General features: G+C 46.4%; 1 protein-coding gene across 1 annotated transcript; it reads left to right on the top strand.

Annotated features, from left to right (window-relative positions):
• The first annotated feature begins 32,848 nt into the window (after positions 1-32,848).
• Positions 32,849-204,076, top strand: LOC138567566 (uncharacterized). The gene is made up of 4 exons (XM_069645915.1): positions 32,849-33,066; positions 56,967-57,086; positions 122,051-122,137; positions 203,645-204,076. Exons 1-4 carry the CDS (start codon positions 32,887-32,889, stop codon positions 203,879-203,881), a joined length of 624 nt encoding a protein of 207 aa, XP_069502016.1. The 5' UTR covers positions 32,849-32,886; the 3' UTR covers positions 203,882-204,076.
• The last annotated feature ends 53,447 nt before the right edge of the window (positions 204,077-257,523 follow it).

Raw genomic sequence — 257,523 nt, forward strand, 5'->3', positions numbered from 1 at the left:
GCGGAGGTGTTCCCACCATGCTGCTACGCTGGGGGCCTTGGGGGATTTCCACCCCATAGCGATGTGTCTCTTTGCTAAAATATATATAAGGTCTTTGAGCCTGTTTAAGGTTTTTTTTTTTGTTGCTTTTCCTGTATCTGCCCAGAATGCACGATCTTGGTGACTGTACGTCCAGAATAATGTCCGTGTTCGCGACCCTCGCTGCGATCTGGGACCCGAAGGATTGAATGGCCTGGCATTCCCAAAACATGTGGGTCATCCCCGCCCGGGGTTCGTTGCATTTTGGGCACTCGGCTGTCTTTGCTCCATTGAATTTGGTGATGGCTGCGGGTGTGAGGTACGCCCTGTTGGTAATATAAAACTGTATGAGTTGCATTCGGGCGTTTCTGGACACTTTTTTATGAAAGTGGGTTATAGATTCCCATTCTTTGTCTTCAAATTGGAGGTCAAGCTCTTGTTCCCATTTCGCCTTCATTTAAGATCTTGCTTGGTTGCGCTGTTTAGCATTGATTCATAGAGTCGCGAGGTTTCATGTCCGCCCTCGGCAGTGTTTAACATATTTTCGATGCTATCATGTCCTGTTTTGAGGTTCTCCACCTCGGGCCATCTGTCTGCGAGCCTTCTTGTTACCGCTGCGTGAAGTAGGAATCGCCCCACCAGTAATCCTTTGGTCTTGTGTAGCTCTGCGAACGTTAGAATAACCTGGTCATCCACAAGGTCTCCGAGGGTGGCGACCCCACAGGGTTCCCACATGTTCCTTATTTCTTTTGAGCCCCCTGGCCTGTTTGCCATAATTGCTGCTATCAGTATTTGAGGTGAGTATGGGTCAGACATCCCCATAATTTTGCAGGTTCTTTTCCAGATCTGGATTCTGAGCGTCATTAGATACGGTTTGTGTTGATTCCCTCTGAGGAGGGTCCAGAATAGGCCTCTCAGTAGGGAGATGGCGGGTTATAGGAGGCGGGTGTCAGTTGTGGTTTCGTCTGCCATCCATTGGATCACATGCTTCAGTTGGCCCGCTAAGTAATACAGTTCGAAGTTAGGGATTTCCAAGCCTCCCCTGTCATAAGGTCTCTGCATTACCTCTAGCGCCACTCTGTGTCTCCCTCCTTGCCACAGGAAACGCCTGCATAGACTGTTTAACTCTTTGAAGAACTGCCAGGGGGATGTAGTAAGGAACATTGGTGAAGAAGTGCAGGAGGCGGGGCAGTGCCACCATCTTGAGAAGCCCAGCTCGCCCTGCGACTGAGAGCGGGAGTCTGCCCCAGAAGTCCATTGACTTTTCCAGGTTGTCTTTTTCTCTTGCTGTGTTGAGGGAGTGCTCAGTTTTGGGGTCCCGATGAATGGTTATGCCAAGGTACTTGAAAGAGGTGGTCTCCCACTTTATGTCCATGGCAGGGAGTCTTTCTTCGCTGACTCCACTTAAGGATGCAAGGGGGAAGAGGCAAGACTTGTCCTGGTTAATTTGTATCCCAGTGTACCTGCAGAACCCATCCAGAGTCTCCAGTATGTATGGCAATATATGTTCCGGGTTGTTCAGGTAGAGTAGTGTGTCGTCTGCATACATAGAGACCAGATGGGTCACTCCATCTATTATGATGCCCCCGTCCCCGTATTCCTGCCTTAAGTATGCTGCTATGGGCTCTATTGTGATAATGTATAGCATGGGGGAGAGGGGGCAACCTTGTCGCGTGCCCCTGTAGAGGCACCACTTATCCGAGTAGGTATTGTTAGTGCGCACCCTGGCCGTGGGGTCAGTGAATATAAGTTTGGTACATTTTAAGAAGGCTGGTCCTATACCCATCTTGGCCATGATGGCGAGCAGCCACTTCCATCGGACTGAGTCGAATGCTTTAGTGGCGTCTAAGGACGCCACTGTGCATTTTTCTGGCCTGTTGTTAGTGCTATGTATGACATGGTGTAATTTACGCAGGTTATCTGTGATGGTTAGGCCGGGTACATACTCAGTTTGGTCTTGATGGATTAGGAGTGGGATCACTCTACGCAGCCTCCTTGCTAATAGGGCTGTTAGGATCTTGTTATCGGTGTTGAGCATAGACAGGGGCCTGTAGGAGGCGCACTCTTCGCTGTCCTTTCCTGGTTTCAGTAGGGGGATAAGCAAGGCTTCCCTCATAGTGTCTGGGAGGGAGCCTATTTCGTTTGCTTCAGTGAATACTTGGGCCAGGAGCAGGGCCAGCGTCTCTTCATATGTTTTGTAAAACTCCCCTGGGAGCCCTTCTCTTCCGGGGGCCTTGCCGGAGGGTAAGGATCTAATGGTGACCGTGACCTCCTCTGGGGTGATGGGCTCGTCCAAGGCCTCCGCTAGCTGCGCATCTAGTTTGGGTAGGTCGATGCTGTCTAGGACATGCGATGGGAGTTCAGTGTACAGGGCTTGGTAATACCTGGTGAACGCCGAGTTTACACCGGCCTGTGTGCGCGTCAAGGAGCCGTCCGGGCTGCGGACTTGGCATATAGGTGTCCTGGGGATTTCTATCTTGTAGAGCCAAGCTAGGAGCCTCCCGGGCTTGTCTCCGAGGGCGTGGGTTTGTTCGATGTGTTTAGAGTACCTAAGTTTTCCATGTTTTTCCCAGAGCCCCAGGCAAGTTTGTTTAAGCTCTATCATTCTTGGAACGTGGGTGGGGTTTACGGGGGCTTTGGTTTCGAGTGCTTGTAGCTCGTCTTCACTGCGTGTAAGCGTGGCGAGTATGGACTTCTAGGCGCCCCCTATGGTAGCAATCATCTCGCCTCTCATGACTACTTTATACGCCTCCCACACCGTGCTAATGTGTTGTAAGCTATTCATGTTAATTCGCCAGTAGTCTAGGGTGCTTTTTCTAATCTGTTCAGAGAAGGCGTTGTCTAGTAGGGCTTCTGACCTGAGCCTCCAGGTGGGGGTGGGGGGTCTGGGTGCAAACACTGTCCATGTTGTCATCAAAGGGGAATGATCCGACAACACTCTGGCAAGGTATTGTGTGTCGCTAAACATGGCCAGTTGTTCATCGGATATGTAGATGTAGTCGATTCTAGTGTGGACAGCATGTGGGGCCGAGTAGAAGGAGAACTCGCGCCTCCCGGGATGATGTTCTCTCCACAGGTCCCTGAGCGCGTATTTTTGTGTTAGTGCATTCAGTATTTTGGCCGGTGGCGCCGGGCGGACATGCTTATTATCCGATCTGTCTAAGAGGGGATTTAGAGTGCAGTTGTGATCCCCTCTCCATATTAAGGTACAATCTCTGAATGGGCTCAGATGCTTGTATAGCGAGCGGAAGAAGACTGTGGTGTCATGATTGGGTGCGTAGGTGCTCACCAAACAGAATTCCTTTCCCTCGATGTTGTCATGTATCAAGGCCATCCTGCCTTCGTCGTCAGTTTTTGATCATAACATTTTTATGGGGACGGTAGGGGCTATCCAAATTAGGACTCCTCTTGCGTAGGTGTAGTATGTGGATCCTATCATTGTCCCTCTCCAGATTTTGGCGAGTGCGGCTAGCTTTTGTGCGTTCAGGTGGGTTTCCTGCAGGAGGGCTATACCCACCTTGCTACGCTTTAAGAGTGCGTGGATTCTACGCTGCTGAACGTAACTGTTCATTCCTCTGACATTCCATGTCAGGATTTTGATTTTATCAGCCATTAGGTGTTTTTCAATCAGTCTTATGTGGGTGGCGCTCCAGGTGCGTTTTACGATTTTTCCAGCGGCTTTCTGCGATGTGGGTGGTCTTGGATCTTTTGCATAAAGTCCCAGAATTTGAATCCCAACTCCCTGGTTCCCTCCCTCCCCAAACTTTAAACTTCCCCAAAACGTAACAAGTCCAGCGGGGTTTCCCCCATTCTGACTACCTCGTTTCCGCTCCATTGACCTTTTCAGTGGTCACTTGGTGCCCTATGGGGTGGTTTAATATACCCTGATTTCTTCTGGGGGGCAGAAGACGCTCTGTTGGCCACTGTCCTATGTGTAGCAATCTCTGTTCGGTGTAGCTCTTCTGGGATCAATCTCGCTGTTCCGAATGTAAGTGAAGTTTCCGTCTATGTTCATTCCCTGGTATGCATGTCCATATTGATATTCGCTCAGGTCTCGGGTTGTCGGCGTCTGCGGTCTCTTGTTTTGAGGTCTGGGAGTTGCCTGCCATCCATCCATTCTGTGGCATCAGCAGGGGTGTCAAATAGGTGCGCTCTTTTGTCATGTAGCACTTTCAGTCTCGCAGGATAGAGGAGCATGTAGCGCAAGCCCGCTTTTTTCAGTCTAGCCTTAACATGGTTGAATTGGGCTCTTCTCCCCTGGACCTGAAAGTTGTAGTCAGGGTAAATGGCTATCTTCGCCGCCTCTCTCTTTATACAGCCGCCTGACCTTGTGAAGGCCAGGATGGTCTCTCTATCCCTGTAGTTGAGTACTTTTGCAATTACCGGACAAGGTGGCGTCCCGGGCGGTGGTCTTTTGGTGAGTGAGCGGTGTGCTCTTTCGATGGTGAATCCTTGTGTTAGTGCGCCAGCCCCGATCTCCTGCAGTAAGAGGTTTTCAATGTAGTTCCTGGGGTCGTTTCCTTCGATGCCCTCTGGCAGGCCAATAATTCTGATGTTATTCCATCGTGCCCGCCCTTTGGCCTCACCCGCACCCTATCTTCAAGGTTTTTTACTTTTTGTGCCAGTGCGTCACCATTCTTCAGGAGTTGGGTTTTGGCCTCTGTGTTTTCGCAGACCTGGGTCTCGAGTGCCTCCGCTCTGCCTGCTATGACTCAGACATCTTGTCTTAGTAAGTTCAAATCGATTGCCACAGCGTCGATTTTGCTTTCCATAGTCGTTTGGAGGGACTTGATGGCTTCAAGCAGTTGCGAATTAGCTGGTTCTGTTGGCGCCTCGGGGGATTCGGGCCGGGTCGTTGTGAGGCTGGTAGGGCTGGGGATTGGTCCCACTGCTCCCCCGGCTGTATAAGTGTTCATTATGGTCTGCCTCTGCTTGCCTCTTGTGCCTTTCACAGACATTACCCCGCGATATTGGGGGCGTGCTGGTCCTCGGGGCAGCCGACGCCGCAGGGAGGCAGGGCGGGCCGGGCAGGGCTGCTTTGCGGTCGCACCCGCTGTTAGTGCCTCACCCCTCCAACCCCCTCCAAACCCTCTCAAGGTTGTTGTGCGGCCCGTGGGCGTACCCTTGGGCGCAATGGAACAGGCCTCAAGGCTCGTTATGCAGGCGGCGTGGGGCCCGCCACTTGGTGCTTGTGGTAGTTGGGGGTCACGGGGGGTTGTTCCTTAATGGCTGGTCAGTGTGGGCCGTGCGCTTCCTCCGCTGGGAGGCCGGCCCCCCTGGCTGGTCAAATGGAAGTCTTAAGTGTGGGCGAGTGCAGCCAGGTCACCCAGGCCCACGGCAGTGGGGTACAATCAACGGCCTGGGTCAGAGGGGCTTGGGCTCCGGTCACAGTGCACGCTTGGCTGTGCTTTGTCAGGGGGGGAGGGAGCACTCCCAGGACCCGGCGGGCACTTCCCTCCTCACACGGTCCTCTCCTCCCGCCAACTCCTCACCATATGATGCTGGGGGCACTGTCCGTATGTTGCTGGCCGGCGTCCCTGGAATCCAGAAGCCCCAGGCCCAGGCCGGCAATGCCTGGTGAGGGACGCGATGCGGGGTGGCTGAGAGGGGTTCCCCTCCTCAATTGCGACGTGTCGGCTGGCTGCAGGCTTATTTCGGGTGCTCGCGGGCCCTCCAGCGAGCAGGGCCCGCTGCTTGAGCTGGGTTAATGTGGCAGTGCAGGCGGCTAGTGGCGTCCCCTTCCCAGGGGGGTTGTGGGCGGTGGCTCAGGTGGTGTGGGCCTGGTCTGGGCTATGCTTGTCGGCTGTGTGCAAATCGCAGCCAGGCTCGCCAGTCCTGTGACTCAGCTGCACTACGGGCTCCAGGGCGCCGGCAGCACATGGGCGGGCGGCCCGCGGCCGCTGTTCTGGTCTCTCGAGGCTGCACCAACGGTGTTCGGGGCAGAGGCAGTCTTCTGATGGTTCGCTGGGCTGAAGGTCGGGGCCCCGTGTAGTGCGTGTGCGGCGGTTCGCCTCAGGGTCCTGTGCAGAGGATGAGTGAGCGCTGATGGGGCCGAGGGCGCTCCCCTCCTCCCGCTCCCCGGGGCCCGGAGCGGTCCACTGCGGCCGGTGAGCAGCCGCGCTCCGTGAACCAGGTCCTCAGCGGCCAGGCCGGCCGGGGGTCGTTCCAGGGCTGGTCAGTGTTGCGGGGCTCTGGTGGGGGAGGGTGGATGGCTCCGTTGTGTGTTCCAATGGTGGGCTGTGTTTTACGCGTTCCCTCGCGTTATGGAGAGTGGTTCAGGCCGCCGGCACCATTTTGCAGGGCACAGGGGCTCCGCTTGAAGCAGGCGCGGTAGCAGTAGTCCGAGTCCGATTTTCCTCGGGTAACAGGCGGATGAAGGGGAAAGGGTTCTGCTCTCTGTTATTGCCTTCGGGTACAGGAATCTGAAGTTGAAACCGCTATTACAGGATCGAATGTCGGATCTTAGGCAGGAGCTCAACGGAGCTGCTTCCTTACGCCATGCGTGCTGACCACGCCCCCATTAACAGACCATATCTGTGCAGTGTTATAACTATAACCGTATTGTGAAAGAGGGACCCAGAATTCTGTTCATTCATATACTAGGGGTATGTGGCGGAATGTGATTGCACTTTTTGTGTATCCTATGACAGGCCCAGTTATTTTCTAGGACCTCATGGAGACTGTGGCTGGGATTTTGCAATGGTGAGGATTACAGTGGGGCTGGGAGCGTAAGTAACCTTTCAAAGTGGGCATTCAGTTTGCGCGAGCAGGAGTTATACCACTATATGGAATGTTGAGCTATTGCCACTAAGGCAACATTTTCTTCCAGGTCTGGTACATTTAATCCCCCCTGCTTTAAAATGGAGAACTACAAAGTCCTAAGAAACGTCTGCCTGTTCCCACGTACCAGTTGGACCAACAGTATGTCAGTAGTGGTAATGGGATATTAGTGAAGAAGTAAAGACACTTCGTCAATATAACGATCTTAATGAAAGATATTCAGGCCATCATGGACAATAGGAGTTCAATCTATTTCTGAACTTTGCCATGTACCTCCTTCAGTAGGGGGTTATTGTTATAGTCATAGAGGTGCTGCAGAGTTTGTGCCATGTCTATTCCTAAATGTTTACCATAGTTAACATTACAGATTAGGTCTTTTGTCTAAGAAGAGGGTTTGGCTCTGTGTGTAAGGAAAAAAAAGAATTCAGTAGGACAGAGTGTCGGCTGAATACCTGTACCTCGTGCACCAAACAGCAAAGCTTTTCTGTGGATATCTCAACATAGAGGAGAAGATCGCTGGCAAATAGGGATAGAACAGCTTGATTGTATAGTTTTAAGCCTCGATGAGCGTGATATTCATGCTGTATAGAGGCAAAAGGCCTGATTGTAATGGCAAAAAGGATAGGGGATGCGGGGCACCCCTGCATGGAGCCTCTGGTCAGTGACAAGGGTTCGGACACAGTTCTGTTTGTATAGACTGTAGCCATAGGCTCAGTGCACAATCATTTTACCAGTGCCTTAAAATGGTTGCCCCCCCCTACCTGTGTCATTGCAGAAAGCATTAAATCCCACTCCAGGGGGTTGAATGCTTTCCATGGGCCTCATTACGAGGTTGGAGGCAGCCATGGAGCTTTTAGCTCCTTGGCTGCCTCCAAAACCCTTCCAACTCCGCCCTGGTGAATGGAGCTATTACCGGTCCATTCCGAGGTCGGAGGGACCGGTAATTCCCCATTCACCAGGGCCATTCCCCATTCCCATTTGAGCCCCCATAGGGCTCAATGGGGATGGAGATAATAACGGTACCGCAATTTGCGGTACCGTTATTAGCTCTAGAGTCCCTTTGTGGGTCCCGTCCTTAACGCCTGAAAAAAACCATGCGTTAGGGAAGGACCCGCAAAGGGAATTCGTAGTAGGGCACTAAGGGATTACTGGCACCGGTGCCCTTACCGGTGCCGGTAATACCTTAGCGCCCACCTCGTAATGAGGCCCCATGTGTCTAATAATGCAGCAATTGCATCCACCTCAGGATTAATGAGGGGAAATACATTGAAAAATGCATGAATATTAGAGGCGTCGACCTTCCCAGAACAAAGCCACTTTGCTTGGGTAGTATTATAGAGGGAAGCAAAGTCACTAAACTCTTGGCTACATTTTATGCCAGGACTTTAATATCAAAATTGAGCATGGAAAGAAGGCAGTAGGATTTACATTGTAATATCTCCTTATTAAGTTTAGGTAGAACCACCATAGGTGCCTTCCGAGCAATCATAGCGAATATTGCCTTCTTCTTGCATCTTAGTACACTGTCAGTAATTTAGGCAATACTATATCACAGTATGTTTTGAAAAACTGAGGAGGTAGACCATCTAATCCCGGGGCTTTCCCCAAATTAAGGTCTGTAATAAGGTCTTGGATTTACTTTCAAATAATAGGTTTGTTTAGCAGTGTTCTTTGGTCCTCTTCTAACAAGAGAAACTCAGCCCCCTCCAGATACGCCCCTATCTTGAATGTGTTAACCATATATTTGGAGGAATATAACCTAGTATTGCACTGAAAGAACACCTGGTTTATATCCTGAGGAGAATGTTCTAATATTCCCTCCTATGTGACAATAGCTTCAATTTTGGATTCATTACGTTCAGCCATTAATGTCCGTGCTAATTGTTTGTTAGGTCGATACCCTTCAGAATATCTATGGGTTGCTCACCAATTAATCATGAAATTGGTTTCTCTGTCTGTAAGCTCCTGAAATTTAGTCCGGGCTACCTGTGTCTGTAACACCAGATAATAAGAGTGATAAAGTGCATATCTCTCTTCTAAAGATTTCAGAAGTGGCCCTAATTTATTAAGTGATGTTCTAATGTCTTGGAGAACACCAGTGGTTTTTGAGATGTAGAGCCCTCTTACAAACATGTAAATGTCTCCCAAATCACCATAAACCTTCATTGATGTAAAATTATTGGGTCATTTCAATGCTAAGATCTCACTGAAAGGATTGAACAGTGAGGTTTATAGATGCTAATTCCAAGTTCTGGTGGTGTTGGGTGGATTTGGAAGTGTAAGCATAACGAGTGATTGGTCTGAAAGGGTTAAAGGAAGTATCAGACATTCTGTGGCTTGCCCGATAAATATATGGAAGCCACACACATGTCCAATCTTAAAGAGGAGTCTTGGACAATAGAATTGATGGTATATCCATGCACCTCTGGGTGAGATTTGCACCAGATATCAATTAGTGGGAGGACCTCCACATACTCCCCAATAACTTGCACCGATCTGTGATTTGCACGAGTGGTAGTGGCATACATAGTAGTTCGCACCCAACATCCCCTGGCACTTGCCTCCTTGTGCTCCCCCCAGGACTTGCCTAGCCCCTGGGCCCTTCTTCCTCGCCCCAGGCATTGTTATGCCCCTCCCCTGACTATCATGTATCCCCCCTTGCACTACCTGTTACTGCACTTGCAAGATCTGAATGTCACAAGAACTAGTAGGGCCGTTATTGTTGTTTTTCTCCCCTGCCCCTCCCCCTATCTTTTTTGTCTTGTGGCGCATGGAAACACCATTGTGCTGTATAGTGTGCCTTATAAATAATCAATACATACATATATAAATACCTATCCCACTGATCATTTAGGGCTTAGAACCATAACCTATCAATAGCTCACATCCAATTAATAGCTTTAGACAAGACTGTTTTAAAAAGAACTCTGGTACAGCATAAATTGGGGCATAAATTTTATTCAGAGCAATCTCAAACCCCTCAAGTTCCCGATGTACCATGATGTATCTTCCTTCTGGGATGGTGATAACCTTTGTCATCATCATTATCAGTGCACTTTATTTCGCCAATTTGTCATAAAAACGCACATAGCAATACAAACATAATACATAAAACAATGAAGTGGTTAATGAGATTTTAAAAGCAATTTCATGTCCCGCAGGAACCCAGCTAGTTTGGTCAGACCGAACACAAACATCAGAGCAGGGTATTTATCCCTGCCAACAGAGGGAGCATCAGTAGCAGCAGAAGACAGCTCTATGGCCCCATTACTATACGGGTAACATCCCTGGCAGGGACACCTTTTTGTACATCAAAGGGAACTGTTGTTGCCCCACCAAACTTAATCTTACTACTGCAGTAATTTCTGTGTAAATTGTTATTTATCATAATGTATCTTAATCTGTGGTGTGCATTAGTATCAGAACCCATATGGAATCGCTAGAGTACCCTGCATATAATTTCTGAGGGCCACGCCTTTTGGCTCGTTTTCCATTCATGTATGGCGCTTGCCAATGTTTGACAATACTAAAAACAGAAACACCCACTTATCAAACTTTCTTCCCCCACTCTCACTTCCTTGCCCAAACTGCTAATATGTACCCACTTGGTGACCGGAGTTTCTTTGCCTTTGCCACTATGACGGCATTCCTGCTTGTAGAGTCACAATTATGGCTAGTGAACAATACCCATGATAAGCCTACCGCTACCAATAAAATGGCAGGAGAAAATGCCCCCATTCTGAGGGTATCTCCTACTGTAAGTAACAGATGAACGCCACAGGCTGGATCTTTCAATACTGGAGTTTACAAGGTGCATGCCGTCTTCAAAGGAAGTGAAAAAGTTGGACTTGTTCAATATTATTTTGAATTTAGCTGCAAAGAGCATTAAACATGGGATGTTGAGATCATGAAGCTCTTTGCGGATGCCATCAGCCCCTCTCCTTGTATTCTGTATTGTCTGACTGTAGTCTGGAAAGATCATGATTTTGGGGGATTGATTCTGCACGTTCCCTTTGGCCCACGATGCCGCCAGTATAAGGTCTCTGTTCCTATAGTTGAAGCCCTCGCTATTATAGGGCCGAGTGGTTATCAAGGAGCAGGAAGTAGGCCAAGTGACCTATAAGCCTATTACATTTGGAAGTTGCTAGAAGAAACGGGATGATCAAGGTGGTTAGGAAACAGGGGCATTATGCTAATGTTAAAGCGAAGATGGGAGTACAGAATATTAAATCTGCAGAGACAAATGCCTCTTATATACATGATTTGCTAGCTGACGATTCTTTGGCCCAATTAGCAGTCACTGAGACTTGATTCCCACAAGACCATCCCTCTATTTAAATTGGAATGTTACCCACGGTGTTAACCACTTATTGTAAAAATGTCCTGGGAAGCAAGGTGGAGGATTACTTTTTTCTTTTTAAAAACTTTAGGGGTGCAATTGTGCAGACTTGGGTATTTTCCTTATTTGGGTACTTCACACAGAAAGTGACAGGGAATTGTTGACGTTGTGAATTACTGGTTTGTATCATCCACCTCATTATGGTCTACTGTCAAGCTCTTTGTGAAGAATTACTAACTTTATCAGCTAAAAATATGTATTAATTTAAGATGAAGTTATGGTCTGGGATTGTATAGGTTTACTAGATATTTTAGGGTTTTGACCCTACACTCTCAGCTAGTTTTTAGATTTTAATATCTTTCTTATCTATCTATTTTACCCGTGTCCTGGACGGGTCATACATTGATTACGTTTTCTTGTGCTATTGGCAGGAAGTGGCTCAAATGCTGGAGACTTTAAGCATAATCCTCATTATTTTTGTACACTGAATTCTAATATACATTCAGTTCTGTATGTGCTCTGTACTCCCTACCCTCACTGTAATCTATCTCCATCACAAGATGATTTACTCACCTGTTTTAATAAAAAAGTGCTAAGGTGTCTTAATCACTTACCATCAATGATACAGCAGCACACTAAATCCAAACCACTTCTAAATAAGTATTGGATTACCTCGGAATTGGCAGAATTAAAAAGAGATGAACAGCATTTAGAAAGACATTGGCACTGTTCAGCTCCAGGTGATAAAATAGTGTAAACCCCCCTCTTTAATTTACAATAAAAACCATTCAGCAAGCTCAGAAAGCTTCTTTTTCATTAAGTATTTCAGCACCTTAATCGAACAGTGCCGAATTGTTGCTGTTTCTCAATCACTCTATGATGACCTAGCATCTTTTTTTAATCAAAGTTTATCAATTTGATGATGAATGCAATTGCTGCTGAAACCAGACTTATGCGACTTCTTTGCTGCTTCGGCCATACCATCTGCGGCCTTTGCTTCCTTTGAATGCTTATCGAAAACAAATGTAGGAAAAGAGAGTTCTGGGTTTACATTTATTCAAGATCATATTAATTTGCTGTCTGAAGATCTTTTTAATATATTCACTGCCTGCTTTCAGAGAGACACTTTTCCCAGGAATCTAAAAAAGACAGATCTCGCTCGAAAGCCTGCGGCCAAGATGGCAGTGCAGAGCAGGAACTCCTTGTGAAGTTGTTGAGCTTGTTCACATTGTTCCCGCTGCCCTCAGAGGTCTTCACCTCTGGAAATGTCCAGTAGCTGGAGAGGAGTCTCTTTGGCCTTGATTTTGGACTGACACGGCCATGGAGAGCAGAGCTGTGGAATACTAGCGGCCTGGCAGCCTCATGTATGTGGCTGGCAAGCCTGGAGCGACGGTCTGAGTTCATGCGTGCGTTGTTCCCCTGCTCTCACAAGCCTGAGAGCATCCAAAGGCTGGATGGAAGTCTCTGCTGCCCTGATATCAGACTGGCACGTCCGTCCATGCGAAGCAGCGCTGAGAGCAACGGAGGTCTGTCCATCATATGCATGGGACTGGTGAGCCTGGTGCGACGACCTGGACCCGTGGTACTACAGGTGAGATAATGCAGCCTTTCAGATGTATTCTGCTGCTGCAAATTCAGCAGGAAAGGCTGTGTCCCCGAAGAAGTGCTGCTAATGGCTTTAACCACTGCACCCATATATAAATGCACGTTCAGGGCTGATGCCGGAAAGTTTAATGTGTAAGAGTAGACCAATGTGCTGAAGGCCCATCTGCATGTATTATATCTGCACAGCTCTTGAATGTTCCCTCCTGCTGCACACCAAGGGGGCTAGGAACAAGTGCCCCTATGGCTAAAAAGCAGTCGCAAGTAACCTTCACAAATAAGACTCCATTATCTACGTCCAGGCCTCAGCCCTCCTCCCCCAAGATGGCGCCAACCGAGCTCTCTGGCAAACAACAGATAATCAAGAAACATGAGCCCCACTCGGAGCAGGCCATTATACTATCGCAGATGAAGGTGGGGTTTGAGTCTGTTAACTGTAACCTGGATAACCTTGTGTCCAAGGTAGACAGGATGCGGCAGCGGAATGAAAAAGAGAGTGGGTGCATCTCCGAGGTCGAGCAACGGGTTGGGGTCCTTCGGGATAATGGATCTGAAATGAGTCAACTCTTTTGTACATTCCAGAACAAAATGAGAGGGTTCCAAGAAAAACAATACAAAGACCTAAAGTCGAGGTCTAGGAGAAACAATGTAAGAGTGATTGTCATTCCAGAAACCACTCCTGCAGGCAGCATGGGAACCTTTATGGAGCCTTTATAAAGGAAGTGCTACAAAACCCTACACTGGCCTAACCATTTCTAGTTGAGAGAGCACAGAGTGGCAGGCCCTGGACAAAATCCTCACCCCATAATCATTCAACTACTCCACAAACTGGGTGAGTTAAGGTACCATGGGAATTCCTTTTACTCCTACTTCACAACAGCTACCCAGAGGGCTTATCTATCCTTCTCGTCAGTGAAACTTCAACTAAGAGAAAAGGGAATTAAGTAAACAATGTTTTATCCATGTTTTGTCCATCTAAACTCAGAGTCATCTATAATAACAAGCCGCTTTTCTGCACGGAACTGACAGAGGCTCATTACTTCCTGGACTCCATCCTGCCTGCATGACTATTAAGACAATAATAGTGAGGTCTGGACCAGGTACTGTGCTCAGGCAATCTATTCTATTCCTTAATGGAGGCCAGTGCAGACAACTTAGCTACAATAGATGCCAGCCGCAGTGGCGACATCTGCGGGATCTGGCAGCCCTGTGGGATTTCCCTATCCAACTCATCTACTGAGATGTTGTTCATAATGAGGTGTACAGGTGTAGCTTAGGTATGTAGCATTCCTGCCCATCCTACTCCAAGAGCATGACGTACTCAGAGCTCGCTACACACCTCCTCTGTTGGGAGTTTCCTCTAGGTGCGGCTCGAATGATGCCACTGGGCAGTGGCCCCTGATTTGAAGTTACATTTTTTGTGTTCAATTAAACAGGGACACTTTCACTGCAGGTTGCTGAAAAGCAGTGTGGGTGAGGGATGGAAATGGATACTTCACTGTTCAGTGTGGGATTCAAATGTTTAACTATATCACAGCATCTTTAAACACAGAGTTTATAAACCCTATGGAACACTCACCTGGATCTATGTGCCTACTAGGAAACCCCAACATTCAAACCCTTGAGACTCCTTCCCAGATTATTGCATTCTGTGAAATTGGAATGTAAGAGATCTGTTTAACCCCATTAAGGCGTGTAGAGTACAGGCCTAATGCGAACAACATGGTGCAAAAATCATACTAATTTACGAATCACACCTAGCTGGCCTGATTAATGAGTCCTACGCAAATACCTGGGGACCCTCATGGTTCCATGTATCCTTTTCCTCCAATTCTTGGTGTATGCATACTCTAATTCACAAATTCCTTAGGTTTAAAGTACTCAATCATAAATGTGACCCTAATGGCTGATTCGTGATAGCTTCCGGTATCCTTACCCACACCAATCTAACCATATTCAGCACTTAAGCATCAAACATTGATGACCCCCAATTTTGCAACCTCCTCCTCGAGAAATGCTCCAAATACACCCACACCCAAATTGGCTGGGCCGGAGACTTCAATACCATCCTAGATGCGTCTTTAGTTAGATCCAGCAGGGTGCCCAGGACACTCTTGCTGTTGGTCCAGGAAATTCACAGTGTGTGAGGGACCTAGGCCTCATTGACTTTTGGGGAACACTTCACCCTAACTCTCAAGAATATTCACACTACTTCTCTGTCCATGATATCCATTCAAGGATAGATTGCCTTTTCACCCCTGCAGAGATTTATATCGGACTATGAGTGTGGTCTCTTACTCAGAACCTTGTCAGAGCACTCCCTGATTACATGGTCAATGTCCAAGTGTGTAGTGTAGAGCTCAGAGGTCTGGTAGAGGCACACGAGAACTCCCTACAGGGAGCCGCAACATTTAATGATGGGCCACTATGCCCCCGCGCTCCCCAGGGTGTTCAGTAGACAATGACCTGTGTATCACTCGATGGGTCTGCTATGCCCTTCAATGTACTGTCCTTCTTAATCAAAAATGTTTTTTTAAAAAAAATACTTTTCCTCGCTGTGCATTCTGGGCGGGTAGGCGTGAAACAGCACGCTGAGCAGTGCTGCATACCTCCCATGTCTTGTTCGGCGACTCAGACAACACACAATGCATGCACGGGATAGGGAGCCCCTTGTTAGAGGCAGCAGAATGGGAGCACTGTGTAGGGGTTCTAAATGCAAAGATGGTGGTTTGGTGCTAAAATGACCTCCTGGTCATCATTGTTATGTGCCACGGGGGGCACAATAATGAGGGTTGTAGGCCCTGTACAAGAATGCACACAGGAGACCAGAACCCTATTCAACCGGGTCTGCTCATGCTCTGATTCGCATGTAGCGTGACGCCCTGTTTATTATCAGGACGTGCTGACGTGGCAGCACCATCCTTCTTAAAAGCACCACAACAAAAACCATCAGTGGGCCAGAAGAATAAAAAAGCAAAGAGTCCTTAGAACTTTTCTGAACGAGTCCCTTATGTTCTACAATGCTACCCATACCACAATGGAAGTTGCAGTCTAGAAATGCAACGTTTGTGGTGAAAAGAAGCTTTGCAGTGTTTTGTGTAGGATGAGCGCAGCTGCATCAATGAGTCTCTCGATGATAGGCACTAAAAGTTGATAGACTAAAACGGGCGCCATTATCATGTGATGAAGCAGTGTTTGATCTTTTGTTGTCATAGGGGAGGATATTTTCAGGGTAGTTTGAGTGCGCACAGGGTGAAACAGCAGAATAGGTCTCCCGACCCACACTGTTCCCATACTGTTATCTTGCACTTCAGCCCCTCTCCAACATCAGAAAATAACTGCAATGTAAATAAAGTTTTATTGACTTTTATTGACTTGTTGTTGCGATGTGTACCGCACGACATCAACTGAGTGCTTCACTAACATCTGGAAATGCTTTATTTTAAGAACGTAAATGCTGCTTCATTATTACTTATATGCTTTACAAATAATGGACAGCTTGGGACTTGGAGCCACTTACACCATCAGCCTTTGCCTTGCTCTCCTCACATGCTTACTCTAACTCCAGCACGTGCAATCTCTTTAACGCTGGAATCGCCTGATGCCGACAAAGTTCCACTTCCTCTCGTGCATCCCACACTCTCACATTTGTATTTAAAAGTAACTAGTAGACAAGATAATGTTATTCATTTTCATTATTCTATATTTATGTTAATTATTGTCTAATTGAAGTGACACACCCAGGTGTTACTGCTGTAAAAGTGCCCGTTGCTGTTGTGTAATCTATATTTGTAACAGTTTCACTCTTAATTTAAATTGTAGCAAGAACTGTTACCTACATTTCCTTTTCCTCTTCCCAGATAATTTTCTTTGTTGACTCTGCCCTCTCCTTTGGGTGTAGGAGACTCCCATAGACCCAAAATGCAGTCTTTAAAAATGTTCTTGCCTTCAGGCAGGCACTTGCACTGCAAAGGATATCCTCTCACTGCAGGGATTTGAGGGGCAAAGTTTGGAGAATCCCTCAGTGGCCCTCTTTCTTGCAGGACAGTAGGAGTGGTGCTGCAGAGGTTGAGCTGGTCATGAGATTTCTGCTAGTCAAGTGAGCCCAATAGAGTAAAGAAGGAAATCGTCATGAAGTGCTTGACAGTGGTGACGCCATGAAACTATTGGCATGAGGACACGATGCGACACTGAGGTCGAGGCATTCCTGGGCTTCCTTCTGGGGAAGGCTGCCGACTGGAATAAAGATAGAAAGCTGCTATGAGGGCTTGATGGAGTTAACATCATGAAACTATTGGCATGAGGTCTCGGCCGCAGCACTAAGGTCAAGCCACTCCTGGGCTTCCACTTGGGCAAGGGAGACCAGTGGAGTAAAGAAAGTTGGTACGAAGGACCGGATGAGGTTGTCACCAAAAAACCCTCATAGCAAAGACACAGCGTTATGTAGAAGAAACATGCTTGTTGAAGGAAGGAATATGTCGAATCCAGGGAAATGGCCACCTCTTCCCAATGGGGAACCAACCCCTTTGGCCACAGGGAGGTGATGTTCCTAGGCTTAACACCCCATAGGGGACAGGGTAAGCAGGATCCCTCTGGAGAAGACTTTGCTTAGGAGACAAAGACCCCAATAAGGATATGGGTCACCATACCTGCCCACTGTCATGCCTGCTGATTCACGAACTGTCATGCCTGCTGATTCACGTGCACCCGTTAGAAACATGCATGGTGTCAGAAAACGGACAAGTATTCCATTCGCCCAAAGAACGAGTGCGAGACCGTTCTTCTCGCAATGGAAGCGATAGCAGGGCTTGTTGCCATGGAGACGATATGCTTCACCAGCATGCAGCACGGTAACGCTGCGGTCCAGACAAGCGTTGCGATCATGTGAGATGTTTTGCTGTGATTCCTGTTGCCGACCTGTATTTCTGCACACAGATTTCCCATTGGAATTCGCCCTTGTTCGTTTTATACCCCATTACTGATCACGGCCTGGTTACTGTGCCCCTGCTTCTGTCTTGCTATTTCTGCCCGCACGTTACCAACCTTGGCCCGCTTACTGGACTGCCTTCTCCTGCTGATTTGGTACCTCCGCTGCCACACGTTACCGACCTTGGCCCGCCTACTGGACTGCCTTCTCCTGCTGATTTGGTCCCTCCTCTGCCCGCACGTTACCGACCTTGGCCCGCTTTCTGGATCGCCTTCTCCTGCTGATTTAGTACCTCCCATTCAAGTCACAGTGCACCAGACATTGGGACGCCTTGCTGACTCTACAAGAGTGCACCAACCCGTCTCTAGTGCGACCCTCGTGCCGCCCGGGAATATTCCCATACTAACCTACCCCTTTTTCCTCATTTTTTCTCTCACCATCCTTCGATACTGTCACCATTCACCTCCTCCTCAACACGTTCTACGATAAAAGAAATTCAAGTAAATGCCTAGACTCGGGTGCAGAGGAGGGAGCGGGGGGTGAGTAGCGAGTCCCTCTCTAATACCGCGTTCAGCTTCTCTTATTAGGAGGAAGCTGGAAGGCGGCGCATCTGTCATCTCTGAAGTAGGACTCACATTCCTATCAGGTTAGTTCTGCATATATGAGACCATCTGTTTTACTTCAAACAATGGCCCTTACTGAACCTTCTCATTCTATTTCAGCCTGGTGTGTTCCAGTACTCTAATCCACCACCCTTCCAATTGATCGGCTCCTCTGGCTCTTTAGATTTTAATAAGCCATTGGAGCATATTACGGGGAAGGTCTATTTTCTCCAATAGACCCGTGGCTCCGGCCAAGCCAAGCAAGGTCCGGACCACATTCCTCAGGGTTTTACTGGTGAGTTATTGGTCAAGTGGCATTGTTGAGTAAAACCTGACACCCACCTATTACTTATACCTTTTTACTGTATGTAGGGACTGGTGTTTACCATGATCTCATACACCCTTTAGTAATGACTGCTGATTTGGCTTCTGACGTTACCTGTGCCCAATCCCTCAAAAGAGTGAAGAGAAATGAACGAGCCAGCTTCCTGGAGGAGGTCTTCAACGAGCCCCGCAGAGTTTAACAGTGCGAACGAGATCACTTGCAGCGTGTCCAGAGAGAAAGAGATAATGCTAGTGTTGTGGTAAAAAGCACGCAACAGGAAGGTGCAGCAGGATGCAGTTAATGGACAACCAAAGCAGCCCAGAGAGACTGCAATAGTGAGGGAGCAGACTCACGACTGGCCGACATCGAGCCCAGCTGAGGAGTCTTGTAAGCAACTCTGCCAAGACCGAATTGAGCGAACGAGAGATCAGAGCCTTAACTTCCGAGTTGAAGAGTTGGGTAAGAGGATCCGTGATGAGAAGAGAGCCAACCCAACCTCGCATCCCTTCTGAGGAGCACCTCTCGAGACAAGCAGTCACACGGTGGTTCAATGGGAGAGGGAGGCATTTGAAAGAAGAGAAAAAAGAGATGTCACAGAGAGCACAGAAGTAGAGAGAGCTTCAAAGTGGGGAGTGAGAATGAGAAGCACCCCCGAGTGAAGAGTAGGAAAGAGTAAAGCCCCAGAGTGGGGAGGGATAGAGAAAACCCTGGAATGGGGAGTGGAAAAGAGAAACACCCAGAGTCGGGAGAAACAAAGAGAACCCCAGTATATGAAGTAAGAAGGAGAGGCACCTCTGAGTGAGTACTGAGAAAGAGAAGTACACTAGAGAGCCTCCCAGGACATTTTCTACAATAAGTGGGAAACAATGTGGGTAATATTTCAATTGAAATAGTGGGATAGTCTTGGGGGAATCAAGTCTCAGTGACTGCAAATTGATCCAAAGCTCTGTCAGCTAGCAAATCTTGTATTTCAGAAGCATTTTCCTCTGCAGAGCTAATATTCAGTACTACTATCTTGGCTTTAACCTTAGTTTAAGACCCCCTATTACCTAACCACCTTGACCATACTATTTCTTCTAGCAACTTCCAAATGTAATAGGCTTATAGGTCACTTGGCCCATTTCCTGCTCCTTGATAACCACCCAGCCCTATAATAGCGAAGTCCTCAACTATAGGTACAGAGATCTTATGCTGGCAGCGGCATGGGCAAATGGGACCTGCAGAATCTATCCCCCAAAATCATGATCTTTCCTGACTACAGTCAGACAATACAGAATACAAGGAGAGGGGTTGATGGCATCCGCAGAGAGCTTCATGATCTCAACATCCCATGTGCAATGCTCTTTCCAGCTAAATTCAAAATAATATTCAACAAGTGAACTTTTTCACTTCCCCTGAAGATGCCATGCACTTGGTAAACTCCAGTATTGAAAGATCCAGCCTGTGGCGTTAATCTGTTACTGACAGTAGGAGACCCCCTCAGAATGGGGACATCTTCTCCTGCCATTTCATTGGTAGCGGTAGGCTTATAATGGGTATTGTTTGATAGCCATAAGTGTGACTCTACGAGCAGGAATGCTGTCATAGTGGCACAGGCAACCCTGGTCACCAGGGGCTTACATACTAGCAGTTTCGACAAGGAAGTGAGGGTGGGGGAAGAGGGTTTGATAAGTGGGTGTTTCTGTTTTTAGTATTGTCAAACATTGCCAAGCGTCATACATATATGGAAAACCAGCCAAAGGTTGCCGCCCTCAGAAATTATATGCTGACTACTTTAGCTATTCTATAGGGGTTCTGTAACTAATTCACACCACAGATTAAGATACATTATGAGAAAGAACAATGTACACAGAAAATACTGCAGTGGGAGTTTGGTGGGGCAGCAACAGTCCCCTTTGATGTACAAAAAGGTGTCTCTGCCAGGGATGTTACCCGTATAGTAATGGGGCCACAGAGCTGTTATCTGCTGCTAATGATGCTCCCTCTGCTGGCAGAGATAAATACCCTGCTCTGATGTTTGTGTTCGGTCTGACCAAACTAGCTGGGTTCCTGCAGGACATTAATTTCTTTTAAATTCTTATTAACCGCTTCATAAGAAACTGAAAATTGTTGTACTGTGTTTGCATATTGATATCCTATTTTAATAAAACAACAATAACTGTCCTAATAGGCCTTGTGACGTTCTGATCTTACAAGTGAAGCAACAAGAAGTGCAAAGGGGGATAGACAAGAGTCTGGGGAGGGGCATAACAATGCTGGAGGGGGAGGAGGAAGGGCCCAGGGGCTAGGCAATTCCTGGGGGGAGCAAAGAGGGGCAAGTGCCAGAGGATGTTGGGGGTGGACTACTAGGTTTGCCAATACCACTCGTGCAACTCACAGATCGTTGTGCGTTATTGGGGAGTATGTGGAGGACCTCCCACTAGTTGATATCCGGTGCAAATCTCAAAAAGAGGAGCGTGGACATACCATCTATTCTATTGTCCAAGACTCCTATTTAAGATTGGACATGTGGCTGGCTTCTATATATTTATCCTGGCAAGCCACAGAATGTCTGATACTTCCATTAACCCTTTCAGACCAATCACCCGTTATGCTTACACTTCAGAATCCACCCAACATCACTAGAACTATGAATTAGCATCTATAAACCTCCTTGCTTAGTGTTCAGCGACATCCTAGCATTATAATGACCCATTATTTTTACATCACTGAAGGTTTATGGTCATTTGAGGTACATTTACATGTTTGGTAAGAGGGCACTGCATCTGAAAAACCACTGGCATTCTCCAAGACATCAGAACAGCCCTTAATAAATCAGGGCCACTTCTGAAATCTTTAGAGGAGAGATATGCATTTGATCACTTTTATTATCTGGCGTTACAGACACAGGTGGCCCGTACTAAATTTCAGGAGCTTACACAGGGACTTCATTTCACCAATATGTCAAGGGTAGCGGAAGTGACATCACATGACCCTTGACCCCCTGATGACATCACAGGAAGTGATGTCATTTGACCCCAGCCCGAAGTGATATCGTGGGAAACGATATAACACAACCTTTCACCCGTTGACAAAACAGGAAGTGGCATCAGATAGCATTGTACAAAAAATATGGTTACGATATCACTATAATGTGATGTACATTTCATACAAGAATGGATCGCCTTATGTATCGTTAAGATCAGTGTGTATAGGCCCATATTACCGAATTACTGTGAATGCAAGCAAACGTCTATGACCAAATGATAATGATGTGTTATTATATAGCACTTACGTTTAAGCGCTTTATATAGAACAAATATACATCCAATAGCAGCCAACCTGTGTTGGTACTCATTTATCGATCTCAGAAGGATGAAAGGCTGAGTTGAGGAGTTTAAGAACAGACTAAATCAGTGACTCACCCCCTGAAGTGTGACTGAAATAAACCTTTAATGAGTCTAGCAATTATTTTATAGAATTCCAGAAAGACACATTATTTGGTATTCCTATTCTTTCTTATTTAGGGTCAGTGCTGAATGTGTTAGACTTGTGGCACTCCTCTTCTTATTTTTCTTCTTTTTTTAAGGGGCCTGAACAAAAAAGCCAGCCACCCCAGAAGAAAAGAGCCACATAGTGCTGGCCACAGCCCCGGAGCATGCATTGAAGAAAAAAAATAAATGCTTTTTTTTTTTACTGAGGTCGCAAGGGAGACCACAGAGGTAGCAGGGGAGACCTAAGAAGTCGCAGTTGCGACCCCTAAATGAGGTCCCTGAGCTTACAGACAGAGAAACCAATTTCATGCTTCATTGGGAAACAGCCCATTGATATTCTGAAGGGGATTGACCTAACAAACAATAAGCATGGACACTAATGGCTGAACTGGGTGAATCCGAAAATTGAAGCTATCGTCACGTATGAGGGAAGATTAGAACATTCTCCTCAGGACATAAACCAGGCGTTCTTTCGAATGGATTGTGTCCTCCCACGTATTCCTCATCTTATGATAGTCGTATCCTGCCAGCTTCGCTGCTTCGGAAAAAAACAATTTCGGCAGAGGGCGCTGTGCACAAGGTTGTGGCGTTGATGTCCCTCGAAGGGCTCCATACCGTGTCGACGTCACCATCAGTATAAGTAGCTTGTGCTGCCCCCCCCTCCCCAGCGAGGCCGTCTTGCACAAGTTCTCTTGAAATTTCAAACTTCCCCCAAGTCAGGCTACTTGTGAAGCCAACACAGGTACTGCTCAGGGAGGCATACGCCAGACAAGTTTTTCTATCGTAGCAAGTACAGCTGCCTCTAACCGCACATCTTGATCTTTATTCTCTCGAGGACCCCCACGATCATGGTTTCAAGAATCAGCATTCTTTAAAATAAGAACCTGTACTAGTGCCGGGGGTTTTGAGCCTGGTTGCCTTCAGGTCCGTGCTGCGCGTTCTGCATCAGTGGGGGACCACAGCCCCAGCCGAGTGAGCACTTGTTTTAGCCCTTGCCTATGACCAGCGGTTAAGTTCTTTCTTTCCTTGTTCTCGCCGTGAGGAAGGCTTCAACCTAAATATCCTGCCCAGCAGGAGGCATTTTCCGAAACGTGATATGGATGTTATTTCTACTATGGATAGCAAGGCCCTATTTTGAACTGGCAGACCTGCTTTCATGGAACTGCGGCACTTGGAATACTAATTAAGGCCGTAGCAATTTCTTTTCTTTCTTTTTTTATGCATTTATTGCTTTAAGACTTGTCAATTTTCCAAATCCTGCCAAACCCCTTTTTTTGTGTTTATTTTTAAGATGTGTATACTGTATTTATGTAATTTTGGTTCATTGTTGAAATTTGTCTCAATAATTGCCTGTCATCATTGTTTGTTTGTTGTTTTAGTAATGTTTTTTTCAACTCAATATGCTAACAATATTGGTTTTGTAAAATGTTCTATTAAATTTGCTCTAACAAGAAGGACTGATTTCAGTATCTATAGTGGCTTAAAACAATTGTGATATCCGTTTTCAGATACACACAAGTCAAAATTAACTTAACTCATCTCAGATTTTTGCAATAGCATAGTGGATACTGTTGGTATAATAATACATATTTTTTTGCATGTCCCAATCCACATAATGCTTTAAGGGACTATCCCTACCTTATTTCCTTTGTATGACGTGCTGCCCCCCTTGGCTTCAGTTTTGTTTTTCCGATTGCTCCGCTCTCGAGAACGGCGCTCTTCGTGATTTTCTTCAGAAAATGTCGTCTTCTTCCACCCCTTCTACTCCCAAGACAGGGTTAAAAAAATGTATCGACTGCGGATCGAAAATGTTGATTACAGATCCTCACTGCATTTGTCTAGGTTCAGATCATCGAACCGGCGACTGTGGCCCCTGTCAGTTGATGACGGAGAAGGCCCTTTGTGAGAGGAAAGGTAAACTGGCGGTTGGGCGGGAATCTTCCAAGGTCTCCTCGAAGGCCTTGTCAAAAAAACATAGAAAATCGAGCGATTTGAAAGAATCAAATCACCGTAAACATTATAAGAGGTCTCGATCATGCTGTAGATCGAGACGTTCTTCATCTTCCTCTTCAAAGAAGGTTAAGAGGAGACATAGATATCCCTCCTGTTCCTCTGATACGTCTACCGAATTGGTAAGATGTCCGACTAAGTTGGAATCCCCACGAAAATGGGATGAATTGAGAAGGAAGCTGATGAAGGTCTTTGAGAATGCAGCCTCAACCCCTTCAAAGAAGCCTCAAAAGACCCAGACCACGGTCGCTCCGTTGGACGACACAGGGAAGTCAGGAACTACAGGTGAACCTCGAAAATCTGGGGTCGACGTCAAATCGTCGAAGATTCAGCGAGAATCGAGTGTTTCACTGCCACCGACTAAAAACATAAGTCGTTGAAGCCCTCGACGACTTCGTTAACGCCATCAGCGCCGACGGCTTCGACATCGAAGCGTTTTTGACACCTTTGTGAAAGACATCATCAGTGTCTTCCCTCAATTCCTTCGACCCAAACTCAAGTACAGGAAAGGAGATTTACTGCTTTACCTAAGTAATTAAGTATTGGCCTCATTCCGAGTGCGGCGGTAAGGGGTTAACGGCGCTGGTAAGGATGCAGGTGCCGTTAACCCCTTACCGCCGCATTCCGAGGTCCTTTAGCGGGTCCCACTAAGGGCAGCTGGTAAAACCAGCTGCCCTTAGCGGGAGCCGCTAAAGGACCAGGGAGCTAATAACGGGCCTGTTATTAACAGGCCCGTTATTAGCTCCCTCCCCATTCCCATTGGGCCCTATGGGGGCTCGAATGGGAATGGGGATGGCTTCCCTGAATGGCGAAATACTGGGTCCTCCAAGGTTGGAATGACCCGGTAAGTCCCCATTCAGGGAACCCGGACCTGGTTACCGCTACCTCCAACCTCGGAATGAGGCCCTATGTCTTCTATATTTGAAGAAAGTGTCTCTGAGGAAGAAGAAGTTTCTCCTTTTGGAGTAAAATATGGTACCAGGGAGGTTCCAGAAGAATTAATCGATCCAGAATCGAAAATGAGAGACCTGTGTGACACCCTTCACTCTGCTAGTGGCATTGATACGTCACCAGAGCTAGAGTTTACAAGACATGACCCTGCAGAACATGCAGATTCAGAGTACAGGAGTCCAATGAATAGGGTTGTTGAATACATTGGCTGGGGTAGAGCCTCAACCACATTTGATCAGGATGATATGACTGATATACTTGACCAGGGCCCGCAGAAGGACCCAGTTCTCCCCTTCCAAAGGGCTCTTCAGAGAGCAGTGGAAAAAAACTGGGGGGTTCCTGATACTGTTGCTGCAGTCAACAGTAATTTTCCAAAGAAGTACAGAACTTCTAGTTCTGACCCTGATTACTTAAGCAGACATCCCACTCCAGAAATTCTGGTTATTCAGGCAGTAACTTCCTCAAGACAAACAGCCTATCCATCTATCCCCTCAGATAGAGAGGATAAGAAGGTGAATGCTTAGGCCTGTAAGGTCTTTACCTCGGGTAGCATGGCTCTCCAGTCAACTAATGTCACCTCTACCCTGGCCAGGTTTACCCATACCCTGTGGGACTGCATTTCGGCGGCGGCTGAACATATTCCGGAAGCAGAGGAAAGGGAAGGCTTCCTGAATATTGTCAAAGACGGAAAGGAGGCAATGGGGGAATGTCTCCAGTCTGGATTGGATACTGCTGATAGTATCAGCAGATCCATGGCTGCAAGCACAATGTTACGCAGTTTTTTGTAGTTGAGGAAGTCGGGGTTTGCACCAGACGTGCAGGCCAGGCTACTCAACATGCCTTTTGATGGCTTGTGTCTGTTTGGTAGTAAAGCTGATGAAAGCTTAGAAAAACTGTAGACCTCAAAAGTGGCAGCTAAATCTCTTAGCGCTTCTATGCGACAGCCTCAGAAACCTTACTCGGGCTTTTCTTTTGGAGAGGTAATTCTTTTCGGGACTACTCTTTTGGTAGAGGAAGAGGACAGGTCATACAAAGAGGCAAAAGAAATGTTGCTCATGGTGGACGAGGAAAATGTGCACAACCAGCCTCAGGAACGGCATCTTTGCCCTCAGCCGCTCCTGCAGCCACCTCCAAGTCACTCTGAGGTCTTATCACACAAAGCCCCGGTCGGAGACAGAATCTCTCAGCATCTGAAAGAATGGCGGGGCATTACTTCAGATGCTTGGGCACTGGAGACAGTAACTCAAGGTTACTGCCTTTCCTTCCTAAAAAGCCCTCAGGACCATCCACCGGGAACCAACTCTGTAGAAATTCCAGATCCGCTCCTGTGTCAGGAAATTTTAACCCTGCTAAAGAAAGGTGCAATAGAACATATACCTGTAGCGGAGAGGAACAAGGGTTGGTACTCCCCTTACTTTCTCATCCCAAAGAAGGACGGAAGATTGAGACCCATCTTGGACTTAAGAAACTTGAACAAGTTCCTCAGGAAGGACAAGTTCAAGATGGTAACCCTTTCTCAGATCCTTCAGGCTCTCCAACTTCAAGACTGGTTGGTATCATTGGACCTTCAGGATGCTTACTTTCATGTGCCAATCCATCCCAAGCACAAAAGGTACCTGAGGTTGGCGGTTGGCAGTTCTCACTATCAGTTTCGAGTTCTGCTATTCGGGCTGACCTCCGCCCCAAGGGTTTTCACCAAACTAATGGCGGTTGTGGCAGCGAGTCTCAGGAGAGGGGGGATTCACGTCTACCCTTACCTGGACGATTAGTTGATCAGAGCGCGTTCTCCCGAACAAGCTCAGGAACATCTGTCGATCACCTGTAACTTCCTTCACAAACTGGGCTTCTCCCTCAATTTCAAGAAGTCTCACATGATACCATCCCAAAAGCTCCAGTTTATCGGAGCAGCCTTTGATACTTCCTTGGGCAAAGCCTCGCCTCCCCAGGTCAGAGCTCTCCACATTCTGCAGATGCTAACAAAGTTTGAGAATGCCCAACATCTGCCGGCCTTTGATTTTCTGAGATTGCTCGGCCTCATGGCATCCTGCATTTTTCTGGTGCCAGAGGCTCGACTGAGGATGAGATCTCTTCAATGGGTTCTCAGAACTCAGTGGTCCCAATTCTTGGCGAACATGTCGGATCTTCTGCAAGTCATGAGCGCCATTGCTCAGGATCTACTATGGTGGGCTTGCAACAACAACATCCTCAAGCGAGAATCTTTTTGGCAGCCATGGTCGGAGATAATTGTAGTGATGGACACCTCACTCACGGGGTGGGGAGCCCATACCAACGATCTGACAAGCAGCAGTCGTCGGTCTCCATCGGAATCCAAACTACACATCAACCTATTGGAGTTGAGGGCAATCAGATTAGCGCTGAAGACCTTCCGGCCCTCTGTACAGGGAAAGAATGTCCTAATAATGACGGACAACACAGTGGACATGTACTACCTTAACAAGAGAGGAGGCGTAGGATCACTGCAACTGTGCAGAGAGGCAATGCAGCTCTGGTTCTGGGCAATATGAGAGGGAATCTCTCTATCGGCAGTTCACCTAGCCGGAGAGCAGAACACGGTGGCTGACGCTCTGAGAAGGCAGAGCACAGTCTTCCACGAGTGGGAGCTAGCTCAGGAAGTCCTTCTGGAGATCTTCGCCCTTTGGGGAACCCCTCAAGTGGATCTGTTTGCGACCGTGGTGAACCGAAAGTGCAAACATTACTGCTCAAGGGAATTTCCTCCGAGAGGAGTTCTAGGAGACGCGTTTGTGGTGGATTGGAAGTTCCCACTTCTGTATGCGTTTCCTCCAGTCCCTGTGATTCCTCATGTAATCAGGAGGATGAGAAATTTTGGGAAAACCATGATCCTAATTGCCCCGGATTGGGCCAGGAGGACATGGTACACGGACCTTCTGGACATGTCCATCTGCCCTCCAATACGTCTTCTGCAAAGAGAGGATCTTCTCTCGCAAGAGGAAGGTCAGGATCTCCATCCAGAGGTCAAAACACTCAACCTTCACGCATGGTTTCTGAGAGGTTAAGATACAAGGATTGGGATCTTCCGGATGACGTAATGGATATTTTGCTTTCGGCCAGAAGGCCAGCAACAAAATCCTTGTACCGGTGTTGTTGGAACAAGTTTAGTAACTGGTGCAAGGATAACGATGTGGACCCTTTTCAACGTGGCACCCCAATAGTGCTTTCTTTCCTATTGCATCTAGCCAATCTGGGGCTCCAGATTGGGACAATTAAAGGATATCTAGCTGTGCTGTCCATTTTCAAGCGCTCCTCGGAAGAGGTTTCCTACTTTCCATTAATAATTCAATTCCTGAAAGGGCTTACTAATGTGTACCCTCCAGTCCCCTTTCATGTCCCAATTTGGGATTTAAATCTGGTACTTACGTTTCTAACTTGCATACCTTTTCAGCCTCTGCACTCCTGTCCCTTGAAGCTTCTAACATTAAAAACTGTTCTTCTTGTGGCCTTAAATTTAGCCTGCAGGGTTAGCGAGCTACAGGCTCTCTCATGTAAACCTCCATATACTACTTTTTACAAGGACAAGGTGGTTCTTAAGGTTAAACCCTCTTTCTTACCAAAGGTAGTTTCTGACTTCCACTTGTCACAAGAAATCATATTAACAACATTCTATCCTCCTCCTCATTTGGGCAAAGAAGAGGATGGATTGCATAGACTGGACCCTCTAATCAGTTTTTACATTTCAAGAATGTCAAAATTGCATCAGGATGACCAACTTTTTGTAGGTTATACGGGCCATAAATTGGGATTAGAGGTGGCAAAACAGACTATATCCCGCTGGATCATCCTGGCTATAATTGAGTGCCACAGATTGGCGGGAGGTGACCTACCGGATGGGCTTCGAGCTCATTCCACTGGGCGGATGGCTACTTCTGCGGCTTTGAAGAGGGGAGTCCCTGCAGCAGATATTTGTTCAGCTGCAACATGGGCATCAATGCATACCTTGATCAAGCATTATTGCTTAGATGCTTCTTCTTCCAATGAAGGTCTATTTGGCAAGGCGGTACTTCATTCCGTCCATGAGAAAAATAATTAGTACTCCCACCTCCAAATTTACCACTGCTATGGGAGTCTATCATAAAAAGAGGAATACCTGGGAGGACACAATCCATTCGAAGAACAAGTAACTTACCAACTGTAACGTTCTTTCGACTGGATGTTCCTCCCACATATTCCTCATCGTCCCTCCCATCCTACCCCGCAGTACAGTTTACGTTATTTACACTTTCTCTCTCACGAAGGGTCTTTCAGTCATGCGGCACGCCTGGGTGTTCCTCGAATATTTCCTTGAAAAAACAGAACTGAAGCCAACGGGCGCAGCACAAGCTACTTATACTGATGGTGTCGTCGACACGGTACAGAGCTCATCGAGGGACATCGATGCCATGACCTCATGCACAGAACACTGCCCAGGAACATTTTTTTCTGAAGCAGCGAAGCTGGCAGGATACGAATATCATAAGATGAGGAATACGTGGGAGTAACAGCCAGTCAAAAGAACGTTACAGTTGGTAAGTAACTTGTTCTTCAGTGTTATACTAGGTTATATTCCTCCACAAATATGGTTAACACATTCAAGATAGGGGCATATCTGGAGGGGGCTGAGCTTCTCTTGTTAGAATATGACCACAGAGCACTGCTTACCAAACCTATTATCTTGAAGGAATCCAAGACCTTATTGCAGACCTTAATTTGGGGAAAGCCCCCAGATTGGATGGTCTACCTCCTCAGTTTTTCAAAACATACTGTGATATAGTAGCGCCTAAATTACTGACAGTGTACCAATATGCTCTTTAGAAGGAAATACTCACTATCATTGCTTGGAAGGCACCTATTGTGGTTCTACCTAAACCTAATAAGGAGATATTACAATGTAAATCCTACTGCCTTTTTTCCATTCTCAATTTTGATATTAAGGTCCTGGCATAAAATGTAGCCAAGAGCTTAATGACTTTGCTTCCCTCTATAATTCTACCCAAGCAAAGTGGCTTTGTTCTGGGAAGGTCGACGCATCTAATATTCATGCATTTTTCAATGTATTTCCCCTCATTAATCCTGAGGTGGATGCAATTGCTGCATTATTAGACACATGGAAAGCATTCAACCCCCTGGAGTGGGATGTAATGCTTTCTGTGATGACACAGGTAGGGGGTGGGGGTAGGACAACCATTTTAAGGCACTGGTAAAATGATTGTACACTGAGCCTATGGCTACAGTCTATACAAACGGAACTGTCTCTGAACCCTTCCCACTCACCAGAGGCTGCAGGCAGGGGTGCCCCTCATCCCTTATCCTTTTTGCCATTGCAATCCTGCCTTTTGCCTCTATACAGTATGAATATCACGCTCATCGAGGCTTAAAACTATACAATCAAGCTGTTCTATCCCTATATGCCAGCGACCTTCTCCTCTATGTTGAGATATCCACAGCAAAGCGTTGTCGTTTGGTGCACGAGGTACAGGTATTCAGCCAACACGCGAGGTACAGGTATTCAGCCAACACGCTGTCCTACTGAATTCCTGGGACAACACTGAGCTTTTTTCCCTGACACACAGAGCCAAACCCTCTCTTAATACAAAAGACCTAATCTGTAATGTTAACTATGGTAAACATTTAGGAATAAACATGGCACAAACTCTGCAGAACCTCTACGACTATAACAATAACCCCCTACTGAAGGAGGTACATGGCAAAGTTCAGAAATGGATTAAACTCCCACTGTCCATGATGGCCTCAATATCTTTCATTAAGATGGTTATTTCGCTGAACTGTCTGTGCCTCTTCACTAATATCCCATTACCACTACTGACATAGTGTTGGTCCAACTGGCACGTGGGAACAGGCACTCGTTTCTTAGGACATTGTAGTTCGCCATTTTAAAGCCTGGGGTGTTAAATGTACCGGACAAGGACGATTATGCCGTAATGGCAATGGCTCAACATTCCATACAGTGGTACAACCCCTGCAAACTGAATGCCCAGTTGGAAAGGTTTCTTACCCTCCGAGCCCCGCTGTAATCCTCACCATTGCAAAATCCCAGCCACAGTTTACATGAAGTGAACCCTGTCCAAGCAAATAACTGGGCCTGTCATAGGATACACAAAAAGTACAATCACATTATGCCACATACCCCTAGTATATGAATTAACAGAATTCAGGGCCCCCCTTTCACGTTTTATACGTTATAGTTATAACACTGCTCAGATATAGCCTGGTACTGCTTGATAACATATTTGTCAATGGGTCTTTCAATTCTATACAAAACTTCTGGCAACTGGGGCCCCTCCCATTCTTCATGTTCTCCTGACATGCAGAACATATTCCTTTAATTCCTGAACCCTCCAGAAGCTAGCATAATAACGGAAGGTCCACATACCCGATGTGTTTTCCTTGATGTATAAATTACTGGATTTTTTGCGAAAGAAACACTCAGTGGGCTCCAAAAGGAAATGGGAGGAAGCACTGAGATTTTGGCTGGAGGACAGAACATGGGGCAAGGCATGATGTCACCAGGCCATGTGAATATCTAAGAACCCTAAATGCCAGTGGATACCGTTCAAGTACCTGCAACAGCTATACTGTACACCAATAAAGCTCAGAACATTCGATTCAACACCCACTAGAGCATGCCCAAGATGTGAAATGGAGGATGCAGACTTTATGCCCCTTGCTTTGGACTGCCTGTTGGTAAAACGATTTTTGAGCCCATCTTCCCTTTCTATAGCAGCCATAGAAGCAGGGAAGCTGCGTCGGCGTCCGGTGCCACCGTAACAAAAAGGTAAATGGGGTTGAGGACTGGGGTGGGAAATGGAGGGGTAAAAAAGAAAAGGGTGGTGGAATGATGGCAGCCGGAGGAACCAGCCATCAGGCAGCTTGGACGAGATTGTATGTTTCAGCCCGCGTTTCTAGCCCCTGATTGGCTGGTTCCCCTGTGCCGGGTGCTAATGGTGAATACAGCACCTATATTTACCCAGGAACAAATCACGGTGGCCTGGATGAATGCCTCTAAGGATGTGGTTTTGAGAATTATTGTGGGCAAATAACTGCAAACGCACATATGCTGTTCTGGCACATCCTAGCCAGACCTAAGGACATCTGGTCTGTGGTAGCTGCATATCTCCGTGAATCTTCAACCTATACCTCCAAATTCCCAGTGCAAGTGTGATATATATGGTAATGCTATTGCACCAATATAATGCCATCAACTGCATTCTTCGAAAGAATGCACCTGTGAGACACGGAACAATACTATGGCTGTAACTGGATGTTACTTTCTACCTCTGTCACCACTTATGTGTCATTGTAAAATCAAATAAAAAATGTTTTTTAAAAAAATATGGAGCCATGAATATCTGCCTCCCAAGTTATCTCTACTGCACAGGCACCCAAGGCATATTCATCCCATTGAGTTCCATGCTGCATGGTCGACTATGCAGGACACCACAGTGAGCTTCTAGCCCATTCACCCTGGTCGAAGCCATGAATGCATAACTGTGGCGGAGAGTAGCTTGGAAATCACCTAAATAAATTATTAATGAGTTCCTTAACTGGGGATCAACGAGCACTGTGATAAATTACAGGCATTTTATGTACAGACCACATTACTGGTCTTGTGAAGCCTGCCAGTGATTATTTACCCAATCTGAGGATGGCCTGCTTTCAAAGCAGGTCAATAGGTTGCAGTTACCCAATGAGTGTTGCAGTAGAAGTGCCACCCAGTTTGGAAAGTTAATCCTTAACTAACCTCAACCTGATATGTGCTCAGGGGCATATATCAGGTAAAGAATTTCTCTGTCCAATATTGGACATTATAGAACAAATCCAGGAAGATGAAGAGCTTGCTCGTGGCACTTTGGCTCTGTTGCCTGGTGAGCTGGGCCCCCACCACTGAGGCACAGGTGGACCTCAGCAAGCTGTCCCGCCTCGGGCAGACTTGCTTGCAGCTAGCAGTCAAGGCTTTCAACACAAACAGAAAATACATCTTTACGGTGGCAAGCGTGGAGGAGAAGGTAGGCATGTTAGGGAAAAGAAACAATCTGTGAACTGAACTGATGGGAGTATCTGAAGCCAGAGGGAGCAGAGTTATTACCAAGTGTCGTACTACAAAGATACAGAGGAACACAGACACACGGGAACATCGCCACATAGGAAGAAAGTGAAGGCATAGACGGGGACATGTACCCACATACATATAGATGCATAGACTTTCCATACAGAGGCACATGGACACATAGACACGTGATATTCTATAATAATGTGTGTAGTGCGGCGTAGACAATCTCATAACGTGGCCCTTGCGATGTGTGTCGTGTAGGGTGGTCGCCACTTTTCACAGACTCCCATGTGTGGTTAGGCCTATGTACGTCTATGGGTGGTATTAATCACAAGACCCTCTGGTGACGTTTAGAATAACAGGGCTTTGTGGTCCTCATGTGTTACTTCAGTGGAAAGGAACAAAATGACAGCTTCAGATATATATAGCCATGATGTAGCCCCATGACAGAAAATTAGGTGGTCTTTAAAAGTACTTAACGAGGAAGGCAGTGTGTCTCAGAGTAGGGGTGCAGTCACAGCAAAAGCCTCAACAGCTGGTCTTAAGGCAGTGAAGCATGGACTCTAGTGCTAGTTCTCCTCAGATGGTGGCAATGCCAGAGATGAGATGAGTCGGATGCATGTTTTACACAGGAATGGAGGCTAGTGGGGTAGAGGCTCTACATCCCAGCCACAAAGCAATATGTTTATCTTGACTCTCCACTGAATGCCAGTGTACTTAAGCTAGCTTTGCTAAATGGGAATGTGCTGCTTCGTGTTTATACAAGAAGGGTGTTATAACAGTGTTGTAGTCAGTGCATGAGGCATTGCGGCAGTAATGCCACTGCACTTGTGCAATGTTGATGAATGCAATAGCTGCTGTGCTTGGTCCTCTGTAAGAAGAGTAACAAAGGCAGCACCCACAGTGCACCACGCTATCCATATATACAGCCTGGCTTACATTACTCTGCATCACTTGCGGGTGCACGTTATTTTTGTGTATGCCTTTCCTTTTATATTAGATATTTAGTCTCACGACATGCCGCTATTACTATCTCTCTCTTTACTAACGGCCTTCTAGATCAGCAGACTCACTCGTGTGTACCGTGTATTCACTGCCGTCTTGGTATTTGGATTTGACAAAGCTTGCTTTTGTTTATACTGGAGTACACAGCCTGTGTACACAGCCAAAGTGCAGGTTTCCATTAACACAGTAGGACCACTCTAGCTATGACAACAGGCAAAGATGTGTGCATACTAGCGCGGCCAGTTCAATGCAGGCCGATTCGGTGTGGCCGTTTCGACGCAGGAGCCGGTTTGGCGTTGCTAGTTTGGCATGGCCAGTTCGGCGTGGGGACGTTACGACGCCAGTATGTTTTGGCGTGAAGATTGTCATCATTTTTTTTAAAATGACAGAGTCGTGCCAAAACAAACTGAAATATGAAACTTAAAAAAAAGATTGAACAATGATGTTCAAATATGTCACACTCCTAACATTCAAACTACAAGATGAGGATGATGGTGATTTTTTCTAAAGTATCCTAGATATAAAAGGACGTATCCCATCATCCGTTACGCTCCATTCCTCCTCTCATGTGTGGCCCTTACTTAAAACCAAAGACAAATAATCATCCCTATCAACTGCAGCCCATTCAGACTACAACAAAATCTCTTGCACAACCCAAATTACCAAAACAATGCGCATCAAATTCCATACTGCAGGTTCGCACCACAGGAAGGGGAAGATGCACAACATTTGACTTATTTCATTGGACAGCCACATTAGCCCATAGCACTTAGGAGGTTCAGAATACAGAGGTTTATGATTTGATATGATATGGCATTTACAACGCGCCTATACACAAGTGCTTCAAGGCGCAACGAGGCAAGGGAGGGGAACAGAGGAACGACAGAGGCAACAATCCTACTAGGCCAGGTGCCATTGAGATCGCGCAAGAGCATGGGAGTGGGGAAGGGGAAAAGTGCAGGGGAAAGGGCAGGGGGGAAATGCAGTACATAGGATAACAGTAAATAAATAAAGACAATAACAGCTGGTGGCAAATGCAAGTGTAAGTGCCGACATCAGGTGTCAAGTGCTAGAAGGAGATTTAGGGATACAGAAACAGTCCCTGAGTGCAATGGTTTCCAAGGGGGCAGTGCAGGTGTGTACTGGTGGGCAGTGGACCTCGGCCCGAGATCAGAGGGTAGCCAGGTAACCAGTTCAATTTCAGATTCAGCCAGGAGATCAGCAGGGGAGAGGAGGAGAGAAAGCAGAAGCAAAGAGGAAGGTCTTGAGGTGCTTCTGGAACCGGAGATGGTTCTCAAGTTTCACAGAGGCTGGGAGGCTGTTCCAGCAGAAGAAAGAGATCTACCACCCACTAGCTGCTTGGGGAAGCGACTAACCCTGAGGGAGTTGGATGCGGATGAGCAATGCGCTCGAGAAGGAAGATATTTAGGAAGAGAGTGTTGAAGGTATTGAGGTCCCAGGCCCCAGAAGGCCTTAAGGACAATGCAGAGGGTTTTGAACTTAATCCTTGCCGCCACTGGGAGCCAGTGCAGAGATTTCAGTCCTGGAGAGATAGGATCCCTGGGCTTGAGGCCAAGGACAATGCTCGCAGTCCTGTTTTGGATGAGTTGCAGAGGGCGGAGAGTAGAGGCAGGCAGATTTAGAAAGAGGCTGTTGCAGTAGTCCAGCCTATAGAGAACCAGAGCTCTGGAGACAATGAGCTTCTGGGGGAAGGAGAGGAAGGGAAGACTACTTCTGAGGAGGTGCAGCTGGTAGTGTGACTTCTTAGAGACGTCAGAGATGTGAGGAGAGAAGGAAAGTGTGGAGTCGAAGGTGACGCAGAGGTTTTTAGCCTCAAAGGTGGGAGCAGGAAGAGGGCCAAGAGAGGCCGGCCAGAGTGTGACAGGAAAGGAGGGAGCAGGTGTGCTGATGAGGAGAATCTCGGTCTTACTGGCATTAAGGCAGAGATCATTGGTGGCACGCCACTCCTGGATGGCAGACAGGCAGCCAGAGATGAGAGAAGGAGAAGAAGTGGCAGAAGGGAGCCTGAAAACGAGTTCCGTGTCATCCGTATAGCACTGAAAGTTGGGGCAGAGAGCTGCTATGCGGTGGGCGAGAAGTACCGGTATTGGTTGAACACCAGGAAGAGAGGTTAGACCCCTGGGGAACACCACAGGTAGAGATAGAGATAGAGGAGAGGAAGGACCCAAGTTGGACCTCGGAGGTTCGATCAAAGAGGAAGGAGGTCAGCCAAGCCAGGGCCTGATCGGTGATACCCAGGTTGTCACGGAGACGGTTGAGCAGGATGGCATGGTTTACCGTGTCAAAGGAAGAACAGAGATCAAGTAAGATGAGGACACAGGGAATGTTGCAATCGAGGTTGGAGAGCAAGTGTTCACGGATATGTTAATTAAAATGATTCATGATTTATAAACACATGGGAAGGCTTATTATTTAATGTGAGTGCCCCCCACCAGCCCCAACCACGAACTCTGGCTTCAAACATGCACTTATAATGCTGTTGTTCCAGTCGTTCATATTCCTGTAGTGTGCAAGTTGCTATGGTTGACTTTCGCAAGAGATAGTTCCTGATTTTAACTTGTTGATCCGTACCTTTGGCCAAATAAGCGCCATACTCTTGGAATAATTCGGAGGCATGGGACAGGTAGTGACTATGGGGAAGTCAACGATGTCTACTAGCCTAGGCGTTAGCCATTCATCCTTTAGTGGAATATGCACCACACAAGGCTCATGTTGGTCAGCACATCAATCAGAATGGACTTGATCCCAGTCCAAAAGCCTCTTCCTCCAGCTTGCAATGTCTTCTGTTCCCCATTCAGAAGGATCTCATGTTTGCGCTCTGACAGGGGGCGCTACATTTAGATACTTCAGCGAGGCCAAGGCCGCCCCATGCATAGAGGGCATAGCCAGACACTCGGCTACCACGATGTCTCTGCCCCTTGCATCTTCCAATGACTTGGGGTTGCTGTTGCTCCTCCAGCACAGTGCGCCTTTGCACATGCACCAGGAAATGCCCCAGCATTAAATGATTCATTGTCACAAATGAAACACGTTAACAGGTATAGTACCTGTCAATGAGCGTCATTTGTGGCAAGTAATCTGTTTGTATTTGGCGACAGGGCTTTTAGACAGCTGCAATGTCAGCCACGTCTATTCGCCCCTCTCGCCAAATCGAGAGCGCCAGAAATTCTTCTGCGTCGAAATTGGTGCACCTAAATGACCTTCGCGCCAAATTGGTCGCGTCAAACTGGCCCCTGTCCAAACGGCGGCACCAAAACGGGGTGTACCGGGAATTGCCATTGTCTCTATATATTGCAAGTCAACAGCTCCCTCTAGCTGCGACACCAGGCGATGACTGCATCATACAGGACAAACATACATCTTATTGTATTATATTGTTAGATTAGATTGCACTATTTGACTTGCATGGACTGGAACTTAAATCTGCAGCCTGGCACTTTTCTGTGTCAAGGAATTTATTGAATGGGAGACTGAGGGAACTAGAATAAGTCACAATGAAAAAAGGGACAGTTGGAGGGAATACTAGGATGTGCCATGAAAGGCACGGGTCGACAAGTCCTTCCTGCAGCAGCACACCGAGGAAGTCGTCATGTGATGCGTCAAATAATCACCTTTGAAAACGACGGACTGCAATGGAGAGGGTTATAGTGAGATTGATCAAGTCCTCCGTGTAAGCCTTGATTAAACTTCACGAAGATTCCTGTTAGGTTTCGCATGGGTCACGTTTATAATGTAGTCCTGTCTTATGTCACTGGCCTAGAGTGCTTGATGTTAGAATGTTGATGAATGAATGCAGCTCAGGAGAATGTTGGGTGCATCTGTCTGAATGTGTCAGTTGGGCGCCTGAGCTGGAGTGTGAAGGATGGCTGGTGGGTTTCTGCTACGCAGTTATGTCTTGTCTCCTGTCCAATGTAAATACCATAAGAGAAACTGGATGCTGTACATTTGTAACTATGTAAATAAAGCTGCCTGGAACAAACACCATGACTCCACAGCAGGTCTGTGTCTCGAGTCCAGCTTTACTACAACATCCAATACACTTTATTACAGTCACCTGACAAGTCACATTAAATAAGGAAGTCTGGAGGCTGGGTCAGGTTATCCCAGTCAGCTGCAAGATGTGTGCACATTTTCGCACCCCGAGCAAGAATGTAAACTTCTTTAATGATTTTGGAGTTGGAGGAGAGTTGGGTGCGTCACTGCAGTGTGTCTTTTGTTTCCACTATTGCTGGAGGTGGAGACTCGTGAACTAAAAATCAGCAGGAAGCGGAGCAGAGTTGGAGGAGGGTTGGGTGCAGTCATTGCAGTGTTTCTTTTGTTTCCACTATTGCTGGAGGTGGAGACTCATGAACTAAAACTCAGCACGAAGCGGAAAGAAGCAGAGTTGGAGGAGAGTTGGGTGCAGTCACTGCAAGCGTACCCAGGGAGCCCGGCTTGTGTGAGACACAGATTATTAATTGAGGAGCTAACGGAACAAGTGGGGCGCAGTGAACTGCAAGTACCCTCCACTTCTTAAACACTACCCGGGAATGCGTGGGAGTGTGGCTTTCCCCGTGTGGTGAAGAGTGCCATAGCCCGCTGTAGCCTGTGGAAGTGTCTTTGCTTCTATTTTCACTGCTTTGATTCAGTTTATTGGATGTCGGGAGACCCAACAGACTTTGCGACCTGCTTCTGTAGGTGTTCCTCCTTGAATTCTCTCTGTTTTCAGGCTCAACTACACGACTCCCTCCAACTGGTTCGCACTGACCATATATCTTGTTGCTTTAATACAACCTGCATTTTAAAGCCATTTTAAGATGCATATTTATATTGTTGGGTCATGTTGGAAACTTTTGGTATTGTGCACAAGAATTCATTTTTAAACATGCCGGGAAAGTTCAGTTTGAGGTCGAACATGCATATACCAAAAAAGAATGCCTCCTATCTTAAAATGCAGGCTGGGGGTGGAGCTTGTGAACAAGCAAAAAGAAATAAAGGGACCTTTTCAAAATCTCGTAATATGAGCTCCCTCAGCGGTTCGCACAATAAAGAAAAAGGGCCTGGCACCATTGACTCTTTTTTTTATTTCCAGAATCGGTGCCTCGCAGCTCACTTCCCCCTCTCATGGTGTTGGAGAACAAACAACTGGACAGTGTCCCTTCTGACACTATTCTTCCAACTAAGGGAATTAACATTACTCATTCAGATTTTTCATTTTCAGCCACGGATAATAATCATTCCCTGCTGGCTTTGTGTTACTCCTTACGTGACTCTTTGGCGCCTGAAACTCAATCACATCACTTGCCAGCAGCACAGAATGCGTCAGAAGACCCTGGTGCCCTTATACCCGGAACCACTACCTCAGTCATAATACCTCCACTCCGCCTCGATAATGAGCTTAGACTGTCGGCCTCCCCAAACTTGTGCCCTTTGGAGGATGGGGTGAATGATGCCAGCACTACTGAGCATGAGAGGCAGAACATTGAGACTCGTGCTCAGTTTTCTGTATTACACTTCACAATGAAAGTTGTATTGAAAGTGTGTGGAAGGAGTCTGGAAGAGGTTTCAGTCCTGGCAAGTGCCAGGACTTCCAAGGCCGATGATGACAGGAAATTAGATATGATATGATAGGTTATTTTTAACGCGCTAAATACCCAGAGGTTTCTAAGCGTGGCGATATGCACTCGTTGTCGCTGTAGTGTCATGTACTTCTACTAATCTGAACCTACAAAGCAAGACGCCTTCGAACGAAGTGGTGGATATCACTGGTGTCGATCCTAAGATTTCCGAGTCAGAGGAAATGGCCCAACTCCCTAGTGAGGCCTCGACCATTTACCTGACCCACAAAAATGTAGGAAAAAACGAGTAAAAACTGTAACTGCAAGTCATTTGAGATAAAATGATCTACACACTGTTGCAGGTTCAAAGGTATTTTCTGTAGCCAAAGTGCACAATAACAAAAAAAGGCAAAGGGGAGAGGCAATAACGTTGGTAGTCCCATAGGGACCCTAAGCAGCTGGGTATTAAATGAGGGCCGCCCCCTATCTGATGCGAATGAGGAGGCTGAGCAGATCATCAGTGCTGATCCTCCTCTGCCTCCCAACACTAATTCTATCTGCAGTGTGTATCACGCGCATCATTTAATTCCAGTAACTCAAACTGTTATTTTATTGAACATTTTGCAACAGGGTGCGGATGCTGTCTCAGACAAAACGCTGGAGGAGGTTTGGGCTGACCTTCCCCACGCAATTAATATCAACAAGCGAACTCAGAGGAAAACCAGATCCAAGCCCCATATCAATAGGGCAGATTTTCTTTCCTTGACCAGCAAAATCCTTCCACTCAATTCTTGACACTAAGGATTTTGATTTTACTGAACCCATTGAGAACCCTAAACATCAGTTTAGCAGGATACATTGTAGTGCGAAGGAAACTGCGGAAATGATAAGATCATACAAGAAACAATATCATGAGCTTGAGTATGATCTTGATGTAGTTGAGGAGATTACCATACAGAAACCTACTGACCTGAATATAATTAAGGGAATAATGAATGCCATTGGCAACAGAATCTCCAGTGTCAATAACGATGGCAGTCAACAATCTAATATTTTGGGCATTTTGAATTGGCTAGTTCAAAACCATGCATCTGTGCAAACAAGCGGAAATTGAGAATTAGTTATCTCATCCCAGAATACCCGTGGATTCTCTCATTTGCTTGAGGCTGGAGGGTCTTTAGATCTCTTGCTACAGAATGATATCTTCCTTTTACAGGAAGTATGGCTGCTCTCAGGAATGCTAATCGACGGATATCAAGTGTTTCAAATATTGGCAGAGAGGCTGCCCATTTGGGGGCCTCGTTATCGGTGTTACAAACCATTTAAATGCAGTGAGAATAAAGACCTGTACTGATAACTCCCATGCCCTTGCCGTCAGAACATGCCATGAGAAAATAGCTGGTGGTATTAATATCCTAAATGTATATGACCCTCCGGGCTCCTCAAGTAAGTCTGAAGTTATCTCAGAATCTGTAATTGAATTGATTTGCAAGATCAAGAATGCAGTTGAAGAGGATCCGATTTATATTGGGGGGCACTTTAATGCAAGATGTAATTGGCCTAATTAAATCCAGGAGACCGATTTTGTCCAAAGTAAATCTGAGACAAACCATTCAGGTAAAAAAAGTGTTCTAAAGGACTTCTATGGGTAAATTTACTTTTCGATTGGGACTGCTACCTGTTGAATGGAAGGGGGGATATACCAGGAAGGAGCACTTGGAGATCGGCGATAAAAACCTCGACCCTTGGCTACTTTTACTGCAACTCCCTGGCTCTTCCTTTTGTCAGGAAGCTTGAAATCATGGATACATGCTATGGTGACCACGCCATCCTCACACAACACATGATTGGTAGCGTAGAAATTGGCCATCATGCCCCGGTCGGGGAATTAGATGAGACCCGGCAGGCAGTAGGATACGCTGGACTGACAGAAGTATCAAGAATGCTGGGAATTTCTTTATTGCGCAGGCTGAAAACTTGCTGGCCTTATTGGGCAATCTATCTGCCAACAGCACTGAGGCTCTGATAAAGGATTGCACTTCTAGTCTGGGGGTGCAAAAGGCCTATTTTGCTATAGTGAACTCCCCATCTTAGAGGTACCGATTCGATAAAAAAAATTGTGAAGCAAAAAAGCATTTAAGGCGAGAATCGGCTGAGATTAAATAAAGCAGCCGCTCCATTTTGGATTAATGGCCGCATTACGACTCAGCAAAAATAAATACTGTAGATGGGTAAAGGATTGGGTCTCCTCAGGCAATAATGCCCAGTGGCAACACTTGGCAGCTATTGCAAAGATTAAGGACTCTTGTAAGCTTTGGAAATTGTTGAGCACTTTCAATTCCAAAGCTGTAAGACTTGAGACTTGTGTTATTGGGGAGCAGGTATGGCTGAAGCACACCAGTAATGCTTTTCGCGATCCCACTGCCTCTACGGGAAGTCACTTCATGACTGGATAGAAATTTAGGCTACGCTTTGGCCGGGCAGAGATTCTACTTAAAGTCAAAGCTCTCAAAGACTCTGGAGTGCCTGGCCCTAATGGCCTCCCCAATGTAATCATAAAAAATGATCCTGCATTTTGGGGAGAGCTAATATTCTGGTTATTTGAAAAAGTGTCACTGGAGGGACATATTCCCATGTCATGGCGGCTTTCAATCCTACGGCCTGTATATAGGAAGGGCCCCAGACCTTGCCCTGAGAACTTCATACTTTTAGCAATATTAGACACAACAGGAAAAATCTTTGCGCCATTGCTGCTCGACAGACATACCCAATGGGTCGACTCTATTGGATTGCTCAGCACATTCCAAATGGGCTTTAGGGCAGGATCTAGCCATTGCCTTTGGTTGTTTGATTCTCTCATTAGGGCGGTAAGGATTAAGTACAATCCCGGCCTCTATGTGGCGATGATAGACTTTCGGGCGGCCTTTGACATGGTTAATAGGAACAAACTATGGGCCAAAATGAACCATCTGGGCTGCCCATGAGATCTGTTAATAGCCATTATAGGTCTGTATGAGGACACTTCAGTCCAAATAAGGCTCGATAGTTGGGGCTTAGTCTCTGCACTGGTCAAAACAAATAGAGTGGTAAAGCCTGTATGCGCTGGTCTCCCTGCTTTTCAATATATATCGCCGAAATACCAGATGTGGTGTTGTCTGCAAATATCTGTCCCCCAAAGATCATGGGGGCAAAGGTTTCATGTCTACCATACGCAGACGGCCTAGTGTTAATCAATAGTACTTTTGCCAGAGATCTTTGGAAGTGCTACAAAGATTTGCAAGGGATCATGACCTTATCATGAATTACGAAAAGACTAAGGTCATGCACTTTTCACATAAACCGGTCTCCTTTCCTAACCTGGTCATTGATGGAAACATTATCGAGCATGTTACTTGTTACAAATAGGGTGTAGCGTTCACAACATGACTCACTACGGAGAACTAATTGATACTAGGAAATGTAATGCAATGTCCAAACTGAGCATGATGTATAGATGCGTGTGAGCAGAGTCTGGCGTTCTCGCTCTCTACAAACAGTGCTTCTGTAACTCGGTTCTTTATGGTTTGGAATCACTTAGCATGAAAGATCTTTTCTGGTTAGACGTGCTGGAGGGCAAATTCTTAAGCAGGTTTGTGTTGTCACTGCGAATGGGAAAATTACCGGTAATGGCATCCATTGGACCTGAGTTGGGTGTTCAAAAAGAGGGAAGACTGTGTCGCTTCTGTGGGCTACTTGGAGTACTAGAGACTGCCCAGCACGTATTGACGAAGCGCCGTTACTATGGCCCATTCTATATGAAGTTGTTGGGTCCATACGAATCCGCCTACAACAGCATCAAGAGTGAGACGTTTTGGTGGTACTGCCTTAATACAGGAAATAAATCGGTACACATTGCGTTATTTAACGTCTGGAATGCAATAGGTAAGCTGGGGAAGGTGGGAAAAGTGAGCTTAATTGTGAGATGCTCGATGATTTAACTATGAGACACCCGATGACAATTATTTACTCTTACACTTTGTGATAATAGTTTTACCCCACTGAACGGTTTACTTAGGAAGAATGAAATTAATGCACTGTGGCATGTACATGGACAGATCCATTTTATTAGTACTTTTTCATTCTCTTCAATTGCTTTTGATTAATTGATTGTTGTGAATTTTAAAAGGATCTAAATGTATTGTCTTTATGAATTATGATAAAGCTTGTTTGAGCTTTAAACATAATAATTAATGATTTTGAAAAGTGTTGGTTTACCATCTCCAAGACAGACAGGTCGGTAATTTCAACATTTGTGAATTGGAATACAATACAAAGCACTTCATTGACATGAGGAGAAACACAGGCAGTGTCAAAGTAAAGTCAAACATTTACAAACCCAACAGTTCTAGCTTTTGAATAGGCATTCCGTAGGGTTTGGTTGAGCACTACCCTAATGGCACTACCAGGCCATAACATGGGCACAGCTACCAAATGGTGTGAGTACCTTGGCATATGATCTGTCATGAGTAGCTGGATTCGACCCTTCTGGACTTCATGGTCCATGATGCACCGCGGCATAAACGCTGCAATTCATCCAAGATGGCCGACAAGTCAGAACTGTTACGGTCTAGCCTTTGCGTGCAGTCGCCAGCTTCCTAGAAAACCGCCACGCCCCTGCGGCTCCGCGCGTCTCAACTCTACCTCTGCGAGTTACTAGACGTTGTTAGAAATACACGACAACGCAGGGAGCGAACTCTATCTTCCTTCTTTGTTCTTGGAACCCTCACCCTTCCAATCCTTACCTTCCTTCCTGGATTCTTTGACATGTGTTCCTAGAATTCGAATGCTACCGGCTTGGCAGCCGGCTCCCACGCTGGAACCCGAGGACTCGCGTTCCAGCCTGTACAAGTCACGGTCGGTGAAAACGAAAGAAGCCTCATCCCGGAAGAACGCAAGCAAGGAGAAAAAGGTGAGAAAGAAAGGGGCTTTTGACAGATTGAGGCGCCCAGAACCTGATACGGAAACAGATATGGAAGTGGCAGTCCAAAACCTCATGCAAGGTATGCAAGAGTTAACTACCGAGGTTCAAAATCTCAAAGCCGAAAATGCAGCTTTTCAACAGCTGGTTTTATCCCTGGATTCCGCACTCAAAGAAAGCATTTTGGTAGGAGGTGTTGTGGACAAATATGATGGATCCTCTAGGTCCCTGCGATCATTCCTAGATTCATGCTTAGTGCACTTCACTTTCAAACCCTACTATTTTTCTACACCACGAGCAAAGGTCGGATTCATGATTTCACACTTAACGGGCAATGTCTTAACCTGTGCAACTCCCTTAGTTAATTCGGGAGATCAGCTCTTGGATGACTACGAAGGATTTGTGGATGCCCTAAAGGTCATGTTCGATCGACCAGAGCTTGTCTACAGTGCACAAGAAAGACTTCTTGAATTTAAACAAGGGAGTCAGGATATGCTCACTTATGTGACTCGCTTCATGCAGCTAGCTAAGGAAGCAGATTGGTCACAAGAATCAAGTTTCACTCTCTTCAGAAGGGGGTTAAATGATGAAGGTAAGGATGAGCTGGCCAGAGTAGCACGTCCAGGAACCTTTGATAGATTTTAGGATCCAGGAGAGAAAGGCTGAGAAAAGAAAGGTGAAAACATTCCCAAAGACAACTACTGAATACCCAAGTACCAAAGAGAGTGTTGCTCCACGTACCCCAGATCCCGAACCCATGCAACGAGGCGCTTTCAGGGGTCCAATTTCTCCATAAGAAAGGCTCTGTAGAATCGATACGGGACTCTGCAAGTACTGTGCCTCTGACAAACATCTAGTTAGAGAATACCCTATAGCACCACCCCGGCGTTCGGGAAACACCAGCTCCCGGTCCTAAGCGGAGCACAGCTTCGGGAGAAAGATGCTGGCTTCGCATCCATTCCTTCCTTGAATACTCCGGGACAGAATACTTTAGTGATTCTACAAACTGTCCTGACATCGACCAAGAATTAATCTTTTCCCATCCTGGCTCTCGTAGACTGCGGTGCCATGGGGATTTTCATTGATCACGAATGGGCCACCACTCGTAACATCCCTAGAGAGCTCAAAGAAGTGATACAACCCGTAGAAGGAATCGACGGTAGACCGTTGTCTTCAGGCCTCATTACTCACCAAACAAAAGAATTGCAACTATCTATAAACAACCACCAGGAAAGGATACGATTTGACATCATAAAGGCTGCCCACTATCCCATGGTTTTAGGCATGCCCTGGTTACAGAAGCACAACCCATACATCAAGTGGACAGCAGGTTCCTTGTTCCTTGGCTCAGAGTTTTGTATGTCTCACTGTCTGTCAGGACACGAACCGGATTCTTCCATTAAACTCCCAGAACCACAAACCATCCTCCTTGAGCGTGTCCTACATTATCCATGTACCAGAATCATACCAGACATACTCCGACGTGTTTTCAACAGATATTGTTCAAGCTCTTCCACCCCACAGACCTGAGGACTGCGCCATAGAAACAGAGTCTTCCGCCGTGGTTCCATTTGGGAGAATGTTCATATTATCCGAACCTGAAAAGAGGGCTCTACGTGATTACCTGGATACCAACTTGGCAAATAGAACTATCCGGGCTTCAAAGTCTCCCGCCGGTGCCTCCTTGTTTTTTGTTCCCAAGAAAAACAAAAGAGCTACGACCCTGTTGACTATCCCTAATGACTATCCTGGTCTTAACCAATGTACCCTCATGGACCGCTATCCGTTACCACTCATTTCTGATATTTTGGAAGCTGTGCGAGGAGCTGTTATTTTCACCAAGCTCGATCTCAGGGGTGCTTACCATCTCATTCAAATTAAGGAGGGTGATGAATGGAAGACTGCCTTTAGAACCCCTTTTGGCCACTTCGAATATTTGGTCATGCCCTTCGGTCTTGCCAATGCTCCTGCGGTATTTCAACGTTTCATGGACAGAGTCTTCTCAGATATGTTGTTCCTTTTTGTTATCGTATACCTGGATGATATACTGATTTATTCTAAAGATCCCCAGATCCATGAAGAGCATGTTAAGGCAGTTCTGCAACGATTACGTGAAGACAAACTCCTGGCCAAGCCTGAAAAGTGTCTGTTTGATGCTCAGACCGTTCATTACCTTGGATTTGTGCTCAGCCCTAATGGAATAGGAATGGATCAGGGCAAGATAGATTCCATACTTTCTTGGCCTGCGCCTACCACTGTGAAACAGATACAATCCTTCCTGGGACGTGCACATTTTTACAGAAAATGTATTCCGACATTTTCAGAAATTGTACATCCCATCGTGGCACTTCAAAAGAAGGATACACCGTTTATTTGGTCTACAGAACAAGAGAAAGCTTTTCAACAACTGAAACAAAAATCTACTGAAGGTCCAATCCTAGCTCAACCCTTTATAGATCGAACCTTCCTGGTGGAAACAGATGCTTCTGACTATGCCATTGGGGCAGTCTTAAAACAAGAATTTGAGGACAAGATGGAACATCCTATTGCCTACCTATCCCGCACCTTGACACCTAGTGGAAAAGGAACTACTGGCCATCTGACAAGCATTCACTGGGCCTGATCACGACCTCGGCGGTAACGCTAACGCTATTAGTGCGGGGGCTATTAGCACGACTGCCATAGCCCCCGGCGCTAATAGTGCGGGATCACGAGTTGGGCGGACTTGGAAGTCCCCATTCCCCATTGAGCCCATTCGGGAATGCCCCATTCCCCATGGGGCTCAATGGGGAAAATTCGTACTCTTATTCGAAATCCGCCGGCGGTAATGGCGCAAATTTTCGGCGGATTTCCCCCTGCCAAGAGCTGGGGCGAAATCCGCCGAATCCCTGATTCGGTGGTCCTTTAAATCCGGCAGTAATAGCGCTACCGCCGGATTTAAGGGTTAACGCCGAGGTCGTGATCAGGCCCACTGACTGGCGTCATTTACTCCTGGGAGTTTAATATCCAGTGCAAGTATGTACAGATAATCTAAACTTGCAAGTACTACAATCCCTGGAATGCAGAAACAGTTGCCAGGCCCGTTGGGCCTTCTTTTTCGCTCAATACCAGTTTCAAATTAACCACCTTCCTGGAATCAATAACATTGTCGCAGATGCCTTATCCAGACATCCTGACTACGAATCTGTCGAGGTCAGGGCCTTTCCCAAGATGTTTCCGAAAACCGTGTTTGTGGCACAAGCTAAATTTCTCCTGGAAGACATCCATGCTCATACCCCTTCCTCTGATCTCTGGGAAGATTACACCCAGAACAATCAATGGAACTTGAACACTAAGGATGGTTATCTCTTCAAGGACAAACGACTAGTCACCCCTACACAAGAACTGAGAAACAAAATCATGACTCTCTGTCATGACACCTTTCATTCAGGACATCGAGGCATTACCACTACCCTTCATCTGATACAGAGGCAATTCTGGTGGCCTAGAATGATTACTGACATAAAAACCTACATCCAATCCTGTGCTGTGTGCAATCGAAACAAACATGACAATAGAAAACCTGCCGGTCTTCTGCATCAACCTACATTACCGACATGTCCTTGGGAGATCATCGCCACAGATTTTATTGTGGAATTACCCCCATCCCGGGGATATACGACTATAATGGTTACCAATGACTTGTTTACCCATACAGCACATTTCACACCGCTGTTTAAATTACCCTCCTCACTTGATCTTGCTGGGATATTTATCGAACACCTATTTAGGCTCCTTGGATTACCTTCCAAGATCATCTCCGATAGAGGTCCTCAGTTTGTTTCCCAGTTCTGGAAACAACTATGCCGAATACTAGGCATTCAGCGGGCATTATCTTCAGGTTACCATCCCCAAACCAACGGGATCACTGAAAGAGTCAACCAGACTCTTGAACAGTATCTCCGTTGTTTTGCGAGCAAGGTCCAGGATGATTGGTCACTATTGATTCCTGTGGCCGAATTCGCTTACAACAATTCAGATCATTCGGCCATCAAGACCAGTCCATTCTTCTGCAGTCAAGGATTCCATCCTTCAGTTTTACCATCAGTTTTACCACATCCAACCCCGGTCCCTGCAGTTGATTCCTGAATTGAAACGTTGGTAAACATTCACAGGGATGCCAAGGAGCATCTGGAAAAGGCCAGGATAGCTGTTAAATGATATGCAGATGCCAAGCGGAGACCTAGCCCTTCTTATTCAATAGGGGATAAAGTCTGGCTATCCTCCAAACTCCTTCCTCGACATCTACGGCCCAATAAACTGGCTCCCAAGTACTAGGGACCTTTCACCTTCAAATAAATCATTAGTGGTATCGACTGCAGCTCTCAGAATCCTGAAAAAGAATTCATCCAGTCTTTCACACCTCCTTATTGAAGCCATATATAAAATCCAATCATACTATTCCTAGACCTAATCCTGTGCTCATCAATGATCAGGTTGAATTTGAAGTCTCCAGGATATGTGATTCCAGATATAGACGAGGCCAACTACAATATTTGGTAGAGTGGAAGGGTTACCTCCCCCCCCCAGCTTGCGTACATGGGAACCAGTCTCTAACATGAATGCTCCTCGTCTACTGCAGAAGTTCAATCAAATACACCCGAGCAAACCAGGTGGGTCCGGCTCAGGAGGAGGCATACTGTCATGAGTAGCCGGATTCGACCCTTCTGGACTTCAGGGTCCATGATGCACCACGGCATAAACACTGCAATTCATCCGAGATGGCCGACAAGTCAGAACCGGTGCGGTCTAGCCTTTATGTGCAGTCGCCAGCTTCCTAGAAAACCGGCACGCCCCCACGGCTCCGCGTGTCTCAACTCTACCCCTACGAGTTACTAGACGTTGTTCGAGTTCGCTCCCTGCGTTGTCGTGTATTTCTACCTTCCTTCTTTGTCCCTGGGACCCTCACCCTTCCAATTTTTACCTTCCGATACCTTCCTTCCTGTATTTTTTGACATTTGTTCCTGGAATTCAAACGCTACCAGCTTGGCAGCCAGCTTCCACGCTGGAACCCGAGGACTCGCGTTCCAGCCTGTACAAGTCACGGTCGGTGAAAAAGAAAGAAGCCTCATCCCGGAAGAACACAAGCAAGGTGAGAAAGAAAGAGGCTTTTGACATGATATAAGTGTCTGGCAAATGACTATCTACTAACAATGCGCTGTTAGCATAGTTTTTCTAATGTCCAACTAAGGGCTTCCTAAAACCATATCTGAGGCAATACAAAACTCCACTCTTAGTATAAGGCTGTACCACCAGAGAACATTTGGTAGCGTAAACAGAGCAGCCAGGCTTTTCTTTGGAGGGAAAGAGGCCTGTAACTTGGTACAAAGAAATTGCAGCATACATATGGTCCAAAGAAACACTGAAACACTAGGGCCCTCATTACGACCCTGGCGGAGATCGTGGTGCAATATGCACCATGGAGCACGGCGGAAAGCTGCCAATACCGCCATGGGGGTTAGCGGATTTACCACCCCATTCCGACCTTTGCGGGGCGGTAAATCCCCATTCCCCATTTTACCCTTCCCCATTCCCATTTTTGCCCCATAGGGTATAATGGGAGTGGGGAAGGCGTTAATTACGCCACCGTAAAATACGGTGGCGTAATTAACAACAAGGTCCCGTAGCGCCATGGATTTCTCCGCCCGGAAAAACCAGGCGGAAAACGGCTCCATGGCGCTACGGGAACTCGTAGTAGGGCGGAAGGGTCCGCCGCGAATACCGCTGGCGTAAACCCACTCCGCCAGGGTCGTAATGAGGCCCGAGGTATTGTAAATATACAAGGGGAACATTAAATACAGAGGCCAAGATAAATCTTGGTGAAGTAAGTATTATAACATATCAGATGAACACAATTATAAAAAAAAACAATTCAATATTTATGGTATACACACCAATGTAGAACCTTATTTAGAGTACAATAAGTAGTCAAGGTAAATCAAACCTACAGTTGTACATTCAGGATGGCAATCTGCTGTTCTTGGGGACTAAGACAAGGTTAGTTATGTTTAAATTACAATAGGTAATCCAAGGGTAGTAGACCCTTTTGGTCATAACATACAGTGTTATTCACTTTCAGAATCACCTAGTTATACAAACTCTTGTTACAAGTATCTCAAGTAACTCATTTACTTTCTAGAGTGGCATTAAGCTACTCATGGACAAGTAAGAACCTCATGAAACTATTTTAGAGGTGCATTTAAGGAATAGAGGGAAAGCACAGCCCAGTGTTACAAGTTTAGAAGAGCAGCAGCTATTCAAGCTTAGTATAACCTATTGGTACATAACTGTTATACTATGACTAATACAGAAATAGATAGTTGAACCAATTATACTTTTCAGAAGTGTAATATACAGTTCTAAGGTAAGTAGGAACGTTATGACTATTTTAAAAGTTCTGTAAAGCAGTTAAGGGAAAACATAACCCAACTACACACTTTTAGAATGGACAAGTTATTCAAGGTAAGTAAGAACATATCATACCTTTAAGAGGGGCTACACGCGACTCAAAGACAAGTATTAACTCCAAGACTGTTTCAGAAAAGCACTGAAGCAGATCAGGGAAAGCAAACCCCCAAAGTACGCTTAAAGAAGAGCACACAGTAATTCAAGATATGTAAACCCTAGAGTGGAACACTTTTCAAAATCAGTAAACCAATTTACCTTTATATGCTTTTGGGAGGGTAAGAATGCAACTCAAAGGTAAGTAATAACTTTTAGGCACTTTGTAACTTATTCTATTGCAGAGATAGTTACCAGACTACTTTCTGTACAAGTAAGTACTTTCAACACTTTTTATATTTGTTATATTTTCAAGACAGCAGCCTTATCTTTTTAAGTCCTTCCCTAGTCTATAGCATGTGATTTCCCAGAGGCAGAAGAGGGACCCTAGTGGTCTAGGAGCCAGCTGTAGGCAGGTCAGGATAGGGTTCAGGTGCAGGACGGTCGGAGCTCCAGAGGATATCTTCTTCAACAAGTAAGTATTAGCATCAGAGTTAGTTGAAGGTGTTCAGGGACTTCATAGAAGACTCTCTATAGGCGTTCCAGCATTAGGCCTGAGTGAACGGAATGGGCAAACTCCCAAACACACAACTCACCCACTCAGCCTCACACGATCAACACAAGAATTAAGGTAAGTATTACCCAACCCAACACATTACTTAGCAGAAAAGAGGAGCTTCTGGGTGAAAGCCTTCAGGATGCAGCAGCACAGGATCCTGTCCTTGGGATCTTGGTCAGCAGACTGAAGAAATGGACACTGAAGGAAAACTGGCAGCAGTCATCGATGGGCGAGGCTTCCAACAAATGATTCTTTGCAGCTTCTCACAGCTCTCTGGTTTTCGCACCCTTTTACAGGAACCAGATGAAGGATGAATATCACTGATTGGATTCTCTTCATGCTCTGTGTCCTGCACACTGGTGAGAGGACTTCGGAGATTCGATTTGTCTCTCTCAAAGTCAAGCAGGAGTCCACCAAAGTTTCAGAAAAAATTCAGACTTCGATAGACCATGCACACACTCTGGCTTGAGGTCCCTGGGTATTGGCAGTTTACAGCACAGCAATGTCACTGATAATCGAGGGATAGCTCAAAATGCAGGTCTTATTGAGTCTAGTGGGTCTCACCAGCCTCTTGGTAGGAATCTTCAATTTATTGGCACCCCGAGGTTGCTTGGAAGGAAGGGTTACTTCAGGTTTCTGGTTAAACAGCAGGCTCTCTGGTTGCTGCAAATGGTTACAGGCATTGCTGCTTCATCTCCCTCTTCAGATTCAGCTCTAGTGTTCGACTTGTCAGCAGCTTCCAGGATCAGAGAATTTAGCAGGAACTACAGCACAACTTCTGCAAACTCTCTCAGTAGTTCAAAGAAAGGGAAACAATACAGTCAGCTCCCAGTAGGAACTGGTTCCTTTCAGGCAAGGTGAAAGACAAAGGGCTGCAGATATTTGGACTCCTTCCTCCCTTCTCAGACACTCTGAGTCATCGCAGGGAATAGCAAGGGTTACCAACGAAGACACAACTTCAACCAGGTTCTTTCCTTGCGAGGACTGCAGAAGAAGACCTCAGAAACAACAAGCAAACAAGAAATGGCAAAAAAAAGAAGGCGATCACCATTCTAGCAGAATGGTGACCATACTGTGCATTACTGCAGCTGATCTGATTTGACAGCATGTGAGTAATAATGCCTTAAAATCATAAAAGTAGTTTCACTGCCACCAGCCATTGAAGTTAGCTTGTAATTGAATACCAATGTTACCAGGTAAGTAACAACGGGGATACATTGTATCTCCTCAGCACTCCACATAAGGTGGGGTGTGCTGGCTCATTAAATAAAATAAAAAGGGCACATAAATCGCACTTTACCCATTGGGAATACTAGTTCACGCAAGTACATTAAAGAGAAATTACAAAGGGAATCCCACAGGAGCACCCCAGCCTTAGCCCAAAAGTTATAGGAAACTATAACTCCAATCACACACTATGGAGAGACATAAAAAGGTCACTCATAAAAAGAGTAAAAGACTAAGTGAAAGGGGAAAACGATTCCCACTCACCCAGGCACAAGAAAAAATAATTACCAAGTCCAAGCAAAATGTTCTGAGGTTGACACAGGTCAGGAAGATTATTCACATGTATGAAAATCTTATCTAACAGTGCTTGTTTTTAGCAGGACTTCGGTGCAAATAACTGTTGCAAACACACCTCTTGCCTATGAATGAAGTGGCTGAAGGTACATTTGTCTTGCCCAGTGGCTCATTCACAAGTGCAATAAGGCCATTAACTCCCAGATGACTGCTTAGAAATAACACTTCTGCAGTGGTCCTCATTATGAGTTCGGCGGTGTGGCCAAAAACAATGGTAATGCAATGGTAACAGTTACCACTGCATTGCTGCCATATTACTGCACTGCGGAGCTATGGATTTGGAGATAAAAAGCTGGAGGTAATTCTGCCACCTTACCACCATAAAATGGCAATTTTGGAGGAATTACTGCTGGCAGAATTACAGCAGGTGGTAATTCTGCCGAAATCCTCATGGTGTCCTATGGACTCCATGAAAGGGGACTAACACTGCTATACTACCACTTGTAATCTGATGGGAATTCCACGGACCACATGGCAGTAACAGTAAATCCATTTGGTGAGATCTCAACAAATTTATACCACCAAACCTATAATGAGCCCCTGTCTGGTGTTTTGGTTGGAGAGGGGCATGTAGCACTAGGATATAACGATTAGCATGGCTATGGACAGCCAATGGCTGGGTAAATAGACAAACAACACCCACAGGTCTTGTGCCCATCGCTTCTCCCTTCTAGCTGTACTCCAATGTAATAGTTTTGTCTTAGAGATGGGGTTGTAGCACAACCTAATACCCAAAACTAAAAAGGCACTTTTCAGACACTACTTTTATCTGATGATCACAGAGCAGTTGCTCCTCGGTCAGAATACTAAGACCTTCAACCAAAAGGGACTGACTAGGTAAGTAAAACCAGAAGTCTAAGTGTTCCTGGTGGGTAAGGAGACCTGGTTCAATGTAAAAAAAAATCTGAACGTTAGTCTGCATTCACACACCAACTTCAATCAAACAGCTAAATGCAAGTCACAATCATTTCTAAAGGCAATAGTATCACCTTATTTGTTGTGAATTTGAATCCCACAGACCGTACTAAGGAGAGCAAATTATATGAAACAGGGATCACGGAAGATACCTGTGGGACTTCATAACCGACTTTGATTGGTTGGTTGCCAGAAGGTGCCAAGATGACTAAGTCAGATTTACCAGAATCAATGGCATTCATGGTAGTATTGATCCACACAACCCTGTTAGCGACCAGTGGTCCAAGAGACCTTTGTGGTGGACAGAGTTCAAAGTAGCTGATAGATCTGACTGTATCAGTGCTCTGACAAGGTCAGTGTCTAGTGCCAGTCAACGACCTATGAGCAACGAGACTAATGGGGTCTCCATTCATGTGGCAGGGTGGAATCCTGCCGGAGATGATCATACAAGCTGGTGTGTGTGATTTGAAGGGTTATAGTTTTTCAGGTTGTTTTGATGGATAAAACGGGTGTGATGGGTGATTGATTCAATAAATGCAATAACTAATCAACTGTTATGAAACAGGTTCTGTGACCGACATAAGCACTTAATAAGGTCCCTAAGAACAGATGTCCATAGTGGAGGCTGAGCACCACTAGATTATAATGGCGGTGCTAATGAAGTCTGTTATGTTATGTGATTAGAATATATGCTCTGCAACATTTCCATTTGCATGGTCTCCAGGCGCTCTGATGGATCTGGAAGAGAGCAGGTACATTTGGTTAGTTAGGAGGAGAGGGAAAGGCGAGAAGCCAGCGCTTTGTTTTGGGATTGTAGATCAGAAGAACCCTTGTAGCTTTCTTGGTGTGACATGCAGGAGGCATCAAAGGCTTTGTGTCAGAGAGATGGCCTTTTGCTTACAGTGTGGGTGTGTGTTGACCAGTGACTGAGTATGTCAGTTGAGTTAAAGACGTAAGCTTATAATGTTCAAGGTATGGGGAGTCAATATGCTTTCAACACATATTCTCAGCTTCTAATGGAGAATAGGGACACCATTATAAATCTCCATGCGTTATTTGTCTGGAGGTAGATATGCTCCTTCATCAATACATCCTTCTGCTGGTACATCGCCCCCTCTCTTGACCCATAGTTTCGCCTTCTATTGATTGGAAAGAGAATGTGTATACCTCAAGCGAGTTCTTCTAGTTCTTCAACATGTGTATATTATGTTTTTTTTCTTTTCTCTCCTATTCTTGTCTGTATCTTCTATATGATATGTATGACACGCTATATGTTATCATTTGTTCATTTATTGTTTGATAAAATGTGAATAAAGAATTCAAAATAAAAAAAGCAATTGTCAAAACGAAAAAAAATAATATATATGCAAAATATGTCACTCGTATGTGACGCACTTGCATTCCCAAAAAAAAGTAACAGGTGTGTATACAAACTGTGAAAGCTGCAAGAATTTGGGGGCAAAACAAGTCATGCAAGGGTGCTCAAAGTGTAAGAAATTGATGAATGCACGACATAATGATGGGGAAGGCAGATTAACAGTAAAGTCAATAACCTACCTTGCATTAAGACACTAAGGGGGGTCGTTTTAAAGTTGACAGGGTGGGTTGGAAATGGAGGTGTAAAAGCAAGGCATAATCCTTTAACACCTGCAATTCCCACTACAGCTCATTTGTAGTGCACAGAAGGCTGAGAAGGGGCACGGCACACAGTTTAGATCTCTATCATGCTTTTCTCCTCCATCTTGTGCGTGTGCTTTGCTTTATGCTTGCGTGATACTTCCATTCAGGTGAAAAATGTATGGATTCCTATTGAATAAGCCTTCATTAAGCAGCAGCTAAACAGCACTTCCCTTCCACAGGAATCCATTAGTAATCATGTCTGCAAAGGGTTATTTATCGACGATGTTTCTTTTTTGTACTGATTTTGCCTGATTTTACTCTTCTGCTTTCCATTCCGTCTTGCAAATCTTTAAGATTGCATGCAGAGCCCCCAACACGTGCTAGCATTGGTTCTCCCTGTGTGCATTTTGCACCTATTACAAAATGACCCCTTAAGTGAAAAAGAGCACAAAATCAATTCTCGCCTAAACCTAAATCAAGCTGAGGGATGAGATTTTAGGAGGAAAATAATGCTGGGGGTGAATACTGAAGACAAGGTCAACACATTTCAGCAGACGTGGGATTCTGTATCACTCGTGGGAGTGAAGCACAGGGACATGACTCACCACTTCTCAGGAAGGGAGGTAAGTGCATAGATTATGCTTGCTAGCAGGAGAGGATGTGGATGCAAAGCCAGACACAGGCGTCTCATCACACTTGAATAGCAAAGACATAGCTGTAAGCGGAGTCTACAGTCAGGGAAATAGATGGACTTGGATTCCAGTATTTGTAGCAAGTATCACTAGATTGGAGGGTGTCCGGACATTTCAAAACAATTGGTCGACAGGACATTTGGTCGACGTAATTTCGTCACAAACCAAATGGTCGAATTTTTTTTTATTTATATATATATTTTTAAGGTTGTAGTTTAGGGAAAAAAAGGGTTTTTTAGAAAAAAAAGGGGGGTTGGGGGGACCCCCCCCAAAAAAAGGGGTAAAAAAAATTTAAAAAAATTCGACCATTTGGTTTTCGACCAAATTGGTTCGACCATTTGTCCAGTCGACCAATTTTTTTCGATCAAATGTCTGGTAACCGATTGGAGTTGTGATATATTAATGATGTCTGGCTATTCTGCTCCACAGGTAATTTTTGAAGAGAAATATGTCGATCTCCTTTTTGACTTGAAAGAGACAAAGTGTCTCACCAAGGACATCCAGCCAGATACATTAGAGCTCAACAACTGTGGAGTGCAGAAACATGCGGTACGTGATCCAGAGATAAATGATTGTGTTAAGTCAGCTTTTCTGTTTGAGAACACATTTTACTGAGGCCCATTTCTGTATATATTAGTGGATATGTGTACACACTGTTATTCTTTTCTCTGCGCTTTCTCTCTTCACGTTTCTCTGAATTTGCAGATGTGCTTCAGACCCCCCTGGCTAGACCAACAGTTGCCTGTCTTTGTTTGCATCTTCTTGTGTTTACCCGTGGCTTTTCCCCACAGTTCCAGCTGCCACATAATTCATATGCTGACCAATACTCAGAATTCCATCCATCTGAATGCTCTGGCCCCCTAATTTAGAGATTCTCAGAATATATCTCACTGTTGTCTATTCAATACATCACAGACAGACCTCAAAGTCCAGAGTCATAAGCATCTCCTTGGCAAACCCAGTTTCCTGATTCCATAAACCCGCCTTTTTAGATTAGGCTATTGAGAAGATTATCTCTTTGCCAGTGCTCTTGCAAGTACAGTTTAGTCTCACCATATTGCTGATCAACTGCTCTATAAGTGATGTCAAAGTGCATAATAGTGAAGGCTTTGGCTAGCAACCTAATTCCCCAGTAAACTGACTCCCCAACCATCCGTGATCTGACCTCCTCAATTGCTGTTTGTGTGATTCGCACTAGCCTCCAGCCTCATTTTGTCCTGCTACAAGCCTTTCTAACATTGTCTGGAAAATTCCAAGATGGCATTATGCAAAACGCTTGAGGAGAAATTAATATTGTGCCTGTCTGCAGAAGCTGCAGTCTTACATACTCCACTAGCTTTGGAAAAACATTGGTGTGCATGATATGCTAGGGAGATAGTTTAATTTTCTCTGGAACGCTTTTCTGTGTTCCTGCCCCATTTTCACTAAAGCAGGACAAGTCCATAGGCTTCATTACCATCTCTATAGTTACCGCACCCATGTTCACAAACAGTTTAAACATTATTTTCCATCTGCATCATTCCTCCAAACCGGTCATGGGAAACATGAAAAAACGAATGTTTAAGTCAGTGGTGCCTATTGCTGATACCACGGAACAATAACAAGGCGAAACAGTTAGATATATTCCCATGTTCACACACAACACTTGTGCACAACAGGAACATATATTATGATGCTACTGAATCTGCTTAGAATCACATGCGGTGCATATAGTCCGACATCTAGTGGTAATCGCAGAGTATTACCTATTTCTTTCGAAGATCAAAAAGGGACATTGACATGGCCGTGACTGTAACAATATCCCTAACGTGACATTTAGTGTACCCACAATCCTTCAATCGTCGAGGTCCCACAGATAGTTTTTTTTTCCGACTTACATGCAGAGCTCATCTAGAGTTAATATTTCTTTATCTTATTTAAGTGGTCCTCGCTTACTTTCCTCGAGGGCTGTCTTGATGATCACTTGACGGCTATTCGACAACCTGACGACTGATTTCTTCGCAGCCTTGGCCTCAGGCCCGGCCTCACAATAGGGAGAGTGGGCTCCTGTCTCACTGACTTTCTCTTGAGAATGCCTCTTCTTTGCCGATCCTCTTTTTTTTCCTTCAGTCTGGCTGACATTTCTTTTGTTATGGAGTAAACACTCTTTAAATTCTGCCTATCTTGCAACAACAAATTTCCTTGGAAAGATACCCATGAAGAGTGCAATCGGTTTCTCCCTTGTGACCACGAACAGCAGCGTTGTGAGGTCTGAAAACTTTTTTAGCCCAAAACCTTAAAAGACAGGTGCACCAAGTGGTGGGCGGTCGGCACCAGACAGGCAGAGAGTCACTCCCCCAGCGGAACCGTCGCGTAGGACGGGGAGTCTGCCAGCAGCCACGGCTCCGATTCGGAAACCATAGACTTAACGGTGGAACCCATAAGTTTCCACTTGTCCGTCCCTGGCCCCGACAAGCATGCCACTGGCAGTGCAATGGGCAGTGCAATAGTGAGATCACAGCCGAGCGACAAGGACACACGTCACACCACAACACATAAACAAACAACCCCTAAGCTTTCCTCGATGGATCTGCCGAGAAAGCCATTGACACCCACAGGCCCGTCGAAAGGTTTGATGGGGCCTACTGAACCTCATGGTTCAGCACCCTCTGTGCTGCCACCATAGCGGCCTGCATAAGGCGTTAAGACCTCATCTTCGGTGGGTGCTCCTGCTAAATCTTTGCCCCTCAGTGCGGAAGCGTCGAAATATTTTGCTTAAGCGGGCCCATCCATCCAAAATGCTCCCAAAGCTTCGGGAGAAGCTTTCTAAAGCCTGTGTAAATGGTTCTGACTCTAAATCGGGTTCCCTTTTAGCTGAGGGGTATACTTCAGCCTCTCCCCCTCTTATCTCAGACCCTGCAGCAAGATGCTGATCCAGCTGCCCAACCCTTCCCTCCCACCTAATGAGTCCAACTCCTCTGGGTGAACTAGCGAGAAATTGGAAGCATGTGTGGAGAAAATGTCCCAGTTTATCACCTTTTCAGATAGAGTTGATGATGTTTTCAAGAGACATAGGCCTGTGGATACTTGTCCTATACCTCTAAAGACTCCAAAGCTCCTTTCCCCAGGTGTACAATGTGCATCCCTGGCTGAATAACATCCACAGGAACCTCATGTGGATGTGTTCCTTGATGACCAGGATGACCCTGACCAGGACATTTACTATGTCCCTGACCCAGGTCATCCATCTTAGGACCCTTTCTCTCAAGACCCTGACTGGGCCCAGTGAGACAGAAATGGTATCAAGAGAGATGACACAGACAACAAAGATGTATTTCAAACCAGTTGTATTAATGATCAGGATAATGTAACGCCTAACTAACCCTATACTGTGGTGGGATTTCCCTGCCTAAAGAAATCTAAGGGAAGTCTATGCCAATAAGTCCCAAAGCAAATGTCTGTCTGTGTCAAAACCTATGCTATGATATGATATGGCATTTATAACGCGCCTATACACAAGTGTTTCAAGGCGCGACGAGGCAAGGGAGGGGAACAAAAAGGAGAACGGACAGCGATCCTACTAGACCAGGTGTCATTCAGATCGCGCAGGTGCATGGCAAGGGGGCAGGGACAGTGCAGTACATGGCAAAGATAATAACAATAAGTAAGTAGCAGCCAGCATGTGGCAAGTGCATGGATAAGTGCAGACAACGGGTGTCAAGGGCTGGGAGGGGGACTGTAGGGGTACAGAAACAGTCCCCAACTGCGGGGGTTGTCAGGTGGGCAGTGCAGGTGGTGCCGAGATCAGAGGATGTCGAGGTGGCAAGTGCAGTTCTAGTTCCAGTTAAGGGGTCAGCAGAGGAGAGGAGGAGAGACAGCAGAAGCAAAGAGAAAGGTTTTGAGGTGCTTCCGGAACCGGAAGATGGTACTCCCCTCTACTACATCAAAACTAGTGGGGACATTTTCTCAACCAAAATCAATGTTCCAAAGCAAATGTTCAAAGAGTCTAAAGTTCAACACAGTTCCAATGTAACCTCCTTTCAGCAAGAACTGAGCAAACTCTGAGGTTCTCTTCTGTATATTTGCAGGTATCACAGTTCAATTCAAAGGGCTCTCCCTTCCCTAACTTCAAACACAATAACATTTCTTACACAACACTCTGGTCTTGGGACCCGTACCCCAAGACACAGGTAGGTTCACCAGTTTTAACTTTCAGGGTTCCCTTCCCTAACCGTCATGTCCAGCAGATATCTTGTTACCAAACTTTCACAGGCTCATAGGTTCCTGAAAGCAATTATAGGGTTTGCCTACCCATCCTTTAGTTAGCTTCCCCTATGGTTCACACCTCCTAGCTGCTTTTTGCATCTTTAGTGGCTTCTGGTCTAGGAGCAGTTGTCAGACCACAGATCTTGCTTGTGATTGAAGGCTTGATGTTAGCATGATTTTTCTTAGGAAACATAACGCTCTAGGCGCAGTTATCAGTCCACACAGTTCAACCATCATAAACCGCGCAACATAAGTTCCTCATAGCTGATCTTCAACCATTCACAAGTTTAGTGTTTTCACTTTACTCTGGAGGTGTCTCTTTGGCAATAATGTCTTTATACAGTTTCTGTTGCACAGGCTCATGCAGCCCCTCTTGCTAAAGTCAACAAGATATACCAAATGTTCACTGTTCGGGCCCTATACACCCTTTCATTTTATTCAGCATTCACTGCTGGTCACATGTTTGCTGGCTATGCCCAACAGCCCCTTTTTGCCACGTTCTGACAACAATATTAGCAAGCTGGTAGTGCTGTGGGCTCAATATCCCCTTTCAATCCTTGGAATATGTAAACATCAGGCTTTTCGTTACATTCAGCATTCACAATTGCAAATGTCCAGCTTTTCGTTATGGTCAGTATTCAGGATTGCAAGCATTCGGCTTTCGTTATGCTTGACATTCGAGATTTACAAGCATTCTGCTTTCGGTCTCAAGATCGCAAGTGTCCAACGTTTCATTATATTAGGTATTCAGAATTGCAAGCATTCAGCTTTTTGGACTCAAGATTACAACTGTCCAACTTTTTGTTAGGTTTGGTATTCAGGATTGAAAGCATTTGGCTTTTCAATATGTTAAACATTCAAAACTTTGTTACGCTCGGCATTAAAATTTGCGAGCGTCGGGCTCAACAGCCCTTCCCGGAGTGTACCGACATCTCTGGTGTCCACTGACACTTACCAGTATTGCTCCTCAGCTTCGCCGGCTGCTTCCCGCTGCATGTCCCGGCCTTTGTGCTGGACTCCACTTCCGCTCTTCATAGCAGTTGCTTTCTGCCTTCCTGACAAGAGCTCCCAGTCCGGCTCTGCACTCCTGGCGGGACTCCCAGGAACCTTGTCAGTGATTTGGCACTCTGGCGTCTCGTCCCCTCTGCACGGAAGGTCTCAGGCTCTCCAGTCCTCCTGCAGCCTCTCGATCCTTCCTCGTCTTTTTCCTGCACACCCATTTTTATATGTTCCCTGATTATCATTGGATTGCAGGTGGAACAAGTCACTCTTATTTACCTTACTTTGTGTAGACTCATTAGGGTGACATGCCTGTTCTTCATGGCTATAGACATATAAGCCTCTCTTCATCGTCAAGGTACCAAAATGGTTTTACATTGGGAAATCTGCATTGCTCCTAGTTGCCTCTTCTTCTTCCCCTTGACACTAACCATCCCCCTGTCCTCATTCTCCTCGTTCTCTCTTCTGCTTTTGATACTGTCAGCCATGCCATCCTGCTCAACTGGCTCTGGGATAACCTGGGTATCACTGTTCAGGCCCTGGCCTGGCTGACCTCCTTTCTCTCTGACCGACCCTCCCAGGTCCAACTTGGGTCCTTGCTCTCCTCTATCACTCTCTCTACCTGTGGTGTCCCCCAGGGGTCAAATCTTTTTCCTTGACTGTTGAAAGAATACCTGGCACCTCTCTCCCACCGCATAGCTGCTCGCTGCTCCAACTTTCAGTGCTATGCGGATGACACTCAGCTTGCTTTCAGGCTCCCCTCAGCCGCCTCTTCTCCCTCTCTCATTCCGGATTGTCTGTCCGCAATTCAGGAGTGGTGTGCCACCAATGATCTCTGCCTTAATGCCAGTAAGACGGAGGAGATCCTCCTCATCGGCTCACCTTCCTTTCCTCTCACTCTCTGGCTGCCCACTCTGGATCCTCTTCATACTCCTACATGTGATGCTAAGAACCTCAAGGTCATCTTTGACTCCACTCTCCTTCTCTCCTCACATATTTGACATCTCTAAGAAGTCTAACTACCAGCTGCACCTCCTCAGAGGTATTCTTCCCTTCTTCACTTTCCCCAAGAAGCTTACTGTATCCCGAGCTCTGGTTCTCTCTAGGCTGGACTAATGGAACAGCCTCTTTTTAAATCTCCTGCCGCTACAACTCATCCAGAACAGGACTGCAAGACCAGTCTCTGGCCTCAATCCCAGGGATTGTATCTCTCCAGCACTGAAATCTCTTCATTGGCTCCCAGTGGCAGCAAGGATCAGGTGCAAGACCCTCTGCATTGTCCACAAGGCATTCTGGGACCTGGGACCCCAATACATTCAACTATCTCTCCCAAAATATCTTCCTACTCGAGCTCTTCTCTCCTCCGCCTTCAACTCATTGAAGGTCAGTCGCTTCTCCAAGCAACGAGTTGGGGGAAGATCTCTTACTTCAGCTGGTGCCTCCCTCTGGAAGCGCCTCCCTACCTCTCTGAAACTTGAGCAGAACCATCTCCAGTTTTGGAAGCACCTCAAGACCTTCCTCTTTGCTTCTGCCTTCTCTCTTACTCTCCCCTTAGGATCATTTTCCTGTTACATGGACTCGACACATGACAACCCTTTGAACCCAGACCCAGGTCCCTGCCCATCCAGTTGCATATCTGCACTGCCTCTCGGCACCCCCCGTACTTGTGGTCTGTATCTTTTATCCTACAGTCCCCTCTCCTGCACTTATCTGTATCCTTACAGTCCCCGTTCCTGCACTTATCTGACACTTGCTGTCTGCATTCCTAACACCTGCACTTGCCACCCGTTGGCTGCACTAATTGTTGTTTTCCTGTTTTTCCTTGTACTGCACTTGTCCATCCTCCCACACCCCCGGCACTTCTCCCCTCCCCTCTCCCTTGCACTTTCTTAATCTCAATGTCACTAAGCCTAGTCAGATTGTTGTTTCTTGTCCTCCCTCTGTTCCCCTCCCTTGACTTGTCGCAGTGTTTGTAGGCACGTTATAAATGCCATATCATATCTTCCCAGTACCCAAGGAACATTTACAGAGGTTCATGGAATAAGATCAGCAGTCGCCCATAAAGGCTTATGGAGAGGAGGGAAGGTCAATGTCAGAAAAGGGGGGGGACACCATGTCTCGCCATCAGGTACCCTCTCTCCAATCCCCAAGAACCCTCCACTCAGGTGATCCACCCCAGGGTCGGGATCCAAGAGCAATGGCAATTCCATGGCCACCTGAACAGAGTATCTCAGAGGAGGAGAGGTGAGAGCACCTTCAGGTTTCTTACAGTCCCCTGTGATGATCAGGGCACTTGGCACACTAACCCGACCAAAGACCCTGACAACATCTTCTTGGACACTCCTCCCGTTTTTCAACTCAGAGATGTGTTGCCCATTAATTACTAAAAGCTTTTCAACAACCTCCTAAAGACAGCGGCTGATTACTTCAGAATCGTCACCCAGGAGGCCTACCTGAATCAGATTTCGTGGAGGATATCCTTAAGGAGAAGGTCCCTGTCAGTCAGGCTATTCCCCTCCTGAACTTGGTGAAGAAATGCCTGGCTCCCTCCTTGCTCACACCATCACTCACTGAGGTAGTCAACCCTTGAGTGGAAAAGATGTTCCGCCCAGCACCCTAGGACCCCCTGTATATCAGACGCCTCGCTGTCCCGGACTCCCCGGTGGTTACAACCACCAGGAAATGAGCAGGGGTACCGCTATCCTTGTCAGAGTCTCCTCCAGACAATAATTGTAAGAAGCTGTACACTCTTGGCAAATGTGTCACCACCTCTGATGCTATGTTTAGTTTAATAGCCAATAACAGCACTCTCCCTGCGAGCAATAGCAATGCACAATGGGGACCCATGCAGGTAGGCCTTCAGACTGTCCCGGAATCTACTTGCTGAAGGATGCCATTTGACGCAAAACATACTATAGAACACTCTGGATTCAGCTGAGATAGCGGGAAACCTCTTAGCACAAGCACCTCTGCCGAACCGTGACGCATTGGCTCAAAAAATAACGATTTAAACCAGAGACTGAGCCATCCCTCATCAACAAACCGGTGGAGGACTGTGCTCTTTTCGGTAAGGCGGTCGATGAAGCCCTGGACACCACCAAAAGCACAAGACTCGGCCAAACCCTTTGTCCAACGAGGGGCATTTAATACCCACCAGTCCGTTCATCGGCAATCCTTTTCCCGTTCCTCCCAGGTTCACTACGGGTCAGGAGGAGCCCCTTGGTTTTTCCGTCAAGGTACGTGCAGTAGCTTCCAGTCCCCACAACAGCTGGGATTTCAATGCAGGAGCGATAGAAGGAGAAACTCTGCAGCCAGAGGTTCGCCAACACACGGTCAGCAAATGACTCGGCAGTAGGGGTACCCTCTTATGTTTCCCTTGTCAGTGGACATCTAACATCTTTTACCCATGCATGGGAGTGGATTGTTTCAGATCAGTGGGTACTCAAGACTGTCGCCCATGGGTACTGCATAGAATTTCTACAGATCCTGCTGGAAGAGGTCCAGATCCTTCTAGAAAAGGGAGCGATCAAGGTCGTCCCTCATCTTCATGTAAATGAGGATATTTATTGAATATACTTCCTTGCACCCAAAAAGTATTCTAACCATGCGCCCTCTTTTAGATCTGCGTCTTGCAAACAAATATTTCAAACCTCGAAAGTTCAGGATGATAACTCCACCGGAAGTAATCCCACTGTTGCAACAGGGTGATTACATGGCCACTTGCATATGAAAGATTCATACTTTTATATTTCAATGTTGCCAGTGCACAGAAAGTACCTCAGGTTCAAGATGGAGAACACTCACTACCAGTTCAAGGTACTCCCCTTCGGCATCGCCTCAGCCCCAAGGGTGTTTACAAAGGTACTAGCGGTAGCGGCAGCTCACCTATGAAGGCAGTCCATTCCAGTAACCCCTTATATTGACGGCTGGCTCATAACCGCATGTTCCTACATAATGTGTCTGGAGAGCAATCAAAAGACAGGAGATCTCCTTTTTGATCTGTGATTCTCAATCAATGACAAAAAGTCAATTCTAGTCCCCAGTCAAGTCAAACAGTTTCGGGGGCACTAATTTGCACAGGAGACCGCATTATCTTTCTCTCCAAGAGGGTTCAAAACATGTTGTTCGAAATCCTTCAGTATGTAGTGAGTTGCCAGATAACCATTCACAAAGCGATGAGGCTACTGGCGATGATGGTATCCTGCATCTTCCTGGTTCCTCACGTCCGTCTGTGCATGCAAACCATGCAGGAGTAGCTCTCAAGCCAATGGTGTCAGGCAAGCAGTCAGTGGGACAATCTAGTGGTTGTCTTGACAGCCCTCGTTCAGTCTCTGCAGTGGTGGTCTAAAGAAAACCTTTTGAAGGGAAAATCCTTCTCCACCCCCGCAGTTGAAGCCTCTCTCACCATGGACGCATCTCTGTCAGGGTGGGGACAGTCAGTAGCATCCAAATATATCAGTATCTTGGAACTGCTGGTGGTGTTCAAAGCACTGAAAGCCTTCCAAACACACTTACTGGGGAAGACAGTTCTTGTCCTCACAGACAGCACCACAGTCATGTGCTATCTAAACAAACAGGGGGCACTCACTAGGGCTAGCCAAACTGTTTTAGATCATTTGAATTGGCTACTCAAACACAGCATGTTCCTACTATCACAACATGTTCCAGGGGAACACAATCTTCTGGCAGACGTGCTCAGCAGAGACTTGCACCTACCCATAGAACACGAGTGGTGCTTGCAAGAATACATTCTATTCAACTTCCTTGCAGACTGGAGTCATCCAGACATCGATTTGTTTGCAACTCTGGAGAATGCCCACTGCCCAGACTAAGACTCCAATTACCCGCAGATATGATACAAGGGGAACCGTCCCTGGATAATATAGTCCAGGAGATTTGCCTTTGCTTTCCCCCCAATTCCCCTTCTCAACAAGATAGTGCACAAGATGCACCAGGAACTAGTTATGCTAATCCTGGTAGCGGCAATGTGGACTCTACAGCCATGGTTCTCGCATCTGATGAGAATGTCAGTTTCTTCTCCCAGGAAACTGCCCTGCCCGCCCAACCTGATGCCAAAGGACCTAGGGAAGACACTGCACCGTGCCCCTAAACACTCAACTTAGCAGCTTGGGTCCTGAAGTCATAGGGTTTGGGCATCTCCAATTACCTCAAAGATATATGGACATATTTAAAGAGGCACAGAAACATAACACCAGCCATTTGTCATTTGGTGTAGCTCTAAACACATCAATCCTATTGACTGTTCACCTAGAGATATAGTCCATCTAACACACCTATTAGACTTAGGACTTGTTTTCAACTCACTCAAGGTCCACCTCGCTGTGCTCTCTGCGTATGCCACGTCCCAGAGCTATGTTTCATGGCGCAAAAAGCATTCCTGGAAGGAGTAAAAAGGCTTCACCCTCCTATTTCTAACCCAACTACCGAATGGGACTTGAGTTTTGTTCTCACAAAATTAATGGGACCTCCTTTTGAGCAAGTGCACAAAGCCAGTTTTAAGGCCCTCACCTATAAGGCTGCCTTTTTAGTGGCAGTTACTTCCATAGGGACAGTTAGCGAACTGCAGGCCATTTCAGTTAAAGACACATTTGTGACTGTTCACAAAGACAAGGTGTTGCTACACACACACACACACACACACACACACACGCGCACGCACGCACGCACACACACAGCGCCTAAATTAATTGCTATATTTCATGTGAACCAATCAATTTAACTTCCTACTTGCTTTCAATATCCAAGTCACTCTGCTGAAAGAAGCCTCCATACACTAGATGTTAGGAGAGTGGTGGTGTACTACCTTGAAAGGACTAAACCACTGAGAAAGACAAGCCATTTCTTTACCTCTGTGGCAGCTGGTAGCGAAGGGAACCCTGTCTCAAAATCAGCTATTTCCAAAGCAATTGCTAAATGCATCACACTGTCTTACTCACTTGCGAAAAGAGACTTAACCTTTACACCTAGAGCTCACTCTACTAGCGGCACAAGAGCTATTATAACCTTTATTGAAAATCTTCTTCTTGATTCTATTTGTAAAGCATCTGCCTGAAGTTCTGTTCACACTTTCACTTAACATTACTGCTTAGACACACACTCCAAGTCTGATTCGCCGGTGGGACAAGTGGTGCTAAGACATCTCTTTGCTACTGTGCTTTACCACATCCCACCACCATCTCCTGGTACTGCTCGCTAGTCTATGCACAGCATTTGATTGTAAGAAGATTCACAAGCATCAGAAGACATACATTACTCACCACAATCGTATTTCTGATGCTTGTGAAGGCACGTCCCTGAACGCTCACACCAGAGAGAATACAACCTGTTAGGGAAGAAAGGCCCAAGTCGCTCTTGTAAGGGTAACGAGTTTAATCTCACACGCAGATGAGAGCAACAGCAAAGAACTCGGCTGCTAAGAACATTCTGGTGAAAAGAAGTACAAGCAGAATCTTATAAAGAAAAACATTGTCATAACTGAGGCAATACATAGTAAAAAACCTGCATCAATGATTGGTTCGACTGTCTACAGACACCACCTTTAGCCATAAGTGATGGTAGTTTATAGGTCCCAGTCCAGTCTGTCTGTCTTTCATCATGTGGGTGCTGTGGGCCTCATCTTTTTCTCACGTTGAAGGTCTGAAAACACATTAATTATACTCTTACTAAACAGCGTGTTTTATCACTCATACTGTGCACTTAGCAGACTTTAAGACCGACACACAGGAGGTCTGGGGCACTCTAACCTTCACACACATTTCACTCACTCCCTCCACACCATTCGGCTCCAAGGTTTCCTCCCTTGTTTTGAACTATAATTTATCCCTTGCAGCTTTTCGCAATACAAATCACACGCTTGTCGCTTCAACGATATGCGCTATCCATCCTCTTTGAACATTTCAGGACTTGTTACTTTGGGGTTAGTGGTCAAAGGGCACCTGTTGCCATGGAATTCGGAAATCTTAGGATTTAGTCAGTTATATAGGCTATAACTCGTGGTCATCTGGGAATGGGCTGGTACATGCTTTGGCCAGTGTGAGATAACATGCACACATGTCGCCGTTCTCTGATCGCGTCCTTGTAGGCACATTCCTCTTGGGTGAGAAGCACATCTTTGCAACACGTTCAAGAACAATGAATAAATTGTGTGGTGAGTGAGGGCGCAAACTGTCCTCGTGGGAGCGCGAGCATGACTGGAGAATTCTGTGACCTCGTGGATTTAGTCCTAGTGCATGCAATGCCACATTTACTGCGCAAGCCTTCTCTTCTACATATGAATATTAATATCTATGCAAAATAGCGATGATGCTGTGCCTTGGGCCACACCATGCAATCAAACTGTACTTGATTATGTTAGCATGGGGTCCTGCTTGATGAGAGACCACCCCTCCATTCCCCCTGCTCATCACAGTGCCTTGAATGCATCTTGCCTTATTTTAAAGCGCCTAGTGGAGACGGGCTGCCCCCTTTCCAACAATTGTATCTGTTTAGATTCACTTGCGCCCACCCTTCCTCCCATCTTGGGAGGAAGGAATATAGATATCTTACACCTTCTTTCTTCTGTATTCACTCACGCATTTTGTAAGGCTCCCTCACAGCAGAACAAAAGAAACCAGTGGAACCTCGACACATGAAGGATTTTGGTTACGCTACATGTCACGCTAGGGATAGTGTTACAGTCACGTCCATGTCGACGTCCCTTTTTTCGATCTTTGAAAGAAAGATGCAATACTCCACGATTACCACTAGATGTCAGACTATATGCACAGCATGTTAAACTGTTTTTTTTTATTCTTAGCACATGGTTATAAAATAAACCTTTTGCCAATTTAATACAGTAACACGATATTCCATATAAAATTATGTTATATAAAAGACAATTTAAGAAGATGAAACAATACAAAAGAATTAACGCATACAATCCCTCAATTGAATCTTACAATTTGTTTTGTTCAAATATAACTTATATTTCCTAAGCAGTCAATACACTATCTAGTCATTAGCTGTTGAAATTTGGTACAAGGCTACTTTCTACAAACACAGCCTCATCACGAGTTGGGCGGTATCCCACTGTATTTGCCTAACCGCCCACCCGTCCAGCGGTATTACTGCCGGATCAAGGGTTTGGTGGTAAACGGAATTTCCCCATTCCCCACTGGGTCCACTGGACGTAATGGGAGTTTTCGGCGCAATTAGCGCACGCTAATAGCGAATTGCACCCAAAAATGGCAATTTCTCTGGGGCGTTTACCCCCAGCTCTGAGCTGGCGGTAAACACGCCAGACTCATGTTTGGGTGGACCCTAAAATGCGGTGGTAATAGTGTTACTGCTGCCTTTAAGAGGTACCACCCAACTTGTGACGAGGCCTACAGTAGGCTGCAACCATCATGACCATACTTTTATTGCTGACTAATACATTCCAAAATATTAATCGAAGCAGAAACACTCATCAGAAATACGATTACGGTGAGTAATGCATGATTTATCCAAACTCGTCACTTCTGGATTCAAGGACCTTAATGGAGGTACGAAATGGAACGTTCATCACAACCCTCCCTCTCTCTTGAAGTTGGAGATGAACATTTACAGGAATGGAACATTTGTGGTTCTGGGCAACAACACACATCTCCTTCTTTCTATTCTTTTATCCCTGCCCACTCCAGGTCACTTGCGAGTCATACTAATGACATTACAACATATACTTCACACTTACATGCAAACCCTCCCACCAATATTCATACCTTGGGTATCCAGCCAACTCCTAGTCTTCCAGGGGCTCTTTAACACCAGACTTATTATATTGCCCCTACCATTAATATTCTCTCTCTAAAATCTATCAAAACCCAGTAAACTTTGTAAACCTGGCACCTGAAATTCCAGAGCTGCTAACAAACATGCTTGCAGCATTTATGCTAAAAAGGTAGCATGTGCACCAATAACCTGTTCTGTGGTTTTTTCCCCAAGTTGAGAGTCTGCAGCCATCGCTTTTTGCTCACTGTACTTTTCCCAAAGGTGGAATATCAATTTGCATATCAGTGTTTGTACCGCCCACAAGGGCAGTCCAGCACCGAAATGCCAGGCAAACCTCCTTTGAACAAGAGTACCAACATCAACCCCAGAGAGGGGCACCTGCTACCTTTTTTGCATTATTGCAAGGAACTTGGGGTTGGTCACTCCAAATTACCTGAGGGAAACCCATACATGGAGCCCTTGCTCACTGTGGTCAGAGGCAAAACTCCATCTCACTGATGAGGGCCAACAAGGCTGAAACACTTTTCTGGGGTTGCTGTTGGTACTCTTGTTCTAAGGAGGTTTGCCTGGCATTTCGGTGCTGGACTGCCCTTGTGGGCTGGACAAAGACTGATAGCTGCAGCTGCGGGTCTCGTGGAAATGAGGACTGGCTTCTGCAGATGCCACAGACAGGCAGGAAACCAGAGTCAGTGTTCAAGAATGCCAGTATGCTCTCTCCTGCGAGAGCAGTCCTGGAAGGAGAGCCGCGGCGCGATGACCACAGTTGCAGGTGAAGTCCGGAGGTTCCGGGAGTTCAGGGCAAGCAGCAAGGCAGTCCGAGGGCAACTGCAAGAGCAGTCCTGGAAGGAGAGCCGCGGGTGCGGTGACCGCAGTTGCAGGTGAGGTCCAGAGGCTCTGGATATTCCGGACAAGCGGCAAGGCGGTTCCAACCCCGAGAGCAGTCCTGGATGGTAAGCCGCGGTTCGAAGACCGCAGGTGCAGGTGGGTTGGAGGCTCTGGGAATACTGGGTAAATGGCAAGGCGGTCAGAGGGCAACCGCGAAGCAGTCCTGGAGGGAGATCCATGGAAGACACAGTGACAAAGTAGCAGTGTATCAGGAAAACACAATTAGGTGAAGGAAATCCCTTGGAGCGAGTGCGAGAAACTACACTCGAACAAGGAATAGTGAGCGCATTGACACGCGCAGAAGTGCGGGGGCGTGGCGCTTATCTAGGCGCACTTGAAACTATACCGCACATCAAGGAGTTGCGTCTGCCATGTTGAGAGGGTGTGGGAAGATCCGGGCACGTTGTCGAAGGGACCACGAGGTCCAAAGGGGGCGGTAGTGCGATTTCATGACAGTATGCCCCCTCCGAAACCTCGTACCCCCTGGTTTGCCAGGATGTAACCGATGGAATCGTTGCACCAGTCTGGGGGTATTGAGGTTGGAGACTGGTTCTCAAGTATGATCACTGGGTGGATAACCTTTTCATGCCACCAAGTATTGTAATTTTCCCCTTCTGTACCTGGAATCGCAAATTCAGGAGACTTCATACTCAATTTGACCCTGGACTAGAAGAGGAGGAAGACGGGGAGCAATCCTGGTAGAGTGGAGGTAAGTCCTTAGCAGGGAAGAATGGAAAACCGGATGGATTCTGTTCCAAGTTGTAGGCAATCGTAATTGATAGGCCACTGGATTGATTTTCTTAGACACAACGAAGGGGCCATAGTAGTGGGGTGCCAGCTTGTTTGGTCTTAAGTGTCTGGGCAAATATTTGGAAGATAACCAGACTTTGTCCCCAAAATTATAATCTGGAGCAGGGCGTCTCTTGGAGTCTGCGAATCGTATTTATTCTCTAGCCTGGGATAGATGGTTCAAGGCTTCTTGATGAACTGAAACCAACTGAGCAGTCCAGGAATCAACAGAAGGAACAGGGCTCGGAGAAGGCTAGCACAGAAGGAAACACAGAAGGATGAAAACCTAGGTTGCAAAAGAACAGACTGGCCTTTATCGAAGAGTGTTCAGAATTATTGTAAGCGAATTCCGCGACTGGTATGAGCCCTGACCAATCGTCCTGAACCTTGGTGGAAAAACAGCGTAGGTACTTTTCAAGGGTCTGGTTTACCCTTTCTGTAATGCCGTTTGTCTGGGGATGGTATCCGGATGAAAGCGCTTGTAGAATTCCTAACACCTTGCAGAGGGGTTTCCAAAACTTGGAGATGTACTGTGGTCCATGGTTTGAGATGATTTTAGATGGTAGCCCGTGAAGACGAAAAATGTGTTTTACAAAGAGTCCGGCCATTTCTGGAGCCGAAGGCAATTTTGATAATGGCGTAAAGTGAGCCATGTGAGAAAAGAGATCGATGGTTACCAGTATAACTGTATGCCCCTTGGAAGGGGGAAGGTCCACGATGAAATCTGTAGCTATGATTTCCCAGGGTCAGGAAGGAGGATCTGGTTGGAGAAGTAGTCCTGCAGACAGCACTTGCCTGGACATACATCTGAACATCTTTTAGCATCTTAGGCCACCAGAAGCTTCGTTGAATGGAAAGAAGGGTACCACTGATCCCACGATGTCCAGAGTAATAGGTGTCATGGCATAGGTGCAAAATGCGCTTCTGTAGTGATTGAGTAGGTATGACTAGTTTTGTGTTCCGAAAAAGGAATCCATTCTTGTACTTAAGACCCCAAGGATTGTGTCCTTGGAAGTCCTTCCAAAGGTCCAAGGTTGTAGTCTCATTCTTAATGGACTCCAAGGTGTCGGATGCTTGAGCGATGAACACAGTGCTGGGAAACATTTTAGGCAGGGTGGGCCGTTCCTGAGTTGGGTAGTCAGGACGTCTTGACAAAAAATCTGCAATGATATTGGAGCTCCCTGGAATGTGAGATATCTGGAATTGGTATTGAGCAAAGAAGGAGGCCCATTGTGCTTGTCGGCTGTTCCGGCACTCCATGGACTGAAGGACTTGTAGGTTCCTGTGATCTGTTTGCACTTGTACAGGATGGGTAGCACCCAGGAGGAGATTACGCCAGTCTTTAAAGGCTTGACGAATGGCAAGCAGTTCTTTTTCTAGAACCGAATACTGGGTTTCACATGGGAGCAAGGTCCGAGATAAGTACGCCACATGATGTTCGAACCCATTTAGGGCTCGTTGTTTCAACACCGCGTGATTTCAGAGGCGTCTGTCTCCACCAGAAAGGGTCTTGTAACGTCAGGCTGTATCAAGATGGGTTCATGAGTGAACATTTCCTTCAATTTTACAAAAGCGGCTTCTTGAGAGGAGGTCCATTAAAAAGGGGGTATTCTTCTTAAGTAGGCTCATGATTGGTTGCACAATGGCTGAAAAAGAAGGTATACATTTCCTGTAAAAGTCTGCAAGGCCCAGGAAGGATTGGACTTGTTTTACGGAGCAGGGGGCTGGCCAGGATGTGATGGCTTCGATTTTGACAGGATCCATAGCCACCCTTTGGGCGTTCAAAACAAATCCTAGGTAACGTACCGTAGAGACATGGAATGTGCATTTCTCTGGTTTGGCTAACAAATGATGTTCTCTGAGTCATTGTAGCACGGCAGAAACATGTTCTTGATGTTGTGTGGGGTTTTTGGAATGCACCAAAATGTCATCCACGTACACGATAACAGAGAAGAAAAGCATGTCTGAAAAAACCCGATCCATAAACCGCTGGAAGACAGCCAGGGCATTGGCAAGCCCAAAAGGCATGACCAGATAATCAAAATGTCCGAATGGTGTTCGAAAGGCGGTCTTCCATTCATCGCCTTCCTTTATTCGTACCAGATGGTAGGCTCCTCTCAAGTCTAACTTGGGAAAAATTACAGCAGCCCTGAGTGCTTCCAAGATGTCAGATATCAGTGGTAAGGGTATCTGTCCTTCCGGGTACATTGGTTTAGACCCCTATAATCTAGACAGGGTCATAGTTCCTTAGTGTCTTTCTTGGGTACAAAAAATAAGGATGCTCCTGCGGGTGACTTGGAAGAACGGATGGTGCCATTAGCAAGATTGGTATCCAAATATTCTCTTAGGGCCTTCTTTTCAGGTTCAGATGGGATAAACATCCTGCCAAAGGGAATTACAGCTTTTTCCTCGGTATCAGTGGCGCAGTCTTCTGGTCGATGTGGAGACAGGGTTTGAACAATGGCAGAGGAAAAGACGTCAGAGAATTGCTGGTAGATCTTAGGTACATGATTGTCATTTGAGATGGAGAGAGAGAGGAATTGTTCCTTTGATCGACCTTGGGGACATCTGGATAGGTAACTGAAGACAAACAGTGTGATAGACAGTATTCGGAAACCAAAAATAAGGAGCCAGCAGACCAGTTGATGTATGGGTTATGCTTCTTTAACCAAGGCTTGCCTAGAACCACTGGGTAGTGTGCGGCTTTGATTATGTCAAACTGTATGCTTTCTTGGTGGTTGTGGATTGAAAGCGTGATCTTCCCGGTTTGTTGGGTAATAGGTCCTGAGGACAGGGGGCAGCCATCAATTCCTTCCACTGTCTGAATGATATCCTTTTGTTCCTTGGGACTATCATGCCTGGATGCCCATTGGTCGTCCATAAATATACCCATAGCGCCACAGTCAACCAAGGCCAGAACAGTCTTTGAAGTTCCAATGGAAGGAAGTAGAGTAACTTCTAGGACTACCAGGTTGCATCTAGATGAAGGATCTGGGATCGGAGGGATGGAGCGGTCCTTGGTCTCTCGAAGAAGGGCTCCATTCAGGATCGGGAGCTGGCATTTCCCGAACGCCTGGGTGGTGCTATGGGGCAATTCCTAACCAGATGTTTGTCTGAGGCACAGTACATGTACAACCCGCTGTCAAATCTGCGGCTTCTTTCCTGGCTTGAGATAGGTCCTCTCATTGCTCCCAATTGCATGGGTTCAGGATTAGCAGGAGGGTGTTCCTTTGTGGTAGGGATGAAGGAAGAGCTCTTGGGAGGAGAGCTTTGCGTTCTCTTCCTTTCTGCTTTTCTTTCTTGGATTCTGAAGTCTATTTGTAGGGATAAATCCATAAGGGCCTGGAAGGAACTTGGACAGGCAATTCTGGCCAGCTCATCCTTTACTTCGTCATTGAGTCCACGAAGAAACAGGGTAAAGCATGCCTCATTAGACCATTCAGCTTCCTTGGCAAGTTGTTTAAACCTGGTAACATAGGACAACATGTCCTGAGATCCTTGGTGGAACCCCAATAGCTTTTCTTGTGCCGTATACACCTGGTCAGGACGATCAAACATCTCCTTGAAGGCCTTGATAAAGCCGTCGTAATTATCCAACAAGGGATCTCCTGCTGAAACCAGTGGTGTGGCCCAAGCCAGGGCATTGCCAGTAAGATGACAAACCCCACCTTAGTTCTAGGGATAGAAAAATAGTAGGGCTTAAATGTGAAGTGTACTAGACAACAATCCAGGAATGAATGGAGCAATTTAGGGGAACCGTCATATTTGTCCACTATTCCACTTGTGGACGCGTAATCCTGATAGGCCGAATCTCGGGATAGAACCAATTGCTTCAGGGCGGCGTTCTCTGCTTTAAGATTATGTACTTCTTGGTAGAGTTCTTGCATGCCATGCAAGAGATCCTGCATGGTAGGATCCATCTGTGTTGCCTTGTCAGAAGAAGGGTGTGTGAAACTGTCACGACTGAGTTGAGGGCCCACCTGTTTAGGATTGGTAGGCTTCTTTCTTGATGGATCTGTCTGCCCGCGTTTCCTGTAGCTGCCGGTCTCGTGGAGATAAGGACGGGCTTCTGCAGACGCCGCACTGTCTGTGGCAGGAAACTAAAGTTCAGCGTTCAAGAGTGGCAGTTTGCCCTCTACTGCAAGAGCAGTCCTGGGAGGAGAGCCGCGGTGCGATGACCGCAGTTGCAGGAGAAGTCCGGAGGTTCTGGTAGTTCAGGGCAAGCAGTAGAGCGGTCCGAGGGCAACCGCAAGAGCAGTCCTGGAAGGAGAGCCGCAGCGCGATGACCGCAGTTGCAGGTGAAGTCCGGAGGTTCCAGGAGTTCAGGGCAAGCAGCAAGGTGGTCCGAGGGCAACCGCGAGAGCAGTCCTGGAAGGAGAGCCGTGGGTGCGGTGACCACAGTTGCAGGTGAGGTCCAGAGGCTCCGGATATTCCGGACAAGCGGCAAGGCGGTTCCAACCGCAAGAGCAGTCCTGGATGGTAAGCCGCGGTGCGGAGACCACAGGTGCAGGTGGGTCGGAGGCTCTGGGAAAACTGGGTAAACGGCAAGGTCGTCCGAGGGCAACCCCAAAGCAGTCCTGGAGGGAGATCCGCAGAAGACACAGTAGCAGAGTATCAGGAAAACACAATTAGGCGAAGGAAATCCCTTGGAGCGAGCGCAAGAAACTACACCCGAACAAGGAATAGTGAGCCCATTGACACATGCAGAAGCACGGGGACGTGGCGCTTATCTAAGCGCGCTTGAAACTATACCGCACATCAAGGAGTTGCGTCCACCATGTTGAGAGGGTGTTGGGAACATCCCGGCACATTGTCGAAGGGACCAAGAGGTCCAAAGGGGGCGGTTGTGCGATTTCATGACAAACAAGGTCCTTCTTACAGGAGGTTTTTAACATTTTAGCTTGACTTGCCTGCATACAAACAAATTACCCTCTTACTGAACTACTGCGGCTCTCTTTCCATCAAAATGTGGCCTTTGGCACATACATATGTGGGGGTTCATACCCTGAAAGCTTTCCCAAAACTTAGATGTCCCTTTTGAAAATGGATGGTAGACCCTCCTGTTGCCAAAGCACCAAATACTCCTATCGGCAAGAACAGAAAAGCTCAATTCTCCCACCTCGGAGAAATAGTTTATTCTCAATGTACCCAGGAAAAGTGTCACGTTTGTCCTATGCTTATAAGGGTCGTCAGGATGACTTGCCTACTAACTTGCATAATGATCTCTCCAGAACCCTTGATGTCTTGGTTCCCGTTAACTCAGAGAACATTGAAATCACCTTCAAAGGACAACCACTGGCATGGCACTGAGTTTATGCCCTGAAAAGGAAAACCGAACCCTAGAACATTTTTGGTGACAATTCTCGGAGCCTAAAGATAAATTTGCCTAAGACACGCTATTCGGCAACCGTAAAATATAAGTAAAACATAATTTATACGCAATCACATTATTGACATAATAATTACACCCACAGAGGTATTTTGGATGTGAAAAGAGCTGACACATTCTGCTGAATTTACTGTTGTTCCTAAAGCTTCAGAGCTTCAGAAGCTTGTCCCCTTTTTGGAAGACAAGATCAGGCCCATGCAATCAGACTTCACTTACAACCTGAGAAGACACTCCCCTTTGCTGCTGGAAGCCTACCCCAAGGCATCTTTTCCCTTTATTGAGACAGATCTCTCTGACCTAAATCACCAACGCAGTTTAACATACAAAGGCCTCTTCCGAGCAAGTTCTTCCAGGTCCAGGCACCACTTTTAAAGACACTATTGCCCTCCATGCTCATCGTCCCCTGTAGTCAATAGCTCCTTAATTCATGCTACTTTCCACACCACTTACACAATTTCACTTATCCCATAATCCGAAAAAAAAAAACCTTCTAATGACCCTGAATCCTTAATAACTACTGATCTATTGTGAACACTCCGTTCATATGAATAATCCTTGAGAAAATGGCCACAAAATGACTGCGGGAATACAGTGAGACCACATTCTTCTCCATGGCCAGAGGCTACATTTGTGATTGGTCATAACTTTCTTACTGTACATACTATAGGTAAATGCAAACTACCATAAATTGTCAGTTATGTACCCACCCACCAATTTTAGGATTAGCATGCCAAACAAACATGATATGACAAAAAACTACTAGGGCTGCACCTTTTAAATGAAGACCCATAGCTGCTAAAACGAATTTAGTTTAAAATCCATATAATACTTTGCTTTACTGTATAAAATAAGATTATACTATAGAGAAATAGAAATCTGCTTGCTATGAAGTTGATTTTTAAATGAAATAAGATATTCAAACGGGAACTTATATTAAAACATGGCTGCAAGCATATACCGTAAAAGTTTATCCTTAGAGGACAGTGTTTTGGTACTTTGCAGGCAGCTGGTAACACTCTTCCTGTAACAGCCACGGAGGCTGGTGTGTGTTTAATACCCCGGCTGGCACGAAGCGCTGGCACAAAATCAGAGCTGCAAGCACATGCTTCAGCAGAGTTTATCCTGAGAGGACGGTATTTTGGGATTCTTTGACGCCAGCCCGACTCCCTTTTACATCCACGGTGGGTGGTGTGTTTAAGTAGCCCAGCTAGCGCGAAGCGCCGGCATGAAAGCATGGCTGCAAGCACAGACTTCGGCAGACTACAGAAGACGCAGAGTAAGCCACTTGTGCTCTGGAAATAAAGTGTGACTTGTAACTGTCTTTTCTCTGGGTACGTCCTCTGTGAGCTCTGGTATACAAGGGACATTTTGGTATCTGCTTCCTATCGGCTGTACGCAGTGCTGAGTTTAACTAAGAAATGATGGGTTACCCATCTGAACCCCGTACTAAATCTAAGTATGACCTAAGGAGTGTGGTGGAAGTGGTTAGGAACAGCAATGCATAACATTTGGAGGCATCATCAGCATTGAGCCTGGCAATGGAAATACGTCTGCCTCCCTCACCCGTGGAACAAAAGGAAGCAGTCATTGGTATTAGTGAGTTTCATGCGAAAAATGTGAAGGGAGTGTGTAGTGTAGTTGCGGCTGGAAGACAAAAACTGGGAATCATCAATAACTAAAATGAACACTGTTTTTTTTAACACAATCCATAAAGGCTGTGACTTGGGGAACCCAGTACCATGCCCATCGGGGTAAACAGGCTACATTGAAAGCCCAGTGATCCATTGACTGTGCAATGCTCTCTGCAAACTGTAGTGACTGATCAGTAAATGGTGGCTACCCCAGAACTACAGGAGCTGAATCATATTGGGCAGCCACTAACTGAGGATTTTTATCTGAACACTCCCCCTATTTTCTCAGAAGCAATGGACTCCGAGCTGGGATCATCGGTAACGTCATATACATCTACGCCAGCACCAGCCCAACAGTGAAGATTTTCATCCATGATAAGGCATATAGACCGTACCCCTGGGGAGCTGCAGGGTAACCAGTCCTGCAGAAAATCAACATGATTTTAAGTGCCCTTTTTAACCTCTTTGAGATTCTACAACATGATACCAAGACTCATTCCTCCTTCATGGATTTGATTTTGATAAAGCTGAAGAATATGAACAACAAAGAGGGTATAAATGGGGCTTGCCAGCCAGTATCTGGAGATAATGGTAATAATCCAGAGGCATCTATTTCTAGTAATAAGGTGAGAAAGGATATTTGTGCTGCAGCTCCGCCAATTATAGATCAACAAGCAGCAATCCTCAGTCATGCAAATGGTCTTCCGCTGGGGACTGAGAAGGCAGAGACTCAGGTAATTGTGGTGGAATATAACGTGTGAATAGTTAAACAGAGTTACTAAAAATGTTGTGCAAAAACAAATGGAAAGCAAGTGAAAAAACAAACAAATATTAAGTCAAGTAAAGGAAAGAGTGGCAGTTCAAGATCTTTTTAAAAAATCTCTGACTCTTCCGACTGGCGAGCAAGGTAGCTGGAAAATTATGGATTTTGTGTCCAAAACGATAAAATAATTTGGAGTGGAGGTTTTAGAGGAATCAACTTCGGAGGATGGTGATGAAGAAGGCCAAATGGATGTTTATACTCCTAAATTTGGTCCTCTAAATGTTAGCTCTTATGCTCAAACCGTCTCACATATGGATAAGCAAAAGCAGAGTAGTCATTTAGAATTACCTGTCTTTGGTGTGTCCAACTTGAATGATAATGTTTTTTAAACACAATGGTTTAAATGCTTTGCAATTTGGTGTAAGGGGCAAACAGTATGTAAGTTTGGTGAGCGCTGATCTCTGTAAATCAAATGCCTGTCCTAATCGGGGATTAGAGGCTTGCACGAGCAAATTTGTTTGAACGCTGCGTAGGAACTGACCCTATTGCGGGGCTGTCGGCGGGGAGAGACAAGCAGAATCAGTGTGCAGGTAGTAATGGCTATCAGAAATTGGATGCCGCTGCAGCAAGGTTGGATATGGTATATGGGAGGAGAAAGACTGAAACTGAGAAGTGTGTGTATTTAAATGAGGATGTATAGAGTATTTTGTAAAGAGCTTTGGGTTCACAATGTGAAGCAAAAGAGAGTAGAGTAATTACCCTCTAAATCTGACCAGTATGGCACTTATTGAATTACATAAAGACACGACCAAAGCAACTTGTAAATCTAAGAGTTAGAAACTCCTGGTTGAATGTCTCCTCCATGAAAACAGATTTGTGATTATGAAAAGATATAGTATCCTCTCCCTCTTAGCAGAAATTCCCACATTGGGCGCTATAACCACAAAAGATCTGGATAGAGTGGATTTTATTAACTTAGATAGAACTGATGTAGCAATTGTGGATATTTGCTCAATTTGTTTTTGACATAATCATTTGAGAATATGTGCCCTTAAGCCAGTTTGGTTATGAGATCTCACCCTATGAATTTAAAAACTGTGTACATCTGCAAACAAGCCAATGGTCCCCAACAGACAGTCACAAAGGAAATGGTAGTTTCGGTGAATGGGGAATGTAATGGAGAACAAGAGGTACAGTGGGTGAGACCAGGTGTTCTTCAAGGCCCGGAACCAATGGTTTGGACCTGGTGCTCTGAATGACAAGTCAACATCCTTTTTAGCAATAGGAAACCTCTTGGAACTCCTGCAGAAACTCAAATGTATTAACTAATCAAACGCTGGGCAGTACAATGAAGACATTTTCTATAATTCTCTAATAAGAAATCTGGCTAACGCATTGCCCAGTATTTGATGGTTTTTCCACAATATCTTTGCTTTGTCTGCTGAGCAGGGGGACCACCGGGGTGGTCTATAGACCTTAATACAAATCCTCAGTGGGAATTAGGATTGACCAGCAGTTTCAAGTTGGGAAAGGAGTTCTGGCGGTACAGGCAGGTGCCTGTCCATATAAGTGGAGGTATGTGTAAACTATTGCAAACAAAGGGGGGTCTGGGAATCTCTCTACCAGCACGAACACAGCCCAATGACCTGTTCTTGGGTGAATAACCCCTGGGAGAGACTCTACCAAGTCTTTAGCTCACTGTCCTTTTCACAGAGAAGAAATTTCCCCGCATATCAGCCTTTGTCCTGCCCAGGGGCAGTCCAGCGCCGAAATGCTAGGCAATTCTCCTCTGAACAAGAGTACCATCAGTAACCCCATACACGTGTTTCAGCCTTGTTGGGCATCATCAGTGAGGTGAAACTGTTGCCTCTCTAGGAACAGTGAGCAAGGGGTCCACGTCTGGATTGCCCTGTTAACTTAGGCTAAAACCCAAAGTTAATGTATGCAAACAAAGGGGGGTCTGGGAATCTCTCTACCAGCACGAACACAGCCCAATGACCTGTTCTTGGGTGAATAACCACTGGGAGAGACTCTACCAAGTCTTTAGCTCACTGTCCTTTTCACAGAGAAGAAATTTCCCCGCATATCAGCCTTTGTCCTGCCCAGGGGCAGTCCAGCGCCGAAATGCTAGGCAATTCTCCTCTGAACAAGAGTACCATCAGTAACCCCATACACGTGTTTCAGCCTTGTTGGGCATCATCAGTGAGGTGAAACTGTTGCCTCTCTAGGAACAGTGAGCAAGGGGTCCACGTCTGGATTGCCCTGTTAACTTAGGCTAAAACCCAAAGTTAATGTATGCAAACAAAGGGGGGTCTGGGAATCTCTCTACCAGCACGAACATAGCCCAATGACCTGTTCTTGGGTGAATAACCCCTGGGAGAGACTCTACCAAGTCTTTAGCTCACTGTCCTTTTCACAGAGAAGAAATTTCCCCGCATATCAGCCTTTGTCCTGCCCAGGGGCAGTCCAGCGCCGAAATGCTAGGCAATTCTCCTCTGAACAAGAGTACCATCAGTAACCCCATACACGTGTTTCAGCCTTGTTGGGCATCATCAGTGAGGTGAAACTGTTGCCTCTCTAGGAACAGTGAGCAAGGGGTCCACGTCTGGATTGCCCTGTTAACTTAGGCTAAAACCCAAAGTTAATGTATGCAAACAAAGGGGGGTCTGGGAATCTCTCTACCAGCACGAACACAGCCCAATGACCTGTTCTTGGGTGAATAACCCCTGGGAGAGACTCTACCAAGTCTTTAGCTCACTGTCCTTTTCACAGAGAAGAAATTTCCCCGCATATCAGCCTTTGTCCTGCCCAGGGGCAGTCCAGCGCCGAAATGCTAGGCAATTCTCCTCTGAACAAGAGTACCATCAGTAACCCCATACACGTGTTTCAGCCTTGTTGGGCATCATCAGTGAGGTGAAACTGTTGCCTCTCTAGGAACAGTGAGCAAGGGGTCCACGTCTGGATTGCCCTGTTAACTTAGGCTAAAACCCAAAGTTAATGTATGCAAACAAAGGGGGGTCTGGGAATCTCTCTACCAGCACGAACACAGCCCAATGACCTGTTCTTGGGTGAATAACCCCTGGGAGAGACTCTACCAAGTCTTTAGCTCACTGTCCTTTTCACAGAGAAGAAATTTCCCCGCATATCAGCCTTTGTCCTGCCCAGGGGCAGTCCAGCGCCGAAATGCTAGGCAATTCTCCTCTGAACAAGAGTACCATCAGTAACCCCATACACGTGTTTCAGCCTTGTTGGGCATCATCAGTGAGGTGAAACTGTTGCCTCTCTAGGAACAGTGAGCAAGGGGTCCACGTCTGGATTGCCCTGTTAACTTAGGCTAAAACCCAAAGTTAATGTATGCAAACAAAGGGGGGTCTGGGAATCTCTCTACCAGCACGAACACAGCCCAATGACCTGTTCTTGGGTGAATAACCCCTGGGAGAGACTCTACCAAGTCTTTAGCTCACTGTCCTTTTCACAGAGAAGAAATTTCCCCGCATATAAGCCTTTGTCCTGCCCAGGGGCAGTCCAGCGCCGAAATGCTAGGCAATTCTCCTCTGAACAAGAGTACCATCAGTAACCCCATACACGTGTTTCAGCCTTGTTGGGCATCATCAGTGAGGTGAAACTGTTGCCTCTCTAGGAACAGTGAGCAAGGGGTCCACATCTGGATTGCCCTGTTAACTTAGGCTAAAACCCAAAGTTAATGTATGCAAACAAAGGGGGGTCTGGGAATCTCTCTACCAGCACGAACACAGCCCAATGACCTGTTCTTGGGTGAATAACCCCTGGGAGAGACTCTACCAAGTCTTTAGCTCACTGTCCTTTTCACAGAGAAGAAATTTCCCCGCATATCAGCCTTTGTCCTGCCCAGGGGCAGTCCAGCGCCGAAATGCTAGGCAATTCTCCTCTGAACAAGAGTACCATCAGTAACCCCATACACGTGTTTCAGCCTTGTTGGGCATCATCAGTGAGGTGAAACTGTTGCCTCTCTAGGAACAGTGAGCAAGGGGTCCACGTCTGGATTGCCCTGTTAACTTAGGCTAAAACCCAAAGTTAATGTATGCAAACAAAGGGGGGTCTGGGAATCTCTCTACCAGCACGAACACAGCCCAATGACCTGTTCTTGGGTGAATAACCCCTGGGAGAGACTCTACCAAGTCTTTAGCTCACTGTCCTTTTCACAGAGAAGAAATTTCCCCGCATATCAGCCTTTGTCCTGCCCAGGGGCAGTCCAGCGCCGAAATGCTAGGCAATTCTCCTCTGAACAAGAGTACCATCAGTAACCCCATACACGTGTTTCAGCCTTGTTGGGCATCATCAGTGAGGTGAAACTGTTGCCTCTCTAGGAACAGTGAGCAAGGGGTCCACGTCTGGATTGCCCTGTTAACTTAGGCTAAAACCCAAAGTTAATGTATGCAAACAAAGGGGGGTCTGGGAATCTCTCTACCAGCACGAACACAGCCCAATGACCTGTTCTTGGGTGAATAACCCCTGGGAGAGACTCTACCAAGTCTTTAGCTCACTGTCCTTTTCACAGAGAAGAAATTTCCCCGCATATCAGCCTTTGTCCTGCCCAGGGGCAGTCCAGCGCCGAAATGCTAGGCAATTCTCCTCTGAACAAGAGTACCATCAGTAACCCCATACACGTGTTTCAGCCTTGTTGGGCATCATCAGTGAGGTGAAACTGTTGCCTCTCTAGGAACAGTGAGCAAGGGGTCCACGTCTGGATTGCCCTGTTAACTTAGGCTAAAACCCAAAGTTAATGTATGCAAACAAAGGGGGGTCTGGGAATCTCTCTACCAGCACGAACACAGCCCAATGACCTGTTCTTGGGTGAATAACCCCTGGGAGAGACTCTACCAAGTCTTTAGCTCACTGTCCTTTTCACAGAGAAGAAATTTCCCCGCATATCAGCCTTTGTCCTGCCCAGGGGCAGTCCAGCGCCGAAATGCTAGGCAATTCTCCTCTGAACAAGAGTACCATCAGTAACCCCATACACGTGTTTCAGCCTTGTTGGGCATCATCAGTGAGGTGAAACTGTTGCCTCTCTAGGAACAGTGAGCAAGGGGTCCACGTCTGGATTGCCCTGTTAACTTAGGCTAAAACCCAAAGTTAATGTATGCAAACAAAGGGGGGTCTGGGAATCTCTCTACCAGCACGAACACAGCCCAATGACCTGTTCTTGGGTGAATAACCCCTGGGAGAGACTCTACCAAGTCTTTAGCTCACTGTCCTTTTCACAGAGAAGAAATTTCCCCGCATATCAGCCTTTGTCCTGCCCAGGGGCAGTCCAGCGCCAAAATGCTAGGCAATTCTCCTCTGAACAAGAGTACCATCAGTAACCCATACACGTGTTTCAGCCTTGTTGGGCATCATCAGTGAGGTGAAACTGTTGCCTCTCTAGGAACAGTGAGCAAGGGGTCCACGTCTGGATTGCCCTGTTAACTTAGGCTAAAACCCAAAGTTAATGTATGCAAACAAAGGGGGGTCTGGGAATCTCTCTACCAGCACGAACACAGCCCAATGACCTGTTCTTTGGCAACAGGAAGTGGTAACCAGGAAGATTCTGCAAACACTACGAAGGAATTAAAAGAAGGTATCTGATGTGGGCTTTTTGTGTGCCTATGCCAGGCCTGCCAAGCCTCCACCCAGCTTGCCCCAACTACCTGCCTGATACCCATGACAGTCTTCCCCCTCAAGACCCCTCCTAATGGTGTGTGTGTGTGGGTTTTGGTTTCTCAGGATGGTCCCGATGGAATTTTTGCACCAATCGGGGGGCATTCACGTGTCTGCTGGGTTCCCTTGATCTTTCCTGGGGTCCGTACCCCTTCCAGTCAATCAAGTAATACAGGGTCTTTCGTACTAGTTTGGAATCTGATATGTTCTTTACCTCATATTCTGGTGCTTCTTCACCCACTTGTATGGGTGTGGGAGGTGTGGAAGTTTGGGTTCCTGGGTGTACTGGTTTTAATAGTGACGCGTGAAATACGGGATGTATACGCATATGTTGAGGTAACGCCAGTCTCATGGATTAATCACTGTTTCAATTGTATACAGACCGATGTATCTAGGCTGACATTTTTTGGGACCCTTTAAAGCAATGTGTCTAGTTGCCAGCCAGAACGAGTCTCCCACTTGATAATCTGGGGCTTTTCATCAATGGCGATAAGCGTTTCTTTTCTGTGTTTCTTTGGCTGATGCAGAAGCCGAGAATTTTATTGCTGGGTATGATCTCCACCGGGTTAGGGGCATTGTAGACTTCCTTTCCTGTGCCAATGCGGGTAACGCATCCGCCTTCCCGTTCTTAACTCCGGGGCGGTAGGTGATCACAAAGTCGTATTCCATTAAGGATAGTGCCCAACGGAGCAGCCTAGAAGACTGAGCTTTTGCTGAGCGTAAGTATTGCAAGTTTTGATGATCTGTTATGATTGTGATGGTGTGTTTTGCTCCTAGTAAGTAATGTCGCCATTCACACAGTGCGTTCTTGATTGCTAGGAGTTCATTCTCAGAAATCGCATAGTTTAATTCTGCTGAGGAGAATTTCCTTGACCAAAAGGCAATGAGATGAAGGCATCCGGTTTTAAGATTTTGTTGAGACAATACGGCCCCCACGGCAATGCTTGAAGCGTCCATTTCCACGATGTACGGTAAATCGGGCTGTGGGTGTTGCAGTATTGGGGCTGAGGTACATTTTTCCTTGAGGGCTCGGAAGGCTTCTTCCGCCGCTGGTGTCCATTCGAACTTTTGGTGTTTGCGCAGCAAGGGCGTAATTGGATGTACAATATGTGAGAATCCAGGTATGAAGCGTTGATAAAAGTTTGCAAACCCTAGGAAACTCTGTACCCCCTTTATAGACGTGGGTGAGGACCAAGTGAGGATTGCCTCCACTTTTCTATTGTCCATCTTGATTCCCTGCGGTGTCAGTACATAACCCAGAAACTCCACCTTGGTGATGTGGAAGGAGCATTTTTCTAGTTTTGCCTACGGTTGGTTTTCACTCCGTTTGCGGAGTAATGCTTGCACATGGGTTACGTGTTCTTGGGGTGGTGGAGTAAATCAGAATGTCATTGATGTAGACGACTGCGCAGACATCAAGAAGTTCCTGTAACACATCATTCATAAAATGCTGGAACGCAGCCGGGGCATTGCAAAGCCCAAAGGGCATGACCTGGTATTCATACAAGCCATAGCGGGTACGGAACGCAGTCTTCCACTCGTCCCCTTTCTTCATGCATACCAGGTGATATGCGGCGCGTAAGTCTAGCCTTGTGAAAATCTTCACTTGTCTCATCTGGTCTATGAGTACTGGTATCAGAGGTAACGGGTACTCATTTTTTATGGTGACTTGATTTAGGGCCTGGTAATCAATACACGTTCTTAAGTCCCCCTCTTTCTTCGGTATGAAGAAGAGTGGGGAGGCGGCTGGTGACTTAGATGGTCTAATGAAGCCGTTGACCAGGTATTGGTCCAAGTAGGTCCATAGATGAGTGTTTTCTTCCTCGGTTAATCCATAAATGCGGCTGCACAGTACTTGTGCCCCTGGTTGCAGATCGATCTGGCAGTCATAAGCTCGATGTGGTGGTAGCGTATTAGCTTGCTCCTTCGCGAACACATCCTGGAACTCCTGGTATTCCACTGATAAGGTGCCCACCAAGCCTAACCCTACTATTTTTTCCTGTGAAGCTAATAATGGGCTTTTTTGGATCCCTTTGTTGTCGTAGCAAAAGGTGCATTCCATGGAAAAGAGTAAGGTTTGAGCTCGCCAATCTATCTCTGGGTTGTGCGTCTCAAGCCACGTTATTCCAAGAATCATCTGGAATTGGGGTGCAGCGATAAGGGTGAATCTAATACTTTCCCTATGGCCATCTTGGCAGATTAAAGTGAGGGTAGAAATACACTGTGTTACTGGTCCCGAAAGGAGTTGTGTGCCATTTACAGCTGTCGCGCTTTCAACGGTGTCCTTACGGTGGAATGCCAATCCCAAGGTCTTTGCAGTGTTTATGTCCAGGTAGTTCCCAATAGCCCCACTGTCTATGAAAGCCTTAAGGGCATGCATTCGGGTGGGCTGTGAAGGATCTAACAGAATCAGAGGAATACTGAAATGTGAGATCTGAGTGCTCTGTTCCTGGCTCGACAGACCAACCCCTACATCTGCCGGGCATTGGAGTTTTCCGCTTCGGTGTCTTCCCCTGTGTTATCTAGTACCCCCATTGTCTTCCGTGGTGGTTTAACCATGCAGTTCCGGAGGAAGCAACCAGATTAGCCGCAATATAAACAAAGTTTTTCCTGGCGCCTCCATTCTCTCTCTGCTTTGGTGAGTGGTCCCCTGAAAACATCCAATTGCATGGGCTCTGAGTGTGTTTCTGAGGCCTGTCGATGGGACGCTTCTTTTGGTTGGACATACACTGGTCTATCTTCTGATCTGGTTCGGTCGGCTTTGCGATCCTGTAACCGGTGGTCTAGTTGCATAGTTAGATCGATGTATTCACTACAATCTTCGGGAGGATTAACTACTTGCGCCAAGACATCTTTTAATTCTCCTCTCAGTCCTTGATAAACTAATGTTATTTGTTTCTCCTCTGGCCAACCTGATTCGCCTATTAGACGATTGAATGTGGCGACATATGAAATAAGATCCTGACCACCCTGTCGCTCATCATCCAGGGCCTGACCTTGCGTCCGATGGGCAAATAGTTTTTCCAGTTCACGCTGAAAACCTGGGTAATTTCTCAGTAAAGGGTCGTCCCTAAGCACTAATGGGACAGACCAGTCCGCCGCGTGCCCTCCTAAATAAGAGAGGACTAAATCAACTTTAGCTTGGTCATTCTGAAAAGTGTCTGGTTTGCATATGAAGTGTAGGCGGCATTGATTCATGAACGCTTCAAATTTCTTGGGATCCCCAGACAAGCGTTCCAGGGGTGCTAAAGGGATATTGCCTGGAAGCAATACCTGAACGGGTGTGACTACAGGTGCCACGGTAGGCTGCCCCTGAGGGACTCCACCTTGTAGGGGTGCTACACCAGCTTGGGTCTGTAAGAGCCGTCTTGCCAAGTCGTCTGTTTTGTCCCTGTTGGCTACCAGTTTGCGCCTTAAGGCATTTGTCTCAGAGCAGGCTGCATGTATCTCGGCCCGTAGTTCGCCTAACAATAGGGAAAGCTGGTCTACCTCGGAGGTTTCCATCTCGGGCAGAGGTATTGAGGATGGCTTTGTGTTCTGTCACACTCACCTGTGTCTCTGCAGGAGCGATGGATGAGCCTTTCATGACCCCGAGTTCTCACTTCCCCCGTTTCACCCGGAGGGATTCCTGTCAAATACAAGATGTACACTCAGACCTGATTTCACCTGATTCCACTGGGCCCCTTCCCTTCTCTTTACTGTGTCTGTGATGTCCCCTAAGGGCTTACCTTAATTTTAAGTAGGGGTGTGCACTCCATCCTGCATTCGCAGGGGCGCGATTCACTCATATGAATGATGCCAATGTCTGTTGGCTGAGTTCTGATGCCACACGCTGTTATATGCCTTCACAGCGAGGCCGAGTGTTCAAGACACCAGTTTCTTCACTGGCTAGAAAGTCCTTTTCACAAGTGAACTTGCGTGGAGGATGTTGAGTGTCCAGAATTGTCTGTATTGTCTTTGTTGCCAAGGTATTTTGTGGGTGAGTAGCACTGCGTGTAGAAGTCAGCCACTGGTAGGTATGCACAGCGTCTTAGATTCGAGCGTGCCTGGTAATGTCTCTCCTTTCCCTTGCAGGAGTGGATCGTGTGGTATTAGCGCCTCCAGTCTGGGTTCAGCGCTACTGGAGACTTGGTGGTCTGGTAAGTATGCACAGAGGCTTTGGTAAGTATGCACCGCGTTATGAGAGAGAGCACAGTGAAATAAGTCTGTGTTATTGGAGCGAGCGCAATGAATAATGTCTCTTCTTTCTTTTGCAGGGCTTTGAGCGCTCGGACTACAGACCTGGATTCCAGCGTCGCGGGAAGATTCGGTGAGTATGCGCAGCGTTACTGAAGTGCGCGTGCTAATGCTATTCTTCTTTGTGCTTCAGGTGCCGGTGTCGAAGTCCCCTCTTGACCGGAGAAAGTTGCGGCGTGGAGAAAGCACAGAGGTTCATCCGGAGCAGGTAAGCAGAAGCAGAATGATCTGGAGCAGGTAGGCAGAAGCAAAATGATCCGGAGCAGGTAAGCAGAAGCAGGAGGATCCGGAGCTGGTAAGCAGAAGCTGGCTGATCCAGAGCAGGTAAGCAGAAGCTGGCTGATCCAGAGCAAGGCAAGTGTGTTGCTGATGCAGCTCACAGTAAGCAACACGAATCACTGGAATAATCTTGGGTGTGGTTTATATAGCCAGCCACACACGAAAACTAGAGAGCTCATGAATTGTCATGCACTTACTGTTTGGCAACAGGAAGTGGTAACCAGGAGGTTTCTACAAACACTAGGAAGGAATTAAAAGAAGGTATCTGCTATTGGTTTTTTGTTTGCCTATGCCAGGCCTGCCAAGCCTCCACCCAGCTTGCCCCAACTACCTGCATGGTACCCATGACTGTTCACCAATCTCAGTGGGTGTTTTAGCAGACGAGGGAGAGGGGGGTGAACGAGGAGGTTAAAAGGAAGGTCTTAAGGAGCTTATGGAACTTAAGGAGATCTGGCTCAAGACAAAGAGGAAGAGGGAGACTGTTCCATAGGAGGGATCCAGCCGAGGAAAGAGATTATCCACCAGTTTACTGTTTCATGAAGTGCTTCACACACAGAGAGTTGATTCCGGAGGAGCCTAACGATCTGGAGGAAGAGTATTTAGTGAGAAGCAGTTGTAAATTGCATTGTCCCCGGCCCCAGACAGCCTTATTGATGATGCAGAATGATTCGAATTTGATCCTTGGAGCAAATGGGAGCCAGTAGAGAGATTTCAGGGCTGGAGAGATGCGGTCCCTGGGCTTGAGGCCAAGGATAAGTCTTGCAGCCCTATTCTGGATTAGCTGGAGGGGTTGTACAGAAGAAGAGGGTAGATTAAGGAAGAGGCTATTGCATTAGTCTAGCCTACCGAGAAGCAGAGCTCTAGAGACATTGAACTTGGGGAAAATGAGAAAAAGAAGGATTCCTTTGAGGAGTTGGAGTTGAAAGTGGACCTTCTTGGCAAGGTCCTGAATGTAGAGGAAGGAAAGAGAGAATTCGAAGATGACTCCAAGGTTTCTGGCTTTAGAGGAAGGAGAAGGGGTAGAGCCCAGGGAGGGTAGCCAGAATGAGGGTAAGAAATAGGGAGCAGGAGTCCCAATGGTAAGGATCTCATTCTTGCTGGCATTGAGGCAGTGGAGCAAGGTAGATGTTAAAGAGCCAGTGAGAGAGGTTGTAGCCCTGGGGGGCGCCGCAGGTGGAGATGGAGGTGGGGAGAAGAAAGATCCCAGAATAACCTGGGATGAATGGTCATTGAGGAAGGATGTCAGCCAGTCCAGTGCCCGCTCAGAGATACCTAGGGTATTGTGGAGCTGTTTTATGAGGATGGAGTGGTTGACCATGCTAAATGCAGAGGAGAGATCAAGTAGAATGAGACTCGCTGGAGAGTTAGAATAAAGAGATGCAAGCAGTTCTTTGCGGATGTTCAGAAGAGCAGTTTCCATGCCTCTGGATGCTCGAAATCTAGATTGATGGCTGTCTAGGCAACCAACAAGCTCGGTGTGCTGGGTCAGTTGGGGGAAGACCAGCTTCTCAAAGAGTTTCCCAAGGAAGGTGGTGATAGAAATGGGGCAGTAGTTAGACAGACAAAACGGGTCTGCAGAAGTTTTTTTCAGGAGGGGGCGAACAAGAGAGTGCTTGACCGAAGAGGAGAATGACCCAGTAGCTAAAGAGTGATTGCAGAAATCAGCAAGTGCAGGGGCAAGAGAGCCGATATTGTCCTTAATAGTTAGAGCGGATGACAATAGTGGCCTCATCAGATGTGATAGGAGAGAAGCAGGAGAGAAAGGCAGAAGGGGATGAGATGCCATGGATGGCAGGAGGGTGGTGGAAGGGTAAGGGGAAAGAGAAGAAAGGGTGCTCAGGATGTCCTGAGTTTTTTCATTGAAGTGTGTGGCCAGTGAATGCAGAGGGCCTGGGAGGGAAGAGGTGAGATGGAGACTGCGGAAGGGTTGGCTAGTTCCTTGCAGACTTTAAAGAGTTCAGCCGTGTTGTTGGATGCACCAGAGATGCAAGCCTGGATGTGGGCCCTTTTCTTGGAGCAAATGGAGAGTCGGTAATGCCTTTGGATTAAGCGACAGACCAGTTTGTCAGAGGGTGCGCCTGAGGTCTGCCACTTCCGTTCCGCAGCTCTGCACTTATGTTTCAGAGCTGCAAGTTCAGAGCCGTACCAGGTGTTCGCTTGGAGGCATTTTTGAGGCTGATCCTCATAGCTGGAGCAAGAAAGTCAATCAACCGTGTTAGTTATGGCAAGATGGAGGTTGCTGAGAACAGAGTCAGAGGTAGAGTCTGCAGTGGGGGAGAAGAGGGGATGAAGGTAGATGCGAAGGCAGCAGCTCACACTCGTTTCATTGGACGAATGTTATTGAACAAGGTTGGCAGGGCTTGGGTGGTGCAGTCAGATGGCAGAGATGGCCCAGGTGAGAGGAGAGAATGGTCTGACCAGGAAAGTGGGATGGTGAGTGGAGAGGAGTGCAAGAGATCAGTCTGGCTGATGACACCGAGAGTGTGTCCAGCCGAATGGGTAGGACCAGAGGGGAGAATGGAGAGGTTAGAGTGAGGTGCAGAGGTCACAGAAGAAAGTGGATGCTGTGATTGAGGAGTCAAGGTGGATGTTGAAGTCAGCCAGGAAAAGGGGTTTAGAGGTGGGGTAGAGGAAGGAGGAGGCGAAATCAGCCCTTTCAGGGAGGAACAGGATGGTAGAGCCAGGTGGGCTGTAGATAGTGGCAACGGTCAGGGAGGAAGTGGGAGAGATGGCCAGTTTGCAAACCAGTCTCTCAAAGGTAGAGTAAGTCTGGGTGGGTATGAGGGAAGAAGGGACCCACTCAGGGATGATCAGGGCAACCTCACCACTAGAACGGTTAGGGTGTGGCATGGAGATGATATTATGGCCATGAGGGAGAAGTGATTCAAAAGCAGTGACTGAGCTGTCATTGAAAATTAACAAGGGGGTCCTGGGAGTCCCTCTGCCAGACATTAGTCCTGGTTACGAGAGACTTACCCAGAGTCTTTAGCTCCCAGGACTCCCCTTGTTAGTTTGCATATTTAAGTAACTTTGGGTCTCACCCTAAGTTACTAGGGGAATCCAGACGTGGACCCCTTGCTCACTCTTCTTAGAGAGGCACAGCTCCTCCCTAACTGATGAGGTCCAACCAGACCGAAACACGTGTCTGGGGATGATGTTGGTACTCTTGTTCAGAGGAGAATTGCCTGGCATTTCGGTGCTGGACTACCTCAGGGCAGGACAAAGACTGATATGTTTGGGATATTTCTTCTCTGTGAAAGATAGTGAGCTAAAGACTCTGGGTAAGTCTCTCGCAACCAGGACTAATGTCTGGCAGAGGGACTCCCAGGACCCCCCTTGTTAGTTTGAGCTGGCATTGAACCACGTCTCTGTGAGAGCGAGGATATCGAGGTCAAAGTCTTCAAGGAGGAGAGGCAGATGTCGGCAGAGTGAGCATTATGCGAGGAAAGATGTCACTGCATTTAATGGTTTTCCGAGGAGAGGTACAGGGGCATGGTACACCATTCGGAGGAGGGGGGACAGAGAGAGTGGAAGAAGGAGTAGTAGGTGTGAGAAGGAAGTTGACGAGGGACGGCAAGCGCCGGTTAAAGAGGAAGAGGTTGGGTTGAGGACTATGAACCAAGATAGTGCCATTGCGATAGACATTAGTGATACACCTCGATGATGAGAAGCCAGCCAATACTACTTCCCATCTAGTGCCACCATTAATGTGGGTGAAGATGTGATTGGACAGACAGTAGAGATACAATGAGGAGTCCATAGATCTGGGGAGGGGACAAAGAAGAGGATAACAGTGAAAATATGTCTGGAAGTTGCACTGACATAGGTGTCTTTGATAGCTAGGCCAGGGTTAGTGGTCAAGATGTCTTTTTTAAGATTTTGTTCTTCCAGATTTCATGAGAGAGGGAGGATAGGTGATAGTATATCAGTTAGAAAAGATAGGGGAGATGGTGAGTGCCATAGGGGCGGCGGAGGATAGGAGGAAGATGGAGGAGGGGCTGCACAGCACAGTACGAGCACAAACTCGCAAGGCAGCCTCGTAGCCAAGGGAAGCTAGAAAACAGATGCAATGTGGACACTTTAGTACCATAAGTGCGGTGCAGAGATGTTAAAAAACACACTATGCTTCAAATTACACCAGAAGCACAGAATGCAATGCAACAAGGAGTGCAGAGATGTTAAAAAATACACTAGGATTCAAATTACACCAGAAGCCCAGAATGCAATGTAAAAAGGTGTGCAGAGATGTTAAAAAGCACACTAAGATTCATGTAACTTTTCTTTCATTTCAAAGAGCTTTATTTCGACAATATGTCATAAAAGCAACACAACACATTTAAGACAATCCATAAAAGCACACTGGGTTCCTTCCATATAACAATAGAAATTCATACAGTAATTTAATGAAATGCGAACCCCAATAGCCACTCCCTCTGCTTTCCCTCTCGCCCCAAGGTGACACAAATAAATACAATCCAAAAAAAGCAAGAAATGCAAGAAAATAATACAATCCATGAGTAATAGGTTCAAATAAGACCGCTTCATTCTACGGTGTGAATCATTTACTTGAGCCCCTTGATCATCTTCAGTCTCATCCTCCAAGCACATTTGAGGTATGTGCACATTGAGAAAATAGAAAAGTGTTTGTAGCATTTAAACAAGCAGCCATTGCCCCCCCCCCCTTCGCCTGGCATTGCTGTTGTATAAGGTACTTCTTAACATCTTATCTGTCAGATTGCTAATGGACAAGTACATCTGCAGGGTTGCATTTGTTTATTATATTGTGCAACTAATTGCTCGGAATGGCGTGACATTCAGCATTGCCCCCGCTTCCCAGGAGATCACTCACAGGATCATTACCTCACAGCGACTTTTAGGAAAAGGCTCCTTGCTTTGAATTTGACAGCAGGGCCTGCAGGGTTGTTAGCCTTTGACCTGCTAGTAACCAAGGGCACTATTAGTAAGCAAATCATAATATGAAGGGAAAGTCTAATGCAGCAGCCAAACGTTACCATCTTAGGAGCTCCAACCAACATACTGCTATTTCCCCAGCACTGTGCTCCGTGTTGAGGGCTCCCCTGGATCACCGGGCGGGCCCCAAGTTGCGTCGGGGTCACCCGACGCTGCCTCTGGGCGCCGTGTTCCCACGGCGATGTGTATGCAGGGGAAGCACCCCGCTTAGCCCGGATCACCAGACCGCTGGTCTCAGCTGGGGGCTCCCTGCGCTGGAGGGGCTCGGCCTCGGGAACACCCAGGCCGGGCCACGCAGATTAGGCCACGATCACGTGGCGATCACCCGTTCCCAATCACTCACACAAAGAGTTGCCTCTTCCTGGGGCTCTGCTGCACTGCCGTGTGCGTGCCAGCAGAGCCCCTTTTATTACAGAGGCGTCATGACGAAGTCATGACACTCTCTGGTAAAAGAACTAGACCCACACATAACATCCCTCCTTTATTATAAACCAACAAAAATCAAACCACTGCAACCAAGAAACATCTACTGGGTCCCACTGGGTGCATTCTAGTCTGCGCACCCACTGTGCCCCTACTTCATCACAGCACACCTTGGGTGCATTCCAGTCCGAGCACCTCTTACTAACTAATAAAAACTTAAACATTTAGCATTGCAAACAAAACAGGTGTGTTCCAGTCTGCACACCACGGGGCCCGACAGCAGGCTGCCTGAGCTCAGAAGATTCCGGGATCAAACTGGCCACTGGTGCTGCTGCAGGACAGGAAGAATACATTTTCTTCATCTTCCTCCTCTCCGGCATCGTAGTGTATTCCTCTGGGACCCTCTGCCACCTGGACCGCCGTGACTCTGGGGGTCTTTTTCCCCTTCACCTCACTCCATCCCGATGTCCCTGCCATGCTGGCTGGAGTTGGGGCGAGGCACACCCGTGCAAAGTGATCTACTTTCCTGCACCTTCCACAGATGTGTCCTTTCGCGGGGCAGTCCTGTGGGTGGGGGAGGTCCCACCCGCGCTGATGGCATATCGTGGCACTGGGGTCCCTCCTTGGCCTGTCTCCCCTCCTCATCGGCTTTCCTCCTTGCCACTTACCGACCGCTGCCACCTCCTCGATCTTTACTCGCTGCATGGGGGCCTACAATTTGAGGTGGTGTCTGGAGGAATCTATGACTGAGGCCCGCACCTTCGCCAGTTCCTGGGCCCGGCCGAGGTCTAGTATACGATCGAGGGTCAGCGTCGGGTCCCTCAGGACCTGCCTGTGTAGCTTCGAGGAGCTGCATCCGTAGAAGATTTGCGCTCTGATTTTATCCCCCTCAAAGTTTACCAGATCACAAGACTCGCAACTTTCTGTGGAATGCATCAAGGCTCTCCCCTTCTTCCTGCCTCGCGCACCTCATTCTGAACCGTTCGTAGTCCCTGTTGACCATGGGTCGGAAGCACTTGTTCAGGGCCGCAATGGCTGCACTGTAGGACTGATTTGCTGGCCTTAGTGTCTTAAAAAACCTCTGAACGGCCAGTCCGGCAGAGTGTTTGTTGGGCATTTGGCTGCGTCCTTGAGCTCCACCGCGTCGAAGTACAACTCCAGGTTCTCCACCCAGGCCACCCACCGGGCCCCCAGACTTGCAGGCGCACCCAGGATATCAAAGTGGGGTATTGGGGCAAGCTGACCTCGATATGTTCCTTCGTCCTCTGACATGTTGAATGCTGTGCAGGATACCAGATGTTGAGGGGTGCTCGCAGTTACTGGGCCTCAGGTAGCTTGACCTCTTGTGGGTAGGTCTTTTGACGGCACCCAAATGCTCCCGGGCAGTCGCTGCCCTTCGGGGGCTGTTGCTGCTGGCAGAACGGGGTATCCCCGCTGCACTATTTACCAATCTGGGCACACAAGTTCTTAGCCCTGAAGGCCACCCCTTTGGCGCCCACTTGTTGACTTCCACGGGGCCACCCAGTTCTTCCTGCCCAGGGGCGTACAAGCACTCCAGGTGGAGCCGCAACCCCTAGCGCCCGGGCAGGTACAAACTCCGGGGGTTAGATGACACCCCTCTTCCAGGCAGTTTTTTTTCTCCAGTTCTTGATTTTCATCCAGATGCAGCCCGGGGCTCGAGGGGTTTCCTCTTATCACCTGCCCCGAGCGGGCCGTTCTCGCTGATCCCTGCGGCGAGCTCAGACAAATTGGGCTCTGCCCCTTTTCTTTGTCCTCGGGGCCGGGCCAGCGCTGGTGCCACGCCCCTTTCCTTACACAGGCTGCCCCTGGGCTCGCTGGGGCCACGCCCCTTTCTTTTGTTGGGCTGCCGCTGGGCCACGCCACCTTTTTGGCCGCACTACGCGCCCGGCCTGAATCACATTGACTGATGTATTGTTCTTCCGGCAGTTTATGGGGTCCCAGCTCCCTGGCCACCGTGGGCAGAGCGGATGGCGAAGGCACTGCAGCGGCGCTGCTCCGGCGGTCCCTCCTTTCAGGAACGGGCCTTTAGCAGCTCCGCTCCCTTCCTTTGTCTTGGGCCGGGTGTTGTCACGCGGCACTGCCGGCGGTTCTTTCGTCTTGCAGCCGCCGCCGCAAGTGTTGAGGCCCTCCCCCGAGGCAGGTGGAGGCGATTTGCACCGGCCCCAACACCCGGTGCCAAGGCCAGATGCGACGCCTCCAGCCCTGCACTCGGAGCAGGCCCAGTTTTAGGCTGCGTCTGCACAAGCGGCCTCATGGCTCCGCCCCCTTATCCGCATCGCAGCCACAAGGGAAACTCCACGGGGGCTCCTCACCGCGGGTATGTGGGGGCGCAGCACCTTCGTCGCCAGTGCTGAGGGCTCCCCTGGATCACCGGGTGGGCCCCAAGTTGCGTCCGGGTCACCCGACGCTGCCTCTGGGGGCTATGTTCACACGGCGATGTGTATGCAGGGGAAGCACCCCGCGTAGCCCGGATCACCGGACCGCTGGTCTCAGCTGGGGGCTCCCTGTGCTGGAGCGGCTTGGCCTTGGGAACACCCAGGCGGGGCCACCCGGATTAGGCCTCGATCACGTGGCGATCACCCGTTCCCAATAACTCACACAGACAAAGGGCCTCATTACACGGTAGGCGGTAAGGGTTTACCGGTACCGGTAAGGGCACCGGTACCGGTAAACCCTTACCGCCATACTACGAGGTCCCTTTGCGGGACCCGACCTTAACGGCTGGTGTAGACCAGCCGTTAAAGTTGGGACCTGCAAAGGGACCTTGGTGCTAATTACTGTACTGCAATTTGCGGTACCGTAATTAGCTCCTTCCCCCATTCCCATTGAGCCCTATGGGGCAAAAATGGGAATGGGGAAGGGCCATGGAGAAAGGGGGAATTACGCCCCGCCAACCTTGGAATGGGGTGGTAATTCCCCTTTTCTCCATGGTGGTACCGGTATGGTCCCAGCGGCAACCATGGTGCTAATAGCACCATGGTTTACCGCATAACGTGTAATGAGGCCCAAAGAGTTGCCGCTTTCTGGGGCTCTGCTGCACTGCCGTGTGCGTGCCAGCAGAGCCCCTTTTATTACAGATGCGTCATGGTGAAGTCATGACGCTCCCTGGTAAAAGAACTAGACCCACATATAACACTCTGATTCTGCTGTCGCGGGGGATAGCTCAAGTGGGGGGAGCACGGTTCAGCAAAAAATTACAACCTTTTTCCCACAGAAGGGGGCAAAAAAAATGTATAGTAAAATCCTCACTGCTGAACCATCGATAGCTGTGACCAGTTTGAGGGATTTGGAGTGTTTGAGGATCGATCTGGATATTTCTGTTACGGTCCTTTCTCAAGTAGAACTAGAGGCGAGCCTCCCTTGACGGAAGTGTGTCTTCAAAACGAAATCAGAATGGCGGAAGCGGAGTCGGAGTGCTTGAGTATGTCACCGGGAATATTTAAAACTCAAGAGATCGAAGTGTTGGCCACATTAAGCACCACCTGGTCCGGATGACCTCTCCTTTGGTACCAAGGATCAAGTATCCTCAGCTGGAGGGGCTAATGGGGTAGGGGTTTTAGACTCTTCAGAGGATGGGCCAAGCTCACTGGCAGCTTTGAACATTGTTCTACAGGAGTTTTATACTCTACGACACAATAGCTCAGGAAGTCAAAGCCAACTCAACTGCCCTGGCACTGATTACTACTCACCTTGGGGAGGGAGTGTGCTGCCAGTCCTATCATGACAAGAAGTGTGCCAATCAGTTGGCAAATTCTGGCTACAATATCCAAGTTGCGGCTGTGTCGTCGCTCTGAACTCTTAGTCTACAGGCCAAGCAGCAGGGTAGGTAGGCGAAACTACAGGTGTGAAGTCTAAGCACTTTGCTAAATCCAAGCTGAAAGCCAAAAAAACAAAGAACATGAAGATTGAGTCCCATGATAAACATAGGGGCTCTCAAGAATTGTTGAGGCCCATTTGGCAGCTACCCAACAGCAAGGGGAGCAAAGGAGTTGAGAACACGGAATCCCAGCTTCTGCCTAAGTGCAAGGGCAGAAGGCAGTGCACCCCCCAAAGCAAGCGGAGGCGCTGGGGAAAGTGGTGATAATAAGGGAGCACTGAACCGGCCCAATGAATATGGGATAAGAGCCCTCCTACAGAAGAGCAACCAGGACATCGGGCAAAAAAAGAGGAATTGCTCCAGACACGCAGCCCAATGCAATGAGGGAAAAGGGCTGCTTAGTGTCCCGGAATCACATCAAGTCTACACTCATGGAAAGCACAGAGAGGGAGGTCCCTCACAGTACCCATAAGGGGTATAGGAGGGAGGATGCACCCTCTAAAAAATGTGGTCCTGCTGCTCAGAGACTGGGTAGTCAACACATCATCTTTGAATCAGTCTTCGAGGAGGAAAAACATATTCCACTCAACAGGCGTTGCTTCTTGACCCCATTGGCTTCAAGTCCTGCCTTAAAACACATCTCCTCTGCAGACATTGACTTTGTTCATCTGTTTTGATTGCTGGCAATTGGGTTATGCGCAGTCTTCTTTCACTCACACTTGATTGAAAAACTGGTAAGCAACTGCCAAGAAGAATTTTTACTAAATGGTTTTGAAACTTATTACCATAAAGGAAATGAAGAAGCCACATCACTCGGAAGAAGGGAAAAGTTGACCATAAAATGCCCCTCTGATCATGAGCAGCAAAGGCAAAGCAGGATGGGGTTGGTTACCCAGCTCTCTGCCAATCTGTCCTTATAAACGACCAGTATTCTAACAATTATGATTTGGTCATCTATAGTTGGAATTCGATAGGCTTTAATTCCTTTAGAAACGATGATCTTAGTGCTCTTTTCAAGGGGGCAGATGTTATTTTCCTGCAGGAGACTTAGTTAAGGAATACCCCCTAGTTGGATGGCTATATGTCCTTTACGAGTAATAATAAGAAGGGGCAGAAAGGAAGACCGTGAGGGGGGGGGCTGTGGTTGACGGTTAAAATGGAAAGGAGGAGGTCTTTATATTTAGCGAAAATTAACATAGAAGGCCTGTTGATTACAAAAGTAAGTGGCTGGCAGGATGGTCATGAGGAACAGCTCCTCCTTATTAATATTTACTTTAATCCTAATTCAAGTGTGTTTCAAAAATTTGCTAAAGAAATTGAGAATATTCTGCTCGACTGGGAGGTATGCCAATCATCTTGAGAGGAGATTTCAATTGTCACCATAGTATTGCAACAGGTGAATTTTTAGAGCCAGACGATAGGGTGACCTAAAGCATATTTAGTGGCTTGAACAAAAGGGTCAACTTAGGTAGAGAATGGTCTCTTTCTGGCCAGCTGTGGTTTCACGCCAACAAATTTTATGGCGGATAGTAGAATTCAGGATACTGCCACTTGGTCTAATGCATATAGTTCCCCAACAATTGATTACATATTCACAAAGAATAAAGAACATGTGAGGCTGCAAGAGCAGAAAACAATTCCAACTAAACAGTGATCATTCGCTGTTGAGGTTTAGGGTCACTATGCTTCCAAAACTGGAGGTAATGGAATCCATGGGGGACAGAAATATTCTAATTGGGGGCAAAGGGTGAAGACTGATCCAGCGCTGTGCCAATGTGGGACTAGTAAATAAAAAGCTGGCTGCAGGGTGGGAAGGACTATGTCCAGAGGAAAAGAGGGAGATGTGTGTGCCGGCATTATTCTCGAATCTGCTGAGGAAACTAGGGAAAGTGGGAGATGGGGTGCTGGGACGACCCTCCAGTCTACATTTTGAAGGGCACTGCCACATATTCGAAAAGGAAGTCTGCGAGAAAAAGCGATTGCTGACCAAAGAAATCAGTCTGGTGAAAAAGACAAGGGGGCAGAATAGGACAGAAGATATAAGGGCTGTCAGCTCACTAAAACAAAAATACAGGACATGGCACAAACATTACAGGATACGGAATTATATTCATAATAATCAGCTCACACTGGTTAAGCTGGTTAAGAAAGATACCCAGGGAATTTGGTGGATATTAAACCAAAAGAATAGATTCCACTGGGCTGCAGACATCGGGGTTGGCGGAGGAAGATTGGGTACACTCCTTCCATTCAAAGTTCAGTGAAGATCCCTCGCAATATCTCGAGGACTCCGTAGATGAGGCACATTTTCAGGTATGGGATGTCAAGTTTGAAAAGTCAAAAAATTGATTATTATGAATTTAAATAATTCCTGGGCCAGAGGCCCAGACGGAGTAACAAACCAAGTGCTGAAAAACAATCTGCAGCTATGGGCCGATATCCTGGTGAACTTATTTAGGCAGATAGCTCAAAAAGGGGACTGCCCGGATTCTTGTCACAACTCTATCCTGATCCTGAGCTTCAAAAAAGGTGACAGAGGAGGCCCGGGAAGCTATAGGCCCATTTCTCTATTAGATACCATTTCTAAGGTATTCTTGACAATTGTTCTCAGGGAATTGAGAACTTGGTCAGAGAAGACCAATCACGTAAATGCACTACAAACAGGTTTTAGAAGAGCAGTGGGTACCCTTCAAAGTGGTATTATTCTTAATGCTTGCCTTTCAGAGATTAGGGATGGTTTGCACAAAAATCTGTATGTAGCTAGTTTCGACCTCTCAGCAGACTTTGATAATGTTGATCTCAAACGCCTGTAGAAGAAATGATCAGATTGTGGCATTGACCAGGGTTTGACCAGATGTTGTACACCAGCAGCAAGACTAAAGTTAGGCTCGCAGGGGTGATCTCTCCAGAGATATCAATGTCACAAAAGGGGATCATCAAGGTTGTATAGTGGCGCATACCCTCTTCAACTTGTGTATGGCTGACCCAAGGAAGGAAGCACTGTCCCGAAGGGCTATGCTCCAAAATGTGGGGATTTGAAGTTGGGCTGTATAGCCTAGGCCGATGATTTGGTCTTGGTGGACTATACTTCGGCGGGGCTGCAGCGATGTCTGACTGGGCTTGGAGAATATTTGCATAACAACCACCTTAAGGTGAACCCTGCCAAATCCATGGTAATGACATGCAGCAGAAGGAAGAAGAAAACCAGCTATATATGGAGAATTAAGGATGCACCGATTGGGAAGGTGGAGTGCCTTCAGAGCAGAAGGAAAATTGAGGAAAGTAAGATGGAAGGAAGTGTCGGGACATATCTATCCATGGCTAAGGGAGTGAAGAGTACTCTATGTGAATTCTCGCTACTTCCTTTCATAGAGTTCTATCGGGAAAAGATTTTTGTGGTGGAACTGTATGGGTGCAAGCTATCTACTGGCAGGAATAGACAATTCTGACACTATGGATCCTGAAGAGGGCTCTTGGGCTGCCAACCTCGGTCCCAGTTAGCCTGATTAGACCTCAGCTGGGACTGGTGTCTTGGTGGGTGCAATTGATGAAGCAGTGTCTTACATTATATTTCAAATTAAAAAAAGCAGAACATCCCCAGATAGACTATTATATAAATGCCTTGATGGAAAATGGATCTAATCCCTTCCTGTCTAAATTTTTTTTTAAAGCGTGTGAAGTTCATATATGAGTTAGAACTTGGAAGTCCTGTTTCGGATTCCATACTAAGGTCAAGGTTAAAAAGATTGGATAACATTACGGATCTGAGCCACATAAGCAAATTGAAAAGTTATAAGGCATATTAGGCAGTGTTCCTACCATTGAGGGAACCTCGATTATATGTACAAAAAAAGTTCCCCTCAGCTAAATTGTGAAATTGGTCCCTTAATTTTAGGCTCAATTGTCTCCCAAAGCTTTAACTATTTTTGCCCAAGCGCGGGATCCCTCTCGAGTTAAGAGCATGTAGATTGTGCGGGCATGAATTAGAGACTCTAAAACATCTAGTAATGGATTGTCAAAAGCTAATGGGCAAAAGGCTTATTTTATTAGGTCCTTTTCCACAGAAGGCATCAGTGGACCTGTGGCTTAGACTGCTCAATACGTCTCAGCTCTCGCTCACGTTGGCCTTGGTAACATTTTTGATTGTGATATTTGAGGGCATTGATGAGCTAATGATGGTAGCAGGTGCAGATGTGGAGAAACTGAGGGGAGTCTATTCCAAGTTTGGCCCTGCAAAAAGACAGATTGGTAGTAGGGCAGTTTGTGTATTTTATGACTAGTGTTGAAAATTATCAATGAACTGGCTACGAGTGGGTTTGATTTAGCCAATTTAGTTTTTTATTTTATACACTTAATGTTATTTTATTGGAGTAATTTGTAGTGACATGTAATATAATGTAAAAAAAACATATATACTGAAAACATGTTCATTAAAAAAAAGAAAAAATAATCGTGGTAATCCTCACAGCCTAATGAGTCTTAATCACAACATACCGTGCCAGGTACACAGAGCTGACAGTTTTTGCACAGATGGCGCTTTGGGCCTTCGCTATTGCAGCACTTTAAACCATAGATTTCCAATTAGTGTTAATGGAGCCCGAATTGTACTAATAATCACTACGCTCCAACTCTCCCAGAGAGCTTTTCACATGAGCCACCCATTTGAGTGGAGCCACCAATTTGGGGTACAACGTCCATTAGTGCTTCTCGTATTTCATAAGCTTGGCATTAGACCATAGGCGAAGCCAATACAATACCGAGTGTAGTCTACAAATCGACTCAATGCCCTTCAGACCTGTCTTAAGCAACTCTAGCAAGCGTGGAGGTTGGCAGGCCCATGGTGTTCTTTAGAAATGTGTTTTCCGCGATCACCAAGGAAGAGATGTTCGTCTGCCCCCACAATTCTGCTCCATATATTAACGCCTGTCTTGCCTGTGCCTCGTATGCCTTTAGTGTGACACTGATAGCCCCATTGCCATGGTCAGGGGTGATTCTTGCAATAGCTCTAATCCCTAAATAATCATACAAAGACACTTGCTCTATCACGCCTTCCTCTGAGGCAAGCCTGAACTCCTTGCATTGCCTCCTGGCATTTGTGTTGAAGATCATTGATTTGGTCTTGCTTACATTAAGCGACGTGCCATTTGTCTTGCAAAATGCAACAAATGTAGCCAACAGTTTGTGAGCATCCATGGGTGTTAGCGATAGCAACACTGTGTCATCTGCATACAGCAATGTAGGAATCCTCTCGCCGACCAACATTGGTGCATCAGTGTTTAACCGTAACAGCTCCTCAATGACTCCATTAATAAAAATACAAAAGAGTAATGGGGCCAAAACGCACCCTTGGCGGACACCCTTGTCAACTTTAATGGTCGCAGAAGTCTTTCCGTCCATGCCCCAACGGATTACCGCAGTGTTACCCTTATTCAATTTCTGTATTAGGAGTGCCAAGGGAATACCAAGCCCCCAGAATCTCCCAGCTGCCGAGCTCTGCATTCAATTGTTTAACATTTTCAGGCAGAGAGATAAAGCACTCTCATTTGCATTTGTAGTATTTCTAGCATTTGTAACTGTGAACTATGTTACATTTTGTTGTTCTTGATTACATGAGAGCATAGGAACTGCTCTTTAAACTACAACTCTCAGGTCACCCAGGGTTCTATTTACTGAACTGTCAGGTGCTTTAGTGCCAGCCCTTCAGCCCCAAGCTGGTCTTCGCCGGTCCTCGACTTTCTCTACGTCACAGGGACACTCTGCCTATGTAAGTGCCACTACTCTCCCCAGAACATCACGCCTGTTATCTACCCTTTTCTTTCCAAGAAATGTCATGGGCAATATGGGCTACCCACCTGGAGTTCCTTTATCACTGGCAGCTCTGCGGGCTAACTGGTTAGCATACATAAACAAACTAAAACTAACCAAACTTGATAGCCTCTCAACCTCGCTGCTCGCACCAACTGCACATTCATTAACCCATCTGACTCTGCAACTTTTGAAATAAAGCCTGCCACACCAGCTTCAAAGTATGATAGCCTTCCAGAATACCCTTTAAACACCCCTTATCATTCACCTGATACCACGGAAGTTGAGCATTTGGACCCTGGCTTCTTACCTCATGGTATTAGCCTTCCTAATTGCACTAATGACATGGCGCCAGAGGCTGTAACATCCTTCTTTCCTTCTTTCTCCAGTAGTGGTACCCCCCACCCCCGTACAGCTCAATAACCCTGCAAACAATACGAAAGCCCACATGCTCATAAATAAGGAACCCACTCTAAAAGTTACACTCCTTATAACAAGATCAATGGTCAGCCATGCCTGAGATCGCCATGACCTGGTAACTGAGAAAAACGTAGACATTCTCTGCATCCCCGAAACTTGGATTCGGGATACAAGCGGCCCTTCCATCAGTCTAGCAGTTCCTACAGGCTTCTCCTTCGTCCGCACAAACCGCAACTCTGGTTACAATGGCAGGGAAACTGAACTAGGATTCTTTCCAGCCCCTGTTGAATGTACCGGATGTGAAGTCCTTCATGTTAAAATTACCCCATCCAACAACACCTGCCTAAACATTGTCCTCATCTATAGACCTCCTAATCCTGTGCCTGATTTTAACAATGAAATAATCGATATCTTAAATAATCTGTCTAGCCCTAACAAGGTCACCCTTTTTTTGGGAGATTGAACAGATGGAGAGGTAACATATCTGAACAAAGAATCCATTGCAGTAGAATCGTCCCTTCTCTCCATAGAACATGAAGTCCAGAATAACGAACCCACCAGAGCAACAAATAATACACAAGATTGTATTGTGACTAGAAAATTCCTAACTACATCTCTACCAGTCCCTGGATATGGTCCGATCACTTTATCTCATTCAACATCTAGAGCCCACACTTCTCACCCAAGCCTCCTAACCTTATAAACACAGTCACTGGGCAAAATTTAGGAAAAATCTCTTACCATGATCTACAGCCCTGCCTAAGTAACATCATGACCAAAACCAAACCACAGGATTCAGCTGATAGTATGTTCTCATATTTCTAGGAAATACTTACTAAAATGCTTGACCAGTCAGCCCCTATGAAAACCAAACAGGTCAGAACAACTCATCTCATCAATCCTGGTTCACCCCGGAACTAAAACTCATGAGAAAACATGAACGGACATTAGAAGCCCGCTGGATCAAACATCAATCTAATGACGCCAGGAAGGCCTGCAAGGAGGTGGATAAATCATATGAATCGCGAATCTTAGAAACTAAAAAGAACTTCTTTAATGTCCAAATCGAGTCCTCCTCCAACCACACAGGGAAGCTTTTTGAAATCCTGTAATCTCTGGAAAAACCCAAGGTATGGGAGATTACCTTTCTACCCACTAAGTCTGATTGTTCTTCAATACAGGATGCCTTTGACGCTAAAATTGCAAATGCCCAAAACAGGATTAGGGCTGCCCAAAACCACAATCCCCCCTTACAAAACAGGCCCATCTAGTTCCCAAAGGCCTGGACTTCCAGGAATTCTCGTTCTCTCAAGATATGTCCATCTTGCTGTCTTCAATGCACCCTACCTCCTGCCCTCACAATTTTCTTCCCCCAAAGCTGATTTATTCGCCCCCTTCTTGACATACCTAGCCAATGCATCTTTGTGGGAAAACTACATACCTAACTGCATCAAAAAAGTTACAACCACTCCCATCCCAAGAAACCCAACATTGACCCTAGAGAAACTAGCTATTCGAGATCCATTATCAGTTGTCATTTTCTTCTTAAAGTACTTGCAAACGCGCCACTACCCAGTTACAATCTTTTGTGGAGTCCAACTGTATTCTACACAGTCGACAATCTAGTTTTCGACCATCATTCAGCACTGAGACTGCCCTTGTGGGTCTCCAGACACAAATGCTGGAGATCATGGATAGAGGGAAGGCCGGGATGCTGATCTTCTTAGATCTCTCCGCGGCTTTTGATCTCATGAACAACTTCTTACCTGCCTAAAAGACCAGGGCCATTGCTCTAAGGAAGCTGTAGATTGGCTCTGTTCCTGTTTGAAACACCAGGAATCCAGAATACAGTGGGTATCTGCTTTTTCCTCTTCTGCCCCTATCCTTTGTGGAGTACTACAAGGTTTGTCCATCTCGCCTGTGCTTTTTAACTTGTACATCAGATCCCTTTGTGCACTTCTTGACAAGCTGGGTGCCATTTTTACAAACTATGCCGACAACACCCAAATTGTCTTGGAACTTACGGGGATTATGCCACAGACACTGGAAGCCTGTCCAACTTCTACGGTCACATCGATAGCTGGATGTCCGAGAACTGGTTATGCCTGAATGGCAGTAAGACGGAGCTGATGATCTTTGGATCTAAACAGTCCCAGAATAAATTGCCACCGACTATAGTAGTTTCCCAATAAAAGACAGTGGGCCTCATTACGAACCTGCCGGTCCGGTAACAACGGTGCTGGTAGGCTCACCGGACCGGCAGGGTTCAAGTCTTCAAGCCAGATGCCTTTCCGCCTGCCAGGTCTGACCTCCCGCCAGGTCTGACCTGGTGGGTGGAACGGCACTCGCTCACAGACTTTGACGGAAGCACTGGCACTGTTGCACACAGTGCTTCCGTCCTCCCCATTCCCATTGAGTCTTATGGGATTCTAATGGGAATAGGGAGTTACTTTTTCTGGCGCCCCAGTGATTCCCCAAAGCCAGGCGCTGGAAAAATGCTCAACTCCGGTAGCAGCTGGACCGTTTTTACCGGCACGGCTACCGCTGGGGTCGTAATGAGGCCCATTGTATTCAAAACCCAACTGATTGTAAAAACCTTAGGGGTGCAGTTGGAGGCCTCTTTAAATGCAGATGCTCACATAACATACGTAAATCAGTCTTGTAACTACTATTTACGTCTCCTCAAGAACATCCGCTCCTATGTCTTGAAGAGAAACTGCCCTAACGTTGCACAGGCCACCATTCTGACTAGGTTGGATTATTGTAACTCCTTACTTAGCGCTGTTAGGTGATCCAGAATAATGCGGTTAGAATTGTGACTAATACTCACAGAAGAACACACATATCAGATCACAGGAGGAAATTGCACTAGTTACCCATCCTGGTACACCGGTGCCTCTTTGGCATAATACCCGAATACCTAAAACCACTAACCTCTCCATACCGACCCATGAGATCTCTTCGCTCTGCTAGGTTAGGGCTGATACAGGCCCCACGGCTAAATGTACCAAGGGTCTCGGAAGATCCTTCCCTGCAAAGCGGCCTGCTTCTGGAATGCCTTGCCGCTTGCTCTTAAGCTGGAACCGAGATTTAAAAATCTTCAGGAGAACCTTGAAAACGTTCCTTTTCAATTGATTAATTTCTGTACCCCCTCATTTATTCTAATTCTGGCTGTCCTGTTTTAATTGTTCGGTTCTATTGTGTTTATGTCTGCGCCCTGATGCCTGCGGGCTGCCGGCGCATTGCAAATACAGAAATAAAAAATAAAAAAGGTGGTGCCTTGGGACTGCATTGAATGCGGTATGGAAGTCCACTTATACTGCATAGACGCTAACCTTCCGAAGGACAGCGTATTTCTCGCATACCAGCTGCAGCACCAGTCTTTGGTCTATTGTGCTCATGCCCCTGCCAAACCCTGCTTGACGATGGTTTGTGATTTGATGGTCTTGTACCCAAGTGTCCAGCTAGTATAGTAAAGCCCTGGCAAACGTTTTCCCCTGCATCCGGGAGTGGGATTGGCCTATAGTTTGAGGGCTGGTCTCTGGGTCTTTTTTGTGATTCGGGACCAGTTCTGCACTAGTCCATGACACCAGGACCACATTTTGGACCAAGATAGTATTGAGCGATTTGGTTAGATAAGGGATCCACGCGATGGGATAGTTGGTATAAAAAACCAAAGGCACTCTGTCTGGACCAGGCACCTTGCCCCCATTCTGGCACGCCAGGGTTCTACCTACCTCAACAACAGACAAAACCAAGGGCGTAATGCTGGAGCTATCTGCATGCGAGGCTTCTATCTCTTCATGTAACATTTGAGCAGTCTCCATTCCCTCATTTACATAGAGCTTGCTATAATACTGCACACAGGTTTGCTCCGGGATGCAACACTGCAATGTATTACGGCCAAGTCTCCACCCGGCAACAATAAAAGGCCAAAATCCCCTAGAGTCCCCCTTCTCAATGGTATTCAAGAGTGTTCTCCAGGAGGCCTCATGCCAGGCCTTCTTTTTAGTTCTTAACAGTGCTTGGTAATTGGCCGTTGCCTGCTTCAACCCTTAAACTGCCCATTACATGCCATTAGGTTAGCTGAAATAAGCAAGATGGATACCTCTCCAGCATTCCTATGCTGCCTGAGCGGACAGACAGAATTTATAGTATCCACCCCCCAATGACTATCCTCCTCGTCTATTATATCAGTCATCCCATGCAGGGGCTCAAATTGGACGGTGAGATCCCCCACTACCAAAACCTTCAACAGGCCGGCAGCAGACGACCTCCAGTGCAAAACGTGGTCCACCAATTTAACAATCAACTCAGCTCCCTTGCCTGCCAAAATCCTGTTGTAAAAATTAGCTAGAAGGATCGTTGAGCCGTTCCTCAACATAAGATGCAATAATAGCCAGTCAGGAGAGCCACTATCAACAGGTTTAACGGATTTGAACAAGGCTGGGTCAACCCACATCAGCATACCTCCTTTGCTTGCCGTTATGGCAAAAGTGGCATGTCCCTGAATGTGCAGTGTCCCACAGCCCAAGTCTCCTGCATGCAAATTACCCCATGCTCACGGATGAAAAGAAGCCAATCACTATCATCCATATATTTGACCAGGCCTGCTATGTTCAAAAAGAGGACCCGCACCCCGGGAATGGCCTGCACTGGGCAGCCAATAGGCCCAAGCCCAGGCAAATCCTGCCTGCCCTCTCTGGCCAACACACACTCATGATTGAATGAAGCTGGATTGTGTTGGCTCCTGGGGTGCCCGGGCCTTCAAAATATACAGTCCTGCTGGAACAATCTCTGCTGAACCCCTAAACTGCCCTCCCTGATTCCATATGGTGGTGTAAGTAGACCAGGCCCGTTGGCAATGCAGCCTCAGATCGGAAACTCAAACTTTCTCTTCCCGCCAAGGAGGGCCCGGGCAGCCAACACTCTGTGTGCCGATAGGAACCACTTGTTCGCTGGGACACCACCGGGTAGGCAACATTTTTAAAGAAATCCTCAGCCCACTCGCAGGCAGGGCACGCTGCTCCATCTCCAAAATACCTTGAACCTGTTAGGCAGAATCCTGGGCAGTGCCCATAGGGACTACTACACAAGATTAAGACTACAGGTGGCAATACAAGTTTTACCTTAGGTACAATCCTGTACTACTTTGTCAGAGTGGTAGCAGTGGCAGAGCAGCCAGGCTTATCTCAAGAGTATATGAGCAGGAGCAGAGATTACACAAAGGGACCACAATTACTGTGACTCAAGCAAACACTGACTCAAGGTTTCAGGTAGAAAAATATAAGTACATTTATTTTTAAACCATTTGTTATAAACACGACACTTCTATTAAATTCAAAACCACACGGAAAATATACTACAACGAACCAATTCACTTTGTACAGTATGTCTCAAGGTAAGTATCCTGTGTTTGAATGGACCAGTGTTATGAACAAAACATGTTACCGCGAATACGATTGCAATCACTTTTTGACAGTTCGGTCTACTAAAGAAACGCGTATCCGTGACATGAAATGCCACCGGGGCAAAAACACACTTAGCACCTGAGATACCCAGAGGGAGTTGGAGGCAAAAATCACAGGCAATATTTTGGTTAGGCAGACCGAATCGAGAAACACTCATAGACAGGAGTTCAAGAGTCAAAGGGCCGGAGCCACGGTCAAGTGACACCGGGGCCCTGTTGTCGAAGATCTCAAAGTCAGACAGTTGACAATTCAATGTAGCCAAGAGTACTTTGATATTGTCAATGTTCGGAAGCAAAAGTTATAAGAAGGAGGGAAGACAAGGGCAAGCCTTGGAGATGAAGAAAAGGGAGTTCACCCTCTTTCCTCAAGCAGAACACAGTACCTTATTCAATTGATGCAGCTGGTGCCCTGGCAGTTATTCCTGTTGGTTTCCCGCAGACCCACGGTTCCTGGAGCTTCGAAGTGAAGGAGGACGTCTGAAGGGGGTCTGCACCACACAGGGATGAAGCCGGCAGCAGCGACGATGAATAAAAATTGCGCTCCTTAAAAACACAGGAGAGGCTGTTCAGGTGGCTATCTGGACCACTACAGCAGTGTGCAGTGATTTCGACCAAGGAAGAGGGTCCTCTGGCTGTGGAAGATGAGCTGGCTATCCCCACCAGGCTCAAGGGAAGAAGACTCCGGACTGGATCTTCTCTGGTCGTCGAAGGGTAGATAGCTCGGACCTGCAGCAGGGCTTCACCGGGACGGGATAGTTGCAGCAGCCGTCTTCTTCTCCGCTTCTCTTCGGTTCCTTGTAGTTCCAGTGGCGACTCTGACTTCTAGCCCAAGAGACCTGCCTTTTATGCGCAAAACCCCCATTCACACAGCCTAGCTGTCAATCACGCAGCAGGGGGGTTGTCCGGCCCGGACAACCACCTCGGCCAATCATGGCAAAGTGTGACTTGGGTTTCCTAGGATACCCTGTGCAGGGGGTGACTACACCCCTCCCTCACATTCAGCCCACCTAGGCACCCAGGAGCCTGGAGGAGGGCTTCTGGGCAGAAGCCCGCCAAAAGACAGTGAACAAAGAAGGCGAACCTAGTTTGCTGCGCAAAGTAAAACACAATAAGGACTTTAACAAAATGAAATGGTGAATAAACCTGACCGGAGCCAAAAGAAAGACAATTTGGTCAAGCTGGTTTATGTTCAAGGCTAATATAATAGCCTAAAACAATACCATGTTTATCTAATATAATCGCGGTAGAAAAGTTAGGGTAGATACCACTGCCACCAGCCAAGTCTAAATGTTAAGAGCGAAACAATGCTCTACGAGGTACAGATAAAAAGGGACACAAAGTAACCCTTTCCAGTACTCCATGGAAGATGGGGTGTACTGGATCTGTGGAAAATTGACTAAGTAAAGTTAATGGCAACCTTACCCTTTTCTGGGGGACTGTAGTCAGTCTCAGAAATGGAGTTGGTGGGAAGTCTCAAAGACAACCCTGTGACACTGCACTGAAGGTGCTGTGACACACAAAAGGGGGCTACTGAAGTGGTGTACTCCAGAGTCCACAATCACAAAAACAAGGAAAATGCACATGGCAAACAGGTAAGAGTGAGGGAAAAGCTCACACTCTTACCAAGTGGAAAACAATAAACTCCAGAATTCCAGCAAAGATGCTGGGGGACTCACGAGGTGAGGGAAATTAGCCATAAAGGGAATTCTCCCTAACAGAACGAAATTGGTTTCGAACTGCATCTAAATCTGATGGCCCCACGAGCCTGGAGCATAAGGTGTTATCACTACGAATAACTGACAAACGCCCTCTTTTAAACCTTAGCCAGTCGATGACCTTGTTAGTCAAGGCATCACTTCCCTCATACACATTAGTACCAATTTTTGGGACATTCATCAGATAGAAGAAGACTGGACTTTGCTTCCCCCCTAGAGCTACTGCTGATGGCAGAGTAATCCTCTGTGGAATGACAGGCTCAGTCCGTGACTCGTCCCTAACCCCGAGTGCACCAAGCCGCTGAGCAGATGGTGGGCCTTTCCCAACCCGAGCAAGAACTCACTGCCTGCTTCCTGTATCACTGGCAACAGGAGGATGAGTTACATTGGTCCCTCCCTCCCTTGCTGTCCTCCCACCCGACTCGGGTGCGCCAAGGGCCACATGCACTAAAGAAGGTGGAATACGCCGTGCCAAGTCCTCAAACATCTTAGACAGCCTAGACAAATCCCTTTTCAGTTCTTCATTTTCTTCACGAATAAACGCTATGATTTCCATAGCGCTTTTGCACCCTTCACACCCACGGGACTCCATGTTGCAAATAGATTTTGTGACACAGGCTGCCCCCCACCTAATAATTGATAAGATGGCAATAAAGGCTCAGATCTTGGGCTAGGGGTGTCAGAGAGAAATGACCTTCCTCCCGGGATGTCCAATTCTTCAAACCTCCTATTAATAGCAACCTCTGGGGGATAGCTAATATTAATAGTATCCACAGACCCCATTCCATTTAACTGCTCCCCCTCCACGCCCCTGCTAGCAGCATCATGACTTCTACTGAAATGTTGTAAGCCTTCCCTTCATTCTGGTCTAAGCGATTGGGGACCTGGTACCCTGGTAATATTCCCACTTCCACTAAGGCAGGGAGGCTTGCCAATTGGCACACCAAGGCTATCGCTGGCCAAAAGTCGCATTTCCTTAATGGTGAGTTTTTGTTTGGGTGCAGGGCTCTCCCTGGCACCTGGGACACTCCCTCTTTTACCAATTCAGTTATATAATTCTCTGGGGGGACACTAAAATTGGTGGTCACCTTTGTGCCACGTGGGCCTCCACTCATTGGTTACCCAACCGGCTGTCGATGTTATACAAAAACCCAGCGATCTCCTCAATCATAGCATTGGCTTCCTCTATGCGTGCTACAAATTGGGTTGCACGCTTCCTTGCTAAACCACTATTAGGCGAACCAGCTAACTTCCTTTTAGTCATAGCTGAGAGGGAAGGAGAGGGTGAAGGAACGAGGGAAAGAGGGGAAAAGAAAAGGGGAGGACAATACAAGGAAAGAAAGGCAGAGGATTAAAAGTGATTCATAAACAATAAAATGACAAAAATAATAATATATTGACCTCTATCCAAATTAGTTTGCTAAGAAAACATATAACATATAAAATGTAAATCATCCAGAATATCCTGCTGTAATATCTAAAACACCTAGCAATTGGAGCAGCCTAAGTGTGCTAGTGCAAATATTCTGCTAAAATGTCTAATGTTACTAAAGACTAATACAGGTTAAATCAGCTAAAATCAGTTGTGCTGTAATTAAAATCATTTCAAACGTGCAACATGTAAAAAGCTAAAAAAAAACATAAGCTCACAATATATGAATATAATAACCATAGACCATTTAAACACAGAAACAAAATGGCAGCCCTGCTGGATACACATGCAATGCAAGCACTTGCGGAATGCAATGTAGAGTGCAAATTATGTTGCGGCGTCAACCTCAACTGTAAAGTATCTATTCAACTTTATGTGCGCACAAATAGAAGATGGAAGCGGAGCAACGAATGCCCGACGGCTCGTGGGGTTGCTCTAGTCCGTCCCCGCCCACCCCACCCCCGCTACCGCTCTTTGAAAGACCTGTCTTTGTGCTACTTCCCCAAACCCAGCCACGCGACTGTGCCTGTTTTGTTTTTTTGCGAGCCAACATAAGGGTCATTTCCTTCAACCTTGCCAGCCCGCCTCACTACAATGGGAGTTCACTTCTGCGAGCTGCGACCCAAGACTCCCTTCCCTCTCCACGCTGAAGGAAGCAAATAGGAGCGAGGGATCGGAAACCGACAAAATGACTTCTCCCCCACGATAGAGCTGATACAATGGGAAGCGGGCTCAGCGCCGGCAGGGCTTTCTCACTAACTCAGTTCACTCAGGTACTGTTGGGTATCAGCTGGACTGGCTGACCGCAGCCTCACCTCTATCCCTCCTCCTTATTTTCCGCAAACCATCAGCGAACAAGTCTTTGCAGCACAGTGTAGCCCTCACAGTGTGTGGGACACCTCCCTGAATCCCAAAATAGCGGCGTTGTGCTTTGCCTGCAGGGCTTCGCCATCCATCAGCATTGATTGTTGGATACTGAGGCCTGAGCCTCATTACTCCATCTTCTCGGGTTGAGTATGTAGTCGTGGGTTTGTATTCTTCTTGGTCTGTGTGGTCTTGTCACAGTAGGGCTGGTTTCACAGGGTCTTCACGGTGGTTCTGGGAGATTTTATACCCTACTTCCTCTTCTATGTGGGCGGGGCTTTACACAGGTCACAGGACAGAGAAGTGGAGTGGAGTACAGCAACAGTGAACAGCACAAAACAGCAGCGTTGTGCTTTGCATGCAGGGCTTCACAACAAGGGTGGTCCTGGGAGATTTTATACCCAGTGTTTTCACACCTTGAAACACTTGTGTATAGGTGCGTTATAAGTGCCACATCATATCATATCCTTCCTCTTTCTCTGTGGGCGGGGCTTCACGCAGGACGTGGAACAGAGAAGTGGATCGGAGTCCAGCAGCAGTGAACAGCCCAAAGCAGCAGCGTTTTGCTTTGCCTTACACCAGAAGCACAGAATGCAATGCAAAAAGGGGTGCAGAGATGTTAAAAAAAACACACCAGGATTCGAGTGACACCAGAAGCACAGAATGCAATGTAAAAAGGGGTGCAGGGATGTTAAAAAACACACTAGCACCTTGGTTTACATCTGATTAGGTTAGTGGAAAAAGCGATACCAATGTGCAGCCATGACTCACAGGTAATCTTGAGGGGTGCACAATGTTCCAGAGGCCCAAGTTGGTGGGGTAACAGGATGTATGCCTGGTGGCTGTTCCATGAGGTGCTGCGGGGTGCAAGGAGTAGGGGGTCCATCAAGCCCTCAAGGGGCCTTAGATGTGGACCTTTATTGAGGTGGCCTGACTAGAGCCTGCCGGCTTCCTGATAGGGCACAAAAAGGCTGCCCTGTCCAAATGTGTTGCAGGAGGTGGGCAGTAAGCACCAGAGGTGCCTTCTTAGTGAAGTGGGGAGGCGGCGACCATCTTGAAAGGGCCGCAAGACTGCATACTATTATAAAAACAGCTGATGTAATTTCCTCACTGATGGTCAGCCTGCTACAACGCAGAACTTTGAAGGCATAGGAGTGTATCAGATGAAACAGATACAACGGGAAGTGCCCTACTAAATATACCCACCAATTTGATTTTAAAGTTATGCAGGAAAAACAATAAGAGCTTAAATTAGGAGCGATTAAAAAAAGCCTTAATGGTGGGGGCGATGATACTGTGATTGCTTTGGTTAAAAAAAGCTAAAGAGGTGCATCATAATTGGCTTGAAGGTTATCATGTTCCTCTCCTGCAGAAGGATGTGCAGACAATGTTAGATCTCTTGTGTTATAAGGACTCGGCCTCCTTTTGCAGAATTGAAAACAAACTTGGGCCTAGTCAAGCTGACATGCAAGTGAATCCGGTTGGCGAAGAGGCCTGTGTTGACCACTTTGGGGTGGTATTTGGTCAGAGGAATCAGAATGCAAAGACCGACAACATAGTAGGATGGACAACGGGGAGTGACAATTAGCTATTGATCAAGATACCATATTTCAAATAATAATTTGGCATTAAGTAGGTCTTGGGCACCCAGCACGAATAAGTTGTCAAACATTGTGTTTCAGGAGAACCCTGTTTTGTAGTCAACGATCTTTACGATGTATTTTAAGCAGATGGGCGACAGAAGGACTACGATTTTGCTATGGCAGACAGCATATGTAATTCCAGTGCATGAAAAGGGTGACCATACTGACCCAAAGAATTATAGACCAATATCAATCTTGGATGCCGACAGCAAGGTCTTTGGGGCCTTGCTGCTTATCCATCTAGAGAGCTGGGCACTTAAAGTTGGTAGGCTTCAAAAATGGCAAACAGTTTTTCCATCAAAACATGGGACGAATTTAAATGGCTTTGTGTTATGAATTGCTCAATTTGGAGCACCAATATTAATTCTCCATATAAAGTAACAATGAATCTCGGCCGCGTTTGACAAAGTCAACAAACATAATGTGAGCTAAATTAATTAGCGGGAGCATTCCCAGGGGTTTGCTACGATGAATTATTGCCGTATATTCGCACTCTAACATTCAGACCGGATCAACAGGGTTCATTCACTCTCTAAGAAAATAGCTACACAGGCGGGAGTTAGGCAGTGTTGCATTCTTTTCCCCTGCCGACAAAATCTTTGTCTCAGACATTGGTGAGTCACTAGAGAAGTTTAACAAGAAAAGGCTCACGTAACTGTCCTACGCTGCAGAATTGTTGTTATTTGACTTAACAGCAAGGGGGCTGCAACAACATATTGATGTTTTTGTGCTATACGCAGAGAGAAATTATTTATTAGTTAATTCGTAAAAAACTAAGGTGATTCACTGTACCACAAAAAGAAAATGGTACAATTATACATGGTGGAATAGAAAAGAAAAACTAGAAATAGTGAATCACTTTGTGTATTTGAGATTTCCCATTTTTGACAAATCACACAAGGATAACATGAAGGTATGGTTACACTCGAAAGCTGTGAGTTTGGTGAATCCAGCCTGTAAAATTGAAATATTATGAGGCGAAAATATTCCCCAAACTAGTTTATGGCACTGAGCTGTTTGATTCCTCTAATTTGGTTTATGCGTCTGTACTAGAAGCTTTGGTATGGGGGAGAATTATTAAACTTCCAAATCCCGTTTCAGTCACTGCTATTCGATTTGAAATGGGCATCCAATCTTTATGATTTGGAATTGCTGGAATTTCTTTGGGAAAATCCCGAATGAAAATCCCAATACATTGTATAGAGATTTATATGAAATGGTAAATAACATACGTAGGGAATGGCTACTTTAATAGTACAATTGGTGATCTGTTCTTGAGGGAGAATGGCTCCAATAAAGAGGAGTTGGCTTGTAGACCTGTTTACATTAAGCATCTTTTAGGTAACTGGGACTGGGTTAGGACCATGGAAGACCTGCATAGTTATTCTTCAATGAATCATCGTAATGAAGTTCATACGAAATTCGAAATGCTTGCACCTTACTTATCGGTCTATCCAAGCAAAGTTGTATTCATAAGATTCCATTGGAATCTAAAATTAACAAATTAAATACTAGTAAGATATAAACAATTGGATCTGGAAAATGCTCTGTCTAGATTCTGTATGGCTCCTATTGCAACCAAAACTGCTGCATCTGTTTATTAATTGGCCTACACACAATTCAAATAGATTGAGATACTTTAGACATTTTTCCCACTCAGGGCCTCATCACGAGTTTGGCGGTAACCCTTAAATGCAGCGGTAGCGCTATTACCACCGTATTTAAGGGTCCGCCAAATCACGGGTTTGGCAGATTTCCCCCAGCTCTGAGCTGGGGGGAAATCTGCCGAAATTTCGTGCTCTTACCGCCGGCGGTAAGAGCACGAAAATTCCCCATTGAGCCCAGTGGGGAATGGGGAATTCCCGAATGGGTTTAGTGGGGAATGGGCAATACCCGTTCCGCCAAACACGTGATACGGTACTATTAGCGCCGGGGGGATTTGGCAGTAGGGCTATTAACGCCAGCGTTACCGTCCAACTCGTGATGAGGGCCTCATTGTCGTTCCTTGAAGTAGATTATTTTTGGAAGAGATGTTTCAATGGTCATACCACCTCGGTTCAGATTGCAGTTTTTGGGTTTCTTAAATCATTGAAACTTGAGGAAGGGGGCAGTGGTTAAACTATATTGAAATGAAAACAAGTGTAGGGGTTGTATTAGAATATTAATGATTTTATTATGTTTTGTATGTATTTTATGGTTACTCAGTGTTTTAATGGGTAACGAAATATGCTGTTTTATATGTGATGAATGTCAATTGTTTATATCCTCATCTTTTTCATCTGATTAATATAATGTAATGATCTTTATAAATTGATTGTGTTTTTGTTGAAGGTTACTATTAACCAATAACACTTACACAATGAAAAAATACAAATATATGATAAACTGCCACATAGTTTCTCCGTGCTCACATTTCCTCAGTATGCATTCTTTCATGTTAGGTAGCTACGTGGCCTGAAAGCAGTTGCATGCCAAATAAAATAAATGGCCATGGGGACATTGTAATGGGTGAAACAACAGGCCTCTCAGAATTGGCCCCTTTGCACATTAAACAACTGTAGTTGTAAAACCCATGAGTACAGAGAATATGTTTCTACCCTAAAAAAGAGGGTGGATATGGATAGAGAAAATATTCCAAGTGGATTTACTGAAATATCTTCAGGTGTACTTAAAGAAATTCACTATTATTTCGACTGTTGCAGTGGCATGTCTGTAATTGGGCAGATTTTCCTGATTAACACTGCCACTAATTGTAATTCCCAGAGAGAAGACTCCGTCGAATATCTGTCCAATCATTTATAAGGCCCTTATTAATTTACACAGGCTAGTGAGTCTCACGTTATATGAGTGTTTGTGTTTCCCACATATTGTTGATGCCACAACCACAGCACACGAATTAATGCGTGGCACTGTCAGCATTCCCAGAAAAAATGCTATTACACAAGTTCTTAAGTATGCCAGACAGTGGGTGTCATTACGAGTTTGGAGGTAGCCATGGCGCTATTAGCGCCAAGGCTGCCTCCAAACCCGGGTCCGGGCTCACTAAATGCTGACTTATCAGGACATTCCGACCTATGCAGACCCGGTAAGTCCCCATTCAGTAAACCATTCCCCATTCCCATTTTAGCCCCCACAGGGCTCAATGGGAATGGGGAAGGCGCTAATAACGGGCCCGCAAATTGCCGTTCCTGCTGGCACCCGCTAGGGACCTCGGAATAGGGCGGTAAGGGTTTACCGGCACCAACATCATTACCGGTGACCGTTAACCCTTACCGCCCAGCTCGTAATGACCTCCAGTATCATGACTGCACAGTTCCTGGGATGATGGGAAACAATGCTCAGAAACATTTTACTACAGTGATAATGGAGTTAGTGCACTGGTCTCCATCAGTCTTGAGGTCTTTAATGCAATCACCCACACAACTCATCGGCACAACCATCTACATCCATTATGAGAGCCTGTTTTCAGACTCAATGCCAATACTGGTCTATCCCGAGCACACTTGACATTGCCCTTATTAACGCTCAGGGCACTACACCATTCATGCTAGTGGCACATTCACCACTATTCTATGCCCACACTCATCAGTGTCTGTCTTCCTCTAAGTGGTGGCAGTACGGAGGCATGTGGGAACTTTCACTAATTGCTTGATTCAGCACTGAATGCAAATCCGTGCATAGGAACCTGCAATGAATGTTGTCCCTGCACAGGATGACGATTGTCTTTGCTAACAATGAGTTTAAAAAAGTGATATTGAGTTGGAGCATTCACACACATGAGTAAGACACTGATGGTGGATAGACACGGACACTGATAAGTAAACACTTGGGGCTGGAGATACACATGGGCAATTTCACTGATGAGAGGGAATACTGGCATTCAGGAATTGGTTGCATGGCACTGATAGCAACATAGAGAATGAGGATAGTACCAGGATATTTATTGGCACAAGGGCACATGGCGAGAGCACACAGTCACCTGCCTTATCTTGAGAATCTGGGCATATCATCAAAGCAGCTTGCCTGAAGAAGGGTGCATGAACCTGGCATACCAGAGGAAAACCATTGCATGCCATGACACCACTTGCATATGATGCTAGTACCAACTGTATGATTGTTGTACCTGGAACCTTGCATTTACTGTTACCATATGATATGCCCTTCATTGACACCATAGGGCCAAGTAGTCCCACCACATGCTATGCTTCGCTACTTCCATCAATCAATGACTTACTGCTGTTCAATAAAAACAGTAATGCATTACAAACAAATATATAAACGACCAAATGCATAGAAAATTCCACCTTATTCCAAATAAAGAAAAAATAAATTGAGGTTTTATATCAGTTTAAGGCCGAAGACCAGTCTCTAAGTGTGGACCGTGATTCAAACTCATAATTCATTGCGCTGTCATGCTGACCTTGAGCGATCTTCCCGGTATTACATAACAATAATAAGTATAAAGAAGAATGCAGAAGAAGGTAACACAACCCGAAATCTTTCTCTCCCTGCAATGGCAATGGGTCAGAGAAAACTATACATAAAGAATCATTCAAAATCATCTACAGTTTGGTTTCCGGTGTTACTAAGATCGCTTTTCTCCTTTACCATGCTCTATGAATGAATGTATTCACTATTACGATTATTCTATTATTGCCGGGTCGATTTGCACAGTGCCCCAGTGATAGAATGAACATTGACTGCGCGGAGGAGTAGCCTTTAGACTTGTTCTTGCCATCGCAGGGAGTAGTGCAGCCAGAACTGGTTCCCCTCTATGCAGGACATAAACAAACACAGACAGCCTTCTTCAGTCTCATCAATGAGGTATAGTTTGGGATTCAAGGCAGAGAGGCCAAGGGACACACTTCTGTGCACACCTCTTCCCACTTCGGAACACTCACTATAAGCACCAAAACTGATAGTTAGAAAGCTATGAATTAATCATAACCACTAGGATTTAAACTGGGCATTTCCATTCCAATTATTACCCATTTGTGACATTACAGAAGGGTATCAACTATAACCAAGTCAATGGTGCAAAGAAACTATAAACGGATGGAATGGAAGCTGCCTAGAGCAAATCCCTGTGGTCACGAGCCATATAGTTTGCCAGAGTGGATGCACTGATGATTGGCAGTCCAAAGCACATTGGCACGTATTGCCCTGACTGTAGCTGTCCTTCCTGCTATTCTCAGAAAACACTGTCTCAAGGATCAATGTTCTCTCACTTCTTCTTTAAATGTTTCCCCTCTTGTTTTCTCCCCATTACAGAAAACAACAAAGTGCCGGGCATGTTACACCCGATCCACTGAGGATGATGTACCAAGCATGGAGTCTATGAAATGCACTGGCAGGAAGGTGATGGCTTTAATAATGTCATCTGTATGGTTTCTGCTTGTGTTTGAGATGTTGTCTGACAATGAAAGTAGAAAGTCTGGCTTCTACGTTCAGCGCCCCAACTTATCATCATTGTATCATCCTGTACAAATGTCAAACGTCTGCATCCTTTCCGTCCTCAATTCCGTTATCTAACAAAAAATGCTTGCTCTGATATACATCAGTATTCAGCCTTTCCCTTTTCATTACTTTCTTATATCCATATGTATAATTGTTTTTTTGATAAGCACAATTTTTTGTTTAATAACTTTCTCTCTGCTGCGCTTGGTCTCCTTATGGAGAATAAACTGCATTTTATTCATTTTTGAAATCAACAAAAAAAAATTAATAAATAAGGGGGACCTATATACATTGTAAAGACCAATATTACTGCTATACAACAATTGAGCCTGTTCATTGCTTGAATTCATTGTAGCCTGGACCGTCAACGTTAAAAACATGAAACCCTCAATTTTCACAAATAGAAGGTTAAAGTTCATCACCGGTCCTGCTGGTGTGTTGTGCATTTGTTTAAACATTTTTTTGATGTTGTACTTGGAGCACAACACGCTTGCCGCTCATTTGTTGATGGGATTGTTTCACCTACACCTGGTTCAATATCCCAGGCGATTCCAAGAGGGTGGGGGGGGGGGGTTTCGGTTTTACATGTTGATGTTGCATTGACCTGTTATCTCTGCGATTTGGGTTGAATGCCCGAAGCGGAAATGTTTGAGGGAGAAAAGACTGAAGATTATTTTTTCGAAATAATCTTCGGTTTTTCTAACCGGAACATTTCCGAGTTACTCAAACCCTTACCCACACCCCCAACACTCCCCTACCCACACCCTTAGCCCCTAACCCCCTTCTTACTTTGCATTCTGACTTGCCGTGTCCCTGCAACACCTGTTCCCTTTAACTTCTGTGATCGGGAACCACTGCCACAGCGTCCTTTCCTTTTTTATGTTTTGTCGGGTCCTCTGCAGGGGTGTCCCCCTCGACCCCCGTTCACTATACTTTACAGAATAGTTAGTGGGGGCTGCAGGGTACACCCCGCAGGCTTTTATTCTTATTTGTTTTGGGGGGGACTGCAGGACCCCTGCAGGGGAAAACCCTGCAACCCCCGCTCAATGTATAGTGAGCAGGGGTCATGGGGGACACCCCGGCAGCCTCTGCAGCCCTTTATCTTTTTTGGGATGGCTGCAGGGGACTCCCCCTCAACCCCTGCTCACAATATATTGAACAACGGTGCAGGGGAAACCCCTGCATCCCCCAGCACCGAATGCGTGATCTGGTCGAACTTTTCAGCCGCTCAGAATTTTCGAACAGCCGAAAATCTGCTAAATCACGCATTCTGACATTTTCTTTCGGTCATTTTGGCCTAAACGATCTCTGCCTGTACGTTCGAATGTTATATTATTTAAAAAAAATTATAAAAAGATCAGAAACAAAAAAATAACGTGTTATGAAGACATCCATAAATAACTATGGTGAATAGTTGAAGAAGTGAAGTGGATATTCAGTTGTTCAAAGTTTATTTGAACACCACATCATATCGCACACACTGGGTGTAGAAGGGATGCCTGTTTCTGTGATTTCAAAGTCACTAAAGTGGAATCCGCAACTCTGCTGGGCCCATCCACCTTAAGACAATCCCCCTGCACACCCAGTGGCGCATTTCAGACAAGGCAACACAACTTTAAATGCTGTCTACCTCACCCTTGTGGGCATTGGATGAGTCTATGCCACTCATCCATTGCCCACAAGGAATGTGCTGAGGGGAGATCTGCCAGGATCTACAGGAAAAAGTAGACCTACACAGTTATGCCATCTCAGAACACAAAACTGAAGAACAAGTGGGTCACCTTTCACACAATGTAGACCCACAGTAACCTGGCAGATCACTACATCCCCAGACAGTGCGATGCTATGCATCATATGTATTGTGCCGAAGATCCCTGTCCAAATATGGGGATGTTTAGTGGGGTGAATAAGGAGGCATAGTGCATCCTTCAGTTGGTGGATGATAGGCCCAGAGGTGGTATGGGAGAGGAACCCCTGGCCACCCCTACATAGACCCTGTTCTAAGCTCGAGGGCCGTCAAATGAGGCCTTCGACGTGGTAAACCATGACATCCTGATCTCCTATCTCCATGATACCCTGGGTATCACAGATCTGGCCCTGGCGTGGCTTGCCTCCTTTATCTCTGACCGTCCTTCCCAGGTGGAACTTGGGTCCTTTCTCTCCTCTATCACTCTCTCTACTTGTGGTGTCCCCAGGGATCTAACCTACCCCCTTGGTTCTTCAATGTCTACATGGCCCCTCTGGCCCTCAGGATCTCTACCTTCACCTCTAATTTTCAGTGTTATGCGGATGACACAGAGCGCTCCTTCAGGCTCTCTTCCTCCTCCTTGCTCATTCCTGACTGCCTGTCCGCAATTCAGTCTTGGTGTGCTGCTAACAATCTCTGCCTCAATGCCAGTAAGACAGAGATTTTCATCATTGGAACCCCTGCCCCAGCCTTCCCAAGTTCTCACTGGCCGGCCTCCCTTGGCCCTGAGCCCCCACTTGCTAGTGAGGCAAGAAATCTGGTGGCCATTTTCGACTCCACTCTTTCCTTCTCTTCTCACATCTCTGACTTCTCCAAAATGTCCCACTACCAGCTACAACCCCTCAGAGGTACTCTACCTTTTCTCAACTTCCACAAAGGCCCACTTTTCCCATAACCCTGGTTCTCTCTAGGCTGGACTACTGCAACAGCCTCTTTCTCAATCTTCCTACTTCTACTCTCCGTCCGCTACAACTCATCCAGAACAGAACTGTAAGACTTATCCTTGGCCTCAAGCCCAGGGACCGCATCCCTCTGGTGCTGAAATCCCTCCACTGGCTCCCTGTGGCTGCTAGGATCAAGTTCAAAACCCTCTGCATAGTCCACAAGGCTTTCTAGGGCCGGAACCTGCACTATCTACAACTGTCACGCCTCAGGGGACCTGGCGGCTTTGGAAGAGGTGGAAGCTGCGCCCGCCATAGCGGGTTCCATCACGTTTTTTAGGAAGCGCGCGGTGCAGGTCTAGCTGTCGTTGCGACGTTCCTGACACCGGTATTTAATCCTTTCACTTCCAGGGTCGGGTGCGTTGCAACGTACAGTGTTTTTCGCCCTGTTTCCAGCGCTGCTTTTCGTGGAGTTTCCTTTTTTCTCCTAGTCCTTTTTTTTCCCTTTTTCGCCAAGGTTTTCCCTTTCCTTGCTCTCCGCTCCTTTAGTCAGTATTCTCCTCGCCTTCTTGACTCCTCCTCCCTTGTCTGTTCCGTTCCTGGCTCTTATCCTTCCTCCCTCCCGTCTCGTACTTTTCTCTCTGTACTTATTCTGTTGATTCTTGCTTCCTTCCTGTATTGTGCTTACCTTTTTGGTCCTCTTCTTTGTGGCCTCCTCTGATCCTATTCTGTTTTCATCTCCGTGTACCGACCATTGCTTGTCTTGTGGATTGCCTCACCCAGCCCTCATCTGTTTATTCTGAATCGGAACTACGTCCTGTTGATCTCCCGGTGTACCGACCATAGCCTGTTTTGTGGATTGCCTCGCCAAGTCCTCTACTGTTTATCTGTCCTGGAACTTTTGCCATTATCTGGTCTCATACCCGATCCTTGTTGGAACTTCTTCTATTTCTGGACCGTGTTCACCAGATTCCTCTCCCTCTGCTGCTGCCTCCGGAGTGTGTATACCACTACCTCTCTGCACTTGTAGATCCAAATCTTCTGGGGTTTTTTGTGCCACTGGCTTTTTGCCCATTGACCAGCGACCGAGGAGGGTTGCCACAGATCACCCAAATGGTGTCACTGTGGCGTCCTACCTTGGTCGTTCCTATCTTAAAAAAAAAGGGGTGAAGACTCGAACAAAGGACAATCCAAAGCTGACTCAACACCGGAGACTTCAAGGTGAGGAGGAAGGGGAGGAAAGGGAGTCTGGAGCATCTCAGGAGGAAGAGGAGATTACAGACCTTCCTGACAACAACGCTCTCTTTATAAATACTCTCCTTCTCGAGCCCTCCACTCGTCCTCCTCCAACTCTTTGCAGGTGAGCCGTTTTCCAAGTAGAGATTCAGGGGTAGATCTTTATCCTCTGCAGGCGCCTCCCTCTGGAACAGCCTCCCTGCCTCTCTCCACCTTTAGCCGGAGCTCCTTAAGTTCCAGAAACTCCTCAAGACCTTCCTCTTCTCTTCCTCTTTCTCTCTCCCTCTCCCTTTCTAATCTTCTCTCTTTCTTCTCCGCCTCACTCCTCCATCTCTCCCCTACTTCTGTTCAGCTTTTGCTGACTGGTCGCCTGGCTCACCTCCAGAGCCTCACATGTCCCAGGCTCCCCTGCCAGTCTTTGCACTTGCCGCCGGGACTACGCACTATGCTCTGCACTATTGCACTTTCAGCATGTGTTCCATGAGAGGGGTAACCTCTCTGCTCTTAACCCATGACCCTGCTGGACTTAGCACACTTGTTCCCGCCTCAACCTCTTGCACTTCTGTCTGTACACTTGCATGACCTGAATTTACTTAGCCTAGTAAGTTCTGTCTTGTCCCCCATTTATCTCCCTCCCTAATCTGGTGGCGCCTGAAGCACTTATTTATTAGATCATTCGGAAATCTTAAGGCCTAAGAATGACTACTGTATTCCCTTGTACCCTTCCCGCCTTGAATCACCTTGAAGCACATCACTTGTGTATAAGCACTGTACAAATATACAATTACAATAGTTAAGATAAATGTGTAGCATAGGCCCATCATTAGTGGAGTGTTACGATCAGTTACATAGAAATTCAAAATTTAACATATCAGTGATAAAGGGCAATGATTGAGGCTATTAAAAATGGTTACCATTACAGAATGGTGTTGTAAACAAACAGGGAGGAAGGGAAGGAATGGGAGAGGGGAAGGATAATTAGCTCAGGTAAAGTTGGATATGTTGCGCCACTTAATAGTGCATTAAACCATGTGCGGCCATCTTCTGTAATCCAGCCAGCAATGCATTAAAACTTGTTGTGTGGCAAATGCAGTGCTCTGGGCAGCAGTACATTAATCTGATGCTTTGCCATATCTCAGCATTAGAGCAGTTGTGCCCGAGCGCCGGTAGACAATGCAATTGTGTGTGTTATGTGCGAGATAATGTAATCCACGATCCCTTTAAGAGAGGACCTGATGTAACAGGAAGGGGAGGAGCGAAGGAGAAAGGAGTCAGTTAAAGAATAAAGATTGATAAGAATAGACCTGTCTCTGAGTCCTCCTCTGATGCCTACATTCATTATTGTGCATGAACCAAGTGTAACAACTGTCGACGAGGGGAGATGGCTCACCCCGCAGGACAGTTCTGCTGTCTCTTTACAACATCCTCCATCCCGCTAAAGTCTGCAGTGTGTGGTTCATCCTGCAACTGCACTCGGCAGCACGCTTATCCCGCAGTGTTGTACGGTGTCCTTGGTCCTTGCACGTTCGTGGGTGACCGACTATCCTAATCGCTGCCATCCACTGTGTCCAATTGCCTCCTGAGGGCGGCCGTGCTGTTGCGCGCCTTTCCCGCCGTGTGTGAGTGACGTCCAGGTTCCCTGCAAGTCCGCAGGCGACTGAATAACCGCACATCTCCAGTCTGATGAAGCAGTGCTTTGATAAGCAGTGCCCCGCCTTCCCACTGTGATCCACAACGCTCTTCACCCGCCACAAGTGGCAGCATCCAGCGCCCCCGCAGGCCCAGCTAAAGAAGAAAGTAGAGAAAGACGAGACAGTGGCAGCCCTTCCATCGGCGAGAGACATGATGAGAGGACCGCCGAACCTCCCTACCATGACGAGAGCATCAACCAGAGAGGGATACCAGTAGATGAGGTCAGGACCTGGCCTCAGAGAATTTGTTTTAGATGTGGGTTAGTGTTTCCACACTCGGGGTTGTGCCCTGCGATAAACCAGAGGAGCTCGAAGTGTGAAGAGAAACACACTATCACATCATGTGCAGAAAAGGAAGGCCCTTCCTGACCACGAGGTTGCCCATGCAAACAACATGGATAACACCGGCTGGCAAACTGTCACGCTTCGTCCCTGGAAGGTATGGCAGCGTTGGAAACTCCATTGAGGGGCCATTGTCTAGTCTTTGTGTTGCTGCGGCACATTAAAGACAGGCAATGCCCCTCGCTCCGATCATTGCAACTTTCTTGTGCTATACGCTCGTAGCTCGCTACATCTCTCTCTGTGTGTAAGACCCCTGTGATCCTAGTTCCTCCCGCCTCGGCGTGTACCCCTGTACGCTGCCCACACTGTGTTTTCCTCTTACCCTTCTATCGTGCTTACCGGCTCCTGTCTCTACTTTCTCTTCCCCGGCGAAGCCTGCGCTTCCTGATCTGTCTACCCTTTAATTCGTACTTTTCTTGTTGTTAACTGCTCACTGTGGATATCCTCGCGGAGTCAGTTATCCTGGTTCCTCTTATCAGGTATTCACTTTGTTTCTCCGAGTCCATTGCGCCAGTGTCCATTTCCCTGCCAGCTGGTCACCAATGCGATCAGACTGTTCTTTCCTTCTTCATGCTACACCCGCTACGTACCTTCATCCTCTGATCTCCAGCTTCCCTCGACTTACCCACGTGGAAGTGGAGAGGGCGCTTCTGACTAATGCAGGAGTTATAAGACCATCCAACGACCTGCTGTATCTTCATTCTGCACAGGGTTTTTTGTGCCAAAATTGCCTTTTTCCCTGTTCGGGGGCTGGCTCCTCAGAGTTCCCCTTGTCCGTAGTTCTTATCTCGGTCAAGGTGGCCTCTGGGGGAGCACGTCCCTATCTTCACGAAAGAAAGAAGGAGAAGAAAGAAAAGCAGGAAGAGGATTCCAAGAAGGTTAGAAGAAACAGGTCACCCAGGAGAGCTCCACAAAAGATCCAGGTAAGGATAGCCAGGCCAGAGGGAGGATCTTTCAGAGCCTGATAACAAAATACACGCAGATGCCACATAGGATAGAGAGGACAAAGGAACAAGCCCCGGAATATGGAGAAATGCAATACGAGGAACAAACACCACAATACATGTACTATCCAGAGCAATATGAACACCCCTTCGATCCTACCAAGAATACAAAGACGCCGGAACAGGAAATATTCCCAGAATATACAGGTGAGTTTGTGAACCTAATGCATGGATATCGGAAGTCAGTGGAAGCACCAAAAGTCTTGGTCGAAATGGGAGGAGAAACACACTATTTCTTGATCGACATGAGTGCCACTGTTAACATCATGGAGGAGCAACAGTTCTGACAGACTAGCGTGAGAAGCAGTTTATCACAGCGAATGGGGCGCATATTTCACTGGGGTGCTAGCACACTGCTATCATCAATTGTACAGTTTCAGAGGAGCACCTTGTCACACAGGGGAAGATCAACAACCACCACCATTCACGTCCTCAGAAGCCCTGTCCGTGGAGATGTCAGCTCAGTTACCTGACTGCAAAGGAACTGGGGCTGATTGAGGTCCGCTACCAGGACAATGAGGTGGTGAGATGCAGTGATAGTCGCACCAACATTGGGATCATCTGCCATGTGTCATACAAGGCACATTTCCTGAACTCTTCCATGGAAAATTGCAAGGTATGGTGGTGCAATTACATATTGATGAAAAGGTTCCCCCAGTACCACAACACCCCCGAAGGTGTCCCAGGAACTACAGCAGCTATTAGACAGCGGAGTAATAGAAAAAGCCGTAGGATCAACACCATGGATCTCACCACTATCGATAACTCCGAAGGAAAGGAACAAGATCAGGCTATGTATCAACATGAGGGTGGTAAACAAAGCGATAAAAAGGGACAGACACCCAGGTCCGAGGACATGATTATGCAGTTAAACAGAGCCACAAAATTCTCAAAGCTAGATTTAAATCAGGAGTATCATCAACTGGAACTACACCCCAAAACAAGACCAATAACAACGTTTGCGACACACAAGGATTCTTTTCGGAACAAGCACCTCAACTTTGGCATTTCCTCCGTCGCAGACATTTGTTTTAGAGACTATTAGGTAACTGTTGATTACCATCAAGTCAGCTTTTAACTATAGTGACGATATACTGGTCTGCGGGACTTCTCTGGAGAGACACAGTCTAACCCAGATGGCAATATGTGAAACACTGAGTAAGGCTGGCCTCATGCTAAATTATGAGAAATTTAACATCAACAAGAACAAGCTCAAGTTTTATGGTCCCATCTTCTTGAGTCATGGTATGCAACCTGACCCTAAAAAAGTCTGCACTAGTAAAGGGCTCTCAGCTCCCACACAGGTGGGGGAGGTGAGGTCATTTCTAGGGATGGCGGGATATTGTGCCTGTTATCTGCCTAAGTGTGCCATCACCACAGAACCCCTACGACAACTGCTGAGGAAGGAAGATCCATTCTGCTGGTCTCTGCAGTGCCGGTAGGCTTTCGACCAGATCAAAGAATAACTTGTGAATGCCAGACACTTAGAATACTTACCCCATCCTGGCACATCAAGATAGTGGTTAATTCCAGCCTGATTGGCCTAGGTGCCATCCTGGCACAGACGGAAGAGGAAAAGTCACCAACGAGCCACGTTGTGGCATACTCGAGCAGGGCCTTGATTCACATGGAAGGAGCGTATTCCCAGACAGAGAAGAAGAGCCTTACTGCCGTCTGGGCATGCAAGTAATTCCACCATTTTATTATTGGCAATAACTTCAAACTGGTGACGGATCACCAGGCCCTATTGTCCTTCTTTGGCAACTCGAAGATGAAGATGCCCCATCGCATTGAGAGATGGGGCATCCACATCCAGGAATACAACTATAAGATCATAGAAAGACCAGGAGGAGACAACAATCCAGTTGACTATATCTCACGGTTCCCAGAACAGCGTCAACAAGAGCCGAGAGAAGGGGATGCAGTACATCTATATTACATCACAGAAGCGTCACCAGAGGAACCTGTGATAGCCATGGCCAATTAAATTACTTCAACCGATGGAAGGATTACAAGCTACAACTACAGCATCAGGGGGAGGTCAACAACAGAGCGATGGAGAGGCCAGCTAAGATCCATGCAGAGCTAGCAGATTCGGACCAGCAGATCCTACTACGAGGATGTCGACTAGTGATCCCAGTGACACTTGGGATAAACATGGTACAAACAGCACATGAAGAGCATAGAGGGATGGATGCCACAAAGAAACTATTACGTCAGAATGTGTGGTTCCCATTCATAGATGGGATGGTGGAAGAGGTAGTGAGAAGATGTTTCCCATGTCTATGCACAGCGACGGGACGACAATCCCCAAAAAACTGTGGCACAGAGTCGCCATGGATTTCTTTGGGCCAGTGGAAACAGGTGAATATTTGCTTGTGATTATGGACGAGTTTTCAAGATTTCCAATAGTGAAGAAAATGAACACCACCGCTTTTGCGCAGGTGGAAGGAGTGATCGATGAGGCTTTCAGCGAGTAGGGCATTCCTTACATGATGAAAACAGACGATAGACCCCTTGTTAATGGCTACCATTTTCACCAATTTGCAAACAACTTGGGATTCATACACCAGAAGGTCAACCTCTCATGGCCACAGGCCAATAGCATGGCTGAGCGGTTCCTCTCATCGATTAAGAGAACGATTAAAAAAGCAATGATTGAGGGGATGCTTATACAACAAGCATTGCAGTGCAACAGGAAAAACTGCAGGAGAACTAATGGTGGCATATCAAGCCAAGAGAAGGCTACTCAGAGCAGCACCAGAGCAAGGGGGAGATGGCCAGAACCCAGGGGGCTTGATCTTAGAGATTGTGATGCCAGAGCAAAAGAACAAGCCAAGGAGTGGACTGATTGGACACAAGCATCAAAACTGAAGGTGTTCAATAAAGGGGCTGAAGTGCTGCTGAAACAGAGATTGCAGAGGAAGACTGACTCTCAGTATGAGGAGACGCCATTATGAGTGACTGAGATTAAAGGGACGAACGATGATATCTGCCCAGAATGAGAGGAAAGAAATAACCCGAATGCCTCCTTTTTCAAACACCTTGCTAAAGATACGGAGGAAGAAGAAAGGGCAGAAAGAAACAGGGAGCAGTCCAGTGGAGAGGCTGCCGATGAGGAAAGAAGAAGAGATGAGCCAGAAAACCACAAACAACCACAGAGTGAACAGAGGGACAGCGCAAGACCGTCAAGGAATGTTAAGAGGCTTATTAGACTCATAGAGGAAATGTGAGATGGATGCAAGGAAATATGTGAGGGGGAGGTGTTATGTGCAAGATAATGTAATTCACTGACCCTTTAAGAGAGGACCTGATGTAAAAGGAAGGGGAGGAGCGATAGAGGAGGAGGGAGTCAGTTAAAGAATAAAGAGTGTTATGAATAGACTGTCTCTGAGTCCTCCTTAGCGGGCTACATCCATTATTCTGCACGAACCAAGTGTAACAGTGTGCAGTATAAATCCTAATAACATAACATAAAATAACATTAAAGAAACTAGCATTAGGGCATCCATGATGCTGCAGGCAGTAGTCCTCTGACCTGGCGCTATGCCATCCCATCTCCATTGGCAGGTAATACAAAAAATGTGTGTTGTACCTCTTCAGAATTGCACTAACTGGTGTTGTGACATGACCCACATCCTCATCAATAGCACATTCAAATATTGTTGTGCCATATTCCGCTGCCCATGCATTTCTGTATTAAACTACCTTTGTGACATATCCTCTTGCCTATGCATTTCTGCATTGGACTGCAGTTGTGCCCTATCCACCTGCCCATGCATGTCTGTATTTATTTATTTAGACATTTATATAGCGCCCAAAGCCCATAGGCATCTAGGCGCTTTAACTTATGAATTTAGTTACAGAAAGTGCTTACACTGGTTACAAGCCAGGAGAGGACCTGGAAGGTACGCAGTATACAGTTTAGGAAAGTTTCGCCACTTGTTACGGGGAGTTACTTCCAGAATACATACATTGACATGATAAGTGCAGAATATATAGTCTAGGATAGCTCGCCTGTTGTTACGGGGAGCTACATCCAAATACATTCTGAAGACATGATAGGTGCAGAATATATGGTCTGGGAAAAAATGTGCCTCTTGTTAACGGGGAGCTACATCCAGAGTATAAACAAAAGATATTATAGGTGCAAAATATATAGTCTGGGAAAAACTTGCCTCCTGTGGAGGGGAGCTACGTCCGAGAATACATACAAAAGGGCATGATAGGTACCAAGTATATGGTCTAAGAGAGATGTCGCCTCTCAGTAAACAAACAAATTGCAAATGGTAAGAAGACAGTGAGGTCTGGATGGGCAAGGTACATCGCCTCATGTTACAGGAAACCACTTCCACAATATACCGTTACAGAAGTCACAGAAATGCAGATAGGAAAGTCCAAATTAAGGTGCCATCCCAAAGGCTCCACCAATAGCATGCAATTATGATTGTTTAAGAGTACAGTCAAGTCCACATACACAACATGTAGAGCCTCCCATTAGGCTGCAGGGGCCGCTTCGATAATGTGCAGCTATGAATGCATCAGTGAATACAACAGTAGCAAGGTCAGAATGCCATGCTAGCAGGAGACTACGACGATAGTGTGCCTTTAAAAGTTACATATAGGAATGCTTCGGAAACAAGACAGTGGTGCCAGCCAGTATTAAACTGCTGTTGTGTGTGTGACCTTTTCATGAGAGGATAGGAACCCCTCTCGGCCCGTGGTGTGAGGCCTGCCAGGATGAAAACCAGAGCTAGTCCTGCCCAGAGGAGGATGGTGGCAGCTGCGAATGACTGTCCACTCCAAAGTGCCTGCTTATTGATGTGCAATACCAACTTTCATCACCTCATACCTGTTGAAAAAAATGCTGGCCAAGGTTTCTCTTTCTTACCTAGAGCCACATGTGAGGCAGAACAAGTATGTAGAGAGCGCCCATAGGACTGCAAGCCATCCCTGTCCCATGTGACCCTTCTACAGCCATCTGAGCTGCAGAGCCAACAGGGAGGGAGGAAGCCAGGGAAAGAAGTGTCAGAGAACTAACGTTGCTACCTAAGGCGCCACGCACAGGGGCACACAGAAGCTAAACCACTGCGCCAGACCTGTGTCATCAAGGACGTTTCATGGAGGGGCAATCGCATAGCATGTATGCACTTACCTTGGGGGTAACCAGATCACGGCTCCCTAAGACAAACCTTGACACTTTGCCTCTAGGCTGAACTTGTTACAGCACAACAGCCATATGCAGGGAAAAGGGGAAGAGTCTTAACCCACTATTTGTAACTTCCCATGATTATTACCACCTCCTGAGTGGTGAATACAGGACTAGATCGGTCAGGGCCTATAAGCCAGTAGGAGAAGGAGGGGGAAATGGGAGAGGCAAAAGAAAACCACAAGATGTGGGTAGTTCGGGTGAGGTTAGAGGAGGAGGAGGTGGCAGACCTAGAGACCGGCAGGAGAAAAGATGGTGGATTGGAATGTGGAGACAAATTGGAGAACAGATGAGGTATTGGTTGGTGAGAGCAAGTGGTACTGTGTGGTGAGTGTGTGTGCGTGCAAGGTAAGTGAGTGAGAGTATTAGAGTGTGTGTAAGGAGTGAGTGGGAAATGATGTGCGGGTGAAAGGAGAGTGACTGAGAGGACACTGGGGTGGTGTGGTAGGCAAGTAGTAAAAGGCAAAAGAAGTTGCACGGACAGTGGAGGAACACTTTGGGAGGAGAGGGAGCGAAGGTGGGTACAGTTGCATGTAGTAGAGTAGCTAGAGTATCAGTCAGAGGCTGAGTTGTGGAATATCTGGGCGTGCGAGGAAGGAGCCCAAGTTGGTAAGAGTGTCTGAAAGGCACAACCTTTTAATCCTTTTAGTCAGTAACCATATTGATAGTGCAAGGATAGTTAAGGAAGTTCATGGGGGAGTTTAGATAGATAAGGTGATTGCCTTTAGGATATCCTTGAGGGCTTTAAAAAAAAAATTGTTAGAGTTTACAGGTGTTATCTATGAACGCTAGGCCAGGGACACCTTGGCTAGGATGGGAAATGCTGAATTCAGACGAGAGAGTATGGGAGTACCCTAGCACATTGCCAAAGAAATCACTAAAGACCCTAGAACCTTCTCTGAGAATTAGGGTGTTCATTTTGAGCCACCTGTGACAGTACACTGTTGTTACATTGATAGTCTTTTTTCGATGGGTTTTTTACCATTCTTTTTTTTTTAAAGGGATCAAAAAGTATATGGGGTAGTGGGTAAGGACATATAAGGGGTAGGGGGAAAAGAAATATAAATCAATTGGGAAAGGTGGGATTCAGGAGGGGCCCCTCAAAACGAAAACATTTGTTTTGATGAGTTTTTTTTAGAAAAAGGTTTTGGTAAAAACCCATAAAAAAAGGCTGTTGTTGTAATAACAGAACCGCTGTGACATTTGCCACATTCCCTACCTAGGAAAACGGTGCAGCAAGTTCGACGCTTGATTACATCTTTGTGGATGACGGGCTCGGGGGTTGCTGCTTGAAACCATCTGTGGAGTTTTTGCGATATAACGATCACGCATTTATAGAAGCGCATTCAAAGTCTTCCTAAACTGTACTGACAGCCTGCGCAGGTTAGTATCTGATTCGAAGTGTATATCGGGCTTAGTAGTGAGCAGTTTGGGTTCACAGATCCATTGGAATGTGGGGAAGGTTGCAAGGGTGAACACTCTTTTAGACACATATCTGAAATCCACAGACCTGGCGTGGAAATTCAACACTTTTATTCCGAACGAGTTTGACGATTTCGTTCACCGCCTATTAAAGGAGGTTGTTTTTCTTTCGGGGAGGCCAGAGCGCACCCAGAATCAATCACAAGCACGCCTACAACAAAGAGGTTGTTGCGCAAAAAATAGATGCGCTGGAAGATAGCCCAATTTAAAAAAAGAGGCCAGGGTCGTCCTGATGTAGTGTCCAAAATAAGGCAGGCTTATCGGAACTGGGTGAGACAATGCAAAGCAGCAAGAGAGCAATCGGATGGTGATACAATGCTAACATGCCTAAAGGATAAGATTTCCAAAGCCTTCTGGCAAATAATTAATTCCAGTGCTGCTCCCCAATCGCTGCGCTAAATAAATGGGGACTCAGACTGGGGATCATACTGGTTTAAACCGGGATGTTCCTCAATTGGAATGGGACCAGACCGCAATTGCATACATGGATTTTGGTGAGGGCGTGATCCTCATGGTAATTAACTCTATCAGTCCCTCAAGGGCACCAGGCCCTAATGGCCTGGCCAACCTCGTATTGAATTCTGACGGGGCTGCTTGGGCAAGGACACTTACAGTTGTGTTTGCCAACAGCCTGGCTTCTGGCACCTTCCCACCCACATGGTCTAACGCTTATATAGTGCCCATTTTTAAACAAGGAGACTGAACTGACCCAGCCTGCTATCATCCGATCGCACTCCTCGATGCGGAAAGTAAAATATTTCTTCTACTGTACTACATCACCTGGAAACATGGGTTGTGGGGTCGGGACGACTTTGAAAATGGCAAACGGGATTTAGGAGACGGATAGGGACCTCGTTAAATGGAGTGGTCATTAATACTGTTCACCATCTTGTGTGGAGTGGCAAGTAAGAAGCATTTTACGTAGACTCTCTCGACCTAACAGTTCGGGGCTGCACTGAATAACTGTTGTGGTGTGTTCTCTCGTGGTCCTGTGCACGAACACATTAAGCTGATCCTAATATCTCATATCCTGGGCACTGATGTGTTTAACGGGTGAGGTCCCATCCCCCAAGATGTTATCAAAAGCGCAATAAGCAGATTCTGTGGGACCTACCCTGCCATGGCAGCGCTGCATCAAACTACCGAAAATCTTCCAAACCCTGGAAAGTAAATGAAACTGACCTTTGCCCTCGCCTGTGCCCTCAGCAATAGCACTTTAAAATGGTATTGCAGCAGCGTCATATCCTTAGGAACGTGCGTTAATGCTGTAACATCTCCCGTCACTTATCCAATAGGGCATTATCCTGGCTCTCCTATCCGGTGCCCTAGCAGGAGCATTTACCCATTGACTGGCGTTGGGTAAGCAAGGGTGATCCACTGTGCAGCCTGTGAACATGGCGTGCACACACTAGCATCATGAAAATCCCATGCAGCAGGGGTGTTGCTAGGTCTGGAAAAGACACGGGGCTAAGCTGATGTCAGAACTGTTGGGACTGGGGGCTAGCTAGTCTTTTGGCTGTAGCTCCTGAGATTATATCCGGGGCTACAACCAAAAGATCAGGGGCTACAGCCCTCTTAACCACCCCCCTAGCAACGCCCCTGCCATGCAGACCCGTGGCAGTGCATCAGGCATCATTGGTACAAAGCCCTCCTCACCCCGTGCTACAGAATGGGCGATGGGATTCCATACCCCTCAAACTTGTAGTCTCTTGTTAAAATACAAGCAGCAACATAGTGGCCCTCATTACAAGTTTGCCAGTATCCCGCCAGTAATTCCGGTGGGATACCGGCAAAGTAACCTACCGTTTCCGCCAACTGATATCCTGGAATTACCGGGAAATTACAGATGGCGGAAAGGCCTGTCAGTCCCCATTCCATGGAGTTCCATGGAGTTTTGCCAGTGGTGAACTGAGTTCCCTCTAGCACCTGGCAGTGAACCCACACAGGCAAAGCTGTAGTTTGATGGTCTGGGAAAAGTGCTGGACATGGAATTACCAGCACTTTTACCTGCATTTTTCCTGGACCAATAAACTTGTAACCTCCAGCTCATTAACATTATTTTCTGTTCCATTTTTAGAATCCATCCATTCAAGAATTACTGCTATGTGAGGTTTTACTGCAGCTCCATGAGCCCGGCATCAGCCACAGTCATTTGGCCCCTTAATTGATGGCGCCACCTCCAGTGCTTATTCCTCAGGGACGTCATTTGAGGGTTGCTGGGGCTCACAACTGTGACCCCTGGGTCACAGTTTGCAACCCGTAGGGACTCCTTTGCGACCCCAATGATATAAAAGAATACACATGGAAGCTCCTGGTGTAGCATGGGCCCCTGCATGCCCCCGCCACACCAGGTCTGGGGGGTCCCCGCCCAGTCCTCACGCATCAGGGTGAAGGCTGGGCTGCGAACTCGTTCATTAGGGGTTGGCATTGGAGCTGACTGTGACGTGGCACGTCACATGCCATATTCAGCTCCAATCCCCTTCTCCCTTTGCTTCCTCGCATCTCACATACAGGAATCCGGAAGCTCTCTCAGCTTCCTGGTTCCTATTTGTGAGCAGCACGGAAGAGCCGAGGGTGGCCTGGAAGGATGGACCAACGCTACAAGAAAAAGGTAAGGTGGCTTTTTTTTTAAAAAGATGTCAATGTTGCTGCATGTGTGAAGCGTGTGTCGGATATATGTATGTGAATGGTGGGTGAATGAGAAGTAATGTGATGTGATGTGTGTTTTTGAATGTTCTGAGTGTGTGTGTGCCCGTGTAGACAATGCAATGAGGGGATGTAAGAGAAAGTGCGAGTGACTGGTGGGTGAATAAGTGTGAACGTGGTGGTGTGTTTTTGAATGTTGTGGGTGGCTGTGTGCCTGTGTAGAGAATGCAATGAGGGGATGTAAGAAACGTTGTGAGAGACTGGGGGGTGAATTAGTTTGAAGGTGATGGTGAGTTTCTGAATGTTGTGGGTGGCTGTGTGCCTGTGTGGATAATCCATGAGTGGAAGTAAGAGAAGGTGTAAGTGATTGGTGGGTGAATGAGTATGAATGTGATGGTGTGTTTTTGAATGTTGTAAGTGGCTGTGTGTCTGTGTAGAGAAGGCATTGAGTGGTTGTAAGAGGAGGTGTGATTGACTGGTGGGTGAATGAGTCTGAATGCGATGGTGTATTTTTGAATGTTCTGTGTGTGTAGGTAGAGAATGCAATGGGTGGAGTTAATTAAAAGGTTTATGAGTGAGTGAGTGACTGGTGGGTGAATGAGTATGAATGTGATGGCATGTTTTTTAATTTCCGGGTTGGTGGGTGGGTGGTTCTGTGCCCTTGTAGAGAATTCAATGGGTGGAGACAGGAAAAGGTGTATGAGTCGGTGACTGGTGGGTGAATGAGTATGAATGTGATGGTGTATTTTTGAATGTTCTATTGGGGTGGGTGGTGCCTGTTTAGAGAATGCAATGAGTGGATGCAAGAGAAGGTGTGAGTGAGTGACTGGTGGATGAATGAGTATGAATGTGTGAATGTGGTAGTGTGTGCTTGAATGTTGTGAGTGTGTGGGTTTGTGCATCAGTGGTGAATGCAGTGTGAATACATGTGAGAGGGGATGTATGGGTGAGTGACTGGTGGGTGAACATGGATGCATATGTGTGTGTGCGTAAGGCCCTCAGAGACTGGGGATCACTAGAGCATTTTGGACACATCCTTTATTGATTTTGCATGTTTTACTGGTATTTTCGGGTAAAGCCAAGTTCATGAGTCATTATCTGGCTAGCCTCGCGTTTTGGTGTGTCAGTCTAGCCATTGCTTACTGTGGCATGACATTTATTACTCAGCATCTTTAAAACGGCAAGCATGACAAGTAGTTTTACCTGGCTAGACTGATGTTTTGGTGTAGCAGCCTTTATATTTTTTGCTGGAGCCTGACTTTTTATTAACTGAGCATCTATGATGAATCAAGCATTATACGTGTCCTTATGGGTCTAGCCTGGCTTACATTGGAACCAGTTTGGACAGGTTTCCCTTTTGTGGCAGGTCACTTTTAATGGCCAGACCAACAGGAGTATGTTCTTACATAGGAGTACTGGCATGTGTTGGTAGAGCCAGTTTTATGCCAAGTGCCAGTAATGATACTATAAAAAACATCTCAAAGCGAACATGAGTATAGTATAGGAATGATAGCAGATGTTGGTGGAGCCAGCATGGATATATATGGGCACAGCCAGCATGAACATGTATTTTTACACTGGCATGTATTGCAGGGACAAGCATGATAATGCATTGGGTAATGCCCTTTGCACTTTTGATGACTTGCATCTATTGCACTTTTTTCATGATTTACCCTACACCCCCACAAAACCGATTGTTGGCCCTTTACCCAAATTGTTGGCCTTTTACCCACATTTTCACAGAAGTGTGCTGTGTAATGCACCATTTTAACCCATTATTCAAAACATTTTCTCAGGGGAGGGGGAAAAATCCCCCCTAAACCTAAACTCATTTTCATTAGTTTGGGCTCCCTCGCTATGCTCAATCACAATCACATACTTTTGGCAAATATTGACACCCTCCAAAAAACAACTCACCAGCCACCACTGTCTTTTGAGAAAACCCTTTGCATATGTCGCAGTTATCAGCCGAATGATGAGGGTGGAGACAGTATATACAATCCATATGTCCGTCCCCCTCGTAAACTTTTTTCAAGCCGCACGTCGCGCACGGACGGAACAGCGCTTTTCCTGACATGTAGGAAAATTTCACCTAACTCCAACTCCAGGTACACAACCTTGTACAAAATAGTAAGACGACGCAAGGAGATCCCACTACTTTGGAGACGGTTGAAATCTGAAGGGGAGCTGCGGGGACGGGCCTCTTATACTGGGACGGCCTACGGAGCATGCGTAGGCGGGTCCTAAAAGGATGTATATAGGACACAAAAGTGTCGGAAGTTTTCCTATAGGAAAAGGCTATATATGTGTACCGAGGGGTCCCAGTCTGATGACGGGGAATATTCTAAGCATGTGAATCCATGAAAGATACCAATGCTGGAGAAATGGAGTTACAGGTAAGAAACTATTCCCTTCTTTCACTTGCAGTAGTGAATGCCTCTGCAGCGGCATAGTCATCATGAACATTGCACACACGGTGGTCCGAGCCTGCCAGGGTGTAGCGTGCCCTGTTCTTTGTTGAGGAGCTTGGGGGGGGGGCACAGCATGGCCAGAAGGAGGCCCCAACATTTTGTGCTGCGCCATTGTCTGACAAAGGGATAGTGTGAGGTGCACGCTTGAATTCTGTCAGTGAGTCCCCTGGTGAGAAGCAACTCGTGGTTGTTTTCAATTTGAAACAACTGTGTGGTGCTATAGATTTATGTGTGCAGCAATGATACTGCATTAAATGGTGGGGGCTTTTAAAGTCCTGTGGCACCCAGTATTACACTTAGATAATAAAAACAATGGGGGTTCTTGGGTATATCAAAAGAACCTTTCCCAGGTATTATACTCCAGCAAAGATAACATTATCTTGATACTAAATCCTGGTCAATGATTTAATTTTCAGGCCTTGCTCATGCAACATTTTCTTCCTGGGTAAAAAGCAGCACACACCTCCCCAACTCAGTGCTTTTGGCTTGTTTAACACAGCAGCACCACAGATAACAAGTACTTCTGTGTCCATTGATGTATAGATGTTTCATACACTAGCTGTAGCCTGCGTTAGAGATTTTGGTTACCCTGTTACAAGTACCATGCATTATGTATGTTTTACATATAGACCCCACATCGAATATGGAAAATGACATTCCCCAAATTTGTGATCGAGGACAAATCACGCGTCCCTCTGTGCCTCGGTTCTTATAAATGGCTGAAATGAGAGCACCTGGAAACACAGGTGCTAGACACATCTGAAAAATCTGAAGGTCATTTGTCATCACTTCCTGTGATGTCACTTGGGGCAGGGTCAAATGGCATCACTTCCTGTGATGCCATTGGGGGCAAGGGTCATGTGATGTCACTTCCGCTACAGCTGGCATTTTGATGAAATGACATCCCTGTTATTCGTTTCATTGAAATAGTCCACATATACAATCACACAATGGTCTAAGATAAAGACCCGCAGGCACTTACTGCCTGATCACATACGGCCAGCTTTAATACTTGTGATGTTTCATAGTCTCCAGATGTATCGTTGCTCGTCTGTGCACCTCTTCCTTTAGTCAAAGAGCGTTTTGCATTTTAAATCAATAAAAAACATCTGTCTGTACTCTTTAAACTGCTGTTTTGTGGTGTGGCAGGGCGATGGGAGATACAGACTCTAATCTACCCATTCTGGCCTCCTCTGCATGAGGTCAGAGTTCATTCTTATGATGGCACATGTATGGAATGGGTGCATATATGAGGGGTGGGTATAGAGGGCTTAGCAGGAGGAGGGTGGGGAGGAGGGAAGTGGCAAATAAGCCTGGTTGAACTTTCTAAAACGTGATCCGCAGGCTTCCGCCAACCTCAAATTGGGTAGTTTTGCAGTTTCCTACAGACTTTTCTTCCAGCCAGAATTGGCCAAAATCTCCTTTAAAAGTGATACATGTTAAGGGAAGTTCAGGCGAAGTTTGGCCAGGCTTGGGCTGACTGGTTGGTAAGAATAAAATCACAAAATAACCTAAAAGGCTTCAGGAAGTGAGAGAAAGGTTAGGGGAAAGGGAGCGGTCAAGGGAAGCTGACTAGGGGTTTTAGCAAGATGAAACATAGTCCTGTGCCTCTATGAATGTTGTCCAAGTAGGACAGCACATTCAACTCTGCAGTAAGATATTTCAGTAGATTCACACACCTCTTGCAGAGATCTATGTGCAACTGCAAGTCCCAGGTTTAAATTTGGGTAAGAAGACTCAACTTGTACTCCTTCTGAAGTTGATCAAATTTGTGAAGCTTAATTGGTGAATTGTAAGATTGTCTGTTAGATGTGGCGGACTAGAAGGAGTTGGTGCACTGCAGACATTTTTATGGGCTTTTATTTAAACAATAATATAAAAAATGCCTAGATTGCCCTATGCTAAGGGGATGTTCCCTGCCTAATCAAACTAACTAAGGGTGCCCGTTCTTCATCAAAGTCCAAAGAAAATGGCCCTCATTACAACCCCGGCGCTAAACCATGGCGCTATTAGCACCATGGTTGGTGCCGGTGTTGTAACGAGTCCGGCATGGTGAAATGGGGAAATACCGCCGGGGTGGCGGTATTTCCCCATTTCACCATGGCCCTTCCCCATTCCCATTTTCGCCCCATAGGGCTCAATGGGACTGGGGAAGGCGCTAAGTACGGTACCGCAAATTGCGGTACCGTAATTAGCACCAAGGTCCCTTTGCGGCACCCTACTTTAACGGCTGGTAAAACCAGCCGTTAAGGTCGGGTCCCGCAAAGGGACCTCGTAATCGGGCGTTAAGTGTTTAATGGCGCTGACACCTTTTACGGCGCCGTTAAACCCTTAACACCAGGGTCGTAATGACCCCGAATGTCCTCAGTCCAAAACCTACTCTTAACTGGTCCTACCACTATACCTGATAACTAAACAGCATCAGAATGTTCAGCTTCTGGCAACTTCACTTTAGCCGGGCTTTCTTGGCTTCTTCTCCGAGTTTTCCAAAAACAAACAAAGTTCTTGAAATTCAAAAAAATTGTTAAGTCAATAAAGAAGGTTTCCCAGGAGAGAGTCATGCATTAGGAGTGCCTTAAAGGCATACTCTAGTAAAAATTTTTATTGTCCCTATGGGTCGGCCATGTTTTTTTAAGGCTAAGTGGCTCGATTTTAGAAAACTTTCCTATGGACCTTACCCGAGTTTTCGTCCATTAAACGCACGCGAAAACAAGCACCTGGGAGCCGCCATTTTCTGATAATCCTATCTTTTCCCCGATCGCCCTGGTGGACCTGCTTTTGCGGCACTAAATCAATTCCCCCGCCCCTGAGCCTGACATTATCAAAACATTCATATTCCCCGCCTCTCCCCGTGACGTTACTGTGCTGCGTAGGCAAAAGCGCCCAGTCGTCTTCTGCGCGACTCCACACAGAACCCGGAAACCAACACAGATCAACTCACAACACAGCGCGCCACAATTCGGAATATGAAACTGTACTTTACAATGAAACAGCAACACGGTACATTTGGTAAAGTACATTTATTTGGCATCAAATGTTTAGAGAATATTCATATGAACTCCGGAAGACATTTATTTTCTTTTATCTGTATCTGCAATAACTGTTCCGTTTCATCTTGGGTCACGCGCTGTTCCATTATGGCACACAGGGTGTTCATTTTCGTAAAAAGAATCACTTTGGAAGCACGGTGAACCGCAAGGCTGTTGCATCAACTAGGCACTAGTCCAGCCTAAAGGTTGATATGTTGCTTCTAGCCACTAGTACAGCGTAAGGGCATGTGGGCCCTTGGCGATCGTCCCATAATATGGTGATCGTGCTCCAGTTGTTGACACGAAGCTGCAGGTGTCTGCTGAAGAATCCGTCCGCCGGTGTCTCAAACAGGTGGCAGTTGCAGAACGGGATCAAATACCTGTTAAGAAAACAAATAAATGATAATTAGTCTCACTAGTCGAACTTCATTAATGTTACTCATTTCATTCATTACGGCCGATCAGAAACTATTTGCTTGCAAGGGTAGTTCAATGGAGTATGTTCTTCGCTAACATAAATGCAAAAAGTAACGAGATAAATCTAGGGCAACACACAATGATAAACGACACTCTACATGCATGAGGAATGATATGATATATGATATGGCATTTCTAACGCGCGTATACTCAAGTGTATAGTGATACTGAGTGTCAAGTGTATACTGATCGCGCATGGGGATGGGCTGTACAAGGATAGTTGAATACAAATTAAATAATAGGGCCAGCTGGTGGCAAGTGCAAGGTAAATGCCGGGACAAGGGGCTGAAGGATACAGAGACAGTCACGTAGTGCATGGAAAAGTGGCTGGGCCAAGGAGCGAGATCGGTGACACCAGTGAACCTGCATGCCCATGTGCCCTCTACGAACAGTTTTAACATCTTTTACAGTCTTCATACAATCATTTATTCATGCATCCATTCACTAAATCTTCATTCCGGTATAAAAGCGTGTAAAGATTTACTTACATTATATTTGAAATTTCCATTGTGTCTCTTCGTAATGCAGTCTGTAAAACGGACCGTGCTCTTGACAATGATTTTTCGTATACTGACCTAAAACTGAAACTCGGTCTAGTTTCTGAATTTTCTGCCTTATCGTCTCTTACGTTATTGCGCACTCACTTCAAATGTAGTTCTTTCTGCATGGTCCCTGTCTCAAGGTCAAAAAACAATAGACCCTTATACTTCCAGTGCGACTTGTGGGCCTCATCTGGGCGCTGTCCTTCGCATTCTTTATTTGCAACATCACGTAGTATAGGCATCTGTGAGAACTTGAAGTTTAGAATCCGTCTATGTAGTGCGCCTCAATGTGCAAATGCGAACTGGCTTCTCTCCCAAATGCCACGGCCTGCTTGGCTGGCGCGTTCTAAGTGCCCCAATTTTGTCCCCGTTGTCTGCGAGCTTTCCAGCCCAAATTGAAACATTTAATTTTTTGCGGAAGGTCAGGGAAAGCATAAAGTACAACAGGAGTTGAGTTAAAAGTGAGATTTATTGTTTGTTTGTTTGTTTTATTATTTGCAATACGCAAGCCTCCCCTCCGTTAACAGTGCGCAGCATTTACATTTACATGAGATGAGACATGAGAAAAATATATACATATACATATGTGAGGTGAATAGAGAGAATTCAAAGATGACACCCAGCTCCTTCGCCACCCATGATGGTGAAGTTGGGGGTTAGGTTTACTGGTACACTGTACAATAACATTTATTTACAAAAATACAATCCTATTGCAATTATTTAAACCGCGATTTGTACTTTACAATCAGCTGTGCATCGGGTGGGCATGGCACAGTAGCAATGTTTGGTGGCAATGGATCACTGCTCTGTACAGAAACGTCCAAAATTCCATATCTGTGCTTCTCTAACACAGCAACAATAAGGCCTTTCACAAAGTCAAACTGCATTTCATCATAGACTGGTTTGATCACCCATTGCTTACTTCATTTTGAAAACACCTTGGTGTAGCGAGGCATCCTTACTTTGCCCCTAGTCCTAGATTGTTCACGTCCGACATTGCTGTTATGGGCCAAGACGGCTATTAGAGTGCGATGTTTCATGCCCCGAAAGCTAAAATGCAAGCGCTTTGGCCTGTACTTTAGGCACATATTGTGGAACACCTCCAAATCTCCTGTGTGACAGAATTCTGTCAGTCCTCTCAAATCTCTTGATAGAGTTTTGTCGAAAACAATCTTCTCAATGGCTTTGTGTGTCGGTGATGATGGAATCAACCACTTCTTCTTCCGTGCCTCCTCTGGGGACAAAGGGCCATGTTCACATTGGTGGAAATGTTCATTTGCTGTCCAGCGGTGAATGTTGGTACAGTGGTGCATCAGTGACCGTCATTTTTCAAGTAGTATTTCCACTGACCCCTCGCAAGTTTTTGAGCTCCACCAAAGATGGTTGGTGATAGAATGTGACCACTGCAAAATACTTTCAAAACCTTTTTTTTTTCCTGCAGCCGAGATTTTCTTATTGATTGATTTAGCAAGATGCCATACGTCAAATTGATGTTTAATATGTGGGAACTGCTCTCTCATTGTCTTGGCAATTGAAACGTGTCTATCCGTGGCTATGAGCTCGATGTTCATCCCCCTCGATTGTAGATGTTCCACTGATTTTATAAATCCTAGTTTCTCCATGGCCACTGAGGATGTACATTGTGTTACCCGCACGACCTCCGAACTCACAATTTTCTTACTATCCATGTCCTGAAAGTGGTAGGTGCAGTACTTGGCAGAAAACCCAGGGCTATCGAACTGTCCATCGCCGGCTAGCCTGAATCGTTTGCCTTTGAATGTACTTGCTAGATACAATTGTTCAATTCTCCAAGCATCACTAATGGCCGGAAACAGATAATCACGTTGGTATGTGTAGTACAGCGCACTAGAAATGAAATGGAGTCCCACAAACTGAAAGAAAGCCTCTAACTTTCTAAAACTGGAGCCACTAAAAAGTGATGCAGCTGCACACAGTAGATTGCCTGCTGGCAGTTTCCCCAGCATCGGTTGTGCAGACCATGAGAACCTATGATTTAATCTACAGGCGGCATTTATTTTGACGTTAGTGCCTTTCATTTTACGAGTCACATTAATCAATGGCTTCCCACATACTTTCACTCTAACGGAATGCACACATTTCAGCATACTTATAATTTCCATCAAGCAACTGTCGAATACAATGTATTTGCTCTCTTTCATTAGACTGTCATCCTGCGTCAACGTTGTTTCAGCTGTTGACGCTGTGGAGATGTCAACACATTGGAAAGTATTATCGCTGCTATCAAGTATTGTTGCGTCTATGGATGCTGCGGCTGGTTCATTCTCTCTCATTTCAACATCTGCTAATTCAACATTGATGGGAGAACACAACAATGTCGACATGTTTTTTGGTGGCAATTTTTTGGCTGGTGTAGATTGTGTAAATTGATCTGCAACTACTTCAGAGCTATCTCCAATACATTCAATAACATCTTCTTGTAGTGGTCCGGTCGCACAGTAGCTATGGTCCAATGCAACTTTGCTGTAGTCTCCAATCAGAGCTAATTCATGTTCTGGCCATTGGACATGAGCATCTCGAGCCTGAACACGCCTCGCCTCAATTAATAGTTCCTCCATAGTGTACATGGTCTGGCAAGCCACATCTCTCATTCGCTTCACTGTCTGTGTGTGTATAGTTCTGACGCCCACGGGTAACTGGAGGAGAGATTGGAACAGGGATGTTCAGTTTAAACACAAGATGGAGTGTAGTAGAATTGACTAGAAAAAAACATAAAATAGTCCCCACCACAAAATTTTTTTTAAAGTTATTAGCTGTTTGTAACTAACCTTTTTTTGTTTTTTTTTCTTTGCAACTTTTTTGACTCGACCTTCAACATCTGCACGCTGTAGCTCCGATTCGTTTCCGCATGTCCTCCCTTCCTCTTGCGCTGCAACGAGTATATTTTCTGTATCCGCATAGACAGCAAGGAATGAGGCTCCATCGTCTCCCTGAAACATAGTACTTTCATTACTATGTATCAAAATATTGTTAGCATAAAACACGTGAGGACGAACACACAGGTACATCTCAATAGCCAAATACAATTTAAACATTGTGTGCAACAATCAAACGACAAGTATTCGACCAGTGATGATCTATTTCGATGGAACTGTCAGTATCCATACCTCCGGCTCTGCATGGACAGCCATGAATGGTTGTATTGGAGAGGAGGCATCCGCATCTCCCTGAAACACAATACTTGCATTAGTATGCTTTTCAATATTGGAAACATAACACACACTTGGGGTCGAACGCACAGGTACATATAAAGAGATAACCGCGAAAGATGCATTGTCCAAAAGAATCAAGGAAAATCCAAATATGATCACATTTCATCGACTTATTTCAACGATTCCTTTACATCTGCATCATCTAAATGAGATGTTGTGATTGGGGTGGAAGCTCCGTCGTCTCCCTGAAACACAGCACTTGGATTAGTATGGTTTTCAATATTGGAAACATAACACACACTTGGGGTCGAACGCACAGGTACATATAAAGAGATAACCGCGAAAGATGCATTGTCCAAAAGAATCAAGGAAAATCCAAATATGATCACATTTCATCGACTTATTTCAACGATCCCTTTACATCTGCATCATCTCAATGAGATGTTGTGATTGGGGTGGAAGCTCCGTCGTCTCCCTGAAACACAGCACTTGCGTTTATAGGGAAGAAAGTATAGCAAATGGAATCACGTTATATGATCACGCATGATGGAGCTGTCAGTATCCATACCTCGTGCTGCTGAAGAATATCTATGGATGTTGCAAATGTAGTGCGCACTTCCGAAAGCCGTTGCGCCGATTCGTATACTTGAATGTCAGGCTCTGCATCAAGTGTAGGGGTTGACGCTCCATCGACTGCCTGAAACATAGTACTTGCATTAGTGAGGATTACAATTGTGAAAACTTAACATACACCTGGGGTCGACAGCACAGGTACATATCAACGGCTAACCACGAATGAAACATTGTGTAGAACAATGAAACAACAAGAATTCCAGCTCTGATGATGATGCTCGATGTAGCTGTCAGTATCCATACCTCGTGCTGCTGAAGAATATCTATGGATGTTGCAAATGTAGTGCGCACTTCCGAAAGCTGTTGCGCCGATTCGTATACTTGAATGTCAGGCTCTGCAACAAGTGTAGGGGTTGACGCTCCATCGACTGCCTGAAACATAGTACTTGCATTAGTGAGGATTACAATTGTGAAAACATAACATACACCTGGGGTCGACAGCACAGGTACATATCAACGGCTAACCACGAATGAAACATTGTGTAGAACAATGAAACGACAAGAATTCCAGCTCTGATGATGATGCTCGATGGAGCTGTCAGTATCCATACCTCGTGCTGCTGAAGAATATCTATGGATGTTGCAAATGTAGTGCGCACTTCCGAAAGCTGTTGCGCCGATTCGTATACTTGAATGTCAGGCTCTGCAACAAGTGTAGGGGTTGACGCTCCATCGACTGCCTGAAACATAGTACTTGCATTAGTGAGGATTACTATTGTGAAAACATAACATACACCTGGGGTCGACAGCACAGGTACATATCAACGGCTAACCACGAATGAAACATTGTGTAGAACAATGAAACGACAAGAATTCCAGCTCTGATGATGATGCTCGATGGAGCTGTCAGTATCCATACCTCGTGCTGCTGAAGAATATCTATGGATGTTGCAAATGTAGTGCGCACTTCCGAAAGCTGTTGCGCCGATTCGTATACTTGAATGTCAGGCTCTGCAACAAGTGTAGGGGTTGACGCTCCATCGACTGCCTGAAACATAGTACTTGCATTAGTGAGGATTACTATTGTGAAAACATAACATACACCTGGGGTCGACAGCACAGGTACATATCAACGGCTAGCCACGAATGAAACATTGTGTAGAACAATGAAACAACAAGAATTCCAGCTCTGATGATGACGCTCGATGGAGCTGTCAGTATCCATACCTCCTGCTGGTGAGGAACATCTAGAAACGTAGATGTGGCGGACGCTTCAGCATCTCCCTGAAAGACAGTACTTGCATTAGTATGGATAACACTAATTATAACTGAAAACAAACACCAGTGGACGATAACTAAGGTGTATATCAATTGGAAAGCAGTAACCAAACATTCGGTAAAATAATTACACGATAGAATAAAACTATTACTTGACATGCATAAAACAAGTATGTAGCGGATTAGCCTAATAAGATTACCTGATACGCGCTAGAAGTGGTTGATAACTGCGACCACGTCAAGGATGTAGACTGTTCTTGCTTCAGATTCAAGGGATAGTCAAGAAGTTGTAAAGGTCAATTAATGATTGATAATGAAATGCCAATATTAAAAATAGCCATGTAAGCCGACAGAATAATTGAAAAATGCTCAATACAGCACAGTTCCCTGTCCCCATATATATATACATTGCGTTTGTGGGTTATGAAATCGAAAAAGAATATATTGATAAATGTCATTATTCAAAAAACTATACACTCATATCAATATCGAAATTATTACAAGGGATAGAACACCTACAATATCAATTAATCCATTCGGCTACCTACACACTAGCGCAAGGCCGAAAGCTAAATCCGGACACTTGACTCACCGGTGGCGGAATGTGGACGAATAGAGTGGGAATAGCGTTTTCGAGCAATTTCCGTGTCGTTCGCCGTTTATTCTTCTTTGTTACCCAAGAAGTTGTGTACATGTCCAAGGAAAAGTGCAGGCTGCAGATGCGGTATCGATCGCCCCTCTTGTCCTCTAAGACTTGTTGGACTCTACTTTCCAGCTCATCCAGTGGATATCCGCAATGTCTGACCCATACTCTTATTCGATCGACAGTTTTCGGGAATACATGCATTGTAGTGCCTTCAGATTTAGCATGGGTCTTCGAAGGGCAACCGCTAATCGAACAGGCAGGCATTGTTGATAAATCTGAAAAGTAAATATCGACATTATTATACAATCTTCAAGAATAAAGATTTGATACAAAAGTAAATGAATCATACAATGATCAATGCAAGGTTTGTTTTGGTCGCAGGAACTGTACCAGTTCATTATGTGCAGCTTAGTATTTGCATAAATTGCAGAAATGTATAAATGATGAGACTAAAATCCGAACATGTGACTCATCCCTTGGATGTTCTGTATTGCACGAGAAGGAAACATGCTTACATTATAGACTGGACCCCCGAAGGATGCAATTCGATGACAATAGACACAGATGAAATTAAATGGATCTATTGATAGCATAGCAATGAAAACTATAGTCAATAGCAATGAGACCAATGAACATAGCACTACTGTGTACTCTACTCGCAAATAGATAGAAATTTAAAAATCTGCGAAATATGACTAGGATACATGGCCTTACCTTGACCAACAAACAGTCGGATTCAGCAAGCAGAGCAGTATGTTGCAGGAGAATAGGTGGGTGGCCACAGGTAGCACACTGATGGGTTTGCTCTAAGCGGTCACAGAAGTTCACGGATAGCACGACGACGACCAGATTAGCGTAGATCTCGGTGGTTGCCAGGTAAAAAGTTCAGGAGTTGACTTGCAAAGCACAAAGATGTTCTCATGAGACATATCAAGTGGTTTATAAAGTATTTGGAACAGGGGTGTGTTTGTGAATGAATGACGTATGTATGTCGTGGTCTTAGGGGGGCGGCCTGCTTCAAGGGGAGGCCTGGCTGGAGACACTGGGTCTGAGGAGGCCATGTAAGCGATGGCCCCTGGGCATGGGATACCTTTTGAAGTGTACATGCTGTTTGGCACCTTGGCCGTTTGCGCCCGTCACAGCCCCCCATGCCAGCGCTCATCCCCGGGTGCGAACCGCCTTTGATAGAGGGGGTGGGATGGATGGGCCTGGGGCATGCAGATAAGGCACAGGAAGACTGCTGAATGGAGACACACTTATGTGGATTGCAGGCGGGCGGCCTGCTTCAAGGGAAGGCCTGGCTGGAGACACAGGGTCTGAGGAGGCCATGTGAGCAATGGCCCCTTGGCATGGGATACCTTTTGAAGTGTACATGCAGTTTGGCACCTTGGCCTTTCACGCCCCTGACAGCGCGCATCCCCGGGTGCGAACCGCCTTTGATAGAGGGGGTGGGATGGATGGGCCTGGGGCGTGCAGATAAGGCACAGGAAGACTGCTGAATGGAGACACACTTATGTGGATTGCAGGGGGGCGGCCTGCTTCAAGGGGAGGCCTGGCTGGAGACACAGGGTCTGAGGAGGCCATGTGAGCAATGGCCCCTTGGCATGGGATACCTTTTGAAGTGTACATGCAGTTTGGCACCTTGGCCTTTCACGCCCCTGACAGCGCGCATCCCCGGGTGCGAACCGCCTTTGATAGAGGGGGTGGGATGGATGGGCCTGGGGCGTGCAGATAAGGCACAGGAAGACTGCTGAATGGAGACACACTTATGTGGATTGCAGGGGGGCGTCCTGCTTCAAGAGGAGGCCTGGCTGGAGACACGGGGTCTGAGGAGGCCATGTGACCGATGGCCCCTTGGCGTGGGACACCTTTTGAAGTGTACATGTTGTTTGGCACCTTGGCCTTTCGCGCCCCGGACAGCCCCCCCCATGCCAGCGAGCATCCACAGGCGCGAACCGCCTTTGATACAGGGGGGTGGCATGGATGGGCCTGGGGCGTGCAGATAAGGCACAGGAAGACTGCTGAATGGAGACACACTTATGTGGATTGCAGGGGGGCGTCCTGCTTCAAGAGGAGGCCTGGCTGGAGACACGGGGTCTGAGGAGGTCATGTGACCGATGGCCCCTTGGCGTGGGACACCTTTTGAAGTGTACATGTTTGGCACCTTGGCCTTTCGCGCCCCGGACAGCCCCCCCCCATGCCAGCGAGCATCCATCGGCGCGAACCGCCTTTATATCAATATACAGTATATCGCCTTTATATGAATGATAGTATATCGTTGCTTATCAATAACAAATGCCACATACCGCAGATTCTTGTGAGCACAGACCCACACTTTAACCAGTGTATTATAGTGGCCAAGACCCGAAGGTCTGTATAATCCAATGGTAATTGATAGTATAGATATATGTGATTCATTTAAAAAATCGAGACAAACGTTGTTAAAATAAATGTGGTGTTTTATTTTGTATCTTGTTTTCATGACACAAAAATACAAGACTTTAAAGATTATACAGGTCAGGTTGCAGCACAGCGAGAGAAAATCCCCTGTACTGACCGCTGTCACTCGGGAACGTTTCTCTAATGGCACGAACGGCACAGGCGGGTATCACTCTTCGAACGCGGTGTCCAAGCCTCCCGTGAAGCCACCATGTATAGGAACGATAGGCCACCAGCCTGTACCACCTGTGAAAAGGAATGAAACAAACTGTTTTTAAATGACCCAGAAAAGTTTAATAAACGTTTGTTGTCAATGACAATTCTTGTAACTAATGGCATTTTACACGGACAAATGCTATCTAGACAATGCACACTATTCAACGCATTACATGCGTTACAATGATATGTAGATGTAATTCTGGATATAGTAGAAGACCATGAAATAGGAGTGGCATGACAAGCAGAGTATACTTACTCGTTACTCGGATTACGAGGACGAACAGTTGTTAGAAGTTCGTGCATAAGCACCATCAAGATTCTCAACACGGCCCGTGTGAGGCAGGCTGCCCTGAAGTCTGGCAGCTCGGTGATGCATTGCGGTTGTGGCTCGCCTTCCGAAATGTAGGCCAGGCATCCCGAGTTTTCTCGGCAGCAGCAGTTCTCGTCCTCGGTTGGCATTAGCTCGCACCGATTGCATGTGCACCAGGTGGAGACGCCGTCCATGCGACTAGGCCCAGGCTCTTCATCTGTTGAATCGTCCTCCCAACTGCCGTCCGAATCCCCATCGTTTTCGCGTGCTTCCCTTTCCAGTAGTTCCTCCTCGGTATACTCAGGCTCGTACATGTAGGGCATTATTGTAGCCATTGTGTGGTAAACAGAGTAAAATAATTTACCGAGATGGTACAGGTGTTCACACGGGCTACAAGCGGCGAAGGTAGCTGACCAGAGCACTGAAACGAGTCACAGAATACTCAAAGTAACACAGAGAGAGGAATGGAATCGAAAATCGGCTGCTGTGTGTTGTGAAACGGTCTGTTTATACTTATTGAGGAAAGAGGCGTCCTGCCATTTCCATGGCGACACGTCATTAGCTGAAGCGCAGCGAATGTTGACACGAGACGTGCTTTGGCGTTATGAAATGGGCGGTACGAGTCTGCTGATGACAGGCTCAGGGGCGGGGGAATTGATTTAGTGCCGCAAAAGCAGGTCCGCCAGGGCGATCGGGGAAAAGATAGGATTATCAGAAAATGGCGGCTCCCAGGTGCTTGTTTTCGCGTGCGTTTAATGGACGAAAACTCGGGTAAGGTCCATAGGAAAGTTTTCTAAAATCGAGCCACTTAGCCTTAAAAAAACATGGCCGACCCATAGGGACAATAAAATGTTTTACTAGAGTATGCCTTTAAGTGTCATCCTGCTGCGTTTGCTTCAATGAGGATTACCAAGGTTATTTATTTAAATGTAGGGTGAGCCCATGGCTGCAGGTCAATAGCCTCAAAAAGACCAGTAGGGCTGAGGCAGAATCAGTCACATGTCATGCTTTCATGAACCAGACTCTGGTATTTCTTAAAGAAATAGCATTTCATCAGGTAGGATTCTAATGTTACAAGCTCTGTACATCGGAAAAGCACATAACATATATTTAAAGTAAGAAGCCTATTCTCAAAACTTAGATGCGCTAGTGAATTTCATCATTTGTACCCAAAAAAGATGTGCCCTTTTCACAACCTTCCTGTGAATGTGTGCATCATAGATGCTCACATTCACATTCCCCTTTTCATACCCTTTACACATTTGCACAAACAAGGGAACAGTTCTGCACATTTTAAAAAGGGCATTGTGCATTCAGAAAGGGGATGCACAATAAAATGTGCTGAAAATAAATACATTTCACTGTGCCTCAATGGAACACGAACAGGGGAAGTGCAAGGCATGACATGGTAATTTCTGACCTGTTAAGTGTGGAACAGCAGTGGCATGAACTGCAGCCTTTTTACCTACATTAATATTCCCCAAAAAGGTATAGAAATGACTTTTTTCTTTTTTTGCACATTTCACAAAGACATGCTTTTTAAGGGCCTGCCATGATAAAATGCATGCCCAGCATCCACATGGTGCAGGTAGCTCTATACATGCTCCTGACACTAATCTATGCAAGGGCACTGCGCAGCTAATCTTTTGTGCTGCAGTACAGCATCCTGGAAATGCCACCTTAGTGAAAGGAACCTCTTTTTTTAGAGATTGCAATTCTTTGTTAGCTGAAAACAAAGAGTTACATTTGCTTTCAATATTCAAGAAACAGACGGGTACAAGCCATTAGTCATTTAGACAATGTGTTCCCTGAGCATACCTGGCAGGAAAGGTTCTGAGTCTATGGGCCTCATTACGACCCAGGCGGTAAGGGGTTTACGGCAGCGTAAACAGCGCCCACCCTTACCGCCTGAGTACGAGGTCCCTTAGCGCCATGGCGGATTTTACACCTGCTTTTAGCAGGTGTTAAAATCCATGGCGCTAAGGGACCATGGAGTTAATTACGCCACCGTAATTTACGGTGGCGTAATTAACGCCTTCCCCACTCCCATTATGCCCTATGGGGCAAAAATGGGAATGGGGAAGGGTAAATGGGGATTGGGGACTTACCGCCCCGCCAAGGTCGGAATGGGGCGGTAAGTCCGCCAACCACCATGGCGTAAACGTAGTTTACGCCTTGGTGGTAAAGTCACGGCCCAGGCGGTAACTTACCGCCTGGGTCGTAATGAGGCCCTATGACCTATTCTGTTCCCTTTAGCCTTTGTTTGCTTTGAACATGTGCTGGCAGGAAAATGTCTCCATTCTTCAACCCATTGTTTACAGCAACATTTCATCAACTTGAATCTGCCCCCTGAATCTCTTAAAAGTTCATTCAAACCTGAATCACCCAAACAGTGAAATATTGGTTGATTCGGGGTTCTAAAGAAGGTGTTCGCCCAGGCTTAGTAGGAACCCTCTATTTGGATCTTACCAGCTGCAGAGAGAAGGAATATATGGCTTGTTCCTAGGAGGATACTACCAACACTTTCTTCCAACCCAGGACTCTGGTTACTGCCACAGGCTAAGAAACAATGGTACTCCGTAAAGATTCCTAGGTTCATCTTTAGCAGCAAGGTCCAAAGATAGGACTGGTGCTCAGCTTGAGCTGGCAGAGTGGGGTGATGCACATCATAACATAGTCAAACCAAACAACCGGTACTGGGATAATAGCTTGTTCATTACCTTAGAAAATAACACATATTATGAATCAGGAAAAGTATGAACATGGGGGGAAATCAGCCTTACTGTTTTTGATGTCTGACACTACAGAGTGTCAAACACATATAATTAAATGAAGACACATCATAGCCACATGAAACCTTGAGAACCAATGCAATGCTTTAGAAATTATTTGAGGGTTAATTTCCTCAGCATCAACACCTTGATGTTTTGCTCATGAAGCTGCTTCTTGGATCAGCTGAAGGAGCGCGTTGGTTGTCTTTAAATGTTTGTAGTGTCTCTTGCCTTCCACTCATAGACGCAGACCTGAAGGGGCCTTTAAGACAGGCACTTGCGATGGGAGGGTGGGAAAGGGGGGACCCATTGGCACTACCCTACAGGGCTCACTAGTGACTTTCTCGGGACAGCAACTTCAGGGACTTGGTAGACAGGGTCTCTGCTGAAACAAAAGATGCACTCACAGATGCTTCCCAGCATGCTTCTCAGTGCTATGCTGCTGTGGTTGAATGGCCTCAAGATGCCAAAACTGTCACTCTTTCTAGCTTTCGGGTGATGAGAAAGCACAGAGGGCACGGGAACACTTCTGCAGGTTCATGTATTTGATCTTATTTTGTTTGTGTACCTGTATGACTGCATCACCTCTGAAAAAAGCTGTGGAACAAGTTTGGACATGGCGCCTATAAACCCTCCACCCCCATTCTGCATGTACTTCATTGGGCCAGATTATAATCTGTTTCATCCACCGAGTACAACAACATTTGATCTTTCTCTTAAAGGATCTACATCAAGCTCAGTCTCTCTCTCTCATCATATCAGTCCTGCATTATTTCCAGTTTTCAATACTGGCTTCTTTTTCCCCAAATGTCCGTTCTCTGTCGCTGTGTGCAAGGGGTGAATAGGTTTGGGAATGCATGATGCATCCAGGTCTTACAGTTATTGCACAGTACCTGTACTAAAATTTCAGTCAATTGTAAAGGCCCTCGCCCTAAAAGGTTACACTTTCCTAATTTGAGAACGTGGCTTCTGACAGTTACTAGATCAAATGTATATCAGACAATCCACATAGGCCTAAAAGATATGGGCTGAGGCTGAAAACTCAATTAAAAGCAGTGGCCTTAGGGGTGTCATGTGGGGGTTGCCATGGGTAGCAGTTGCTACCCCTGGCACCCCCTCTGCTACCACGAGACCTGTCTGTGCAAACCCTGGGCCATTGGACAAAGAGGCTGTGTCAAGATCAGATATCTGTGTTGCACCTGAAAAAGGCAGTTGTAAATGCAGTTATATATGCCACAGGTTTTTTCACCTGGAATCTAGATCTCGTTAGCTGGTGAAATAAGAGGGATGCAGGAAAAACCATGAAGCCTCCATCACTAACAGGTTGACAGACCATTCGTGTAGAATGGTTGGGCTCAGAGGTGGGGCTGTCTGTGCTGCTTATACCCATCACTGTAGCAACAGGAAGGCATGGGGGTAGGTCTAGCTAACTGGGAATGGGTAAGAGCAGACTGCAGTACTCAGTGACAGCACAGCATGAACACAACTGGGCCTGTGATGAGAGGTGTGTGCCCCAGGAGCTTCTGCCCAGTGGCTTCTGCCCCCAATCCTGCCTGGGCACTGTGTGACCTGACCCATATCTGCCAGACCTGCATCACAGGCACACTGTAGATAGAAGCAAGGTGAGATAATGAATTTACATGAAGTTGCCCTCCGCCTTTGAAGTAAACCATCTGTTGCTTCCTCAAACATGAAATATATATATTTGGAAAGATAGCTCAGGGGCAACTCACTTGCGTTGGGAACAAGAGGATGCAATGCAACATGGGTTCAGTTCCTGTTCCAGTGCTTAGAAGGTGGAGGAGGCTGGCATTAAGCAATGTATAAAGGAACAAACAAAATAACAAAATGGGACTTTCCTAGGGGTGTTGTCATACAGCTGCTTCTGCCGTTTACATTTTACATTTTTTTTAAAAATGGCAATTACTGTGACCTGCAACACATCCTTCCCCTCTATGTATTTAATGTTATGGAGGCTGGTACTGGAGACTTAGGATGTTGTACTCGTGATTTACAGATGTTGGGAGAGAATGTTTGAGACGTGTTGTAAGAGAGTTGAAATGCATTGAATGCAGATATACGATGTTTGAGGATGGTAATTGAGACTCACACTGTTGGGGTGTTGAAGGAGGGTACTGGAGACTTAAGTTGCTGGAGGGTGGTACTGTCACGGCTCGCTCCCTTCGCTCCCGTCACTTGGGGGCATGTTTTGGGGTTTCGTCCCTACTGGACATTTCCTCCGAACCTTATGCTACAGTGCTGTGATGAATTGGGAGCGCTAAAACCTTATTTTCCAAGTTACTTCCCTTCCGGATCCATTCCAGGTTTTTGGCAGCCAGCATGCTACTTTAATCTAATGACTATGCTTCCCAGAATGCATGGCTCACTGCTTCATCTCCTCCCTTGCAGGACAAGGTTGGGTGGAGGATAGGCAACACCTGTGGCTGCAGGTGCAGCAGGCGGCACACCTGAGGGGTGTGCTCGTTAAGCAGCTTTAAAAGCCTCAGTTTGCTTCAGTCCAGCGCTGGTCATTGTTGCAGTGTTCCTGTTGTAACTGGTCCCTTGTTCCTAGCTTCTGTGCCTAGTTCCTAGTTCCTGTTTCTTGTTCCTCTGCCCTGGATTTCGGATTTATGTGCTTAATTGATTTCTGCTTTCTGGATTTCCCTTTCTGTCTTCCTCTGTCTGCAGGCAGCCTTTCTCTGTGCTTTACCCTTTGATGCTGCCTAATTTGCCTGTGTTCTCTGTTTCTTTGATGCTGTCCTTTGCTACTGAAAAACTTGATGCATTAGTCTTTCCCTTTATAGATTTAGCTTCCTGCCTTTTCTCCTTGGATGGGTGGGAAAGGTTTCCTTTTGTGATATCATTTTCCCTGCTCCTGATCCTTATTTTCTATTGTGATCCATTCCATGTTTTCCATTGCACATCTGCATTTATTTCCTATTGATTATTAGGTGTGGGGTGCTGTTGTAACTAGTCCCTGTATGAATGCCTTTTGTTTTCCTCACTATTCTATAATCACAATTCCTACTTGCCTCTTGACTTGGGTCTTATGTATTTAGTTATCCTCCACCCATTGCTGTTATAGCCTTCTGGGTCCCTGTTTGATCATCTGGGTTCGTGGGTTTACTGACATTCAAGTGGTCTTTCCGGTCCTCATGAGTACTGTTTCTAAGTTCCTTATTCAGTATCATCCAGAGTGTCAGCTCACAGATCCTGTCCTTGCTTGCCCTCTACGTGGGCTTAGCGCTGTCAGTATCTGTAATAGCATAGTGGGTAAGGAGTTTGCCGACTTTCCTTTCAGTCATAAGGAGGTTCTAAGTGCTTACCCCACATCCCTTTTCATATATTGGTATTATTGTTTCACTCTATTTGCACTCCTGGGTTTTAGTATACACGAGTCTTGGGTATTGTATGCATGTTGTTAGATTCAAAGTTGTTCACTGTGCGATTCCGTGCACATTTCCCTTGCCATATTCATTGCCTTCTTCCTTTCTTAACAGGTACTGTGTAAACATGAAGGTGTTGGAGCAAGGCACTGGAGGTGTAAGGTGTTGGAGGGCGGGAGTGGGTGCCAGACATTTAAAGCTGTTGACGGAGGGCCATTAACGACTCACAGTGAATGGTGGGGTGCCCATGGTGAAAATGGTTGGGGGATATTAAGGCTCTGGGTGAATGGCAGGAGTGGGTTGCTGTGCAATGGTTCAAAGTGCACTACTGACAAGAGAATCCATGCGTGTATTGTCCAAATGTAAAAGCATGAAGTGGTACAGCCTCTGGTTGACTTCTGGTTGGACTTGTGTTGGCCAGTTGCTGGTTCCAGTCTGTGGCCAGACACTTGGCAGGCACTGGATGTCTGCGCTTTGGGGTTTAGGCCTATTCGAGATGCTCTGTCTGTTTACAGTTTAGCCTGAGTGATGTATAATAGTCCAGGTTGTTGTGTTGGACGTCTGCTGATATTGACAGTAATTTGGCAACATGGGCCTATACACTCTGTTATTAACACTACATATGGTGATCCATTCTTGTATGAAATGTATATCATATTACAACAGTGGTCTTCAAACATTTTTGGCCGCAGCCCCCCCTGAGCAAAGTTTTGGCAGGCCCGGCCCCCGCAAAAATGCCAAATGGACAATACGTGTTGCACACAGTCACTACACCCTACTTCCAGTATAGTCCCTGGGCTTCCCCACCTGCTCCCAACACAGTTGTTGGGCTTCCTCATCCCAGTCCCGAGGCTCTCCCCACCCTGTTCCCAACACAGTCCGAGGGCCAGTGGCTGCTGGTGAATTTTTTAAGTGGAGGGGCATAACTATTTCCCCCAAAGATGCCATAGCGATCGAGCGCAGTGAGGGAACCCAAAACAAGGGGGTTATGGGGGTGTTTTCCCCTCGTGATTATTTTTTTAAAATAATGGGTTAAAATGTTGCATTGTAGAGCGTACTTTAAAAAAAAAAAAGGTTAATAGCCAAACAGTTTGCAATTGGTGCTGGGGGGGCCAAGGGAGCAGACATGGCATTTTTTCCTGGACATCTATGAGAGATGTCCAGTAAAAAGATACCAACCCTGTCCCCTGGGCCTAACGCAATCAACATGATTATGTGTGTATGCAAGGCGCTAGGGTGCCAAGGGGTAAAGCATAGCATTTTTGACTGGACATCCTATGATAGAAATCTAGTAAAAAAATACCATCCCTGTCCCTTTGGCTCTACATTCCCTCAGAAGGAGAGCTGATTTTGACGGGTGGGTATGGGGATTGTGCAACAAAGGCATTAAGGCATTTTTAAAATGCCTTGTCCAACCCTCCTTCCCACCTCTATCCACCACTTGCCAAAATCAGCTCAACAGACCAAAACAAACTAACACACACACACACACATTCATACAGCAATCACTCTATCATTCAAACGAGCATCCATCACCATACACTCACTCATAACACAAGCATACACACATCCATAAACATGTTTAAATTAAAAAAATGAACATAAACGTATCTTCAAATGGATTGTGTCCTCCAACGTATTCCTCATCTTAGATACATTCGTCCTTCTTTAGCTGCTTCAGAAATTTTTTCTCGGCAGAGGGCGCTGTGCGTCGATGTCGTCGAGTCGAAGACCCTCGAAGGCCTCCGTCGAGGGTGACGTCATCGGGTATACAAGGAGCACGTGCGGCGCCCGTTGGCCTCAGATGCGTATTTCCGCAGTACGTGTTGCTTCGGAGACTCGGCGCGCCTCGATAGTTCTGTGACGCAGTTATTGTGTAGAAGATATTCGAGATGTCCTCATCGTCGACCCTGACTACCCCGCGTTCGGGGTTCAAGAAATGTAAAACCTGCGGTTCCAAAATGTCGATCACGGATCGGCACCGGGAATGTCTGTGGTACCTCGGCGAAAACCACAACATGGAGGCCTGTACGAAGTGTCAGGCAATGACGTGCAAGGCCTTGCGAGAGAGCAAGGGAAAATTACAGGTAGGTCGAAAACCCGACCGAAAAGCCTCAAGCATCGAGTCGAGATCCCATGAGGAGAAATCTCCTCAACGCGAAAGGCGAAAACATAGGTCTAGGTCCCGAAGTGGTTCACACCACTCTTCGTGTTCGACGAAAAAGTCTAAAAAGAGACGCCACCGGTCCCCTTCCACCTCGTCTTGGGACGAATCCCCCAAGAAAATGAAAATGCCCCACAAAACATTCTTCCTCCAAAGAATGGGAAGCATTTAGAGTTAAAATGATGGAGGTTTTTGAAAAGGCTAAGCCTTGGTCCATGCCTTCCTCGCAAGCCAGCCGAGAGCGTTACCGTTCTGACACTTGCGCACCCTCGAGCCCGGTGATCGAAGGAGGAACGATAGGGAACCTTCCGAGTGATAAAGATCGCTCGAGTTGAGTCGACCACTCGAGGTCATCGACGCTGTCCGAAACCCAACACATTTCGAAGGACGAGCCTTCGAAGAGCATCTCGAAGCCGGCTCCATCGACGACTGCTATTACATCGATGTCATCGACGCCATTGACGCCTTTGTCGACGTCGACCCCGAAACCTTCGGTGCCAAAAGTTTCAAAGGCTCCAGTTCAGCTAGAAACTGACAAAATAGCAGCAAAAGAAAAAGCTGCAAAGGCTACAAAACCCTCAGCCGCCACTGTAACAGCTCCTAAAGAAAAAAATGTATAAACCTCTACCAAGGAAGGAATATCTTAAATCCTTGACTTCAATTTTTGAAGAACAAGAAAGTTCTGAGGAGAAGGATGTTCCTTTTGGCCTAGATTATGGCACCCCTAATGTCCCAGAATGTCTAATTTCTGAGGAAAGCAGAATGAAGGATTCAGTGGAAACCTTGCATAACGCACGTGGAATTGACACATCACCTAAGACAGATTTTGGCAGATAAGAACCAGGGGAACATGCCAGTCCCTCAAACAGACAACTGATGACAAAGGTGGTGGATTATTTAGGATGGGCTAGACCACCAACTCAGTTCATCCAGGATGACTTGACTGACATATTGGATCATGGCCCCACAGAAGAGCCGATTTTACCCTTCCATGTAGCCTTAAAGAATAGAGTGGGCAAAAATTCGAAAACCCCGGACTCAAGTCCCTCACTTCAAAATACACCCTTCCAGTAGCGACCCCGGCTATCTGTCCAAACACCCTACTCCTGAGAGTGTGGAGGTCCAGGCACTGTCATGACCCTTGCCCCTGGCCCTCACTGGCAAGTCAAAAGAAAAGAACATGAACACAAAGAAACTGGAAAATATATTACTGGTGACAGATCACCTATCCCTACATGATTCAAATCTACTATGGGTGAAAAACAGGATTTTCATTCCCTGTTCACGTCAACAACAGATTGTCGCACTAGCACATGAAAGCCATCGTGGAATTGTGTCCACCAAAATACCATTGCGACAGAAGGTGTGGTTCCAACAAATGGACAAGCTAGTAGAGGACATATTGCAGAAGTGCCCCACCTGCCAAATCATAAGCCTAGAGACACACCCAACGCCACTTCACATGATGGATTTGTCACATGCATGGGGCTATTGATGAATACTCACAATATCCGGAACTCCAAGTAGTAGCATCCATAGCGCCCATTTGCACTTTTCCAGCATTGAACAGAATATTTGCATCATATATCATCCCACGTGTGACAAAGTCAGACAGCGGCCCCCCATCTGCAGGATAACATTTTCAACATTTTGCTACTTACATAGGTTTTCAAAACAAATGTGCCATGCCCTTTTGGCCACAAGAAAACAGCATAGTGGAGCGGTTCAATGAGATACTTAAAAAGCAAGTTCAAATGTCTCATACTGGTGGAGCAGACACAATAGCAGTTGTTGAGAGAATACAGAAAGGCTCCATATGGCACAACAGGCATATGCCCTGCTGAAATAATTTTTGGAAGGCCCATCAAGGCACGCCTACCACAAACTTATGCAATCGTGGAAGGAACGGAACTAGACAAGATCGTAGGAAACAATGACATACGAGCCAAAGAAAACAAGAAATGGTATGCAGCTATCAGACATCACAGTGGGTAATACTGGGCCTCATTATGAGTTTGGTGGTAATTCAGTAGTAAATCTGATTACCGTTACCACCACTTGGTCGCATGGAGTTATCACAGGATTACAAGTGGTGGTAGGGTGGTGTAATTCCCCATTGTTGTAGTCCGCAGGAATCCATGGGGATATTTAGCATATTTACCGCCGGCAGAATTACCACACAGTAAATCTGTTGTGTTTTGCAGGTAAAGTAGATTTCCCTCCAGCAACCAGCTGTTGGTGAATCCGCCACTTTTGTTCCAAAAATCAGTGAATTTTCCATGTAAGAATGAGAAATGGGGTAATACCTTTGTGTTAAGAAAGGGGGAGGTTGTAGTGTCCTAGTGGATGGATTTGTTTCAGAAAGTATTTCATTTGAGAGCTATTGGAGCGGATGTTATTCTGCATATCGAACTCTCGGAGGTGGACAGCCATCCAATTGGGTTGTTGCAGAATTTGTGTCACCAATTGCGGTTGATTTGCTGAGATCTTGCCACGCTGACCTGGTGTCATTAGGGTTTCAGTTGTCTTTCTGTCGTAAGCAGCCTCTTGCTTCATCATTTCTGGAAAATCTTCCATTTACCTCCTCTACATTTGATTGGCCTACATCAGGGAGCACTCAGTTCATGGAAAGAGCTAGTCTACTTTCAACTTTCAAATCAGTGGGAAATCGCCCTTGTCATAAGAACATTGAGCGCTGGATCCCCGATCAACTGGGAGTCAGCCTCCATTGAAGTTCTGAGCATGTGGAGAGTCCCAAATGGGTTTACTCGCACACCAGGGGCTTCAGATCTTCCACTCCCATTCCCTTCGTATCTCTTATCTAGTGACATTCCTCTATTACAGGAGACCTGGGCTTCAGCATTTATGGCTACAGCGTGATATTTTAAAGAGCAAGTTCCAAGGAGCGCTGTCTCCCCATGGGGGGGGGTTGGCAATTGGGGCTAGGGCGCAATTCGCTTTAAAGGAATATACTGTGTAACTTACCATTCCCCAGGTCTTGCCCGTAGTCCTCGAGTATCCCTCCCTCCCAGCAAACATGTGTTTGATTATAAATCTGTACAGCCCTTCTGGAGGCATAGCCACAAGCATGGCACAAAAAGTTGTAAAAAAGCTGCTACTCCAGTAGTCGCATCAGCATCCTGGAAAAAAGGTGATTTTAGCTGGTGATTTTAATGGCTGTTGCTACCCTTCTCCCTTGGAAGAGGTAGCGACAACCTTTGAATACTTTTGATTTGAAATGTCTTAATGCGAAGGAACTGGGGGACAACTTGCCTGCAAACACATGGACTAATGGCAGGGCTGCCACCTGTATTGACTGTTTTTGTTGATGCTACCCAGTGAAGGTAGTATAGTCGAGTGCACATTGGTTTCACAACCATTAGTGATCATGCTCTTTTAAGGTGGACACAGACTCTGTTTGAATCTCAGAGGCATAATCACACTTGCATTGTTATTGAGGTGAACTTGCAGGGAAATTGGATCGTACGGTCTGCCACCAATGTCAAGAAGATCACATTGTTGATATGTGCGGGTTATTTTGACCCTGCTCCTTTATTGGCAAATAATGAGTGGGGCATTGGAAAAATAATGGATGGCTTTGTCAACATGTTAAGGTACACCAATCGCGATTTTGCCATTCAAAGGCCAACTCCGGGATGTTTGACTTGGCCATACATCAAATTATAAAGGTTTATCAGAGGGTTATTTCAGGCGTTAAGGGATCTTGCTCGATGTCGAGAGCAGACAGTGAGTCCCAAATAGCTTCCCTTTCTACTGGTTACAAGAACTGGATGAAACAACACAAATGCTTGGTGACCAATGCCAACTGGAAGCTTCTGATCTGCCTCCTGAAGGGCAATTATAGTAAAATATTTTGGGATGGATACAGGAGATTCCTGGTAGGGAACAAAACTTTGGGATGGAACCCCATACCGGAACTGGCCTGGTTTAACCATATCATGGAGCTTTATTACGATCAAAATATAGCCAGTACAAGATCAGCAAACCCATACGTTGCCTGCCAATGGTGGGCTTTGAAGTTGAAGATATATTAGAGGTTATTCATAGGCTCAAGGCTTCTGGAGCACTAGGCCCGGATACAGTAGTCAATGTCGTCATAAAAGCCCATCCTCATTTCTGGGCCGCCATGCTAACGCAATTGTTTGATAGGATATTTCTGCTGGGTGCCAAAACCCTCTAGTTGGAGGGAGTCCATCCTAGTACCGGTTCATAAAAAGGTGGACCGGATGATCCCTCTGGTGGTCCATGATTTGTTTGTCTGAGGGAGAAAAAAACAGACATCATTTAAACGAAAATGACTTTCGGTTTTCTCTGCCGTGGGCATTTCTGGTAAACCCCAACGTCCCCCCCACCTACCTACTTACCGTTTGGCAGCACACCTCACTTTGTGCTGCCAACTCTGCCATTCCTCTGCGATGCCGGTACCCTTCACTTACATGCATGTGAACTTGCTCAGCAGAGTCCTTTATTTTTTTTTTACTCTGTTTGTCCCCTGCATTTCTTTTTATGGAAGCGGGAGACACCCCTGAAACATCTGCTCCCCTTCATCGACTTGGGAATTCGGTTATTTTTCCCACGCCGAATTCAGCATTTTGGTCCATTTTTTTTTCTGTTTATTTCTACGGATACCGATCCCTCCAACAATTGGCTATTGGCGATTTTAGATTCCAGTGCAAAGATATTCTCCTCCCTTATATTAAGAACATTTAATAAGTGGGTGGTGGAGAAAAACATACTAAAAAAGTACCAAACAGGCATTAGGTGTGGACACAGCATGGTGCACAACATATTTGCATTACACTGCGTAATGGAGGAAATCATCCGACGGTGGAATTACAAACTATATTTGTGTTTCATTGACTACTCTACGGCCTTCGACTGCGTCTCCCGACCCATTCTTTGGAGTTAACTTGAAAGGTGGGGCCTTGACACCCATCAGCTCCATCTTGTAAAGTTACTGCACACAGAGACGACAGTCACAGTTCGGTTAAGCCAAGATGGTGCTATCACTCAGCCTATTAAAAACAAAAAGGCCTTAAGCAGAGGTGAATATTGGCACCCCTTCTGTTTAACATCTGTGTTTCAGATATGGAGGATGCACTTCGATCTGGTCACAATTTCCCACCCCAAGCTTGGAAGGGAGCCCCTCCTGTAGTTGGCAAATGCCAACAACACAGTGTTACGTAACCTTACCCCCATAGGGCTTCAACAATCTATGAATGCCCTTAATGATTTTGCTATTGCAAATAACATGAAGATCAACCCTGCAAAATCAAACATTGTGGTAATTGGGGGGTAGGTCAAGGAACAAATTCCCTTTCACCTGGAAATTGGGAAACACAACCTTGGATATTGTAAACAGCTATGTATATTTAGGCCACCCCATCAAATCTCGACCAGCGATACCTTATTATGGCAAATTCATCATGACCAGAGTCATGAAAAAATGGCTTGTGATAAAAAATGTATTGCCAGGAAAGGAGCCTTCAATATAGAAAGTTTCCTTACTATATATAAAAAAAGAGTACTGTTCCTGGTCTCTTGTACAGGCTGGGGTCCTGTTAACAGCACATGCTTCCTGCTCGAAAAAGTAGAGGGGAATCTGCTGAGATCTATACTAAGAGATCCCAATACAGGACCCTTCGAGGCTTTGAGACTTGGGCTTGCTCTGCCTTCTGTTAGATCGCTATGGTTGCTTCGGCATACTATGCTCTACCTCAAGCTTTGCCTCCCATGTTCTGACTTAGATACACTTTTAGGATTGGTAGCCTCACACATCTCTGATGAGGTTCAGAACCGGTTTGTCCAAGATCTGCAAAATTCCATGATCATTCACTTAAATGACATTGGTCTGCCTTTAGAACATGCATTTACTTTACCCAATGTCCATGCAGTCTTAAAAACAAAACAATGGACTGGGACCAATGAAAAAACTTGAATAAAGTTCAAAGCAAAAAGAGGTTTGCTGAATATTGTACCCAGGGCTCTGCAATATCTACCCCTTGCTCTTACCTGACGAAACTGTCCTCCCCTCAGTTACGGAGATTTACCATCTATCTCCACTTTAGCATCTTACCTACTAATGAGTAATTTGGGGCTTGGAATGTCACGCCATTGAATGTGAGACTGCCGACTTGGGGGCCGATTCTGAGCTCATGATCAAAAAAGTGTGGAAATACGACATTCTCCCCTCCAGTTTCCAGCACCATCCTTCTGAAGTGGGTGGAAGTATTTGAGGGGAGATGACATGCTTTCCAGCAGCAAAAGCTGCCAAAATAACTAATTGTGGGGGAAACATATGCTCCAGTGACATTGCAAGCATTTCTTAAAAGACTGCCCCTTTTCCCTAGGAAGATGGTGCTGTAGTCTAACAAATGCTATATTTATAAAGGGGAGAAGTGTGCAGTGGAGTTTAATGGCACTTTGCAGGTGCCGTATTCTAACTCCTTTTTTAGACATGCTGAACCAGTTCTGCTGGATGGAGAATTCTCTCCATCTGGCTGCCCTGCATTCCTGATGGTTGCTACGGCTGTTGTCAAGCCATAAATCAGACACATGCAAAAGCTGAGGCTTACATGTCCCTGCACCCCATTCCTTCTTTATCAGAATATGGTTTTTGTAAATGAAGTGTTCCTCCTTCATGCAGGGATGTCATTTCACCAGAATTCCAGAGGTAGCAGAAGGGACATCACACAAACTTTGATCTCTGAAGACATCACAGGAAGTGATGTAATTTGACCCCACACCCAACTGACATCACGGGAAGTGATGGCACATGACCTTTCAACCCTTGACAAACCAGGAAGTGGCATCACATAGCATTGTTCCTCAGTACACTAAGAAGAATATGCCACCAGTGGACGTTTAAGACAGTGACTGTGTGAAGCCAGCTGGGTTGTAAATTAGCAGCAGGTCCAAAGGGTTAGGCTTCTGAGTTACAGGTACCTCTGCAGGTGACCTGGCATGGTGCTTTGTGGGTTTGGGCTCAGAGCCAAAGCGAGTGGAGAAAAAGCTGTATGGGCAGTGGTAAATGGAATATGAGAATGAATACACATATGCATTGTTGGTGTGTCATCTTTGCTAATGTACTAGGGTAATCTACAGGTATGAGACCCTGAACAGTCCAACAGTGTATTATGTGTTATCATTGGCTCTATTGGTATGTTTCTACAATTCAGAAGTGCAGAGGAGTTGGTAAGAGTTTTCGGGGTGTGAGTGTGCAGTTTAAGCCAAAGGTGCATAGAGCCTACAGAAGCTGTGCACAGCCTTGACAGTGGTGTGTTGAGCCTGGACTTGGAAAGAACGTGCAAATTGACTTATTTCCCCAGCCTTAGGTCTCATTCCGAAACATGTCCCACACTCCTCCGTGCTGGAGAAGTCCTTAGTTGGCCGCGGATCCGGGCTTCCCCACTTGACTGCATTTCTGTGATCATGAGCAACTCGCTTTACTGTAACACCAAAACTGTTAACTGCAAACAAGATAAGAGACGACCAACAGTCACAGACAAAATATCACCAACAGTTTAGGACTCGGATTCATCTACAACAAAGTACAGTCATAGTGAAGTGCACAATTTGCAACAAGTTATCTTCAGCTTGTATACACCTTGACTTGCTGAGGTTGTCATTTCTCAGACAGTTTATGGTTTCCTGCAATGTATATAATTTTTAACGAAAACATGCACAAACATACATTACTCATCAATATTGTAATAGCATATTCTAACCTTTCCAGAGTTCAGGCTGTTCCCAGTGCCACGACATGTTCTCACACATTTAATCTATGTTTGTCCGACCAAAGGTCAATGTGCATCTGTAGTTTATTCAGGATACCCTTTCCTGCTATGCACAGAACGTCTCCTGTGTTGTTATTCATTGGCACATACATCTTGAGACCGAGACCCACGCAATTAGCACAGAGAGACGAGGAAGACATATATTATCTCCTATCTCACTTAGTCCTGGCTGTTCAAGGTCCTAGGCTGAACAAACACTGAGCCAGACATTTTGCGTGCATCACAGCATTCTTATGCCACAAACATATTTAGTTTAAGGAGAGAAAATACAAGACACAAAATGGAGTCTGTTTGCAAACAAAATGGACAACGTAGGCTAACTAAAAATGGATGCAGTTTCACAAACCCTACTTTTAGCCTAAGCTAATCCATTTTGTTCAAACATCATCCCAATCATGTATATTAATGGCCATACATTTCTGGATCTCCATATCCTGCATAATCAGGGTATTCGTCACATTGACAGGGGAACAGTGTTCAGGCTGTAGCTTTTCCAGAGCCCTAGAACAACAATTACACAGCATGAACCCCACAACTGGTAGACATTGTATGCTGCAGCAGCAGAATAACATTATTCCAACAAATATTGCAATTGCAGAGAAGATTTTCCAACCCCAGGGTGTAAACAAATTCCAAGCCCAGGTCCCAATGCCCTGTCATCAACGTGAATCTCAGACCCCAATCTGTGTAACCTTTTAATAGCCTGAAACACAGTAGGAGAAGAGTCTGCTACATAAACACAGCAAGAGAACCCGACCATTTTGCAAACTCCTCTTTCAGCCAACATGGTGTCAAGCACCATCCTATTCTGAAGTGGAGCCAGCCTAATAGCTCACTTTTCTAATGTCATATTAAATAGTATATCAGTTGTCTCATTAATACTTTTTTCTAATACCCTGGCCAACCTTTTAATATCTTTGGAGTTTATCGTGACGCCCCAAAAGGGAACAATCACTTTTGAAACATCCCCTAATATTTGGCCTTGCGTATTGTCATCGATATCACTCCTAGGACAGTGTTTCAATATTTCTACCGTTGATGTCAAGTACACCCCTGGTAACAGTATCCCTAAGGAACATATGTCACATGTCTCTCCCCTTCTCACCTGCTTTTGTTGTTTGCTTGCGACCTTCTGGGATGTCTTCTTTCTCACAGTCCGGGATTTGTACAAACCTGAACGCTGGTCCTCGGATTCCAGCGTGAGTTTCGCTATTCAGCTTCCGGGAGCGTTTAGAAGTCCAGGATGGATACCAGGAAGGAATGAAGTTGCACTCGGAGGCACGGAAAGCCGTGACCCGAGCGCAGAAGAATTCCAGGAAGATAAGGTAGAGGAATGGGAGGGAGGACGGGGTTTCAAGGAACCGGGAACAAGGAATCAAAAGGGAGCCCCGAACAAACTCCGGCAACACACGTCCGACTACAGCAAGCGGTAGCATTGAGATGCGCAGAGCCGCGGGGGCGTGCTCTCTTGTAGAGCGTGGGGCGTGTCTCTCTTGTAGAGCGTGCAGCGTGGAACGTAGAGACTGACCAGGAGCGTTCCGTTTCGAGCGGCCATGTTGGAAGGATCACTGCATTCAATCCCCTATGGGTCAGGGACCAGGAAGTCCAGAAGGGGCGCAGACGACGGTTCATGACAGTATGTCTCCTCTGAAACCCAGCTCCTCCGGGCTTGCCCGGATGGATAAGATGGAATCTTCGAACCAGCCTGGGGGCATTCATGTTTGACATGGGTTCCCAGGTGCGCTCACTGAGAGGGTATCCCTTCCATTCGACCAAATATTGTAGTTGACCACATCGGTACCTTGAGTCACAGATTCTGGAAGCCTCATATTCTAGCTGGTCATTTACAATCACTGGGGTAGATTTTGGAGCTGTTCGAGATGACTGAAGATATGGTTTTAACAGTGAAGTATGGAACACTGGGTGGATCCTTTTCCAGGATTCTGGTAGTCGGAGTCGAAAGGCCACTGGATTGACGATTTCTTGTAAAGAAAAGGGGCCGTAATATCGGGGAGCCAATTTATTTGGGCGCAGATGTTGAGGAAGGAGCTTCGAGGATAACCAGACTTTATCGCCTACAGAGTAGGAAGGTCCAGGTCTTCTTTTGGAGTCAGCAAAACGTTTAACGTCTCTTCAGGCCCTTTCTAAGTGTTCCTTAACTTCTTTGTGTACTGTAATAAGGGTTTCAATCCAGGAATCTACCGCAGGAACTGGGGTAGGGTGTGGGAGAACGGAGGGTAAAATTGAAGGATGGAATCCTTGACTACAGAAGAAGGGACTGGTTTTGATAGCTGAATGATCTGAATTGTTATAAGCGAATTCGGCCACAGGTATTAAGAGTGACCAATCATCTTGGACCTTGGTAGCGAAGCAACAAAGGTATTGTTCAAGAGTTTGGTTTACACGTTCAGTAGCTCCATTGGTTTGTGGGTGATAGCCTGAAGACAAGGCACGTTGAATTCCCAGAATACAACATAATTGTTTCCAAAACTGAGATATGTACTGGGGTCCTCTGTCAGAAATGATCTTGGAAGGTAGCCCATGAAGCCGGAATATGTGTTCCAGGAAGATTCCGGCAAGGTCAGATGAGGATGGCAGTTTGTGTAAGGGTGTAAAATGAGCCATATGAATAAACAAATCAATAGTAACGATGATAGATGTGTAGCCCCTGGAGGATGGTAGTTCCACGATAAAATCTGTGGCGATAATTTCCCAGGGTCTTGTTGGTATTTCTGGTTGGAGTAGGAGACCTGCCGGTTTCTTATTATCATATTTGTTCTTATTGCAGACTGCACATGTCTGGATATGGATCCTGATATCATCCTTCATCTTCGGCCACCAAAACTGTCTTTGTATTAGATGGAGGGTGTTGGTAATGCCACGATGTCCCGAATGAAAGGTATCATGGCATAGGCTTGTGATCCTTTGTCTCAGTCCAGGAGTGGGAATGACCAACCGATTGTCCTTGAATGGATATCCGTCCTTAGTTGTGAGATTCCATTTCTTATTTCTCTTAAACTCCTTCCATGTTTCGGAGGATTGGGTTTGACTTTGAATATTCTCCAGGAGGGTGAGTGCTTGGGCAACAAAGATTGTGTGGGGAAACATCTTTGGGGAGGTCCGATCCTCAAAGGTTTCATAATCTGGACGTCTGGATAAGGCATCGGCTATAATGTTATGTGTTCCAGGGACATGATGGATTAGAAACTGGTATTGAGCAAAAAAGAAAGCCCATTGGGCTTGACGACTGTTTCTGCATTCTAGGGATTGTAGGACTTGAAGATTCCGATGGTCCGTGCAAACTTGTACTGGGTGTTTGGCTCCCAGGAGGAGATGACGCCAGTTAGTGAAGGCTTGACGGATGGCTAGTAGTTCCTTTTCCAAAACGGAGTAATGGGTTTCACTGGGAGTCAAGGTACAAGAAAGATAGGCGATGGGGTGTTCTAACTTGTCATCCAACTCTTGCTTTAGGACTGCCCCTATGGCGTAGTTGGAAGCATCAGTCTCAACAAGAAAGGGTCGATCAATGTCAGTTTGAGCTAGGATGGGGGCTTGTGTGAACTCCGACTTCAAGCGTTGAAATGCCATATCTTGGGCTGAGGTCTACAGGAAGTGCGTATCCTTCTTTAACAATGTGACGATAGGGTGCACAATCTCTGAAAAGGTTGGTATAAATTTCCGATAGAAGTTAGCAAGGCCCAGGAAGGATTGAATCTTTTTCACAGTAGTTGGAATGGGCCAGGACAAAATGGAGTCTACTTTCGAGGAGTCCATTCCAATTCCCTTTGGACTGAGAACGAATCTGAGGTAGTGAACAGTTGATACATGGAAAAGGCACTTCTCGGGCTTGGCCAGGAGCTTATGTTCACGTAGACGTTGTAAGACTGCCTTCACGTGCTCTTCATGTCTTAGATAGTTATTGGAGAATATCAGTATATCGTCCAGATATACGATGACGAAGATGAACAGCATATCAGAGAACACTCGATCCATAAAACGTTGGAAAACCGCTCGGGCATTAGAAAGTCCAAAGGGCATAACCAGGTATTCAAAATGGCCAAAGGGGGTTCTAAAGGCTGTTTTCCATTTGTCACCTTCCTTTATACGAATAATATGGTAGGCACCCATTAGGTCTAATTTTGTGAAGATCACTGCACCTCTGACTGCTTCCAAGATATCCGAGATGAGAGGCAAGGGGTAGCGGTCCTTGAGAGTGCACTGATTAAGGCCACGGTAGTCTAGACATGGTCTGAGCTCTTTGGTGTCTTTCTTGGGAACATAGAATAATGAAGCACCCGCTGGGGATTTAGATGGTCGTATGGTGCCATTTTCCAGGTTAGTATCCAGGTATTCCCGGAGGGCCCTCTTTTCAGGTTCTGATAATATAAACATCCTGCCGAAAGGAATCACTGCTGAAGGTTCAGTATCGATGGTGCAATCCTCTGGTCTGTGAGGAGGGAGAGCTTGAACTATAGCGGTCGAAAATACATCAGAAAAGGCTTGGTAGGCCCTGGGAATCTGGATGATGTTAGAGACGGTGACTGGATTTTGCTGGCTCTCTTGCGAGTCTTCAGAAGGCTTCGGTAAGGAATCTGGGGATAAGCAGTGATACATACAGTGTTCAGACCCAAGGAACAGGGAGCCTGCTGCCCAATTGATGCAGGGGTTATGCCTTTGTAACCAGGGCATTTCTAAGAACCATCGGATAATGGGCTGATTTTATAATGTCGAATTTGATCCTCTCTCCATGGTGGTTTATAGAGAGTAGAATCTCTTTAGTCTGAAGGGTTATGGGTCCTGAAGATAGAGGTCTCCCATCAATAGCCTCTACAGGTTGCATTGTTTCTCGGCTTTCATGTGGAATGTTGTGAGCAGTGACCCAATCATGATCTATGAATATGCCCATGGCTCCGCAATCTACTAATGCCAGGATGGGGTAGGATTCTTTCTTGGAAGGTGATAGAAATGCCTGTAGAACTCCAAGATTATTTCATCCAGGAGAGTTCAAGGATGGAATTGATATGGAGCAAACATCTCTCTCCCGAAACTGTGCCCCTTCTAGGATCGGGAGCTGGCGTTTCCCGAACGCCGTGGAGGAGCAATAGGGCATTCTCTCACGAGGTGTTTATCGGATGCGCAATACATGCACAGACCAGTGTGGATCCGTCTCATCCTTTCTTGTGGGGTAATGGGTCCACGGAAGGCCCCTAATTGCATGGGTTCTGGGTCCGGGGTTGCAGAAACTGTGGGCTCTGACCTAGGCGGATGTTCTGTGGTGGTCTTTTGGAAAGCCGATTTAGTCTTGTTTTTCTCCGCTCTTCTTTCTTGGATTCAGAAGTCTATTTGCAAGGAAAGGTCCATAAGAGCCTGGAAGGAGCTTGGGCGAGCTACCCTAGCTAACTCATCTTTTATTTCTTCATTCAGACCTCTTCAGAAGAGAGTGAAGCTAGCGACTTGTGACCAATCTGCTTCCTTCACAAGCTGTTTGAAACGAGTCACATAAGTGAGCATATCCTGGGATCCTTGTTGAAACTCGAGCAGTCTTTCTTGGACACTGTACACCTGTTCTGGGCGATCAAACATGGCCTTTAGGGCACTCACAAACCCATCATAATCATCCAGGAGAGCGTCGCCCGAATTTACTAGGGGGGTTGCCCAAGTCAAAGCATTTCCAGTGAGGTGTGAGATCATGAAGCCCACCTTTGCTCTAGGAGTGGAAAAATAGTAGGGCTTGAAGGTGAAGTACACTAAACATGAATCAAGGAAGGCACGGAGAGTCTTGGAAGAACCATCATACTTGTCCACTATTCCTCCCAATAACACGCTTTCTTTAGTTGCAGAGTCACGTGACAAAACTAGCTGTTTTAATGCAGCATTCTCAGCTTTAAGGTTCTGTACCTCCGTGGTTAGTTCCTGCATGCCTCGCATGAGGTCTTGAACAGCGGCTTCCATCTCTGTGTCTGTATCGTGTTTTAGGCATCTCAATTTGTCACAAGTCTCTCCCCTTCTCACCTGCTTTTGTTGTTTGCTTGCAACCTTCTGGGATGTCTTCTTTCTCACGGTCCGGGATTTGTACAAACCCGAACGCTGGTCCTCGGATTCCAGCGTGAGGTTCGCTATTCAGCTTCCGGGAGCGTTTAGAAGTTCAGGATGGATACCAGGAAGGAATGAAGTTGCACTTGGAGGCACGGAAAGCCGTGACCCGAGCGCGGAAGAATTCCAGGAAGATAAGGTAAAGGAATGGGAGGAAGGAAGGGGTTTCAAGGAACCGGGAACAAGGAATCAAAAGAGAGCCCCGAACAAACTCCGGCAACACACATCCGACTACAGCAAGTGGTAGCATTGAGACGCGCAGAGCCGCGGGGGCGTGTCTGTCTTGTAGAGCGTGCAGCGTGGAACGTAGAGACTGACCAGGAGCGTTCCGTTTCGAGCGGCCATGTTGGAAGGATCACTGCATTCAATCCCCTATGGGTCAGGGACCAGGAAGTCCAGAAGGGGCGCAGACGACGGTTCATGACAACATGTTCCTCTCCAATCTTTGGGTAACCATGGATATGCTTGCTTCCCACAGCCAAAGTTAATGGATCCCCCAATGTACAAGGGCCTTGTCTCATTCACCAAAACTGCAGTATGCATACATTTGTCATATGTACCCATATACTTAGAACCTTCCTTACTTAAACAAAATGGTACCCTGGCAGGATTGTTGTTAATGGTGTATGCTGGGGGAGTTGCGTCCCTATGCCCTACTAGTTACATTCGAAATGATATCATTGATTGGCTATGGCCTGGAATTCCTATCTGAGAGTTTGGTAGAGGCAGTGTTGGTAGTGCTTTCGTTGGCAAACACCAAGCATCCCAAAGGTAGTAGCACCTGCTGATCAAACATATTTATGTTTGTCCCATCAATGTTACCAGTGCTACTGTCATTCCATCTACCAAAAAACATGGCCCTCAAGGATGCATAGCAATCAGGTGCCAATGGGAGAGGATATATGTCCCAGCCTAACCCTTTCTCACTGTGGTGTGGAAGGTGGGAACATACTCAATAATTGGTTTTGTTTTGTATCGCAGGGGTATCATTCATTATTTTTATGAGAGTGTTATTGAAATATCCCTTTCTGTGTTCAAGATCACGGGGGCGAAGTGTGTAGGAGTGTACATAAAAAGGAGACATAGTAGTGGAGCTTACCATAGGCAATAGTGAGCTAAGGGGGTGTGAGCTCTCCAGAAACCATAAAACACGTATTAATATAAGTACAATACATGCCCAATATCTATAATCACACACGTATCCCTAGTTGTCCACAATCCTTTGGACCTGCTCATTTCAGTGGCAAACATTTCCATTTCCTCGCTTCTGTGTGCCCTAAACAGAGGCATAGTCTTTCAGTGTCCGTTCAGACCCTAGGCTTTATATGTTCATCCATTGGTGTCACCTGACCACGTGTCCTATATTGCTTGAAGTCTTCTTTTCCCTGCCCCCAGGCATCTTTCGGGGGTATTGAGGGAATATTGTTGGTTTCCTGTGGGTGCAGTATTTTGTAAACAGAAATTCCACACTTTCCTACTTGCAAAAAGTCCTGTCCCAGCTATTTCCATGGTCGAATGTTGTATCTGGATACCCCTGCACAGAGTGATCCTCAAATAGTGTGTCAGTGGCTGGCAAAGGTGAAACGTCTGCCTGCTTAAAATTAGGGTCAATGTATTCTCTGTCACTGAAAGCTATGTGCTGAGGAATGTATTTGTGTTCCGAATCAGCTACCCCCTCCTTTACCCATCTGTTAAAGGGCATAGGCAAAGATATTCTTTTCAGATGTACTGCATGGTTCCAGTGTTTCTTGCCGTCAACACACATAGCAGTCTGGGTGGCCAATAGGACCTAGAGTGTCCCTTTCCAGTGAGGTTCAAGGCTGTATTTCTGCTGGAAGTCTTTTACCAGAACCTAGTTGCCAGGCCGAATGGTGTGGCCAGGACCCAGGTATCGCTCAGGCAAAGCTTCTCGCACCTGTTGGTGAATCAAACGAAAGTTTTGAGTCAACTGGTTACAATATTCTACCAATAATGGATACGAAATCTCTGAAAATGTCTTCGGCCTACGTACATTCCACACATTAGCAGGTCTCCCCAACACAATCTCATATGGGGACAGACCTGTTTTTGTTTGGGCTGTCATTCTCATTGACATTAACGCTAAGGGTAGGGCGTCAGGACATTTCAAGTGGCTGTGTGCACACATCTTTGCTAGCTAAGTTTTCTGGGTGCTGTTGTGTCTCTCCTCTAATTTCGGTGAATTAAATGTCTTCCTTATCTGTAATCCCTCACACACGTGTTGAGTGACTGATGCTATAAAATGGGCATTAGGTAACATCTATCTTTGTTTGTCATGGTCAACCCAACAACCCTACTCCTCTACACAGGCTGGTCCTGATCCCCACTCTTTGATTCCTTTGGCTGTGGCCTCGGCCTGAATCTATTTTACACTGCTAATGCCCTCTTCCATCATCCTACTCTCAGAGACCCATCTGGCAGGGCCTAATGCATACATTCCTGATTGCAGATCTGTGGCAGTTTGTTTGGCAATTCTTTCTGCAAATGCATTTCCCTTCCCAATATCGTCAGTAATTCTCTGGTGTGCTGCACATTTCATTATGGCCAGTTGTTTAGGAAAAGCCAATGCTGACAATAGTTGCACTATCAAGGGATCATATTGAATCTTAGTGCCATGGGATGTTAAAAATACCCTCTCAGCCCATAGTCTACCAAAGTTGTGAGCTACCCCAAAGGCGTACTGACTGCAGGGTAAATATTCACTTTGAGCCCTGGGATATCTAACAAGCTCGAGTTAAGGCAGTTATTTCTGCTGCCTGGGCAGAATTGTGTGGAATTCTTCTACTTCCTACAATTGTGTCCAAGGTGGTGATTGCATAGGCAGCAGTCGAAGTGCCGTCTGGAAGTTTAGAACAAGAGCTGTCACAAAATATTTCCCCATCCGGGAGGACAAGGGTGTGTCAATCAAATCAATTCTTCCTTTTGTGTCTTGCTCAGTTATGTAGATGAAATCATGATTAGTGTCATTGGTACTGTCCTGGTCTAGAGGAGGTAAATGTTCGGGCAGATTTAAAGAATAGCTTCTCTTAATTTGTATGTGAGTTGTAAATAGAATTAACTTGTATCTAGTGGGTTGGGCATATGTGAGATGCAGAGGTTGCGTTCTATTCAGTAGTACATCTACCGAGTGAGGCACCATCACAGTTAAGGAGTGACCCAAACCATGCCTTCACTTTGCCTTACTGAGGTGGCGGTGGCAGCCGCTGCCTTGAGACATTTCGGCAAAGCGCATGCAACAGGGTCCAACGTGGAGGAAAACTAGCCACACAGACTGTTCTTTCCGCTTGTTCCTGCGTCAAAACAGCCAAAGCACAAACATCTCTTTCATGCAAAAATAACACAAATTCCTTAATGTAATTTGGTGTGCCCAATACTGGCGCGAACACAGAGCAGTTTTGAGCATATCAAAAGTATTTTGACAAGCTGTATCCCAAGGTAGAGGTAGAGCTACATCTTTCTTTGTTGGTGCCAGCAAGGGTTCAATAAAAACGACACATTCTGAATCCATTGCCTGTAAAAGGAAGCCATCCTGATAAAGGCCCTAACCTCTTTCTGAGTTTTTGGTGTCGCCATGTCAAAGATAGTTTGTACCCTTTCAGGTGCAAGGCACCTACTCTCCTTCGACAGGAGGTAACCTAAGCAAACAACCTCCTGTTGACAATACTGGAATTTTTTCAAAGATGCCTTATGTCCATTGTCAGATAAATGTTTTAACAACAATAAAGTACCCTCCTGACAAGCGCTTTCTGAATCTGCAGCGTTATGCAAGTCGTCTATGTATTGTATTAGCGTACAAGAAGAAGGTAATTCTAGTGCATCTAGTTGTTCCTCAAGAGCCCTACTGTAAATGCTAGGGCTTTCTGTGCACCCCTGTCGTATCCGGGTGAAAGTAAACAAACATCCCCTGACAGTAAAGGCAAACAGATACCTGCTATCTGGGTGTATGAGTATGCTTAAAATGCATTTTTCAAATCAATCACTGAAAAATGAGTAGCCTGGGCATGGATCATCGTCGAATGGTAGTGAGGTCAGGATCAATGGGAAACCGGGGAGAAACAACCTTATTAGTAGCTGGCAAGTCAATAACGAAACGGTAAGGTAATGCATTGTCACCCTTCTTGTAAACAGGTAAAATCGGGCTATTAGATGTGTTACCAGAAATTTCCTCTGACACCTTGATGTACAAGGTCAGAGACAATACTTTTACGCGCTTGCTCCCCTTCAACCGAAACTTTACATTGGGGAATACGAGGCAATGTGGCACCAGTTTTTAAAACTATGCACACTGGTTCAACATCTAAAATTCCAACATCATTGTCGTTGGTCGCCCACAGATGTGTAGGTTCTTGGTGTAGCTCACTGGGTAAAGACAAAAAATTGAGAGGTGGAATTCCACTTGGGAGAAATTGTCAAGTAATCTCCATCCGGAGAGCAGGAAATTACTGCATGTAATTTTTTCAATAAATTCAGCCCCAGCAGATTTTCACTGCAGTTGTTTGTAATAGGGAAATGGGCACTGGTAGAGAGACCGGGCTTACCGCCGGAGTGCCAGAAAACCCTACTGGTAAATTTTGTTGCCCTGACAGGGGATATCTGAAACCGTTAAGTGATCAATGGAGCATTTTCGAGCTCCTGTGTCCACTAGAAAAGTGTGCACCCTATTGCCAACTTTCATTTTTATGTACGGTCCTTTCTGATCTATGGGGATAGGAGTGGGTTCCAGATCCTGCTTCGGGCTGTCCTAGTGAAATAATATATCGTTGAATGTGTAATCCTCAGAAAAATAAGTGTGGGAAGTGTTATCAAAAATGTTCGCACCCAAGCATTTTGTTGCTCATCTTGTTTTCCTGTATTATTGTCATACAGCTGGTTCTGGGAGAACTGACTTCTGTTTGGCCCCTGCATGGCATTGCTACGTGCTCTTGACCTTCTACCTGACATGCCATGTGCCATCTGTTGGAGGATTGGACACTGTGCCTTCCAATGGCCTTCTTGTTTGCAATAGGAACACTGGTTCACATTCATAGTCCCTGTGTGCGGGGTAAACTGTCCTCTGGGTTGGGCATACCCTCCTCCCAATCCCCTTACAATTTGCTGCCAAAGCACCCTAGTCCTTAAATCATTTTTTTTTCAATCTTTTCCTTCTCACTATTCACTCTATTCTCATAATACTGGGCCATATGCAAGATTTCGGATGGTGTCTTTGTTTGCCAGGCACTTTCAGAGGCAGTGATTTGAGACTGTATGTCAGGCAATAATCCATATACAAATGTATCAACAAACAATCTTTTCCCTGGTTCAGTACTCAGATCCTGGACTCTGTAAACCGAAAAGAGCTGCTTGAATCTATTAAAGTACTCTGTGGCCCCTTCTGTTTTCCCTTGCATGCAAGTGGTCAGTTCATCCCAAATAATCCTTTTCTCCGGCACCAATGACTTAAAGGGATGGTTTAGTAAAAAATTTTATTTAAAAAATAGATAGGCAACATAAAAAAAAAATACTAGCATTCTCTGTTTTAAAACTTCCTATGTAAGATTTTGAGCTATTCAAGCTCAAAATTCGCAAAAGCAAGCACATGGGCGCATCCATTTTGTGAAATGGAGGCCCTCCTGTGCTGGCTTTTGCTTTTGTTGCACTAATGAAGGAAAAGCCAGCCAGCTGTAGTAAACAAAAGCTACCGCTGGGTGGCTTTCCCTTCATTAGTGCTGTAGGCGGAGGACGGGGACCGGAGACCAGAGCAGGAAAGCTGCAGCTGAATCTCGGTAAGTGCTATTTATTGATTTTTTAAAAATAAGCACTAGCTGCGTTTTCTTTTCTAAGTTTTCCGGGCTGGAGGAGCCCGGAAAACTTAGAAATAAAACCGCAGCTTTGAAAACGTTGTATTTATGTTTGCGGTCGCTTTTGAAGCGACCGCAAACATAAATACAACGTTATTGTGTTGGAAAACGCTGCGGTTTTTCTTTCCAAGTTTCTCAGGCTCCTCCGGCTCGGAAGAGCCTGAGAAACTCGGAAAGAAAAACCGCAGCATTTTCCAACACAACCGCGTTGTTTCTGCCTGAATCTGCTTTCCCATTTGGGTCTCTCGGGCTCCCCACAGGGAGCCCGAGAGCCCCAAATGGGAAATCAGCTGTAGGTAGAAACACTACGCGGCATGTAAACATAACCGCGTTGTGTTTCTGCCTGCTGTGGCTTTCACTTTGGGTCTCCGGTGCTCCTGGGAGCACCAGAGACCCAAAGTGATAGCCACAGCAGGCAGAAACACACGCGGTTGTGTTGGAAAACGCTGCGGTATTTCTTTCCAAGTTTCTCAGGCTCCTCCGAGCCGGAGGAGCCTGAGAAACTTGGAAAGAAAAACCGCAGCATTTTCCAACACAATAACATTGTATTTATGTTTGCGGTCGCTTCAAAAGCGACCGCAAACATAAATACAACGTTTTTAAAGCTGCGGTTTTATTTCTAAGTTTTCCGGGCTCCTCCAGCCCGGAAAACTTAGAAAAAAAACCACAGCTAGTGCTTATTTTAAAAAAATAAATAAATAGCACTTACCGAGATTCAGCTGCAGCTTTCCTGCTCTGGTCTCCGGTCCCCGTCCTCCGCCTACAGCACTAATGAAGGGAAAGCCACCCAGCGGTAGCTTTTGTTTACTACAGCTGGCTGGCTTTTCCTTCATTAGTGCCGCAAAAGCAAAAGCCAGCACAGGAGGGCCTCCATTTCACAAAATGGATGCGCCCATGTGCTTGCTTTTGCGAATTTTGAGCTTGAATAGCTCAAAATTTTACATAGGAAGTTTTAAAACAGAGAATGCTAGTATTTTTTTTTTTATGTTGCCTATCTATTTTTTAAATAAAAATGTTTACTAGATCATCCCTTTAAGTTTGTGTACAATATGGTTAGGTAATTCCAGTATGCATTGCTGAGTTTTCTCGCCTGCCTCTCTTTCCACTTCAGCCTGCACAAGTTCGACCCATGGGTAGCAAATGTTGTCTATGGTTCTGATCTGTTTCCATAAATCGGACGATAATATGACAGGAAATAACAAATCTATGGGCCTCATTACAAGTTTGCCGGTCCGGTAACAATGGTACCTGTAAGCTTGCCGGTACTGATGTTACCGGACTGGCAAACTACGAGTTCTGCTTGCGGGAGCCTTGCATGCCCGCCAGGTCTAACCTCAAGCAGAACTCGACAGATGCACCGGCACCATTCATGAATGGTGCTGGTGCAACCGACCTCCCCATTCCCATTGAGTCCAATGGGACTCAAATGGGAATGGGGAGTAAAAATTACTGGCACCCGGCAATGGGCAATTACCAGGTCTGCCGGGGCTGGAATGCCCCGGTAATTTCCCATTGCCAGGAGCCGGTAATTTCATGACTCCGGCGGCAGCGGCACAGCTACCATCAGGGTCATAATGAGACCCTATGTCCTTCAAACTGAAGACTGAGGAATTTAAAACTGACTCAACTTCTTTATTAAATCATGTAGGATTCTTTATGATGTCGGGATAGATTGTTTATGGGTATTAACTTCCTGTCTTGAGAAGGGGACATGTACAAATTGTGAGATATAATGCGTGGCAGTAAACCTTGCAGGTCTGTCACCATTGGCTAGTTCTACTTTCTGGGGTATAAGAGTAGGGGGTACCTCTCTCATTGGTAATTGTGCAGTGGGGTTGTTGAACCTATTGCTTAGGAGAAAAGCTAGGTCGAGCAGTGAAGTTGGCGGTGTGTCATCGGCAAATGTGCGTTTATATAACTTCATAATATCTGCTGCACAACACAATTTCTTTTTAAGACATTTGTCTTATAAATATTCATCCATAACATGTAATGCCTTTCTCTTAATAGAGGCGGAATATTGGGTGTCATGGATCTCTATATGGGAAATAGAGACGTCCGAAATCCACCTGAGAGCATCCCATATGATGATCCACATTTGTTCAGTAACTCTAATGCATACGGTTAAAGCGCTTTCTTGTACATAGGATGCAGTTAGTGTGGTACCAGTGTCTCTATCTAGCTTGGATTGGTGTAGCTGGTCCAGTTCTCGTTTAAAGGAAAATAATTTCGACATGTGTTTGTGCACTTCTAGTGCTGTAACCCAGGTACAGGCTAGAAAATTAAAAATGTGCAAATCCTGTGGAACAGCTGTGTCAGCAAGAGCGCCTCAAATCTGGACCAGGTATTGTCCAATTTGTTCTAGCAGCACTTTCTGTTCAGGGATGCTTTCAGAATCACTTAGAGAGCTAGAAGCAGCTGCTTTGTCTCCCTCCCGTATATATATTTCCACACATTTTTTCAATGCCATTTTTCGTTCAGGGGGTACTGCACTAAGAGTCACAGCTCTCTGGTTACTGAGGGAATGGTGGTATTCAAGTAGAGGAGTGTTGGAAGTGGCAGGGGATGTTGGTTGTGAGGTCTTAGGTGATTCTGATACGGGAGGGAGTGCGGGCCAAGAGTCAGAGCTTGTGTCGGGAGCTGGTAGCTGTGGTTGGACTGCAAGAGGTGGTGGCGGAACATAGGGAGATATGGTGGTTCTGAAGGAGGTGCTTGTCTCTCACTTAGCAGTTTGTCATCAACTCAAACAACATACGCAAGTTTTTTTATGGTTATATTGTATGTACATCTAACTGGAAGTTCCCGTCCATGGTACTAATAGCCTCATCCTTTTTCTGCTGGTCATCTTGCTAAAGCCTTTTCCGCTTGTTTAATATGTCTGCAAGGGTTTTTTTCTCTACTTTTGATGCATTTGGTGGTTTCTTCATGCCACTGCCGAACCACGTCAATAGCAGCAGGCCTAGCTTTTTTATTTAAAACACTGACTCCAAATGCTGTATTCTTGCTAGTTCAAACAAACCAATTTGTGGCCATTGCAAATCTGGTACATGGCTGGTCTGGCAGTGCCAAATACTATTAAAAACTATTGGCCCTAACCCAAATTTGATGTACATCTCATAAACTGGGGAACCCTCAGGTGGAACATGCTGACCATATTCTAACCCATTGAGTTGAGTTGTTTTCTATTGCGGCGGAGTGCTGCCCAACATGTATGCATTTTACTCATGCCATGCATTTCTTAATTTAAAAAAGGTCTTACGTGGCAAATATTTTGCAAAATATTTTCATATACAACCAGTTTGAAACAAACTCATCCAATTCCAATTAAAAGCAATCCCCCATCAAATTAACTCCTTGGCTGGTGCTCTTCAAAAGGGCAAAAACACAGTCACAGCTATGGTTCGGTAACCCTTGCTGGGATGATCACTGACCGAAGAGATTGATGTGAATCACGAGTAGTGTCAAAACCCACTTTACCCGTAGTAATCCTAACGGTAATGGATAGGACAGGAAAAAGTAGCAGTAGCTGAGGAGATCTTCCTACCGTTGTACATCTCTGCTGTTAAACAAAACAGGCAGAAAGATCCAGCAGCCGGAAGAGGAGACACACCCGGAATTCTTCGGCTGCAGAGACAGAAGGATTACAAGATCAACAACCAGAATCACATACCAAAACACTCCTCTGCCCTCTAGAAAGAAGAACCCACCTGGGGAATTTCTAGAGATGCATGGTCAGCGTGGTATGAAACCCGATCCCAGTGGTGTTCAGTGTTCCCCCAGGACCCCTGGATGATGTTACTGAATCTAGGGGGAGCAACATATATAATGGAACTACTGAAGAACTAATTCACAAGAACCTTGGGATGCCTAAATCCAGATGGTAGCAGAGTAAACCTACCCCGCCGGCATGAGGACGCCTAAAGAGCACCAAACAGCAAGCGTCTCTTGTCCTGGTGCTAGGAGAGAAGACACTCAGAGGAAACAATGGAATGAATGATCAAATCGCTGGAAACCAAAGAAGGACGTCCTGTAGCCCTGATGGAAGAAAGGAAGCAATGGGGAGACAAAGTCTGTGTCCTGATGACGTGCGGGTAGTATGAAAACGGCAGGCAGAGAGAGAGTCAGTGCAACGTTCCGATTCCTGTTAACGTGCAGGCATTTGAGGCACAAAAGGGGAAGGCAGAGAAAGTCAGTGCCACATTCCGAGTCCTGTTAACGTACGGACATTTGAGGTACAAAAAGGGGGAAGGCAGAGAAAGTCTGTGCGAAGTTCCGAGTCCTGGTAACCAGATGGCTTAGACGCGATGCAGGAGGAGGTAGAAGTAAACAAAAGACTTCCGAGGTCTGACTATGGGCAAATCCAGTAACACACAGGCAGAGAAGGGATAACAGGTAGGGAGCTGGATCAAAACAGACAAAATGGGGCAGAGACCAGAAACGAAGAGACACAAGCAAAAACGGAGCAGGTTCAAACTAGAATCAGAAGCACCCATTGTTGAAAGGGAGAGTGCCTATATCATGCTACGTCTAGGTCTACATAGGTCACGGCGAGCAGCTGTGCCATTGTTTATGTTGCCGCGCCATAAACGCAAAGATGCAGACCGTCGCGATGGTAACCTGTAACAAGACAGGAACGGCGAGCGGCGAGAAAAAAGACAATTGAGCTTGATTGCAGATAGGAAGCTTTGGCAGTTTACCACGTCGTGCAGACCTAGAAAGGCATGGATTCCTGACAAGTAGCAACTGTGAGAAACTTTGTCTCAGGTTTCCAGGGATCCACGGTACTTACTGGTCCCAGTGCCAGTTCACTCCATCCTCGAAAAGCGATGGATCATCCTTGAAAGGGCCCCATATTGGGCATCAATGTGTAAGACACAAAACTGGTAATTGCAAACAAGATAAGAGAAGAACAGTTTATTCTCAACGACTACGGGCTGTCTCTTTAGCTACAGCCAGCAGCGGTCATTACTCACTGTCCATGGGTACTGCGCCTCACACCTGTGATTGCAGGCTGTCTAGGTTCACAGACTCTCCTAGTAAATGCAGGCTACCCTAATGGCAGCATTGGTTAGTGTAAAGTGTGTCAGGGGTTGCACGCAGTCAGTGCAGCCTGTCAAAGTGGGAACCAGCAGCTCGGTATAATTTCCACCCCACTCACTGACTCACCCTGAGCTGCCTGTGCGGTGTGCAGTATCCCCCCACCCCTGCACCAATAGACCCCTGTCACACCCTATTGAGCAGCACATATAAACGTGAAAATGCATTGGTAAATCCCAAAATATAGCTGACCCCGCCTTGTGCAAGGTATGTATAATCATTTGTGGGGTGCTCAAGGACTGCGAGAAGGGAGTGTTGACTGGTTGATTGGGAATTTTTCAAAACTTGAACTTATTTCTCCAGCCTTGGGTCTCATTCTGAAACAAGTCCCACGCGTATTCGCTTCAAGCTGACTCAGGTTCATCTACAACAAAATACAGTCATAGTGAAGTGAGCAATTTGCAAGATATCTTCAGCTTTTATTCACCTTTACTTCCTGAGGTTGTCATTTTCCAGACAGTTTATGGTTTCCTACAATGAATAGAATTTTCTACGAAAACATGCACAAACATCCATTACTCATCAATATTGTAATTGCATATTGTAACCTTTCTAGAGTTCACGCTGTTCCCAGCACCAGGACACGTTCTCTCACATCTAATCTATGTTTGTCCATCCAAAGGTCACTGTGCATCTGTAGTTTATTCCGGGTATGCACAGAACGTCCCCTGCATTGTTAATCATTGGCACATACAACCTGAGACGGAGACCCACGCAATGAATCTAAGTGATTTGCCCGCGGCTGAAACTAATGCGGCCGAAATGTTTGCATGAGAAAGGTGTGAACTACCAAATGTTCGCACCTTTCTCATGTGAACACACATAGATACTCACACCCACACACACAACACTCCCATAACACCCCCCAACCACACTCTCAGCACACCCCCACCCACACCAACAACATAAACAAACCCCACTTACCTTCATTTTCACGCTCGGTTCAAGCAGCGCCAGTTCCCTTTCACTTCTGTGATCAGGAACCGGCGCCACAGGGTCCTTTTCTTTTCTTTTATTTTTTTACGGAAGGCTGCAGGGGTGTCCCCCGCAACCCCCGCTCACTATACTATGAAGTGTAGTGAGCGGGGCGATGCAAGGGAAACCCCTGCAGCCCCCGTTTCTTTTTTTCTTTAAACGGAAGGCTGCGGGGGTGTCCCCCGCAACCCCCACTCACTATACCATGAAGTGTAGTGAGCGGAGCGATGCGGGGGACACCCCCGGAGCCTCCATTTTTTTTTTTACAATGCTACCACTAAAGGTTCAAACTTTTGGTGTTCGAACCTTTGGTGGTAGCATTTTTAGAACTTTTGTTCATTGCAACAATTTTTTGTCAGTAAAATCGTCCTATACCCACGCAATTAGTAGAGAGAGAGACGAAGAAGGCATATATTATCTCAATTGGACCTGGCTCTTCAAGGTCCAAGACTGAATAAATAGTGAGACAGGCATTTTGCATGCACCACAGCATTTTTATGCCACAAACATATTTAATTTAAGGAGAGAAAATAGAAGACACAAAATGGAGTCTGTTTGCGAACAAAATGGAGGGCTTAGGCTAACTAAAAATGGATGCAGTTTCACGTTACTTTCTCCAGTATGGTTACACACTTGCGCCATTAAACCCCTCCTCCTTTGCTCCTCCGCTCCACGGACGTACAAGCTCTTGGTTGCTAAGCTACCAGAGCAGTGAGAGCACCTGACCCGAGACACTGGCGCCACGATGGAACTTTGCACTTTTTTTTAAATAGGCTGGCCTTCTGAGAGAAGAAATCCAAACCCATAGTGGAGTAAAGCAGGGATGTGCCCTGGCCCCTGCCCTCTAAAATTTTTATATTGCAGACCTAGATGCGCATATGGCCTCAATCTGCTGTTTCTCGCAGAGATCGGAACAATGAAAATATCCCATTTACTCTACGTGGACGACCTCGTCCTTTTGGACTTCACAGAAATCGGCCATCAACGTCAACTAGAGGGACTTCAGAAATATGCAGAGATGAACAACTTAGAAATCAGTACCAAAAAAATGAAAATACTGATCCTAAAAAGGGCGGCGAAGGAACAAAGAAAACCTTTAAATGGTATCTGAATAAAGGGAAATACTGCAAATACTCCTTGACTCCCATTATAGCTTTTTATAGAACAAAGGTCATTCCAGCTTTAACCTACAGATCAGAAGTACTCCTTAATATGCCGGCAAAATGGTGGCCCCTAATGGAAGGTCGATTTTGGAAAAAAAGTTTTGGGGCTGCCCCGATCAACACCTATCCAGCTGATAAGGAAAGAACTAGCTCTGAGCTCAATGCTAATGGCAGTGCAATGGAAGAAACTGACCCTATACGCAACATTTCTGAATAACTCGACAGTTCCAATGATTAAAGCGATCCAACAGGAACTCCTACATGGAAACAACCCCTTAAACTTCTCTTGGATAAAGGAATCTGTCACTCTGATAGAGGCCTTGGAAAGTCAAATGAACGACCTTCTTCTTATTCCGACTACAATCAAGAAAAAACTAATAATAAAAGACTGCATAACGATCACAGAGGAAGTAGCCCAGCTAAGACGCCATTAGGACCTTGCAGCAGAAACGAAAAAAGGTGTTTAACACTCCCATACCTAACAAGATGCCCTGATCCAGGAATCTGAGCATCCTTTATGACATTATTGCAGCATGTGACTCTACTCACTCTACATGCAGCTTCTGCAATAAGGACAGTAAAGAAACACTCAATTGTCTTGGGAGGATAGCTCAGCGGCAACGTGCTCGCCCTGGAAGCAAGACGACATGGAGCAACACAGGTTCGATTCCCGGGTCCGCGCTTAGAAACCTCTGGGTATTAAGCGCGTTATAAATAACCTATCATATCATATCAAGCACCTCTTTACGTTGTGCGCTCACTTCTCAGAGCAAAGGACACGCTTTTTATCTGAATATAAGACTATAACGGCAGACGCATGGTGGAAACATATGTTAAGTGGAGCCAAAACATCAATAACATTAGCCACGGTTGCCTTTTATAGATCTGTTCTGGAAAAAGCGCTTGCCAAAAGACTAATTGAAGATAAGTCCTGAAACCTAGGATCAACGGACGAGGATGCGATGAGCTGGTAACTCCTTTGAACAATCATAGGCAGACCAACTGCCCTTGCTGAGCTTATGAGGACTTGCTGTCTCTTCTTTGCTAAACATTTTACTGTAAACTATAAAGGTTGAAAACAGAAAAACTATTAAAATAAATTGCAAGCTCCAACTGGGATCGCAATGTTTATGCCCGGGGTAGCAAGGGAGACACTAGGGGTCGCTGTTGTGACCTCTAACTACCCCAAAATGACGTCCCTGTCTTCAGTGAAGAACACTTTCTTACGTTTGCACGTGCCTCAGAATAGGCCCCTTTGTGATCTGTCAATTGAAATTGGTTGTCATGTCCTAACATTGTGCAAAGCAATAAGGGCTAAAACAATTAAATGCTGATTAAAAACAACGGGGTAGGAACAATTGGACAAGTGAGAACACACAATTTATGTGAAGTATAAGATTTTCAACTTTTTTAAAAAAACTTCAGTGAAGATCTCGAATCACAGAGAGTCAGGTAGGCCATTCCAAAGTTCGGATGCAAGATAATAAAATGAGCATTTACTAGCTTCACACGTGGTACCGTGAGTAGATTGCTATTACTTGGTCTAAGAACACATCAGTTCTGCTTGATGGATACTCCTTGTTTCAGGTAAACAGGATTCTTACCAAAAAGGCACTTATGTGTACTAGCTAACAGCCTGAATTTATGGCGCTCCTTAGCATGGGAGCCAATGCAGAGACCGCCTGGCTGCCGCCACATGATCCCTATGTTTAAGGTGTCTATGGTGTCAGTGTGCATTTACATTCTTATTGTGGCAGGGCATTAGTTACATTTTACTTGACATCAAGGGCAAAAAGAAAACATGATCAGTGATATTAGGTGGCTAGGCTGGCTTACATTGGTGGCTCCAGTCTAGCCATAGATGATTTGTGTGTCATGGAATTTTTGCACTTTGCATCAAGGCTTAAAGCGAACATAAGTGTGATTACTGGGTGGAATAACCTATCTTGGTAAAGCTAGTTTGCATATACTTTCTTTCTGTGGCATGGCCTTTTTTACAGGCTCAGAATCTTTATTTATAATTTATTTTTGTATTAGTAAGTGCATTTGGCTTGTCAAAACCAACCTTTTACACTACACATTGAGACAATATAATAATACATATATACACAACATAATCATGCAATATTTCCCATAAGATAAAAAGGAAGACTACATAAATAATACAATTCCACATATTTCTTTTCATAATTCATATTCGTGTAAGTTATCAAAATAACAAATTACATCAGGGATGAAGGATCAAAATGTGTCTTAACCTTCAACTAAACATGGTAAACTGCAGCAGAGATTACTAATGATTCAGCTCGAAATATCTGCATATGCTTTATTGTTCTGTGGCCAAAGTCTGATATTCTGCCACTCCAACCCCCCGACCCCCACAAAGACCGCACAGCCGGGCCTCCCTAGGGACACCACTCCGGCACCAGTGTACTCCAATAAAGGGAGAATGTTGAAACGCAAACACGTTATAATCGAGTCAAAGACGGATTTTTAATTTAACCAAATAGCCACACGGTAATGTGATAAATGAACCCTGGTTTATATACTGCATGTCTCTTTTCTTTGCTGCGAGCCTTGAAAGAGATTGCAAGCGATCCCACACTAATGATTTATCTTTCAGCTTGCACAGAAAAGAAGCCGCTTCATTATCCAAGGGCATCACCATATTCATATCCCTGAGATGCGCTGTCACAGTGTCTAGCAGTCATTTATAGGCCGGATTGGAGGGTTTTAGCTTTGCATGCTCCACTGTGAGGCCCAATAGTGATGTTTAGCCAAAGTTCATACCTTAAAGAGGAAAGGAAGTCCCAATTCCAACAATAGTGCCTGCCCCCGCGTTGCACCAGGAAGTCCCAATAGAGAGCGCAAAATCTTAGCCTCAACCTTATCAAGCCAACTAACCAGTCTCGCCGGCAGAACCTCTAAGGCATATAGAATACCAGGTATAATGCATTTGCGATAAACCTCGAGCATGCTTTCAATAGAATATCTACCTTGCTTAGGAATTGCCGACTTGATTGCTTGCCACTTGCATATGGATCTAAAGGGCAATACCTCTGCATAAAACAGAAGAAAAGGTGAACTCCTAATAGGCAGGCTGTTAAGACGGATTTCTGAACTCTGTCCTGGTGGCGCAGAAGTTCAGAAGGCCAACCTAATTACTTGGAACAGGGTAACCTCTGGACGAGCCAGACCAATCAAGGTAGCGATCGCGGCGGTCAAGACTAGGTCTCAAGAGGGGTGAGGGTGACTGAAAGCCCGCAATGAGCACACAAAGCAAGATCACTTACAAACTACTCCAAACAGTTGTTATATAAAAAATATAAACACATTTATTTTAAGGCCTTTAAAACAATGACCGTAGCGAGAAAATCACAATATCACAATACTAAGCCAACACATACCATATCAACACAATATATATACAAATACGACAGTCGCAAGCGTTATATGCACGAAATGTGTAGTCCACCTAAAAGGGAAGGAAAACAGGCAGTGCGAAATAATGCTTAGACCCAGTTCGCCTTCAGCGGCACCTAACTAGATGGAAGTCCGAGCCCTGCGAAGAGTGGAGCCTTGTGCTCAAAAGTACCTGCACACGCTGGTGCCAACGGGCAAAAGAAGAAGCTCTTCGGGGGAAATCAGGCAGTTCAGTTTAGTGCACAAAAGAAGAAGAACAAGTTCCGCGACTCAAGCGCAGCCTCCACAGTGGGCAGAAGCAGAGCGCGAGTACGGACAAGGGTGCTGTTTTACACAGCGGAGAAAAGCAATGGGCTCCTGCAGGAGGGCGACCAGATCCTAGCTATGCTACTCACCGGTCCCCGATGCAAGCAGACCCAGGATTCTCCGTGTCAGTTTCAGCAGCTGGCAGGCTCAGAAGAGCAGGAAACGCCTTGTTGTCGTGTTGAGTAAAAAGACGTCCCAATCGAAGAAACCTGCACAGTTTGTTACCACAGCAGGGCAACGGAGCGGCCGTGTGTATCTGAGCCAAATGTACACTACTCACTTCCGACCTGGGAACGCCAAGTGTACGAAGCGTGTGAGAGTGACAAGGACCCGAAATACTACACAACCCAGCGGCGGTTACAGAGCAAGACGCCCGTGTAAGCTGGTCAGTCAACTGGATGGCACAGAGACGCTTCCGAAGGCTTACTGGCAGGAGATGGTGAAGATGCCGAGAATAGCTGTTCCCGCTATTCCAAGGGACGAAGTACCAGTACAGGCCTTCTGGTTCGATCAAAGGTGAAAAGGGTTTCACAAGGCGACAGCAGTGCAGAGGAGAAGTCCTTCAGCGGGTCACCAGCGATTCCTCGGTCCAGCCTCGTGGTTGCAGGATACTTGACTCCTGTATCCCTTCGTTCGTGAGAACTCAGGAGATCGACATGGTAGTGGTGTTTCCAGCCCCCTCTTATCCACGGTTCCCTTCGCGCCAAAACGGAGGGGACCCAATGGGAGATCCGCTCATCAACACTCACACCATTCGTGGACCAATCACGGACCACGGTGGTCCCAGGCATTCACACCACCCTAGACTCTCTGGCACCCAGGATGTGTATTGGGACCAGACATCCCAGCCCACATCCTGGAGGCACCTGTAGAAGCCCGCGAAAGCATCCGTGTTTCGCGGGAAAGTACATGCCCAAATAAGGAAGGCCCCGGGTCGGCTCGACCTGGGGAAGGTGAAGGGAGCAAGACGGTCAGCGGACAGGACAAAGGAGCCTCGTGGTCTGGCCATTTTGGGAGCCAGGCCACCATTTTGTGTTAAGCGCGGAAAACGCGCTTAGAACGCTAAAAGGAGCTCAAAATACAAAGAAACGATCGCTGCCACCATTCCCGTCCCTGAATTACTTGCACCGATCAGATACAATCCTAAACGAGTATCTAGGGCCTGTAGAAGGCTAGAGACCCAAGAGAGCTGTAACTTAGCTTACAGTGCCCTCTTGTGTCATGTTGCACGAAAGCCGCAACATGATAAAAGAAACTACGGGAAACAGCGTTCCCCGGTACTGACTGTCTTAAGGGCATGTCAGTTTCCCCGTAAGAAAGGAGCGAAAGCCCAGAGGAGTGCGGCAGAAGGCTGCACTTCTCTGGCAAAGTCAAGAACAAGGTGAAAAACAACAGCAAAAAGTTTAGGGGTTGCCACATGGAAGGAAAATTACCTACAATTACGAAATCTTTCCTAACACAGGCCCAAGTAGTTATAGGTATTAACCAACTCAAGGTACTTTCCACCCATAGTCCAGGGAAAGACTAATCCTTTACTTGTCCTCCTACCGCCCACCAAGATTTTTATTTTGGTGGGGTTGATTTTCAGATTATTAGCCAAGACATATGAGTATATAGCATCCAGTGAGTGTTGTAACCCTATGGGCGCTTGGTCAAGAAGAACTGTGTCATCGGCGTACAAGAGCCATATGATATTCTCACCGCCGAACTTTGGTGGAAAGTTTCGAATATACTGCAAGGCCTCTTCCATGTCGGCCACCTAGAGGTTGAAGAGGAGGATAGCAAGTACACAGCCTGTTTTAGGCCTGCGTTGGTGGGAAATGATTTAGATGTGCTCCCCTCCTGCATCAGCCTGACCGTCATCGATATTTCAGAGTAGAGCAGCGTAATGTAATACAGCAAGGTAGGGTCAATTCTCCAATGCTCCAGCTTATCCCATAACTTAACTCTGGTTACACTGTAAACGCAGCCCTGTGATCTATATAGCAAAAGGTATAAACATGAGTCTGCACTATTAAGGACGTCTGACATAAGTGATTGAAGCACGCTGATGCTATGTGAGGTAATTCAGCCTTTTCTAAAGCCAGTCTGCGGGGACTTCAGGAGGTTATTTTCTTCTGCCCACTTAGCAAGTTTTCCCAGTAGGAAGGCTGCAAAGATCTTCCCGCTGGAGTCCAACATAGCCAGCAGATAGAAATTGTTGGGATCTGAACGCTGGCCCTTTTTATGGACCGGGATGTATATGGATTCTATGTCAGCTACTAGATATTTTGTCAGTCTTGAAAAGAAAAACAAAGCTCATATAAAATACTGGCCCAAAACTGTGGGTGTCTTTTGATAACAGCGTTTGCAAGGCAATCTGGACCAGCAGTCCCTGAGGCCTTAAACCTCTTGATTACCGTTACGACATCATCTTCGTCAAAACCCAGTTATCATGAAAAATAGGCCCATACCCAGTAGCTATTAGCCAAGAAGCATTTTAGTAGATACCAACAATATAAGCACCCCAGATCTCTTGTGAAATACCACAGACCTCATGTGCTGCATCACCAGACATGAATGAGTGAAACAGATACCAACATTTTTTGAAGTCATGTGAACTAATCAACGCTTATATCATTTTCCAAGATTGAATTTGTGGCTGTGCAGCCAATTTTTATATTGTGTACATAATGTGGTGATCTGTTAACCAAGTGCTTATCCCTTTTGAGCTTGCGCATGGCCGCATCCTCTTTTTGTGTATGGCAAGGTCAAAAAGCGAGCCCTGATTGGCTGAAGTATTATGAACGATTAAGTGCCTATGCTGACGAGACCAGGCATTTTCCACCATTTCACTTAAGTCCCATTGTCTGTGAAGCAGCAACTAAACAGGTGAGTAGCCGCAAGTTACAAGTGATCGTTTGAATTGGACAATTTTTACTTCGGACCAAAGGATTCTGTTTCTCTGCAGGTTAATGGCAGCATCCACACGAGGGGACTTCCTAGAAAGCGAGATATTTAAGTGCAGGGGACACCCTAACCATGGGGTGCTTGCTCATTGTCGTTGGAATGATAGCAAGGTCCAGCACACACTTGTGAATAAGATTATTCACAATATGTAGTCAATGCAACTGCTCGCCCTACCATTGCGCCAAGTTGCAAAGGAAGAAGACGTGTCGCCACTAGGTCTAAGAGGAAGCACATTACATTCCAACAATACGCCCAGCCACAGACGACCTCTTTTCAAAGATTTGATGTGCAATATGCACCATTGTCAGGCACACTTGTATCAGGTACACATTCAATCTCGCAACCCCCTATTGAGGGTGGCTAGCATTAAAATCATCCGCCAACACAATGACCCCAAGGAGAGTTTTTCGCCCTCCATTCCAGATAAGTGTCTGAAATAGCTGTCACTATTTGCTCTGTAATCACTCCCTGGGGGGGGGGGGGGGTGCAGGGTTCATACAGTGTACATTTGACAGTACTTTGCAGTGTAAGTTAGTATGCAATCTTGATCCTGCATATTCTCCAGCATGGGGTCTGGCATGGATTCACATGCTCATGAATATTCCCCGTCGTCAGGCTGGGAATCCTCGGTAAAGAAAAATCAGTATCAGTTTCTTTTCTGATCTGTCTTTTGTAGTAGTAACCAATCACTGATCTCTGTGTCATACTGACCACAGCCAATGACTGCCATCTCCCTAAGCCCCGCCTCTGGCAGCCATCTTCAGATTTTTACCACACGTTCAAGTGTTGGGATCCTCGTGCTATTGCTCTCGAGCTTTAGTGCTTTTTCCGCGCTTTTTCTTAGGACAATTTTCTCTTTTTCGGTCAAAAGAGCCTCAAGCTCCACCGTTTCTTTATCCGATCAACGGGGACCCGTGTCGGATTCTTCTACGCCCCTCAAGGGTGAAGATTTTGTCGAGCCACGCTTTTGGAGGACTCCAGAAGTTTCTCAGGCCCTTCTCGATCATGGCCCAGGAGAAGGGAAGCTCGACGCCCGGAAAGCTGTTCAGGGTCTGCCCTGGATGCCAGCTTCAGAATGTCTTTAAGGAGGACGAACACTCCCTTTTCCTCTACTGCCTGCATGAGGACAAGACGCACGTGGAGAAGGACTGTGCGTTTTGCGGCAATATGTCGGAGCGGACCATGAAGGACCGCCATCTGCGTCTCGCCAACTGGCTGGAAGGGAAGAGCCCGTCAGGCGAGAAGAAGAAGAAGAAGTCCGAGCAGTCTTCTAAGACCTTTGAGGGCGCCCCGGCGACGGGGGTCCAACAGAAGGCCAAGCACCGCGAGTCCGCTGGCACCGGGAGCGCCGAACGGTCGGGCTCTACGGGCGCCAGGCAGGGCGCATCCTCCCCGGCGCCATCAACCACGAGCCAACGCTCTGGCTCGGGTAAGAGGAAGGCCGAGCACCCGGCGAAGCTCCTGGAGAGACCCCGGTCGTGCTCGAAGGCCCCATCGGAGGGGGAGCGAGGCGGTGACCCTCCCCCCAAGGAGAAGGCGGTGAGCGCACCTAAGGTGGTGAAAGCCTTGATCCATCCGGCCAAGGCCTCTATCGAGACAGTCGCGGCGGCCCTGGCTCAGCCTGTGGAGGCTACACCAGTGGTGGCGAACTCGGGGCCCAGAATCTCCCTGCCACCGCGGAGGGAGTCCTCTTTCATGCCCATCGACAGGACCCCCGTGAAACCTCCGACGGAGAAGAAAAAGGGGGGGCAGGAGGTCGTCGTGGATTCGGCCTCAACCTCTGAGGAGGAGCTGATCGAAGTCTTAAGCCACGGCGTTGGCGTGGAAGAAGACCATCCTGTCGGGAGGGACCCCGATGTAGGAGGCGACGAGAACGTCGAGGGTGCCGACGGGGCTCCTGACCGCCCATCGGAATCCCCTCAACCAGTGCCGCAAGACAACTCGGCGGCCATTTTGTTGGCTATACAGTCCTTATGCTCGGAGATAAGGACGAGACTGCCGTTACCACCAACGGAGGAACCGCTCCCGACGGGGGACGCGGAGCCAGGCCCTTCTGGGAGCCCTCCTCTTAAGAGAAGAAGGATTCATCCTCCACCTCCTTTTCAACCATCACGCCCTGCTCAGCCCTCCTCCCCGTCCACGACACGTGGGGATGATACCGGGACTGACACGGCCGCGACGGGTACAGACGACGAGGTTTACGACGAGGATCTCCCGTCGTCACCTCCCCCCCCGGGCTTCCCCGCCCGACGAGATTGGATCGTTTCACGCCATGATCGCCAGGGCATCCAAGCTTTTCCAGCTCTGCCCGGAAGAGAAGAAGAAGGAAGGTTTCCTTTATCAACGGCGCGAGACCAAGAGGAAGACGGTCCTCGCTGTACCTCTACTGGACGATATCTGGGATGAGGGTCTCTCCACAACGCCGGCGAGAAGGGATCGGTATGAGAAGTACCGGGTCCCGGACCCGGCCCCCTTGTGCCTTCGGGCACAGCCGACCCCGGACTCGGTCGTCTCCACGGCGGCCAGGAAGAAAGCGGGGGGGGCTCGGCCTCTACGTCAACCTCCCCGCCGGACGGCGAGGGAAAGAAATTGGACACGATGGGACGCAGAGTCATCTCATCGGCAGCGACGATGATTAAGGCTGCCAACGCCTTGGCTATCGTAGTCGCTACGACAGGGAGTTGTGGTACAAACTCGCCCCCCTGCTGGACTTCTTACCAGACGACAAGAGGGCGGAGGCCCTAGAGATCTTGCACGGACATCGCTGACACTGGATTTCGCCAGTTGGGCAACGGCGTGTGCCTTAGGCGGCGTGGATGGCTCAAGGCTACTGACTTCCGTCAGGACGTGCAGACCAGAGTCTTGGACATGCCGTTCGACGGGAGCAACCTGTTTGGGAAAACAGTGGACGATTCCCTACAAGCCATCAAGGCGGACACGGAGACGGCCCGGGCTCTTCGTGTTCTCCAGCAACGACGGCCGCCCTTTCGGAGCGGCGGAGGCAAACAGGGTGCCTCCAAAGGTTCCGGCGGCGGATTTTCCACCTATCGTCAAGCGGCCCGTTCGTCGTCGCAGGAAGCCTACAGAGGACGAGGCAAGTCGGGCGGACCCCGCCGTCGTCGCCAAGGAGGACAAGGCGGCAAAGCCTCGTCGAAGCAGGACTGAACCGGCCGTGGGGTCGGGCCCCCACCGAAGTACCCCGGTGGGAGGCCGGCTGGCGAGCTTCGTCAGCGTGTGGGAGTCCATCTCCACCGACCGTTGGGTGCTGGACGCCCTGGCTCAGGGTCACGCACTCGAGTTTCTAAAGAGGTGCCCGCGTGTCCCCCCTGTGGCCAGGAAGGAACATCACATCCCTCAACTTCTCTTGGAGGTAAAGGCGATGCTCAAGAAAGGCGCCACCGAGCTCGTCCCAAAGAGGCTTCGGGGCTCCGGAGTTTACTCAAGATACTTCCTCGTGAAGAAGAAGACGGGAGGATGGCGTCCCATCCTGGACCTACGACGACTGAACAAATTCATCAAGGCACAGAAGTTCTGGATGGTCACCCTCCAACACGTCCTGGGTCAACTGGAGGAGGGCGATTTCCTGTCGTCGTTGGATTTGGAGGATGCCTACTTCCATATCCCCATCCTAAAGGGACACCGAAAGTTTCTCAGATTCGTGGTCCAAGGGCGTCACTACCAGTTCAGAGCCCTTCCCTTCGGATTGAGGTCGGCACCCAGGGTGTTCACCAAGTGCCTCGCACCGGTGGTGGCGCGGCTGCGCCTGGAGGGGATCCACGTCTACCCCTACCTGGACGACTGGCTCATCCGAGCAAAGACGAAGGAGCTCGCCGCGGAGCACACGGCAAGGACCGTCCAACTACTCACGGACCTGGGATTCTCCATAAACTACGCCAAGTCCCACCTGGTGCCCGCGCAAGACGCACTGTTTCTGGGAGCGAAGCTCGACACAGTGTCGCTTCTGGCCTCTCCGTCGGAGGAAAGGACGAGGGCCATCTTGGGCAAGGTGCAGCGGATGCTGGTTGCGGACGCGGCCAGGGTGAGGTCCATCAAGTCCCTCCTCGGAATGATGTCTTCTTGCATTTATCTCATCCGCCTGTGCAGGCTTCGGATGCGCCCGTTGCAGGAGTTCCTGGATGCGCGCTGGATCCAGACGACGGGCAGCTTCGAGGACAGGAACACACTCGACGAGAGTTTCCGACGAGCGATCCGGTGGTGGGGCACCCGCGCGCATCTGACGGCGGGCATGGACTTCCAGACCCCGGGCCACCAGAAGACAGTGACCACGGATGCCTCCCCGGAAGGGTGGGGAGCGCACACTGAAAACCTGCACGCGAGGGGTCTTTGACTGCCGGCGGAGAGGTCCCTCCATATCAACGTCCTGGAACTCCGTGCAGTGTTTTGGGCCCTCAGGTCCTTTCTTCCGTCCCTCAAGGGCAAGGTGGTGAGGATCTTCACCGACAACACCACCACCATGTTCTACATCAGGAAGCAGGGCGGTACCAGATCCCCAGCCATGTCCAAGGAGGCACAGGATCTGTGGCATTGGGCCGTAGCCCAAGGGATGTTTCTGGTGCCGTTTCATCTGGCAGGAATAAAAAACACCATCGCCGACTCGCTCAGCAGAGAGCTGCGCTCGTGCCACGAGTGGGAACTACGACAGGACCTAGTGGACCGCCTCTTCCGACGGTGGGGCACACCCCAGATCGACCTGTTCGCGACGGCGACGAACTCCAAGTGCCGGAGGTTCGCCAGCAGGTTTCCCCAGCCGAGGAGCATGGGCAATGCTTTCTCGTTCCCCTGGGAGGGCCTGTTCCTATATGCGTTCCCTCCATTGCCGCTGCTGATCCGGCTCATCAACCAGCTCAAGAGGTCACGGTGCAGGATGATCCTCGTCGCACCTGCGTGGCCGATATGGTTCCCGGACCTTCTGGACTTGTCAGCGTCCCCGTCAATCAAACTGCCAGTGGACGCGGATCTTCTCTCCAGGGAAGGAGGCGCCATCCTCCATCACGACCCGAAGTCGCTGAACTTGCAGGCCTGGCTCCTGCAGCGTTAGAGTTTGGAGGTTACGACATACCGGCCGACTGCAGAGAGGTTCTTGCAAAGGCCAGGGCGTCCTCAACTCTTAAATGCTACGGACACAAATGGAAGAGGTTCTCTGTCTGGTGCCACGCACAGAAGATTAACTCTCTACGGATTACGGCTCCTCAAGTACTGCCGTACCTGCTGACGCTGGCCAGGGCTGGACTGGCGAACGCTTCCATCAAGATTCATCTTGCTGCGATCTCCCGATACACCAGAACCACGGGACGGACGTCTTTGTGGTCTCATCGTCTGGTGAAAGAATTCATGAAGGGACTGTTCAGATCGTTCCCGCCGGTGAAGGCCCCGACCCCGGCGTGGGAGCTCAACGTGGTGCTGACCAAGCTCATGGGACCTCCGTTCGAGCCTCTGCACTCAGCTCCGTTGAAGTTCTTGTCGTGGAAAACAGCGTTTCTTGTGGCCATCACCTCCGCACGACGGGTGAGAGAGATCCAGGCCCTTTCCCTGCAAGCCCCCGCACTTGACTTTTCACGACACGAGGGTAGTGCTCAGGACGCACCCCTCCTTCATGCCCAAGGTGCCGTGGGACTTCCACCTCAACGAACCCTTGGTGCTGCCTGTTTTCTTCCCGTCGCCTTCGTCGCCGGCTGAAAGGACTTTGCACTCGCTGGATGTGGCTAGAGCGCTGAAGTTCTACGTGGACCGCATGAAGAGTTTTCGGAAGACGTCACAACTTTTTGTGAACTTTGGACCTGTCAATCAGGGGAAGGCTCTCTCGAAGGCTTCCATTTCCAGATGGCTCTCCGGCTGTATCATGTACTGTCATCGGTTGGCAAACCGACCGCTGCCTGGCCGTCCGAGAGCCCATTCCACCAGAGCGATCGCAGCTACCACGGCGTTCCTATCTGGTGTGCCCTTGCTGGACATCTGCAGGGCTGCTACGTGGAGGTCGACGCACACCTTCACGAAATTCTACTGCGTCGATCGGGATTCCAGGGAGGAGTCCAGGGTCGGCCAAGCAGTGCTGCGCAACCTGTTCGCATAAGGTGAGCCTGGTGAGGAGGTAAGAACTGCTTAATGTTGAGTTTTTGATGTAATGCTTAATGTTGAGCCTTTGCCACCTCCCGTGGTTGTGCATGTGTGTACTGCTATGTATTCTTTTATTCATGAGCATGTGAATCCATGCCAGACCCCATGCTGGAGAAGGAACAAATTACTTACCTGTAACTGTTGTTCTCCAGCATGGGTCTGGCATGGATTCACAGCGAACCCTCCCGCCTACCCCTCTGCGGCTCTTCACTTGGTCATACTGCCACTTCACGTGCTACCAAATCTGAAGATGGCTGCCAGAGGCCGGGCTTAGGGAGATGGCAGTCATTGGCTGTGGTCAGTATGACGCAGAAATCAGTGATTGGTTACTACTACGAAAGACAGATCAGAAACGAAACTGATACTGATTTTTCTTTACCGAGGATTCCCAGCCTGACGACGGGGAATATTCATGAGCATGTGAATCCATGCCAGACCCATGCTGGAGAACAACAGTTACAGGTAAGTAACTTGTTCCTTCTCACAGAAATAAATGGGGGGGCCTCGACCCAATACACAAACCAACCTGGATGTTCCAGGCTGGAATACAAGAAGCCTCTGCATCACGCCTCACAGGTCAAGGCTTTTCCCCCAAAGCGGATATGCAAGACCCTTCAGAGCCCTTCTCTGCCTGCAAGCCCCTGTAACCTTTCAGATAGGGGGTGATTTGATAGCCAGGGTCCGTGGCCAATACACCATATTGGCCCACCTGAGCGTGTTCATGGGCAAAAAAGAAGGTACTGGTGGATATTGAGATTGGAAGACTAACAGATCAAAACCCATGTTAGACACTGCTGTGGTGTACATGCATATTCTCTCAACAACAATCAGGGCTGGGAATTCTCATTTGTTAATACTGGTAATACTGGCATATATTGGTGCAGCATGCATGGGCATGTATGGGCACAGCCGGCATGAACATGTTTTATATGTTGGCATATGTTGTGGCCAAACGCACAATGAAAATGTGTAGGAAATTGGTTGTGTTCTCTGTTGGTGACTTGCGTTTATTGTGTTTTTTGATGTACTGCCATACAAAATTGATTGCAAACTGTGTGGCTTTTTACTCAGTTTTTCACAGAATGTGCTTTAAAATGCCCCATTTCAACCCCTTGTTTGGTTCGGCCTCCCTCGTTGCGCACGGTCGCTCCTGCATATTAGACACATACATTTATGCGTCGCCAGTTCAAAAAATCACAGGGTGGCACCGGCTTCACCCTATCCTGTGCCCTCAGAAATGGCACTTTAAACTGGTGCATTAAACAGTTCCACGTGAATATCTCGCCTGCAAAATGTCATCAGGGAGACGATTATTTTTTCCTGAACCCTAAAATACTTTGCCCAAATATTCTAGGAGGGGTGTCATGTATTATTCTAAATTCCAATCCTAGAATACTTGGAGAAAGTTTTTGATTTAAATCAGGGTGCAAATTTGGGGAAATTTTGCTTGACGTGATTTTCATTCGATACCCATTAAAGTGGTGGTGACATCTCTCATGACCTATCCAATAGGGTATTATTTTGGCTCTCTGCCCTAACCTGTGCCCTAGACAGGAGCATTTAACCAATGTAGCGCCATCTCTCCAACTTTGGGCAACAGGAGCATGATCACCTGTCAAGCCCTGTACACATCCACACACCCACCTCCCGCATGAAAAGACCATGAGGAACCGTGGCAGTGTATCGGGCATCATTAGAAAAGAGCCCACACCACGTGGTACATAAATGGCTCGTTGGGATTCCATGCCCCTGAAACTCTGTAGTGGCCTGTTAAAATACAAGCACCAACAAATGTCTTTTCCTGAATGATAAAAAATAGAGAAATGCAGCTTGTTGACATTGTTTTCTACTCTATTTTTAGACTCGATCAAAACAAGAATTACCGCCGCCGTGTGAAATGCCAAAGGAACACCAGCCTGGCAAATACAGCATCGCTGCCTCACATCAACTCTTTCATGTTGCGCCGCCGCTCGTGCTCGTGCTTGAAGACCCGCCGCTCGTGTATATAGAGCCACGACTCGGATATGAAGAGCCGCCGCTCGTGCTCGTGCCTGAAGACCCGCCACTCGTGCATATAGAGCCACGTGCTCGTGCCTGAAGACCCGCCGCTCGTGCAAGACCTGCTGCTCGTGCATGAACAGCTGCCGCTCTTGCTGCCTCACCAACCACACCAGACCAGCTTTAATGATTGTGATGTTACGTATTCTCCAGATGTATCCTTGCTCATCTGCTCAGCTCTTCCTTTAATTAACGAGCGTTTTGCGTTTTAAATCAATAAAACACATAACCTGCATTTTAGACTGTGATGTTTTGTTCTTTGGCAAGAGGATGGGAGATACAGGATGTACACTATCCAATTGGGCCTCCTATGGATGAGGTCAGAGTTCACTCTTATGATGGAACTAGTTTGGGTACATAATGGATGGGGGTGGCCTAGAACGCTAAGAAGGAGGAGGATGGGGAACAGGGAAGTGGGGAACCCCTGTTTGGACCCTCCCCACCCCCCTGTTTGGATCTTACCAGCTGCAGAGAGATGGATTAGATGGCATCTTCCTAAAATGGTGATAACAACGTTTCCTTCCAACCCAGGGTGGTGTTATGTGACAGAACAGGGAAAACAGGTTAATTTCAGGTCAACAGGTAAGGCTGGTGCTTAGCTTAAACTGGTGGAGCGCAGTGATCATTCCTGATAATTCCAAACCTACATGGGTTAAGTAATGGTAGAACAGATTTTCATCATTTTAAAAAATAACACATCATAGTAATGAGGCGTGGTGTGATTATTGGAGGGAAATCAGCCTAACTGTGCTGGAGATCTGACACTAAAGAGGATCGAGAACATATCATGAAATGAAGACACATCACAGCCACATGAAACCCTGAGAAGCAACGCAATTCTTTAAAAATCACTAGAGTTTTTAATTTCCTCAGCACCAAAACCTTGAGGTTCTTTCTGTTCATGTTGCTGTTCCTTGGAATCTAGGGGAGGTGTTCTACACCCTGAGCAAGTTGAAAGTAGGCTTGTGTTGACTTCATATGCTTGTAGTGCCTCTGATCTCCTGCTCCAGCACGCAGACCTGGTGGGCCCTTTGAGTGAGACATAAGAAATATTGCGGGTACACTGTCTCCGCATTGGTGCTGCAGTACAGGATTTTTTCTTAGAGGCCACTAGCGCTAATCTCAGGACACTGGATTCATGGCCGTGGTAGGCAGGGTCTGGGCTGCAACAAAACATACAGTTACAGATGCTTCATAGCGTGCTTCTCGGCACTATATTATGCTGCTGTGTTTGAATCGCCTCCAAGAGGCCAACGTGGTTACTCTTTCTAGCTTTCAAGGTGAGGAGGAAGCACAAGGGGTACCAGCTTGTAAGCGGGGACACATCTGCAGGATCCTCTTTTGTTTGTGTACCTGTGTGACTGAAACACCTCTTAGAAAAATGTTGTAACAGTTTGGACATGGGGCCTATAAGCTTTAGCCCCTCTCCCCCTGTTCACATCCACTGACTAGCACAACATGGGATCTTTCTCTGAAAGGATCTCCATCAAGTTCAGTCCATCTCTCATTATATCAGTCCTGCATTATTTTCAGTTTTCGCTAAACACCCATTCTCTCTCTGTGAAGAGGTTGATGAGGTTTTATCTTTGAACCACTCTTTTCCTTTTTGCAGGGGTTGCATGATACATAAAGGTCTTGCAATTATTTCATGGAACTTGTATTACAATTCTTGGCAATTCATAAGTCCCCCTCCACTAGCCCAAAAATGCATTTCTAATTTGAAAAGCTCACTCCCAACTAAACAAAATGTATGTCAGACAGTCCACATAGGCTTAAAAAAACACCTGAGGCTGTAAACTGCTAGAATCCATTAAAAATACTTGCCCCTGCATTCAGGACCGGCTTAAGGTATGATGAAGCGGGGCGCCCGCACTGGGGAACACAAAATAAAGGGCACAGCGCATCGCTCCTTAAGACAGCACCATAATCTGGCTTCTTTCTGACATAGGAGCTCGTGCACCCTGACTTCAGAAAGTAAGACTCTAGTTGCAGTGTGGTGCTCCGGAGCGCTGTGCTGCAACTAGAACGTTACTTCCTGTCCACCCAGTTTGCGTGAAAGGAAACCAACTTCCTGTTTTCCTGTATGCGTAGTGGAGGTTCGAGCACGGGACACCTTCCAGTTAAGAAAAAAAGATGGTTTTGTGTGTGTGTGTACTCTGTGATGCTGGAAATGCATTGGAGGGACAGGGCCTCCATATCCTTGTCCTGTACTCCCTTATCATGTGTGTTCTGTGTTGTTTTCTGCACAGGAGTCCAGTGGGACACCTGGCATTGCAGCTCTTCCTCTTTTTGGTCATGGTGAACAGAGACCCTTGGGATACCCCTATGGCAACCATGGGTGGGGGTACAACCCTGTACCCCTAGTGCATCTTTTTGGGCACCTGTGTGTTGCCCACAGAGCAGGGTATGGGCTGGTGGCAGCTCCATGCTGAATGTGACAGGTGCTCTGAGTATCCTCTATTTTCGGATACCCAGGCATTGCCATATGAATCAGTGGAGGGGCCTCTTGGTTTCTATTGCCTGTTACCTTGTTTTCCCAAAGCCCTGGGAAGCCCTGACTCTGTACCTTCCCCTGACTGGGTGTTGGGTGGAAGAACCATATATGGTATTGTGGGGTAGTCCAGGCCAGACTGGCTGGAGCCTTCCCAGTGACTGTATGTTGTGGGTACACCCTTGGGGTGGGACCTGGGTGAATGCAGTGTGTGATCAATATGCATTCTATGTTACTGGTGTCTGTGTGTGACACAATGAATGAGACAGCCCTGCCTAAAACTGACATGAATACAGTCTGGTGTGCTAAAAGGCTGGGTGTTTGCCCCAATCCACATTCCTTGTTATGTGTGTCTGGGTGGATGTGAATAGCCTGAATGCCTGTGCGCCTGATTGGCTGCCTTTCTGCATGAATGCCCTTCTGGGTGATTGGCTGACTGCACCTGGCTCAGAGTGAATGAGGGACAGATTTGAATATCTGGGACCTCTCACTTACCAATTTGTTCAGAAGCTGATGTTGAAACTTGAAGCTCCTCTTCGAAGCCCAGCTGGAAGAAGAAGAATTGCTGCTGCATTTCCTTCGATGAAATCTAAAAGCTGTCGAATCTCTCGAGAACTGATCCGAGAGAGGGCCAGGCTAGGAGACCTCTCCCCGAGCTACGAGGGACCATCGTGCAAAACTGCTGCTCTTCATCAAGGTACCCTGGAAGCCAGTCTTGAAAGGCTGTCGACCCGAAAAGGGGTTCGCCGAGAACCTTAAATTAAATCACCTGGACATCGAGGCCATCGAAGTCCATTGCTGTTGACTGGGATTCAAAGGATTTCTGTAACTGCTGGAAGCTAGTTGAGTTGTGTCGGCCAGAAGATGGAACCGTTTGACGCCATGCTGCTCGATGATCGGAGCCGCAAAGCTCCAGCTTGCCTAAGAACATGTGAACGAAGGACTCTGTTGCCATCACCGTCGACCGCTTTGTCCCGCCAGAGAAAGTGGAGGCCATCGGCTACCGAGGAAAGTCCGCTGGTGGGTTTCCCGCCACCCGAATCCAGCAAAGATACTGACGAAGTGAAGATCCGAGGTCCAACCCATGGTCGAGTCCCGATCGCTGAAGCTATCCCGAGGTACGTGCTGTGGCTGCAGCACCTACAGGCCTGAGGACCGCCAAAGCAACTTCCGACACTCAACGCCCACTGCCGAGACCACATCCATCACAGAGTATTCTTTATGGCACTGAACACTTTGCATCGAGGTGGACCGCACGTCTCATCTTCCCAAGACTTCCTCAAACGATCATCGAAGAGCAGCGCGAAGATTGAAGCTGCAGGCTCGACGCCATTGTTCCACTTTTCTTTGAGGAATCTCGACACCCTGTGGCTCCTGCTTTAAAGGGATGCCACCCTTGAGTGATCCGTCGATGAACCGTAGAAGAAACTCTTCCATCTCAGCTACATTGGTGTGGTTGAACTTTCTGACCAGGAAGCAAGACTTATTTGACATTAATGGACTGAGCTTTTTAACACTTTTATTACAGGTTGCCCAGGTGCGGGGATCCTCACTCAGAATTGTGTCTCAGTAGCTAAAGGAAGCATTCTGCCATTGGTTAACGTAATTTGCCTTCCTTCCTATTATCTAGGTTGATCCACCTTACTGCATGATTTGTATGCTACCTTATAACTGTCAGCAGTTGATGTATTTTAAAGGAATCTAAAGCTAAGTGTGGTACCACATAGACATTGTATATATTTGCCATATTAGAATCACCAGAGTACAAAGTGTGTTATTGATTTATCTATATATCTCTGAACCTTATTTTTATATAAAGAACTGTGTGAGCACATCCCATAGTATGTGGAGCTTCCTTTGTGGGGGCTTGCGGAGTCACTGTACTTAAGAAACAGCCTGCTTCAACTCCTGAGAGCTTAAGCCTTGTTTGCTCGTCAATACACTACCATATAGAGAACCTTTGCTGGGGTGCTCTGTGCCTCTACTCTGCCAAATAGGGCAAAAGTACAGATACCCCCCCTCCAGTCTTTACACTGGTGACAGCAGTGGGACGCTAATGGTTTGAAGACTCAGTGTGAAACCTTCAACCTTCCCTCCGTAAACAACTTCCCTTTCGAGCTCTTCGCTCCTCCACCTCCAACTCTCCCAGGGTCAGTCGTTTCTCAAAGAAACAAACTGGGGGTAGATCTCTGTCTTTGGCTGGTGCCTCCCTCTGGAACAGCCTCCCTGCCACTCTCAAACTTGAAGAGAACCATCTCAGGTTCCGGAAGAACCTCAAGACCTTCCTCTTTGCTTCTTCCTTAGCTTCTCTTCTCCCCTGTTGATCTGTTCTGCTTCGGCATCGTGCACCTGGTTACCCCCTGATTTCGGGCCAGGTACTTGCTCACCCTGCCACACACCCTCACTGTCTCCTGGCAACCCTTGCACTTGGGTCTGTATCTGTAACCCTACAGCCCACCCCCTTTTTCTGCACTTATCAGAGACCCCCTGTCTGCACCTTAAACCTAGCACTTGCCACTTGCTGGCTGCACTACCACTTGGTTGTTATTACTTTCCCTTGCTTAGCACTTTCCACTTTTACCCCTCCCCCCTGCACTTTCCCCCTCCCCTCTCCCCTGAACTTGCAAGTTCTCAATGTCACTGAGCCTAGTAAGATCGTTGTTTTTGTTCTCCCTTGTTCCCTTCGCCTGCCTCATCGCGCTCTGAAACACTTGTGTATGAGCGTGATACAAATAAAATATCAATATCAACCTTGCCAACTACAAAGTATCCACACTTCATTGATTTGAGGTTTAGTTGTCTATGTTAGGAGAACTACATTACAAGCAATGGAATCCATTGCAAATTGACCGGTATGAGCTTAGAGTCTCTCCAGAGTGCTTGTGAAGCCAGGGAGTTAGACTTTGAGGATAAGTCTAGGGCGGAGCTTATAGCTGCCCTGGTGGACTACCAGACTGATTGTGATGCTCTTGATGAAGGGGGGGATGGGCCACTGAGGACCCTACCCCTGGGGTTATTACTGAATCTGTTTCTGGGATTGCCACCTCTCCTGTCACTTCCATTCGGAAACCCAGCATTGTTTCTTCAGGGAATACCTTGGAACTTGAGTTATTAAGGACATGTTGGAAACTGAAGCTGAAATGAAGAAGTAGGAGTTGGCACAGCATGTGATACTCAAAGATAGGGACCCTGAACTCAAAAACAAAGACATTGAATATCAGAGAATCCAGCTAGAGAAAGCTAGAGTGGAGACTTCAGCCAAACCAGTTGAGAGTGTCATGTCCCGTGCCACCAAGTTTATGAAAGATTTGGTTGGTGTGTGTGTGGAGGGTTTTGATATCCTCCAATGGATAGAAGGATTTGAAATGGCTTGTGGAATCCATGATGTTGATAAAAGAGATTGGGCTAAGTGTTTGTTAAGTAGAGTGCCGCAGAATGGTTATGACTGTATTCTGAAACTGAGTGTGGAAGAAAGGGGTGAAAGCTGCTTTGATTGCCAGATTTGGCAAGACACCTTTCCCAATACATTAAAAGGTTCAGGGAATATAAGAAAAGAGAGCATGTATCTTGGGTTGACTGGGTGAGTGCTGCGAATATGAACATGATGGGATGGATTGATGCATACAAGGTGAAAACCTTTGTCGAATTGTCCCATCCTTTGTTTTTTGAGCATTTTTCTGAAGCCTGTTCACCAGAGCTGCGTCAGTATATTGCTGACCAGAACCTTTTGGACCCCTTTAACCTGGCCAGGTGTCCCCTAAGGAGCGCAGTGGGAAGGACAAGGACAAAGAGAAAGGGACCTCTCAGAAGTCTGAGGAGTCCCATAAGCAATCACAGACGAGTAAACCTAAACCTTCCTCTCCTAAGACCCAAAATTCTAGTGGGGATACGTCTCATGGGGGTGGGAGCAAGAGTGGCGGTTCTCCTGTTGTAAAGCAGGCACCCAGGGGATTCAGTACAGTACCTTGCATTCCTGGAACTTGCTGGAACTGTGGGGCTCTGGACCACAAGAAGGGTGACTCCAAGTTTAAAGGTAAGGCACTTGGACTCCAGCTACTGTCAGCCTCACCTACTCTTGCTTCATGCCTGAGGTGGAGGCCACTGTCCTGACCTTTGGTGCTCCTGCAGAGATTTCCCTAGTGTGTTAAGCCTTGGAAAGAACCCCCAAAACTCCTCCTCACCTGTATCATCAATGGAGCTGTCTGGGGTCTCGGACTCCTTCTTCCGTCGCTGTTTCCTCTGCTCCTTAGTCTTTTTCTATTTCTTTTGATGGAGGTAGGGGCGAGCTCCCTCGGTGGACACCTTGACCAGAACGGAATCCAGGTCCAGGGGACCCCCGAGGAGCAAGCTCCCAAATCAGGGAAAAAGCTGGCAGGCGTAAAAAACCCTGGATGGTCTTCAAGCAAAAAGTCATCTTTAGCAGTCTTTGCACTGCCTTGGTATAGATTGAAGAAAAGTATTTTCAGAACACTGTTCTTTAAGTTCACAAGTTTGTAGAGAGTAAGTATAGAGCTTGTATGCACTGTAGCGGAGAAGGCACTCTCACCGTGAACAAAGTGAAAGCCAGAGAGGACTTGCTCCAATGCAGTGGTATGTGGAAGGTAAAACAAAAGGTAAACAAATAGTAGCGCAAGTGCGCGTGAAAGGCAGGAGACCGCAAAACAATGAATGCGGTCAGGTAATTAGGAACTAAGAGGCAAGGTAGAACTAGTACAGAAGGGAGAGAGAGGAATAGAGAAAGGAAGTTAGGGAAAGCCACCGGATGCTAAGCGCCGCGTAAGAAGAGGCACGGCGGCGCAAGCAAAATTAAACAAAAGCGAAAAGGGAAAGAAATGCCAGGCGGCTAAGGTAACAAAAAGGTGAGCAGGCCAGAGAGAAGTGGTACAGGACAGCTGAAGAAAGACAGGGAGAAAGATTACTAAAGAAAACGACAAGGGGTGAGTGAACTGCACAGAGAAATGGAATAGATACAGACCGCAAGTAGTACCTGCAGAACAGAGGAGGCACCCAATCATGCTGAAGGACAACGGAAAACACGAGAGAATACAAAGGAATGGAAGGAAAATTCGAGCACACTGTAGAACGGGCTGGCAGCGTCAGCACCAGAAGACGGATACAAAACACTGGAGCAGCGTTCGGAGGGCAGTGAAATACTCCGGAAGCCATCTTGGAAAAAGACTAGACCATCAAGATGGAACCAAGGGAATCCATCTTAGGTGTATTTCCATCTCTGCCAACATTTCCAAGGACGGTGCATGACAATTGTCCCTTGAGTCCTGGGACCAGTACGCAGAAGTACTGGCTACTGTCACACAGAAGTGTCCTCCTGAATGGCCAACCTTCCACTGGTTTGAGAGAGACTGGGGCAAGTATGACAGTGGTGGACAGGACCCGGCTCATGCCAGAAGACTATGAAGGTGCTCCTCAGAGAACTACCAGCTTAGCTAGTTGGCCTCCCAAATTATCTCCTGTAGCCCTCGTCACCATCAAGATTGAGGACAAGACAGCAAAGCTTTCTGTCCTGGTTCAGGAAAATGTACCTGCCTGCATATTGTTGGGGAATGATTAGTAGAGTTGGGGTTGATTTCTGATGGACTACCCCTGACTGCTGATGCAGTCACTAGGTCTCAGATCACACAGGGTCTGACTGCTAGTCAGTTACACACATCAAAGGGGAAACCCAAGGCGAAACGGAAGAGCTAGAGGATCACCTCTGTGAAGGGGGCTCCTTCTCTTCCTGCTGTTTTAGCAGCACCCACTGGGATCCACGCTCCGGACAGGCTAGGTCCAGTGGTAACCCGAGACTCAACTCCTGAGGGAGAAGAGCCAGAAGACCCTTCTCAGGGAGATACTCAACCCAGAGGATCACCCTGACCTTCATTGCTTGCTGGCTGAAAGTGGGCCCTCCAGCGGAGACTTCTGTAAGGGTCATAGAGAGTGCCACTCTCGGGGGTCTACGAAAACAGTCCCAGGCATAAGGTGAAGTGCCTAGTTCATTCAAGATGTATTGGGAAGGTGAGCTCCTTCGTTGTGAGCCTACTAAGCGTGAACCTGGTGCCCTCAGGTTGGTGGTAGCCCAGGTTTACAGACCCTTCCTGCTGCAGTTGGCGCATGAGCTGCCCTTAGCTGGTCATCTTGGTACTAAGAAGACTAAGCAAAGGCTCTCTGCACATTTCTACTGCCCCCGGATGGGAGTAGAAGTGGAGTTCCACTGCCGGACCTGTCCCACTTGTCAGTTGTCTGGCAAGACTGGAGGCAGCGTCATTGCCCCGCTGCAGCCTGCGCCAGTGGTTGGCACACCATTTGAGAGGGTAGGCATCAACAGTGTCCGCCCCTTGGACCTTCCCACATCAGGTGAGCACCGGTTCATCTTGGTACTGGTTTATTATGCCACCATGTACCCTGAGGCTAAACCCCTTTGGACCATAACTGCCAAGGTGATTGCCATGGCTCTCCTAGGCATCTTTACCAGAGTTGGTTTCCCTAAAGAGGTTGTGTCTGACAGAGGATCCAACTTCATGTCTAGTTACATGCAAGCGATGTGGAAGGAATGGGTAGTAACATATATGTTCTCCACCTCCTACCATCTGGAGACCAACGGTCTGATGATTGAGAGGTTTAATAAGACTCTCAAGGGCATGCTGGGTGCCTTGGAAGAGCCCCTAAGGAGAAAACGGGATCTCCTCCTATCATGCCTGCTGTTCGCCTATAGAGAAGTGCCTCAAGAAGGTATTGGTTTCAGCCCCTTTGAGCTTCTCTTTGAACATCCTGTGAGGGGGCCCCTTGCCTTAATCAGAGAAGGTTTGGAAGCCACACCTCCAGGTCCTGCCAAGCAAGTGGGGGACTATGTGTTAGGCCTCAGACGGAGGCTAACACAGATGATGGGCCAGGCGACAGTGAATCTTAAGGCAAGCCTAGAAGTAAACAAATACTTGCATGACCTTAAAGCCTCACAAGTGGATTGGACTCCAGGACAGGAAATCCTTGTGATAGAGCCTACCAAGCCTAGAGCTCTGGCAGATAAGTGGCTGGACCCTTCAGGATAATCTCCAAGATGGGTGAAGTCAGCTATCTGGTTGACATGGGAGTTCCTGGGGTAGCCCCTCAGGTATTCCATGTTAATGGGCTCAAGCCTTTCCACAGAAGAGAGGAAGTCTCATGTCTTCTGCTAGCTTCAGAGCAAGAGGAGGATGAGAGTGACCCTCTTCCTGATTTGCTGCATAGCAACCCTCTGGATGGCTCAGTGGAGGGAGTACATCTGTCTCCCGATCTGACACGAGAGCAGCAGAGGGCCTGCAGGGCTTTGCTCCAGCAGTATGCCCCTCTGTTCTCACTGATACCAGGCCTCGCCCTGTGGTGCATGCACGAAATTGACACTGGTGACAGTGTACCTGTCAAAAGCAGATGCTATCGGATATCAGACACTGTAAAGAACCACATCCAGGCAGAGGTCACCAAGATGTTGGTTCTGGGTGTAACTGAACCCTCAGCCAGTCCCTGGTCCAGCCCCTTGGTCCTTGTCCCCAAGGCAATTTCCCAGGCAGGTTCCAAGGTTTGAAGTTTCTGTGTTGACTATAGAGGAGTCAATGCTGTCACCAAGACTGACACGCACCCATTGCCCAGGGTTGATGAGCTTGTGAACACCACAGGTGCTGCCAAGTTTGTAAGCACCTTTGACCTCACCTCAGGCTATTGGCTAATAGCTCTGACAGACCAGGCCAAGGAAAAAACTGCGTTTTCAATACCTGAGGGGCTCTACCAGTTTAGAGTCATGCCTTTTGGGTTGAAGAATGCATCTGCCACCTTCCAAAGGCTGGTCAATCATGCGCTCAGTGGGCTGGAGGCCTTTTGTGTTGCCTACCTAGATGACATTGCTGTATACAGTTCCACATGGGGGGATCATTTGACTCATTTGGATAAGGTGTTTCAAGCCTTGAAAAGGGCTAACCTCACTATCAAGGCCACCAAGTGCCAGATAGCTCAGGGGAAAGTCACTTACCTTGGTCATGAGGTAGGAGGGTGTTGAATCTAACCTCTCCCCAGTAAAGTACAGGATGTGCATGACTGGGAGACTTCCACTACTCAAACCCAGGAGACAGCTTTTTGGGCCTCACTGGGTATTACCGAAACTTCATGGCAGACTATGGCACCATAGCTGCCCCTATGACAGCTCTGACATCGCCCAAGCAAACGTGGAAACTGCCAGGGGGCCTTAGTTGACTTGAAGGAAAGTCTGTGTAGGGCATCTGTGTTGTGTGCTCCTGATTGCAGCAAACCCTTTATTGTTCAAACCGAAGCCTGTAACACCGGAATTGGAGCTGTCTTCTCCCAGTTACATGACAAAGGGAGGGAACATCCTATCATCTTCATCAGTAGGCAACTCAAAGGTAGAGAACGTAGGTGGGCTACTGTTGAAAAGGAATGTTTCAGTAAAGTTTGGAGCTTTAGGCATTTTAGGCCTTACCTTACTGGGTCTACCTTCAAGGTCCAAACTGACCATAAGCCCTTAAAGTGGCTTATGCAGCTCAAAGGTGAAAACCCTAAACTGCTCAGGTGGTCCATTAGCTTGCAAGGGCAAGACTTCACTATTGAGCATACACCAGCGAAGAGTCATGATAATACAGGTGGCCTTTCCAGAAGGTACGCTGACCGTCTGGATGAGGGTGTCAATCTCGTGGGAGATTAGACCACCCTAACCTCTGTCTGGGGGGGGCGACTGTGACGCTGGAAAATGCACTGGAGGGACAGGGCTTCCATGTCCTTGTCCTGAACTCCCTTATCATGTGTGTTCTGTGTTGTTTTCTGCACAGGAGTCCAGTGGGATTCCTGGCAGTGCAGCTCTTCCTCTTTTTGTCATAGCGAACCCTTGGGCTACCTTTATGGCACCCATGGGTGGGGGTACAAACCTGTAGACCTAGTGTATGTTTTTAGGCACCTATGTGTTGCCCACAGAGCAGGGTATGGGCTGGTGGCAGCTCCATGCTGAATGTGGTAGGTGCTCTGAGTATTCTCCATTTTGGGATACCCAGGCCTTGCCATAGGAATCAGTAGATTCCTGATAGAAGGCAAGATGGCCTGTTAACTTGTTTTCCCAAAGTCCTGGGAAGCCCTGACTCTGTCCCTTCCCGTGAATGGCTGTTGGGTGGAAGAACCATATATGGTATTGTGGGGAAGTCCAGGCCAGACTGGCTGGAGCCTTCGCAATGACTGTATGTTGTGGGTACTCCCTTGGGGTGGGACCTGGGTGAATGGCGTGTGTGTCCAATATGCATTCCATGTTATGGGTTTCTGGTTTCTGTGTGTGTGACACAATGAATGAGACAGCCCTGCCTGAAACTGACATGAATGCCATGTGTTGTGCTGAAAGGCTGGTTGCTAGCCCCAATCCACATTCCTTGTTATGTGTGTCTGGGTGGAAGTGAATAGCCCAAATGCCTGTGAGCCTGATTGGCTGCCTGCCTGCATGAATGCCCTTCTGGGTGATTGACTGACTGAGCCTGGCTCAGCCAGAGTGAATGAGGGACAGATGTGTATATCTGGGCACCTCTCACTTAACAATTTGTTCAAGAGCTGAAGTTGAAACTTGAAGCTCATCCTTGAAGCCCAGCTGGAAGATGAAGAATTGCTGCTGCATTTCCTTCGACAAAATCTAAAAGCTATCGAGTCTGTTGAGGACTGATCCGAGAGAGGACCTGTCTAGGAGACCTGTCCCAGAGCTACAAGGGACCATCGTGCAAAACTGCTGCTCTTCATCGAGGTACCCTGGAAGCCAGGCCCGAAAGGCTGTCGACAGGAGAAGGGGTTTGCCCAGAATTTTGAAGTAAAGCACCGGGACATCAAGGCCATCGAAGTCCATTGCCATCGACCGTGGCTCGGAATATTGACGTAACCGAAGGAAGTCAGTCGAGTTGCGTCGCACAGAAGCAGGGACCACTTGACACCGTGCTGCTCGATGACCGGAGCTGCAAAGCTCCACCTTGCCTAAGAACGTTCGAATGAAAGTCTCCCTTGCCATCACCGTCGACCGTGTTGTCCCGCCGGAGAAAGTCGAGGTTGTCGGCTGCCGAGGAAAGTCTGCCGGTGGGTTTCCCAGCACCCGAAGCCAACAAAGACACTGACAGAGTGAAGATCGGAGGTCCAGCCCATGGTCGAGTCCCGGATCACCAAAGCTATCCTGATGCATGTGCTGCAGCTGCAGCACCGACAGGCCAGAGGACCGCAGAAGCAACTCCCGACACTCGACGTCCACTGCCGGGCCCTCATCCATCTCTGAGTCTTCATTGCAGCTCAGAACACTTTGCATCGAGGTGGACCGCATGCCTCATCTTCCTACGACTTCCTCAAACGATCATCGAAGAGTACCGCAAAGATCGAAGCTGCTGCCTCGACACCAGTGTTCCACTTCTCTTAAAGTTATCTCAACTCCCTTTGGTTCCTGCTTTAAAGGGAGTCCACCCTTGAGGGATCCTTTGATGAACCGTCGAAGAAACACTTCCATCTCGGGTACATTGGTGTGGTTAAACTTTCTAACCAGGAAGCAAGACTTATTTAACATTAATGGACTGGGCTTGTTAATACTTTTATTACAGGTTGCCCATGTGGGGGATACGCACTCAGAATTGTGTCTTAGTAGCTAAAGGAAGCATTCTTCCATTGCTTAACCTAACTTGCCTTCCTTCCTATGATCTATGTTGATACACCTTACTACATGATTTGTAAGCTACCTTATAACTGTCAGCAGTTGATGCATTTTAAAGGAATCTAAAGCTAAGTGTGCTACCACATAGACATTGTATATATTCACCATGTTAGAATCACCAGAGTACAAAGTGTGTTATTGATTTATGTATGTATTTGTAAACCTTATTTGTATATAAAGAACTGTGTTAACACATAGCACATAACATAGCATGTGGACATTCCTTTGTGGGGGCTTGGGGACTCACTGTACTTAAGAATCAGCCTGCAGCACCTCCTGAGAGCTTAAGCCTTGGTTGCTCGTCCATACACTACCATATAGAGAACCTTAGCAGGGGTGCTCTGTGCCTCTACTCTGCCATATAGAGGGCAGTAGTACAGATACCCCCTCCAGTCTTTACATGCGCGTGCCTGTGAATTTATGCTGTATGTTTATGATGTATGTATCCGTGCATTCAAGGATGTTATGTATTATGTAATGTGTGTGTGAATGAGTGAGTGTAGTATGGTGTGGTGTGTGGGTGAAGCAGCTGATTTTTGGCAGGTGGGAGGTGAGGGGCGTGGTGCCATAATGGCTAGCCCTTTCTTACTGCAGAATGACATTTTTTCCGGGCATCCAGATAAAGCAAGCATGGTATATTGTATTACTGGGCTAGACTGCCATTTTAAGGCAGCCAGCCCAACCCTTTCTCACTGTGGCATGACTTTCACTTCTGGGCATCTGTGATACAGCAATCATGGTATATGTTATTACTGTATCCAAACCTTTCAAACCTGGATGGACTTCTACAGACATAACACACTCTAGCCTTTATGTAAGAAACATATATAAATATGTTAATGTATTCCTTCTGTATTCAACATTTATTTTATTTATACAACACAATGATATGTACAGGTATATCAAGAACCAGTGTTCAAAAAACAATTACCAATAAACAATATCTTACAAACATAATCCTCAATTCATTCTACCAATACAGTGATTCACCCAACATGTATCCACATACAACTACAAGACCATGTTAAACAGTGCTTTCAGGTCGGTTATAAAAGAGAGTCTTTGTATACACAAATGACCTCAGTATTCTCTTGCAACCTGAGAACATGAGTAGTATTCTCCAATGTAGCCATACTGGTTCCATCTAACACAGGCAGCCTGATGGTACCTACGACCCCAAGTGTCAACATAGACCACGAAGCCAGCGAAGGTGTAACTAAACCCACCATCCTGTAATGCCATATTGGCCCTGAACATGTTTCATGTTTGCTCCACTCTCTCACAATCATCATGAATCTAGGAAACTGAATACAACTGATGAACCATGGGAAATGCACAAACGGTGCAGGTTCCCATACTCTGTCTCTAGCAGAGTTATACTTCCAATGAAGCAAATACTAAAGAACATTGTGTGAAATTCAAGCACCTACCTCAAATCTTGGGCACTTTGCATTCCTCAAGACCATCCACGGTTATCCAGGGAGGCAAATGTGACCACGAGCTAAAGCATAGGGAGCAACAAGTTTCACTTGGGAAACATGAAACACGGGAAGAACACTCTTATTGGTAGATAAATAATTTATAGCGCCACAGGATAAAGAGTGCACTTGATCAAAAGAGGACCATGCAACAGAGACACAACTTCACTGTGAAGGAACGTGATGGAAGAGTGGGCGGGAAAACAAACCTTGTATAACCCAACTAACTGACATGCCACTGGTGAGTACCATATTGATTTCGTCTCATTGCACAATACACTGTCCGAACAGAAATGGGGATCAGAATTGCCATAATTTTAGATGAACCACATGGACTTACATTACTTGTTTCATTAGCCGAATGTTGAAAATAGGAAGAGCACAGTGAGCGTGCTGCCGCACTAGGTGGCAGTCCAAATCTAAGAGCTTGCTGGAGGGAAGCTGTGCCTCTTTGGTGTATTTAGCAAATCTAAGCCTGTATATGTTTTACGTTTTTAACAGATAACCATACATATTTAAAACATGAAATAAAGGTGTATCTACAGGAATGACTATGTGTCACGACCCGTGACCCAAAACCCCACTGGCATGGTCTCATGCCAGGTAGGGTTAAAACTCGGGGTTCACTTAGGGCCCCAAGGGCCTTGCAGTATCCTCATGGACCCTCCTGGAGTCAGTCCTGGTGCCATCAGTTTCAGCTCATATTAGGGATGCCATGGTTAGTCGCTCATAACCCTCGGATAGATTGGCGTGCAAGAAGATTGACTTTTTGTCATGATTGCGCTTCCACCTGTTATTTCCAAGAAAACAAATCCAGTTTCAATGTTCCTACGAGTCCTAGAATCAGCATATCTACACTTGGCGCAACCAGTACTCTCCCCGAAGAATACCAGGATTTCCAGGATGTGTTCCAGAAGGAACAAGCTAATACACTACCGCCGCACTGTCAGATTGACCTAATACCTGGTGCACAGATCCCTTGTGGCAGAATCTATGCACTCATAGAACCAGAAAACCAGCATCTAAAATACTATCTGGACCAGTACTTGGCAAATGGGTTCATTCGCCCATCTAAATCACCGGCAGCCAGTCACCTATTCTTCATGCCAAAGAAGGAAGGGGACTTGAGAACCTGTATTGACTATTGTGCATTGAACCAGATCACCGTGAAGAACTGTTACCCCCTACCACTTATTGCCGAGATGCTGGATCAAGACAAAGATGCCCAGATTTATACTAAGTTAGACCTCAGAGGAGCGTACCACCCAGTCCGAGTTAAAAAAGGAGATGAATGGAAAACGGCCTTCTGTACCAAATATGGCTTATTTGAGTACCGGGTAATGCCTTTCGGACTTTGTAATGCCCCGGCGGCGTTCCAATACTTTATGAACAACGTCCTAAGGGAACTGATTGATGTTTGCGCCCTGGTCTACATAGACGACATTCTAGTGTATTCAACCTCGAAGCAAGACCATGTCAAGCATGTCCACGCTGTCCTTGCCAAACTGCGCCAACATCGACTATATGCAAAACCTGAAAAAAATGTTTTCCAAGTAACCGAAGTAGAGTTTCATTCTTACTCCGAAAGGCATCCCAATGGATGTACACAAGGTGGATGCCATTCTTAAATGGCCTTCTCCAACCTCGTTAAAGGCGGTCCAGAGCATGCTGGGCTTTGCAAGCTTCTACCGTCGGTTCATTCCGGACTTCTCTTAGATTGTGCATCCGATCACGTTACTTCTACAAAAAAACAATACAAAATTCATGTGGACAGACGATGCCGAAAAGGCCTTCCAAGAACTTAAGGAAAAGTTCACCTCAGCCCCGGTTTTACGACATCCTCGTCTGGATCTCCCTTACATAGTGGAAACAGATTCCTCCAGTATGGCTATGGGGGCGGTTCTTTATCAGAGGGACCCCGAAATTGGCCAATTGCACCCTGAGGCCTTCTGGTCGCGAAAATTCACACCCCATGAACTTGATTATGCCATCACCGATAAGGAACTGCTTGCTATAAAATCCACCTTCAAGGCATGGCGACATTACCTCTTGGGGGCCAGGTATACAGTCACAGTAATCACAGATCATCGGAACCTACAATATTTGAAAACAGCAAAAGCACAATCCTCACTCCAATTACGATGGACCCTTTTCTTCGCCGAGTATGACTACGTGATCACTTATCGGCCAGTTGTGAGGAACGGAAAAGCAGACTCACAATCGCGCATGGGCATCGATGAGGAAGTATATGCAACCCCACATCCAGTAGCCATTATTCCTGAGGACAAGCTCTTAGGCCTCACCACAGCTTTAACACAAACTGAGCTTAGAAACGTGATCCAGCGTGAAATGACACCTAACGAACTACTGGAATGGCATACCAAAGGAAAACAATACACCGTTAGAAATCAACTGCTATATTTTGATGAACGCCTGTATGTGCCTAAAACAGAGTTACAGCAACTAATCATTTCGGACTATGACGATTCTCTGATAGAAGGTCATCCCGGAATTTCTAAAACCCTAGCCAAAGTGAAATGCAATTATTGGTGGCCTACTTGGCGGCGAGACGTCATCCAATATGTTCAATCCTGTGGAGTGTGTGCACAAAACAAGGCACTAAAAAAAATCCAGCTGGCCTCCTGCAACCATTAGAAATTCCTCCTGCACCATGGCACACACTTTCTCTCGACTTTATTACCGATTTGCCTCCCAGCCAAGGGTTTAACACCATTTTAGTAGTAGTAGACATATTTTCGAAAATGGCACACTTTATCCCTTTCAAAGGACTCCCAGATGCGTCCCATCTAGCAAAAGTGTTCCTGGAAAACATTATCAAACTGCATGGAAACCTGGACCAGGCAGGAGAATCACCTTAGGAGGGGCCTTGGGGGGAGTGCTGTCACGACCCGTAACCCAAAACCCCACTGGCATGGTCTCATGCCAGGTAGGGTTAAGACTCAGGATTCACTTAGGGCCCCAAGGGCCTTGCACTATCCTCATGGACTCTCCTGGAGTCAGTCCTGGCTCCTTTGGTGCCAGACTCATGTTCAGATTGGGACACAGTCTTGAAGGGACTACTTTTCATTGGAGGCCTGCAGCCAACATGGAGGCACCCACACTGCCTAGTTCCTAGAACCAGACTGTGCGGTGCAGTGTTTTGGGTGTGGTAGCCCAGACTACTTTACCTGGACTACTTTACTAGAGGGCTAGATAAACCGCACCCAAGTTACAGAACGTGCTTTGCGTTATTCTGCAGCCAGCAGCATGATGCTCATCGTGTCCAGAGACCAGAATCCGGTGATCCTTGAACAGCGGACCTGCAGAGGAGACAAAAGAACATCATTAGCAGTCTCTGCTAACCTGCACCTTTCCATCCATCGAGAATTCGTCTTCCTGCAGCTCGCGGTTTTCCATCCAGTCGACAGCATCTCTGGGCCATCACGCACGCACCAGAACTAAGCACCTGGAGGGAGAGAGAGAAAGAAGGACAACATTAAACAGGTTACTCACGACATTAACGGCAGCATTCACGAGAACCTCACCTGGCTGGGCGTTACTTGGCCAGTTCCGCTCTGGAAATCTTCACACGCCCAGAAAGACCATCACGACCTGAAAAGGAATAAAGAACACAGGTTAGCAAAAGCAGACATTACCGCGCCGCACTTCGCGCTTAACCTACCATCCATCACACGCTCCTATGCCCATCATCCGGGTAGGAGCCCGATCCAAGCTGCACATCCACTGAACCTCTGTCCACCTAAGGGGGAATAAACAAGGAAAAGACATTAATAGCAAGAAAGGAAAACAAGGAAAGACGGCTTCAACCAGACTTATCTCCTTAAAGACACTTGAATGGGTTAGCATCAGTGAAGTTAACTTGGTCGCTCAAACCCGCAGAAAACTACGCGCCCCTGCACAGGAGGCAGGACGGAGGGCACGCCAGACATCACAACAAGGTGAGGAGTGGGCCAGCATATCGAATCCAGGGAGCGGGGGGAAGAAATCAAAATCTGTTCCTAAGTCCAGTCCTCCTGTGTTTTCAGGCCCAACCTCCATAGAGGGCACTATCCGGAATCGGGAAGGGTCCAGCGTGAATATGGCAACCAAGGCATTAGGGCGTCCCCGTGGATACCAGGTGAGCATAGCACTATGACAGTTTACATCCACTGACTTTGTTCTGTACTGCTTGAATTCCACTCTTAGTTACTGAAGCTGCTGGTGGCAGATGCTAATTGAATTCAGGTAAGGGAGGTACATAGCTGAACGGCAGATTCCGGTGTCCCGTTAGTGGATTTCTCTGGTGGCCTCTCTCATGGGGAAGGCCCCCGAATCATGCATGTGCCAACAACTGAATGTATGTCACTTCCAAGCCAAGAAGGGGCCTCCCAAGAGGAGACTCACTTCCCGGATTCATGCTGCAACTGTCTTCTCTGGATGGTAACTGGTGCTAGAGTGGAGATAAGGATTCCCTAAAATAGCCTTTGTTAATGTTGCATATAGCTCACAAATACAATAACATGTTCCACAGACTTGTAGAGGAAAGGATGAGCATAAAATGGGAACATGGGGGGTAGACGTAATGAGCTAAACAATGTATTATAATATACAAGGTACAACAACTTCCCGAAACCCATAACAGATAAACTAGCACAGGTATTGCACACAGAAAACATCATCGGTAAAGTCCATGCACCTACGCCAGGGAATGCACTGGATTAGTCCTGCATTGCTGTCTAAATCTTGTTTGCTTGTGAAGTGCTGAACAGGTCTGATAGGCCAAATGCGGTCTATCCAAATTCGGTTATGACATCGTAGCAGTGATCTTGTTCTAGGATAGCCCAGATCCAAATTAAAGCATAATTGGGTAGGCTTTTTCAAACAAATGAGTTTTGAGTAAACGTTTGAATCTGACATAACTTGTTTCCTTCTGAGGGGGTTCAGTTAATGTGATGAAGTGACCTCACGGTCAGCACATGCCCCAAAAGATGATATTGTCAGGTCCGTAAGTCCAGCTGTATGCCCAGGCCAAGTCACCCTGCCTTTTTTTGGGGAGGCCTGCACTCAGGAACTATGTCTTCGACAATTCCTGCCTTGCTCAGATGGAAAACATGGACCAGATCCAGAAGGTTCAACCATGGTTTCTGGAGGGTGACGACTAAGATTGAATCCAAATCAGCTTCCTAAAGCCATTAGAAATATTGGATTGATGTCACAAGTCCAAGGTGTGTGGACCAGGCTATATAACTACAGGGAAGAAGACTACATCTCCCCTAATCCCTCTCTACATCAGAAAGAAAATACAGACTGGACTAGAGGAATGCAATTATCATTTCAAGGATGGGAAGGCTGTGGGGAAGGTCTGAGCAGCCCGTAGAGTTGCTTTCCACCTACCAAGGTGTACAGCCTGGTAGAAATTACACTCCTTACCTATATGACAGAAAGCGGTGCAACCCCTCTCCTCCTTAATAGCAATGTAAAAAGAATACTTTACAGCCTCACCCTCTCTCCCCAGGAGTTTCCAACATACACACTGACCTTTTGAAGACAGGTGAGATCCAAAATGAAATTTAGGGGAGAGAGTCTTCCAGCATCAGACATGGAGAAAAAGCATGTCACCAATCCAGCAGAGGGTTTTTTTTAGAATTCGTTTCAATATGGCCCGTGGCCTTTTTGAAGACTTCAACTGCATGGGCATGACTAAGCATACTGTGTGGTACTAGTCTGAGCATGGTCAGACTTGTCAAGTGATCCCTTCATCCAATCAGGAAAGGGCCTTTCATCCCCGGCCTAGTATAAAAGCCAGGTCCCAGCACATCATGGCAGATAGATGCAGAGGTACAGGAGTGGGTGGGTTGGAGGCAGAGAAGGAGCACCGGAGAAAGCTGGTGGCAAGAGCAGGAGGAGCTGGAGCTGAGGGAAGGAAGCTGAAGAAAGGTGCACAAGGTCATGAGAGAAGATTGGTGATGTTGAAGAATAAGAAAGTAGTAAGGGGCAAGATCATTAAAGCAGTGGAAGAGAGTGCAATGAGTGGAGGAACATCAGGCATGATGAGGAGGTTTTTGGAGATGCGAGAGGAGGGGGGTTGTTAGGAGTTTGAGTGGAGGTGCAACCATATGGTTGAGGAGTGCCGAAGAGGGAAAAGGAGAAAGAGAGAAAAGGTGCGAATAGGAGATGTATGAAATCTCCCCAAAGATGAAAGACCTTTGCACCTAATTGATGTGGTAGACAAGGATGGGGTGCTGCAGACTAAACGCAGAGTAAGTGCTTCAAGACAGAGAGGTGCTGGAGGCTCTACGACTCTGCCTTTAGAGAAGCTCTGGAGAACAACGTTTTATCTCTGTGGCCAATGTTCATATCACCTATCCCCAGACCTAGCCGCAGCCCAAGCCTAACGTGCAGGTGCATGCTGGGCCATGGATTCCAGATGAAGTGGTCCCCATGGAGACAAGGACAAGAAGATGACCTGAATTAACAGAAGGAGAAACACTGAGACTTATGTTTAAATCCAGAGACTTGTCTATGAAAACCAGGGACATTCTGCTGGAATACAGAGACGTTTATTTTATCCAAGAGGGTTTGTGTTTGAACCAAGTCAATGATGGGTGAAAACAGACTACATATTTGGATTCAAGGAGAGTCATCCAAGACACTGTTGAGGAGGACACTTGAACCCCTTCCACCATCCTGACAAATAAAAACAAACTACTTACTGGAACTGTGACTTTCATGTTGCGTCACATGTAGTATTCGTTCCAGGACAAAATTCAAGTCACACCTACCAAACAACTGAGGATGACACAAAGGCAGGCTATGAAGTCTGTGGAGCTTACCAGAGAAGCAGCCTGACGGATCCTGAGTCTGCGGTTCACGTGCCTGACATGTTGCATGTCACCCCTCCCGAGAGCATGGTAGCTCCCTGGACTTCTGCCTGGGTCACATGGTGCTAACCATGTGACCCGCCTAATAAAAGGGACGAGCCAGTTCCGGCTCGTCAGTCTAACAAAGAACTGACTCCGGTGTGGTTAGTTCGAGCACCATGCTGGTGCTACACCAAGTGCAGCAGGCCCAATGGCGGGGCTCTGCACATGGACGGTGCCCCTGCTGGGCAACACTGTCCCACCTGATATCTGCCGTGTGACCACGGCGATTGGTGCAGCCTCGGCCTGGGTGCCCCCAGAGCCGGGGCTGCAGTGAGCTGGGTGCCCCAGGTCCACGTGCCCCGCTACAGTGATCCGGAGTTCGGCTACAGTGATCCGGAGTTTTCGCTGGGTGATCCCTGCCTGGTATTGGCTGCATGGAGGCAGACCTTTGGATCCTGTCGGGTGTGGAAAGTCCGATTGCTCCCACTCACTTTACTCCAGACATGGCAATGTACGTATGGCGTAGCAAGAGTGCTTTAAACGAGCAGCTAGGCCACCCGAAATTGCCACTAATGCCCATAAGGAAACACAACAAATCGGAACCCGACCAACCAATAGAACAGGACAGCAGCCTCAACCGAGATCTATGCAGCAGTAGCAGCAGCAGAGACTGCCGGCTTGTCATTTGTGCCTGGGCAAAAAAACAAGAAACAAAGTAAAATGTCTGAATTTCTCATGAACTGGAAGCAACTCCCAAAATCAAACACACCCGAAACTGCAGGGATCAGGATTGCAGAGAAGAACATTACAGCATCTCCCCGGGATGTGTGGGATAACTGTAATAGCGTTGGATTTCTAACCCTGGGTCTGTGAGCGGGTGGGGGGGGCGGTGTCCAATTTCGGCTTAGTGAGCCTGGGAGGCCTGGATGATAATCTAAGTGGCACCCCTTCACTAGTTAGAATAGAAGATTCAAAGTCTATGGAAGCTTTGGCCTATTCTTACGTGCGGACTGGGGTGTTGTCACCAGCTCATGTCACGTGGAGAGGGACACAGGGACACGGGAAGGGGAGGGGCGTGCAACGGAAGGGAAGTTCAGTTTCTAGTTTGCTGTGAGAAAATAAAGACGTGTTAGAATCCTCTCTCCAGCCTCTGCCTCATTGTGATACGCATGGTGGCTGGAGGCCCGAATGCAGATCGAGGGTCCATATCTTAAACTCCACACTGGCGACGAGGCGTATTCAGACGACTACGCTTGTGCACCCGCGCTCGCGGCCGTGACGAAGGGTGCCACTGCGAGCTGCGGAGCAATTTCCAGGCATCATTTCTGGCGGGAAGGACTTCCCCAGCACCAGAGGGAGACAGGGCGAGGAGGAGCGCGCAGGCTTCCTGCCAGCGCGTTGTGCGCAGCACACTGTCTCCCCAAAGCACCGGGCAGTGTGAACGGCAACCAGCGGGTCAGAGCACAGAGGCTTCCCACTACCCCATCACATCCGGGTGGTTGGAGGTACACAAAGGTAAAATTCTCCCGCCAACTGCAATGCAGCATCAGAGCGGGTCGGAGCGAGAGAGCTCCCCGCTGCTCATCATCACTTTCCGGGCAGGCGCACAAGGTTTTGCCAGAGAGAAATCAAGCAGAGCATTTTCCCGCCATCGTAGGCTCTGACAGACACAGCCTGACGCGCCCCTCCTACAGTGGCGCATTGGACCCAGGATACGACCTGAACCACAGTGATTCAAATAACTCACACATTTCATCACGGGTGGCGCAGTAGCCATACTTAACCGGCCACAAGAACCCTGAACTGAGCATAAACCACGCCAGAGTAGCACGCGGGCCACACGGTTCCCCCAGCCCGCCAAGACTACGCAATCATCACACTACGTGCGCCCCAGGCCCCAGAGGAAGCCATTATGCTACGACCAGCCATTCCTCTCTAATACAAGGTCAGTGAAAGGGAAAAGCAAATCCAGAATCACCAGAAATATCTGAGAGACGCACTTAGAGGCAAAATGTCTGAAAATGGGTCATTGACAGTGCCATTAACACCGGCTCGAACACTCCCTCCCAGGATGCACGACGGCCTTCTAATGCAACTGCCCACAACCTTCAACCTCAGTGACACCAGCACTATGGGCCCACGATGAAAGAAGTGGCTGAGAGATTTTGAGGTGTATCTCAAAGCCATTGGCCCAGTTGATGATGAAAAAAGGCAGTTTACTAACATTTTCCATAGGCTCTAATGTAAGGGACATTGTAGACGAACTCCCCACAAGTGTCACTGATACCTAAGGAAACTTGAAGGCAACCCTCACAGACTACTTCACGCCACACACAAATGTAGATTAGGAGAGATACATCTTCCACACCACCAAGTAAACCAGAGGGGAGACAATGGACGCTTTCGTAATGCGTTTGAAACTCAAAATGAAGCACTGTGACTTCAACAACTATTCCATTGAAGAGGCACTGCACTCGCAAATCGTAGTCGGATGTGAGAGCACGGATTTTAGAAATTGCTGCTGCAGAAGCCACGTAATCTGGAAGAAATCCTACACCTGGCCCGCTCAGATGCCGCACTAGCATCACAGGTAGAGGGGCTGGACGACATCAAAATCACGTATGGCAAGCAGGAGTGTGTCAACAAGCTGGAAGGAGCCTCTAAAGGCAACACCGATCTATTCTGCCACGAATACCCGCACGAGGGACAATGCCCAGCTATGGGTCAACAGTGTTCCGCCTGCAGGGGGAGAACCAGTACAGGGCGGTATGCCTCATATACCGGAGCAAGATACGAGGCGAAGGAAGAAGCGGAAAATCAACACAAGAAAGGGACCAGAGAACGCAAAGTCCATCCCGAATGACAAAACAGTCGTATGGCACCGCCCACCGCAGATACAGGGAGGACAAGCCAGACAAAAGAAGGGATCGAACCTCGAGTGACTGGAGAGACAGTAAACCTACCACATACAGACCAAGGAGAAGCCCCAGAAGATACGTCAAATATCCAGTTGAACACTCTCAGTCAGACAGCGTCTCAGACGCATCCTCAAAGGATAACGCCTGAAGAAGCGAGAAACCAAGGGAAGAACCAAGAAAAAAGGGATACTTGTATGCTATAGGCAACCCGACAGCTGAAGAGCACAGTCCGACTCTAGTCATACAAGTCAACAAGACGGCAGCAGAATTTCTGGTGGACACTGGAGCCACCATAAATGTAATAAGTGAAGAGGTATACAACAACATACCACACGCCCCACGTCTACAACCCGCAAGGCACTGATATTCCCCTACGGCTCGAAGACACCCCTGGCCTGCAAGCGTTTTTTCACTGCGTCATGCAGCTACAAAGGACAAGCCAAAGACATCCCCACGCACGTCCTGGAAGCTGCCACCGAAAGCGGATGCATCCTGAGCTACAAGGCCGCAATTGAAATGGGCCTTATCCATATCCTCTATAGACTCATGGTGCACAAATACCTTGATCCCACCGTAAACATTGAACAAGTATTTCCAGCACTCTTCAAAGATTTGGGAAAGTTGAAAGGCCGCCAAATTGAACTGCACATTGACACCAAGGTCACTCCAGTGGTGCAACACTATCGGGGAATCCCCATAAACATACAAAAACAAGAAGAAGACGAACTGAACAAGCTGCTGGATGCTGACATCATTGAGCCAGCGGAGGGTCCCACACCATGGGTGTCCCCCATAGTACCTGTACCCAAAAGGGACTCATCAGACATTCGCATATGCGTGGACATGCAGCGGCCAAACAAGGCCATCACGAGAGAACGTCACCAAGCTCTGCGCATTACTGACATGGTGCACCTCCTCAACGGAGCCACCATCTTCTCCAAGCTGGACCTCAACAAAGGTTACCATCAACTGGAGCTCAACAAGGCTTCCCGATATATCACCACATTCGCCACTCATTTGGGCCTATACAGGTATAAGCATCTTAGTTTCGCAGTTTCGTCGGAGGTGGACATTTTCCAGTCAGAGATCCATAATGTCATCAAACACGTACCCAACTGTCTGAACTACAGTGACGACATCCTAGTATTCGGTCAGACCCAAGAACAACACGACAACACACTCATGCGAGTGTGCATGGCTCTGTAAGAGGCCCACCTCACCCTAAAGAAGGACAAACGTGAATTTAGGAAACAGACACTTTGTTTCTTCGGCCACATGTTTTCCTCCAAGGGAATGACGCCTGATCCGAAAAGGTCAGCGCCCTCACGGACGCAGAACCGCCAAGCTCCATAACCGACCTCAGGTCCTTCTTGGAACTAGCGAGCTACTGCACACGATACATAAAAGACTTTGCGTCTGTCAGTGAACCCCTCAGGGCACTCGCCAAACACAACACAGAGTTCAAGTAGTCTGAAAAATGCCAGCAAGCGTTCCAGCTAATAAAAGACTGCATCTCTTACGCCAAGAACATGGCCTATTTCGACCCAAGGAAGGCCACTGAACTAATAGTGGACGTAAGCCCTGTAGGCCTCGGAGCCATTTTGACCCAGCTTGACGAGAGAGACAGCCAATCCAAGCACATCATATCCTACGCAAGCAGGAGTTTATACAAGACTGAACAGGCCTACTTGCAGTCCGAGAAGGAAGGGCTTGCCGTAGTCTGGCCCTGTGAACATTTTCATTTATTTCTTACGGGAAACCTTTTACAATAGTCACAGATCACCAGGGTTTACTGTTCATTTACAGCAACCCTCAGGCCAAAATGCCACCAGGAATAGCAAGATGGGCTTTGAGGTTGCAAGACTATCACTTCAACATAATTCACAGGACAGGAAAAGATCACAACCCAGCGCACTTCCTCTCATGACATCCAGGCAAAGAATGCTTGTCAAACCCTTTCATAACGGATCAGTACATCAGGTACGTGATACAAGGAAACACCCCAAGGGGTCTTGACACGCATCAGATAGCCCAGGAAACAAATGCTGATCAAGGACTACAAATCATTCTGAGATGCCTAGAGACCGTACACTGGAAACAAGCACGGCAGCTGAAGGAAAGCACGGGGGAGGATACCAAACAAGACATCACCTTTCTTCTGGCTGTCAAAGATGAACTCGCTAAGTTTGAGGAAGGTCTACTGCTTAAGGGCACCAAACTAGTTATCCCTCGCAGACTAAGACACAAAGGGCCTCATTATGAGTATGGAGGCAGCCATGCCCTTAATAAGGGCATGGCTGCCTCCATACGGGGTTCCAGGTCTGGGTTCCTTCAATGAGGAATTACCGGGTCATTCCAACCTTGGAGGACCCAGTAATTCCTCATTGAAATTCATCCCCATTTGAGCCCCCATAGGGCTTAATGGGAATGGGGAGGAAGCTAATAACGGGCCCGTTATTAGCTCCCTGGTCCCCTTGCGGGACCCGCTAAGGACGTCTGGTCTGACCAGACGTTCTAAGCGGGTCCCGCAAGGCAACCTCATAATAGGGCATCCCATAATGAACGGTGCCGGTCCCGTACCGGCACCGTTCATTACGGAAGTGCCAGGGTCGTAATGAGGTCCAAAGTCCTAGAATTAGCACACGAAGGGCACCGCGGCATAGTGTCCATTAAATGGATGCTCAGGCAAAAACTATGGTTCCCTCATCTCGACACCCAGGTAGAGGAGCTGTTAAAAAATTGCATCACATGTGCAGTAATAAATCCACACACCAGACCAGAGCCACTATGCATGACTAAACTGCCAGAGGGAGCCTGGGAAGAAATAGCTGTGGACTTTTTCGGGCCACTAGAAAGGGGTGAGCACATACTAGTAGCGGTCGACAAATATTCTAGATTCCCAGACATCCAGGTTGTGCCGTCCACATCAGCATACCACACCATTCCCGCTCTCGACAGAATGTTCGCCTTCTATGGCATCCCAAAGGTTGTGAAAACGGATAATGGACCCCCTTTCACAGGGCAAGATTTCAAGACATTCTCAGAATACATGGGATTTTATCACAGGAAAATAACACCTTTTTGGCCCCAAGCAAACGGCACCGTAGAGCGTTTCATGAGCAACATGAAACGCACAACACAAATTGCTCGACTCACAGGTGAGCCAGTGGAAAAGATGCAATGTCAATTAATGCGAGATTATAGAAATACCCTGCACAGCACCACAGGGAAAACTCCCTCTGAAGTGATGTTTGGGAGAAACATAAGGACCCGGCTCCCACACATAAGGCAAGGGGGCGAAAGGTACAGTGGCGATCAGGAAATGCAAGAACAAGACTCTCGACGGAAAGCTGAAATGAAGAGAGGAACCTATGAAAGCAGGAGAGCAAATGAAAATGACCTCGAACCAGGGGATGCGGTCATCGCAAAACAAACCCAAAGTCGCAAAAACATGGCTGCATTTGGAGAAGAGCCCCTCACTGTCGTTCAAGTGAAGGGATCCCTCATCATAGCCGAAGGTAACAGGAAGACAACAACGAGGAACTCTTCACATTTCAGGCGGATGCCCGGAATCGTGCCCGTTACCAACCCCACCTCACCAACTCCTCTCATTGAGTGGGATGCACCCTACAAAGGAGACAGAGAGGATTCCAGCACCGAAGCACCACCCTGGCCGCTTCATGAATGTAAGGAACAGACAGACCAGCAACCATAAAGAACTTGTAAGAAACCTCAGAGGCTCATTGAAGAAATTAACTAAAGTGGGGCTTCATGTTTAGTATCGGGGGTGTGGTGTTGTCACCAGCTCATGTCACGTGGAGAGACACAAAGGGACACGGGAAGGGGAGGGGCAGGTGAGGGAAGGGAAATTCAGTTTCTAGTTTGCTGTGAGGAAATAAAGACGTGTTAGAATCCTCTCTCCAGCCTCCGCCTCTTTGTGATACGCATGGTGGCGGGAGGCCCGAATGCAGATCGAGGGTCCATATCTTAAACTCCACACCGACACAGATGCAACAGTGGACACACCTCATTGTTAGCTCTTAACTATGTCCTCAACTCATTATTTATTTATTTATTGTACATTTGTATGGCGCCTATACACATGCGAAAAGAGCAGGAGATGGGGGGGGCAAGGGTGCGAGAAAGTGCTGAGGGGGCCAGATAAGTGCGAAGGACAGGGTGGACTAGGATCGGGCTAGTCCAGGGAAGTGTGCCCGAGGACAAGTGCTGGTGGAGACTGGTCGGGGGTGGTCTGGCCCCAGTATGACTCAGAAGAGACAACGAACCAGTCACAGCATCAGAGGGACATTAAAATGGGAGTGGGAGAGGGAAGGAGGAGGTGAAAAGGAAAGTCTTGAGGAGTTTCCGGAACCTAAGAAGGTCAGGCTCATGTCTGAGGGGGGCTGGGAGGCTGTTCCAGAGAGAGGAACCTGCGGGAAAAAGTTACTAAAGTTATATGAAAAACATAAACAGTGAGTTTAAGGACCAAAAAGCTATTTTGCACGAAATGAATGGCCAAGTGGATTACCTTGAGTGATTTATATGTGCCAAACAGCAAAGCGACTTTAGAGGCAGCTCCTCTCTCATACAGGACGTGGATCAGTCGTCCTGGAACTCGCCATTGCCCTCTATCCAATCTGGGAATTCTAACATAGTTGAAAGGACACCTAAGAAGGAACGGGAGTCTAACTCTTGCGAGATAACAAAGCATGCAGCTCCTACTCTTAATACCTGCACAGAGACAACCATGAAAGCAAATCAATATAAAAGGAAGTTCAAAAAACATGAAGAACCCCCACAGCAGGGAAAAATAGGGGCTTGAGGATATTCCTGAGGAAACTGAAAGCCTCCCTATGGGAAGCCAGTGATAGAATCCCGGTTGTGCACCAGACCAAAGAATCTGTTCGAAAAAATTTGAAACCTGACACCAAAAGAACAGATGCCAGTAAATCAGTGGGGCTCCGCCTACAGAGCAGACTAAACCGATAGGGTGAATTTGACTAAAGACGATAAAGGCTCTATTAAATATGATATGAATATGCCAGCTATCTACAAGGATGATCAGAACATCTTGAATTTAAGGGACCTGTCGACATATTCGGATGAGCAGCCAAGTGTACTCTCTGGCCTGGAAATGCATGGAGGCTTTGCTTCAATTTCACCCTCAAAAGATCAGGGTTTTTGTACCTTGGAGGAAAAAAGAAAGGGTCTTTGCACTTCCAACATAGTGCTGAAAGGTCCTAGCAAGTATGCCGATCTGCTCATTAAAAAAGAGGCTGAAGTCTAGGACAAAAGTATATGTGTGGAGCAGCTGTTTGTTCAAGATGGATCAGTAACTCAGGCAGACCATTATAAACCTCTTATTTGAAGTGCGAAGTGCTGAGACTCAGAACAGTCATCTCAGGAGATATCTAGCAAGGGGAATGTATCTCTGAGTTCCAGAACTCCAGAGTTATTGTTCATTTTACGACGAAGTGAATTGCTACTATAGTGCTGGAAAAAGCACCAGCACACTTCTTTCACTAGGATATGAAATGTACATCCCGGGCAATGGAGAACCAACAAGCACCAGATGCCAAAAAGCTCTATTATCCCAAAAGTGGGGGAAGGCAAATGTCAGGTCCTAGCTGTAACCTTTGAAAGGCACTTTGCGGACAGTAGGTTAGTAGTTTCCACTGAGAAAAACTGCCAGTACCACAATACTCAAAACTACAGTACACTATGTACACTAGAGCTAGATGGGTCAAGAAGAGAAGAACAGTCTTTGGCCTGATTCTCTCGGAGCGCGGCCCTATCCATTCTATCATGGAACACTCATGGGCATAGCCATCTTGTCTGTGCCGCTCCCTCAACCATTAATTTATCACAGTTTAACATATGTCTCTCACAAGAGATGTGGCTACTGGCAAGCCCAATTTAGATGGTTATAAGATGTTCGTTTCGCCCGCAACAAGAGGTGAACTGGGGAGACCCAAAGGCGCCTCCTCACAGCTATTAAAAGCAACTTTCCATACAGTTACAACCCTTGGCTTGCTATGGGGAATCACATTCTAGCAACGGTCATTAATTGGGCTGAAAATAATATGAAATCGGGTTAACAAAATACTGGTGGTAAATATCTATTGGAATGCCAGTGACATTTCTACAAAAGCATTATTTAGTTTCCTCTATGATGTATTATCAGCCTGGTTTTTGTACTCCAAGGGGGACACATAATTGCAGGGGATTTCAATGCGACATGCTTGAGTAAATCTATGAGGGGGATGCCAAGTGCAAATAAGGACTCTATTGATAGGGGATTGGGTATAGTTAAACTCTTGTATTCTTGTGAGTTAACCATGATAAACGGGAGTATGAAATCAGATACATCAGCGAGCTCTACCTGGCATAGATGTTCCGCTGCTTCAGCGATAGACTATGTCTTCGCGACATAGGTCTGTGCCTTGACCTAATCATGGAAAAAAACAATGCGAGTGGCCATGCCCGTTAAAAATCCTATTTATGAGGCATGGTATTCCTAAACAATCATATATTGATGATCTGAAAACGAATGATCATTGGTTTATTTCATCTTGCCAACATTTGCAATTAAGAAGTTTAATAATAACATGGAAGTCCGTTTAAGACATAATCCAGATTTACTTTGCGAACCTAAATATTTAGAAGGAGAGATTCATTTATTGACCAATAAGATTTTGACAAATAAAAAAAAAGGCTCCTTTGTAGGCTAGGAACTCCTACCTGCATCAATATATAATGAACAAGAACAGGGCAGAAAGCAGTGGCTAAGATGTAGTCTGAGATGCTTAAGGAAAAACAATTCTTGGGATACTTTTGAACTGCAAATCCAACTAAAAAGAGACTATTAAAAAAGGGTTGACATTGCACAAGCAGTTAATGTCCCTGAGAGATGCGGAAAGTATGCTGCGAATCCTCTGTGCCAAGCAGGAAAAACGTTTTTGGGGCCTTAGAAATAACAGAGGAGCGCCCAGACCAATTCCATAGCGAAATATGCATGGAAATTATATTTTGAGGAAATGTACTCTTTGCCCTGGCTTGGCCCCTGTCTACTGTTAGTAATATAGGAATAGACTGGCACCTGGGGTTTACAAAAGAGGACATATATCTTGCTATTTGTTGAGCCAATCCGTTGAGGGCACTGGGTCTAGATGGGATAGCAATGGTAACTTTGAAAGATGATCCTAAATGTGGGCCAAGATATTGTTCTCCCTTTTTTCTTATATTATTAAATACCAAATTACCCCGGCTTCTTGGAAGATTTCATACTTAGTTCATATTTATTAAAAGGGAGCTAGAGAACTGCCGAGCAGTTATCAGCCCATTTCCCTGCTGGATACCTCCAGCAAGAGTTTCTCCATGCTAATCCTTGAAAACCTGGAGGCATTGCTCAGGTTGTCCGTTAGCAGAGAGCTTTACAAACCCGGGTTTCAGGAAAGGGTTGGGTACCTCTCTTGATGACTTTATTATATTTATTGTACAGCAAGAAGCAAAGCATACAAATATATCACTGTACCTAGCTTTGATTGACCTGACTCAAGCATTCGATAAGGTCATCTGATATATATTATGGAAAGAATTAAAGATACTGGGTTGTCCACTTCATCTGATTTCCATCATTAGGCATTTACATTCTGATACCCAAATAAAAGTGTGCTTCAATATGAAGGGAGAAATGTCAAGGGTGATCTCTACTTTCAGAGGACTGAGACAGGGTTGTGTCCTTGTGTCAGCTATATTCAACATTTACATCTCAGATATGGGAGAAACTGCGATACAACACTTGGTATATGCAGACGATATTATTTTGCTCGATGGATTTGCTGGATGTAACCCCTGTGGGACTGCAGAGAACATTACATAATCTAGTGTCATATTTGAAAGAACTAGATCTGGAAGTGAATTTCTAAAAAATGAAAATCTTGTTTTGGAACCTAGGTGCAAAAAGCTGAATTTTAAATTGTTTCTTGATTCCTACTAGTTGCAAGGAGAGCCATTGTTAAAGATATTTAGTGGTGACCATCAGTAGTCACAGCTATAATATAGGCATGTAGGATTTTGTATATTTAATAACATCTTATGCTACCCAGCTAAGGAAATTTGATCTAAAATATGGTCAATTCTTTCTGCTTCCTATGCTAAAATATTAGCAGGAGACGTTAGTCCCATGCATCTTGTGAGGGGTCAGAAATGTGAAGCGGACAACTTGGTAAAGGTTTTTCACAAGTAGTCATTTTATTAACGTTAAAGGGGGTGACACACGCCTCACTATACCTAACCTAAAGTGGATTTTCCTACCTATCAAAATAACTAAAGTAAATACTCTAAAAAGGAATCTGTCCCTCATACTTGTACACACATCAAACTCATATAAGGTAATTAATGGCAATTCAAATGTAACAGTTATATTCAACTTGAACCCAATAACTGTGTATCCTTGTAATCTGGGTTGGATCCCCTACCCAAGATTCTAAACAGAAATTTAAGTCAAATGTTCAAATAATAAAGTTCCTTCTAGTAACAATGTTTTGATCATACAGTCCGCCTTACTCCCAAAAGTCTTTCACTTGGGCTTTTAACAAAAGTCCAATCAGATGAAAAGGTTTTTATCTCAAGTATAGACACCAATTGAATACGGTTTCATCTACTCAAGAAAACAAATATACTTTCACACTTCTTCTGTAAGCACAACAATATTTTGTCAGGATGATTCCACACAATAAAGGTTTAACATAAATTCTCCTTCTTGAGAAACAAAACACTTTCACAATTATTCTGTATCAACAATAAAGTTTTGTCAGGATAATTCCACAAGAAGTAATGAAACACTTTAGTGGTATTGCCACTTCTTCTTCACACAACCTTCAATCACAATGTAGTTCTTCATTGATTTCTTCCTGGTCCAGTAAACTGCCAGAACTACCACTAAAAGTTCCCTATCCTGGTATACTCGCCTGCCAGGCCAAAACGCTCCTAACTCCTAAAGTACTCTGTGGTTTACTTCAAACCTTTTGACAAGTCTTTGACTTTCAACATCATCAAATTTCATAACTTCTGAGAAAACATGCTGTTTGTTCCACTGTTGTATTTGCCACAGGCAATGCAGGTCATTTTTCTCCTCTCCTTGATACTGTCTATCAGGAAGGTTTCTCTTCTGCCACTCCTGTTTTCCCACTTTTACATCAACCAGCTGCTGACAATGATTCTGTGTTACACTGGACGCTCCTTGGCCTATGCAATACTTGCTGATGTCTTCCTCAACTATTGCCTCTTCTTTATTCTGCCAATACCAGTTACAATTTAGCTGTCTTCAAAGTTGCCCTCTCTTGGCTTTGGCAATGATGGTTATGGTTAACTTGCATCAGTATTGCCTTTTCTTGGCTTTGGCAATTTGTGTTTCTATTTTGGTTCAATATTGCTTTTTCCCTGCTTTGGCAATATTCTTGGCTTGGATAATAGCAATTGTAAACTTTCTTTTCTGGCTCTTTGTCAACATTGTTATAACACAAATATGATTCTCTTTCATTAGTTTGGTATTCAAAATAAGGAAAATTAGCAAGCGGTCAACTACGGAGCATTCTGGGATTTCCTAGCATTGGTAAACTCACCGGATTCCTCATACGCCTCTGCTCGATCTCACCCTGCATCCAACTCTGCTTCTTCTGCTGCTTCTGTATGATCAACGGCTTCGGTCAATTTCCTGCGGCTCGCGCCAATCAGGAAAGGAGTCCCTCTCGCTCCTAAAGTGCTACGGTGCTCACCACCCAATGGAGCCTGACATATAATCATTAGAGTCTCCCTCTCCATGGGGAAAACCTTCCGAAACAGCGCTTCCCGTTGCACGACTTCTGCACTTTTGATCTGTAAACACGAAGACCCTCTCAAGGCCAGTATCCACTTTAGACAAAGCGGCGGCACAACATCTTTGGTTTCCCTCTGTGCTGCTGCAACTGCAGCCTGCAACTTCCTCTGCCTCTCCACCTTCTTTTTCTAATGGCCTGCACATGAGGACGCTTTATATATTGAAAAGTCCCACTCGGTTGTGGGTCATTAGAACCACTAGACCACACTTTGCAGTTTTAGACCTCTGGATGCCTCTTCTTTGTCCCAGTACTTAGGAATTGCAGGACTTGAAGTCCCCAATGTTCTGATTACCCTTTTCATTATAGGTTTCAATTCAACAATAGGCCATTAATATCGTAGGGTCTCTATGGAGGTTAGTAAAGGGTTTCTCACAATTTTCCTGACCGTGTTTCCCTCTCACGTGATCCTTCTGCAGTACACCACCCACAGGATCGGGATCAGGAAACTTCTGCCTTTCCCATGCCACATGAGAAGGGTCCCAGGCCGGGGTTTCTGGGATAATCACATCTGATTCATCACAATCACTCATGGAGCAGAATCACGCAATCGTGACACCCCAAATCATAAAATTGAAGGCAGTGTATGGAAAAAGGCTTTGCATTTACCTATGCCCATTCCTATATTGGTGGTGCGTTTTGAATTAGGATTGGCTTCCCTCGCCTGTGTGATCGTAGCCTGTCACTTTCCTTAGTATCAACCCAAACGTGGGCCTTCCCTCATAACGACGAGGGAGGGCTAGGCGCCCTGGTCACAACATGACATTGACTTTCATATTGAGTGGAAATCCCCATTATTATTCGCAAAAATAATGTCTCCACCTTCAAATTCACTATTCTGCATACTGCAAGTCTGAATATTTACTAGGTCTTGCAAAACATTGAATCAATGGGTAAAGCTTTGTGTTTCCACTATGGATTCAATAGCAGTGCCAAGTGCAAGACTGGCGGAAAATCCTGGCAGGTAAAAGAGAGGTTATGCTCGAATGTTTGGATCGATACTATTGATGCAGGAAAAAAATACAAACTTTACAGACAGACTTTGTGCCTAGAGAAACCTTGCGACACTATTTTGCCATACTTAATGAAATTTCCTAATGACAAATAGTGTATTTCTTTCACGAGGTCACGACTAAATCTGCTCCAAACCTGGGAAGTAGCGGGCTCCATAAAACAGTTAAGTGATGAGCAACGTTGCCGTAGATTTTGTGGAGATACAGAACAAGTAGAAACTCTAGAACGTATAATAACGACATGTCCAGCCCTGCATTCAAAAACAGATATGCTTCTTTCCCGTTTTATTAACAATTTGTCGATCCAGACTTATGTTAATTCATGGCCTCGCATTTTAGGAGGTGAGAACACTTGGTTGACAATTGCAGTGACAAAGTTTGCACACAGCACTTTTGGTCTCTTGGAGCATTGTTAATTGTCTTAGTAAATATTTTTGTAAGGATGATTGTATGTGAACATTACGGAATTTAATGAATTAATGATGCTTATGGACATGCACATGGAATATTTTCTGTAAATGTTTTAACTGTTTTTTCTTTCCTTTTTTCCTTTTCTTATGTATGTTTTGTGAAAGGTTCATAAATGAACCATAAAACAATAAATACACAATGCATTGAGTCACAGGAGAGAAAAGCATTCTGCTGGAGGCAGACCTACACTTGGACATTTCATCAGGAGGCTGCAGGGTCCTGCCCCCACCATCACCACCTGCGCTGAGACCCACAACCAAGATGGCCTGTGCCTACTGGTCCCATTGAACACCCAGGGAATCCGATGCTGCTACTGCTAAATATTTCAGATCAGCCCCTCCAGGCAAGTCCAGGAGATGACATTGCTTGCTTCCACTGTGAGTGCATGTGATTCACAGAAGATCAAACTGAGTCCATAAACTCTGAAAGCAGTGGTACTGATTCCCCAGTCTAAAAAAGCCTGGAGATTGACAACAAGAAGAGAAGACCAAGAGACTGATGAGCCTCCAACAAGCCTGGAGGTTGTCCCAGTATCTCATTCATTGAACAGTTTTTATTTCCAGGGCACAGTCTGCCGTGACTGTGACGTTGATCAGCCAGAGCGCTTGCAAGCAGCAGTTCAAGAGAACACGCGAGAATATGAGCCCAATGAGAATTCCCTGGGAGCGTCACCACCTGAAGCCCCAGGAGAAGACCTGATGCCTAACTCCCAAAGGGAGGCACTACAGAACTCAACATTGGCTGGGACGTAGGTTTCACTGGCAGTGTCCATTCTCAGAACCATCAGTGAAACCCTGGGACGTAGAGACCTGATGCCATGAGAAGAGGATGCAAAACTCAACGTCCATCACCAGTCTGGCAGAACCCTACACCAGTCCAGTGCAAAAGCATAGCAAGGGCAAGAATAGACTAGGAAACAATCTCTTTCACCCAGAGTACTCCAGATGAAGGGCTCTATCACAACCATGTCGGTATACCAGTGGTAAAAAGCACTGCAAATGGGCAGAAAGTGCAGAGATTTATCTCCAGCAAAAAGGTGGCGGTAAATCTCCCACTTTCCGCCCAAACTCGGGATTGGGTGAAGCGATAATATGGCAGTAATAGCGTTACTGCTGCCTTTTTGCCACTCCGCCCAACCTGTGATGCCGCTCAAAGTCAACATTGTTATCCTAAAACCAAACAGAGCCCTGCCCGCTGAGGAAATTACAAACACTTAGTGCAAGGAGAGTACAGGAGAATGAGAACTCTGAGAAACCCCAACCAGTGTATTGTCTATGCTGTGACACAGTGGGCCTCATTAGGACCCAGGCGGATTTCGCGGTGCTAAATGCACCGCGAAGCACGGCGGAAAGCCGTCGATAGCGCCATGGGGGTTGGCGGATTTACCGCCCCATTCCGACCTCGGCGGAGCGGTAAATCCCCAATCCCCATTCTGCCCTTCCCCATTCCCATTCTTGCCCCATAGGGTATAATGGGAGTGGGGAAGGAGTTAATTACGCCACCGTAAAATACGGTGGCGTAATTAACAACGAGGTCCCGTAGCGCCATGGTTTTCTCCGCCTGGTAAAACCAGGCGGAGAAAACCTCCATGGCGCTAAGGGAACTCGTAGTACGGCGGACGGGTCCGCCGCGATTAGCGCTGGCGGAAACCCACTCCGCCTGGGTCCTAATGAGGCCCAGTGACACAAAATGCCATGGGAGAGGATTACAATATGGGCCCTCATAACTTGAAATCGTCTACCGGGTAGAATCCCCACGGTTTCGCAGTTGTTTTAGGATGAGAGGCTGACATGACTTGTCAGGAGCAATGAGAAAGATGTGCCCAGAGAATGTTCCTCTCTCAGAATGGTTTGTTTCCAAACGCATTGAATCAGAAACAACCAAGGAAAGCAGAGAAACTCTAGAAGGACACAGTTACATTTTATGGATAACATTTTCAATGTCTTCTTCTGGAGGACCCCCTTAAAGCTAGCAGTATTAGCAAGCCCTGTTAGGCAAGAAGAAAAAAGAAACCTATTTTGACCTGGACCATATGAACACCCAAACATGTCTACATATTAACACTCCAAAGAATGTCCCATCTTTTGATTTGTGTAACAGCTGTAATAGATCCTGGGTCCCTCCAGAATGTTGTTCGATGCGACTTGATTTCTCCATATCTAAAGAGACCTATTGTTAGCAGAAACATCTGTCGTGTGCAGGGAACTACATAAGCCTATTGGTTCACAGCAAGGTATATCTGCTTGAGGTTGCCTTAATACCTACGCTGCCAGATAAGGTGATCATTAGCACCATAATATGAGCGAAGCACCAATGAAAAGACACATGGGAGGTACATGAAATCCTGCTGCATTAGGTTACATGCAGAATCAGCCCTAGAGTGCCCCTGCGCAGCCCTGGCTACAGCAACCATCTCCACTAGAATGTGGAACCTTAACATATGATTTGAAATAGGTAGGGAAAGACTGACAGGATTGCAAGCTAACTAAAATGCAGGGATGACTAAACGTTCAGAATCACATTTCTTCAGTTTAGAGTTTCTTCCAAGGTTCCCTTCCCAGGTGTAACACATTCTCTTGGTAAAGTAATTGGTGAACTGCAAACACCCGGGTTCGATCCCCTTCTGGGGTTCCTTAGAGACCCCAGTTCATATTGGTCTCTGGGTGACGTTCTTCCCTTCTTTGCCTTTTACCTTTCTGACTTGGTCTTTCCCGTCTTGAAAGCCTTTTCTCTTTGGAAAGACACAGGGAGGCTCTCTGCATCCATTCTTTGCTCAGTTGGCATCATATCATCCTGGACATGGTAATGAGGGCGTAGAGTAGCTCCCACAGTCCTGGATGTGGGTCAGGTGGTTGAGAAGCTGTCAAACGTGTATGTCTATGGCTTTCCTTCATGGTAACCAAGCTGCTAAGGCCAATAGCTTATTCGAACTGGTCCCCTGTTTTCTCATATCCCCACTTGGCCGTAGCTCTTTCCGGTCTTCTGAGTCTATGAGAAGGATCTTCCTGTTCCTCTCTACCTGGGTGCTATATAGCCACTGCCTCTCCTGATCTCCTGATCTCTTGCTCTCTCTTGGATTAATTCCTGTATCAAGTCTTCATCTGTGTCATCAAACTCTTTCTCCTTTCTCCACTATCTCTTGTCGATCTGGATTCCCTGTTCATGCTATCTCTGCTTTCTTCTCCTACTCTGTAGCTATCTCCTACCTCCTATGCAGTGGTCTCCAATTCTCTTTCATCACTCTTCTGGGTATCTCTCTGTGTCACCCTATTTTCTGGTAATAAATCCCTTCCACTCGTCCCCTGTCTCTCTCTCCTTCTTCATCCCTGTGGACCTGTGGATTCCTTCTACTTTCCATACAATGTTCTTCATGTCTCCTTCTTCAATTTGTTACTTATCTCCTTACCGATAAACTCTCTATCAGTCTTACTACTCTCACCTTCATCACCACTGTGGATACTTTCCACCATCCAAGTAATACCTGCAGCTATCTGCTGTCCTCTCTGTCGTCGTCACCCCTGTGGTAACTTTCCTCCTTACTCCCAACCCACATTAGCCCCTTGAATCTGCTCTCTACTTCTTACCTCCTTCTAGCTACCTTCACCTTCTTTAGCCTCTACTCTCCAACTCCTTGCAACTTGCTTCTTTGTCCAGTCCCCTGACCCTCCTCCCCAGCTTTAGGTCTCATGTCTCTCCCAGCCAATGCAGTATCTCCTCCAGTCTTCTGCTGGAAGTTCATATCCTGGGCCTGCTCCTTCTCCTTCCACCATTTGACCCCAAATGAACCACTAACACCCAAGATCCACTGAAAGCCTCTGTTTTCCCTTTATACCCCTCTTGCACCACTTTGGGGGACGGTATCCCGACTTCAGGTGTATAGGTTGTGTGTTGGGGAGCTTGGGATTTGTAGTTTTCTATTCCTAGGGCATCGGTTCTCCTTGCTTGTTCTTCCCTGTTCTTGTCCCCTTTGTTTGGTTTTGTCTATTTCAGATTAGGCTCTCTGTGTCAGGTGTATTGGTCATCTGTGGAAGAGTGTCTCCCATAGTGAAGACCAAGGCTTTAAGAGACTGGTTCACCAACTTGTGTTGAAAGGCATGGCAGTGCATAAACGAGAGGGTCAGGCCCGAGCAGCAGAGACAGAGTCTCACTAGTGCAAGCATCGATGTCAGCTTCCACCCTGCTTTCTCCTTTATTCCATCTGCATAAGGGGAAGGCATGCATTGCTCGTCGACGAGGACCCAGTGATAGTGTCTGCATCCATCTTACTGGTGAGCGCACGGCCATCCCTCCTTAATTAGTCGGTTATGGGGGTGTGTTCCATATTACTGCCCTCTAACATATGATGGGACAAAGTGTTGGTGACCTGGGTATCCTCCTCATACTGCCTCCAGGCACACCATGTCCTAGCTTTGGGAAGTACCCGACCCCTATGACCATGCCACTAAAAGTCCCGGGAACCAGACAGGGGACTTTGTCAAACCTCCCTTCTAAAATACCTACTGTTCAAATTTAAGAATACCCTTTGTTTCGCTTTTGTGCAAACACACAGCTACCACTACTTGAAATAAAGGTCCAATACCCCAACCAGATAGGGATTCCTGCTACCCTCAGATTTAGAGGAATAAATATGACTAGCGCCACTTCCTCCGAGGGTGTTCCAGAAACTGCTAGTTCTGTCGTGGGATAGGCTCTTGGGCCAAACTCTTGTCACTCTCCTTGCATTCCTCACAGTTAGCAATTACCTTGTCAATTATTCCATCCATACACGGCCACCAAAAAGTCCATATCAATTGCTATAGTTATCCGAGGAATACCCAGTGTCACAATCTATGTCCCCTGATCAGTCTCCCTTAATGGCTGGCAATTCATGTTTGACACACTTATATCTCCTGATTACCACGATTGCTGAAATAACCTCTCTCTATATATTGTACTATCTTGGTGTACATCCCTCTGAGCCACAACACATGTTAGACTCATGCTTTACCCACCTATCCATTACAAGCTGGTAAAATAGCTCAGGCGGATGAGCTCTCGCTGTTGCGATCTGTATGTGATCTGCAGGATGCAGGTTTAAATCCTGACAAGGCAAACTCAGCCTTTCATCCTTCCGAGGTTGATAAATAAGTACCATCTTTGGGGTTGTGCAAACTTGTATTTGTATATTGTACATACATGTTCAATGAAAGGTGCTTTGGGGAAACCGCTATATAAATAACAAATCATTATCATTCTCTTGCACACTCTTCGTGATTGGGAAGATCACCTTGATATCAGAATTCACATTCACTCCTTCCATCCTCTCTGGTATATGCTTCCTGTTGTATAGGGTTTTGGGTGAGAGCATCTGCCGCCACGTTCTGACATCTTTGAACATGATTGAAAAGGGGGGATGAGAGCACCGGGAAAGTGTGGCTACCGCGCTTGAACTTATTTCCTTCAGATAGTTGCGTATTAGCAGCCTGTTGTAAGAATCCAATGGGGCAGTGCTCAGTGCCCCAGGCGAGGAGTAACAGGATGGTTGTGGGATCCTTATGATAATGGCGCTGCACGCATAGTTCATATGTTTTCTTGATTAGAATTTGTGGTTGGTTTGTTAGTTCTCAATTCAATAAAAGAGGAGAGCTAGTTGGTTCCATTTGTGCTATTAGGTCTTTAATGTTACTGAAGGTGCCGACAAATGTTTCGACCACTCAGGGGTCTATATCAAGGCAAGTGGGTGTATCTTATTTACAATGGTGATGTGGGGCTGTATTGCTTGGCATGGTACTGTACACTAGTTAGTGCTTCTATGGAGAGCTGGATCCTCGAATGGCTGTCTCCTCGCTGGCCGGTAGTCTCGTACATCTTAGCCTGAGTTCCGTTTGAGGGGAGAACCGCGCCCCTACCGGCATTCTCGTAGTTTGGCGGTCCGGAAAGTGTGCCGGTACTTTGCTATCGGCACCTTTATTTCTGGACCGGCAAACATATAATGAGGCCCAATGCCGGTGCTATGGAATATGTTAACCAAAGGTTAACCTTTGCTACTGACCACACATGTCCTGCCCTACACAAACTCCTTAAAATTGTTGATGACCCATAAATAAGCAAGTGCTACCCTCTCGATTTCTGAATAGCTGTGTTCTGCCCCTACGAGTGCTCTGAAGCCAAATGTGGTTGTAGTCCCTGCCTAACCTTCTTGTTACATCAGTGCTGCCACTGGACCAATTTCATTGGCATAAGTGTAAATAAAGGTGCATTCCCCCTCTTCAGAATTAAACAATACAGGAGCACCAATAATTCCTTTTTTGATTCTTATTATTCTTCCCCAGAACCTTTGGGCTAATGGCACAGGAATTTTTTCTGAGTGAGGCATCCCATCTCTTTAGTCTAGTCAGCAAGTTTGTTCACAAACTTGGAGTAAATCGCTTTAAGAGATAGAAAGGAAGGTGGTTCCCCTTTATCTGACGGTTCAGGCATGGCTACAATACTCTTCACTATATCATTCTTTAGCCTTATCCAACTGGCAGATAATTCCTTCCCCCGGATGGTCCATTTTCTCCTTTCAAAACTGGCGTTTGCCTAAGCCTATCCTTAGGCCTGTCTTCCAGATTGTTTCTAGCACACCCTGTCATAATGTCACTGAAACTGTTGCCCCGCCCAGCATATCATTCTGGCAGCATCTTACTCCATTCACTTTGGCAAACAGTCTATGCCTTTGTTGTGGAAACAGCCAGAGTCTGACATTCTTTTGCAGCAGAATTCACCCACAGGATTAATGAAGGCTGTGGAGTCCATTGAGAAAAGGTGACATTTCCGAACTAAGGGTATTCCCGAACTAAGGGTATTCCCGTTGGCCGTCAAGGGCCCTGTCTTGAACTATGGAAAATATATACTATTCTACTGATGTATAAAGATAAATCAATGACGGGTGACATGCATCTTCAACAAGGATAAATCCCTGGAAGCAAACTCATAGGAAGAACAGCAGCAAGAGCAATGGGCGTTCCCAACATCAATAATTGCCCTAGCCACACAACACCGCAGCAACAGACATCGTCCGCTGTTAGTTCAAGGGCTCAAAAAACTCAATGATACAGAAGAAGCAGTCATGCCAATAACTCAATATCAGCGGCAGCTTCCTATGCATGACAACCCAAAGTTCAGAACGAAATTGAAAACTTAAAATACCAAATAATTGCACTTGCTGCAGGTCTGGCCATATGGATTATACACATTGTAGCAGTGCCTAAAAAATACAACAATGGTGAAATCCACATTTGTGTCGAAATGTGAGAAGCAAAAAAAGCCATTCAACATTCAGGCATGCATATGTGTCATGATCATAACCTGATCATCTATCCAAATGATATGCGTACGTTAAATTCCAAAAAGCTGCTAATAAAATTATTATTTAGCCCCAATAATGAAATGAATTCAGTTGGTCTTTATATTTGGTATCCCAAATATCCATGTAAATTAACCCTTTGTTGTGAAAATTCACAGTCAGCAGAGAAAACAAAGAAAGAAATTGAAAACGTATTAAATCTTGTCAATTTTATTACATGTTGACAAGAAAAATTAATGCAGATAGTTTGCAATGAAAGCAATAATAATAAGAACCTAAGGGGTTCTAAACAATGAAGTTGCTAAATAAAACTCAAAATAAGACATGCTTCAAATATAGACAATAAAATACAAAAGAAAATGTTTTTCTTTTTAGGAAGCGGTTTTGTGAAAACAACCTATGTGAACAAAAACATTACACATTTAGACAACAATAAACAATGAAACAACAGAAAAATTATTTGTGAGTTGTTCAAGTTTATCTAGATGAATTATTAGACAGGTTTGCCATTTAGACAGGTTTGCCTACGTAGAAGACAGCAATTGGTAGTTGTCTTCAGGGTCTGAAATACTGTGATCCAAGTTTATGGAAAATTCAGAAAGTTTTACTTTGGTGTTGACCTCTATACGTCTATACGAGACCACCTGTGGGGCCTAAATTTCGAATACACACCTTCCTAGGGGCAGATTTTAGGATAACAATCCCTGTAAGGGAGGCAAACACAAAAAAGGAAGAATCCTGAGAGTTTCGTACTGGCTGTGTTTAGCTACAAAGGTTAAGTAAGCTGATAACTTCTTATTTATAAACTCCTGAAAGAAAATCTTACCACATTAGTTGGTGAGAGAAAAACAGGAGCAGTTTATCCCAAAAAGAGACCCGTTGCTACTAGCATGCACATTCCAGCATATTGAAGAGTCAGTGCCCGTGTTTTCATATGGCGTCTGTTCTTCATATTGCAATGGCAGGGTTTCCTAAATATATAGAGTTAATGATTTAAATGACCTTTGAGTTAATAGGTGCAAGAAGTTTGTATTTTTCTTAGTTACTAAATATATTTGTCTCTAAAAGTACTGTTTATTTGTTTGTTACAGATGCATCTGTGTTATTCAAGAGCAGACATTCAATTTGTGACGTTTTGGGTTTTCTTTCTCATGCCGGAGTCCAAAATAATTCTGTTGATATTCTTGCGGCGGGTATGTCTCAGGAAATGTATCCTGGAAAAATGGTTAAAAAAAAAGAAAGAAAATGGCTTCAGAATCATGGTAACGTAATTCTCTGGCCGCGCTAATGTGTATAGGCAAACATGAGCTGCAACGCTAAGCATTAATTAACTCAAGAGGGGCAATTAGCCAGTGACCCACGGGGAACGACTAATGTCCAAATAGTGCCTTGAAACCAGATTTAAATGTGGTCTCATGGTGCATGAGATTTTTCAATAGCGCATTTGAATGCACGTACAGTACTTTCCTTCGTGTTCGTAGTTCTCAATAATGGCTCTGAGACAGTGCCTACGCAGTCGTAGTAACGTAAATTGCTACCAATGCCATAAACTCAAAAAGAGATGATTGACTTATCTATGGAAGAGAATTCAGCTCTCAATGATTTGGCAGCCAATAAAAGTATAGTTATAAAACCAGCAGACAAGGATGGCGGGATAGTTGTTATGACCAACACCCAGTATCTTGAAATGGTCAACAATTTATTAGAGGACATGGCCAGTTATAGAAAACTAAAGAAAGACCCAATGAAAGAAATTGAAGAAGCAGTGAAATACGCTTTTGAACGTGACTGGATTACAGATAATGAATGAGAATTTCTGACTACCAGCCAGGGACGTACCCCAACTCTATTACCTAAGATTCACAAAAACTCATCCAATCCTCCTGGCAGACCAATAGTATCAGGGTGTGGCTCTATACTACAACCCCTAGCCAATTCATCAATACTTTCCTCAAGCCCATCAGAATTCAAACAAACACATATTTGAGAGATACAAATGAACACAATTCAGATCTTTGAAAACTTAAGCTTTGATCCCCTAAAACAAATATTAGTTACTATGGATATATCGTCCCTTTACACAAGAATTCCTCAGGCGCATGCTCTGGAATGCATGCAGCAATACTTAACAAATTTTGATCTAAAACAGCGTGTTGCAATAAATTTCATAATGGAACTATTGGAAATTGCACTCTGCAAGAACTATTTTGAATTTAATGGTACATTTTTTCTTCAAACAAAAGGAACAGCGATAGGCACAGTTTTCGCCCCAAGTCTGGCTATTCTATTCATGTCCAAATTTGAGGGAAACCATATCCTCTGTGAAACCAATCCTTTCTTTAAATCCATTACAAACTGGAAACGATATATCGATGATATCGTTTTTATTTGGGAAGGTCAAGAAGCTGAGATGCACTCCTTTAAGGAGTGGCTTAACCAGGTTGATAGCAATATTCAATTCACTCTGGAATATTCAAGCCACCATATCACTTTCCTGGATTTAGAAAACAAATATGTGGAAGGCAAACTTAAATGTTGTCTCCACCTTAAAGAGAGTGCAAGGAACACACTCCTGCGCTACAACAGCGATCACCCTTGTCCTCTTAAGGATAACCTTCCTTATGGGCAGTACCTGTGCATAAGAAGAAATTGCACCAACCTTTCAGACTTTCATGAAAAAGCAGACGAATTAGATATAAGATTGAAAGAAAGGGTTACCAAAAAAGACTAATCAGCCGCTCACGCAAGCGGGCTCGATTTACGGATCGTGAGTCTTTATTAACAACTAAAACCTGGACATCGGATAACAGTAAAATGACATGCGTCTTACCCATGGATCAGAGACTTTTAAGATAAAGAAAATTACTCTTAAACATTGGGATATTGTGAAGTTAAACTTACCGGATGAATCCTGTCCCCATTTTGCTCTAAAAAGAGCAGCAAATATACGAGATAAACTGGTACACTCTGGCTTTCAAAAACAGTCACCCAGGACTGGCCTCTGGGACCTAAGATCTGCAAAAGGCCACCATCCATGCGGTGCATGCTCAGCATGCACCTTTACAAAGAAAATTTAAGAATTCCGGATTGGTGAACGCACATGGACTTTACCTACTTTTGTCAAATTGTAAAACCAAACAAGTTATTTATTGTGTCGAGTGTCCATGCGAACTCAGATACGTGGGACAAACGAGCTGAGCCGTACACATCAGAATAGCTGCACACCCGTCCCGCATCAGGTGCAAAACAACTACAGCACCGCTTGTAAATCATTACCTGACATTAAAACACTCACCCAATGACATTCTGTGGTGGGTGCTGGATGTAGTAAAAAACTCGACCAATACATCCAGATGCCTGCTTGAGAAGGAAGCGCGTTGGATCTATCAGATGGAAACACATACTAAAGGACTTAATGAGGAATTTATTCCACCCCTCTAAGAACACTTAAATTCTTGGCGAAGCCAGGCTTCTCACCCGTGTCAACAGCAGTCCTAATTTATCTCTATTGGGCATCCTCACCCCATATACTGTTTGTTGGGTGAAGGTCTAACCCGCTACCAATGGAAAGTCTATACACTATCAACAGTAATCCTGTTGGTTATCAAGCTTTATATCTGGTCTTTAAGCGATAATTACAATCACACTGATATGGTTACAATTAGAAATCCTAACGAGCCGATTCCTGTTTCGTATCGGTAAGATCTTCTTTTTGCAAAATTATGGCGGTTAAATTATGTACGACCACACAGAATCCGATCCATGAGTGACGAACAATTCATGCTACAGCAGAGAGCAGCTAAACTATTCATCATACATATTAGGTGTCTACCCCATGCCGGCGCCTTAGGACATGAGCGGTATTTACTGTTCGATCCTTAACGTTTGAAGCTCAATATTTAAATTGGACATATGGTGGCTGCAAAAATATATATCATAATCATTTCTTGTTTGTTAAATAACAAGAAAATATTCACAATTTTTCCAAAATGCGACGGCCACATTAACGAAAAAACTGTTTACACATTGCCTTGGTTACAGGGCTACGTATTGATAGGAAATTATACAAGTACCCAATCAGGAGATGCACAGGCTCAAACAGGTAGTAACTAACCAATCAGGATCAGGCTACGTCACAACAGGAAGAAGGCATTTTAGACATACTCCTTTGCGAGTCAACGTGTGAGTTGAATCACTGCTGCACTGCCAGATCTACCATTAATGAGAACCATTGACATAAAGTTAAGCATTATGCACCACATTTAAATGCGTTATTTTAGAATTTTACGCATCAGTAGACCATATTTTAATCCAGTCTCACGCCATTATTTAGACAACAGGTGCCTTTGATCTTTTCAGGTACGGGTCAATCATCTCTTTTTGAGTTTATGGCATAGCTAGCAATGTACGTTACGACGACTGCGTAGGCACTGTCTCAGAACCATTATTGAGAACTATGAACACGAAGAAAAGTACTGTACGCGCATTCAAATGCGCTATTGAAAAATATCATGCACCATGAGACCACATTTTAATCTGGTTTCAAGGCACTATTTGGACATTAGTCGTTCCCCTTCGGTCACTGGCTAATTTTCCCTCTTGAGCTAATTAATGCTTAGCGTTGCAGCTCATGTTTGCCTATACACATTAGCACGGCCAGAGAATTACGTTACCATGATTCTGAAGCCATTTTCTTTCTTTTTTTCTTTTTTACCATTTTTCCAGGATTTGTTTCCTGAGACATACCCGCCGCAACAATATCAACAGAATTATTTTGGACTCTGGCATGAGAAAGAAAACCCAAAACGTCACAAATTGAATGACTGCTCTTGAATAACACAGATGCATCTGTAACGAACAAATAAACAGTACTTTTAGAGACAAATATATTTAGTATCTAAGAAAAAACAAACTTCTTGCACCCATTAACTCAAAGGTCATTTAAATCATTAACTCTATGGGCCTCATTCCGAGTTGGGTAATCCCTTTGCTCCCTATTCCGAGGTCCCTCCTGGTTAGTGATAAGTGTCTCTCAATGTCTCTTGTCTTTTCCCCATTCTGTTTTCTCACAATGTCTCTTGTCTTTTCCCCTTTCTGTTTTCTATCTTGGTATTATTGCTCTCAATGTTATTGTTAATCCCCGAATAACGTTTTCCCTTCTGTTTTCTTCCAAATAGATGGAAATGCGGCCCAAAAGCAGCTGTGGAGGCACGGAGGCACGGAACGCGGTCGGCATGAAGATGGATGAAACCGCAATGTCTGACAACAGGTGAGTGATGGTTTAAGGGAAAGCACAAGGTTTGGTGGTGGCGCAACCTTAAACTTAATGTCTGTTAAGTGTCTAACCTTGCCTTTCATTTTTAATTGCTGGTGCTGAGGCCGCGAATGGAGCGTGTCATGCTGCGGTGTCAGGATGAAGATTTCAGCTTCCCGGAAGATGTGAAGGTGAGCCGTGGTGCCAAGATGAAGATGTCGGTGTTCTGGAAGATTTGAAGGTGAGCTGCGGTGCCAAGATCAAGATGTCTGCGTCCGGAAGATTTGAAGGTGAGCCGCGATGTCAACGAAGACACACACAGGTGAGAACAGGATCCCCAGGTGGTAAGTATGGAGACGGAAACAGGAGTTCCAAGGTAAGTTGAATCCCAGGCGGTGGTGAGCGTCACGCTGCATGGAAGTGCACAATAACACGAAGTGTCTGCCTCAGGGATCGGAGCAGCTTATATAGCTGTGATCGTGGGCATGCCCACTAGGCTTGGCTTGCCTGCCACATCCTACCACTCCTAGTTAGTCAGCACGTGCCAGACAATCCAATAGCAGTAGCCCCACCCAAGAGTGCACGTGGGGCTGCTTTAAAGATGAAAGTTCCAAAGTTAAATACACGATGCACCCGAAATGCGGTGCTATGTCCATAATAAAGGTATTTTTAACCCAAATGAATGTCTCGTTTATTGTTCTTTATGAGCCTGGCGCCAAAGGTGCCAGGACTGTGTCCATCTGGGCCCCCTGTGTGTGTGACCCTGTAAGGTCTGTGTCCTTGGCCCGATGACCATGACAGTAACACTATCTGTTCTGAACAACATTCCTCTGCGTAGACACCACACCCAGAAATGTTACTGCGCAATCCCTTAGCCTCCACAGTCCCATTTCCATGCCTGCCATCCTCAAAAGGGCCGTATGTGGCTTTCGTGCTGTGTGCGGGCGAGGGGGAATAAATTGCAACCAGGGTAGGGGATTTCATCTTCAGTGGTGGCTGTGAAAAGAGCCTCTTTTTTAGATGCTTCTAAAGAAACACCTTTATTTTTGTTTTTTATAGGGTTTTCTGTTTTCTTCTCCTCCTCACATTCTTACAATAAACTTTTCAATGCCTTCTGTATATGGGCAAACAAAAGAGCATCACCAATGCTGGACAAAGAAATGCCATTTGCATGGAAAAACACTGCATTTCGAGAATGAATGATGTCATGGTTCAGAAGAACATCCCACGAGCGGACAATAAATCGCACATGCTTCTATTGATGAGACCCCTTCCAGCCTCTGGCTGAGAACAGCATACATTAGGTTAATCCCATACTCTTCTTGGTGTTATGGTAGAGAAAACCACCTGGTCAGTGGGAAAAAGCCTCTTCACTGCCTTCATCAACCTCTTCAGTTGATCACAAACGTGAACAAGTCATGTAACCCAAATGCATGCCGCCATAATGCACTACGACAATGTTTGCACTGTAGCAAAACTGGCCACTTGTCTGCAAAGGTCAAGCATAACGCTGAAACTGCAGACATGGGCAGCGCACCACAATGCGTCCACTCCTTCCAAACTGAAATCGCCATCAACGTGTCTTTCCTGGGCATACTTGTGCAGATCTACCACAAAAGCCTCACCCAAAATCAATACAATGCGTTTCTCCATGTCATCCCTCCTCAATACGCAGAGTAATGAAAAATAGTATACCGCCCCGTCCTGTGAACCACACCCTCAGTATCTGATTGGATAATCCCCACAGTCCCATTTCCATTGGCCTGCATGGTGAGAAGCGCAGACTGTGGCATGTGCACTTCTCGAACAACCGCGAGAGCCGCGCACTAATAAAGCAGGAGCAGTCCTTCTTCCCGTTCCACTATTTTTTGTCCACCACTACCTCAAAGGGTACTGTTAAATAGTCACACACGCATCCACCAATCACAGGCAAGACATCAGCAGCTAACACTGTCAGTTCTGTGCAACACTTCATATGTACCGTTACACATTCAGACTGCAAGTGTCGTGTGAATCGAAAGCACCTCCAGTACAAAGTTCAGTAACACTATCCAAGACTTCTGCATCCAGATTCATCCACATCGCCAGGAGTGGGGGAATACATTTCTATCAGGGTAGGGGATTTCGTCTGTAGTTGCGGCTCTGAAAAGAGCTTTTTTTTGTTTGTTTTTGCTCTTTATCTCAGTTTCTGTTTCCTTTTCCTCATTACATTTTTACAGGATTCTCTTCAACGCTTCTTGCAGGGTAAAACAACACAGCATTGCCAATGGTGGTCAAAGAAATGCCATTTGCATGGAACCAGTGCTTATTTAGCACATTAATGATGTTATAGTCAGTGTAGAACATCCCAGCACTGCACATGAACTGACACATGCTTCTGTTTATAAGAAACCTTCTGAACTTTGGCTGGAGACAAATTACACCGGCATGGTCCCATGCTCCTCTTGGTGGTATGCTTGAGAAATCCACCTTGGCAGTGGGAAAAATCTGCAGCACTGCTTTCATCAACTTCTTCAGGTGACGGAGCAAACGTCGACACGTCATGTACCCCAAATGTTGACCTTCAAAATGCACCACAACAACATCAACAGTACCGACAGAAGCCACACATCTGTAAAGTTCAACCATACTGTCGAAACTGCTCTCATAGACAGTGCCCCAGAAAGCATCCACTCCTTCCAACTCAAAATTAACAGCAATGCCTCTTTGCACGGCATACCTGTGCAGATCTTGCACAAAGGTATCACCCACAATCAGTAATCTGCGTCTCTCCATCTCTGCCAACCTCACTACAGAGTATTGGGAAAAAATAGTACCGCCCCTTCCTGTGAAGGCCACCCTCGACACCTGATTGGATAATCCCCACAGTTCCATTTCCATGCCAACCATGCTGAGAAGGGCAGAATGTGGCATGTGTGCTTTCCCAGCTACAGTGAGGGCTGCGCCCCAGTAAAGCACGGACAGGCCTACTTCCCTTTCCACATTTGTTTTTGCAGCTCTCCCTCGTTAGGTACTATCAAATAGTCACACAGGCATGCAGCAATCACATCCAAGACCTCTGCATCGAACACTATAATTTCTGTACAGCACTCTATATGTACTGTTACACACTCACAGTACACGTCTCGTGAGCTTTCAGACCACCTCCAGTTACAAGTTCGCCAAAGTTATCCACACTTTCAGCCTCCAGATTCACCCAGAGTGGCACCCACCACCACTAAGTACAGGAAGTAATATTTGTTTTCCTCCAAGCACTCCAGTAAGTACAAAGAACCATTACTGCAAAGTGCAGTACAGTAGTCAGTAATCTGCGCAATGCATACTACCCAAGTACATAAAATATCCAGTTCTCGCCTATCCACTTCTGTACACACAGAAGTTCAACACAGCACTCAGTGGACACGCTGCAGGAATGTTCACGCCATAAACTCCAGCCATGGACGTAAAACTGTACGATGTGCTAACAATCACCACAACCATAGAACCAGCAATGTATGCAATGCTCACAAACCACACACAGAACGCAACAATGGCAAACCTACTTGCAAGCAGGCCACATAGCTGTCAGTGCAAGGGCTCCAGCCATGCATCTATGATGCTAGGGCCTCACAACACACCATAGTACACCCAATATTTAAATGCTCATGTCATCTGCAATGCACTCCCCAGCTGCTATTGAGCCTGCCGACTTTCACTGTGGGCACATGTTTTCATGCATGGCTGCATGACGCTGCGTTGGGTGTGGTGACCGATATGTGGGTGGCTGTGTACATTGTCCATATTTGAAATGTGTCTTGCTGCAGACTTTCTTTCATGGCGCAATATCTTAAAGCACTTCCAACAGCAAGGGTCCGATAAGGGGCACACCATACCAAACTCAAATGCTCACATGTGGCTCCCTAATGTGCAACACGTGCAATAACCTACACCATATGGTAATGTATGCATAGCACCTCACTTCGGGTGTTCCACCAAGTCTAAAATGTCCTCCACAACCATTCTTTAAGTGTCACCACCATCGGAGAGATGCAGAGTTGAACCCGCATGTCTGCATTATGTTGTGGTGGCTATCGCCAAGGCCTCGGCTCTTGGGTGTATGGGCTACACCCACCACAACATAATAGAGCCATGATTGCAAACATGTGGCCACATACCACAATCAACAAACGTACCATAGGCCGGGTGTCATAAAGGGCAAACCTTAGCAAACGCAAATGGTCACATGTGGCTTCCTAATGTTGTCGTGAATCTCCCCCGTCTCACGTGAGATTGCTTCTTGCAGGGATCCGCGGGAAGATTCTTCTTGCAGGCGGATTGGGTTTTGTACAGGCCCGCATGAGTCTCTTCCGACTCCAGCGTGCATTCAGCGTTCCAGGATACTCGCGGGTTCAGGACGTCCAGGAAGGAAGTGTAACGCTCACCTGGCTCCCACGGAGGCGCTGACCTGGTCTGGATTGCTGTGACCTCTTCAAGCATGATGCGCAGGATTCGAAACACCGACTGAACTGGACCCCCAAATCTGGCTTGTCTGGCCCGTAGAAAGATCTTTCTGTAGGTGGAGAAAGGGGATTAACTGTCTGCAGAGTATTGTGATTGCTTCCCACCTCCCCTTTGCTCTTCTCTGACCACCTCTGAAATCCCCAATCAAGGCTCACCTTAATGTTTGAATGGATGAGCTCTCCATCCTGCTTCTGGTGCAGGGGCGCGTATTTGACCAGTTACTTCACTGGTTTCGGAAGGCGAAATGCCGTAAGTATGCAGTTTAAAAAGTTCCAGAGTAGAGTCTTCTCTTTGTTTGCTTTTCTTAACCTGCGATCTGTCCTTATTTTCAGGTGCAGAGTGGAAGTGATGCTTCGAGGGATATTACTGGAGATAAACTCAGGTGAGTTTGTGATAAAATGATCCCTTTAAATGTCTTTGAATCCCTCTAGTAATGTCTTTCTTTTTTCCCCTTAGGGGCCGGGGTGAGGTACCAGGCCAAGGAGTGGCGCCGACCCGAAATGAGGAGTGGTTCCGTCAAATATGGCCAGATAAGTCTTGTGACGGAAAATCAGGCTTTCCTCATTTGTTCCTCCTGCTCACCTTTTGTCTCTTCTTCTCCCCTGCAGGTGCAGAGATGTGGCGGAATGCCCAGAAGGTCGCGGTGGATAGTGAAGAGCCCACGAGGCAGGTGAGTGATGCGCAGCGCTGCAACAAGTAGCGCTATGCTTTTAAAGAATGTCTATCTTCAGGATCGCTGGCGTGATGGTTCCGGACACAGGTAGGAAGTTAGATTAAGTTCTTGGTTTTC

The sequence above is a fragment of the Ambystoma mexicanum genome, chromosome 2p, assembly GCF_040938575.1.
Source record: "Ambystoma mexicanum isolate Mex_15411 chromosome 2p, UKY_AmexF1_1, whole genome shotgun sequence".
Classification (NCBI taxonomy): Eukaryota; Metazoa; Chordata; class Amphibia; order Caudata; family Ambystomatidae; genus Ambystoma; species Ambystoma mexicanum.

Coding starts and splice junctions, on each gene's coding strand:
- LOC138567566 (XM_069645915.1), top strand. CDS start 32,887: ATGAAGAGCTTGCTCGTGGCACTTTGGCTCTGTTGCCTGGTGAGCTGG. Junction 57,087..122,050: donor GTGGAGTGCAGAAACATGCG/GTACGTGATCCA, acceptor TCCCCATTACAG/AAAACAACAAAGTGCCGGGC. Junction 122,138..203,644: donor TGAAATGCACTGGCAGGAAG/GTGATGGCTTTA, acceptor CTCTATTTTTAG/ACTCGATCAAAACAAGAATT.